Source organism: Giraffa tippelskirchi, chromosome 1, assembly GCF_054371585.1.
Source record: "Giraffa tippelskirchi isolate mGirTip1 chromosome 1, T2T-mGirTip1v1.2.pri, whole genome shotgun sequence".
In the NCBI taxonomy this organism is placed as follows: Eukaryota; Metazoa; Chordata; class Mammalia; order Artiodactyla; family Giraffidae; genus Giraffa; species Giraffa tippelskirchi.
In genome coordinates this window covers 148715192-149003549 of record NC_137275.1, presented here as the reverse complement: position 1 = coordinate 149003549, position 288358 = coordinate 148715192, and the positions used below count along the sequence as shown (strand labels likewise).

At 39.8% G+C, this 288358-nt stretch overlaps 1 protein-coding gene, 2 long non-coding RNA genes and 1 pseudogene across 12 annotated transcripts; 2 read left to right on the top strand and 2 right to left on the bottom strand.

Annotated features, from left to right (window-relative positions):
- The first annotated feature begins 37161 nt into the window (after positions 1-37161).
- On the top strand, positions 37162-49752 carry LOC145510042 (uncharacterized). The gene is made up of 2 exons (XR_014056646.1): positions 37162-37392; positions 49342-49752. It is a non-coding gene; the product is annotated as an uncharacterized LOC145510042 (long non-coding RNA).
- On the bottom strand, positions 39561-49104 carry LOC145510038 (large ribosomal subunit protein uL11 pseudogene; annotated as a pseudogene). Its single transcript, XR_014056645.1, has one exon. The product of XR_014056645.1 is annotated as a large ribosomal subunit protein uL11 pseudogene (transcript).
- A 73168-nt stretch (positions 49753-122920) lies between the features above and the next one.
- On the bottom strand, positions 122921-264154 carry TTC39B (tetratricopeptide repeat domain 39B). Of its 9 annotated transcripts, XR_014056627.1 has the most exons (22): positions 233926-234094; positions 221122-221156; positions 185078-185140; positions 184495-184590; positions 176105-176215; positions 172767-172898; positions 171511-171587; positions 165412-165479; positions 162476-162540; positions 154617-154722; positions 153027-153092; positions 150785-150893; positions 150174-150241; positions 150024-150083; positions 148235-148396; positions 142472-142563; positions 139378-139504; positions 136074-136182; positions 129081-129198; positions 126698-126914; positions 126166-126282; positions 122921-123121 (listed from the first exon to the last, which is right to left on the bottom strand). XR_014056627.1 is itself a non-coding variant. In XM_081500038.1 (21 exons), the coding sequence occupies exons 1-21, from the start codon at positions 264060-264062 to the stop codon at positions 123031-123033; spliced, it is 1914 nt and encodes a 637-aa protein (XP_081356164.1). In that variant the 5' UTR covers positions 264063-264154; the 3' UTR covers positions 122921-123030. The 9 variants fall into 9 exon arrangements, 6 of the variants coding, with proteins under 6 accessions (XP_081356164.1, XP_081356138.1, XP_081356180.1 ...); XR_014056628.1 differs by lacking the exon at positions 185078-185140; XM_081500038.1 differs by lacking the exons at positions 126698-126914; positions 233926-234094 and adding an exon at positions 264021-264154.
- LOC145510036 (uncharacterized) lies at positions 263258-265157 on the top strand. The gene is made up of 2 exons (XR_014056643.1): positions 263258-263562; positions 264317-265157. It is a non-coding gene; the product is annotated as an uncharacterized LOC145510036 (long non-coding RNA).
- The last annotated feature ends 23201 nt before the right edge of the window (positions 265158-288358 follow it).

The following is a 288358-nucleotide window of genomic DNA, read 5'->3' as shown; positions in this document are numbered from 1 at the left end:
TAATATACTAAATATAGGTGTAACTCAAATACATGAAAGCTCTGTAGGATGTTCAGTAAAATTTTGAGAGTACAAAGCAACCCTGAGACCAAAAGTTTGAGAACTTCTGATCTTGCCAACATTCCCAATATCCTTATGTAACAATTTCTGGATCAACAGTCTGGCTTTAGCTGTGGTTATGTTAGCCAAGATTGAATCAAAGGAAACAGGGCTTCTGGAAAGCAAGGAATAAATTAAAGATTACAGAGCTTATACTTTCTCCTCAAAGAATATTTTTCCTGTCTCCACAAATAGTGTTATGGTTCATGATTCTATATTTGCATTCATGATTTTATTTAATCCTCCAAACTTTGAGGTGAATAGAGGAGGCATTATCCTTCTGATTTTACTGATGAGCAAACTGACCTAGAGAAATTCGTGTCCAACTGGCTGGACTGGGATTGGAATAGAGATGTTTATGATACCCTATCTATTGTGCTTTCCATGAAGCAGAAGGAAGGAATCGTATCTAAATACTCTCTAAATAACCAAGATCATCTTCTCTCTAAAACATACTTTCACCAAACCTGAAAGGCTCTTACGAGAAGCTAATTATCTGGAAGCATCTTTACCTTCAAGGGTAAAAAGAAAAGTCAGACGTCTATTTTGTCTTTGCATTCACTGAAAGTAAGCATGATCTAATTTGGGTTAGAAGCAAACATATATCCTCTGAGGCAGAACTATATTTTAAGCTTATATATTGGATCAAAAGAATAGAAGCCATCTCTTTAACACAGCAAACTGGTAGCAGTTAAATACCTTATGAGACCCAAGTGAGTTTTTAAATTCTAAAAGTCAGATTTTACGATCATTTTCTGAGATCAACCATTGGCTGTTTTGTGATATACTGATAATTTTACTTTTTTCCCTAATGCTCTGCACAGTTTGATGAATTTTCCACTATAATATGATTAATTTCTTAAATGGATGATTAAGTAATGGCTGAAACTTCTATTTCTGCTTGAGATTAATGGCATGCCATGATTTAAGGAAACACTTTAAAACGGCATATAAACACAAAAGTGAATCCTCTTTGCTGACTAAGGTGATCTGACTTTAAGCAGACAAGGATCTTAGCTTCAATTTGGGGTTAGTTGGAATAAGAGATACAAACAATAAAGACAAGTTCTATTATTTCTATATTCACAGAAATACCAATAAATTGAAAAGACTGGACCAAGTGGAGCAAGGAGAATCTTTAACATAGGTAAACAATAAGGTTGCTAGAAAGACTTCAAATATTCCTAAATATAAGATAATTTTTAACACTTATTAATGAATTATCCATCACTTGTAAGAGATGTCAGTGCCTTGAACTAACATGGAGCTTTTTAGATGTCTCCCAATAAATGTCAAATGTGAAGTGTACATTTCCAACTTTTATATTTGAAAATATTCAGATGTACTAGTCATTTTGGTAGTATAATTAAAATTGGAATTAGGGAGAAGTTAGTGAAGTTTGGAGAGGGAAATGGCAACCCACTCCAATATTCTTGCCTAGAGAATCCTGCGGACGAAGGAGCCTGGTGGATTGTTGTCCATAGGGTCATACAGAGTTGGACACAACTGAAGCGACTTAGCAGCAGTGAAGTTTGAGGGCTGCAGTGGAGAGTGATGTAAGAATTTTTGTTTTGAAGCCATCTTCTTATATTCAATTAGAGTAATCCCAAACCATCCCCATTATGATTACAATGGAAGGTGACAAATTTGCCAAGTTTTGGTGCTTTGGAGCTGTTCTTAAAATGCTGCAACACTCTGCTTGCCAAGAACAAAAGCGTAGAAAGGGAGGAATCCCTCAGTCTCCTAATGAAGTGCCCTTAGATTGCATGGGAATGATCAGTCAACAGCAAGTGGTACTCTGTTCCATGTAAGTCACAACATTTCAGCAGTAATTCAGTTTTCACAAAAATAATCATAAATTCCCTTCTTGAAAGGCCAGTCACCACAGTCACAGGTTGAGCCATTTGATCACTGGAGAATCTGAAGATAAAGCAAGATTTGAAAATGTGACCTACACCACTTTAGCACAGTCCCTGAACTACCGCCACATGAAGCACTCCTGGATGGCAAGTTAGGGAGGCCTTTTACCACCGTAGCTGATGAAATTTCCCATCTCTTTCCATAAGCTCCCAGAAAGAAAGACCCTTCACCTTGGTATCTTCAGGTATAACTGAATTTATCTCGACATTTAAAAGGAGTTATCATCAATGTAGATTGATGGAACCCTATTCCACAGATTGAAAAGGGAATTCAGAAGAAAAAACACTATCCAAAGAGAAATGGAATTTCTTCCATCCATTTCTGTGCCTATGCATCCATGCATATTTTTGGCACATTGTCTCACCACTCTACCCTAGAAATTCATAGCATATGTTTTCAAATTATTCATGAGTATGCATAAATATTAATCAAATAGATTATTTCCTTTAAAACGAGACTTGATTTCAATGTGTAACATAAATCTTGGCCAAGTAAATATCCTCAGACATTTGTGGCAGATCCTACTTCATAGGCTAAAGCTCTGGGGGCATATTTTGTGGGGGTGTAGTAGCATCTGCTAACTATCAAGAGGCAAGGGAATGCATTTTATGATGACTGCTTCCTGGAAAGATAAATAGAAACTTAATTTTTCAGCATCCATTCCCTTTAAACCTTAAATTAAGAGCATTTTTACAACTGATAATCCAGTTTCACAATGATAACCTAGCGGTGAAGGAAATATATTTTCTTTCCAGTCACTTAAAAACAGACAATTACCCTGTGAAGAGATCTTTTGGTGGTAGAATATATTGCACATTTTTTTCATTCTAACCCCAAGTCAAAATTGATTTAAAGAAACTGGAAACGGCCATATCTTTTCCAACATGTCTGATTCGTAAGTAATCTAAGTACTGTTTGACAGCATTTTTAGATATAAACAAAACTGTTAGTTTTGTTGCTTTCAGAATCAAACCAAATAAAAGTTCTCCTTTCTAAAAGTCTTAGGTCAGCATCAAATTAGCAAAAGTTGTTCTTTGGTGGTCTCTCTCCTGTTAGTGCAGTAACATAATCAAGTATTTAGGATGTGGTCATCTGACCTGCAGACCTTTTGTTCAATGTATTATTAAACTAAGATCACTGGAGTCATGGATCCAAATCCTAGGACAACTTTTAACCTCACAGAAAATTCACTTTCTTAGGTACACTTTGGTGATATTCTCCTGACTTAGATTAAGAGAAACTACCTATAAGCTTGCAACACCCACTGCTTCACTTCCTGTAAGATTATAACTGAAAACACTGTCAATTGCATGATAATTTTTTAAACTAATATTTATAAAGCATTTTGGAAGTTACAGGCACGGTTCCTGTATTACCTTTCTTAAACCTCCCAAAAACGCCATGAAGAAGGTGGTTTTATTTTTACTTTGTCAGCAGAAAACAAAAACTTAGAAAAGTCCAATAATTTGCCCAAAGCCAGGAGCTAGTAGATGAAAGAACCAAGATTTGAATCCATGTCTATCTGTCCTCCCGGAAAATCTATCTGAGGTCCAAGCATTTGTGAAACTAATTTTCCTGGGTGACAGCATGATTTTCCTAGTGAATATAGAAACCATACAGTCTATACTGGTTCCACTATTATTTTGACCAACTAAGCTCATCTTTTTTTTAAAGAATTATTTCATTGGGATGTTTTTGATCATTCTTCTTAGGGAAACCCCAAGTCATAAACAAAAGTATAAAGTGGAAAGTTTTAAAAACTAGCAAAATTCTACCACTCAGAAACAGTTTAATTCCTAAGAATCAGCTCCTTCTAAAAAGTAAAATAACTGATAACATGCAATGTTGATGAGGACAGATAAAACAGACACATTTATAGCCTGACAGTGCAAGAGAAAAAGGGGAAGATTGTTCTGCAAAACTACTAGCAGCTAACCAAAGAGTTTTTAAACTGTTTGTCCCTTTGACTTTGCAATATTACTCCTTGTCCTATACAGTCAGGAAAAGGGACAGAAATTTATAGTTTTTATAAGTTATTTTAAAAATTTATAAGTAAGATGTTACTTATAAAAGAATTAAAAAATAAAAGTAGAAATAAACACTCAAAATTAGAAAAGACTTTCATTACATATCATTAAAAATCACTCATGATATAATTTAAGTGAAAAAGTATAATTATTGTATAATATTATTTTAATAAAGTCATTTATTGTACCAATAAATATGTATATATTGATAGTAGTAGTAATTAATATTAAAGTATAAATGCTATATCAATAAATGATATGTAGATCAAATATTAATATAATATTGATAACAAGTGTTTTGATGCATGTGCTGATGTTAATACATTGATAGTGACTATTAATTTCTATAGTAATAAAATATTACTATAGTGATTTATTCATTTTAGTTCAATAATGTCAAGCAATTAATTGAGTTTTCCCCTCTATGTCAGGCCCTCTGTTAAAATATTTTTTAGATTATTCAACTTAGTCCTTATACCAATAACCTAAGTACTCCTACTGTGTCTTTATTTTAACTTTAATAACTCTTTTGAAATAACTTCTCACTCAAAGAAAACTTACAGGAATACTACAAAGAATACCTCTGTACCCTTCACTTGTATTTACCAATTAATATTTTGCCATGTTTCTCTCTCTCTTTTTGTGTATCTCTCTCCACACACACATGTACATACATTTTCTGAACAAGCTGAGTAACTTGTATAAATCATGTCCCCTTACTCCTAAGCACTTCATTGCGTATTTCCTTAGAACAAGCATTTTGTTTCACACCCACAGTAGAGTGATCACGTCAGGAAATTACACACTCACACAATACAAGATCTTCTCCCCATAATGTCCTATATATCAATTTTTTTCAAATCCAGGATCCAATCCAGGATCACTCCCTGCATTCAGATGTTGTGTCTCTTCAGTCGTCTCTAATCTGAAGCATTTCCTCAATTTTTGTTTTTCATGGCATGGACGTGTTTTAAGTGCATGGGCCATGTGCTTTGTAAATTTCCCCACAAATTTTCTTTCATGTTTGACAGGAGTACCATACATGTGATATTGTGTCCTCAGTGCATCATATCAAGAGGCACATGATGTCAGTTTACCACATAACTGGAGATGTTAAATAAGGCTGAAGCCATCAGGTAGTATCAACCAGATTTGTCCACTATAGTTACCTTTTTTTGATTCTTTGAGTGTATGTATAAATGCATCATTCATCAAATTTTCACCTACTATTGTAACATCTATAGATAATTGTCTATATCCCTTTTCCCCAACTGTGAGAATTCTGGCTGCCAGTAAAATCAGTGTATTAATATTTACTCATCTGTTCAGTGCTACCATATACAGAGAGTAATCTCATAATTGCTAAATTCATATAATGCAAAAAAACTAACCTAATACATATAGTTCAAATTTATCTTTTGACTGATGATAGCAAAATTACCATGTTCAAAGATACTTAATTTAGTTCTTTTTCACAATTCTGAGTTAATTTATTTGAAAGTTGGGTTCATCTACTTCTATTTATATTCTAAGGTTTTTTCCACTATATTCTTATTGATTCAAATTTTTTGAAAGTGAAATAACATTAGCATGATGCCAAAAATAAAAAAACTGCACAAGAAATATACTCACTTTCCTATGTTTTCTACCCTGTTCCTATCCACCCCTTGTAGGTAATCAATCTCATTAGCTTCTGACTGATCTTTCTTACAATGTGTTTTTTATTATTATCTATGTTTCTTACACAAAGGTATTATACTGTATATACAGTCCTCTTTTGCCTTTGCTTTTTCTTCTGTTTATGAAGCTATTTATCCTTCTTTCTTAATGTTGCATGGTCCTCTTAATATAAATATTTCATAGTTTGTTCAACAAAAATCTCCTATTTTTGAGGATTTAGGTCACTTCCAATATTTTGCAATTGTGAATAATGTTGCAATGAGTAATCTTGGGCATGTATATTTCATATTGTGAAAATACATCTTCAGAGTAAATTCTCTGCAGCAGGATTATTGGAACAAAATGTAAACATACATGCAGTCTGTGTAAGAAGTGTCAAATTCCCCTCTATAAAGTTGTGTGATATTGAAGAGTGCCTACTTGTCCCCTGCCTCACTGCCAAAGTGCGCTGTCAAGCCTTACATTTTTGCCATTAATTAGCATTTATCTTATGAGTGAAATTGAATATTTTTTCATATGTTTAATAGGGATTTTATATTTTTTGTGTGAGTTATCCTTCATGTCTTTTCCCATTATTTCTGTCAGGTTTTTGTTATCATCCATCTTTAACATATAAGGCTACAGACTCAGGGAAAAGAAGTAACCCGGGGACATACAAGTAGGAATTTCTGGAGCTGAAATTGGTTGTTGACTATAAAGGAGAAAGTTGCACAAATTATTTCAGTTGTTTTTTGGATCTTTAGACTTAACTCTCCAAATTTTCTACCATAGGAAACACACATTAATTTGATAAATAAAAGTGAAAGTAAACTAAGGTTTAAATTTAAAAAAATAAAGAAAGAGAAGAAAAACCAGCTGCTCCTTAAGCCGCAACAGCTTTCAACAGTCTGCCAGGATAATCTGTACCTCCAAGGTGGGAGCAGCCAGGCATGCAGACTGCCAGCTGCCAGAGGCTGCAGGAGTTGCCATGTTTGTGTTTGTTTTAAATGGAAAAGTAAAAACACTGGGAGAAATAGGAAGAAAATATTGAGAAGGTGACATTTAAGAAGACTGAGACGGCATACTGAAGCCAAGCAACAAATGGGGAACAAAAGCACATCTTGTACAATCAACAGCTAGAGATTCATAAGAGAAACAAGAGAAAAGGTGGGGAGGAAGCTCACCAATAAGACATGCATCTCAAAGATGGTTTCAGGGTCTCAGATGTGCCTAGGGTGACACTGTCAGCAGAGAGAAGAACATAAAAGTAATACAACCAGTCTGTTACCTCGAAGAACTAAAGAATGGCAAAGTCTCACACAGTGAGCTATGAATTAATTCTTCTGCTAAGCAGTGGATCTGAGCGCTGACAGTGGATTCACGTCACCAGAGGAACATTTAATGCAGACAGGAGCCAGGGCTCCATCTTCAATGTATGGCAAAAGCTATTACAATATTGTAAAGTAATTAGCCCCCAACTAAAATAAATAAATTTATAAAAAAAAAAAGAGTTAATGATGACATAATATATAACTACATGTAATTGAAAAGTAAAAACAAAGAAATAAAAATAAAATAGTTTAAGAGGCTATTTGAAAAGCCAACTCTAATATATTAAAGAATATGAATATAAATTCTTGATAAGGAATAACATTATTTTAATTGTGGACTGTTAGTGAACAATGCCCATTCCAATTTGTTTTGTACAAACCTAGTTTTTAATTATGTATTAGTCAAGAGAAGTACAACATGTCTGCATGGTTAGTTTAAAACAATGGCGTAACTTTTTGTTAAATATGGTGGATTTTAAACATATATTTTTCTCTGCTTATTTTCCAAATCCTAAAAAATTGTCAGTGAAAGTATAAAGTAGCACAAGTCCACTCAGCCAAACAGAATAGTAAGATGACAGAAGATGAGCCAATCAGCTGATGAATGGATAAACAAAATGGGTCATATCCATGCAATTGAATATTATTCAGCAATAAAAATAAATGAAATGCTAACCCATGCTACAAAGTGGGTGACCCTTGAAAATTTAACTCTAAGTGAAAGGAGGCAGTCACATAAATCATATATTTTATGATCCCATTTATATAAAATACTCAGAAAAGGTAAATCCATAGTGATCAGAAACAGATTGGTGGTTGCCAAGGGCTGGGGTGGCTCGGGAGGAATGAGGAGTGACTGTTGAACTGGTATGGAGTTTCTTTGAGGGAGCATAAAAATATTTTGGAACTAGATGGATGTGGTGATTGCACATATTGTTAGTGTACCAAATGCACTGAATTATCCACATTTAAATGTTTACTTTGATGTTATGTGAATTTTATCTCACTCTTTTAAAGATAACAATACCAGATGAGAAAAGAATACAAAATCTGGAAGTTGGCAAACAAACGGACTTAGAAAGTAGATGAAAACTTGTATGTATGATATAGGTCTCTTCTCTAGGGAAAATTAACAGCTGGGTAAAAAGCAACTACCCACAAAGTCTTAGCACATTCTTGCCTGTCAACAAACTTTAGACAGAAATGACCTTGAGATGCCTCATTCTTAAATATGAATGAAACTGATAGCTAAGATCCACAACACATTTGAGGAAATATTATATCCATGAAATAATAACACAATGTTATATTTTAAACAGTATTAAGAAAGCAAGAAGTAATGTTTGGAAATTAAATACTTGACCAGAGAAGCTAAAATTTCAAAAGAAGTTTCAGAAAATATAATTGAAAGGACAGAAGATAGAACACAAAGACATCTGAGGAAAATAGGAGAGAGAAGGTAAGTCAAGAGTTAATCCAACTAGTTAGTGTTCAAGAAAGAGAACAGATAGAGAGGTGGGGTCGGCTGAATAAAGACCCACAAAAATATCCACATCATCATTCCTGGAGTCTGTGAATGTTACCTTATATGGGAACAGAAACTTTGCAAGTGTGATTCAATTCAGAATTTTGAAATGGAGTATTTAGATTATCCAGATGAATCCTAAATGCAACCGTGAATGTTCTTACAAGAGGGAGGCAAAAGAAGAGACACAGAAGAAGGGCAGGTGACATGACCACAGAGGCAGAGACTGAAAACATGTGGCCAGAACCCCACAGATGGCTTATCCCCTTTTGCAGCTGGGGATATATGGGGTGACTTTTGTTTTTTCTTTGGAGGAATTCTTTTGGTTTGTTTTGCTTACAGGTTTCCTCCTCTTTTTCTTCTTTTAATGCCATCAGTAGAAGAATCCCTGGAAAAGTTTAATACAATTTTCGTGCTGACTCTGAGCTTTTTACTACCTTTTAGGTTATCCTCTCACACAATTGTGCACAAACTCTTTTCTACACCACAAATCTATTATGACACCTACGATGTGCTAAATAGCTTCTAGTATTACAGAAGGTAAGGGTATAGCAGAACAGCCTCCAAAATTGCTCAATACACTCAGAGATCCTAGCTTAAGGATAATCCTAATTATTTTCTAACTTATTGAATTACCACTGGCAGCATTATCTACATGTTTTAATAATTTTTATTGGAAAACATGCTATAATAAAATTAGAAACCAGTATTTTTCATGCAATACAAATGAAATTATTCTTCTTGTAGTTAAATTAGGAACAATTGCCTATTTCAACAAATATAAAGAAATTGAAAAAAAATCTGTTTAGTCAGAGCCATTTCTGCACACAAACAAATGGAAAGAATCACTAGTAGCACTTGTTAAATCTGTAGCTCATAAGCCACAGGCTCTAAAAATTTCTTTCTGATAGAGACAACAAAAACTCTTAAGCATGTATCCAAGGATTGTAATTCAATCTCTATATACCATAAACCGGAGTTGTGTGTGTAATTACACAGAAGGAATTACACAGAGAGTATCAAAGACCTTTTACTCATGATGATGGATGTGATCTTAGCTCACAGTCCGTTTCATGATATACACGGTTTCATTGCTTCGAGGAGCTTGTACTCTCCTAACTGTTTTATCATTCAGGCAGAAATTCTTTAAAAAAAGAAAGAAAGAAAGACAAAACGAAGATATACCAGTTGAACTCCTGAATGAGAGATATCCAGAGTCTCTCCCATCCCATACAATTTCCCATATTAACTGGAGTTTGTGGGCACTCAGAACGGCTATCTTTTGATGGAATCTGGGTGGATACTCGTCATTGCAAAACAGAGTCTGCAAGCTAATAGAGTTAGAAAACATATGGAAAAGGAAATGTGGACTTGCCAGAAGTCCCCACTTTACTTAATATGTATTTTTATTTGTATATATGCATTCCACCTTCTTCTGGAAAGAACTGAATGAATCCTTGACATTTCTCCATCTATACCAAGCAATCCATTATTTGTTCTTTGTACAACCTGCAAATATTTACTTTTATCACCAACCCAGAGAGAGAAATGCAACAAGATCTAAATCCTTGAGAAGTTCAATATTTTGGAAGAAAGTATTTTGTCTTTCTAAATTAAAAAAAATACAGAGAATGGAAAAATTTGGAGAGGTGGGGAAAATTGGAGATGCTGGCTGCTATAGTGAGAAGAAAGACACTTTGATCAGGAAATCAGTAAGAGCTATTATTAAGGTGGATACAAGATCCTTATAAATTTAATGTGTAGGACCTATTTTCAAATAAAATATATGGTAGATTCTACATATGATTAGACCATAACTACATTATATTTTCCAAAAAAAGTGTTTTTAAAAAAAAGGTCCCTGAGAATTAGTAAAAATTTCTGAGAGACCTTAGACTTCCAAAGACTGTGGGAATGGTGGTGTTCCAGTCTGTATCTCTAAGGAGTAAAGGGGAATCAGATAATATATGGATTACAAGTGGCATAGAGAGAAAAGTACACTGGGATGGGATGAAATAAAATCATTTTAAGGCAGGACAAGAAAAACCTTTACACATGAAATCCTCTCTCTGTCTGTTCGAGCATCCCCTTATTGTACAACGTGTATCCATGTTATACACTAACTAGATCCCCTTAGAAGACCCAGGAAAGTCTACTCAACAAAAACAAAAAGCAATTTCCTCCTGACACCAGCAGGGTAACTCCTTTGGAGATAATGTTCCTTTCTCAATCCTGTAAGGGGTCACAATAACCCACTACTCACCTTGTAGGACTATGCAGACTGTCAGCATGTTACTTTGATATATAGCCCTTTGTCTCAAAAACTCACATAACTGTGCTTTGACTTCTAACAGGTAAAATGGTCCTCAGAGCTTTCTGAAAGACTGTCTCCAGATTATAAGTCTCAGGCCAGCACAAATAAAATTTGCCATTTTTTCTTATATTGACTGTGATTAATTTTTTTGTTGATGGGTACATATGTATATATAATATACTAAGGAAAACTGGAAGGGCCAGAGAAGGGTGCAGATATCTAGCAGCCATGAGCTGGTGGTAGGATGTGCTAGGCTAGATGGTGGCAGAGGGGCTGCCCTCTCATTTGCACTCTGGAGGCCTCTGTGACTGACCCATAGCCCTCTGATGGGGGAGCCTGGAACCTCAGACTGGAATGTGTACTCTCTGTGCCCCGTCACCTGAGACAGCAATGCATGTCAGATGAAAGAAAGCGTTGATTGGTTTCTTCTCCCTTTCAGTGAGTCCTGGGACTTTTGCTTTGTGTGGGGTCAGGGTTTTCTTTCTGTCTTTTTTTTTTTTACCACATTCAGTGGAATTCTGCATTAAAAAAAAAAAAATGATACCAATCAGGTAGAGGAACTCTAGGTACAGCTCACAGAATAGATTGATCCTCAGTTTTTCTCCTTCTTCTCCTCCTTCTCATTTCTCTAAATTAATCACTGAAACAGAATGACATCAGGAATGGGAACACCAGGGAGAAATGAGGACACCTTGTCTAGGAGAATAGCTTGGAAAAGGCAAAGGGAAGAACGGGGACCAGGGTTCCTTTCCAAAGTTTGCATACTATTCACCTGTATGTAGCAGAGGGATCCAGAGTAACCCCAAACAGGGGTTTGGGGCCACAGGATGGCATATTAGCAGAATTTAGAACACCTGAGGTGAACAGGTCCTCAACATGGCTTGTCGGCCATCATCCTATCTTAAGTGTCTGTGGGCCAAGCCTCCCCATTTTGTTAAAGCTGATCTGTGAGCAATGCTGAGTCCCTGAGAGCCTCTGACTAGGTACTATTCCATCTAAATTAAGGGAAGAGATCCCATAGAAAGGAACAGACATGTCCCTGAAGATATGTTTTTCTCCAGTAGAGGACCACTGTTTGAAGCATCAATCAGGACCACATGCAGAAAACCGCTCTTCATTTGAATTTTCCAGGAAGGATCAGTAGAAAATATTTTTATCCCTTTAGCAATGAATAGCATGGAAAGAACCAGAGCACAATTAAATCAATGCGGAAAGTCACATAATTTGTTAATGAATATCACATCATTCATCCTGTAATGAATGTCTTCTACTTGCTTAGAAAGAGAAGACTGAGTGCTGGGTCCCAGCTTTTCATTTTGTCTTTCAGCGTCAATGCAGAGGCAGGAAGAACAAAGTAGAGCTTCAAAAGGTAAGTTTCTACTATTCAGTCTCCAGCTGTTACAGGGTTATCTTTCATCTCTCCTTTCCATGAGGTCCCAGGGCTACCATGGCTGACAACGTCAATTTCTAGAGTCTGTTCTTAAAAATTAGAGCCCTTCAAGGAGAGACATGTAGGAAGGAAAGCACGACCTGACAGCCAGATCCTCCAGAGCTTCCATCAAAGAGTAAATTTTAAAATAGCAGGAGGCCTTTGTTTGAGGTTTCATCCTTGGAAGAAAGAGAAGGGACAGGAAGAGCTACAGCTCAAAAATTAAACAATAGCCACCTCTGTGCCTAGCCCAGGCCTACCAGATCTTAGAGGTGCTTCTATGGGCCAAGGTAACATCCATCTATGGCCACATTCTAAGGAAGAAAGTGACACTTGGGTGTAAAACTAACTCAAGGAAAGAGAGTTACTCCTTGAGCGAACTGGAGGATCCAGCAGAGCCAAATATGCCAATTCCTACAATGACAGGACTCCTTCCTTCTTGGAGCAAAGGTAGGGCTGAGGACCACATCCTGCAGCCTAAGGGTCTGAATGCTCCAAGCATGATAATGCTGGTAAGAGAGACCACACAGAATGACCATCTATATTTGAAGCAACCCTGTTCCATGCTCCCCTGGAGTCTGTGTCCCTAGCTAAGCCTCGACAGCCTAGACCAGGGCTGCCCAGGCCAAATGCCATGCTCACCAGAGCCCCAGACTCTGTCTCTTGGGTGAACTAGCAAATTCTTCTCCAACCCCTACCTATAGCAAAAGATTCTTCAAAGAAATGCAGTTAGAGAAAATGAATTAGTTCTCACATGACCACATCTTCTGAAGAGGATGGTCTCTGTTTCTCCTAACCAGCAGTATTTATTCCCAACCCAACTTGTTTTTCCCAAATGGAGAGTATTTGGGGGGAAGTTTAGGGAATTTCAGGAATGGGCTTAGAGTAAAACAAAGTCTTTTGCTTCAACTCTTATTGAGAGCCAACTTTGGCTTCTCAAAGGTGACCAAGTTTAGGAAGGGAGTTTCAACTGTGGCACTATACACCTACCACCATGCTGTGTTCCTTCCTTTGGACCCATGAAGATATCCAATTTTCAAAATGTGTAAGTATAATACTGCTATCATAAAAACATATATATATATGCACAAACACCCACTTTATAAGCATTCAGAGGTTTAAGCAATGAGAAAATTCACTAAAGGCCAAGCCTTAGTTACACAAACATCAAAGGATCAAGGATTACCTATTCAGCCTCCCAGAAACCTCATATCCTCTTAAAATTGAACTGGATGTTTGGGGGTTATGAGGCCCTGGGTTCAGAGGGTAAGGAGAAATCCCAGTGACTTTGAGTCTTCTGGTGGAAAATAGCTGCCACCTGCCTCCAGGAGCCCCTTCCATTCTTGGTGGAGGCTGGGGAAATGAGCTCTGCTCCTCAGTTCCTGGTTTAGCCTTAATAAAAGGGTACATCTGATGTCAGCTCACCTGTTCCCAGGTTCTGCAGATTTCAGCTCGAGAAACATACTTAAAGTGAATTGTAGAAGGGGAAAATTAAAAAATAGAAAACCCAGAGAGATGTCCAACCACAATTATCAGAGAGACAGAAGAAAACACTAAAATATATAGTACTTTTTTTTCAAATCCACCTATAAAATAATGACAAATCTTCAGAAAAGGGGCAGAAAAGTTGATATTCAATGTTGTAAAGGAGAGGAAGGAGGAAACACAGTAAAACTATCCAGAGTGAGATCTCTTTAGATGATGTCTTCTGACCAGGAATTGCTAAGGTAACAAGCCAACTGCAAACATAATAGCAGAAACAGTTTCTAAAGAAAAACTGACTAATAAATAAGACAGGGACTGGAAAAAGCAAAAGAAATATAACTACCTAAGCTCCTCCCCTTCTTTGTTGCACGTTTCTTCTAGTTCAAGAAGCAAAATAAGAACTGAAAATTTAATCAAGTTCCTGCCTGTTAAAGCCTTACAACCTTCACCAGAGCTTAAAACATCCTCCAAAATATTTGGCCTTTATAAGAGCTTCAAATGGATTATAAAGCAAAACATGTGTCCTATTTCACACTCAATCACAACTCACAGGGGCCTCTTAATGGGCACTAAATCATAGTACCTTGGGAACTTCCGATTGAAAACAGTCATTTCTTCATCTTGCCTGGGGCAGGGGCAGGGTGCCCACACTCTGTATCCTCCAGCTACTTGCTCCTTTTCAGTATTTCAGGGGATGTGACATCTTCATTCTCCACTCGGAGATAAAGCATTTCATCTGTTAGGACCCACTGTGAAGAGATTCTCTGAAATGCTTATCTCCTGCTCTTAATACTCTAATATTTCTCATTAGTGAGTTTCTCTACCACTCTCAGAGAAGGAGTTTTCCCATCAGGAAAGAAGGAAGCTGTGAATAATGTGGCTGAAGATTTTGGAAAGAACATAGAAACTGGGGGCCAAAATACGCCTGCAAATAAGTGGGTTGGGTTTACTTCTTGTTCCCTGGACATCCGCATTCACCCCCCTTCCATTCCAGGATTTCTCATCTCACTCCATATTGTATTGTTCTATTTATTCATGTTTCTTCCATCCAAGTGTGAGTACCCGATGTCCACAGTGAATACATGTAACATGAGCACTGATGTGCCTAATGAAGAGAACTTTATTCCTTTATTACAGCAAGGAAATGACTGTATGAGCTTTGCTGGGTAGTTTTTGTTTCTAGAGATGGAAAGGATAACTCACGTTGGAGTAGAAATCCTTTTATCGGGGCCAGAAACCAGAAAGATCCATTGGTTACCCAAACAAACAGAGCCACACTAGGGTTCTGTCTGGGAACATGGAGGCAGCCTTTTGGACTGAACTAGACCTCAAGCTCTGCCTCTTCAGATCAAGGGACCGCTATACTCTCCTTAAATGACTGATACCCCAGGCTTGCCTCCTGCTTTAGTAGAAAAACAGAAACCAACACACAAGCCTTCCAACATGCTTTTACCACCAAATCCCCAGCCTGTTCAAGACCGTGTTTCCCCCTTTGTCATTGTTTCCTGTTAAGAGAGACTATTGAAGCCCACTTCGGATGGTAGGCCAGGATCCCAAGCCCTCTTCCCCTCTCAGGAACTTCATTTTTTCACGTGGTAGCTCCCCATCCAGCAGTATACTCCTCTTTTCTTTCCTTTCCACGGTATCGTCCCCAATGGCATCTGCATGCTCCAGTGAGTTCAAAACACATATGAAACAAATTGCCCTTAACCATATAGTTCCCTAAGTATTGGGCCAGCCAAAAAGTTCGTTTGGCTTATATATCAGCTGTTCTCCTTCTCAGTCAAGATTCTCAGAAATGTTGCCTACAAACCTTTTCAACTTACTCTTTAGCCCTCCCCCAAAATACCAAAAGTCACCAAAGCTTTCCATTCTGTCTAGTTGAATGAATAATTGTCTTCATAAAAAAGTCACTTCCTCCTTCATGAATCACTCTCCTTTGCTTCCTCCCACTTTCTTCTGTTCTCTTCCTACCTCTGCGGTTCATCCTCTCTCCTGTGCTGCTGCCACCTCCTCCATCCTAACCCTGTAATTGCTGGGGTGGCTCCACCCTGTGCCTCCTTGTCCTCTTAAACCATCCTCTATGAGAAGGTGATTCCATCCAGTTTCTTGACTTTAAGTAAACATGTTGAAAAAAAGTGAAAGTGAAAGTTGCTCAGTCGTGTCCGACTCTTTGCGACCCCAAGGACTATACAGTCCATGGAATTTTCCAGGCCAGAATACTGGAATGTGTAGCCTTTCCCTTCTCTAGGGGATCTTCCCAAACCAGGGATCGAACCCAGGGCTCCCACATTGCAGGCAGATTCTTTACCAGCTGAGCCACAAGGGAAGCCCAAATAAATATGTTAGTGACTCCTAAATTTCCTGATCCTCTGGACTCCAGAGACATGTACAACTGGTCGTTTAACATTTCCTCTGGTCTGTCTAGGAGAGATCTCAAACTTGAAATATACAAAATAGAACTCCTGATTGTCCAATTCTTCCCCAACACTTGCCCAAGCAAGGCACTCCCCAGGCTTTTTCATTTCAGCAAATTCTCCCCAATCTTCCCAGTTTCTCAAGCCTGAAAACTGAGTCATCTTTCTTTCAGCTTCCCATATCTTACTCAACACCATCCACAATGATTTAATAACCAAAACCTGTTTCAAATCTGTTCAATTCTTTCCATCTTACAGCCTGTAGATAACCTTCCTGCATCCAGTCCTGTCTCCTCCAATCCACCTTTCACGAATCAGTCAGGCTAGTCTTTTAAAAAAATTATCTGACTTTGCCACTCCCCTGCTTCCCATTACATTCTATATAGAATACAAATTCCTTAACATGACCAAAAGGCCTTTGTAATATGCTCCCATCTATCATCTGCTTGACTCCTGCACTCCAGCTCCAAGGGGTGAGCTGGAGCCTGTGAACTGACTGCCCACTCCCATCTAGCATGCCTCCCTGCATCGCATGTTGGGAAAGCTAAGAACTACAGTTCCTGGATCCGCCTTGCAGCTAGAAACCAGCATGTGATTTCCTTCTGCCAATCACAAGCACTTGTAAAAGATGACCTGGGAGCCCAGTTAAGCAGGGGACAGGCAGAATAAGGCATCTGTTTTGCTGGTACAAAACTGGGCCAGAATCAGCTTGGTTCTGCAGTCACTGGTTTCCAGATTTGATTTCCTGCAGCAGCAACAGTTTTCCTAGTCATAGAAGTAATGGCGTTGTTCAATGAGTAAAAGGTTGTCTCTAGAATCTTGGTCTGTACTCTCACCCAAAGAGCTTCCCTTCCAGCTCCTTCAGTGATTTTGTAAACCCCTGAGTACCTGGTAAATCTCTTCTTCCTCAAACTAGCTAAAGTGGTTTCTGTTGTCTGCAACTGAGCCCTAGCAGATGGACTGACCAACTTTTTATTATTTGGTTGAATCAAAATCACAGCTTAGAATGTGAGTTTGTAATCATCCTGGCTGAATCTGAACCCTTGTTCCAGGACCTACATACTATATGACCTTGGATAAGTTACTTCATCTCTTTAGCCTCAGTTTTCTCATTTGTTGAGTAGGAATAAAAATAGCGTCTATCCCAGAGAGTGTTTGAGGATAAGATGAGATAATATTGGTAAAGCATTTGGTATAGTCGGTTGGCACACAAATAAGAGCTCACTAAGTGTTAGCTTTTATAATGACTGTAATTAAGTATTATTAGTATTTCTTTACACGAGGCCTTCAAATTTGCTCTTTTATATGCCTAGATTTTGCTATCTGCTCTGCATTCAATTGACTCCCACTGATGAGTTTCAAGTTTCAGCTTATACATCACTTATTCAAAAGTTACCTCCTCTTTCATTTAATTATGCCTATCCTCTGTTTTCCCTCCAAATGGCACTTTTCCCTCTTGGATGCTTATGGATTCAATCCTAATCTCTCCCCCAGGAAACACAAATTCCAGGAAGGCAGAAGTAGTGACAGTACATAATCGGCACCCAGCATTTTGCTTAACATACAAATGAGCGCAATAAAACCTTCTCAAATGTGACCAATGAGTGACCAATTCATCTGGGTGCAAATGTCACTGAAGTTGCTGAACATGTGCAGAGCTGTCACCAACAAATTCTAAGAGAGGGAGCCCAGCCCTGCTTTGGCATAAAACAGCCCAGTTATTTGTTTGGGAGATTATTTATAAGTTTTCTTTATAATATGAAGTTACATATTGATAGCAGTCTACAGGTTTCCAAGCCCTTTTAGATATATTAATTTTAATCCTCACAGTTGTCTTTGTATCCCATCTTATGGAAAAGTAAATATAGCCTTCAAGTTGTCTACACCATGCCCTGCATCACATAGCTATGAGGCAACATGTTTCACAAATCACTGACTGGTAGACATGAGTTCCAACCCTGGCTTTGCCACTTTTTTGCTATGTGGACTTGAGTAAATTGCTCAATCTCTCTGAGATGACTTCCTCATCTTTGAAAACATAGTAATAGTATGTGTGTTGTTGGGAAGATTAAACATATAATAACTGAGATATGTGCTAGATAAGTAACAGACAACCCAGATGTTATTACCACCAGCAGCAACATCATTGTTAAATCGTTCAGTTTTACTGAGCAAGATGGTAAATCAGACTTCTCAATCAGACCATTGGATTCTTGACCAAAGAAACCTTTGAATTACATATGAATCAAAGCTGCAGCATGAATTCCACCCTCCATTATATTAAATGAGAGATTTAATAGCCGACATATCAGCCATGGATGCACAAATTAACATTTATACAAGCTTGTTCCATCTCAGCAATCAGAGGTAACTCCTTGATTGCAGAAACTAGAGCTTCCTTTTTCTAGAGTGCTTTGGATGAAAGTTTTGATTATGTATCAGTGGATGAGTAGGAGGCAAAAGAAAAAAAAACAGCTATGGACAGGAAGTCCAAAGCGCTTCAAGAACTGAAACTGATATTTCAGAACAAATTTTGCAAAGTAAATGATCCAAATCAGCCAAAGGTTCCTGGCCCTATGCTCAAAACTTTTCTAAACCTTAGACCAAAAATACCGAACAGTCCTGCATCCTGTTTCTGGGAAGGAATCAACTCTCTGATGAGCAGACTGTTAGGCCAAGTGCCACAAACAACAGTCATGGATTTTGCTGTTTTTCCAGCTGACCTGGTTTGGCCACAGTGGAGCAGGTATGACTATGTCACAGGGAATCAATGAAGTGAAGACAGATGGTAATAATTAGGAGACCGGGTGACAGGCCTGAGTACTGACGTTTATGTTTTCAGCATCCTTTAGATGTTATCGGCTAAAACCACAGCTAAATTGCCCACAACCAGTGCTTTTCAAAGGGATTGTAAGGGTTCCCAGTTCTTGCTCAGGGCTATGGCCTCAACATCTTGAATATCCATAATATTAATAAAGATCCCTGGTTTTAATCCTATGAGAATGACCACATCATTTCCTGTTTCCAATGCAAATGAACACAATGAATGGGATTCAGACCTCTGGCTCTCCCAGGACAAAGCAGATCTCATGTGTTGACTGACTGTCTTTCTGAGGACCCTGGCTGCTGCATATCCCCCCTGAGAAGGGAAAACTCCTTCATCACAGTAGAAAGGCTGCTCAGATACGGTGAGGTGCTAAAAAGCAGTAAGTGTGTGCCCAAACCATACATGACAAGAAACTAAGCTTATTAGTAAATCAATCTCTGCAGTACTGCTCCAGAACTTCATGTCTTAATCATAAAAATAACAGCTGCTATGCCGGGAAAACAGCTAATATGTCTTGAAACAATACAGCCAATATTTATCTAACACTTAACTTTTGCCAAGCACTGTGCTAGATTTCAGAGAAAATTAACTCCTCAGTCTTGATCACAGCCAGGTGAAGTAGGTATCATAATTATCCCGGTTTCACAGATGATAAATACAGGCTCAGAGCAGTTAAGTCACTTCTATGAGGTCACACAGCTAGTTAGCAGCAAAAAGAACCCTCAAACTCAGGACAAACTGACCTGAAAGCCGTCTTTAGTGTAGCTCTATGCAAGGTCTTTTCACGCCTCTGGCCAGCTGCCCCTAAAGTGAGCACTAAGAAGATAATATTCCTCTTTTCCTTTCATCCTTCAGGTATCAACTTAGAAGTCCCCTCCTCAAGGAGTCCTCTTGATTCCCTACTTGCTTTGGGTACCTAATGTACCCCTACAGAGTAAATGACCAGGACACTATGGGGCTTTTCCAGGACAGAGCCCTCCCCCATATCCTCTGCTGTAGCTCCTCTCCAAAGCTCTAGTTAATAGTATCTGATGCACATTTCCTGAGTTCTTTTACAGATGCTAAAACCACCACCAAATGCAAGAAATTAACTACTTGATGACCACAGGCACATAGTTCCTAGACCTAAGGATTGATAATGTTAGCCCCTGTGACACTGCTCCATTCCCTCACCATCAATCAATCAGAGAAATGTTCACGAGTTGATCACATACCCTTGGAGACACCCTCCGTCACCTTGTCTTTAAAAATGCTCTTCTGAAACCAATCAGGGAGTTTGGGTATTTTGAGCACTAGCTGCCCTGGACTCCTTGCTTGGCACTTGCTATAAAACTGCCCTTTCCTTCACCACAGCCTAGTGTCAGTAGATTGACTCAACTGCATGTGGGTGAGCAAACTCAAGTTTGGTTTGGAAACAGTAACACTCAATACCTCTTCTTCACGGCACCTCTTGTAACATCTGATCCCTTCCACTACACTGGGGCTTCGGGGAGGGCAGGGACCAGGTGTGTCTTGTTCATGATTAGAACCCCAGTGGGCAAGAGAATGTCTGGCACCTACCTTGTAGGCATCCGAGATATTTGTGAGATTTATGGCTTCATGAATAATATTTCCATAGTGCTTTTTTTCATAGTGTTTCTCTCCAGAATTTCCTCTGTTCTGGGGATCAGAAAAGCAGGTGAACTTGGGGGCATGTTTTTTGAAAATGCTGTAAATCCTCAAACAATGCTGATCCTTTGATTTTAAAGGAGCTCAAATTTCTCTGTGGTATGTAAAAGCCAGTTATGTCAACCATATCACAAGGCAATTATTTTTTAGCTTTCTTGTAGTGGTCAGAGAGAAAGGAAGTTTGGTGTGATAACACACATTCACAAAGGAAAATCTTTAGGATATTAAGTCATGTTATTGTCAGCAACAGTCATTGCATTAAAGGACAGCGCTTGGGAAAAGCATGATCTTGCCTCTTTATCACGAGCCAGGACCAGTTCCAGGATGTGTGGGATGCAGTTAAAAATGAAAATGTGGGTTCCCTAGTTCAAAAAATATTAATAATTTCAAGACAGTGACAACAGGGCATTAAACTAATTTCAGGTTTCTGGTCAGATTCACAGACTGTCCACCCACAAAGTCAATCCTGTGACTGACATTTTCAAAACTCTTCCTAAGTTTTCGATTATTTCTTTTATTTCACCATACTCTCAAGATTGCGTGAGGTAGATACTTACACAAACTAGACATTCATGCATCAAACAAAGAAAGTTCTTACTCTAAGTGAATAGTGGGAAGGTACTAACAGAAGGACTGGAAGAGGAAGAGAGAAAAAGGATGGAGAGGAGGAGCCAGAGATACCTGTACCACTCTGCCCAATCCCCAAGGAGGGGTGGGCAATATAAAGGCAGAGGTCCAAACTATTATGTATGATATAAACTACAAGGATATACTGTACAGCACAGGGGAGGTAGCCAATATTTTATAACAACTATAAATGGAGTATATAACCTTTAAAAATTGTGAATCATTTTATTGTATACTTGTAACTTAAATAATACTGTACATCAACTATACTTCAATTTTAAATATATTAAGAAACTAAAACTCAGCTGGACCTTTCTTTTTTTGATAGGGAAAGAGGGATTGAGGTAGAGTAAATGGTTTCAGATTGTGTAAATCCAAGGAAATAATTATCAGCCCAGCACTGAGGATTATGAATATTATTAATCTACTCTCTCTGTTTCTCATGAAGCAAAGACTATTGAAAGTCACAAATAGTCTCTCCCAGTAGTTGCACCATAACTTTTTCAGCCTATGATCTGATTGAACTCCAACCCCTATCAGCACTCTGCAGCCACCCTGGCACGTGGTGTGGGTGTTTGAGGATCGGAGTAAACCTCTGCACAAACCTCTCTATCCTTCAACAAGACTGTAAAAAGTAGGTCCTGAGCAGAGCCCAGGAGAGAATTCATCCTTTCCAGGGCACTGCACTTTTAATTAAAAGCTCTAGTTGGCAGGAGAAGCCTTTAAGTACTTGAAAAAAAAAAAAAAAGAAATATTTCAAGACAAGTTTCAGTCTCATTTGTGATGAGATTTACATAGACTCATAAGGTTTAACCAAAGAGCAGTCATTAATTAAACTCAGGCAATAAAAAAAACCCTCATGCTGTATTAGCCAAGGTCTCTAAACACAGGCCTTGGCCTAGGATCTGGTGTTCATAAAGGGGAGCAGAATCAATCATCAACTAAAGTGTTGCTTTCTCACCTACAGTATGAATTCACTGAAGAAATATGAGACTCCTTTTTTCTTAGGTTATTTTTTCTGAGACTATTTTTTTAATTGCAAAGAGTTACTGTTAAATTGTAGGTTAAAAAGTTATTAGGAATGGAAAAAAACCCACAAAGATTAAAATACTACCTTCACTGCTTCTTTGCTTTATGACTTTGGGTATATTACCTACCTCACCTCTCTAAGCCTCAGTTTTCTCAACAATAAAATGACATAATAATTAAAACAGTAAAACAGTACCACCCAGGAGGGTCATGAGGATTACATAAGATACTTTTGTAAAACATTTAGTATGGTAGCTGGTACATAATAATCGCTGAACAAGAGTTATTGTTTACTGACATTACTATGACTCTGAGGTTTCAACTCACAATTTCAAGGTTGATTAATGGTCCCAAAGGTAATACTTTTGTCATTGTTAACACAACCTTATTGTCTAGAACTCAGAAAAGTATCAATCAGTAGTAGACATTTAATAAATACTTATTGAACAAAGGATTCACTCATTCACAATCAGTGTCTGTTTATAACACTAGATTTCAAGCTTCATTGAGATTAGGATCAAGAATTAATCATCCATTTTTTCAAAACATATTTATTAGCACAGTGGGTAAGAATCCACCTGCCTATGCGGGAGACACAATTTTGATCTCTGCTCTGGAAAGATTCCACGTGCCATGGAGCAACAAAGCCCGTGGACCACAACTACTGAGCCTATAGGCTGCAACTGCTGAAGCCCACACATCTAGAGCCTATGCTCCACCATAAGAGAAGACGCCGCAAGGAGAAGTCTGCACACTGCAACAAAGAAGCTACCCAGCTCACTGCAACTAGAGAAAACCGAACAAATCAATGATGACCTAGTGCAACCAAAAATAAAATACATGAAAAAAAAATTTTTTTAAGCTTATTTATTAGGCTTCTATTGTGTTCCAGGTATTATGCCCTCATAGGGTCTATTTCAGACAAAGCAGATGTTCAACAAAATTTTATTTAAAAAAAGATCTCTTAATCCTGTTCATAAAACTCAATTGCAACATAATGGTTGGTTCAGTGGACCTATAAAAATCCCTGTTAGGCTCTCTGACATGTAGCTCATTGTTTCCTGGAATTCCTTATTCCAGAGAAACCAAAAATCTGTGAAGAAGCCTAAGAAACAATGGGCTACATGTCAGAGAGCCCAACAGGGATTTTTATAGGTCCACTGAACCAACCATTATGTTGCAGCTGAGTTTTAGGAACAGGATTAAGAGCTCTTTTTTTCATTCCAATCCCAAAGAAAGGCAATGCCAAAGAATGCTTGAACTACCGCACAATTGCACTCATCTCACATGATAGTAAAGTAATGCTCAAAATTCTCCAAGCCAGGCTTCAGCAATACGTGAACCAAGAACTTCCAGATGTTCAAGCTGGTTTTAGAAAAGGCAGAGGAACCAGAGATCAAATTGCCAACATCCACTGGATCATCAAAAAAGCAAGAGGGTTCCAGAAAAACATCTACTTCTGCTTTATTGACTATGCCAAAGCCTTTGACTGTGTGGATCACAATAAACTGTGGAAAATTCTGAAAGAGATGGGAATACCAGACCATATGACCTGTCTCTTGAGAAACCTGTATGCAGGTCAGGAAGCAACAGTTAGGACTGGACATGAAACAACAGACTGGTTCCAAATAGGAAAAGGAGTACGTCAAGGCTATATTGTCACCCTGCTTATTTAACTTATATGCAGAGTACATCATGAGAAACGCTGGGCTGGAAGAAACACAAGCTGGAATCAAGATTGCCAGGAAAAATATCAATAACCTCAGATATGCAGATGACACCACCCTTATGGCAGAAGGCGAAGAAGAACTAAAGAGCCTCTTGATGGAAGTGAAAGAGGAGAGTGAAAAAGTTGGCTTAAAGCTCAACATTCAGAAAACTAAGATCATGGCATCTGGTCCCATCACTTCATGGGAAATAGATGGGGAAACAGTAGAAACAATGGCTGACTTTATTTTTTTGGGCTCCAAAATTACTGCAGATGGTGCTTGCAGCCATGAAATTAAAAGACGCTTACTCCTTGGAAGAAAAGTTATGACCAACCTAGATAGCATATTAAAAAGCGGAGACATTACTTTGCCAACAAAGGTCCATCTAGTCAAGGCTATGGTTTTTCCAGTAGTCATGTATGGATGTGAGAGTTGGACGGTAAACAAAGCTGAGTGCCGAAGAATTGATGCTTTTGGACTGTGGTGTTGGAGAAGATGCTTGAGAGTCCCTTGGACTGCAAGGAGATCCAACCAGTCCATCCTAAAGGAGATCAGTCCTGGGTGTTCATTGGAACGACTGATGTTGAAGCTGAAACTCCAATACTTTGGCCACCTCATGTGAAGGGTTGACTCATTGGAAAAGACCCTAATGCTGGGAAGGATTGGGGGCAGGAGGAGAAGGGGATGACAGAGGATGAGATGGCTGGATGGCATTACCGACTCGATGGGCATGGGTTTGGGTAGACTCTGGGAGTTGGTTATGGACAGGGAAGCCTGGCTTGCCACGATGCATGGGGTCGCAGAGAGTCGGACACAATTGAGCAACTGTACTGCACTGAATGTCAATAGTAAACAGATGCTCCTGAGGGCAAGGATTTTTTTTTCAGCTTTTAATTTTATTTGTCTCTGTTTTAAAAATAAATGAGTGAACAAAAATACACACATAAACAGACTCCGAAAACTATATGTAATTAGGATCACTTTGGTTTATAACTACAATCCCAAATTTCTCTGAACTATAGTGATTTAAGAAAAGAGACCTTACTCTACAGAGCAAAGTGAATTTTTATAGTCATTATTCTCATCCTCACATATAGAGGGAACCACTCACTGAACAAGATGAGATGCAGGGAAATCAACTTCTACTATATCCTCAAGTCTGCCTCCAGTGATCTGAAAGGCACTGCATCAAGTGTTAGAAGTAGAAACTTGACTCAGAGCAAGCTCCCAATCACCAAAGATGCTTTCTGAACAGAGGAGGCATAAAGAAATTAATTTTGCAATGAATGCACTTCTCTAATAACAAACAGCCTGCCACAGAATTCAGCACATAGTACAGTCATCCCTTGTGCTTCCCTGGAGGCTCAGTGGTAAAGAATCTGCCTGCAATGCACGAGATGCAGGTTTGATCCCTAGGTTGGGAAGATCCCCTGAGAAGGAAATGGCAACCCACTCCAGTATTCTTGCCTGGGAAAATCCCATGGACAAAGGAGCCTGGTGGGCTATAGTCCATGGTGCCACAAAAGCGTTGGATATGGCTTAGCAACTAAATATCAACAACAACACAGTCATCCCTCAGTATCCATGGGAGACTGATCCTAGGACTCGCATGGATACCAAAAAGTATCTCAAGTTCCTCACATAAAATGGCATAGTATTTGCATAATAACCTAGGCACATCCTCCTGTATACTTTGAATCATCTCTAGATTATTCATTATACCAAGCACAATGTAAATGTTATGTAAATACTATGTAAATAGTTGTCAGCATGCAGTAAATTCAAGTTCTGCTTTTGGAATTTTCTGCAATTTTTTTCCAAATACTTTCCATCCGTATTTTATTGAATCCATGGATGCAGGACCTGGGACTATGAAGAGCCGATTGTAAACACCTTATACTTATTCACTGATTGATTGGATAACCAGTCATAATGGAGATTTTTTTTGATCTAGGCTGTAGTCTAATCTTTAGTAGCTATTGAGTTATATCAAAGCCTGAAATCTCTTTGTTTCTTTTTTGTTCTTTTGTTTTTTTCAAAACAAACTGCAGTTCTTTGCAGTAATCACTTATACATTCTGGCAACTTGAATTAGAATTAGAATGTTAAAATATATGACTGACTTAGAAGGCTTAGCTCCAGGCTGGACATAGCAGAGTTATCAAGGCAGTTGCTGTCTGTGAGGCATTAGTGGGCTTTAACTTGTCAGACTCTTGGAACTCTTCAGAAAAATCTCACAGATAAGGTAAATCCCTCCATCTAACTGCAAGTGGGGAAAGGTCATTTAACAGTCTTTTCAGATTCTTCAAATATTTTTTAATAAACACACTAAGCATTTTTACATGGGATTTGCAAACTTATTTTTTAGAATTCCAAAAAATAACATCACTGGAATAACATCATAGGCAATAAAATATGTGTCATATTTTTTGATTTGCTTTAAGGTATCAGTAAAACGTCATCAAAATGAATCCAGGAGTGCAACATTGCCCTCTTGACTTTGGTGTCTTGGTTTTATTCATTTTCTAGGCCAAGTGGGTGCAAAATAAAAGGCAAACACGAAGTAGATATTTTTCTTTTCAAGTAGATATTTTTCAATTTCAACCACCAACTTGTGCCTCTCTTTGGAAGAGAAAAATAAAATATTTTTAAACACATGAATAGAAACCAGTTTTTCTACGTGTAGAGCATGCTCAGTGAAAACGTTGCAAAGGAGAAAATTTCTACAGGATGTACTTTTCATGTCTAGTGGAGTTATTTTAATTGCTTCCAGGACTGATTTAACAAATGGTTTCATGATCTCTGAAGAGCTAAGTGAGTTTGGGAGACAAATATACACACATACACAGAAGAAGAGAGGAAAGTTCCACAAAAGGCAGTGAAGTGTGGTATAAACAACATGGAATTAAAAATTCTGGATTTAAACCCATACTCTGACACTTCCTGGCCATGTGGCCTTGGGTAAGTCTCACATACTCTTAGAATGTCTTTTCTGCTATAAAAAACAAACTTAGATACCAGTGCCTAGAATGTATGGCAGAATTTTTCAAAATGCAATTTGCTACACATTAGCAGGTCATAGATTCCCTGGTGGCTCAGTGGTAAAGAATCTGCCTGCCAATGCAGGAGACACTGGTTCAATCCCTGGGTCAAGAAGATACCCTGGAGAAGAAAATGGCAACCCACTCCAGTATTCTTGCCTGAGAAATCCTATGGACAGAGAAGCCTGGTGGGCTACCATAGGGTCGCAGAGTTGGACATGACTTAGCGACTGAGCATGCATGTACACAGAGCACGTTATAACACTAATTTGAGTTACTATCAACATTTTAATCAAATGAAATGGTACAGGATAGAAAATATCAAGGGTGCACTTCATAGCATAAGGGTAAGCATTATTTCCTGAAAGTTTCATTTTAATTTTATATATAAGTATATAATTATGTTGTATATGCACACACACCTAATTAAAATGTATTTCTTGCTAAGGGTCACAGGCAAAGTTTAGAATTAACTCTTGTATGTATTTCACGGATCAGAAAAGGGTGTGTATAATGAAAATATCTAGCAGGTAGTAGATGGCCTGTTATTATAGGTGATTTCCTTTTCAGGGAGAAACTACCGTATGCGGGCAAATCTGTTACAAAATCACCATTTGTTGTGGACTGAATGTTTGCGTCCATCCTGTTTCCCCACAAAATTCATTGTTAAAATCCTAAATGCCAATGTGATGTTGTTAGGAGGTAGGGGCCTTTGGGAAGTAACGAGATCATGAGAGCAACACCCTCATGAATGGAAAAGGAACCCCAGAGAGCTTACTGGCTCTCTTGCATCATGTGAGATATGACTGGAAAATGACAGATTGCAACCTGAAAGAAGGCTCTCATCAAAACCCAACCACACTGACACCCTGATAAACTTCCCGCCTTCAAAACTGTGAGAAATAAATTTCTGTCATGTAGAAGCCATTCAGTCCATGGTACTTCGTCCTAACAGCCTGAACTAAGAAACCATTTATTATGTACATGCCCAGTGTTCCTCATTGTCTTTCCCTTCAGCACAATTTGAAACTTTAGCATTTTGTTAAAACTAGTTTCTATGAAACATGACTCACCAAATTTTCAGAGAGACACTTTAAGGCTATTTAGGAGGGGAGTTCACAGAATGAAGCTCCCTGCATTGAGAAAATATCCAGCTGACATTTACTGTGGACAATTAAGAGAAAATCATCTCTTCTTAGTTTGTCTTCACTAATTTTCTGGATGTTAGCTTTCCATCTTTGCAAAGAAAAGCAACATCCACAGCAGAAAGGATGATCCCTGAAACCCTTTTAGGAAACAGGCTCTGAAACTATCCCCTTTTTACAGTTCTCTGAGGTATGTACTATTTTTGCTTTGCAGTCATGAAAAAACTGAAGCTCTGAGTAACTTGCCCAGTGTCACTCAGCTAGTGTATAATAGAGCTTGGATTGGAACCCAGGTCAAACCCAAAGTGTGTTAGTCGTTCAGTCGTGTCAGACTCTTTGTGACCCCATGGACTATATATACTCTGCCAAGCTTCTCATCCATGGGATTCTTCAGGCAAGAATACAGGAGTGGGTTGGCATTTCCTTCTCTAGGGGATTTTCCCAGTCCAGGGATCAACCCAGGTCTCCTACATTGTATGCAGATTCTTTACCATCTGAACCCAAAGACCATGCATTTCTCATCTACCACATAATAGCCCTGACCACACATTCTCCAAAGCAATTGATTATTCCCTTTCACTCCCAGATAAAGATGGCTTTTACCTACTGTAGTAGTGAAACAGGAATTCCACTGGAAGCCAGACTTCTCTCTACACTGTTACTTGCACCAGCAGTGAAATTATTTGTTCTCTATCAGGGAAAATAACCCACCACTAATGTTATGAACTGCTATTGGGATTTCACTTATTCCTAAACATATAAAGACTCTACTTTCCTAGGCTTCTCATCCTTTCTCCAGGTAAACCAGAAAATTCTCATGTTTACTCCCCAACTAAAGTATTGATATTAAATTAGATTTAAAGAATGGAGAAACCAAAGACCCTGCATATACACAGGCACATGAGATCTTCTCAAACTACTACCCCCAGGGGAATAATGAAATTCATGCATCTTATCTCTCATTTGGCAAGGGCTAGAATGGACATCTTTTCTAGACAAAAGCCAGACCAGGTAATTCACAGAATGGAAATGTCTGTAAAATCCAGTGTCTGGAAAATAAAGAGTTCTTATCACTGAAATGTTTGGGGATGAAAACTCCTGACTTAGCTCAAAATACCAGAAAATAAAACACAACTGGATTCTGAAACAACTCAGACTAAAGCACTGTCATAAATTAATAAATGAATGAGGCTTGTCCCACATCTGAATCTAGGGAGGAAAACAATTTTGCCAGTAGGGTCAAGTCCATTTGATATCTTTCAAGAGGCAGTGGTTGAAGTTTATCTCCCTAATATTTCATTTGCACTTATTTTGGTCATGAATGCTTTTGACTATAAGATTTCTTTCCTCCCCACTTCTTTCAAAACCAACTCTCAAAGAAAGGATCTTTGTTCATTTGATCACAGTAAGGTAAAAAATTAATGGTATAACTTAATTACAAGCACTGAAATTGAAGCTGTGATCAAAAATCTCCCAAAAAACAAAAGCCCAGGACCAGATGGCTTCACAGGAGAATTCTATCAACTATTTAGAGAAGAACTAATGCCTATCCTTCTAAAACTCTTTCAAAAAATTGCAGAGAAAGGAACACTTCCAAATTTATTCTATGAGGCCACCATCACCCTGATACCAAAAAAGAAAAAGACAACACAAAAAAAGAAAACTACAGGCCAATATCACTGAGGAACATAAATGCAAAAATCCTCCACAAAATTTTAGCAAACAGGATCCAGCAACACATCAAAAAGCTCATACACCATGATCAAATGGGGTTTATTCCAGGGATGGAAGGATTCTTCAGTATATGCAAATCAATCAATGTGATACACCATATTAACAAATTGAAAGATAAAAACCATATGATAATCTCAATAGATGCAGAAAAAGCCTTTGACAAAATTTAGCACCCATTTATGGTTAAAACTCTTCAAAAAATGGGCATAGAAGGAACATACCTCAACATAGTAAAGGCCATATATTATAAGCCTACAGCAAACATTATTCTCAATGGTGAAAAACTGAAAGCATTCCCCCTAAGATCAGGAAAAAGACAAGGGTGTCCACTCTCACCACTATTATTCAACATAGTTCTGGAAGTCCTAGCTACAGCAATCAGAAAAGGAAAAGAAATAAAAGGAATCCAGATCAGAAAAGAAGTAAAGCTCTCACTGTCTACAGATGACATGATACTGTACTTAGAAAACCCTAAAGATGGTATCAGAAAACTACTAGAGCTAATCAGTGAATTTAGCAAAGTTGCAGGATACAAAATCAATACACAGAAATTACTTGCATTTCTATATACTAACAATGAAAACTCAGAAAGGGAAATTAAGGAATTAATCCCATTCACCATTGCAACCAAAAGAATTAAATATCTAGGAATAAACTAACCTAAAGAGACAAAAGAACTGTACATAGAAAAGTACAAGACACTGATGAAAGAAATCAAAGATGACATAAACAGATGGAGATATATTCCATGTTCCTGGGTAGGAAGAATCAATATTGTGAAAATGACTGTACTACCAAATGCAGTCTACAGATTCAATGTGATCCCTATCAAATTACCAATGGCATTTTTCACAGAACTAGAACAAAACTTTCACGGTTCATATGGAAACACAAAAAACCTCGAATAGCCAAGCAGTCTTGAGAAAGAAGAATGGAGCTGGAGGAATCAACCTTCCTGACTTCAGATTATACTACAAAGCTAGTCATCAAGACAGTATGGTACTGGCACAAAAACAGAAATATAGACCAATGGAACAAGATAGAAAGCCCAGACATGCACCTATGGGTACCTTATTTTTGACAAAGGAGGCAAGAATATACAATGGGGCAAAGACAGCCTCTTCAATAAATGATGCTAGGAAAACTGGACAGCTACATGTAAAAGAATGAAATTAGAACACTTGCTAACACCATACACAAAGATAAATTCAAAATGGATTAAAGACCTAAATGTAAGACCAGAAACTATAAACTCTTAGAGGAGAACATAGGCAGAACACTGGATGACATAAATCAAAGGAAGATCCTCTATGACCTACCTTCTAGAGTAATGGAAATAAAAACAAAAGTAAACAAGTGAGACGTGATTAAACTTAAAAGCTTTTGCACAGCAAAGGAAACTATAAGCAAGGTGAAAAGACAACCCTCAGAATGAGAGAAAATAATAGCAAATGAAACAACTGACAAAGGATTAATTTCCAAAATATACAAGCAGCTCATACAACTCAATGCCAGAAAAACAAACAACCCAGTCAAAAAGGGGGAAAAAGACCTAAACAGACATTTCTCCAAAGAAGACATACAGATGGCTAACACATGAAAAGATGCTCAACATCACTCATTATTAGAGAAATGCAAATCAAAACCACAATGAGATATCACCACACACGGGTCAGAATGGCCATCCTCAAAAAGTCTACAAACAATAAATGCTGGAGAGGGTGTGGAGAAAAGGGAACCCTCTTGCACTGTTCATGGGAATGTAAATTGATACAGCCACTATGGAAGACAGAATGGAGATTCCTTAAAAAACTAGGAATAAAACCACCATATGACCCAGCAATCCCACTCCTAGGCATATACCCTGAGGAAACCAGGGTTGAAAAAGACACATGTTCATTGCAGCACTATTTACAATTGCTAAAACATGGAAGCAACCTAGATGCCCATCAACAGATGAATGGATAAAGAAATTGTGGTACATATACATAGTGGAATATTACTCAGCCAAAAAAAAGGAACACATTTGAGTCAGTTCTGATGAGATGGATGAACCTAGAACCTATTATACAGAGTGAAGTGAGTCAGAAAGAGAAAGATAAATATTGTATTCTAACTCACATATACAAAATCGAGAAAAATGGTTCTGAAGAATTTATTTGCAGGGCAGCAATGGAGAAACAGACATAGAGAATAGACTTATGGATATGGGGAGAGGGTAGGAGAGGGTGAGATGCATGGAAAGAGTAACATGGAAACTTACATTACCATATATAAAATAGATAAGCAACAGGAATTTGCTGTATGGCTAAGGAAACTCAAAAAGGGGCTCTGTATCAACCTAGAGGGCTGAGATGGGGAGGGAGATGGGAGGGAGGTTCAAAAGGGAGGGGATATATGCATACCTATGGCTGATTCAAGTTGAGGTTTGACAGAAAACAATAAAATTCTGTAAAGCAATTATCCTTCAATAAAAAAATAAATTAAAAAAAGAATTTTAAAAAATCAGTGATATAACTCAATACACTATCTATTCTAGGGGCTTCTGAATTATAATCAGGGACAAACATAACAAATATTTTTAATTGCTTCCTAACTTTGTTCCTTTATGGAGAAGCTAGCTTTTCTTCCTGATCCCTTTTATCACAGAGGCTAAATAAGTCACAAGGCTAGGAAAGAGGGGACAATGAGAGGCAACATTCCAGCCTGTCAGGGAGGAGAGGCACTAAAATATCTATTCTTCCTAGATCAAGGAGTAGATGGAATACAGAGGGAAATGGAGGTAAATCAAGAAGGTTAAGCTCCAGATAATTTTTCCTCTCCCGCCAGCTACCCTAGAAACATCCAGACCATGGGGGCTGTTGCCCATCTTACTGAGGCATTGTGTTGGGGAGGCCATAGTCCAGAGATGAACCTTAGCCTTCAGCTATGCATAAAACACGTTACAGTGTAAGAAAAGCGGGGGCCTTGGCTGGGGTTGTCAGTAGGAGGTTATAGACAAAGCCATAAAGAGACCTTAAATTATGATACCCGGCTGAATGACTATTGGGTTGGCCATGAGAAAGTACTAATACTCCACACTTTTTTTACCTGTAAAACAGTAATTTTATATGATTTTACCTGAAAGAATGAAATAGGGCCACTTAAACTAATTTTCTTTTCTTTTTCTGTACTTGAATATAGTGAGATTAAACGATTAACCCTGCTCCATTGGTCCACTTCTCCCAACCTACTTTCCTTTCTCATCCCCCTGCTCCATAGAGTGGAAAGCTGACCTGTGTGGGCTTGATCAACAGGCTCCTGGCCCCTGGCTTCCTGTTGGAAACACTGACAGGAGACAAGAGGAGAATGGGGTGACAGTACTTACTCCCATCCCCCTTTCTGCAATGTCACTTAGCTATGTCCCTCCACTCCAGCTCACTGGTATTCTCAAGGTCACATTCTGGACAAACCTCTCTCTCCCCTGTCCCTTCAGGCTTGGTGTCAGCTCTTCCTCCACTCTTATTAACCCTAGATTATTGCACTACCCCTTGTAATTCTCTGGTATTCTTCCCAACTTAGTAAATTATCCTAATTTCAGTGTCATTTCTTGCTGAAACCTAAACTGATATAAAAGAAACTAAAATACTTCATACAGTGGCTCTGTATCATGCACTGAGCCAGGCAGTTTACACGTACCATCTCATTCCATCTTCACAACAGCCCAAAGAGAGGCAGGTGTTATTACCCCCATTTCACATATGAGCAAACTGAGGCTCAAAGAGTTTAAGCCACTCACCCAAGGATACAGAACTAGTGAATGAATCAAACTGGTTCTAAAGTCCATGCCCCTGCTCCTAGTAGAGAATAAACTGTTGAGGCAGAGGTTGAAAATAATGGTGATCTTTGAACTGAATCTCAAAGATCGAATTTTCCTGGGTAGGCAATGGTAGAAAAAGAGGAGCATTCTAATATGAAGAAGCAATGTGTACAAGGCCATGAGAAAGTATCCTGAGTCATAAACCAAGGGGGGGGGGGGGAACCTGTGCCTTGGAGTCCTCCAAGAGTCCTCACAGAGTCTTCTGTGTCTTTATCAAATAGTCAAATCTGAAAACAATCAGCCAATGCCCGGGGTCTGTTACAGTGTGGTATAACTGGGCTTTGGGGTATGTTTGGTAGTGTGGTGAAATGAACCTGAGCTGGATCAGATAGGGAAGGTAAGGACAGTGGACATGATCAGAGGATCAGCCACGGTTGTGGTTGCAAGCAACAGAAACCAGCTCAGATCACACAGCAGAAAAAGAATGCATTAGAAGGATATGAGGTAGCTCTAAGAAGAGGAAAAGTAAAGAACCACCATAGAATGTCAGCCCCATCTGACAGATAAGGGACTTACCTACAAAATCCCTGGGACCTCAAAAAATATACAATAAATATTCATTGAGTAAATGAGTGAATAAATCAGGGGAAACAGGAACAAATACCACTGAGAGTTTGGAACAGAAAGTAAGGGACAGTCTTTTCAGGTTAGGACCCACACATGAATGAACACCAGCATTATTAGGTTTTGGTCTGTGTTTTCAAGATTCAGTTTCTCATGAGAGATTGGTCTTACATCACACCACATGTCCCCTTTTGGGCTAAAAGAGCTGGTGCCTTAACTGGCAGTCCACAAGAGCTATATGACAGGAGAGAGATAATTCTCTAAAGCAAAATAAGCCACCTGTCACCAAAAAAAGGGAGACTGGATTCTGGGTTACAACTGCAAAGGCAGTCCTTAGAGCCACCCTGACTGCAACCAGTTTGTTGAGCAGTCTCAACAGTCCAGCACTATTCATAGGAAAGAGATTAATTTCTTTCATTATAACACCCCTGATTGTGTTGTGCCCCCTTTCCCACCAAGTTGTACATCCCTTGGTGACATCTGGGACAGATTCTATAACTTCCCAGTCACTCTCAGTTATCAGAACAACTTCTCAGTAGTCAAAACTTAGTCTATCCTCAAACTTATACCAGTTAGATTGAATTCAAAAAATGTTACATATGGTGCCCACTGTGATGAATGGAAAGGACTCAGAGATGGCTAAGTCATGATTATTACCCTCAGGGTAACTCAGGGTAACACTGAGGAAGACAGACAAGGAAACTGAGAAAAACTCAGCCGCAGAAAGCATGTTCGAGATGCAGAGCTTGGGTAGACGATGGGATAATTAGCTCCTCAGAAGGGGGACAGTGAGTAAGAAGGGACTGAGCTGAATGAATGGAGCTTCAGCCAGGCATTCACAGAGAGAAGGACATCTCAGGTGGAGTTGGTCAGGAGAACAAAATTGCTCTGAGCATTAAGTTCCAAGAACTCTTTACATGAATCCTCAAAATAGCTTAGGAAAACAGAGCCTGGAGAAGTAAAACTCAAAGAAGGTACTTCAACAGGGAAATAGGTGAAAGGAACTTAAGAGCTTTGTTGTCAGGCAACCTCACTGGATTCAGGAAAAGACATGGGGGCCTTCTCTCTCTCTGTCTCCTTCCCTCCCTCTCTCTCTATTTCACATTAGTCACTCAGTTTTGCTTTCAGGAAATGCAGAACCACAATTGAAGTAGAAGAAGTAAATGAAAGTGCTCTCTGGTAAGTGCCAGAAAGGCATTTCTTCAAGCTTGTTTAAAAATATAATAAGCATAGGGCCCACGTGACTCCATGACTAACTCAAGAGTAGAGATACTTACTTCCGTTCCTTTTCAAATCCATTTCCAATTATCTGGAGGCCAAGATGCTCAAGGTAATCGGGAAGAATGTATACCTGATGTGTCACCTAGTTAAGTACTTAAACAGCTGAAAAATTTATTTCCTGTCTGACCAGTGGATCATACCTGAGATTGTTGGTGAGATAGAAGCAAATTTCTAGATTATATATTTCCTTGGAAACAACTCTCATTAATTAACATTTATCGGCAATTCTTACATCATCTGCTAGATATAAAAACTAAGAACTTTATTAGCCCTAAAGACTAATAGTGTCTTATTTAGTTTTATGTGACAATAAAGATGATAAGAATAATTTTTCTGAATTAGAATCTGAAGATTCGAAATTAGAACCTCCATTTATCACATGCTCTTTAATGGGGTGCTTATGTGCATTTGAGCTGTTTACTATCTGTCTTCTCCCATGAGAATGGGTCTCGTGGGCAGGGGTGTCATCTTCTCTTACTTCATCTCCTGCACTAAGAACACTACCTGATCTGTGGTAGAAGCTCAATTGTTGTTGCTGCTTGGTTGCTAAGTGGTGTCTGACTCTTTGCGACCTCATAGATTGTAGCACGCCAGGATCCCCAATACTTCACTATCTCCCAGAGTCTGCCCAAATTCATGTCTATCGAGTCATTGATGCTACATAACCATCTCATCCTCTCCCATCCCCTTCACCTTTTGCCTTCAATCTTTCCCAGCATCAGGGTCTTATTTTTAGGCAAAAGAACGATAGCAGAAATATAAGTGGGGCTATGAAGTCAGAAACCTGATTCAATCTTACTTCCACTATTAACTATTTGTGTAAACCTGTATGAACAAGTCACCTAACATCTGAGTGCCTCAGCTTTCTCATTTTTGTTATGAGATAAAATACTTCACTGGATAATTTATCATTATCTGAAATCATGATTGTGAAAAAGCCTGGCACAAATGTAGGAGATCAATAAACACTAGTGGAATTAAAACCTTAAGCAGTACTAAAATTATTATTACCTAGATACAGCCCAAGGATGCCTAGGCTAACAAGTTGAAAGACTAAACCTTTAGTTAATGCGAAGTGATTGGAACACAAAGTGATTGGAACTTCAGTGTGTTTGGGAATCTGGTTAAAATGCAGATCCCTAAGCTCTACCCAAAGATGTGGATTCATTAGGACTGGCATGGAGGCTGGATCTGTGCATTTCTAACACACTCCTTGGGTCTATGGATCACACATGGGCAAAAATGATACCAAGGGCAAAAGCATAATTTAATCTGAAAAGTTAGATTAAGAGGTTGATAGCTCTATAGTCAACTTCCACCATAAAATAAGGGCCAGGGGGTAGGAGGCAGATGGAAAGTGAGCAGGAAAGTTTCCAGCCAGCCCCCCTGCAACTGACTAGAGGTGTAAGATTCTAGCTGAATGACAGCACAATTCAAAGAATGAGGACATCTGTTCCGCTGGGGTTGTAACTGACCCCAAACGTTTCCAAGTGTTTTGATGTTAGAAAAGGCCAAACTGTATTTTTCTCTCCCTCTGTGCTATTTCTACCACAGACAAGCCTTAAAGCCATGTTTATTTCAAAACAAATATAATCCACATGCTTGTCTTGTTTAGGCTTGAGGCAAAAATATTTGGGGTGTCAATTTATAAGCAAGAGAAACTCTTTATCATGAAAGCCACAAAGAAGAATAACATCCCTTTGGTAAGTATATTTTAACAATAAATATTCAGAATTGAAGACAGGAGGCCTAAAATGGGGGGAATAGGAAAAAGAAGGCTGCAATTCAAAATCAGTTAAGAAGCATTTTTCTGCTGCTGCTTAATGTTCAGTTCAGTTCAAAGCCAGCATTCCCAAGTGCTTTGAACTTTTAATTTACTGCTCTTGTGGATCCATCCTTTCACTGGGGGCATACAGAAAGGGCACATTTTAACCAAGGGTGAAGTAGTTTTGATAGTTCACCATGATACTTGGCTTACTTTAAGCTATTTTTTTAAAGGTCAACTTTTTCATGCAAGAGATTGGCATTTAATCACAAACAAGCTACAGTGCTATTTATGTTTATTTCTTGAGAATGAGCCAAGTGCATTAGAAAGTAGGACAGCTTTCCTGTCCCGTAGGTCCAAATTTAGTCACTGCTTTTATATAGTCCTTTTCACAACCAAAGCTGACTTGCTAAGAGCTTGATAGACCAAAGACAACCAAACTATTTTTGTCATCAGGGACAGGATGGGTATCTATCCATTGCCCAGAGTGGCCCTATACCCTCCACGAGGGTAGAAGCAGAAGAGATAGCAGTGAGAATCTACCAAATCCTCAACTAGAGAAAACCTGGCCCCTGGTACACTGTCCAGGCTGACTTGAGGAGGCAGGGTGACGTAGTCAGGATAGAAAAGGTTTGCAGGACTGAAGTGCTGGGTTGAAATCTTGACTCTGCTCTTGTATCCAGTGAAGGTCTTAATCTCCTCAAGTCTCGTCTATAATAAGGGGCATCAATGCCTTGCAGAGTTATTCTAAGTGATAAAACAGATAACATATGCAGAACTTACAGTAGTGGCATTACAAAAGGGATATTGAGAGGAGATATACACCCAGGTACAAGCAAAAAGGAGGTATATTATCTGTCAGTTCAGTTCAGCCGCTCAGTTGTGTCCAACTCTTTGTGACCCCATGGACTGCAGCACGCCAGGCCTCCCTGTCCATCACCAACTCCCGGAGTTTACTCAAACTCATGTCCATTGAGTCAGTGATTCCATCCAACCACCTCATCCTCTGTCATCCCCTTCTCCTCCCGCCTTCAATCTTTCCCAGCATCAGGGTGTTTTCAAATGTCAGCTCTTCACATCAGGTGGCCAAAGTATCGGAGTTTCAGCTTCAACATTAGTCCTTCCAATGAATATTCAGGACTGATTTCCTTTAGAATGGACTGGTTGGATCTCCTTGCAGTCCAAAGGACTCTGCATATAAGTCAAATAAGCAGGGTGACCATATACAGCCTTGTATATGGTCCTTTCCTGATTTGGAACCAGTCTGTTGTTCCATGTCCAGTTCTAACTGTTGCTTCCTGATCTGCATACAGATTTCTCAAGAGGCAGGTCAGGTGGCCTGGTATTCCCATCTCTTTAAGAATTTTCCAGCTTGCTTAGATCTGCACAAAGGCTTTGGCTTTTGGCACAAAGGCTAAAGCAGAAATAGATGTTTTTCTGGAACTCTCTTGCTTTTTCGATGATCCAGCGGATGTTGGCAATTTGATCTCTGGTTCCTCTGCCTTTTCTAAATCCAGCTTGAACATCTGGAAGTTCACGGTTCACATATTGTTGAAGCCTGGCTTGGAGAATTTTGAGCATTACTTTACTAGCGTGTGAGATGAGTGCAATTGTGCAGTAGTTTGAGCATTCTTTGGCATTGCCTTTCTTAGGGACTGGAATAAAAACTGACCTTTTCCAGTCCTGTGGCCACTGCTGAGTTTCCCAAATTTGCTGGTATAATGAGTGCAGCACTTTCACAGCATCATCTTTCAGGATTTGAAATAGCTCAACTGGAATTTCATCACCTCCACTAGCTTTGTTCATAGTGATGCTTCCTAAGGCCCACTTGACTTCACATTCCAGGATGTCTGGCTCTAGGTGAGTGATCACACCATCATGATTATCTGGGTCATGAAGATCTTTTTTGTACAGTTCTTCTGTGTATTCTTGCCACCTCTTCTTAATATTTTCTGCTTCTGGTAGGTCCATACCATTTCTGTCCTTTATTGAGCCCATCTTTGCATGAAATATTCCCTTGGTATCTCTAATTTTCTTGAAGAGATCTCTATTCTTTCCCATTCTATTGTTTTCCTCTATTTCTTTGCAATGATCACTGAGGAAGGCTTTCTTTTTTTTTTTTTTTTTTGGTTGTCAAATAATCCTTTATTTTTCTTTTTCCTTTGCAGTTCTTAACTAGCTGGGCACTCCACTGCACCACTGTTGATATCATCTATGATGTCATGAGGGTGGTGGCCATCAACATTGCAGCCCACAGACTGGGCCGTCCCCAGGATCTCTTTAACGGTTCCAGAAACTCTCTAGCTAGAGACCGATGCCGCATCTGCCGGGCAATGTTGACAATTTCATCAAAAGTGATGTTTCCACTGTGCTTAATGTTTTTCTGCTTCTTTCTGTCCCTTGGTGGTTCCTTGAGGGCTTTGATGATCAGGGCAGAAGCAGAAGGTACCACCTCAATCTGGGCTTGTTTGTTCTGAATGGTCAGTTTCACTGTAATCCTCAGACCCTTCCAATCACCAGTTGCCTTGGCAATGTCATCACCGACCTTTTTTGGAGACAGGCCCAGGGGGCCGATCTTGGGGGCCGGGGCAGATGTGGCACCTACTTCCCCTCCGGTGCACCTCAGGTACACGACTTTGATCTCGTTGGGGTCGAACTTAGGCGGCATGGTGGAGGCAGCAGGTGTCGGATGAACCCGGATTCGGGACGACCGAAGAAAGTTGCACCTTTGCCTCCTCCGAGCCGAAAGCCGAAAGGAGGAAGGCTTTCTTATGTCTCCTCGCTAGTCTTTGAAACTCCGCATTCAAATTGGTATATCTTTCATTTTCTCCTTTCCTTTTTGCTTCTCTTCTTTTCACAGCTATTTGTAGAGAATTTTAAAACAATAATAAAAGTGGACTTGTTTTTTATTATTACAACTCACAGACAATCCTAGACAAACCAGTAATTGGCTTCTTCTCACCCAGGCAGGCAACTCCCACTGAGCTGCTCCCCAACCTTAATACACAACCGGCTTAGTGGCTGGTGCATAGTAGAACCTCAGGAAATGCTATTCTCTGGTTGGTGGAAATAGGCCAAATCTGTGTGAAAACAGATATAACTTGAGAAAAGTGCCTCTTACTCACAGACCTAGAAAAAGAACTTACGATTTCCAAGGGGAAGGGATAGTTAGGGAATTTGGGAAGGTTAAGTACACATTGTTATATTCAAAATGGATAACCAACAAGGACCTATTGTATAGCACATAGAACTCTTCTTAATGTAAATGCCAGCCTGGATAGGAGGGGAGTTTAGGGGGAAATGGATGCATGTAAATGTATGGCTGAGCCCCTTTGCTATTTGCCTGAAACTAACATGACACTGTTAATGGGCTATACCCAGATACAAAATAAAAAGTTTAAAATTTGGGGAAAAAAAGAAAAGAACCTCTTGAGCAAAATCTTACTATAGCTCAACTGAGCCTCAGTTAAAGACAGTGAAAAATGATATATAGAGGATTTTACAAAAGTGGCTTCTGTAATCCAAGTGTCAACTGCCTTGGCACATTGTTTCTACTTTTACCCTATACTTCATCTCCATTAAAATAAAGATTTCTATCCACAAGCATCAGTATGCAATATGGACTTTATGATTTCTCATGGGAGACAGATTGCTCATATCACCCACAAAGTATTTTTCTCCAAAATCTCCATGACACATCTCCATTTCTCCAAAACATATCTTTCTATATCCATAGGGTCACCTCTTTCTCTACCTTTCCCCACATAGACTTTGCATCTTCTCCAGCTACAGTACCTGGCTGTGGATCTTTCCTCTGGGTCTCCTTGAATCTCTCTCCTGTTTCAGCTAGAGCAGTTTAGATCCATTCCAGATCCTTCACACTACCTTCATATAAGAAATGACCAGCAAACATCAGATCCTTCAGTCACCATGCGTTAAGCTGAGTTCACAGTATGTAACAAAAGTAACAGTAACAAAACCTTACATTTTTCTTGTTCACAAAACTTTTTTGTGGAAATTTTTACATTCTGCCTTTGTGCTCATTAACATACAGAACTAGCCTAGCCAATAAAAAGTCATGCCATTAACTTTACAATAAATCACCCAGTTGGGTCTTAATACAATTATTTCAAAACATTCAGTAAGAAAGCCTCATAAGGGTTAAGAATCATATTGATATTTACTGAATTCTCTGCTCTTTACACCCATGTTCTCAAGAGGACTCCAAGAAAAACTAAAAACTTAAGTCTAATGTGTGTGATTAGTCACTCGGTCATGTCCAACTCTTTGCAACCCCATGGACTGCAGCCCACCAGGCTCCTCTGTCCATGGGGATTCTCCAAGCAAGAATACTGGAGTGGGTTGCCATGCCCTCCTTCAGGGGATCTTCCCAATCCAGGGGTCAAACCCAAGTCTCCCACATTGTACGCAGATTCTCTACCAACTGAGCCACCAGGGAAGCCCAATAGAGCATAATATTTATTTCATTTTTTATTATCAAAATATTGTTGATTTACAAAAACTTCACAAAAGCATAAACATTGATGCAATGCAATGCAATGCTGCTGCTAAGTCACTTCAGTCGTGTCTAACTCTGTGCAACCCCAAAGACGGCAGCCCATCAGGCTCCCCTGTCCCTGGGATTCTCCAGGCAAGAACACTGAAGTGGGTTGCCATTTCCTTCTCCAATGCATGAAAGTGAAAAGTAAAAGGGAAGTTGCTCAGTCGTCTCCGACTCTTAGTGACCCCATGGACTGCAGCTTACCAGGCTCCTCTGTCCATGGGATTTTCCAGGCAAGAGTACTGGAGTGGGTTGCCATTGCCTTCTCTGTTGATGCAATGGAAGCAATATAATAATAAAGTGAAAAAATATGAGGTAATCACTGTAGAAGTCATTTAGCATAACTCTCTTATTTTAGAGTCAGGATTCAGCATGACAATCAGTAGGAACTACTTAAGCAGAAAAGTTACTTGTTGGAAAGCTATTGAGTAGCTCAGAGAATCAACATGAAGACTCAAAAACAATGTTGAAAAAATGGTCAGGAACCAAGGAAGGTAGCCAGGTAGGACACAGCCAAAATGATCCCATAAGAACTGTTCTGGACTCTACCACTGGAACATGTCCAACACTGGACACTCATCATTACACTCCTGGACTCTTACTTCCACGACCATATAAATAATCTCTGGCTGTCCCTGCATCTCTGCACCAGGCCTTTAAGGGTCAAAGTTCTAGGCAAGAGTACCCAACTATATTAATCCAAGGTCACATTTCTATGGAGCCATCACTCCCCCACCTTAATGGCTTATATATGCGTGGATGTCAAGGTGGTACCTTCAGGTGTCACAGGCAACAGTGTCAGAATCTCCAAGGTGGGGAGTAAGAGACAGGTGCCATAGGCCCAGGGTGAGGCACTGTCAGGTTGTATCTGCATGATCCTGGTCACTGCCCACACACATCTGGTGATCTTATTCTACAGTGGCCAGTGAGGCCAAAAGGACTTAAAATATAAATAAGAAAGCCTTGCATATTTTAGGACTTTGTTTCCCACTCTTTGTTACACAAGTGTCTCAAGACCAACATGTTAAGTATCTTACCAAAGTATTATGATGCTCATTACTTCCCACTCCTCTAATTTTACCGGTATGATGTCATCAATGTACTGGACCTATATAATCTCTTACTGAAGAGTGGGAATGGCCAAGGTCCCAAGGCGACCATGGGGTCGCATAAAGTCATGATGCTGGTATTATCAGAGGTAATTTAGCCAAAGTTTATTCTTGTTACAGTTGGAAGTGAAAGTTTCATGATATCTTCTACTAACTAAATACTGGAGAGAAATGTCAATTCAATTGTTAACTACAGTAGCCAAGACAGGATCAATTTGTTCCAGGTAAGGAAACTATATTCAGGATGCAGCTGAAGTCATCTCTTAATTAAGATTAAGAAAATCCATTGTTAGTCTTTAAAATCCTTCTATATGTAGCATTGGCCAAACAGATTTAAAATGAGAATGTGGACTGAGGCAATTATAGATTCAATGCAATCTCTTATCAGATTACCAGTGGGCATTTTCCCAGAACTATAAAAAATTTTTTTAATCTGTATAGAAACACAAAAGACCCTGAATAGCCAAAGCAATCCTGAAAAGGAAAAACAGAGGTGGAGGAATCAGGCTCTCTGACTTCAGATTATACTACAAAGCTACAGTAACCAAAACAGTATGGTACTGTTTTCCACAATATGGCAAAATCACCATAAGCCCTAATGGGCTTTACTGACCCTTTGAACAATTGAAAAATACAACTCTGGACAACAGGCCCCACATCAGTTATACAGGTATTAATAATAGAAAAACTGGAAAATGACTATGAGCAAAATGAAAAAAATTTAAATCATCAAGTGATGATTTTTATCATTTTATAAACATTTTATATCAACAAGTTATTCTACAACATCTTTTTTTCTGACTTTATTTAAACTATTAAAATTTGACTAAATTCACAGGCAGAATATATTGTTTTAATGGTCAGTGTACTAATAGCAACACCACTCGAAATGGTTGATTATAGTAACAGGCAAAGCAATACTTCTAAGAGCAGAAATAAAATTCTTCTAAGTACCTAATCAAGCAGAGTACTAATGACTTCTCAGGATCTTCTCCAAGATAGCCTTTGCACAATCTTCCCCACTCATGTTAACTCCACGCCTAATCGAGGAAATCCCATGCCAGAGAAATGTCACTAAGGAATTAACCAGGAAAAAAATAAAGAATTTATGCAAACAGCTACATACTAAATTACTACACTCAATTAGATAATTAAATCTCAGCTGTCTGCACAAGGTAAGGCCCAAATAAACATGTGGTGAATGGTTGAAGAAGTCAAGAAGGAAAACAATAACCTGCTTTTGGGTGAACTTGAAAAATTCAAGGGAAAAGGAGAAAAAATGATACAGTTTCAATATTTCTCTATCAGACTATGAAGGAAAGTTAGCACATGGGATATTATTTATATCTCCATTTGGCTTTTAAAACAGAGATTGATTTTTAATTGTAAGATACTGATTAATATCAATAGTAATAAGCCTACTAAAAATTGAAATACAAGGACAAAACATATTTATAAGGAAGCATACAGAAATGATGATGTCTCTTGTTGAATGCATCCTTGGAAACACATGCTCTCTTGGACAAATATGACAATTTTTCATGCTATCTCAAGCAATAATGGATTAAGTGATTGCTCCTTTACACAGATGTGCATAAACTAGGGATATAGGATTCACCAAATAATATAAACCTTATATTGGAAGTGGTCTTAGAACTTAATTATTCCAGTGTCCCAATTAAAGGATCCACTTAATATAATCCCTAGGAGATGGTGCTCATGGAAGTCTCTGGCAGACAAAGAAAAGTATATGCAAGTGTTATCAGGGTGGAAAGACAATCTTGAGACAGTATAAGTAGAGTTTATTTCCTATTTTCCTTGGAGAAATCATCAGAGAACAGTTACGGGAATGATATTCACAGAGAAAGATTTTTAAATAAAATTGAAACACCATTCAGCCAACCTTGAGAAAAGAAAATGACAATGAACTTCAAGATGCTTTGTTTTTCCCCTCTCTGACCAGTTTTCTAAATATCCATGGAAGTCCACAAAAGGAAAGACTTTCATGATAAGCCTTTTCGTTCTATTTAAATTATAAAGCAGAAAAACATCCTAAAAGGGAAAAGGTGAAATGTTACAATGGGCTCCTGAGGGAATATGGCTAAATTCACTCAATATCTGGAGATGTTTGAAAATTGGACTGCCTTAAGTATATAGCCTTAGGGCAAGAATGGCTGGCTGACCTCTCCAAGATCGCAGTTGCCCGCTATCAAACACACCGCATCAGTGCTCTCACAGCCTCTTTCTTGTGCTGAAGGAAGAATTCAGGAAATTCAGTGACTCTCGAGGTCAAATTTAAGGAGTCCAAGAATTCTACAGCTTTGCCAAGAACCTCGGAGTTTATTGTTGGTTTTTAAGGATGGCTGAGCAACTTTTTGAAAGACAGAGGAAAAAGTGCTTCAGTGAAGGTTCAAGTTCCTTTTGAGATATTTCAGTAAACTTTTGTATTCCTTCCCTATTAGGTCTGAGATTTGATTTTAACTTGTTACCCTGCTACCATTTTCATGGATGCTAGCAGAAGACATGAGGAATCTGGTTAGAGACGTGGGACTCATGGCACAGCAAGCACTGTGAGCATTAGTATGCTTCCATCAGTTCCACTTGGCCTTCAAGTAGAGGCTACATGTAGGTCCAGACAGATGCCCACACATGGTGGGTGGGAGGCACTCCTCTACGAGAGAGAAACACAAAGCTCTGGGAACTCACCACGTCATAGGAAGCATAACCAAGTCTGTGTTGTCCCAAAGGGAGACTTTACTTCATGCTTCAAGCTTGCTCACTGCTTGAGTGAGCACCGTCCTGAGCAACTGTCTGGGTGTAAGGTGATGTTGCCTTGTGTTCTCGGCATGCTCATCAAGATGCGTAGGAGTATAGGACGCCTACAGAAGTCTGTCTCTCCCATTATTTCCTCCCACTATTCCATTCTCTTACCCAATCGTCCTTTGTCTCCTGAAACTGCAGGAAAAAGGAAACTCTATTGGATAGACTCAGACCCCTCCCAGCCTATCTTGCCACATCTTTGAGGTCTGTGGCCTGAGAAGAGTCCCACAGTCTCAGAGATTTTTATACGATTTCAGATTCTGAGAAATAAGTGTCCTCGTTCACAGCATCTCTTCTATGGTCACCCAGGAGGAAAAGTGGCTGTCCTTCCTTCTTCTTAAACACTAGCTGCCCACAGATTTAACCTGTTGCCCTCTTGTCCAATTTTCATCTCTCTCCTAATAGCACTAGAAACATCTTATACCTCCATATACAGATTCTCCAAGAGATGGATTTTCTCAGACTGTCACTCATCAGCAAGTTACTGTCTATAGGCATACCTGAGAAAGATGAACTTGAGCAAGCAAAATATTGAATTATTAAAGCATTATGGTTGCACTTCAGAATCAATAGTGATTCAACACATCCCATTTTCTGCAAGGTTTACCTCTATATAACTACTCACAACAGCCATGACCAGTGATGTTTACGTCTTGGGTCAAAGAAGATTCCACCTGCCAGTCATCTTGCTACCCTCTTTTTCTTCATCCAGAAAGGCATAATGAAAGCAAGTCAAACAGATGTCATTGTAGAGAAAATTTTGAATTCATTTTTGTCTATTTGGTCAGAAAGTAAATCACTTGCAAGCTGGATCACTTTATTTACTAATGATGTTACAATTAAATGGCTGGTGTCCAGCTCACAGATGACCACAGACAGCACATCAGTAAACAATGACCTGCAATGACCTGTAAGAACCTTTGAAACCTTAAGAGTGCATCCAATGTGAATTTTCATAAAAACATTTCTGGACTGGATCAGTTTTGGTTTCAGCATTTTTAGGTTAATTTGGGGAAAGTACGAAGAAACTGTACATGAAATTGTTCAAGTTCTAGGGGTACTTCCAGTATCGCTATGAGAAGGGTTTAATTCCATTACTTTGTCTCTCCATGTCTCCGTCTCTCTCTCTCTCTCACACACACACACACACACACATGACACTGTCTTGTGTAACTCTTACACTTTAAAGAGAGACCTTTTTCACATTTGCTTGGCTTCTACACCAACCAGATACTTGTGCAATGTCTGTGGGGAGGCAGAGGAGGGGTAATCCCAGAGGCAGGTCCTACTACACAAGTTTTTTGCAAGAAGTTAACTCAGCATGTGATACTCCCACTACTTCTCCTAGCTCTATATTGGGAAGTTCCCAGGTTTAGGCACTCAGCTGCCAAAGAGGCAGTCTCTGTGTCCTTGGGCACAAGGTACATAGACCAATAGGCTGTCCCTGTTTCTCCCTCTCTGTCCATACCTAGTGATCTCTGATCTCTCTGATTTTAATACTCCCAAACCACACTCATTATTTACAGATCACGGAGATGTAGGAGGGAGAATTAGTAGCATTTCCATGAGAAGAATATTGCACAATGGGAACTCCAGAGGTTTATGCTGCCATTTATCAGGCTCTCACCAAACATGGGCTCTAGGTGTTCTGTCAGCTTGGATTTCTTTAATTTTCACAACAGTCCTCATAATCTTTCCTGATAGATGAAGAATCAGACGCTGAAACAGTGTAAATGCTTTGCATATGGAACTGAGCCCCAAAACCCATGCTCTGTCCATGGACTATGCTATAAGAGGTTCAAAGAGGCATTTCCTAGAATTTTAACTGTTACCTCAAGGAAGCACTGTTTATTTGTTCTTTCTGCTAAGTGAGCTTAAGTTACAGAGAAGTCAAGTTTGGGTAGTCAATTTAATAATGATCTACTAAAACAGGGAGCTGGAAAAAGGGTGAACACTCCATCTTTGAGAGCATCGGTAAGGACAACAGCAACTGGCCATCTTGAATTGTTTAGGAAAAACAGAGGAAATCTTTTTTCTTTCAAGGTCGACTGTTCCAGAGGGAAAAACTGAATCAAGGGAATACTAATCACTAAGATTTAACGTAGTACTCTTTCTGTGCCAGATCTTACTGAAGTGCTTTATATTAGGTAATAAAACTAAAATCAGAAAAAGTGGAGCCCAAGTTTTTCCTTGGAAAAATAAATACTGTCATAAAACTATTTTTAAATTACAAGCAGTAAAATTTTTTCACAATTGCCATCAAAATAATACTTCAGCTCCATGAAGTTTAGAAGTTGGCAGTTTAAAACCTGAGAGGCATGGAGAAGAAAGGGGAACGAGAGAGAGAGAGGAAAAGGGGGGTAAGCAGGGGAAGCAGGGAAAAAGATGTAGGAAAAAAAGGAGAAATACATTTAAAGGCAGGGGAAAGGAGAATAGAAGAGGAAGAATCAAAAGTAGAGAACAGGAGAAACAAAAACTGAGAAGCAGATAAAAAGAGAAGAACATAAGGGAAAGGTAACCCTAGGAAGATTATTTTTACATCATACTCCTATTCAGGCAATGGCACCCCACTCCAGTACTCTTGCCTGGAAAATCCCATGGATGGAGGAGCCTGGTAGGCTGCAGTCCATGGGTTTGCGAAGAGTTGGACACGATTGAGCAACTTCACTTTCACTTTTCACTTTCATGCATTGGAGAAGGAAATGGCAACCCACTCCAGTGTTCTTGCCTGGAGAATCCTAGGGACGGGGGAGCCTGGTGGGCTGCCATCTATGGGGTCGCAGAGAGTCGGACATGACTGAAGCGACTTAGCAGCAGCAGCAGCCTATTCAGTTAGGCTGTGAGTGGAGTTTAGGCCAAACTATCCAAAAATTATTTCCTTTTACGAGGCCTAGTGAACTGTTCCACCATCATTCATAGATCTGCAGTCTCCTACTACATTTTCAGTCTAGGCTCCAAGTGATGTAACTACAGTAGCAGGTAGCTAGCTACTGTCATTTTCACACTGAACAAAACCGAAATGAAAGTGAAACTGACACTAAAGTCTGAAGCAACTTCAATGCTTATCCCTCAAAACAGGCTGGACTATATGGTTTACACTTCAGTTCAAGGCCAAAAACAAAATCTATCTAAAGTGACACAGTCTCAACTGAAAAAAAGGATATCCTTGGCTGGATTCTAGATTGCCTACCTTTCTGGAGTAATCTTTTGCTACAGCTGTTCCTCAAGCTAGTCATCAACTATTTATCTTCCTTCTGATCAATATGTTCTGTTGGCCAGGCTCATCATCTCCTTAAAGGCATTCTCTGAGTTGTTTACTACATCAGAACAACACGTGAAGTGGTCCTCCTCACCTCATTCATCTTGCCTCTCCATTCATCACTACTTTCCTCCGTAGGTCAATGGATTGAAGAATAGTAGCATCTTTTTCAAGTGAAACTGAAAATGTTCCAAGTTTCCTAAGTCTCCACAGGCAACTTCACAGATCTGTGTAACACAAGATGGAATTCCGAAGGCAGTGTGAAGCTGTTTGGGAAAAGTTAGAAAGTCACCAGATGCTGCTGTGACAAAGAATCTAAAATGCTTTCTTCTAAATGTGCATGTGATTAGATCTTGGGAAACTACTCTGTCATTATTGTAATGGGGATTCTTTTTTTCCACAAAGTTGCATTTTTTCCTACTCAAAGTCTCCTGACTAAATGAGTTTCACATGTGTAATCAAAGCATTATGTGTGTCCCTGTACTTGGAGTTAATTGGAGCAATTTTTGTTAAAATTTACCCACATAGTAAAACACTCTTTGAAAACAATTTCATGAAAGAGACTCTTTAAAGTTATTGTTTTAAATGTAACCATGTACCTTTACTTTAGCTTAAGTATTTTTTTCTCTTGGACCAAATGGGTACCCTTAGACTCAATGGCTGTTTACATCAGTGTAAGAGTTATATTTTGGTTCTTAAACAATGATTAGAAGGTGATGTATTACTGCACAGGGAAATTTTTAAACTTCAAAACCTCCTGCAAATAAAAGAATTCTTAAAAACATGATTAATAGTGAAAAACTGGAAATAACTTCAACAATATGCATTCATTCAATCAGTCAACAAATCTTTATTGAGGATCTACCTTACGTTAGCCTTGCCACAGTTCTTGCAACCATCCTCATCTTGTGATGCCCATATCCTGGAGAAACAGGAAATTTGTTATATAAATTATGGTGCATTCAAAGAACTAGATTATTGTATGGTCCTATAAATGATTTGGTACAAGTATATTTAGAACTAAAATGATGCTCACAGTATAATAAAAAAGTTTACAAAGAAGATTATAGTGTGGTGACTTTTATTCAATGAACATAGTATTATAAAGCTAACAATCAGATTTTACTATATATAGGTGGGCACTGTTCTAAGTACTTCACATAAATTATTCCATCTTATCCTCTTTACAATTCTGTGCAGAGTTTGGGGTTAATATCATTATTAACACCATTTTAAAGATAAAGGAATGGGGATTGAGATACAAAAAGACTAATTAGCTTGCCTGTAGTCACACAGCTTGTTAGTGAGGAACTGGGGTTTTAACCCAGTTAGTTTGGCTCTGGATATATGCACTTTCATCAACATGCTTGTTGACTCATATGCGCTTGGGCTCACATTGTGTGGGTTCAAATCCAGGCTAAGCTACTTATCAGTCACGCGACCTTGAGTAAGTTATTTAACCTCCTTAAACCTCAGAGTCTCCTGTTCTGAAATAGTGAAAATAAGAGTTGCCCTCTCACAGTGTGAACATGTGGAACTTCCACATGGAGTGCTTAGCACAATGCCTGGCACACAGTGAGGACTCAATAAAAACTCAACAAATATTTTTCTTCACCACCTTCTTCAAATTCTGGAAGAATATATGCCCAAATATTAACAGTGGCAACTTCTGAGAAGGGTAACTACAGAACATTTTCTTTTATTCCTTTTATTTAACAATATTTTCTACTTTTTTCTAATATATATGTACTGTGTGTGATTAACAAACTATTGGCTATAAAGTAAAATTTGTATTTCTCAATTGTAGCATGCTACAAGTATGATTTCTATAAAGAGAGGACAAACTATGCTAACCTTTTATCAAGCACATTTTATATATAAGGCATCACTGGGGGTAAAAATAAATAAATAAATAAAAATGAATAAGACCCCGAGGGCGCTCTGACTGAGCTTGCAGCAGAGTAGGCCAAAAAAAAAAAAAAAACCACAGAGGGAGAACAGTCAGGACAACAGGCAATTATTTTAAGAAAGACGCGTGCACAACACTATACAAGCCCAGTGGAGGCTGGGAACTTGCCCAAGAAGCCAGAGAAGGCTCCATTGAAGGGAACAGCAGTCTGAGTCCCCAGGGCTCAGGAAACATGTTCTCCAACTTCTCAGAGGAAAAAAATAAATAAATTATATGTATAGTATGATAGAAATGTCAGAAGCAATGAAATAACCTGCATAAATTGTTAAGCCATGTCAAGTTTCTGTTCATCTGGGATGTCAGACTTATCATATTTAAGAACTCTATGTGGCCCTCTTCCCTGACAATCAACTCACTTCATATCAGGCTTACACATGAGCCGTTAGCTGGGGGCCTAAGAATGTATAGAGACTTTCCAAGAGGATAAGTGGGGCTGGGAGTGGAGGGGACTTTTCTGGACAAACTGACTGAAGATGGGAGCAATGACATGGAGCTATTAGAAAAAAGATTCAGGGGAAAAGAAGTCTGACTCACAGGAGGCGTCCATGCGTGAGCAGGGCTGGTGGAAAAAGAAATGATAGGTATTATTTAAATTTTCAGAAAACCACTAGTGAGAGAAGGTAGGGTTTGGGAAGAGAGAAGAGTCCTGTGTTGAATTTTGCACCAATGAGCTGATAGAACACAGATTGTGTATTTCATTTTCATGCCCTTACCATGCCCTAAGAGATAGAATTAATCAGAAACTCATCTGATCAGAAAGAGTTGGAGTGCCTGAGCTAAGTCTAAGGATAAAGATTGATTACCAGTGGAGTTATCAATTTTGGATGTTACCTAGATGCTGCTGCTTATATACCATTATGCTTCCAATTCTTGAAGAGAGAATATTTTCTAAATAAAACTTTCATACTTTAACAAATTAAACATAAAACTCCAAAGTTGTCAACTGAGAAAAGAATCTCAACACAAAGGGACAAGACTTGGAACCGCATTAAAGACCTGATAACAAATCACTAAGATAAATGGGAGCACCCCCAAAAATAAAATTCATAGAAGTCATAAGCAGGTAATTTATGCACACATACAAAGTACAAATGGGTAATAAACATAAAAAGATTGCTACTCTCCTCAGGAATAGAAGCAATGCAAATTAAAGCAACAATGAAATATCATTGCTTTCTATCAAACGAAAAAATACCTTAAAAATTAAAACAGCCAATCATAGTCTTGAGAAACATTACAGAACAGTTTGATAATATGTATCAAAAATATAAATACACTTTAAACAAACAAGTAGTTGCCAGAGGGAAGGGAGGTGAGGGGAGAAAAGAAAGGTGAGGGAGATTAGGAAGTACAAACTTCCAGTCATAAAATATAAATGAGTTATGGGTATGTACAGTGTGGGGAATATAGTATCTTTCTATGGTGATGCATCATAACTAGAATTATCACAGTGACCTTTTTGAAATTTGATCATTAGCTATATCAAATCACTATATTATATAACAGGAACTAACACAATGTTGCAGGTCAACCGTATTTCAAAAACAAATTATAGAGAGCTTCCCTGGTGGTTCAATGGTAAAGAATCTGCCTGCCAATGCAGGAGACATGGGTTTGCTCCCTGATCCAGGAAAATCCCACGTGCCTCAGAGCAACTAAGCTCATGTACCACAATGATTGAGCTTGTGCTCTAGACCCCAGGAACTGCAACTACTGAAGCCCCCGTGCCCTAGAGCCCATGCTCTGCAACAAGAGAAGCCATCAAATGAGAAGCCCGCGCACCACAAGTAGAGAGTAGACCCCCACTCACCACAACTAGAGAAAAGCCTGTGCAGTAATGAAGACCCAGCACAGTCTAAATAAATAATAGAATTATTAAAAAAAAAAAAAACCTATAGAAATAGGGATCAGATTTGTGGTTACCAGAAAGTGAGGGGTCTAGAGAGGAAGAATTGGATGAAGGCAATCAAAAGGCACAAACTTCCAGTTATAGGATAAATAAGTACCAGGAAGTTATAAGTTATACATTATGTATAACATGATAAACATAATTAACACTGCTTTCATATATGTTATATATGAAAATTAAGAGCAAATTCTAAGGGTTCTCATCATAAGAAAACATTTTTTTCTATTTCTTTAATTTTGTATCTATATGAGATGACAAATGATCACTAAATTTCACTGTGATAATCATTTCATGAAGTATGCAAGTCAAATTATTATGCTGTGCACCTTAAACATACAATGTTGTATGTCAACCGTATCTTAATAAAATTGAAAGGGAAAAAAGAGAGAAAATATACATGCATATACCCAACATTTTGCACTTCTAGGAATGCATTATAAGTAAATAGATAGAATATATACCAAAATTTATGACAAAGATATTCACTATAAAATTATTCAAAAAAAGAAAATAATCTAAAAGGCTCACAATCAATAATTAGTTAAATAAACTATATTATTTTTAACTTTTTATTTTAAAATAATTTTAGACTTACTAAAAGGTGTTTGGCAGTGCAAAGAGGTCTTTATAATAACTTTGGAACAAATTCAAACTGAATTCATAAAACCTGGAAAGGCATTTTGGTGGGTGCTTTCTGAGTAGCTAGGGGAATTTGTCAAGCAATTCTGAAAGTTTTTTGTGGGGAGAATGTGGACTAGGTACACTTTCGTGCACTCTCAGAAACTCAAAAGTCATGTTGACTTTGACCAGGCTAATGTAGAACTGTGAGCTCCCATATTGCTGATAGCTTGATTACAGATTGCAATACTAATTCTCCATTCCCTGCGGATGGTACTACCTGTAGAGGAAGTTAGAGAAACATGAAAGATCAAAATAACATTCAGATAGAAAGAAATTTTGAAAAGTACAAACCAGTGACAGTCAATTCTCAGGAAAATTCTATAACTGATTGTTAATCAGAATTTAGAAAATTTTAGTAAAGAAAACAGCAATACCATGAGACAATGAAGGCTCACAAAAATGAATCCAGTCAGATTACTCCCTTTGACTTTTGTCAAGGGGTCCCAAGATTCACAGAGCACGAAAACATCATAGACCAAGCCTAGATCTCATTCAAGTACTTTATGTCTTTTTTTGATGTCTGTGACCAGTAGCAGTTCTAATGACTTATTGAAGCACTTATCATATTTTATTCAATGTATTTATATAGATGCAGATGTCTTTTTATTCCTTCCATAATGCCTACACAGAGTGGGCACTTGGTGTTTGCTGAGTTGATAAATAAATGATGCTATATTTTAATTTTCTTTGGAGATTTTGGTAAACTTTTCAGGTTAGCTTTTAGAGAAATAGCCCTAAAGATAAGTGTGAACAAATCATCTGATTTCCCTTAGCAGAGAGGAGAGACAAATAGACTTTTCCTCTCAAGGTCCCAGATGAGAGCAAACCATATTTCACTGGGTCAGGCAAGGGGAGGAATCCATCTGTTGGTGTTTATAAAACAAACACTTGGGATTCCATTCGATTATCAGTTCACAGTGACTATCCCCCGCTCTCATCTTTCCAGTCCCCAAACCTGAGTTGTGTTGACCCACCTCACTTTCCCCAATGTCCCTGGAAGCCAATTTCCCAGGATAATAAAATTTAGCATGATTTGAATGACATAAAAAAAGTAAAGGAGCTGACTAGTGAGAAAGGAGGCACACGATATGATCAGCTTGGGTCTCACAAAGCCCCTAAGAAATGCCCTGCTCTTACATAGAAAACCAGTTGAGTGAGTTTTTCCTCATTTGCAGATGCTTTTCTGAATTGAAATTAAGTATATGTTCACATTCTAAAATGCTACCAACTCTGTAGTAGATGCCAGAAGTCTGATTTTTCAACTGCCTTCCTGGTGCTTAAAAAAATTTGAGGAGTTGAGCTTTGAAAAAAAAAAAAGAAAGAAAGAGTTCAGGTCTTTAAATTAAAGGAAACAGCTAATCTTCCCAGATGTTTAAGTTAGAACATAAATTACAGGTAACTCCCACCATAAACACAGCTGCTCTATCTCGCCTCATGACATTAAAGACAAACACGCTTCTGTCAGGATCTCAGGAAGAGCAGCAGAGATCTCCCATTGTGGGGAGCAAATGAAAACAGTCCTGTTGGCATCCCCAAAATGCAGTGTGTTTAAACATACTCTGCCCTCCCATCCACTCTCTCTGGCCTGGAGATAAGTAGGGACATTTCCTTAAAAGAGTTTCAACATGAAAGGCAAAGCTTTCCAGCTGGAATGGGAGCCTGTGTGTCAATGACAAACACATGCACTGAATGTCAACAACACAACCGTTTGAAACATTACAGAAAGAGCCTCAAATGACTCTGTTCACTGTAGGCCTGACTGGCCGTGCTTGAGACATAGTTATAAGGGGCCCACAGGCACAGCTCCAGAGCTGGCCCCATTAGGAGGAGTCACTGGGTTGAGCTAGGATAAAGAGGCAACAGACAAAGTAACTCATTTTTTAATAATTCAGATAATCTCAGCATCCCTGAGATGGCCTCTAAGCATCTAAGGGCAATAAAAATTAAAGATAAAATAGTTTGCATTTATTTTTTTAATAAAACTCTAGCTTTGATATCTTCTAGACAAAAGGCAGATATAGAAGGAGAGAAGGGAAATAGAGGAAAGAGAAAAAGAGAGAGGTAAAGAAGAGTAGGTCATCATCCTATCAAATCTTGGGTTCAGTTCACTTCAGTTCAGTCACTCAGTCATGTCTGACTCTTTGCGAACCCATGAACTGCAGCATGCCAGGCCACCCTGTCCATCACCAACTGCCAGAGTCCACCCAAACCCATGTCCATTGAGTCGATGATGCCATCCAGCCATCTCATCCTGTCATCCCCTTCTCCTCCTGCCCTCAATCTTTCCCAGCATCAGGGTCTGAGTCAGCTCTTCGCATCAGGTGGCCAAAGTATTGGAGTTTCAGCTTCAACATCAGTCCTTCCAATGAACACCCAGGACTGATCTCCTTTAGGATGGAGTGGTTGGATCTCCTTGCAGTCCAAGGGACTCTCAAGAGTCTTCTCCAACACCATGGTTCAAAAGCATCAGTACTTTGGCACTCAGCTTTCTTTATAGTCCAACCCTCACATCCATACATGACCTCTAGAAAAACCATAGCCTTGACTAGACGGACCTTTGTTGGCAAACTAATGTCTCTGCTTTTTAATATGCTGTCTAGGTTGGTCATAAATTTTCTTCCAAGGAGTAAGCGTCTTTTAATTTCATGGCTGCAGTCACCATCTGCAGTGATTTTGGAGCCCCCAAAAATAAAGTCTGACACTGTTTCCCCATCTATTTCCCATGAAGTGATGGGACCAGATGCCATGATCTTAGTTTTCTGAACGTTGAGCTTTAAGCCAACTTTTTCACTCTCCTCCTTCACCTTCATCAAGAGGCTCTTTAGTTCTTCTTCACTCTCTGCCATAAGGGTGGTATCATCCGCATATCTGAGGTTATTGATATTTCTCCCAGCAATCTTGATTCCAGCTTGTGTTTCCTCCAGCCCAGCATTTCTCATGATGTAATCTGCATATAAGTTAAATAAGCAGGGTGACAATATACAGCCTTGACGTACTCCTTTTCCTATTTGGAACCAGTCTGTTCTTCCATGTCCAGTTCTAACTGTTGCTTCCTGACCTGCATACAGGTTTCTCAAGAGACAGGTCAGATGGTCTGGTATTCCCATCTCTTTCAGAATTGTCCACAGTTTATTGGGATCCACACAGTCAAAGGCTTTGGCATAGTCAATAAAGCAGAAATAGATGTTTTTCTGGAACTCTCTTGCTTTTTCGATGATCCAGCGGATATTGGCAATTTGATCTCTGGTTCCTCTGCCTCTTCTAAAACCAGCTTGAACATCTGGAAGTTCACGGTTCACGTATTGCTGAAGCCTGGCTTGGAGAATTTTGAGCATTACTTTACTAGCATGTGAGATGAGTGCAATTGCGCGGTAGTTTGAGCATTCTTTGGCATTGCCTTTCTTTGGGATTGGAACGAAAACCAACCTCTTCCAGTCCTGTGGCCACTGCTGAGTTTTCCAAATTTGCTGGCATATCGAGTGCAGCACTTTCACAGCATCACCTTTGAGGATTTGAAATAGCTCAACTGGAATTCCGTCACCTCCACTAGCTTTGTTCGTAGTGATGCTTTCTAAGGCCCACTTGACTTCACTTTCCAGGATGTCTGGCTCTAGGTGAGTGATCACACCATCGTGATTATCTGGGTCGTGAAGATCTTTTTTGTACAGTTCTTCTGTGTACTCTTGCCACCTCTTCTTAATATCTTCTGCCTCTGTCAGGTCCATATCATTTCTGTCCTTTATCGAGCCTATCTTTGCATGAAATGTTCCTTTGGTATCTCTAATTTTCTTGAAGAGATCTCTAGTCTTTCCCAATCTGTTGTTTTCCTCTATTTCTTTGCACTGATCGCTGAGGAAGGCTTTCTTATCTCTCCTTGCTATTCTTTGGAACTCTGCATTCAGATGGGAATATCTTTCCTTTTCTCCTTTGCTTTTCGCTTCTCTTCTCTTCCCAGCTATCTGTAAGGCCTCCTCAGACAGCCATTTTGCTTTTTTACATTTCTTTTCCATGGGGATGGTCTTGATCCCTGTCTCCTGTACAATGTCACGAACCTCTGTCCATAGTTCATCAGGCACTCTATCAGGTCTAGTCCCTTAAATCTATTTGTCACTTCCACTGTATACTCATAAGGGATTTGATCTAGGTCATATATGAATAGCAGTCTCTCATAAACTGAAGTGTGTTTAAAATGTACAGATGTTTTACAAACAAACAAAAACAACTCTGAACCTTAGCTGGATCTATCAGGTTTGAATTATACAGACAATATTTCCACTTGGGGAAATTTTGGATTATCTCTTGATCGGTTTCATTATCTCTTTTTCATCATTACATGATATTCTAATTGTTGCAGCTCTTCTACTAACTGTATCTTCCACACGGAGCGATCATGAATCAGAATTCTTTACCAAATTCATAAAAACCCTGACCCAGAAAACTATAAGACAGCTTAGTCCAGTCTTCCTTCTAGGATAGGAATCCTTCCCCATTGGTGTCAAGAGGTTTCTCTGCCTTGTTTAAACACTGGCAAAGGAAGGAAACCCTCCCAGCTGTGCTATATTCTGATGCTTACTTTACATTTTCCCTTCTGTAGAATAAGCTTCATTTCTTCTTCCTAGGAAGCAAGTATCGTGGGTACTTTTGTCATCCTTTCCCATAAGCTGCTGCATAAAAAGGTGCTCTTCAAATCTCCCCCAGCACAGAGGTCAGATTGCCTTTGTCACAGGTATAACTTTTAATATGCAGCCATACACCCCAGGGCCTGTATAGCCCATCAAGCTCCTCTGTCCAGGGGATTCTCCAGGCAAGAGCACTGACGTGGGTAGCCATTTCCTTCTCCAGGGGATCTTTCCGACCCAGGGATCGAACCTGGGTCTCCTGCATTGCAGGCCAATTTTTTACTGTCTGAAGCACCAGGGAAGCCCATAACTTTAAATATGCAGCCAGATGCCCTCAGATTGCTGAAGCTGATCCCTCCGAGTCTCCATTTCCCAAGGATCAAATGAACCAGGGTTCTTTGTGGCTTTTTCAAGAAATTCCCACTGTGAACTGCTACAAATTTTGTCTATTTTTGTAACTTCTCTCACTAGATTGAAGTTTCTTATCTCCCTACTTAGTGCCAAATTCTAGGAGCTAGAGTCAGTAAAGATGCCTCTTCACTACAGGTTCTATTGTTTTCATCTTAACTCATGCAGTATTCACAAAAGCATCAGTTTTTAGCCTGAGTTAGGCAAATGACTTGCTAATCACCTGGTGCTTTGATTTTTGAACTTCTGTGGAGCCCTTTGAGAACCTGATGAAAGTTACGGCCCCTCTTGCCACAAAAAATGCATAGACATAACATACAATTTCAGAGTTTTGGAGTCAAAGGACACTCCCTTGGGGAGACCCTTGGGGAAGAACTGTTGAATCCCAGACAGGCTTTACACTGGAAACAAAAGAAAAATAAGGAACATAGAAGATAAATCACTTGTCTGATATCTCAGAGCTTAATAGTGGCACCATTTTCATTAGACCCCAGGTTTCCTGATTCCTAGTCTGGTGCCCTCTCTACCACCTCATGCTGTTACTTCTTATGTTGGGTGCAAAACTATTACTAAAACTTTCACAGAAAAAAATAAAAAATAAAAATATATTAAAAAATGTCACAGAAAATGGGATTGCAATTCAGTACCAAGAAAGTCCTCAGCCAATCCTATGAGGATCTTGGGTGCTAGGGGGCCATTTGTAGTTGTTCTGAGTTGAGGAGGAGGATGGAGGGTGAGATCAGGGGGATAGAGGGGAATCTGAACCTTTACATTGTGACACTAACTAGCCTATAGATGTGGACTGCTCAGAAGACATGTGACCTTGGGCCAGGAAGATCTCTTCAGAATCTCAGTTGAGAGTCATCTGCCATGAACTCTCCCAGCAGGATATAGTGGAATGAGTACCTTTGTCCTAGAGAGGTAGGAGGGGAACCTGGACAAGGCAGCACCACCTCCACTACAGTGGGCATGAGAACACTTGCAACCAGCCTTCTTTTCCTTCTCAAATGACCCTCAAATTTTTAAGGTTCCATTTTCCTCTCTCTCTCTCTTTAGTTTTTCTTAAAGAACTAAAATCAGCGCATAGGTCATCAACAGAAGAACACAGCTATGATGCCTCCAAACATATATGAGCTAAGGCCTCCTCCTCTAAACACTGTAATGACAACTGACCTTGACAAAATCAGGGAAGTCCTTTTCCGAAAATAGTCCCTGGGGAATCCCAAAAGTAATGGGATGAAATTGATTGAGCAATGCACTGTTTCGCTTTATAGGCTTTCCATTTGTTATACAAATTATAATGAATACTTATTTCTTGATTTACATTTCAGCCTTCACACAATTTGCAGCTCCTGCCATGTTTACACGCACCATCTGGAAGAGCTAATGATCCAAGGAGTGCCAGAAATTATAACTTGCTTTGACTAAACCTAGAAGATTTTTACTGGCAATAAAATGACTTTACTTTTTTTTTTTCTTTCTGGATTTGCAAGGAGATTAAAACACGAGTCTCACCAAATGTAGGGCAGAAATATGCAAAGCTAATTTTAATAGAATGAACCTAAAGGCAGCTGGCATGACAAAATCAATTCAGAATAATTTTGCCATTACAGTAATAGTCCTGATAGAACATCTCTTCTGACATTGGGATTCTTTAAAATTACTTACCCTATGTAGAAATATGGATCTCAGAGGGCAGAAAAGGGAATGCATGGAACACTGAATGGCATAGAGTCTAAGAACATAGATTCTGCCCCACCCATAGGCTTGGATCCAGCTCTGTACAACATGTCTCTAGACATGTTACTTAATGTTTTTAGAGATCAGGTGCCTTATGTATAAAACAGGGATAATAAAACGAACTACATGATGGGTTATTGTTAAAATTAAATGAGATAATGCAAGTTAAGTTACATTGGACTGTAAGGCATGGCACTTAAAAGAATCACTCAGTAATTGTTAGTAGTTATTATTTCCTGTCTTTAGAGAGTTTACCAAAAGATTCTAATACAAAATATTCTTTCAAAGGCAGTTAAATCTCTCTTGGGTCAAAATTGCCCATGGTAGAGGAAAACTAGGTATAGCATGGATGAATTAAATACATCCATAGATATGTCCAGCCACTCATTTTTGTCCCATGACTGAGTGTAAAGGTCTTCAGGGTTAGCCCTAAGCTAGGAGGCTAAATTTAAAGGGACCTCAGGAAATAGAAATGGGTATATAGATGGGGCCAACTGCTTAGAAGACATTTCACATTCTAATCTTCTTAAAGTTAAGACTGTTCTAATCATTTCTGTTGCCATAGCAAACATCTCCCCAACCAGCAAAATGAGGGAAGGAGGCAAAGGTTAGGACTATACACTAAATCCAAAAAGATGTCATTATAGTCCAAGAAAGGCTCTTCTAAAAATAATATATTCAACTTGGCATGTCAGAATTAATGTAATTTTTATAGTTTTTATAAAATGGTATTTTTATTTATGATTATAAAACAGAAAATTACATACTGTAGAAAATACATTAAGCTTTTGAGGAAGATAATAAAAGTCACTGAAATGCTACAATTTAGAGACTAAATACTTAGCATATTGATGGGTTTCCTTTCAGTTTTTTTTTTTCCACCTATGCACAAACAGTTTTTTAGAATTGTGGTCACACTGTCGATTCAGTATTTGACTCTTACTTTTTTCATTTACTAATTCATGTAAACACTTTCCAGTATTTTTACCTATTTCTTGAAAGTGTGACTTTTAACAATATGTAATATATTCTTGGTCTTCCCTCATGGCTCAGATGGTAAATAACCTGTCTGCAATGCAGGAGAGCTGGGTTCAATCCTTGTATTAGGAAGATCCCCTGAAGAAGGGAATGGCTACCCACTCTAGTATTTTTGCCTGGAGAATTCCATGAACAGAGTTAGCCTGGCAGGCCACACTCCATGGAATCTTAAGAGTCGAACATGACAACCACTTCCTTGGGCTTCTCTATGGGCTCAGACAGTAAAGAATCTACCTGCAATGCAGGAGACCCAGGTTGTACATAGATTCCTCCTATAAATTATAAGTTCTTAATTTTTTACTATAAAAAAATGAAGTTACAATAAACATCTTTGGACAAAATCTCTGTCCAAGTCTCTGATTTTTTAAAGCATACCTAGAAGTGGAATTACTGAAAATACTGTATTTTTAAACAAATTATTGTTCATCAATTGCTTTCCACAAAAATACCAACTTCCATTCCAGCTGGCAATACATGAGTATCCACCTTAGCAAACCCTGGACTATACTGAATCTCAAAACTTCTAAAACTGAAAGAGTATTAATACAAAATAATTGATTCTTGGGTAAATAAGACTATTTTAGTTATCTAAATTAAATTGTGAGAGTTAATTCATAATGTTTGGATCAAAGTTAACGATATTTGCTATTACGATCAGTCTTGTGGTTGAATTATCTGTATATTCCTTTATCTTTTGCCACCATTACTAGTTTATGAGCCCCTGGAGAGCAGTAAAGGGTTTTATGTACCTCTCACACCACCTAGCACAGTGTCTGTACACAGTTTATGATCAACAATGATTTGTGGAATGGAACTGATTGAGCTATCTAGCCTTTATGATGATTTCAGCCCATCTTGTGAAAGGGGGAGATACAGATTACAAAACCTAAAAAAGCCTATCTCCCCATCACCATAGTCTGACTCTATCAGAAGAAAATAAAAACAACCACAGAAAATCAGCTCTACAGTGATAATACTGGTGCATTTTACGCTAGAACAATAGCTTTCAGACGTCTTTGCCCATGGCTAACAATAACAAAAACACGCATACATAGATGTAGATAATTAAAATAAATATTGCATACTTCTCTTGTTAACCTGTGATACACTCTGATGTTTTCTATTCTATTTCAATTTCTAAAGAAAAATTATCATAGCTTACCAAATTATTTCACAATTGCAGTTTGTAAAACAATCCAGTAGAAGAAGATCAGAAGTGTCTACCAGGACTTCCCTGTTGGCTCAGTGGTAAAGAATCCACCTGCCAATGCAGGAGACACAGGTTCAATCCCTGTTCTGGGAAGTTCCCACATGCCATGGAGCAACTGAGCCCCTGTGCCACAACTATTGAGCCTTGCTCTAGAGCCCAGGCTGAGCCCATCTACTCAACTGCTGAAGCCCAAGTGACCTAGAAGCTGTGCTCTGCATCACGAGAAGCCACCAGAAAGAAAAGCCTGCATATCACAACTAGAGAGTAGCCCCTGCTCACCCCAACTAGAGAAAAGCCTGAGCAGCTACAAAGACCCAGCACAGTAATAAATAAATAAAGTATATATTTTTTAAAAAAGTGGCTACCAGTTGCATTGCAGCCTTGAAGGCTGTCAGCTTCCGTACTTTTCAGGGGCTAGGGAGAACTTCCTTGACCTTCCACCGCTCCTTCCCACATGAGCAAGTCTGTGGAGGTTGCCTCCACCCTGTGTGGTCCCGATGCTGTGCCCTTGTTTCCTCAGACCACAGACTCAGGCCACAGTTGGTAGTCTGTACTAACGTTGTAATCTGGTTTGTGCCTCAAAGCAGTCCAATGAGAGTAAGTCTTTAATTGTTAAATGCAAAATTTGTGTAATAAGCATGGATGACAACTTAAAATCAGCTGAAATGATGAAAACCTTAGGGAAGAGGCATAAATTTTACATCAAAACCTCAAATTCAGCTAATTAGTTCACTCTAGAGATCAGAGCAACTCAGAAATACGAGATCCAAGCTTTATTAGATACCAAGTGTCCGTGTCCATCACAAGTGGACAAAGGCCTTGGTACCCTTCGCTGGGTTCCAGGAATTGCCTCTTTCTTAGAAGCTCTAGCAACTATTCTCTGAGATTCATAAGCAATCAACCTTTCTTCTCATTTTCAGAAACTAGAGCTCCAAATTATGGCATTTCTGATGAAGGCTGCAAATGAGGCAATTCTTGATGGAATAGAGGGGAAAGTGGTAAACACTCATAATGATACAAGGTCTCCTTCACAAACACCTCAAATCTTGCTCTTTTGCCACTAGATAGAGCTCTGTGGTGGTGATTTAGTCACTATGTCTGACTCCATGCAACCCCATGGACTATAGCCCACAAGGCTCCTCTGTCCATGCAATTCTCTAGGCAAAAATACTGGAATGGGCTGCCATTTTCTTCTCCAAGGGATCTTCCCAACTCAAGGATCAAACCCTGGTCTCCTGCATTGCAGGAAGATTCTTTACTGACTGAGCCACCAGAGAAGTCCAGATAAAGCTCTAAAGTGATGCAAAAGAAGAAATTATCAGTTTGCCATTGTGATACAGTGAATCTTCTGGGGATAAAGCTTTAAGATAAATACAAAAGCCAAAAAAAATGTTCAATAAAAGCTACACTAACAAAAGGCAAGAATCCAACTAAACCCACATTTTTTTTTTACTCATAGCTAACTGAACAGTTATTCTGTCCCAGATACCATATTAAAAGCTTTATAAGCATCATCTCATTTAAGTCTCCTAATTCTATGAGGTTGATCTCCCTTTCCAGATGAAGAAGATTAGATACAGCAAATGTAAACAGTTTGTCCTTGGAAAGAGGCCATTTGACCCAAACACCCATTATCCTCTTCTTGTTTTAGAAATAAACATCCAAAAGTAGCCGGGCACATAGTCACCTGACTAAAAACAACATTTTCCAACTCCTTTGCATGGCCACTGTCTTTGCTCGGGTTGCTTTAGCAAAATACCATGCACTGATTGGTTTAAACCACAGAAATTTCTTTCTCATGGTTCTGGAAACTAAAAAGTCCAAGATCAAGGTGCTCACTGACTCTGTTCCTGCTGAGAGCCCTCTTCCTGGCTTGCAGACTGCTGTCTTGTACCCTCACAGAGTAGAGAGAAAGCAAGCTCTCTGGTCTCTTCTTTTTTAAGGGTGCTAATTCTATCATGAGAATCCCATCTTCATGACCTCATCTGAACCTAATTAATTCCCAAAGAAATTAACCTGATTAACTAATTAATGAGCATTAACCTAATTAACTGCCATTGGGAGTTATGGCTCAACATACAAATTTTGGGTGGATATAAACATAGCACAATAGCCATACCATTAAATCTTGGACAACAGGCTCCGAGTCAAAGTGACATGTGTGATTTCTAGGTCATTCCCTTAAAAGGGACACCTTCCACGCACACTTCTCTTCTTTTCTTCCCACTGGCTGGGATACAGATTTGACCTTGGGAGCTGAAGCAATCATCTTGCACCACAAAACAGAAGCTGTGTGCTGAAGATGGTAGGACAAGGAACCAGATACTATGAAGTTGTCACATCAACTCTGAAGCATGGACTCTGTCATGTGAGAGAGCTAGAAGCTTCTCTCCTAGTGAAGCCACTGTACTTTGTCCCCCACTACCACAGCAGTACCTAACCTATGTCATAAGTAATTCATTATCCAGGTCACAGTCTCAATAAATAACAGTTTGTTATCTGAACCCAAACCTGAGAATTTAAAGCTCGTTTTCTTACAGACCACATGGTAGCACCTGCAAAAAACAAAAGGGGAAAGTGTACCAGAAGGAGTTCAACCTTGCATCTGGAGAAGGTTCTAAATGCAAACTAAGTTTAGCTCTTTGATGCCTGCAACAAGCCTGTACCACCACACACTGAAAGGTCAGGCCTCTGGATCTTGAAAGAAAACACCAATAAACAGCTGGGAGGATGGAAGTCTTTCCACCAACATTGACTATGCAAGCACTAGTTTTGACCACTGCAGATAAGATAGTTTTGACAGTTGGACTGAGGTTTGCTATAGAAAGCAATCATCATAAACAATCCAAAGAGATAACACGGTGTCGGTAACACTTCCCAGCTGAAGTCACATGTGGTAGAACGAAGGTACTTTGGTTGTGGCCTCTGCTTACCCCACTCAACAGAAATGTTTCTAACAGCCAATCCTAGTAGCAGCCTGGAACTTTAAACTGAAGAGCTGTCCATCCAAAACGTATGCTTTGAAAGAATCAGCACTGCCCTTCCTCAAGGACATAACTGAGCAAGCCACTCTCCTCCTTAGCAGGAAGCCACACTTTTCATCACAAAGCTGACTGGGGACAGTCATCTGATTTAGCCAAAACAAACAAAAACCGAATCATCTGCTTTTAGACCTGAAAGATTCTCAAATCCAGCAACTAGCAAATCTTCCCATGTTTTTATACCGATGTCTCTTTCTGCACCCACATCCCCTCCCCACCATCTTGTAACTTGCAAACCCTGTGAGGAAGCACATATATGCAAACATGGGCATAATGAAGAAATGGCATACATTTCTTTAGTTTCTGTGAACCTGAAGGAGTCACTCAAACTAGTTATTCCCCAAATGTCAGGACTTGGGGCCATGTCTCAGAGCCAAGCAACAAGGCTTCCAAACCAAGTCAGCCCAGCTGTTCATCCCTGTGGAAGAACATGCTGAGGACACTTTCCAGCCTGCCTGTGGGCAGCAGCAGAAATCCAACACAGCAGCAGAAATCCAACACCCCAGAGAAAGTCCCAATTCCCTGTAAACAAAGAAAGAAAGAACTGTTTATTGCAGCCACTGAAGTCTTTTAATATCAGGCTCCAAGTATGTCAAGCACACCAAACAAATTTAGCTTCACCACCTGTTCCGGAAAAGAAACACTCATGCCAAAATCCCCCCAAAAGTGCATAGATATTCTCAGTGTGGATTAGCTGGGAGTCTTTTCAAATATGTTCTATATTAGAGTTTGTAAACTGGGCACTTGACGTACACCACATGGCTGCTGTGTAAGACACATGAAGTTTTTGTTCTGAGCCTTGAAAAAATCACACTCCTTAGCTCCAGTTTTTAGACATTTGACAAAATGCTAAGAAGTACTAAGAAAGCAACGTACCCTGGGTGCGACTCTGAGCTGGGATCACAGGGGAAAAAAAGCTGGGGGGGGGGTGCTATATTCTTACTGGAGGGAAAAGATACAAACTTGCAAAATTCCATCATTCAAGAGATGTGCTGGGAGTATGGTTAATTGTCCAAAGCATGGGCTAGATGGTAACTGATAAAACAGATGTGTATGTAAGTGCCAAGAGGTATAAAATGTCACACAGTGGGCAAGTAATAGGAAAAGTAATGCCTTCATTAAACCATTAATAAAAGTGTCCAATTGGGAGAATACATTTGCAACCAATAAGGGTTTAATTTCCAAAATGTGCAAACAGCTCATACAACTCAATAACAAAAAATCAAACAACCCTGTCAAAAAAATGGGCTGAAGACCTAAATAGAATCTCTCCAAAGAAGAGATATAGATGGCCAATAAGCACATGAAAAGATGTTCCACATCACTAATTATCAGAAAGATACAAATCAAAAGTACAGTGAATAGCTATCACCAAAAAGTCTATATATAATAAATGCCAGAGAGGGTATGGAGAAAAGGGAATCCTCCTATACTGTTGGTGGGAATGTTAATTGGTGCAGCCACTATGAAGAGCAGTATGGAAGTTTCTTAAACTTAAAATAGAATTACCATATGGTCCAACAATCTTACTCATGGGAATATCAGGAAAAACTCTAATTTGAAAAGATACATGCACCCCAATGTTCATAGCAACACCAGTTACAATAGCCAAGACATGGAAGCAACCTAAGTGTCCAAAACAGATGAAAGGATAAAAAACATGAGGTACATGTCTACAATGAAATATTACTCAGCCATAAAAAAGAATGAAATAATACCATTTGCAGCAACATGGATGGACCTAGAGATTATCATACTATAAGTCAGACAGAGAAAGTAAATATCATATATGTCACTTACATGTGGAATCCAAAATATGATACAAATGAACTTATTTAAAAACAGAAGCAGACTCATCTACATAAAAAACAAACTTATGGCTTCCCTCATAGCTCAGTTGGTAAAGAATCCACCTGCAATGCAGGAGACCCTGGTTTGACTCCTGAGTTGGGAAGATCCCCTGGAGAACGGAAAGGCTACCCACTCCAGTGTCCTGGCCTGAAGAATTCCATGGACTGTATAGTACATGGGGTCACAAAGAGTCAGACACAACTGAGCAACTTTCACTTTCATGGTTACCAAAGGGAAAGAGGGGCATTGGGGGAGGAGAAATTAGTAGTTTGGGATTAACAGATACACACACACACATATATATAATAAACAATAAGGCCCTACTATATAGCACAGAGAACTATATTCAATATCTTATAATAAACTATAATGGAAAAGAATATAAAAAGAATATATATATATATGTGTGTGTGTGTGTATGTTTAACTGAGTCACTTTGTTATACACCAGAAATGAACACAACATTGTGAATCAGCTATACTTCAATTTTAAAAAACAAACATAAATAAAGTAAAAAATAAAAGCATCCAAGAAAAAAGCTAGGGTAAACACCACAATACAGTTCCACTCAACATTTACTTCCAAGCAGCTTCTAGTCTATGGGTTCTGATAAAGTAAGATAATGTCTGTAAGTGTTTAGGAAAATGCCAGGCACCTGCTGAAACTTTCAACACACTTGTTTTAAATTGATGTATAGCTGGGGCTTCTAAGGTGACTCAAAGGTAAAGAATCTGCCTGCCAATGTGGGAGACACCAGTTCTATCCCTGGGTCAAGAAGATTTATTTTCAGGGCAGTCATGGAGAAACAGACATAGAGAACAGACTTATGGACATGGGGAGAGGGGAGGAGAGGGTAAGATGTTTAGAGAGAGTAACATGGAAACTTACATTACCATATGTAAAATAGATGGCCGACAGGAATTTGCTGTGTCTCAGGAAACTCAAACAGGGGCTCTGTATCAACCTAGAGGGGTGGGATGGGAAGGGAGATGGGAGGGAGGTTCAAGAGGGAGGGCATATATGTGTACCTATGGCTGACTCATGTTGAGGTTTGACAGAAAACAACAAAATTCTGTAAAGCAATTATCCTTCAATTAAAAAATGAATAAATTTAAAAGAAGATCCCTTGGAGAAGGAAATGGCAACTCACTGCAGTATCCTTACCTGGGAAATCCCACGAACAGAGAAGCCTGGCAGGGACACGGGGCAAAAGAGTCAGAACCAACTTGGCAACTCAACAACAACAAATAGTTGTTTTATAATATTGTATTAGTTTCAGATTGTTAATGTATTTGTTTTTAAGAGGAAACTGTGCTCCTGTGCACTTGTTCCAAGCACGAACCTGCTAAACTCCTATCCTTCCTTTAAAACCCAACTCAAAACTCCTCTTGGAAGCCTTCCTTGACCACCACTCCCCCCGCAAGGCAGTGTTAGGAGCCACCCTGCTGGTGACCCCACTGCACGGTCTTACACACACACAGCTCCTCCCATGGATTCAGGAGTAATTTAAAGGTAAAACGCTTGAACTCTTCAACTGCGCATCTAACATCTAATATGAAGCTTGCCTGATGAATGAGTGAGCTAGAAGTGCTAGGAGGAAAGAAAGCCTATGGAAGCACCTGAATGAGCCCCAACCTCATCAGCCCATGGACACAACCGAGGTCTCATCAGCACCGACAGTCATCCTTTGGTATCAATGGGGGAAATGGATCCAGGACCCCCTCACATACCAAACTCTGCTGGGTGCTCAAGTCCCTTATATAAAATGGCATAGTCTTTGCATATAAACTACATACCTCCTCCGCATACCCAAAATCATCTCTAGATTACTTAGAATACCTCCTACAAGGGGAATAAATAGTTGCTGGCATCTGGCAAGCTCAAGGTTTGCTTTTTGAACCTTTCTAGAGTTTTTTTCCCCCCTAATATTTTCCACCCCCAGTTGCCTGAATCCCAGGATGCTGAACCTGCATATATGGAGGGCAAGGGTGCCTACAGTACTGCAGTGTGGAGAGCAAAATGCCTAGCCACACCACTCAAGCAGAATTGAGTCCTTTGCAAAGTTCCTTGCAATTCTTTCTGCAGTTCTCCAGACAGCATCTCCCGTGTACTCGCAAGTCAGCTCCGGCTAGCACTTCTCTTCCACCTAGGTCATTCGGAGCCCACGCCTCCCTGCGTGACAGCGCAGCTGTATTGAGGGACTGGAAACAGACCCTCTGGCTCCTCACCTGTCCCCGCGGGGCTGCCCCAGCTCTCAATCTGGCTGCATGGAAACAGAGGATCTCTGGAGCACTGAGAAGGCAAGGCAGGCTCCCTTTTCACCACGTGGTCAAGGATTGGGGCTGAGGCGGGCACAGGCTGAAGGGCCAGGTGAACGGGGCTTCTCAGATCACACACACAGCAGCTATTTCTCCGCTTTCTACCTGGGGTGCCCATGGGAAGTCAGAGTAGTAGAGCTGGGATGGGTTTTAAAGGAAGGATAGGTGTTCAGCAGGTTCGTGGTTGGAATAAGAACACAGGAGCATAGTTTTTGCCTCAACAACAAGCAGCCCTGAATCCCTAAGCTGCTTGCCCAGTCTAAATTGGGACGTTAGTCCTCTTGGTCCTCTCTGAGTGACCCTCCCTCGAGGGTCACAGTGCCCTGGAGACATAGTGCCCACAGCCTACCAGCTGTACAACGACTAGCCTGTGAAAATGTTGAGACCTAACACAGATCAAAAAAGTCTGCATTTGTCCCCAGATACTTTTTCAACCCTGCAAAAATTAAAATGAATGCTCCACTAAAAATGTTTACTACATATAACATTACACCAATTCAAATACTATTTCCATATAAACACATTTATCATAGAATATAGGTGAGTTTTCACTTATTAAAATGATATGTGGTGGGTTCTCCAAAAATAAGAGCTGTGACACACTATATATAACATAGATAACTAATAAGAACTACTGTATAGTACAGGGGGCTTCCTTGGTGGCTCAGATGGTAAAGAATCCACCCGCAATGTGGGAGACCAGGGTTTGATCCTGGGTCAGGAAGATCCCCGGAGAAGGAAATGACAACCCACTCCAGTATTCTTGCCAGGAGAATCCCATGGACAGAGGAGCCTGCAGGCTACAGTTCACAGGGTTATAAAAGAATCGGAAAAAACTGAGCAACTAAGCATACACACACACACCCATAGCATAGGGAACCCTACTTAGTACTCTGTAATAACCTATATGGGAAAAGAATCTTTAAAAAGAGTGGATGCATGTATATGTATAACTGATTCACTTTGCTGTACACCTGAAACTAACACAACACTGTGAGTCAACCATACTCCAATCATTTTTTTAAAGTAAGAGCTCTGAGAGCCTCTGAAGGTCAAATCTATCTACCTGAAGGTCAAAATGGGCATCCTTTCCTACCATCTGGTTCCTCTGACCACCTCCATCCTCCTCAGTCAGCCAGGCTTGTCTAAAATAACTGAAACTCAATTGTAGGTATCGGAGAAGGCAATGGCACCCCACTCCAGTACTCTTGCCTGGAAAATCCCATGGATGGAGGAGCCTGGTAGGCTGCAGTCCATGGGGTCGCTAGGAGTCAGACACCACTGAGCAACTTCACTTTCACTTTTCACTTTTAGGCATTGGAGAAGGAAATGGCAACCCACTCCAGTGTTCTTGCCTGGAGAATCCCAGGGACAGGAGGAGCCTGGTGGGCTGCCGTCTATGGGGTCACACAGAGTCGGACACGACTGAAGCGACTTAGCAGCAGCAGCAGCAATTATAGGTATACTTAATCCTTTTCCATAGGGAAAAAAAAAAATTGTTACAGAAATACCTGGATATACACAAAAGAATGCAGCTAGCAGAAGAGGCTTCCTCACTTGGGTAAGGAACCGAAGGTGATCTTTGATGGCACCGGCAGCTTTACTGAGACTTCATCAACCACAGGGAATCACTTCACAAGCCTGCTCTTCCTGAAGAAAAAAAATAAGTTTTTACAGTGGTTTCCTTTCCAGGTGGGCTGGAAATTTAGCAGACACAGCCAGGCAAAAATCCTACGTAGTAAACAGCATTTTTACTTTAATCCATGTATATGAAACAAATTAAAGTTCTTAAATTTTTTTTCCCTTCATATCATTGAAAAAGTAAAAAAAAAAAAAAAAATTCTCCCTCTTTCTGCTGAGAAAGAACTGAAAGCACTTAGAAGCAAATGAAGAACACTGTAACCAGGGAAATGGATTCAGAGTTAAACAATTTCATCCTTCTTTGTTCATGTACAGTCATACCTGAGCAGCTACTTCTCAGTGAGCCAAAATCCAGCCTCTTCTGCCTAGAACTCATCAATGCCTCCTTTCCTAAATGACCTCAACTGTGAGCCTTTCCCAAGAAATTCTCCTCTACCAGGGTCTCATCTCCTTGTTTTCTTCACCTTCACTCAACCCATCCCCCACACTCGCCTCACCTGATAAGCCTAACACTCCTGCAGAGGCACAGGTGAAGGGCCAGCCTGCTCACACAGGCCTTCAGTCTCACTAAAAACCCTAACAACCTTCCCTTCTCCAAAATTCCATAACAGAGCTTTACCCTACAATTTCATCCCTGCATAAATGTATGCTCTGTCTTATTATCTAAAAATTATTTTCTATTTATGTGTCATTTCACTAATAAAATTCCCAGCTTCCCGAAGGACAGGCTTGTGACTCAGGCAATGTTTCTCTCTAGCACTTAGTAAACATTCAGTGCCTGTTATCTTAATTTGCTTTGAAACGTTAGAAATGTCATCTTGGCTCTTTATATGCTCACCAAATGGAATTTCATAACTTCATATGGAGAGATTTAGGTGGGTGAGGTTGTGACAGAACAGTATAGTGGCATCTTTTCATCAGAGTCAATTTGCCACATTTGCTTTAAAATAAACTACCATTGCCATTTTGGCCAATTCATTTATTGGAACCACAGAGAACTATACCAATGTATGGGCTCATATACAAGCACATCTTTGAGTTTTCCAATGAGCAAACCTTGTTTTCCTTTTTGTTCTCCATGTCAATATTGACGAATATACTCCCAGCCTTCAATTCAATGTACTCCTAAAAAAAAGAAAGAGAGAAGAGCATTTTAAAATTTATCACTAGTTTAACTAAAAAGGTTACCCAGTAGGGAAATAATGTATCATTTTACCAATTTTAACATACCTTTGTAGGAATCAATGTGTGTCGGTCGCTCAGTCGTGTCCGACTCTCTGCGACCTCATGGACTGCAGCCCACCAGGCCCTACCATCCAAAGAATTCTCCAGGTGAGAACACTGGAGTGGGTTGCCATTTCTTTCTCCATTGTAGGAATCAGTAGTCTCTTGAGAAACTTACATGAGCACTTCCCATGTTGAGACAGTAAGAATCAGGCTGTCACCGAAGATCTTGAAACTGCTCTGGGGAAACTCGCAAAGGAATTTGTTGTTTTAGAATGAGTAGGAGAAGGGGAGGAGAGAAAGAAAGGGAGAGAGCAGAACCAGGAGAATAACTTACGATGAAGCTTTTTCCCCTTTTCCATAAGGAGTGAACCAACAGATGACCCCCAAACTGAGGAACCCGGGCTTCCCTGGTGGCTCAGCGGTAAAGAATCCTCCTGCCAATGCAGGAGACATGGGTTTGATCCCTGATCTGGGAAGATCCCACATGCCATGGAGCAACTAAGCCCGTGCACCACAACCATTGAGCCTGCTCTCTAGCACCTGAAACCACAGCTACTGAAGCCCACATGCCCTAGAGCCTGTGCTCTGCAATAAGAGAAGCCACTGCAGTGAGAAGCCCAGGCACCACAACTAGAGAGTACCCCCACTTGTCACACTAGAGAAAAGCCCACACACAACGAAGACCCAGACAGGCAAAAAGAAAAGGTTAAAAAAAAAAGGAGGAACCCAAGAGGATTTTGGAGAATTTATTATAGACTTTTAGTGTGTTTACTATATGAAATATGATCCCAAGTCCATGTCACCCAAATCTTCTACCAAACTATTCAATTAATTCTCTGCAGAACTCGAGCTTTAGAAAACTCGGTCTCTACACAACTCAACTTTTCTCAATTCGATCTCTACCCAAATCAAACTCTACTCAGATCAAAGTTTTCCCAACTCCGTCTCCACTCAGTTAAAACCCTTCTCAATTCAATACCTGAATCAGCTGAAACTCAGTCTCATTCAAACTCTATTCAAATAACCCTCTTCAGCTGAGTTCACTAAAATAAATTCTGTTTACAGGTGCTTTGTATGAGAGCAGTTTGGGGAATTTGAAGAGATCTGCATTTCACATCTAGACTATAGCAGCAGAGGTTAAAGAAAAACACGAATGCACTTGTCAGAGAAGATCATCAGAATGTGAGTTCCTTGTGAATTTGCCAGATAGATTTCTACAGGCAATGGTTTTGAAGTATTCAAGTAACCTTGTTAGACATTAAAGGAAAAAGGGCTCTCAGTTGAGGTGAGATTTACACATATCTCTTAAGTTTTTGAATATGCCTATGTGGACCACATGGAAGAAGGAAAAATCTTTAAAGCCAAGGATAATAGTATAGAAGATAAAAAAAATAGTAAGATTGACTACTAATTCTAATCAAAATTAGAACTGAGATTCACTAACCAATTAATGGAAATTCCAGACTGAGAGAACAGAGAAAGAAAGGGAAAGAAATAAAATTGAAGAATTTTCCAAAACTGAAGGACAGGGGTCTTCATGCTAAAAAAAAACAACCCCACAAGTGCACATAAAATAAATTATTAAAAACCCACATAAAAACACATTGCCATGAAATTTTAGAATACCAAAGATAAACAAAATTCTAAGGGACTATACAGATTTCATGACAACAATAATAATTCACTTACAAAGAAAATGGGAATTGGAATAGCATCTGATTTCTAAAGAGATTATTAAAACTAGATTATCTTGCTAAGAGAATAGAATTTTCTCACCAAAGGAGAAAACAGGTAAATAGATGACAGATAGATGTGTTAATTAACTCAATAGGAAGAAGTCCAGTCACAATATATACGTATATCAAATCATCCCTTTATGCACTTTAAATATCTTACAATTTTATTTGTCAGTTATACCTTGATCATACCGGGCTTCCCCTGTGGCTTAGTGGTAAAGAATCCACCTGCAGGAGATGTGGGTTCAATTCCCGGGTCAAGAAGATCCCCTGGAGGAGGAAACAGCAACCCACTCCAGTATTCTTGCCTGGAGAATCTCATGGACATTGGAGCCTGGCAGGCTAGAGTCCATAGGGTTGCAAAGAGTCAGACATGACTAAAGTGACTGAGCACAGCACCTTGATAAAGCTGGAGAGGAAAAAAATAGATTATCAAAAACAGTAAACAAGGCCTTCAAAATCCTGGCAGGTGGGGACATAATTCTAAATTAAGTCAAACTATCAGGAGACATGGTTCAATCCCTGGGTTGGGAAGATCCCTTCAAGGGCATAGCAACCCACTCCAGTATTCTCACCTGGGAAATCCCATGGACAGCGGAGCCTAGCAGGCTACAGCCATGGGATTGCAAAAGATTTGGACACAGTTTAGTGACTAAACATTAATCAATGTGTGGAATAGAATAAAGATATTTTCAGACTGCCCAATAACTCAAAAAATATGCTTCTCAAGCAAGGCTGAACTTCAGAAAATCAAGGGATAGGAAAGGCATGGAATCTGGAAAACAGTGTCCTAAGACCAGAGATGCCCCTCAGTGACTCCTGTGTTGCTGGCCCACAGAGCAAACTTTCTAGGGTCAGGTGAATCAGAAATCTGGGGAAGGTAAGGTGGTGGGTGAGAAGAGGAAATGGGACCCATAGATTACTTTTAACTGCTTTGAGTGTTTAAAAAAAATTGTTGACAGATGTTTGACAAGTCTGTTGATGTATTTGGAAAACAAATTGTTAATATATATGTAGAAAAGTAAGGCAATGAAAAAATAAGGCAATTATTTTTTCAAATTAATTAATTTATTTAATTGGAGGCTAATTACTTTACGATATTGTGGTGGTTTTTGCCATACATTGACATGAATCAGCCACGGGTGTACATGTGTTCCCCATCCTGAACCCCCACTCCCAACTCCTCCCCATCCCATCCCTCTGGATTGTCCCAGTACATCCAGGCTTTGAGTGCCCCGTTTCATGCATCAAACTTGGGCTGGTCATCTGTTTCACATATGGTAATATACATGCTTCAATGCTATTCTCTCAAATCATCCCACCCTCACCTTTTCCCACAGAGTCCAAAAGTGTTCTTTATATCTGTGTCTCTTTTGCTGTCTTGCATATAGGGTCATCATTACCATCTTTCTAAATTCCTTATACTTGTGTTAATATACTGTATTGGTGTTTTTCTTTCTGACTTACTTCACACTGTATAATAGGCTCCAGTTTCATCCACATCATTAGAACTGATTCAAAGGCATTCTTTTTAATAGCTGAGTAATATTCCACTGTGTATATGTACCACAACTTTCTTATCCATTCATCTGTCGATGGACATCTAGGTTGCTTCCATGTTCTGGCTATTGTAAACAGTGCTGCGATGAACATTGGGGTACACGTGTCTCTTTCAATTCTGGTTTCCTTGGTGTGTATGCCCAGCAGTGGGATTGCTGGATCATATGACAGTTCTATTTCCAGTTTTTTAAGGAATCTCCACACTGTTCTCCATATGGCTATACTAGTTTGCATTCCTATCAACAGTGTAAGAGGGTTCCCTTTTCTCCACATCCTCTCCAGCATTTATTACTTGTAGACTTTTTGATAGCAGCCATCCTGACCAGTGTGAGATAGTACCTCACTGTGGTTTCGATTTGCATTTCTCTGATAATGAGTGATGTTGAGCATCTTTTCATGTGTTTGTTAGCCATCTGTATGTATTCTTTGGAGAAATGTCTGTTTAGCTCTTTGGCCCATTTTTTGATTGGGTCGTTTATTTTTCTGGTGTTGAGCTGCATGAGCTGTTTGTATATTTTTAGATTAATTCTTTGTCAGTTGCTTCATTTGCTATTATTTTCTCCCATGATGAAGGCTATCTTTTCACCTTGCTTATAGTTTCCTTTGTTGTGCAAAAGCTTCTAAGTATAATTAGGTCCCATTTGTTCATTTTCGCTTTTATTTCCATTACTCTGGGAGGTGGGTCATAGAGGATCTTGCTGTGATTTACGTCAGAGAGTGTTTTGCCTATGTTTTCTTCTAGGAGTTTTATAGTTTCTGGTCTTACATTTAGATCTTTATCCATTTTGAGTTTATTTTTGTGTATGGTGTTAGAAAGTGTTCTAGTTTCATTCTTTTACAAGTAGTTGACCAGTTTTCCCAGCATCACTTGTTAAAGAGATCATCTTACCTCCATTGTATATTCTTGCCTTCTTTGTCAAAGATAAGGTGTCCATAGGTGCGTGGATTTATCTCTGGGCTTTCTATTTTGTTCCATTGAGCTATATTTCTGTCTTTGGGCCGGTACCATACTGTCTTGATGACTGTAGCTTTGTAGTGTAGTCTGAAGTCAGGCAGGATGTTTCCTCCAGTTCTAGTCTTCTTTCTAAAGATTGCTTTGGCTAGTCAAGGCTTTTAAAATAAGGCAATTATTAACATTAGGATTAAAAAGTTAGACATGAAAGGAAATTTGATCATCAAACACTACTTGCCTTTGCACTGAACAACTGATATGGTCAGAATTATGTAAACACTGACCATTGATTTAACCTCAAATTTGGACATAAAGAGATTATGAGGAAGGGGACACAGGCAGAGCAAGTGATAGGGATGGAGGCGAAAGATAGCTAAAGCCTCATCCACAATAAAAGAATAGTATTGAAAATTAAGAAAAAATATGAAATATCAGTATAAGCATATTAGTTAGAAATAGTATAATAAATACTAAAAGCAACAGCTAAAAGAGTTTAATATGATCACTTTCAGGGAGCCTGGGACAAAGGGTGTGAGGAAGCGAAAAGAGGAGTGCTTTTTCTTTATAAATTTTTAGTCCTATTTCATTATGTTTATATATATACATGAATTACTTTTTTAATGTTTTCTGTGGTAAAAGTCACGTAATGTAAAACACACAATTTTGACCATATTTAACTGTACAGTTCAGTGGCGTAAAGTCCATTCACATTGCTGTGCAACTCTCACCATCATTCATCTCCCAAATTTTTCACTTTCCTAAACTAAAACTCCTTCCCCCTGAAACACTAAGTCCGTGCCTCCTCCCCTCCCCAGCCCCGGCATCTACCAGTGTACTTTCTGACTCTATGAATTTGACTATTCTAAGTAGCTAGTATAAGTGGAATCAAACAATATTTATCTGCACCTACTGTGTATTGGAAGGTATTTTTAAGTTAACTTAATCTATGTCCTACAAACAGATTACTTTGATACAATGATTAACGCTAAAGTCAAACAGAGTTGGACCAGCAGAAAAAGAACAGCCAGAGAAAAAGAAACAGACGTGGCAGAAAAGAGACCACTCTCTCAACACATCTGGTTCAGCGTTTTTGTCAATGCCTTTGTGACAAGGAAATTGGAAAGGAGTAAAATCATATACTATTTTTTGAGTTTTGCACATCAGGCTTTGATGGTCTCTTCCACACTGTGGGTACGCTCATTCTTAACAAACACACTCCTCACCCTGGGCAAGTCTTGAGGTGAAGGGCCAGAGTGTGTCAGAGATAGGACTCTGCACTGGCTGGAACCAAGTTACAACTTCAAGGAAAGAGTTCCTCTGAGCAAAGGTTAATATGAACTGACTCTGTTTTAACCATTCACACACACACACACACCCCACAGCATGCTCTTGGGAGGAAATTTAATAAACTATTGTCTTTCGGCTTCCCTTACTCAGCAGTAGCTATTTCTCTCTCCCTCCCTTTTCTTTTTGGTTGATACACAACTTTTTAATTGGACATCCACTTTCATCTTGAACAATGAAGTGTAAATTGCCTCGTTCGAGCTGAGCAAAAGGCACAGAATGCTCTAGTCCATAGCATGACTTGGAACAACAAATTATAATGATGCCAAAACTGACTACACAAGCAATTAACCACACCAGAGAATTGTTCTAATGGAAAAGGAGCTTGTTGCATTGGAAACTTCTGAATGGTTAGGCTGCATGTTACTGCTATCTAGCTACATCTTCATAAACATATTTTCTGTTTTTTAATTTTCACAAACACGTTTTCATTGTTGAAACAACCCTGCCAACTTTGAGGGTCTGCCCTCTCATAGTCCATAAAATAAATTCTGACTTTGAAAACAACACTGTTATAAAACAATGCACAGTTATTCTTTTAAAATAAATCAAATTATGTTCTAAGAGTGGCTTGTGTAGTCCAGAAGCCATGGAGATTCAAGAGTCAAGTGACAAACCCAGCAAACCCTAGCTAGAAAGAAAATAGGGTGATACAAAGCTTATGAGGTAAATACCATCTGAACAACACAAGACTGTGAAAGACATGCACAGAATTAAAAACTCAGGACCCATGGAATGACCCCAGAACAGATCTTATCCCACTATAACAGGCTCTGAAATAAGACAAAAGAGGTGTTTTTTAAAGTCACATTAAAATAAATATATGGCCTTCCACAGCTTCTCTGAAGAGCACAATTACTGGCAGATTCTTTAACTTCTGAGCCACCAGGGAAGCCCAATGCATATTTAGAAGTACACATTTCAATTCATTTGCTAAAATTCAGTCTCATTTCCTTATAATGTGTGCATTTTGTAAACATATGTGAATAAAGTTTGAGGGAAAGTGACATTAGGGAATGGGTGATACAAGGAAAACTTCCCACAGGAAATAAAATTCACACTGGTGGACCAAAGTTCCAGAGGAACACAAGGAAAAGGGAGACTTATTTTCCAAGGAAGATGCCTTAGTCACTGGCAACAAATAACATATGAACTCAGAGGAAGAGTGGTCTTAAATCAGTGCAATGCCTGTATCATTATTCCAGAAAAGTCTGGGTACCAAATGTACCAGGGTTATGTACCAACTTCTCCATCGTGTAAAGCAACCAACTCTCAAATTTTCTGGTTAAAAAGAAAATAATTCTGAACGGTATGTCCAATTTTTAATGTCTTTGTTTTCAATTAGCAATCTACCCATGTTTTTTTAGGCATTCTCTCCTTCTCATTGTTTTTAATGATAAAGATTCCTGTACACAATTTCAGCAGCAGCAGTAGCATCTTGAAAAAATAAAAATCCCATACCAAAATTGAAAAACAAATCATGATTTTTCCCCTAAATCCGTGAAAAAACATGATAAGGGAGAGCTCTGTTTTGATCCCTTCTGATCTGCTAAGTTTGTGGAGGCTGGAAAATGGAATCACTTAAATAACAACTCAGATTGTTTCCCCTTACAAAACAGAATAATAGTGGGAACATTTTTGTGACTCCAAGGAAGTAAATGTTCCTAATTAGTGAACAGGATCAGCGGAGGTAGCAACTCAGGGCATCTGTGCCTCTCCTTAGGGATACTGTCCTGTTGAGAATAGCAACAGAATTGCCTGAATTCTGTTTGTGAATGTTGCCACCTACCGAAGAACATGCAGTATTACAGCCAGCTTCAAGGAAGGAAACGATTGGGGAGGGGGTGGGGGCGGTGGTCGGGATAAAGAAAAAGCAGTTGGTGATCCTGCAACTGGGTGAGACGCCTGTGCCAAAAGTAGGCAAGAAGGGGGCATGGCAGTAACTCGCCAGGATACAGGTGTGGGTGCAGGATGGGTCAAGACGGAAGGCTTCTGTGGAGCTTACTGGGCCTCCAAAGGGTCATTAGGGTTTAGCATAGGAGCTGAGCACCAAAGAATTGACGCTTTCGAACTATGGTGCTGGAGAAGACTCTTGAGAGTCCCTTGGACAGCAAGGAGATCAAACCAGTCAATTCTAAAGGAAATCAACCCTGAATATTCATTGGAAGGACTGAAGTGCTAAAGTTGAAGCTCCAATCCTTTGGCCGCCACCTGATGCAAAGAGCCGACTCTTTGGGAAAGACCCTGATGCTAGGAAAGACTGCAAGCAGGAGAACGGGTCAACAGGATGAGATGGTTGGGTGACATCACTGACTCAATGGACATGAGTTTGAGCAAACTTAGGAAGATGGTGAAGGACAGGGAAGCCTGGCATGCTGCAGTCCATGGGGTCGCAAAGAGTCAGACACAACTGAGCAACTGAACAACAACAGGAATGAGAGGAATATGTGAAGTGGAAGGAATAGTTTGGGGACAGAGAGATGATGAAAGCCATGACAGGGACACGGTCCAGGGAGCAGATGAGCCTGGCTGTAGCAGAGTGTTTGCACCAGGAATTTGCAGGAAATGAGATTCAATACTGAGGACTTTGAGTTGATGCCTTAAGACTTTCCCGAAGGCAAAAAGAAACCCCTGAAGTTTTATCAAGGCCTCAGCAAATGACACTCAATTAAGAACGCTGTGTAATCATTTCACAAAATGTATGTATATGAAAGCATCATTCTGTACAACTTAAATTTACACAATGTTCTTTGTGTTAATTATAACTCAATTAAGCTGGTAGAAATTAAAAATAAGCAAAATAAATAGCAAATGAAAAAATTTAAAAGAACCAATGGATCAGGGGAAGAGTTCAATTAGAAATCACTGCACAGGGACTTCTCATGTGGTCCAGCGGCTAAGACTCTGAGCGCTTAATTCAGAGGGCCCCAATTCCATCCAGGGTCAGGGAACTAGAGCCCACGTGCTACAAATAAAAGACTGTGTATGCTGCAATGAAGATCAAAGATCCTGTGTGCCACAGCTAACACCTGGTGTAATCAAATATACAAATATTTTTTTAAGAAAAGAAAGAAAAGAAATTGCTGCACAAATAGTAAACCTCTTGACTCTTTGGAAGTTGCCTCAAAGGAAACTATTTCAATTAAACATTGACACAGAGAGTGTTAGTGTTAGTCGCTCAGTCATGTCCGACTCTGCAACCCCATGGACTGTAGTCCACCAGGCCCCTTTGTCCATGGAATTCTCTAGGCAAGAATACTGGAGTATCAAACCCGCGTGTCCTGTGTATCCTGCATTGGCAGGTGAATTCTTTACCACTGTGCCACCTGGGAAGACCTTGTTGCATAATACCACCTCTTTCTTACTATCTAGGCAAGCATGGAGACTTTAATTAAACAACTACATAAATGCTAGTATAAAAGTGATGAGTACGATAAATTCAAGACTATGAGAGCCTAAGTAGTGACAACTGAGCTAGTCTAACGGTCGCTGTAAGGAGATTCTTGCCAAGGAAACAAAATTTGGTCGACACGGTAGACGGCCCTTATCCATGGAGAATTCTTTCAAGAATTCTTAAATGGTAATCTGCCTACAATGCAGGAAGATTCAGGTTCCATCCCTGTGTCCAGGAGATCCCCTGCAGAAGGGAATGGCTACCCACTCCAGTATTTTTGCTTGGAGAATCCCAAGGACAGAGGAGCCTGGCAGGGTCACAGAGTCAGACATGGCTGAGCGACTAACACACAACACACACACATATATATCTTGCTTTTTTCTATACTTACATTCCTGTCATAAAGCTTAATTGATATGTCAGGCACCGTAAGAGATTAGCAATGATCACTAATAATAAAACAGAATAATTATAACAATATACTGCAATAAAAGTTATGTAAATTGTGGTCTTTCTTTCAAAATATCTTACTGTATGAATTAAATGGCTTTTCATCTTAACTAAGTACTTATCATGCACTGTGGCTGTAACTTTTACAGTTTGATGTGCAACAGCAAAATTAACACTGATTTCTTTTTCCTTCACAATTTCACGAATGACTCGTTCCTACTGTAGATTTTAGCAACCTCAACATGCAACTTTCTTTCCTCTCCTTTTCAAGTTGAGAACTTTCATTCTTTCACTTAAAGAAAGCACTCTACTGTTTCCCTTTGGCATATCCAAATTGCCAACATCACTACTCTTGTATCTTGGGGCCACCAGTAAGTAAATAAGGGCTACTTAATCACAAACGCTGTGATACCACAACAGTGCATTTGATAATTGAGGCAGCTACTAAGTGATTAAAGGGTTGGATCGGCTGGACAAAGGGATGATTCACATCCTGGGTGGGAAGAAGCAAGTTAGGGAGAAACTTCATCACTCTATTCAATGGCATGCAATCTAAAACATAAATTGTTTATTTCAGGAGTTTTCCATTTAATATTTTTGGACCGTGGTGGACTGCAGGTAACTGAAACTGTGGATAAGGGGGAACTTGCAACCCACTTCAGTATTCTAGCCTGGAGAATCCCATGGACAAATTAGCCTGGCGGGCTACAGTACCTGGAGTCACAAAGAGTTCGACCCCAATTGAGTGACTAAGTTTCACTTTCACTTTCTGTACACATTGATTATGGCTGCAGTAGCACGTCCCTTTGTGGTGCTGCTGCCACAAGGGGGCAGGCAGGAGCACAGGGTTTGCCGATCTCTGGTCTGTTTTCTCATTTGAACAGTTCTATTTCTCTGAACAAGTTACTTTAATTTTTAGTTTCAGTTTGCTAACATATAAAATGGTGAAAGTAGTGGGAATTAAATGACAAAGTATGCATAAAGGGCTTAGCACAACGACTAGAACATAGTATAACTATAATAAATGTTAACTCGTATAATTTTTTATATTATTCATCCTTTCTGCTTGTATGTGGGATATGGACAATGAAGAAGAGGAAAAGACTGCATTTACAGACTGGCATTGCTATTTGTATGTGATACATTATTGAACTTTATGATTCCAGAGAGATCTTAGGATCCAATAGGACACAGAAATAAATAAAACTAATAATGCTATTAGGGCTCTCTCTCAGCTACCTTGCTAGAAATTGAACCATAAATTTAATATCATTTCTGTGTGAAAATGTGTTCCCATCCTAACTGAGTTAGCCAAAAAATTTTTTTGAATACAAAGCATTTATAAATTGGTGACAGTTGATTCTTTCACACAGAAGGATTCTAGAAGTAAGACCAATGTTTTACATGAGAAGAAAGCAGCTGAAACACGGGGTCATGCCTTTTGACGGCTGTTGGCTATTTGATCTAAATAGGACCATAGTGATACGGTGATACTCCCTCATCACACCTGGGAAACAGGCATGGCAGTTACATGACTTACCCAGTGCTGGGTAAATGCACCCAGAGCTGAAACCTCTTAATCCGTTTCCTTTCCTGCATTCCATTAAAGTTCGGCCCCTAGCTAATTGGGAAATTTTTTCCCCTCTGTGCCTTTTATTAGGTTCACAGGACTAGTCTATGCTCTGAAGAAACAGAAACAAGCAATTTGGAGGGTTTCTCATGAGTCAGACCTTTTGAATAACTGGGAAATTTAGGCAGATACCTGGATTGATTTTTAAAATAAACTTAAGTGAGTATTCTACTTAAAATGAATTCTGGGATATTAAAATATTTTAACTCTGTTCAGGATGATTTATAAACATGTGAGAAAAACTAAGGCATACAAAAAGTGATTGGAAGAATTTATTTTAAATGTATAAAAACTGGTTGGTGTCCTGTTTTTAATATTTTTCTCTCTTTTTCAAATTTTCTTTCGTGGGTGTGTAAGTTTAAAATAAAGAAGAAAAAACTTTCTACATGGGACCAAAATAAAGGCATAAAACAGACAAAAAACATGAAACTTCTTATAGTTGAGGAAAAAGGAATTCACTTCCCATAGCTCTCTATAATTCCTCTTTATATTCAGGCACCGTGGAAATACCAGAGGAGCTGGAATAAATATTTTTATTTTTTAATTGTATCGCCTGGAAACAGTCCAATTCACTAAAAATCAATTCCCAGAAAACTATTTCAGTAAATCGCCAAATTGACTTAGAGCAAATTGGGTTTCAGGGAAAAAAAAATCTAAAGCTGCATCGCCCAATTGTTTGATGAAATATTCCTAATTTATGTTATAAATAGCAGTGCTGGCAGTGAGCAGACACAGCCTCCATCTCTCTGCTTCTCTTGAATTTAACTGTTTATTAGTTACCTGAAAAGAGTTCAGTGATTACTAATACCATTTCAATAAAGTGTTTAAACTCATAAGGGCTCCAAAGAAAGTGGCCCTTTTTCTTGCTTTAACATTGAAACAATACAAAGCATTGGATTCTCAGACGCAACAGAATCAGAGTTCTTACTCCATATTAGGCTTTAAGGAACAGAGAAGGAGAGACCCAGGACCTTCAACACAGCTTCCCAGGTCCTTTCTTACCTCCTTGGGCAATATTTAGCTTGTATGATGCTCCTTTTCACAGAAGAATGCTATTTCTGTCATAAAACATCTTTTCATAGACAAACTGGCCTCCGTACACGGAGAGCAGGAAGAACATGAAGAAAGAGGTCACTCCAGACTGCTAGGTGGCAGGTTTCAAAGCAGGGGAGCTTACTTACAAGGCTCATCCTGAGTGGCTGAAAGACAAGTATCTCCACATCCACACATCAGAATCTTAGAAGTTTATATAGAGGTTCTCAGGAGGCTTCTCAGGCGGCTCAACAGTAAAGAATCCACCTGCAATGCAGGAAGACGCGGGTTCAATCCCTGAGTCAGGAAGATCTCCTGAAGGAAAAAATGGAACCCACTCCAGTATTCGTGCCTGGGAAATCCCATGGACTGAGGAGCCTGGTGGGCTACAGTCCATGGGATTGCAAGAGCGTCACACGGCTTAGCAACAACACAGCTTAAAGAACAACAACAAGCCTAGATTCAGTCACATATTCAGTCCAGGTGGACTAGACACCATGTTACTCTCTCAAGGGTGCATCTGTGGAATGCTGCAGCAGGTGGAATGTAGATTTCAAGGACAGGGGAGGGGATGAGGAGCCTCTGCCTTTGTGGGTCCAACGCTCTGGACAACCAGTGGCCACACCCTGTCTTTACCTCCCCCAACAATAGTTTATGTGACTTTTTTGACAGAGCCACGCTCCAGAAATACATCAATTCTAGACAGACCAGGCACATTCTGCTATGCTAACAACATTCCACAACTGAAGACTCTCCCATCAGTGAATGCTATTAGTGTATTTACTAAGAGATCATATGTTCATAAGGAGAACATATTAATGACATTTTTCCCATCAAATCACTCAGTAAAAGGAAGAGGATGGATTGCAGGCATGATGCAACCACCAAGGGGAAAATTATTCCTTTTTACTTGCTTCTTTTTTTTAAAATTGGAGTATAATTGCTTAACAGTATATGTTGACTTCTGCCATAGAAGAACATGAATCAGCCATAGTATACATATATCCCCTCCTTCTTGAGCTCCTTCCCACCCACCTCATCCTACCTTTCTAAGTCATCACAGAGCACCAAGCTGAGCTGCATGTGCTACACAGCAGCTTCCTACTAAGATTTCGCTAAAAGATTTCTTCTCCTTTCAAAAAAAGGTCTGAGGCAAAAAATACACATAAACAAAATAAGAATATTTAAATCAATATAATTTTTCACCCAGTGAATGACGTCGCTCAATCGTGTCCGACTCTTTGCGACCCCATGGACAGTAGCCTACTAGGCTCCTCCGTCCATGGGATTTTCCAGGCAAGAGTACTGGAGTGGGCTGCCATTTCCCTTTCCAGGGGATCTTCTCAATCCAGGAATCAAACCCAGGTCTCCTGCATTGCAGACAGATGCTTTACCGTCTGAGCCACAGAGATTAATATTAATAGGTGACTGCATATGTTTTCCATCTTTTTAATAAATGTGTAGTATTAATGAAGTGACTACAGACTTTTGGTCCTTGAGACACATAAATTATAAACAAGAAGTGGAAATAAATTTCTAGAATGGCAATAAGAGGAGCTCCACAAACCTCCCCAGCAAAGCAATCATAACTAGTAAAAATTTTTTTTTTTAAAATTGTTTTAACTTTCTAGAAATTTTCCTAAGGGCATATGACCCCGAGAGAACCTTTAGAGAAGTATTTATTCAAGAAAAACTACTAAATCTCAGTAAGAACAAGTGAAGTGTTATTCACTCAGTTGTATCCGACTCTTTGCCAGTCCAGGGACTGTAGTTCACCAGGCTCCTCTGTCCTTGGAATTCTCCAGGCAAGAATACTGGAGTGGGTAGCCATTCCCTTCTCCAGGGGATCTTCTCTAGCCAGGGATCAAACCCAGGGCTCCCACACTGCAGGCAGATTCTTTACTGTCTGAGTCACCAAGGAAGCCCCAAGAATAAAAAGAATTGATGGCATTCCCCCCACCCCCAGCTCAGCATGATGGAAGCACCAACCCAGGCTGGCAGAACCAAGAACACAGGCCCCCTCCTCCCCCAGCTCTGGGTCTGGAACTGCATCAACTCCCCAGGAGGACCAGGTCACCAGCATTGCTCATCCTCTTAGCTTCAGGTTGCAGATACTCTATTCCAGGCATAACAGGCTGAGAATACTGGGGCCAAACCCCCTTGATCCCAGCTCACTTGTGGGCAGAGTTTCCAAGCCAGGAGAAGCAAGTTGAAAAGACCACAGGCTATTCCCCCACTCAGCACACTGCTTGTCAAGCAAGGGTATCATCCTGAGAAAAGTAGACCAATGTCCCCAAGCTCTGGAGCAGTGGCACAAGGGTTCTGCCCAGGGGGAGAGACAAGCTATAAGAGCAGAGAGCTTTTAATCACTCAAAGAAATGATTTTATCCAGAAAAAGATGTGGGGAAGTTTAAGCCCAAGGGCACTGCTGAAAACAGTGGACATTTAGGTTGTTTCCATGTCCAGGTTATTGTAAATAGTGCTGCATTGAACACTGGGGTATGTGTGTCCTTTTGAACTATGGTTTTCTCAGGACATATGCCCAATAGTGGGATTTCTGGGTTATATGGTAGTTCTATTTTTAGTTTTTTAAGGAACCTCCATACCGTTCTCCACAGTGGCTGTATCAATTTACATTCCCACCAAGAGTGCATGAGGGTAAAGAAGATATGTTACACATATACAATTTGAATATTACTTGGCCATAAAAGGGGAATGGATTTGGGTTATTTGTAGAGATATGGATGAACCTAGAGCATGTACATTGAGAGAAGTATGTTAGAAAGAGAAAAACAAGTATCATGTATTAACACATAGGTGTGAAATGGAGAAAAGTGGTTCAGATGAACCTATTTCCAGGGCAGGAATAGAGACACAGACAGAGAACAGACTTGGGACACAGTGGGGGAAAGGGAGGGTGGGACAAACAGAGAAGCGTTGAAATAGATCCAATTAAAATAGCTGGTGAGAACCTTCCAAAAAGCACAGGGAGCTCAGCTCAGTGCTCTGTGGTGTCTTAGATGGGTGGGATGGTGGGGTAGGGTGGGAGGGAGGTCCAAGAGGGAGGGGATATATGTATACATACAGCTTATTCACTTCATTGTACAGCAGAGACTAATACAACATTGTAATGTAACTAAACTCCAATAAAATAAATAAGAAAGAAAACAGTGGAGATGTTGATGTAAGCAGTTAAGAGGAGGCTGGTAGCCTTCTAAGACTAATAAGCTAAATTGTAGACCAGTGGAGGCTTAAGAGGGAGAACTAAGGGGAAGATGGCTAAGAACAGCCCTCCTGGGATCAAAACAAATCTCAAAGACTGGCCTCAAAGATTTTACTCCTGCAAAAGGGCCAAAATTTAATTAGATAAGACAATAGAGCAATTTATATCCCAGAATATTGTTAAAAGCAATAGAACAAACAGCTGGAAATTTGTAGAGTTTGAAAGCTGGGTGTGATACCACCAGAGGTGAATAGCCTGATAGAACAGTTGGGGAAAAGACAATAAAAGCAAGCTCTGCAGAAGCCATAGTCATCTCAGGGTGGTTGTGGGCATAGCCTAAGGTTGCATCTTCGGAGGTGTAATGTAAGAGGCTTTATCTTGAGGCAGGCTGGTGGTACTTCCATCCAAGTTACTAAACAAATATAAAGGAGATGACATATATACAAATGACTCAGTAATTTGAATCTGCAAGGACCAAAGAAAAAAAAATCAAAACAGAAAGAATAAATAAAAGTTAATATAATAAACACTAAAAGTACAGGTAAAGTGTTAAAGGCCCTTCTCTATGAAAACTGGCCCTTCAGTTAACAATTTAGCTCTACCTTCTGGAGACCTGATAAAAGTGGTAAGGACACCTCTAATCTCTCTTTTTTATTACTATCCCAGTCAGTAAATAAAGCCTGGATTGTTATTCTCAGTTTAGATGTCTTAAACTGACCACCTAAACACGTGATTGCTCAACAAGTGTAATGTTAACCATGACAGTAAATGTCAGTCCATTCCACTCTAACAAAGATACCATAGACTGAGCAGGTTATAAATAATAGAGACTTACAGTCCTGAAGGCTGGGAAGTCCAAGATCAAGCCTTTGGTGGAGTCAGTGTTGGATGAGGGCTTGGTCCTAAACTACCATCTTGCTGCTGTAACCTCACATGGAGGAAGGGGCAACAAGCTTTCTCAGTCTTCTTTTAATAGTAGCACAAATTCCATGATTGAGAGCTCTGGTTTCATGACCTAATCACCTTCTAAAGGCCCATCTTTTAATGTTATGACCTTGGGATTTATGATTGTGAACATTCAGTCTATAGCACATATGCAGAGTATATCATGAGAAACGCTGGGCTGGAAGAAACACAAGCTGGAATCAAGATTGCCGGGAGAAATATCAATAACCTCAGATACGCAGATGACACCACCCTTATGGCAGAAAGCAAAGAAGAACTAAAGAGCCTCTTGATGAAAGTGAAAGAGGAGAGTGAAAAAGTTGGCTTAAAGCTCAACGTTCAGAAAACTAAGATCATGGCATCTGGTCCCATCACTTCATGGGAAATAGATGGGGAAACAGTGGAAACAGTGTCAGACTTTAGTTTTTTGGGCTCCAAAATCACTGCTGAAGGTGATTGCAGCCATGAAATTAAAAGACGCTTACTCCTTGGAAGGAAGGTTATGACCAACCTAGACAGCATATTTAAAAGCAGAGACATTACTTTGCCAACAAAGGTCCGTCTAGTCAAGGCTATGGTTTTTCCAGTGGTCATGTATGGATGTGAGAGTTGGACAGTAAAGAAAGCTGAGTGCCACAGAATCGATGCTTTTGAACTGTGGTGTTGGAGAAGACTCTTGAGAGTCCCTTGGATTGCAAGGAGATCCAACCAGTCCATCCTAAAGGAGATCAGTCCTGGGTGTTCACTGGAAGGACTGATGTTGAAGCTGAAACTCCAATACTTTGGCCACCTCATGCGAAGCGTTGACTCATTGGAAAAGACCTTAATGCTGGGAAGGATTGGGGGCAGGCGGAGAAGGGGACGACAGGGGATGAGATGGTTGGATGGCATCACCGACTCGATGGACATGGGTTTGGGTAAACTCCAGGAGTTGGTGATGGACAGAGAGGCCTGGCGTGCTGCGATTCATGGGGTCGCAAAGAGTCAGACACAACTGAGCGACTGAACTGAACTGATATTGCTTACTGATGAGGATGACTCTTGGTTGGTAAATTGCATCTGCATTGGAAGAGACTGTAAATGAGCTCCAGATACCTGATTAGACAGGTAGCGGTGGGTCTCCCTGAGTGTGGTGACTCTTGTAACTGGATTTCCTTTTGGAGACCATGGAAACATATTGAGTTGTTTTAAGAAATATTTAGCTGCCATGAGGTCTGGGGCTTCCAAGCCATGGCAGATCTTTCCCTGTCTGGTGTGTTTCTCCTGTCCACATGCCAGAGTTGTACTGCTGCAAAGACTCCTACTGAAAAAGAATGCCTGATCCTGCCCTGCAGACAAGCTGTGATTCCTGTGTGGCACCCACCACAGCAGCCTGGGCTAAGTGCATCCTCTGATGTGTGCTCAGTCACTTCAGTCGTGTCTGACTTTGTGACCCCATGGACTGTAACCTGCCAAGCTCCTCTGTCCATGGGATTCTCCAGGCAAGAATACTGGAGTGGGTTGCCATGCCCTGCTCCGGGGAATCTTTCAGACCCAGGGATCGAACCCACATCTCTTATGTCTCCTGCATTGCAGGTGGGTTCTTTACCACTAGCACCACTTGGGAAGCCCCTGATAATCTTGAGTTTTACAGTCCCATTTGACTCTAAGATTACGGGTAGACATTGCAGACACACAAACGTGTTTTTCTATTAGTTTACAAAATGCAAATCATACCACGAAGAGTGCTTGGAAATTCATTTTTACCACTTAAAATATGACAGCCATCTTTCTGGTATTAAACATTCTATATTATTTGCAATAACTGCATAAAGTCCATTGAATGAACTAAACCTGGTGTTGGACATAAAGATTTTTCCCAATTTGTTGCTATTTCAAACCTCATTTTAAGAAACATGTGTGATAGTAAATAGTTTAATCTAGCCATGATTATTCTAAGAATATATACCCCAAGATGAGAAAGTCCAATTTATTTTCCCTGGATTCAGGCTAGTTTTGAAATTTCTACAAAAACCTTCTATGACTATATTCATTGAAGTTTTCTCAGCTTCTCAATTCACTAGGTAAAAGCCTTACCCATACCCATTTTTCTATTATCTAGTACTATATTTGCAATATTAAGTAGGGAATAAATATTATTTTCCAGAAATTTTCCACAGAATAAACCCATTTGATCAAGGCAAAGAAACTGCTTAATAGCTTTATGACCCTAACAGTTGTGGCTTTTTGGACAGAGTTAAGGAATAAAATGAGCTTATTGCCTATACATTTCTTTTTTTCTTGCCAGTGAAATTGGAACAAGGAGAGGTTTCTTTGGTTCCTGAAGCATGTTCATAAACCTCTTCTAAAACTGGAAGTAATTTATGACTGAGTGTTCTGTACAATACAGCTATGTATCCATCTGGGCCCAGTGCTTTATTACCGGATATGTCTTATAGGGTACTTTTCTAAAAATTTCTTTTCATCCACAGAGTTTATTTAATTTCTCTATGCGTCTGGCCTCAATAATTCTAAACCTCTATTTCATCCTCGTGGCAAACACACAAGATAAATCCCATAATCCTGCAAGCTATCTTCCAAGGGTCATATTTATAAAGTCCGTAAATCAAGGAGAAGCTTTGAAAAGAATTTTTCTTAAATTCTATTTCGAATTTATTCATCCTGTGCACGAGCTAAGCTTTAACTGATATGGAACTTGGCTTTTGTCCCAAGTGGGATTATACCTTTTTAGAATCACAGATCTATCTAGAAGGAAGTTGCCAACATCCCACAAAAATTTCTCCTCAAAGAAGAAACAGTTTCTAAAGAGTTACTCACAATATTTCAAGGAGCAAAATGTATAGGTCAATTCAATAAGCATTTATCAGGCTTCCTCTGACATTAGACCTAATGAAAGTAAAAGTGTTAGTTGCTCAGTCATGTCTGACCCCATGGACTATAGCTCACCAGGCTCCTCTGTCCATAGAATTCTCCAGGCAAGAATACTGGAGTGGGTAGCCATTCCCTTCTCCAGGGGACCTTCCCAAACCAGGGATCAAACTCGAGTATCTCACATTGCAGGCAGATTCTTTAGTGTGTGAGCCACCAAGGAACAATAGGAAGAAAATAGTGATTGCCTTTGGTTCCGATATGGCTAATATGGAGAGTCATCTCCTGGAAAGACCAGGACTCATGAACCCTAGCTTCCAGGTGTGTGTTGTGGTTCATTAGCAGAGTGGACCAGTGTGGGAACCTTGATTCAGGCCCCCGGAAATGGTCTTTGGGGGCTTCACTCCCACACTGCACTGTGTCTGAGACTTGAGAGCACAACCCTGAGAGAGGCAAGGGAGTGAAATTATTCTGAATGGCTTGTCTAAGTCCAAATGGGGAAAACCCCACATCCGCTGTGAAGGTAAAAAGGCAGGATATTTGTAAAATGGCAGAACCTGGACGTTGAACTCAGGCAAAACCTAAGAAAATAACACTGAATTCCTTGGAGAGGTGGTGGACCCAAGTGGGAGAGTGAGGGAGAGTCTGTGATCTGGTTGGGTCACCTTACTGTCCATATCCCCCAAAATACAGCCAAACTTCCTGATACATGGCAAATGAGTGGTCACCATGATCTCCCCAAAAGCAGGCACATTGCCAGGGTTTAGGGAAGATGGGGGGAGGGTTAAGGAGTATTCCCTACAGCTGTGGATCTCAATGTTGCATATTCAAGAGAACGTTGACTACGAGATTGTTGTGTGCTAAGTCATTTCAGTCAAATCCGACTCTTTGTGACCCTGTGGACTGTAGCCCACCAGGCTCCTCTGTCCATGGGATTCTCCAGGCAAGAATATTGGGGTGGGTGTTCCTCCAGGGGATCCTCCCAATGCAGGGATCAAAACAGCATCTCTTATGTCTCCTGCACTGGCAAGCAGGTTCTTTACTGCTAACGCCACCTGGGAAGCCCCATTGAAAGTGAAAGTAAAAGTCGCTCGGTTGTGTCTGACTCTTTGTGACCCCCATGGTCTGTAGTCCATGGAATTCTCCAGGCCAGAATACTGGAGTTGGTAGCCTTTCCCTTCTCCAGGGAATCTTCCCAACCCAGGAATTGAACCCAGGTCTCTTGCATTTCAGGCAGATTCTTTACCAGCTGAGCCACAAGCAAAGCCCCATTAGAAACCACTTATTTGAAATTTGTTTTTAACTTTCTTAAGCGACAAGGTAAAAAGACGTTTGAAAGGTCTAGATGAACTATAGTGTTCTCTTCAACTCAAAACACTTAACCAAATAGCTAACAATGCCTACCATGATTTACCAAGGGGTACTCTATTCTAGGCATAGGCATCAGACCTGGCAGAGTATAAAAAGAAAAAGACTATATGATTTGCTCCCAGTTTTCCTTTGGAACAAAAGTCATGTCTAATTTTTTTGCATTCTCTGGACAGCACTGGGAATACAATGGGAACCCAATAAATATTAAACTAAATGATTTAAAGCTATAGCTAATTCAAGAAGCAAAAATGCCTCCAAAGGAAATCTTACAGATGTATCAGTAACTCAGTATTTATTTTTAGAAATGTAAATGACATCATAGAAAAGTGACATCCCCTATATATTATTCTACTTGCTTTAAATAAAACATCTCAGAATATAAAAATCAAAGCTCAAGCCTGTTTTAGAAGAGGGATTCAATTTTGTTTCTTTGCTAAGAATGGATTTATAAAACTTTCCTGCAGTAGGAATAGTCCCCAAAATATATTCTGCATACCACCAGTTCACCAGTTCTTTGCTGAAATACATATTGGAATCTTGACTGCCCTATGTACAAGGTAAACCTCCCCAAAGATGCTATGAACTATGGCATTTCTTGAATTAAATGTGCATGGAACTGCTTCTTCATGATACATCCTGAGGAGTGAAGTTCTACTGAACCCACTTTGGGAAACACTGGCCTAGGTCAGACCTGCCTCTCCACCCAGATGTCCCATGGTATTCTTTAGGTTCTACTGTCCCAATGGGTCATCCATTTCTAGTAGCTGACAATCTTCTATTTGTGGTTGAGAATATTAGGAGAAGAGGACAAGGGACAGGAAATCAGGTTCCAAAGTCATAACTTCTTGAGCATCCATTGCTACAGAGGGAGTTAAGAAACGCCTTCAGCGCCACTGGAAAAGGAAAGGGGAGAGGAGAATTGAGACAAGGGAAGATGAGAGGAGCCCAGAAGGGGAAGGGAAGAGAAAAACGAAAAGACAACAATACATGGTGAGTAAAACCATAACACCTCCCCTACCACACTCCACAGTAATTTCAGAGTTAAATTGAAGCCAGCAGAGAGTTGCTAACCAGTGGCCTCTCCCCTAGGCCCTCAGCTTCTGGGCTTTGTTCTCCTAAGCCAAGGGAAGTCAACCTTTGCCGCCACTGTGATATTTTCTTAATGTTTCTTACTCTTAGGGATTCTGCTATTTCGAAGGCAAAATATACCGTTTACTAAAGTGATTTGATCTTGACAAAAACAAAAGCTCACAGAGGTTGGGCAGCAGGCAGAGGCCATGGCTATCTGGCTTTAGAATGACTCAGATATTTAGGTGTAAAGACCTTGGAGCCAACTTGTTCTGGGGATTCTGTCCTGCAAGTGGCCCACAGAGATGGGTGGTTTTTATAAATGTTGCTCTTTATCTGAGTATCATTAAAGGCAAACCACCACCATTCACTGTGGCTTCCCATCAGAAGGGACAGTCTAGATGACTTCTTGGGGCCTGTCAACTGTTAACTAAAATATTTGCACCACTGACCTTATCAGATGCAGGCTGGAGGATTTGGAATGCTACCTGCAATAGTGACATCTGGTGGCTTCTACATCTTACTGCACCTCCTTACGGTAGGAAATAAAGCCTGGATTTCATGGAGTATTTGATAACAACATAAAGATACTACATGAGTCCTGCAAAAGGCCCCCAGAAATGTTAAGATTTAACAACCTCTGCTTGAAGCTTATGCTGCTGATTTATATTAAAAATCATGACAAAAGAACTATTGTGATAGAAGTCCTTGTTTCTACAGGGGGTGTAGCTAGGGAAGTAACCAATTATCTTGATTGCAAGGGGTGTAGTGTGTCTCGAAGTGATGTTTTCAGTGAATTTACTGTCCATGGTCTGGCCTGCAGTGCCTGTTACCCACATATCTGATAAATGGATGGCAGTCAGGTAGCCCTGCCCGTACCCCCGGTATCTTTAAAAAGAAATGGACAATAAGCATTCTCTCCTGAGAATTCTGGAATCTGGGAGAATAAAACAATGCCATTTATCTGGAGAGCTGAAGGAGGAAGTAGTCTATGACATAAAAGGACAGACAAAATGGACCCTGTACATGATAAAGTTTTGAGGAACCAGGGTCTGTGAAGATACAGACAAAGCTGGCCAGACAGAGGAGGATGAAATAAATGTCAGAAAAGGCCAAGAAGTATAAAAGAGAGCTAGGGACGTCCAGGAGAGGGAAGAGGACAGAGGTGACTACCTTTGGTTTCTGCCCTCTGTGGGCCTAACTGTTTTCTGATTTTTTTTATTGTAGTAAAAGTCACATGGTCTTCCCTAGTGGCTCAGCATTCAAGAATCCGCCTGTCAACGCAGGAGACACAGACTTGATCCCTAGGTCAGGAAGATCCCCTGGAGAAGGAAATGACAACCCACACCAGTATTCTTGCCTGGGAAATCCCATGGGCACGGGAGCCTGGTAGGCTACAGTCCACGGTCTACAGTCCATGGGGTTGCAAAAGAATCAGATACAACTTAGGGACTGAACAACAACAAAAGTCACATCATATAAAACATTGTCTTTTAACCATATTTGACTGTACAGTTCAGTGGCACTAAGTACATTCACATTGTTGTGCAGTTGTCACCACCATCCATCTCTCAAATTTTTCTCCTTCCTAAACTGAAATTCTGTCCAGATTGGGACTGACATATATATACACTGCTATGTATAAAACAGAGAGCTAATGAGAACCTACTGTATAGCACAGGGGAAAAAAATAGAAGGTACAATCTGTTTGTAGGACATATATTAAGTTAACCTTAAAAATGTCTTCCAATATATATTAGGGGCAGACAAAAACTGTTTGATTCCACTTGTATGAGGTGTACAGAACAGTCAAATTCATAGAGTCAGAAAGTACATGGGTAGATGCCAGGGGGCTGGGAGAGGGGTGGAGTGTGGATGGAGAATGGGGAGTTAGTGTTTAATGTTCTTTAAGACCCTGATGCTGGGAAAGATTGAGGGCAGGAGGAGAAGGGGATAATGGAGGATGAGATGTTGGACAACATCATCGACTCAATGGACATGAGTTTAGCAAACGCTGGGAGACAGTGAAGGACAGGGAAGCCTGGCATGCTGCAATCCACGAGGTCACAGAGTCGGACACAGAGCGACTGTACAATTTTTGAAAAATGTCAGAGATAACTTGAGTGATTTCCTGGGCTCAAAAAGAATCTTGATATCAAGTCTTTCTTACAAAATCTGAATTGCTTATCATGCTGCAGTAGTTCCTAGTACTCTTGTTGGCTATCTTTCCAACAGCCCTGATTGAGAGGCCTTCTTGCTTGGAACAACATGATACTGGACATTTTGCTTCTATGTAGTTGCATTAAACACTCAGCCATCAGAGAAAAATATAATTGAAGAATTTCTTTGTCTTTTACTCAGAAAGGCCCAATTCATTCTGCACTGGTACTTGAAAGTTCAGAGTCCATCTGAGCACGTTCCAGCCACTCACCCATCTTCCCCATTCCATGTGTCAAACCTGCTCCCCCTTGTATTGTGAACTTCCCTCCAGGAACCTAACCCAGAGAGCTGAGTCATTCTAGGTCCTTTCTCATGCCCCATATCAACCTGGTATCAACAAATCTCCTAAACTCAGACTTGCAGAAGCATAAATCTTAGCCACTAGTGTAGACGGCAAGTTTGTGCCCCATCCCCCAAATTCACTTATTGAAACCTAAGCCCTAATGTGATGGTATTTGGAAGCAGGACCATTGGGAAACACTTAGGTCATGAGAGCAGAGCCCTCATGAATGGGATTAGTGCCCTTGTAAAAAATGCCCAGAGAGTTCCCTTGTCCCTTCTGCCATGTGAGGACACAGCAAAAAGACCATCTGTGAAACAGGAAGCAGGCTCTCACCATACGCTGAATTTGCCAGCACCTTGATCTTTGACTTACCAACCTCCAGAATTATGAGAAATGACTTCCTGTTGTTTATAAGCCACCCAGTCTACATTCTGTTATAGCAATCTAAACAGGCTAAGACAGCCACCAACTGGCTTTGTGTAGCTTTCTTACACTTTGCTTCATTCCTCTGGCCTAAAATAGAAATACTTCTCAGAGAGTTAACACATGAAATCTGATCAATTCTACCCCCATTGACAATCAAGACTAATAGACATTTTTTACTATTGTAAATTGATATAGTTATAAATCAAATTTGTTTCGGTCTTAAGTCAACATTTGTTTACCCAACAAATAATGTGATTAAATAATATGTGTCAGGCACTCTGATGGGCATAAAGAAAAGAAATAACTTATGATTCAAATAATTCGTGTTTTGAACAGACATACTTCTAAATTAACAATTAAATGGCAAGCATGCTATAATAAATGTCTGAATGAAAATAAGAGGAAATAGAGAAAAAAACAATGAATTCTGCCCAAGGAATAGAGACAAGAAAAAGATACAAGCCTTTAGAATCAAATAGACATCACAAAAAATGTTAGGAATATCATTTATGTCTGTTGTTACAAAATAAGAAAAAGTATCACATCCCAATATGTGATTTATGTATAAATGATATGACTGGATGGCATATAAAATGTAAATAAACATTGTTTCCCAGCTTTTCAGTACCACCCCCATAAAAACAATAGCAGATTAGGGAAAGATGAGATTTGGTTTTCCCAAGAGGAGGGTGGTGAGACAATTCTCAAAATTCTTCCATCAAGAGGACCAAGAAGTAGAGTGAATGGTCCATGCATCAAATTATTCTGAAGTCCTGCACCCCGCTGACCTGAGTCCACTCACATCAAAGTGTCCTTGGTGCTCATATGCTCTTCATAAGAATGGGCAGAGAATCTGAAAACGTTGTGTCAAGATAGAGCTTTGGCCAGGCAAAATTTTGCTCACTGGCCAAAGCAGAACAAATCACTTGAGAACCTTTCCAAGGGTCAGAGCTGCAGGGGGCAAATAGCCACTGTCACACTGTATTTGGGGCCAGGTTTGTGTCAAAATGGACACCACGGCAAAAGGACACAAATGACACGCTTTGCACCAAGAGCATCATCTGAGTGAAACAGACAGTAGGCTGGGCTCCCTATTCTCTCACCAAGTTCAAGGTCATCTCAGTAGAAGGGTGGCCACAGTAATACCCGAATTATCCACTCTCTTCCCTAATCCAATAGTATAGGTTCTTTACTCTTTCAAAGATCATGGTTCCCTAAATATCAAAAATGGTAACTTAGAATCCTAAGAAGAAAACCCAGGAGATGAAAAGGAGTATTTCAGAAGCTGAATTGCACCTGAGGTGTATTAAGTAATTTTAGCCTCAACTTTGAGGGTGTTATAGACCCCCATGTAGGGAAACCATCTTCCTCCTTCGGGATGAGAATATAACAATTAACATAGTGATATGGAATTTGAGTAGAAAATAAATTGTGCTGAATCTCACATATGGTGTCCTAAAAATGTCCAAAATGATGTCATCCAAAGGAGGGGGCGGGGTGGGAGACTGCAATTAGATGGATGAGGAAGAGGCAGTTGAGAAAACAGATTAATGATGCCTTTGACACAATCAGCCTGAGAGGAATACTGGTTTCCATGACAACCAAACCACTTAACCTAAATTAACAAAGCTGTTAAGAAAGAAAAACTTAAAAGATGGGGAGGGGGAAACCCAGTGCATCCTCTTTGGGGAAATTAAGTAGCCTGTCCCATCAGCACCCATGAGAGGTGGGCATGTTAACTACATATCCGCAGGGTGTGTATTCTCTTACACTCTCTGGTTCCCAGTAATTAGTTTTCAGAAGCAGCCTAAGGATGTTAAGAAATTGCAACTAATTAGTGCAGTATTCTGATAGAACTGCCTTGTTATCCTGATGCAGCCTTAGCTAGACAGCAAGGACAAGGAATAGACAAAAGGCTGCCTCTTGCTTTTCCCTAACTTTGTGTTGATGTTGAAGATGTGCACGACATCTTCCCACAACCACTTTCTCAAGAGTATGCAGATCGGACCAAATTCTGGAATTTTATTTGTAGCAGAGAATAGCGGCTTTTATAGTGAAATACAGAGGCCATTAACAATGAGACTATGTGAAAATCAAATAATAAAATGTTTACACATAATTTAATGTCTCCTATGTAATAAAAGGGATCCACTAGAAAATAAAAGGGATTGTATATTCCTGAGTTGCTTTCCATACAGTGTAGAACTAACTCCCAATTTTTCTGGGTCTCTGGTGAACTTGTCTGAATCACAGTACACATGACTGAAGGTAAGTCTAACAGAGACTGGAGAGTGGAGGGAGCAGTGTAGTTCATCTTTATAAGCTTGTATGTTTATGGTACTCATTCCAACACTACTCGCCCACTTCTTCTGGAGCCTGAAGATGGCTGGGAAGAGGGGACTTCCATTAGGCTGCCTCTTTGTTGTCTCCATTAAAAATATCTAGTATAATCTAGTATGGACAGTCTACTGCCAACACAAGTGAGAAAGAAAAAAAAATAGGAACTCTAAAAATATTGAGAGCATTGTCAAGTTTTAGCATTTTGTATTGGTGATATCTGATTTCATGAGAAAAAAATATATATATAAGTATTATAATCAATTTAAGCCCTGGTTAACATATGTTAAATTTCATAAAAAACTTAATACTACATTAGAGTTTTGAAAAACAAAATTCAAGCTTCTATCAAGTTCAATTTTAATAATTAAATCTAAAAGATAGAAACCATGTACACTGGAAATTTTCTTAAAAATAAAGAGCACAGGACGTACCCACATAGCATCCACACTGGCATTATCTCTTGTTTCATAACTTGGTTGCAAATTTTTGCTCACTTTTGGCCTCCAATGCCAGAGATGCAAGAAATATCACTTTACTTGTGAAATAGAGGTGCTGTTAATTTGGTAGAAGAAAAGAACACCTCATCATTTAAATCTTACCTTTCATTTTTCATATTACCTTTTCCTTTATTTATTACCTAGGTACTTTTTTTTCTGCTAAGGTCTTAGAATTTTTCTTATAACTATTACTGAGATAATAAAATATTGAGTGTTAATATTTCTACCATATTTATGAAAAATATCATTTCAGATTATTACTTTTTGATTTTGATGTCTTGACATACAAGTTTGTCATTTCGTATAGTAAAATCTAGTGATATTTTTCTTTGATGTTTCACCTTTTATTTTTATAATTCTTAGAGCAGTTCAGTATTCACATATATTTAATGTAATGATTTAGTTTATCTAAGATTTATCTTGATGTATGGATTAACTGATATTATCTGTGTAATCAGTTTCCCCAATACTTTTTAAATAAAGATATAATTTACATAAAATCCACCATTTTAAAGTGTACAATTTGGTGATTTTTAAATATATTCACAAAGCTGTACAACTATCACCAATTTCTAATTCCAAAATATTTTCATCACCCCCAAAAGAAACCCTGTACCTATTAGGAATCACTCTTCCTCCAGCCCTTGGCAACCACTAAGCTACTGTCTATTTATTCTGGACATTCCAAATCAATGGAATCATACAATATGTGGCTTTTGTGTCTGGCTTCTTTCATGAAGCACAGTGTTTTCAAGATCTGCCCATGTTGTAGCATGTATCAGTACTTCATTCCTTTATTGGCTGAGTAATATTCCCTTGTATCACTATACGCATTTATCCAGTTGATGGATATTTGTGTTATTTCTATTTTTGACTATTATGAATAATGCTGCTGTAAATATTCATATGCAAGTTTCTACATGGCCATGTTTTTCATTCTTTTGGGCATATACCTAGAAGACCCCAATATTTTTGTTTCATAATCTCCTTCTCACTAATTTTTGAGTCTTTCTTTATGATACATTAAATTCCTATTTTTATAAGACTTGATTTCAGGGTTCTTTAATCTTGTCCACGGTCCTGTCACTTCTTTTGCAAATACCAAACATTTTTCATTTTAGTAGCCTTATGTTTTATTAGCTCATAAGGTAAAGGAAAGTGAAGTCGCTCAGTCGAGTCCGACTCTGCGACCCCATGGACTGTAGTACACAAGGCTCCTCCGTCCATGGGATTTTCCAGGCAAGGGTACTGGAGTGGGTTGCCATTTCCTTCTCCAGAGCTCATAAGGTAAGTCACCTTTAATTTTTCCTTTTTTAATTTCTCAACTATTATTGCCTGCTTATTCTTCACTGTCAACTTTAGAATCATTTTGTCATGCTGCTGGTATTTTCATTGGGGGTAGGAAATTAATTGGGGAAAATTAATTTGGAAAACCTGATATCCTTTGCAATATTTCATCTGACTATCCCAGAAACATGGTGTATCTCTTCTTTAATTTAAATCTTCTACTATATCTCCTGGCTCCCCTGGTGGCTCAGACAGTAAAGAATCCGCCTGCAATACAGGAGACCTGGGATCGATCCCTGGATTGGGAAGATCTCCTAGAGGAGAGCATGGCAACTTACTCCAGTATTCTTGCCTGGAGAATTCCATGGACAGAGGAGCCTGGTGGGCTACAGTCCATGGGGTTGCAAAGAGTCAGATATAACTGAGCTACTAAGCATGCACTGTACCTTCCACTACAATGTCAATACTTTCTTCACATAGGACTCACCCATTCCTTGTTGAGAGAACTAGATACTCTAATTTTTGAGGAGATGACAGTGGGACTCGGTTGATGAGCTTAAGTTAACTAAGCAAAGACCTGAGGGAAGACTATTCCCGGCAGAGCAAATGATGAGGGAAAGGCTCTGAGGTCAATTCATGTTGACCTACAAAAGGCACTGGGAGAGGGTGAGTGCTTCTGGGACATAGTGAGCAAGCAGGAGAAGGAGGAATTAAATTAGACTTAGCAGGATTCAGATCACATAGGACATGCGTGAGTGCATGCTCAGTTGCTTCAGTAGTGTCTCTTTGAGACACCATGGACTCTAGCCTACCAGGCTCCTCTGTCCATGGGATTCTTCTCCAGGCAAGAATACTGGAGCAGGTTGCCACTCCCTCCTCCAGGGGATCTTTCCAACCCAGGGATCGAACCATCATCTCCTGCGTCTCCTGCATTGCAGGAAGATTCTTTACCCACGGAGCCACCTGGGAAGCCCAATCACATAGAGCTTAGTGATCAAAAAAGAACCCTTGGACTTTTGACTCATGCAAATAGGAAGCCATGGGATGTTTAAAAATAGGCATTGGCACAATCTTGCATGAAGGTGGCTCCCCTGGTCCAACTAGGATGTGACTCTTTCAGTGTGGTCACATAGCCTCCTACCCCAAGGCCAGGGTCAATACTTAGTCTGAGGGGAACTTTAGGGTGCTGGGAGAATCCAGTCCATAAACACTCACCTTCTCTGTGTGGGCTCATCAGGACCACTAAAATCCCAAAACCTCCCACAGTTGACTCCCCACCACTCACACACTTATTTTGCTGATACCACCAACACCAGCAGAGGAAGCTGCAGGTCCTAGAGGGACCCATTTCACCTTCCCCATCCTCCCACTCAAACACCGATGAAAAAGTCCACAGGATGACTCTCACCATCAACAGTTCTGGAAAGAAGCCAGGCAGCAAATAGCCTCCTCCCACCTGCTTGCCATGCTTCTCCCTCAAAGCTGCGACTCAAGGAGGGTGGGGACCTCCAATACCAAGAAAGGTGCCAGAAGTCACTGAAACCACCCACCACCCTTAAGGGCTTTGTCATGCCTTCTTACTCACCCAGCTGGGAGCCGCTATCTTCATGGCCAAGATGGCTTCAATCTTCATCCTTGCTGTTGTTCCAGCCATTCAGGCTGCCTGAGGGCATCTGCCCTGGTAATATCCAGTGAGCTCACACTCCCTCACCCTGCCAGGGGAGCTGAAGCTGCTGCCAGGCTGAGGGGGCCAGCTCTCTTTGAATATGTGCTGAATTCTTGACAACTGTTACTCAGAATCCATTCTAACCTCCTTCGAGAGAGTCTTCCTAAAGTGAAGAAGCTGGAAAGCTAAAAACTACGTTTCACCAATGCCTTTGCTGCTATACATCTGGACATGAACTCAGTTAGATTTTCTAACAGGAGATCTGGAGGCATAAGTGAGGTCCATCTTCCTGCCAACTCTGCACTGTTCACATTGGCAAGGAAGTTTTGGTAGACATGGGATTTTTCTATAATAGGGTCTGTGTTTCACACCTAAAGAGCAGATGACTTCTTGATATCAAGATTACAGCTACCCTGTATGTTTTCTGACTCAAGGTTAAATATGGTAGTTTCACCATTCTCTACCTTCCTGATTATACGCCTTGGTGAGTACTTCTTCCATGTTCTGGAATCATACCTGGAGGCCCAGGCTAGAATCTGCTTGTTCAATCCACCTGGTGATTTTGTAAGCACCTAGTTTCCTGTATTAAATCCTTTTCATATTAAAGTACCTAGAATGGTCTCTACTGAATCTCAACTTTACTTACATCTATCTGATGAGCTGAGTTCTCTGAGTAAGGCCTGCTCAGAGAAGCAGCTCTGGAATGAAGAAGCAAACACCTAGGTCCACTGGCAACTGACAGGAAATATTACATGAGGGCCTTTCCCCAAATCAAAGGATGCAGTGTCCTACTGGCGACTTTCTAGTCTTTTCTCAATGTTTCATTTTTGGTATCTGGGTTTTCTTCTGTAAATAGCCATTGGCATTCTTTTGATTTTGCAGAAGGGCCTACAATTTAAAATGCTTCTTAGTAGGTATCTGGTCATTCATACTCAACATTATTTGAATGATTTGGTATATAAAATAAAATATATAACAGAGAAGAAAAGCATACATTTGCCTAACAACAATAGCAATGGCAGCACAGCAATCATCAACCATCTACACTAGACACAAACTGAGGTCATTCAGGAACTTGAGAATGGGATGAAATGCCTTAGAAAGTCCCCAGCTCTTCTTCTCTTCACAGCCTGTAAAGACCAGAAACACAACTTACCTTTGTAAATATGAGTGCCAGGTCACGATCTACCAGAATCTCTCGTAGTTCTTTGAAATCATGTTTTCAGGGCTCTTAATAAGTAAGTGTCTGAACTACAACCCAGAACAAAGAAGCACAACTTCAGTGACTGTTCCAGGAGACAGTGCAGAGGCCCAGCCTGAGGGCAATCACCAGCTCTAACAGTGAACTACTTACTTATGTCATTCTGTAGCTAAGTGTAAGACAGAGACGGGAAAGAAGCAGCCTTAACCTAATGGCCAGGTCCTCTCCAAGGAAGGGGCTATTGTCAGAAGAGCTAAAGTGGCTGGAGAGTCAGGGATTGCTTGCAACATTCATGGGAGAACCACCAAAAGGCAGTAACTTCAGGACATTTGGTAGCTGGAGGGCTGCTAGGGTTTTCTCTCATCTGGGAGAGAAATCACTGGAATTGGAACAGGAGACATTTTGCTTTGAACTAAGCTTTACAAACCCTTCCTTCAGAGGGCAAAAGTTTACTCAAGTCAGCCAGAAATCAATTTTATGATGAAACAAGTGAGAAAGGAAAAGGTGACATCAAATCGATCATGCTTCTGAAGATTTGGGAAGACTTCCAGGAATCACTTTTAGGGGAATGAAAATAGAGGATCAAATGTTGATGGAAAAAGTACCATAGGGGATATGGAAAAAGTTCATCTGGAAGGAAACATGAAACAGTTGCTGAGTTTGAGTTTTCCTTTGGCTTGAACATTTAACAAGGGCCTTGAAAACAGATTCTAAGTCTACAATAGAAAAAGAAAATGTATAGAGTTCAAGATGTGGAGATGTGTTAGCCACTACACTGAACCACACTGGGGCCGGTACTACATACACAGATTGCTGAATATCTAAGGGAGAGCTTCTAGTCCTGAAGGCAAGTGAACCAAGACATCTACAAGAACATCACATCAGTAACAATCCTTATTCTACAGATGGGCTGAACCTCTGCAAGTTTCCAAACATAAGACTCCTTTCCAAGAGCCATGGTTTCATCGACAGTGAACATCTTACAGCTATTTTTAAAAGAAGCATTCATCTTTCTGATAACTAGTCAGTAAGTTACCTTTCAAGGCCAATTTGGCCATAGGAAGAACACCTGGTTGAGAACCAGTGGAAGAGGAATGTGTCCTGTTCTTACTGGAGAAGAGTTATGCATAAGTCTCTCACAAGGATTAAAAAAGTCAAATGCCCCAAGGACCAGAAATGTCATATAATATACATATTTCCTACTAGATTAATGGGCGCTATAAATATTTACATGATTCACTGATGGATCTAACTTGTATAGGGGATGTGGGGGCCGTGGGAGAAGAAGATAGACAAATTCTAAGTAAAACGAGATCTCCTAAATAATTATGCTGTCATCATTAAAAAAAAAAAAAAACTACTTTCCCTGGAATAAAGGATTCTCTTTTCAGAGAAACCATATTACAGACAAAAGAGAGATTCTTTATTTCCATCTGTACACTGGTTCCATGTACACCATTCTTAACCTCCATGTTCACCCAGAGTTTGCCAAATAGGTATTTTATCAAGTCAAGATTTACTTATCTGATAATGGAGGGAATCAGAAAAGAGATGGTATATCAGGACTTTAAAAGATTACATATTTTCCATCAAATTTTAGGAAGCATTAGTATTCTAAACTTCAAACAGAAAAAAAGAAAAAGAAAATATTTCCTCTTGTAATAAAGAAAAATATAGTCTCCAAAATATTATTAAAATGACTTTGCTTTTAATTGCAATATAGAAATACTGTTTAAAACTAATAATAATTTTACTATTATAAACTATACTTTATAATATGTTTTACTAACATAAACCTTAAGTGAAAAAGAAAAAAAGTGGAAAACTTTCACAGCTAGAAAGAAGTCTTCTTTTTTTTCCGTTTAATATTTGGGTAGGAACAATTCTTGGAAATGATCGCAAACGCAATAATTACCGGCTTAATTCTAACTAGATTTGCAGTCATTTCTTTCCGTGTTATTTTTGGCATGCTGACTGTAGAAGTGGCATGCTGTAATGTTGATATAACCATTTTCTCAGAAAACAAGATTTGTGACAGTTTGCTTCATTCTGCTCCAGAGACAATCTGAGGCTTTCAAAGTGGGGCTAAAAATGCACACAAATCTTCCCCCACACAGCTGCTTCTTGTTTAACATTGTCAATTTTTACTTTAATTAAAATTTCAGATTTTATGCTAGGCTTCTTTTTTTCCCCTTTAAAGCTCAAGTGACACTCTGCCTCTTTTAGATATTTGGGAGTCTGCAAAAAGCTTGATAAAGGCCCCAATTGTTTTATCAGAAGAGTTCATTTTTAACTCTTAATAATATTCATCTATATTATATTTTATTCAATCTAAACTCCAACAGGCTCGATGCAGCTTTGAGAGTGAACAGAGCATAAAATTCACCCCAATTCATAACTACAGATAAAATACCACAGGCACTCCTTGAGTTCTCCCTCTAAAAGTCTCCAGCCACATGGCTTTCAATGCCATCTGTATGCCAAGGACTCCCAATTGTTTATCTCAGCCCAAATTCCTCTCTCCCAAATTCCACAGTCCTTTATCCAACTGCCATCTCAATACTAAGACATCTTCTATCTAATAGATATTTCAAACTCATTATGCCCAAACCTGATTTCTGAGTGGCCCTCCAAAACCTGCTCCGACTCTTTCTCCCTTCATCTCAGTTAAAACTCCATCCCTCCAGGTGGCCAGGACCAAATCCCAAATAGAACGCTCTGGTCTCTGCCGCCATTTTGTCTGTATTCCTGCAATAGCCTCCTGTCTCTCTGTTCTGCCCTTGTCCACCTCACTCTATTCTCAGCATGACAGCCAGGGTAACCTTTTCAAAACATGTCACCTTATGTCACTCCTTCAAGGAAAACTCTGCAATGGTTCCTTATTTCAGTCAGGGTAAAAGGCAAGTACTTGAAAGGGCTTGATTACTTCCCAAAGGTACCTTATAAATCTCTCACAGGGAAACAGTTCCTTGTGGGTCTCTTGCTTCTCTGCACACCTCACAAGAAGTGCCACGAACTTTGCTCTAGACCATCTTTTCAAAACTGTTTGAATAGCAAGCAACTTTGCAAAATAGTGTCTCCTCCTAAAGCAGAGGGCAGGTGTGCTTCCTGTCCAGTGTGACAAACAATGTCTCCCTCTAGAGCAGAGGGCAGGCAGGTTGGCTTGTAATCCATTCTAAGAGATTTGGGTTCCCTGAGCTCAGGGTTCTCAGCTGTGGTGCAAACCCACTGGGGGAGCAGCATCCACTTGGGTGCCTCACATCACTCCCATGGGGCTTGGAGGGAGAAAGGGACTGATGTAAATATGTTGGTGCTCATGCTGCTTGAGGTGCCATGAGTAATAAGGGGGTTTTGCCTCTGACTCAGGGATCTCATGTCTTCCACCCGAATCCACAAAACCATGCAGGCTCAACTTGTTAGCCTGCAAAAAAGAGCAAAATTGCAGACTCTCCACAGTTTTGACACTCTCTGACCCACTTCCTACAGCAGTCCCCCTCACTCATTTTGGGTCAGCCATGTGGTCCTCTTGCTGTTCTTTGAAAGCATTTGGCACACTCCTTTCTTAATGCCTTTGCATTGATTTTGTTTTCTGCCTGAAATATTCTTCCCCTATATACCTAGTTAGCTCCTTCCCCTCTGTCCATTCTTGGCTCCAGTTTCACCTTCTCAATGAGCAGGCTCTAATCATCTCACTGCAAATCCCAACAGACACTCTTCCCTATCTCAACACTTCCAGTTCCCTTTTCTTGGCTAGTTTTTCTTTTTTACATTGTACATATTCACTTTGTACATGTTATACCAGGGTCAGCAAATGTTCTCTTAAGGGCCAGACAGTAAATATTTTAAGTGTATGGGCCTTAAGGTCTCTGTGGCAGACTCAAATCTGCCACTGTGGTGGGAAAGCAGCCACAGATAGTATGTAAATAAATGGGTGCGGCTATTTGCTAGTAACACTTCATTTACAAAAATGAGCAGCTGGCTTGTAGGCCTTAAATTGTCAACCCCTATACTATATAATTTATTTATCACATTACTGTTTGTCTCATCCCACTAGAATATAAGCTAGATCAAGGTGAAACTCTGTTTTATTCACTAATATTTTCCAAGTACCTAGAACAGTATCTGAAAGAAATAGTAGGGCCTCAATAAATTATTTGCTCAACAAAAGTACAATCAGGGAACTTACATTTATACATCAATTTTTAAGAATTATATAAGACCCATAGACAATATTTGATTTAGTTAGATAAACATAATTTTATAATGATCCCTTCTCCTTAACTGTCCCACTCACCAGTCTATAGGGCCAAACTTCCAGCCACCATGTTTGTTCCAAATGACTACGTTTCCTTGATCACAATTGTGTGAGGGGAGTCAGCACTCCTTCCAAGCTAGGCCAATAAAAACTCCCCCTGCAGGACTTGGAACCTGGACTGAGAGAACCAGTCAGCTGTGTGGCTAGAACCATGACACATAAACTTGGAACTATGGACGCACGTGGTAGAATTGTACTTCCCTGTCCCTTTGAAGCTGAGCGAAACCACATGACTTGCTTAGACCAACAAAACATGAAGGGAAAGAATACGTATGAAAGTTCTGGGTGAAAGCTTTAAAAGCCAGTGTGCTTCAGACATAGAGCACCAAGGGAGGAAAGGGAGGGTGGGATAAACTGGGAGACTGGGATTGACAAATATACACAACTAGGTATAAAAGAGATAACTAATGAGAACCTATGGTATAGCATGGGGGAGAAAAGGTACAATCTGTTTGTAGGATATATATTAAGTAAACCTGAAAAATGTATTCCAATATACATTAGGTGCAGACAAATACTGTTTGATTTCACTTATACAAGATACCTAGAATAGACAAATTCATAGAGTTCGAAAGTGCATTGGTAGATGCTAGGGGCCAGGGGTAGGGGAGGAATGGGGTTTTAGTGTTTCATGGGAACAGTTTCAGTTTAGGAAAGTGAAAACTTGAGAGACGGATGATGGTGAGAGTTTCACAACACTGTAATGTACTTAGTGCCACTGAACTGTATAGCTGATTAAAATAGTATGTTTTATATTATGTGACTTTTACCACCATAAAAAAAAAGCCAGTGTGCTTTTCAACAAATGGTGCAGGGACAACTGAATATCCACATGCAAAAGAATGAAGTTGAATCTCTATCTCATACAATATACAAACATTAATTTCAAATGGGTCAAACACCTCAATGTAAGAGCTAAAGCTATAAAATTCTTAGAAGAAAAAAGAGGAGTAATTTTCTGCAAACTTGGATGAGGCCATGATGTCTTAGCTATGACACCAAAATCATAAAGAACCAAAGGAAAAAATCCCAATAAATTAAACCTCATAAGAAGTAAACTTTTGTGTGTCAAAGGACACTATCAACAAAAGAAAAAGACAACTCATCAAATAGGAGAAAATATTTGCTAATCATATATATATCTAGTAAAAGTCTAGCATCCTTAATAAATAAAGAACTCTTACAACCAAAAAATGAAAAGGCAAATAACCAAATTTTTAAAGGGGTAAAAATATGAATAGATGTTTCCATCAAAGATATACAAAGAGCCAATGAGCATAAGAAAAAATACCCACCATCATGAGTCATTTGAGAAATGCATATCAAAAAAGTCACAATGAGATACCATTCTATCTCCACTAAGACAGCTATGACCAAAAGCTGGAAAATAAAAGGTGTTGGTGAAGATGCTGAGAAATTGGAACCCTCATATGTTGACTGAAGGAATGTAACATAATACAACTACTTTGGAAAACAGTTTGGCAGTTCCCCCAAAAGTTAAATTTAGACTTATTACCCAGAAATTTTCCTTCAGTTGATTATACCTAGGAAAATTTAATTTGTTCACACAAAAACATGTACTTGCATGTTCATAGCACCACTATTCATAAAAGCCAAAAAGTGGAAACATCTCAGGCAATTTCTCAGCAAGAAAGGGGCAAGTAAGTTTTTAGTTCACGGTCTCTAGATGAGTCAGAGCCGCCTCTGGATTTGAAAGAAAGAAACCACAGGGTACGTCATGAATATGCCACAACTGGATGGGCTTATCTCCCTTGGGGCAGAAATGAGTTTATTTTGTGTGCAGGAAGGAGAGTGAACCAAGTATCTAGACCATGGTGGTCACTGCAACTATTTCTGATACTTCTCCTTCCAAGCACAATATAGGACTGCACTTTCCCACCCTGCTGAACTTAGGTAAAGCTCTGTGATTTGCTTTGAACATGAAATATGTTCAAAATTCCATGTAGAGGCATTTTTTTTTTATTGAGGTAAAGATAGTACATAACATTATATTAATATCAAGTGTACAACATAACAATTCAATCTTTGTATACACTACAAAATGATCTCCACCTTATATCTAGATACCATCTGTCACCACACAATCGATGCCCTAGAACCAGTTCTTATATACCATGCTTCCTTCCCCTCTTACACCAGAAGGCAAAGATTCCAATAGTTCAGGGCCTTGGATGAGGACAATGTGGAGTGGATCCTTCACTGCCCTGGAATAGAGATGGAGCACGAGAGAAAAATAATCCTTTGTTATGGACATCTCCCTCCCATCATGTAGCCTGTGAACCACAAACAGAGGTTCATCTTCTGAAAAGGAAGTGGATGGCCAGGAAAGGCAGAATAAAAAAAAAAAAAACAGACTCTAAAGCTATTTTAATTTGAATTCAAATACTTCCTGAGGATTTTCCACATTCCTTTCCCTGGGTTCCACAAGACCCCCTTTATCTGCCTAAATATGTCTGTCTAGATACATTACAACTCAAGTTTTTGTTTTTACCCTAACTAGCTCAAGTTGATTTCTTTACTTTCAACCCGAAGAGCTGTATCTAACGTGTCCCCAAACCCATCAAACTGCTCACACCGAAAACCAAAAGACCGACATGAAAGCAAGGACACATTGGGAAACTATGCTGGATACAGCCCAAATGGGGATGTGGCAGAGACAGGCTAACAGCTGCCCACACACCACTTCCCCTTCTCTGTGAGCCCACAGCTAGACCATATTTCTCTGCCTCTCTTGTCATTAGGTAAGCCAAGGTGACTGAGCTCTAGCCAATGGAATAAGAACATGCAGAAGATGATAGGAACCAGGCCCCTCATACCACCCTCCATACTTCTTCCCCTTTGGCAGCTTGATGCTAAAGAAGAAAGTGACCTTAGCAGCCATGCATAGAAGACGGCAGAGCCACAAGACTGAAAGAACCTGGGTTACTGAATCATGACAGGAAAAGCCACCCTCTGGCAGGAACACCCGGTTTGTGACAGATTTTAGCTTGCTCTAACTCATCCAGGACTTGCCTGGGGGCTCAGATGGTAAAGCGTCTGCCTACAATGCGGGAGACCCGGGTTCAATCCCTGGGTCGGGAAGGTCTCCTGAAGAAGGAAATGGCAATCCACTCCAGTATTTTTGCCTGGAAAATCCCATGGACAGAGGAGCCTGGAGGGCTACAGTCTATGGGGTCACAACGAGTTGGACATAACTGAGCAACTTTACTTTCACTCACTAACTCATCCAGAGAAGGAGTAGAAGCAGCCATTTGATGTTGAATTAGCCCTGGTTCTCACTTACCTCCTCTGATCCTCTCTAGAGCTGAACGAGGCAGTGGAATCAACCCCTTTTTCAGAGGTGTTAGGCAACAGTCAGGGAAGTTTAGTTGTTGGGGAGGGGATCACATGTAACTTCCTAGATAAGTTCAGTCTCAAATACAGACCTTCTGATTTCCAGAGACCAATTTTTTTTCTACTGTGAAACACAAATGCTAAAGATCCCTCCTTAAATTGAACATACTAGCAGCTGATCTAAATCTCTGAACTACGAAACAGATTATAAAAAGATGAACAAGAAGGCAATCCCCCCTCCAAAATAACTGTATCATCCATTTACTACTTCATGCTCAGTGCTCAGCCAAGAACATAGCACAGTGAAGGGCCCTGACACTTGCCGGTAAAGGTTTTTTAACAAGTATTACCAGGATGCTCAACACTGCTAGTCATCAGGGAAATGCAAATCAAAACCACAAAGAGATATCACGTCAAACCTGTCTGAATGGCTATCATCAAAATGAACATAAATAAATGTTAGCAAGAATGTGAAGAAAAGCAAACCCTCCTACATTGTTGGTGGGAATGTAAATTGGTGTAGCCACTGTGGAAAACAGTTTGAAGATTCCTCAAAAAGCTAAAAATAAAACTAGCATATGACCCTGCAACTACACTCCTGGGTATATATCCAAAGAAAATTAAAACACTAATTAAAAAAGATACATGCACCCTAATGTTTATAGCAGCATTATTTACAAAAATCAAGACATGGAAGCAACTTAAGTATCCAAAAACTGATAAATGGATATAAATGTATATACACACACACATATACACACGCACACAAGATGGGATACTCAGTTCAGTTTAGACACTCAGTAGTGTCCAACTCTTTGCGACTCCGTGAACTGCAACATGCCAGGCCTCCCTATCCATCACCAACTCTCAGAGTTTACCCAAACCCATGTCCATTGAGTCGGTGATGCCATCCAGCCATCACATCCTCTGTCGTCCCCTTCTCCTCCTGCCCCCAATCTTTCCCAGCATCGGGGTCTTTTCCAATGAGTCAACTCTTCGCATCAGGTGGCCAAAGTATTGGAGTTTCAGCTTTAACATCAGTCCTTCCAATGAACACCCAGGACTGATCTCCTTTAGGATGGACTGGTTGGATCTCCTTGCAGTCCAACAGACTCTCAAAAGTCTTCTCCAGCACCACAGTTCAAAGGCATCAATTCTTCGGTGCTCAGCTTTCTTTACAGACCAACTCTCACATCCATACATGACTACTGGAAAAACCATAGTCTTGACTAGACGGACATTTGTTGGCAAAGTAATGTCTCTGCTTTCTAATGTGCTATCTAGGTTGGTCATAACTTTCCTTTCAAGGAGTAAGCGTCTTTTAATTTCATGGCTGCAGTCACCATCTGCAGTGATTTTGGAGCCCCCAAAAATAAAGTCTGACACTGTTTCCCCATCTATTTGCAATGAAGTGATGGGACCAGATGCCATGATCTTAGTTTTCTGAATGTTGAGCTTTAAGCCAACTTTTTCACTCTCCTCTTTCACCTTCATCAAGAGGCTCTTTAGTTCTTCTTCACTTTCTGCCATAAGGGTTGTGTCATCTGCATATCTGAGGTTATTGATATTTCTCCCGGCAATCTTGATTCCAGCTTGTGCTTCTTCCAGTCCAGCGTTTCTCATGATGTACTCTGCATATAAGTTGAATAAGCAGGGTGGCAATATACAGCCTCGATGTACTCCTTTTCCTATTTGGAACCAGTCTGTTGTTCCATGTCCAGTTCTAACTGTTGCTTCCTGACCTGCATACAGGTTTCTCAAGAGACAGGTCAGATGGTCTGGTATTCCCACCTCTTTCAGAATTTTCCACAGTTTATTGTGATCCACACAGTCAAAGGCTTTGACATAGTCAATAAAGCAGAAATTGATGTTTTTCTGGAACTCTCTTGCTTTTTCGATGATCCAGCGGATGTTGGCAATTTGATCTCTGGTTCCTCTGCCTTTTCTAAAACCAGCTTGAACATCTGGAAGTTCGCGGTTCATGTATTGCTGAAGCCTGGCTTGGAGAATTTTGAGCATTACTTTACTTGTGTGTGAGATGAGTGCAATTGTGCAGTAGTTTGATCATTCTTTGGCATTGCCTTTCTTAGGGATTGGAATGAAAACTGACCTTTTCCAGTCCTGTGGCCACTGCTGAGGTTTCCAAATTTGCTGACATATTGAGTACAGCACTTCCATAGCATCATCTTTTAGGATTTGTAATAGCTCAACTGGAATTCCATCACCTCCACTAGCTTTGTTCATAGTGATGCTTTCTAAGGCCCACTTGGCTTCACATTCCAGGATGTCTGGCTCTCAGTGAGTGATCACACCATCGTGATTATCTGGGTCATAAAGATCATTTTTGTACAGTTCTTCTGTGTATTCTTGCCACCTCTTCTTAATATCTTCCGGTTCTGTCAGATCCATACCATTTCTGTCCTTTATCGAGCCCATCTTTGCATGAAATGTTCCCTTGGTATCTCTAATTTTCTTGAAGAGATCTCTATTCTTTCCCATTCTATTGTTTTCCTCTATTTCTTTGCATTGATCACTGAGGAAGGCTTTCTTATCTCTTCTTGCTATTCTTTGGAACTCTGCATTCAAATGGGGTATCTTTCTTTTTCTCCTTTGCTTTTCACTTCTTTTCACAGCTATTTCTAAGGCCTCCTCAGACAGCCATTTTGCTTTTTTGCATTTCTTTTCCATGGGGGTGGTCTTGATTCCTGTCTCCTGTACAATGTCACGAACCTCCATCCATAGTTCATCAGGCACTCTATCAGATCTAGTCCCTTAAATCTATTTCTCACTTCCACTGTATAATCATAAGGGATTTGATTTAGGTCATACCTGAATGGACTAGTGGTTTTCCCTACTTTCTTCAATTTAAGTCTGAATTTGGCAATAACGAGTTCATGATCTGAGCCACAGTCAGCTCCCGGTCTTGTTTTTGCTGACTGTATAGAGCTTCTCCATTTTTGGCTGCAACAAATATAATCAATCTGATTTTGGTGTTGACCATCTGGTGATGTCCATGTGTAGAGTCTTCTCTTGTGTTGTTGGAAGAGAGTGTTTGCTATGACCAGTGCATTCTCTTGGCAAAACTCTATTAGCCTTTGCCCTGCTTCACTCTGTACTCCAGGGCCAAATTTGCCTGTTACTCCACTACTCAGCCATAAAAAATGAAATCTTGCCATTTGCAACAACATGGATCGACTTGGAGAGTATTATGCTTGGTGAAATATGTCAGAAAGAGAAAGACAAATACTATATGATATTACTTATATATGGAATCTAAAGAATACTACAAACTAGTGAATATAACAGTAAAGAAACAGATTCACAGATACAGAGAACAAACTAATAGTTACCAGTGGGGAAAAGCAAGTGGGCAGGGGCAAGATAGGAATAGGAGATTGAAAGATTCAAACTACTATATATAAAATAATCTACAAGGATATATTATGCAGCACAAGGAATATAGCCAATATTTTATAATAACTATAAAGAGAGTATAACCTTTAAAATTATGAATCACCATGTTGTACACCTGAAACTAATGTAATACTGTAAATCAGCTATAAATAAAAACATCTTACCAAGAAATAAACATTCAAGTGTACATCACACTACAATTAAATATCAGCAAAACAGGTGCTATGTACATTTTTCACATGTAGACCAACCAGAAGACTTTAATTCTATCAAGTGTAATTTATTGAAATAACAATTGAATTGCGCATTGTAGGTAAACCAGTGTGGCAATATGAAAATAAAGAATTCCAAGAGTATCCAGCAACTTAAACACACATCTAATAATGCAGAGTATTCTGTAATACTAAGGAATGAAAAATAAAACACCGACTTTCAAGATAGGGTGATTTATTTGCACTTAAAAATACAGTTTCTAAGATGATATTTGTTTTCAAAAATGTCTTAATATTAAAAATAGGCTACAGGAACTGATGTTTTCATGTTGAAAATTTATATCTCATATCAGCATGAGCTTACACATCATAGATGATAACATTACACAAAATCAGCAAATGAACATTCATTTGGGAACACAGTTTTGATATTAAAAACATCAGAAGTTCACAGTTTTCTTCTTTCTTCTTGACTTATACTGATAAAATGCTTTTATACCTACAAGCTATTTCACTTTCTAGCGCCAGATCCAATGCCTACTTTGATCAGCAGATGGATGCTACTAAACACATTCCTCTTACTTAGAAGTCATATCTTCCATTTCTAAACATATTTTGCTCTGTAAAACTGTGACCACTGGGAATGGGGAAGGCAGAATTTAAGTTCAAATGTAATGAGAAGAGAAAAAGTGAGATAAAATGCTGAAAATGTTTACTAATAAAACATTAACCTTTAAAGTACATCCAAGTAGGTTTGATGATTCAACAAGAAATCAACATTGATTTGCAAAAACGCTATGGCCTATAACTAAAATTCCCCTACACGTCAAGGTAACATGAAGGTTTTTTAGGTGACCAGATCTCTAGACAGATTTGTTTGTGCGTTTTAAGTCAAAGCAAAATTTTCCAAGTGAAGTACCTACAAAATAAATTTTCTTTGGAAATAAGCCTCAGTAATAAAATAATACTTCTCACTTATTAAATATATATTTTGCCTTTACATGTGATTCAGCAACTTACATCAAAAAATTCAAGAGTTCTATAAACATCTGCAAATAAATATTTTAAAACACTAGTATACAAATGAATCTGCTGGTATTCATTCAGGTGTTCGGATGTTGGCAGTTAGAAAAGGAAAAAAATTTTTAAATAAACTACTTAGTTATAAAATTCTCCCCTAACATAACACGAGAAAGTAATACACTGTTGAGAGTTAAGTAATTTTTCTGGATAGCACATATCAGTGAAACACATGTGTTTTTCTTCTGCGAATCTTAGTTACACAGAACCCAATGGTACTGTCTTTGAAAGCCATTAAAGTAATAGCCGAAGATTTATAATGTTTACCATAATCTCTCTTTATGTGTAAATTACTTTCTTAAAGCACGATATAGAAAACATTTGTCCACTATGAAGAAAAAAATCACTTCAAGGAAAAAAGTGAACTAACAAAAATTATTCAAAACTTGTTTACTATACCCAAAGTTGCCACCCGGACACTTGGCTCCAATAAAGACAAGAATTAATTAAAATGCATGACTCTAAAGCAGGGAGAGTCTTCCCTTCAAAATGAAGAAGATCTTCCAGCACTTCAAAATAATGTAATTCCTTTAAAACTGAAATAAGCAATATTCTTTAACAATGTGTTCATTTTATCCAATTTTTCTGGTTTTCAGTTCTGTTACACTGAGACTAACTTTTTTTCTCCTAAACAATGTAGCACAAACTAAAAACTTAAAACTAATTTACTAAAAAAAATATTAAGTAGCACTAAAACAAAAGCTCCCACTGGGATATACCAGCATCCCTTATATTCATCATTTAAATTACGTGTGTCTAAGAACTACTGGATCAACATATAAGGTACATTATATATTAATATGCAACTAGGCTTTACTTAATGAAGGCATTAAAGTACCGTGAGTTTTCCTATGAAATATCCAATCTGTAGGCACTGGTATGCACTCTTTATTAGCAAAATACAGTGAGGTGGCTGCTTTAATTTCTTCCATGCAGAGTCGTGTTACAGTATTACTACACTGACACATCTGTAAACTGGACAGAATGAAGGTTGGACTTCCTGTGAAGCTAGATCCACATTGTCCTACGGGATAGATCGGGCCAAGATCCTGCTCAGCCTTCTCAATCTACTACATAGCCCCTGTATCATTTCTTTCTGTGGTTACAAAATTACAAACAGATTGGAATGGACTTTAACATCAAGGTCAAACAGCAACCACTCAACACAGAAGTTATTACTCCCCAAGCTAAATTCTGGTCTCATTACACTGCAACATTCTAAAGTAACTAAGTCTAAGGGATGTTTAAAAGACAAAACCAGCAACAATGAGGAGCAGAAACAAGGTTTTACAACAAGCAATCTAATAATATAAAGAAAAAATACGTAAATAATTGGTCTGGGGGGAGGGAAAATGGGACAAAACCCTGCACTCCTTCTGAAAGAACAGTATAAAATAATACTATCTATTTAATATTTGTAAGCTGTTTTCTGTCTCTTTATGTATCTGACCAAGAAATGTTTAGTCGCTAAGTCATGTCCAACTCTTTGTGACCCCATGGACCACAGCCTGCCAGGCTCCTCTCTCCATGGGATTTCCCAGGCAAGAATACTGGAGTGGGTTGCCATTTCCTTCTCCAGGGAACCTTCTGAACCCAGGGATCAAATCCACATCTCCTGCATTTTCAGGTGGATTCTTTGCCACTGAGTCACCAGGAAAGCCCCATAAGAAATGTCTAAAGAGCTTTAAAATATGCCAGTTATATGTATGTATATCACTTAGGTATCATACACACATTAAACATATTAATAATAAGCAGCAAAGGACAAATACACAACTTTAAATAAACTATTTGCCTAATTATTCTCTAAATGGGTAACTAGTACCTAAAAATTTTAAAGGAGAATATTGGTCTAGCTGAGTCAATGATGAAACACTAATAATATAAGGAGATTGAAGTGGTCACCCAAATCTTCAGAATAATGTTATCCTAGAAAATATTTTAATCATATAATCTAACATCTTAAAGGTGAGAGTCTCTTCCTCTACAATTCTAAGAGTTTGTGCTGTTACATCTCAAAAAGTAAGGAACTTCTATGAAGTCAGATTAAGCTAATAATCCTAAAAATAAAATCTCTCAGTCTAGTATATAAGGAGCTGAGGAAGGGAGAGAATAATAATGATCAAACAGGCCAATGATCGATGACCATCTGCAGAAGAAATATAATGAAACAAAAGTTTATGGGAACTTAAATAGAAAAAGCAAACCTCACAGATACATATTTGAACCATGACTGGCAACGCAGCTATGGTGATTTAAGGTTATCACAGTAGGCAGCAGGTATAAAAGTCAGAACCCCAGGAAGCATGACAGGGGAAGGCATGTATAAATGAATGCTCCCTGACTCTCAGCATCATTCAAACATGTGCCACTAGCCAAGTTCCAAGTGCTCTATGGCGACATGTGGCCAGTGGCTACCATAACGGGACAGAGCAGGACTGAAGGAGAAACAACAGTGTTGAGAGGTTGGGGAGGATAAATTTTCGAGATCCATTCCACGCCCTATGAATCACAAAATCTTAGGGCATCAGAATAGTCACTAGAGTCTTCATTAGATTATTTTAACTAAATGTATTTGAATTTATGATTTACAAATATGGATTAAGTAACTAAGAAAAAACAGAAATACAAAAAAAAATTAATGCAGAATTAATCAGAATAATGCCAGAATTTTTTTCAGTTGACTATAAAGATCTTTTTGAAATTATTTTTAAAGTTCAAATGAAGAAAAATCTCTATTCAGAAACATCAACAGACTCGGTTTAAAGAATGGATGAGAAGTGAAATCATAATGAGTATTAACAGCAGCAACTATTAGTGCCTATCACAATGTAACTGCCTCTAAAAATAGCTTCAAAAGGGAAAACACTTTTCTTTGAAAGGTGGTAACTTTCTTCTTTACACAATCCCACTGATTTGAGCCTGAACAAAGACTCACAGTGACCTCAAAGTTCAAACTATAAGCTTCCAGGTCAGGTAGGAATGATCGTCACATAGCTCTGCTAAACTCACTCCTTTGCAAAAGAGATGGTTATACTCTTGTATTGTTTCAATGATTAATAATCTTTGATGCTGATTAATCTGGAATTCACCCACAGCTTCTACTCACTTGTAGCAGAGACAAAGAATCAATGAACCTCCTTTTCCTATATAACTTGGGACCTTCTTATATCCAGAAGAAGCAAAGAAACATTAAAACATATGTTCATATAAGAGCTGATACAGTTGATCTTCCATTGTCAAGCAGAAATCATGCTTTCCTTGTCACCAAAATTACAAAGGCAATCTATTCAAGTCTTAAGTTTGTGTTTGTTAGTTGCTGAGTCATGTCCAACTCTTTGAGACCCCATGGACTGTAGCCCGCCAGGTTCCTCTGTCCATGGAATTGTCTAGGCAAGGATATTGGAGTGGGTAGCCATTCCCTTCTCCAAGGAATCTTAAGTTTACATAAAGCCAATCTCTGGCTTTTCATTAAAAAAAAAATAATTTAAAGGCAATTATACCAAGAATTACACAAATTGCACCAACTGTCAGACACATTGGCAGCTCACAAATGCCCCTTAAAACAGCAGATAAAACATTGTCACTTCAGGACTCATTCTTCACAGAACACCCTGAGTCACAAAATAACTCCATAAATGCAGTATTAGCAGAGGTCACAAGAAACTAGTACTGCCATGGTATCTTGAACATGGCAGGAAACAGATGAATATTTGTAGCATTAATGATACTATAACATTTAAAAATCCATTGGATAGGTTAGCAGATAGGAAATAAAAATACAAATATAATAAGAACAAATAACAAAGGAAAAATCTTAATGGGAGATATGAATTTTTTATATTTGTTCTGGTAATGTTGAGTTAAAACAAAAATAACCTCCATTAACTTAAACCATTTCCATTTTGTATCAGAAAGAGCATTTTTTTTTACTTACTTTTGCTCTGACTCGCAGCTTCTCACAAAAGCAATAAGAGCCTTTTTTTTTATTAAAAAAACAAATAATGCTACCAAAGCTCTTCTAAGGAATTTGGAAACTTTTTTCCCAAGTAATATTTAAAGAAATTGTTGAACAGATTTTCCACTACTAATTGTAATGGCAGTTAATTTATTTCCTCTTTTGTCTGGTCCTCACGTAAAGTTTTATAATTCATATTAATAGCATGTGAGGAAATCTACCACCTATATTATCTGAAGGGGTGGTACTCTGACTAAGTTGAATTCATCATTTTCCATTGGAAATACAGCCTCGGTATTGGCCAAGAATTAGTATGGTGAAGAAAATAAGATCAAATACCTGCTGGAGGCTCTTAGGTGTGCGTGCATGTGTGCAAAGTCGCTTCTGTCATATCCAATTCTTTGCGACCCTATGGACGGTAGCCCGCCAGGCTCCTCTGTCCATGGGATTCTCTAGGCAAGAAATACTGGAGTGGGTTGCCAAGCCCTCCTCCAGGGGATCTTCCCACCCCACAGATCAAATCCACGTCTCTCATGTCTCCTGCATTGGCAGGTGGGTTCTTTGCCACTAGCGCCACCTGGAAAGCCCCCAGGCTCTTATAATAGGAAATAAACATCAAGGCGCAAATTCACAATGTGAGCTCATGTCAGTGCTAAACACTGAATAAATCCAAACTTGTTTGAATCTCCACGCTTCTTTCATTTTACATCAGAGACCACAGACTCAGCCAATACTTTAGTTTTGATACTGTAATCTGTACATAAAAATCATAACTATTACAACTCATATTCACACAGCCTTTCAATTTACAAAAAAAGCTATCACACACGTTATTCCATTGAGCCCTCACAAACGCCAAGCTCTGTGTTGCTATCTCCATTGGGGAAACTGAGTCCTGGAAAGGGTTGATGAGTTGCTCCATGTTGAGGATCTATCAACTAACAGAGCTGGGCTCCTGACTGCCAGTCTGGGGCTGTTTTTGTTCAACTGCAGAGGCTTCCAGGACAAGGTATTCTTCATAACAAAAATAAGACAAAATCCTGATTCATCGATTCAGAAATCGTTTTTTGTCGCTCCATATGCAATCTTGTCCTGAGCCGCTGCATATACATATTGGAGAGCTGGGGTGAGGGTGTGGGGGTGGAGGCAGTGGTGACTGTAAAATAAAACGCACACTAAGTGGGAATGGTTTGTATTAAACATTTTAACATTGGTTGCTGAAAATAAATACCTAAGACACTGACCTACAATTATAAAAATGAAAGAAACCTTGGAAGTCATCTGTTCTTCCATTTCACAGATGAGGAAAATACGGTGATGGAAAGAGCACGGAACTCCCTAAAGGTCACCCTGGTAACTGCTGACGGCAGAGCCAGCACCATACAGAGTCGGGCTCTCTTCCACTCTATGCCCTGATTGTGTCTGCAAATTAAAGGACTAAGCACAGTCCAGATATTTACAAGGAAACATCACAGTGCTAGAAAGATTAGAAAACTAGACCTTACACACCAACATTATGAGTGTAAAAATTATTGATATTTTATATATCATTTAAAGCAGCAGGAACTTTATAAGAAAAATAATCAATGTATATTTTTTAGCTCTCATGATTAAGGTTGAGGATAATCTAAAATATAAATTTTCCCTTTAGATACATGGAGTTTTTTGAGTTTTGTTATAATAATGATAGACTTAAGTACATTCAAAAACAGGATAGTCTCTCAAAAATGTCACCACCTTTAACTTATATGAAGAATAAAAAACAATAATAACATCTCATTTTTTCTAGATACAGGTCTTTCAACCAATTACCTATGTTACCTGTCCTGTTCACACCCATTTCTTGTCTTTTTCAGTTTTCTGAAAATGATTAAGCTATTTTTGAATGTAGGTTTTTCCTATTTTCTTTCCGAAACTTAAATTCTAGGCAACAAACTATCTCTGAAGTTTAAATGCCCAACAAATCTAAATATGGCTCAGGTTATAAGCCATTTACTACTTACATGATATTCATTTCCACATTTAAAAAAATAAATAATCTATTTAGACTTCATTGTACCTGTGAGTCCTTTAAAAGACTTCTTCACTCTCCAATTCAAATTAATAAGAAACTCCTTTTGAAGATGCAAAATATAAGAGTTTTCAAGATATTACTGACCATCATTCCATAGAGAAAAAAAAAACACTTAAGTAGACCAAGAGTAAACCACACAAATTATAGAAAATATTGACAGTAAAATTAGTTTTCTGTCTCTCATTCACAAGATCATTTTTCCACTTTAATACGAGGCCTAATCTACAGTAGACGCCGGTATGAATTGAGAGAAAATTTCATCCTTCATGTTCTGATCAATCTGAAGACGATTTTTTCCAGAGGTGAAGAGCTGCCTGAATTCTGAAGTGTAGTCTGGACTCCAGTGAGTAATCTTTGTAGTTATTTCTAAAGACAGATAACAATAAATTTTTAATGTCAAAATTCCTTTATAAATCAGGGCACCAACACCCTCCTCCCCTTCCTCTCACCTTCATTCTTTATTTACTCTCAAACATCACTATGCATAACAGTGGATTTTATTAAAATGCAGATTCTGTTCCTAGGAGGAGAGGGGGATGACAGTATTCTGTATTTCTAGAAGCTTCCCAGGGTGGTCTAAAAATCCTATTTTGAATAGCAAGGCTTGTACTTCTCTCAAACAGCAAGAAGGTTATGCTGAGGGCTTAAAAAATTTTGTGAACTATGTTTAAATAGCTGACCTCCTTTTCTAAACTGGAAATTTTAGGCAACCTCGTATAAACAAAGTGAATAGGATCATTCACCCCCTCAAAAAAAAATTTAAGTTGAATACACACACACACTCATGAAACAACAGTGACAACAGAGATAGTAGGATTATTTGGTAACAACAAAATTACTTACTCCAATTCTCACAGGCAAATATCAATGGTTTGGTCAATAATTATTATGTGACAATGTTAGGAGGGGAATTAGAAATCCACAGATTACTTTAAAACTTCACTTGTATCATCCACGTTGACGTCTCTTTGCTAGAATTGTTCAGACTCAGCAAAATGAAGTGGCTTGGATCTTGGGCTCTACTTTCACACATACCACCTTGGCACATGGGAGAGCTTTATCTTTCTCTGCAGTGGCATTCACTTCTTTCTACAGCCCTTTATGTTATACAGGTCTAAGGGTTACTTACTGGTAACCTTGCTAAGGGTTATTATTCATAAGCTAAGCCAACATCTTACTAGAATTTACCAAAGGATGTAATTGAGTATTTCCCTAATTAACCTCGGCAGCTTTGCAAAGCTCTTACTAGTACAAGGAAAATTGCAGATAATCAACAGTCTTGAAATTATTGGGAAGTTTGTCTATGTTGGTATCACTAGCACTGTCTTGAGTTAGTGTTGACATTTTGATCACTGTTGGTCTTGCTTTTTCTCAGTGAATTACTGGTCTTTCATTTTCATTGCTATATATTTGCTTTATATATTACTTGAAAGTGAAAGTTGCTCAGTCATGTCTGACTCTCTGCAACCCCATGGACTGTAGCCTGCCAGGCTCCTCTGTCCATGGAATTCTCCAGGCCAGAATACTGGAGTGCGTAAGCCATTCCCTTCTCCAGGGGATCTTCTGAACCTAGGTATCAAACGCAGGACTTCCACAATGCAGGCGGATTCTTTACCGTCTGATAACACTAAATATGTGCACATGATAAATACTTGGAAACAGTACTTTTAGTCCCAAATTTTCCGGTGGCTAGATTTGAAGATACATGAACGTTATATGAAATGGGAGTCATACTCACTCTCAGGAAACTAACTTTAAAAGTGACTTTCTCATATCTCTAGCTTAAAAAAATAAAAAAGTGGAATGGCTGACTCCACTTTCTCACTTCACTTGTCAAAGCTGCTGATGATCTTCATGCTGCCAAATTCAGCAGTCACTTCTCTGGTCTGACCTTGCTTGACCTCTTGGCAACCATCTTCACAACTTCCCGCTCTTCTGTTGAAACATTTTGTTCACTTGGCTTTCAAGGATGTCATCCTAACTCATGGCCACTTCTTAATCTTACTATTTAATCTCTAAAATAACTGCATAGCTCAAGGCTCTGTGCTGGATCTCCTTCTCTAGCTATACAGCTTTCCCCAATTGACCCCACCACAGCTTTAAATATCACCGTCTCTGTCCTAGTGACATTCAAATATCTACAATTGGCCTTGACCTTTACACTGAACTACATGCTCATATAAATGACTGTTAACTCACCATCTCCACATGAATACCTATAGGCATCTCAAAATAACACAGTCCAAACAGAAATATGTTTTTTTCCCTCTCTTCAACCCTGCTCCTCTAAGTATTCCCCATTTCAGTAAAGCATCATTATCAACCTAGTATCTTGACACCCTCCTCCTCCTATCCCCAGCCAGGAATGCTCCTCATCCAGTCTTCTGGTGACAGATCTGCTCAGGACTGGCTTTAATTATGCTAATCTCAACTACATAGCACCTCCTCAAGGAAACCTTTCAGAATCAACTCAATCTAAAGTAACACCCAGGTACCTTGTATCATATCATAAATCTCAACAAAGCATAAATCATTGTTATTTTTCTTATCTGTGTATTTACCAATACCCCACAATTTAGAAAGCAGAAACATTGCCTGTTGCGGCACAGCTGTTTGTCTAGAACCTTCTCTAGTGTCTGGCACATAATAGTTACTCAGTGAATACTTGCTAAATTTAAGGAAATGAACAAACCAATGAGTTATTAAGCTATTTATGGCCTAGAGCTATCATGGCATTCTTTCTCCACTGCAAGTAGTGTTCGAAGCAAGCAGACCACAGGGTTTGTGTCCCCAGTAAACGAACCATGATCACAGGAAATCTGAGCACCATTGTCCACCAGGATTGATAAAGTGCTTTGAAATTGCCACAACAGCCAGAAAGAAGAAAGGGTCAGGAAGATTCAAAGGGCTTCTTCAAATCAGAGGCTTTTTAATGAAATAAGAGAGATGGTGGAATATACTAAAGGTCAGCAAACTATAACCAAAATTATGGCCAACTCTGGGCACACCCATTTATTTGCATATTGTCTTCTATGGCCCCTTTCAATACAATTGAGTACTTACAACGCAGACCCTCTACTGAAAAGCCAAAAGTGCTAACTGGCCCTTTATAGAAAAAGTTTTCTGACCCCTGATACAGAAGAGAATAGGTTAGAAATCTGTCCTGTAGGTACCCCCAAATCACAACATTTGTAAACAGGGATAGAGTCAGGCATTAAGAAGGTTGAAAATTGCACAATTCCAACAAAAGCCACAAGTAGAAATTAAGCATAAATTAGCAAAGGTAATATAATGACTAATTTTTCATTAATGTGCTTGTTTTTAAGCGTATCAGGTTACTGCTGTTGTAAAAATAGTATTGATATTCCTGACTCCATAGCAATCGAGGAAAAGCTGCCATTACCACTTACCTTGCAGTTTCTAGGACCTTTATGGCCTTGTCAATTTCTCCTTGGTTTTTATACAAAAATGCCAATTCAAACAGAGTAAATGGCACTAGGTAGTGGTCATACTTCAGTAGCTTTTCACTAAAAGAGTGAATGAAAAGTAATTAAATCTAAACAGAAGAAGGAACATATCATTCTTTTTCAACATATATATTTTTCCCCATTCTTAGGAAAATAGGTACAGCACCAAGTCTATTACCAGAGAAAAGCTGTCATTATACCGGATTCCCTGGTGGCTCAGACGGTAAAGCGTCTGCCAGCAATGCGGGAGATCCGGGTTCGATCCCTGGGTTGGGAAGATCCCCTGGAGAAGGAAATGGCAACCCACTCCAGTGTTCTTGCCTGGAAAATTCCATGGATGGAGAAGCCTGGTGGGCTACAGTCCATGGGGTTGCAAAGAGTCAGACACGACTGAGCGACTTCACTTTCACTTTCACTATACAGTTAAAGAATATAATAAACCATGGCTATAAATAGTATGCTTTTAATATATTACCTTTTTTTTCTTTTGGTCTCACTGTATGGCATACAGGATCTTAGTTCCCCAATCAGGGATTGAACTCATGCCCCCTGCAGTGGAAGCACAAAGTCCTAACCACTGGAATACCAGGGATTTCCTCTATTACTTTTTTATTCCTTAGTCTAAATCCAGCACTGAACATTGTTTACTGCCTTTCACGTAGATAAAAACATGCAGATTTTTGAAGATTATCCTAGAAAGGACAAGATCATGAACATGTTCAGAAATGACTCCATTTAGAAAATGACTCCACTTATTTTTCACTAAGGTTTAACTCTCTTTACACTGTCTGTCTTACTGCTTCAAAATGTCAAGAAAGAAGGGGCCGACACTTCCGTTTACAGCAGTATTATGAAAATTATCTGACTTGCCAACATCTAGAAGCACCGAAACAAATAAGAGCAACACCCTTTTAAAAGGAGAGCTCAGCTCACAAGAACATAAGGAGGACTCTCATAGTGAAAACAAAACCAGAACTCTAATTGTGTCGATGATGCAAAAGCACTCCTGGCTCTGTTTCAGCTGAGGCTTTGTGTCTCTATGTCCACACAGGAGGTGAGACCTTGGGCCCACATAATACGTATAGCAGGGGCTGAGACCACTACGGAAAGCTGGGGCCCAGCTCCATCAGAGAAAGGGTAGAAGACGAAAACCCACTCATAGCACAGAAGGAAGACAAGGGCAGTTGGCTCTGTGGCTCAGTTGCTTCAGTCATGTCTGACTCTTTGCAACCCTATGGACTACAGACCATCAGGCTCCTCCACGCATGGGATTTTCCAGGCAAGAGTACTGGAGTGGGTTGCCATGCCCTCCTCCAGGGAATCTTCCCGACCCAGGGATCAAACCTGCATCTCTTATGTCTTCTGCATTGGCAGGTTGGTTCTTAACCACTAGCGCCATCTGGGAAGACTGGCCTATTCTCTAGGTAGGAAGAAAAAGCAAATCCCTTAAGGAATTAATAATCAATGTGCCTGTCCTCACCTGAACTTGCAATTCAAACTTATGTGGCCCAAATGATCCAAGAGCCTCTAAGCAACAAAATTAACATGAAAGTGGCCCAGGGTGAGAAAAGCCTTTGGGGCATCTGGCAGAAATTAAAGCACAGTCGCTCAGAAAGACCCTTCCTCAATCCTAGCCTCATTGAAGTTGAGTTCACAATCCAAAACTATAAAACACACCAGCAAACTATCCACTATGAGATTCAAAAGACACAACAAATAGCCCAAATAAGTCATCCTTTTGATTCCAATAAAAATGTCAATAAAAGAGAGCTCAATGGATACTTCTTTAACATATTTACTAAAGACAGCATATTATTAATTTGAGAAATAGACATTGTGTCTTTCTTCTTCTTATAAGGACAGCAGTCCTCCTACATTCTCAGAAAATATGGTCAGAAGAGGATCAGTAGTTATAGATGGGAAAGCACATGATATCGAACAGAAGACATCCAGCAGAAGTCCGTGGCTGTGACTTATTTGGTATACAGAATAGTTTCCAAAAAATTAAGCCAAGGTTTAAAAATCAGAAGATGTTACATAAAATTCAGATTCCAGGCTTTCAATGATAAATTGCAGGGATTATTACTAGTGGGCCCACACTGTCAAGAGTAATAATCAATTTGAATTCAGGAGTGGCAGTACTCTTTACAGAGACCACACAATCTCCCTGATCTGCAGTGCCCACTAATCCCCATTCCCATCATCACTCAGAAAAGTTACTTGTCTGGCCCCTGTAGATAACTGCATCTGTGACTCCAGATGCAGAGAAGAGGGCCAGGCAACAGAACCTTGACTCAACTCTCTAATTAGCAAAGGAGCAGGACATCATCATCAATGCTACTGAGGGGATAATACTCATTCATCCCAGAAAAACACCCCTTGCCAAAAGAGAAGCTGTTATAGCATTCATCACAGTTGTTCTTTCCTGCCAAATTATCATTACAATGATGGTTAGTCTGTTTATTCAACTCCGAAACCCTAGGATTCAGGATCATAGTTCCTGGCACATAGTAGGTACTCAAATATTGGTGGAATAAATGAATGACAGATAAATGCGCAAATCAAAAAAGTATCAGATGTTCAGTACATTACTGCCAGAATTTAGACAGACACCTGTCAGCTTGGCTGTAAATTTAGCTTTCGTGAGTCACCTCTGAACACCAGGTGGAAAAGCATAAAGCCATGTTCACTTAGGTTATCATTTTTTTCTCAAAGAATAAAGAAAACATTACTGGATTCTCTTTCTGACAACACCAAGTAAAAAAAGGTTAGCAACGGAGATAAAAGCATCACTTTCTCACAGCGATTCCCCAGAAACCACAATTTGCACTCAAGCTGGTTTCGTTGTCTGCTTGTACCTTTGGACAACGTGACTGAAGCACAATTCTGCTTGCAAGGGCCGCTGTAAGTTCTTCAGGCAGCATCCTTTCAGCAGTTTCACTAGGCAGTCGTCATCTACAGAGTAGTCGCTGGAGTCTTAAAGCAAAACACATACAGTTCACTCAACAAAAACAAAAATATCCTACTTAAGAGGCAGCACTAACAGCTGTTGGGTTTCAGAGGGATCATTTAAAAATTAAAAAATATATATGCTTAGCATTTTCATGCCTCACTAAATTCAATGAAAATACTTCAAATGAAAAGAATATCGAGTTTAATACTTCAACACACCATTTAATTAAGGGGTTCACGTTAGCCTTTTTTCACTTTATCACTCTAGTCACTTAAAAAATTTTTTTTAGGTGCTCACCTCTGAATTAAGTGACCTTAAGTAAAATAATAGGAAGTTTGAACTGTAAATAAAGTAAGAGCTTTATTAATTTAATGAAACGTAAAGCAGTGAGGAGCAAGCAGGCAGCCTCTTCCTGTGGCTCCGACCCCTAACTGGGCTGGCTTCGTGCGGAAGAGGGTAAAGCTTCCATGTGGAGAAGCAGATGGCGTTCTCCCCATTAAAAATTCAGGAAGGAGAACACCCTCCCCAGATGATTATGTTTACAGCTTACCAGTTCTCCCACGTTAGGTGCTTTGGAGGATGAAATTATGTCATATAATTAGACAAAATGGTTCTGAAATACATGTAAGGCACCTAAAATCCCCACAAACTTCTAACTGCATGAGGCTAACATAGTGGATCTTCTTTCAGGACATTTTTCCTTTTGAAAATGACTCTACCTTCTATAGCCCAAGGCTAATACATATTAACAGAAGGAACCATATCGTGTGTGACACCTATCTGACAAAGGTGGCCTTTTGACATTTACCACTTTTGAACTGGGGTTTTTCTTTTTTGCAAGTTAAGTAGAAATAAAAAGTCATTCCAAGACAGACTGATAATTTATACATTTCAGGCTGTGACAACACAGGTGGGAAGGGACAAAAAACCAAATGATGAGGCTCTCAGAGTCCTTCATACTGAAATACTCTTGCTTTCAGTACAAATGTCAGAAATCACCATTAACGCATGCTGGTGTTTTAATCAGTAAACAGCTTGTCTATGGGAGGTTAAGGATGCTACTTAACCAAGTCAAAGAAGGTTGCTTTATTTCAAGGTGCTGAAAATAGCTGATAATCACCTCTCACTTCCAAGATCTGACAAGTTATTCACTATGAAAATCACAAGTATCAATACCACATTACCTTCCCTATTAAAGACCATTTTCCCCCGCCTCAAAAAAATCTATTTATGCTTCTAATCAACAAACCAGATTGGGGCTATGTTTAGGATCTGCAGCTGATTGAATCCACGAATGAGGAATCTGTGGATACAGAGGGCAGAGTATGGAACTTGAGCATCCAAAGACTGTGGTATCCACAGTGAGTCTTGGAATCAATTCCACATGGAAAATAAGGGGTAACTGTACACAAAGGTGTTACTGGTGGTTTGTATTAGTCTATACTACAAAGGATGGACGTTCAAACATTAGAATTTATTCTATTGAACTAAAACCCTAGTCTTTGTAGGAAAACAAGCAAGCTAGCCTACTCCTTTGGAGGAAAAAATACCCTACAAATGTTTTCACTTAATTTAAAAAACAGGTTTTTCTTTACCTCCCATTTCTCCCATATATACTTACTTTAAAAAATATTCATTTTTCCATCTAATTTGCAAATATGTGGCATTTAATCACAAATAATTCCCTTAATGACAGGAACAATGTTCTCTCTACTATCACAATGCTATACCTGGTATGAAAAATAAGTGTTCAAAGGAACAAATTAATGAAAAGTGGCCAAATTAGTTCCACAAAAATAAATACTAGTAAATTTGTTCAAAAGCCGTAATAGATTTTGCTGAACTGCAATTTTCTGAAACCTCATTTTTTGAAGTAAATTTTTATGGAGTTTTATCTCAGTTAAATTTTAAAATGATGTGGCTTTACATTGAGTTTCCACTCAAATCAAAATAAATATTTTTCCTTTTGAAATTATTCTATATTAAAAATTGTAAAAAAAATATCTTACACTCATTAGCATGCCTACTACCAAAAAACAAACAAAACAGATTAAAAAAAAGAAAAGAAAATTACTAGCATTGTCAAGGATGTAGAGAAATTGAAACCTGTGCGCATTGTTGGTGGGAATGTACAGTGGTGAAGCCACTAGAGAAAATAGTATGTCAATTCCTAAAAAAATTAAAAATAGAAATGTTACATGACCTAGCAAATCCACCTTGAGGCATATATCTAAAAGAACTGAAAGCAGCATCTGAATGACATATTTGCATATACATGTTCATAGAAGTATTGTTCACAGTTGTCCAAAGTGGAAGCAACCAAAATATACTTTGATGGATGAGAAGATAAACAAACCTTGGTATAAACATCCAAGGGAATATTATGCAGCCTTAAAAATGAAGGAAATTCTGACACATGCTGCAACATGGATGTACCTGGTGGACATTAGGATAAGGGAAATAAGGCAGCACAAGAAAAAAAGGACTGCATGAGTCCACCTATATAAAGTCTCTAGAGTAGTCAAATTCACAGTAATAAAAAGTAAAATGGTGATTGCCAGCCACTGTGAAGAGCGGGAAATGGGGAGTTACTGTTTAAGGGGTATGAAAAAGTTCTCAAAACTGGCTGCACAACTGAGTGAATACACTTAGCACTACTGGACCATACAGTTTAAAAAATGGATAATATGGCAAATTTTATATTATGTGCATTTTCCTACAACTAAAAATGTAGAAGATAATGTAAAAATATAAAGAGGTTTATTTTATCTATAATAAAGATTAAAAATTTAGATAAAATTTTTATACCTAAATTATAATTTAGATTAAAAACTTTTATCTAAAATTTAAAAATCTATATCTATAATATCTCTATATTAATAGAGTTAATTAATAGATGCTTAATTAATTAATAGAGTTAATTAACAGACACTTACTCCATGGAAGAAAAGTTATGACCAACCTAGACAGCATATTAAAAAGCAGAGACATTACTTTGCCAACAAAGGTCTGTCTAGTCAAGGCTATGATTTTTCCAGTGGTCATGTATGGATGTGAGAGTTGGACTATAAAGAAAGCTGAGCACCAAAGAACTGATGCTTTTGAACTGTGGTGTTGGAGAAGACTTTTGAGAGTCCCTTGGACTGCAAGGACACCCAACCAGTCCATCCTAAAGGAGATCAGTCCTGAGCGTTCATCGGAAGGACTGATGTTGAAGCTAAAACTCTAATACTTTGGCCATCTGATGAGAAGAACTGACTCATTTGAAAAGACCCTGATTCTGGGAAAGATTGAAGGCGGGAGGAGAAGGGGACAACAGAGGATGAGATGGTTGGATGGCATCACCGACTCAATGGACATGGGTCTGGGTGGACTCTGGGAATTGGTGATGGACAGGGAGGCCTGGCGTGCTGCGGTCCATCGGGTCTCAAAGAGTCAGACACGACTGAGCGACTGAACTGAACTGAACTGAACTGAATGCCGAAAATACATTAGTGATGGAACTTCTAGGACACACAGACAAAGAAAGTCTGAAATGTCCATATAGTCTGTGCTTATACATATGATCCTTTGGTTCTTTGTTAAATAGTACAAATTTTGAATTCCTCCTTTTGGTCCCAGTTTCTTGAGCCTTGGCATCCACTCATTTCCCTGGTGCCCAGAAATCAAAGGGAATTATCAGTCCATAAAAATGAATACTTCAGTATACTGGCTACTCTGCCTAACCTCCAGTTCACAAGGAGCTGAAATATTATAACTTTTTTGTAAAAGAGGGAGGAAAAAGAAGAGAAAGGAAACCATAGTTCTTTTATGTAAGATGACGTGTTTGATACGGGAAGGTGACATACCCATCCTTCATCAACAGATAAGATTTTCGTATGACTGCTTTTCAGTAGTGGAGTAGAATATTCCACTCATCTGGTCTCCCTGTGTTCACCTGTTGGTATCTGCAGGAAGGCTAATGGGGCAGTAGGGGAGGGTGATCTGTGGCCTCACAGACCACACCACTCTTTGTTGTATTTGATTTTTTGTCTATCCACTGAAATTTTGAGCTTGCTAGCAGATAAGCCCACTGATCAGCTTCCATTCTTTTATATTCTCCTTATTGATGGGAGAAATACTGACAGGAGAAATATCAATAACTTCAGATATACAGATGACACCACCTTTATGGCAGAAAGTGAAGAAGAACTAAAGAGCCTCTTGTGAATGTGGAGAGTAAAAAAGTTGGCTTAAAGCTCAACATTCAGAAAACTAAGATCATGGCATCTGGTCCCAACACTTCATGGCAGATAGATGGGGAAACAGTGGAAACAGTGGCAGACTTTATTTTTCTGGGCTCCAAAATCACTGCAGATGGTGACTGCAGCCATGAAATTAAAAGACGCTTACTCCTCGGAAGGAAAGTTATGACCAACCTAGACAGCATATTAAAAAGCAGAGACATTACTTTGCCAACAAAGGTCCGTCTTGTCAAGGCTATGGTTTTTCCAGTAGTCATGTATGGATGTGAGAATTGGACTATAAAGAAAGCTGAGCGCAGAAGAATTGATGCTTTTGAACTGTGGTGTTGGAGAAGACTCTTGAGAGTCCCTTGGACTGCAAGGAGATCCAACCTATCAATCCTAAAGGAAATTAGTCCTGAATATTCATTGGAAGGACTGATGATGAAGCTGAAACTCCAATCCTTTGGCCACCTGATGCAAAGAGCTGACTCACTGGAAAAGACCCTGATGCTGGAAAGATTGAAGGCAGGAGCAGAAGGGGTTGACAGAGGATGAGATGGTTGGATGGCCTCACCAACTCGATGGACATGAGTTTGAGCAAGCTCTGGGAGTTGGTGATGGATAAGGAAGCCTGGCATGCTGCAGTCCATGGAGTCACAAAGAGTTCAACACGACTGAGCGACTGAACTGGGCTGAAGCCAGGTATAAAACAACTAAGTCATGGAGCTGTCAAGTACAGATGGTAACTACAGCTAATACTGTATTGCATATTTGAAAGTTGCTAAGAGAATAGATTTTAAAAGTTCTCAACAAAAGAAAAAAATTTTTGTAATGATGTATGGTGACAGACATTTACTAGACTTACTATGGTGATTTTGCAATGTGTACAAATATCAAATCATTACACTATACATCTGAAACTAATATAGTGTTATATGCCAATTATATCTCAATGAGAGAAAAGGTTATGATATAATAAATAAAAAAATATAGGCTAGAGTATGTCCAGATACACTATGATCATAACTACAAAAATAAATCTAGGAGGGCATAAGCAGAAACTCTAAATTAATTGTGCATAGTAGGAAAAACATGGGTGACTTTTTTCGCCTACATTTGTCAAATGTAATGTTTAATTTTTTAAAGGTAATTGTAAAGAGAAATCTCATTAAACATTTCAGCTCCATGCTGTGACCAAAGTAAAAAATGATCTAAATGAGGTGCTCATCCCTGGAGTCACAGACAATAATTTAATCCTCCATGTGGGGAATATATAGAACATGCAGCCAGTACCCCTTCAGTGCCTGTTTTCTTCCAGTTAAGAAAAGTGAGTTAACTGTGAGAATTTTTCCTGGCTATTCGTGAATTTCTATGCCTTTTACAATGTTTATCATCCTAGAAATTTTGGTTTTACTCCTGTGGTTAGAACATTTCAGAGGATAAGACCATTGTCTTGGAGTAATATCTAAATGATTTGAGGGTTGACAAGGATACAGTAAAAGCTATCACTTATGGCATTGTTTAGCAAAAAGATAAAGCCTCTACTCATGACAGAGAACTAGAAATTGTCAAAACAAGAAAACCCTGGGTTTCATTTTAAAAGAACCCAGCTTTCTTCACTGTCCAACTCTCACATCCATACATGACCACTGGAAAAACCATAGCCTTGACTAGACGGACTTTTGTTGGCAAAGTAATGTCTCTGCTTTTAAATATGCTATCTAGGTTGGCCATAACCTTCCTTCCAAGGAGTAAGCCTCTTTTTATTTCATGGCTGCAATCACCATCAGCATGAGGTTGGAAAAAGTTATAACCAACTTAAACCAGAAGTACACATCACTCCCCTTGTACTGCTCTAAAATTAAAACTGTCTTCTTCATCTTTTTCTTTTTTTGTAACAGCTTTAAGATAAAATTCCCATAACATACAATTCACCCATGTAAAGTGTGCAATTCACTGGTTTTGAGTATATTACAGTGGTGTGCGCCATCATCAGAATCAACTTTAGAACATTTTCACCACCTCCAAAAAGAAATATCATACTCCAGGACGAATTGAGAGTAGCAATAACAGCTATCACTACCATGTGTAAAACAGATAGTGGGAATCTGCTATATAGCACAGGGAGTTCAGCACAGTGCTGTGTCAGCCTAGAGGGGTAAGATGGGGGCGTGGGAAGGAGAACCAAGAAGGAGGGGATATATGTATGCATTGCGTTGATTCATGCTGTTGTACAGCAGAAAGTAACACGACATTGTGAAGCAATTACACTCTAATTAAAAGATAACAAATTAAAAAAAAATAAGCCATCATGAAAAAAAGAAACGCCATACCCTTGAGCTATCACACACGCGCAGTTCTCCACCCCTTGGCAGCCACTAATCTGCTTTCTGTCTTTATGGACTGATTTATCCTCGATATTTTATATAAATGGAACCACACACTCTGTTGTCTTTTGCCTCTGGCTTCTTTCATGGAACCTAACGTCCCCAAGGCTCATCCGTGTTATATCAGGTATCTTCCCTCCATCTTGACTGCAATCAACCAGACACCTGCGGCTCAGGCTCTTTTGTCCTCATCATGCACACAGATCAACATGAGCAGATGTACACGAGGAAAGGACAGGAGGGGGCAGCCGTAAAGATTTCCAGGCTCTCGCTTTTCATACTTACTCTCCCTTTGTAGCGCTGCCTCGGCCTTTTCAACAGTTACCAACAGATTTTCACAAAGGTCTTGTCTTTTGCTCACTAGTGGAAAACCATTCCAAACATACATCATTTCCTAATGAGGAAAAATGAGAAACCATTCACAATTATGAGGTCATTCGGTGTTCTTTACAACAACAAAGCTGCGTATGAATGTTTTACCTCAGTTGCTAGCGATTTCAAGACATTTAGAGATCATTTTTCTTACCTTTCTTCATCTGGAGTTTAGTGATTTAACCTCCCCATTTTCACTTTATTTAATGCTTTTTATGCTTTTTGCCTTTTATACTACAAAATAGTTCAGTATATATAGTATATTGTGTCTTCACTGAAAAATTAATTTACTCATTTATTTAACAAGTATTTACTGAGCACCTACTGGTATCCAATCCTTTTGGAAGATAATTACAGGTAGAAATAAATATAATATTTTAAAATGATACTATAAACAATTCAAACATAAATTTTCGTTGTTACTCTTAAGGGAAACATTTTTTCTATATCTGCCAATTGTTTACATAAAATGTTTCCAAGGACATCACTGCATGAACATAGGAAATATTTTACCTGGCTCAGGTTCTTTTATACCATTAAAAACATGTGATAGTCCAGTAATGCAATCCAATATGCAGAAAATACATTCATTTAAAGGCCATATGGCAGAATGACAGCCCCTAAAAACATAAACTAATGATTTCTCATTGCAAATTACATTTAATAGGCTAACAGATGAGAATTTTTCTTTTTTTTTGGACCAAAAGCAAATGTGTTCTTGCTTGAAAATATTTTTCTAATCTTCCTGGTAGTTCAGTTCATATTTTGAAAGGTATGAAGTAAGCAAGATAATTAGAATCCCCTTGGAAATAAATAAATGGTAAAATATGTTAAGATTGTTTGAACAGCCTCTTACAGGGAAGCAGCAGAAACAAGAAAAATACACTGGAGTTGAGTGAAGGCAAAGTCATCTTCACCTTTTGGGACTGAAAACTAAGATCACAACACTCTTTTGTTTTACATCTATATTTTCTTATTGCTAATTGTGTAAGAGTTCAATAACTTTTGGAATATTTATTTAAACTGATGATTTTTTACAATTTTATTTTTATTGATGGACCATTTTATCAGAAAAAGAAAAGTTTGTATCTGAACTGGTCATTTTATGAAATACAGGATTTTGGTAAAATTCCTAGTTACCACAAATTCAAGCCAATTCTACACCCTTAGCCCTGGAGAAAGAAGTGCTGTGAGTTAACCTTCCTTAAGGCCCTTAGTAATCAGAGCAACATATACATCATATGAATACACAAGCATCTAAGTTTTAGGATGGAGAAAGGACTATGGTGCTCTAGAAAAAATCCCAGGGAAGTTCTGTGACATGGAAAGAAAAAAATCTCCCAGCATTAATCACTTGATAGAAATGACGTAGGAATAAAGCTGAAAGGTGTCATGGGTAAAACAGTAGCAGGCCCCTACATTAGCTGGAAAAGGAGGATGTTTGGTCATTTTTCTGATTTGCATGGTGTTCTTCTTTTTACCTGTGCTCAGATATGATTTACAGAGTGGCCATATTTTTATCTCATTGCATCACAGGCACAGACCAGGCATAACCTGGTCTGAGGGTGGTGTTCTCTGAGATTGTTTTTCTTAAGCAGGAAACACCTGAGCTGAGGTACTCGGTGCAGGCTAGCCTCAAACGGACACCTGTGAGGAGCTGCAGCTTTCTTTCTCACAGAATATTTAAACAGATCCTATAAGTCAACGCGGCTTCCCTGGTGGCTCAGCTGGTAAAGAATCCGCCTGCAGTGAGGGAGACCTGGGTTCGATCCCTGGGCTGGGAAGATCCCCTGGAGAAGATAACGGCTACCCCCTCCAGCATTCTGGCCTGGAGAATTCCATGGGCTGTATAGTCCATGGGGTCACAAAGAGTCAGACATGACTGAGCGACTTTCAGTCACTTTGTAACTTATAAGTCAATGATAAAATAATAAATAACCTAATAAAAAAATTAGGGAAGTAAGCCCATGAGCAACAATTCACGAAACAAGAAGTAAAAATGAACAAGCACATGAAAAGCTCAATCACACATTAAAAAAATAAAACACTGTTGGTAGGAATTTAAATCAGTACAGCCCTTCTGGAGAGCAATCTGGCAATGTCCAAGTATTAAATGCATATGCCCTTCAACTTGGAATTCTACTTCTAAACATCTCTCCCAGGAATTATATGCCCACGTACAAAGAGAGCTATAGAAGAATATTCATTGTAGCCTGTTTGTGATAATAAAAACTGGAAATTAAGCAACTGTTAAAAGGGAATAATTGAATATACTCTGGGATCAAAAAAGAGAAAAATCAGTAACCTCCAAAAAAGGGCAGCAGATGTCAGCTTGCACTAAACAGTTTCCCTGTGTTACTTGACTACTCACACAAAGTAGACCCCAAAAGTTACTGTAATTTGATATATTCAGGACTTTTTAAAGAAATCTGCATTAAAACCATTTAACTTGAAATTATGCTTTTCATGAAGCCTAACCTAAATGGCACACTGATCAAGAATGGGAGCTCTAGCATTAGGCCACAATAGAAGCCACCAGCCACTTATGGCTCTGGAGCAATGTGGCTGGGTCAAACTGAGACACACTCTAAGCATAAAACACACACCAGACTTCAGTGGATGAGTACAATATAAAAGAATGTGAAATCTCATTAATAAATTTTAGAGATTACACGCTCAAATGACAAAATTGTGCATGTGTGCGTGTGTGCTGAGTCGTTCAGTGGTGTCTGACTCTTTGCGACCCTGTGGACTGTAGCCTGCCAGGCTCCTCTGTCCAGGGAATTTTCCAGGCAAGAATACTGGAATAGGTTGCCATTTCCTACTCCAAAAATTTTGCATAAACCGGGTTAAACAAATATTTTGAAAACAATTATCATGTGTCCTTCTACTTTTTAATTTTTTTACCTTTTGATTTTGAGGGTAGCAGCTAGAAAAGGTAGTTACATATGTGGCTTGCATTATAATTCATCTCAGTTTCAATCATGCCAACTCACCTCTCTGTCTGAATTTCCTTATTTGTCAAATGAGGCTACAAAGAAAAATTCCTCTCAGAGTTACTGTAAGACTTAAATGATCTATTTTATAAATAGCCTTTATCAAACATAATGATTTTTAATTGAGCAAACTTCACAACAAAAGTTAAATGTTCTCCCTGCCCCTGAAACTAGATAATGTATTTCTAGGATGCAAAGAGTAAGTAAATAAAGGCAGATACCAGGGCAGGCAAAACGAGCTTCACAGGTGCTGGCAACGAGGGAGAGTAACGTCGAGCCTTCCTCACAGCAAACTTCTCAGTAGGGATCGATTTCCCAGCAATTCTCTGCTTCAAGCCATCCACCTGTCTGTGAAGGGCCACAGTTCCAGCAAAAGGGCATTAGAACACATGCAATATTTATACCTGTCCCTGTTATGCTGCGCTCCCCAGAGCAGTGGATCAGCACCACCAGGAACCCTGTTCAAAATGCAAATTTAGGCTCCACCCCAGACCTAACAGTGGTTTCCCTGGTGGCTCAGATGGTGAAGAATCTACCTGCAAAGTGGGAGACCTGGGTTTGATCCCTGGGTCTGATCCCTGGGTCACGAAGATCTCCTGGAGAAGGGAATGGCTACTCAATCAGTATTCTTGCCTGGAGAATTCCAAGGACAAGAGGAATCTGGTGAGCTACAGTCCGTGGTTTCTCTGGTAAAAGTGGCTCAAAAAGAGTCATCAACTCATGCATAATTTGAGAAAATGTTCCCCAAGCATAGGTGATTTTGAAAATAATCAGCTAAGAACATATAGCATGCTTACAATCTTCCTCTCAAAATTCTAAGAAATTCCAAATATAAAATTCACAAGCACAGAAAAATGAGAATAGAGGCTACATATTCATAGGGCACTTTCTCACACATAATCTTGTAAATGCACCAAACAGGTCACCAAGAAGGAATTTAGGGAAATATCTAATTACACCACTGAAAGAAAGAGGAAGATGCAATGAGAGACGAAGCATTCCATATGAAGACAAGCTTGTGTTATGTTATTTCTGGGCACAATCTTGGGCTATGGTTTTTTTTAATTGAAGTATAATTGACATATAAGATTACATTAATTTTAAGTGTACAAATGGCTATGGTTTTCAACCAGAATGCCCATCATGAATGTTAATTAATATCAGTGGAAGAGGCAGTGGACGTATGAAGTGGGGGTTGAGGGAGAGGGTCAGAAGCATGCAGTGGACATGAAACCTCCTGATTTAAGGATCACAGAGTCTGTAATAAAGAGAACATTCATTTGGGGAGATTCTCCTCTCAGTATCTCAACAAGTTAGATGCTATCACACATATAGCAGACTTCAAGCTTTTGCCTGAAAATAAGATTAGTTACATGTTTCATAGAAATTATTTTGATGCAGAGAAAATTTATTTTGGAGTGGAGGAAACTGAGATGTAAAAGATCCCAATATATCTTAACATTCTATTCCATTTGTTGTCGCGTTTGTAAAACAAGGAAATGCATTTTACCAGTAGCAGGTGGCATTCCACGGCTCCCACTAATGTAGATTCTACAGTTAGTATACATGGTCCAGTTTCTAAAAAGCATGACAAAGTTGTCCTGGTCATACCTTCAAATCTGTCCTGACAAGTCTGAGGGTACAGACAAGCCATTACTTCTCACAACGTGGCCACAGAATATAGTATTCTATTAAAAGTGTTTGTCATCAATTATGTTTAAAGAAGGCAGTGGCGCTTCTCTGTTCCCCTACCAGCCTCATCTCCAGAGGTCACCTCCTCCTTTCTACCACAGCCACCCACTCCTACAGTTGTATCTTAGGCCATTTCATCATCTGTAACTTTTCTACATCAGAGCACAAACTCAAGCACACCAACCATCCTCCTCATTATAACCTTGGCTGTTCTAATGAGACTTTCGGTCCTGTTGTCTTTCAACTTTCTCCCAACTCAGCAGTCTCCTTTCTCCCCATCCCTCCATACTCCTGCTTAGCCTGCCCTGCAGGCAACCTTTACTGCTGCAGGCTCTAGCTTATTTCCTAGACTCCCTTGCCAGTGCCTAGTTGCACTCATCTTCCTGCAACGAGAACAGGTTGGTATCACTGTACATTCAACACCAACCTCCAATGAGCCCTCGCACCGCCTGCCATTCCCCGTCCTGTGCTTCTCTCTGTCCCACTCTCCACAACGATGATTTCAAACGTTCTCCATCCTCCCCAGACCTCCAGCCCACCCCTTTTCCTTCTTCACTCTCAACAGACAGCCCTGCCTCCACACACGAGCTGGCACGCCTCTGAGCCTGCTCTGGACTTCTTCCTGCGTGATACAACAGAGGACCTGGTCCTCCAAATAAAGCCGGTCCTGCCATCAGTACTTTGGAGTCTATCTCCTCCTGACTTTTCAAGAGCCTTCCAAAGGTCAGTTATCCCATTTCTAACTTGTATGTACAACTGTCTTTCGGAACTGGGTCCTCCCCAGTGGTTTGTGAGAATGCTCACATCTCTCCCATTAATATATTCTTTGATATTCATCTCCCTCCAACTTTCTCTATCGCGTAATGTATTTATGCTCAACTCTGTTCATTTCTTTGTATCTCATTCATTCTTTAGCCAACCCCAGTCTAGTTTCCACCTCCATTCTATTACCTTATCACTTCCTGCATGGGATACTATACTAATGATCCTGCGTCACTAAAAGACACCTTGTCTTATTTTTTAAGCCTACAGCACATAGTATTCCCAGGCAGCCTCCCTTCCAAGTATGAACCAGCCCCGACTCTGCTTAGCTTCCGGGATTAGACAAGATTGGACGTGTTCAGGGTGGTATGGCCAAAGACTCCGTCTTATTTTTTTTTAATTCTGTATTCTGTGAGACATATTTTGAGTAATCCTGGATATTCATTTTACTTTGGCCTATATACAAAATGTAGCATTATGTCCTGCCAATATCAGCTTTGCTTTAGTTCATTTAACGGGCAGTGCTCCTTCCTACAACAGGGTCCTCGCATATGCTGTTCCTTTGGTCTGAAACTGTATCAACACACCCCTCCACCTGCCTCTGCAGCTCCTTCAGACCTCATCTCAACTATTGTTCCCCCTATACTCTTATCTATACTTCTCCTCTCAATGGGGAACAGAGGGACAGGGTAGTGTTGGTGACACAAGTATTATGGGTTTTTGCCTTGCTACTAGCAGTTCCAATCACTGAGAGAGGAAAGGACATAGGTTTACTAGGGAGTTTTGAATGTTTTGACATACCTAAGTGAAGGTGGTAAATGGGAGCTGGGTATACAGGTCTGGAACTCATCATGAGCTTACCTGAATAAAGTTACCACATCCTCTTTAGTTGCTACCACATCCTCTTCTGGAAGCATACTCAAAATTGCAGCTTTTAAGAACACATATGTTGCCTTGAGAAAAAGAAAAGCAGTAGTTAGAGAGCACCCTAGGTACATGATATTTCTACCTTGTAAATCAAGAATGACCTACAGGACTTCCCTGGTGGTCCAGTGGTTAAGAATTCACCTGCCAATGCAGGGGACATGGGTTGGATCCCTGGTCCGGGAAGATCCCACATGCCATGGGGCAACTAGGGCTGTGCACGACACTACTGAGCCCAACAGCCACAACTACTGAAGCCCCCATGCCCTAGAGCCCATGCTCCCCAACAAGAGAAGCCACTGCAATGAGAAGCCCCTACACTGCAACTAGATTAGCCCCCGCTCACCACAATTAGAGAAGGCCCACATGCAGCAATGAAGACCTAGTGCAGCCAAGAATAAATAAATAAATAACAATTTAAAAAAAGAATGAACTACAAATCTTCCAGATATAGTATCGGAGGTATCAAAGACAAAAAAGGGAAATGAAGCTTCTTGCTACCTGTTCCAAATAAGATTAACACTTTCCACCAAATTTTAGCCATTCTCCTATTATACAACTTTAATGTTCACGGATGAGGAAGTGGACCAAATGAAAAAGAGATTATTATCTCATTCCTCCCAATTTCTCACAAATGGATCAGAAGGTTTTTAAAACTTTTTAAAATTGAAGTTTAATTGATTTAATGGGTTGAATGCCCCAACCAAAAGACAAAGGCTGGCTGAATGGATACAAAAACAAGACCCCTATATATGCTGTCTACAAGAGACCCACCTCAAAACTAGGGACACACACAGGCTGAAAGTGAAGGGATGGAAAAACATATTTCATGCAAACGGAGACCAAAAGAAAGCAGGAGTCGCAATACTCATTTCAGATAAAATAGACTTTAAAATAAAGGCTGTGAAAAGGGACAAAGAAGGACACTACATAAAGATCAAAGGAACAATTCAAGAAGAAGACGTAACAATCATAAATATATATGCACCCAACATAGGAGCACCACAATATATAAGGCAAATACTAACAAGTATGAAAGGGGAAATTAACAATAACACAATAATAGTGGGAGACTTTAATACTCCACTCACACATATGGATAGATCAACTAAACAGAAAATTAACAAGGAAACACAAACTTTAAATGATACAATAGACAAATTAGATTTAATTGATATTTACAGGACTTTCCACCCCAAAACAATCAATTTTACCTTTTTCTCAAGTGCACATGGAACTTTCTCCAGGATAGATCACATCCTGGGCCATAAATCTAGCCTTGGTAAATTCAAAAAAATTGAAATCATCCCAGCCATCTTCTCTGACCACAATGCAGTAAGATTAGACCTCAATTACAGGAAAAAAACTATTAAAAATTCCTACATATGGAGGCTAAACAACACGCTTCTGAATAACCAACAAATACAGAAGAAATCAAAAAAGAAATCAAATTATGCATAGAAACAAATGAAAATGAAAACACGACAACCCAAAACCTATGGGACACTGTAAAAGCAATGCTAAGGGGAAGGTTCATAGCAATACAGGCGTACCTCAAGAAACAAGAAAAAAATCAAATGAATCAACTAACTCTACACCTAAAGCAACTAGAGAAGGAAGAAATGAAGAACCCCAGGGTCAGCAGAAGGAAAGAAATCTTAAAAATTAGGGCAGAAATAAATGCAAAAGAAACAAAAGAGACCATAGCAAAAATCAACAAAACTAAAAGCTGGTTTTTCGAGAAGATAAACAAAATTGACAAGCCATTAGCCAGACTCATCAAGAAACAAAGGGAGAAGAATCAGATCAACAAAATTAGAAATGAAAATGGAGAGATCACAACAGACTCCACAGAAATACAAAGGATCATAAGAGACTACTACCAACAGCTATATGCCAATAAAATGGACAACTTGGAAGAAATGGACAAATTCTTAGAAAAGTATAACTTTCCAAAACTGAACCAGGAAGAAATAGAAGATCTTAACAGACCCATCACAAGCACGGAAATCGAAACTGTAATCAGAAATCTTCCAGCAAACAAAAGCCCAGGACCAGACGGCTTCACAGTGGAATTCTACCAAAAATTTAGAGAAGAGCTAACACCTATCCTACTCAAACTCTTCCAGAAAATTGCAGAAGATGGTAAACTTCCAAACTCATTCTATGAGGCCACCATCACCCTAATTCCAAAACCAGACAAAGATGTCACAAAAAAGGAAAACTACAGGCCAATATCACTGATGAACATAGATGCAAAAATCCTTAATAAAATTCTAGCAAACAGAATCCAACATCATAGTAAAAAGATCATACATCATGACCAAGTGGGCTTTATCCCAGGAATGCAAGGTTTTTTTAACATCCGCAAATCAATCAATGTAATACACCACATTAACAAATTGAAAGATAAAAACCATATGGTTATCTCAATAGATGCAGAAAAAGCCTTTGATAAAATTCAGCATCCATTTATGATTAAAACCCTCCAGAAAGCAGGAATAGAAGGAACATACCTCAACATAATAAAAGCTATATATGACAAACCCACAGCAAACATTACCCTCAATGGTGAAAAATTGAAAGCATTTCCCCTAAAGTCAGGAACAAGGCAAGGATGCCCACTTTCACCACTACTATTCAACATAGTTTTGGAAGTTTTGGCCACAGCAATCAGAGCTGAAAAAGAAATAAAAGGAATACAGATAGGAAAAGAAGAAGTAAAACTCTCACTGTTTGCAGATGACATGATCCTCTACATAGAAAACCCTAAAGACTCTACTAGAAAACTACTAGAGCTAATCAATGAATATAGTAAAGTTGCAGGATATAAAATTAACACACAGAAATCCCTTGCATTCCTATACTCCAATAATGAGAAAACAGAAAGAGAAATTAAGGAAACAATACCATTCACCATTGCAACAAAAAGAATAAAATACTTAGGAATATATCTACCTAAAGAAACAAAAGACTTATATATAGAAAACTATAAAACACTGATGAAAGAAATCAGAGAGGACACAAACAGATGGAGAAATATACCGTGTTCATGGATTGGAAGAATTAAGATAGTGAAAATGAGTATACTACCCAAAGCAATCTATAGATTCAATGCAATCCCTATCAAGCTACCAATGGTATTTTTCACAGAACTAGAACAAATCATCTCACAATTTGTATGGAAATATAAGAAACCTCGAATAGCCAAAGCAATCTTGAGGAAGAAGAATGGAACTGGAGGAATCAACCTGCCTGACTTCAGGCTCTACTACAAAGCCACAATCATCAAGACAGTATGGTACTGGCACAAAGATAGAAATATAGATCAATGGAACAAAATAGAAAGCCCAGAGATAAACTCACGCACCTATGGACACCTTATCTTCGACAAAGGAGGCAAGAATATACAATGGAGGTAAGATGATCTCTTTAACAAGTGGTGCTGGGAAAACTGGTCAACCACTTGTAAAAGAATGAAACCAGAACACTTCCTAACACCATACACAAAAATAAACTCAAAATGGATTAAAGATCTAAACGTAAGACCAGAAACTATAAAACTCCTAGAGGAAAACATAGGCAAAACACTCTCTGACATAAATCACAGCAGGATCCTCCATGACCCACCTCCCAGAATATTGGAAATAAAAGCAAAAATAAACAAATGGGACCTAATTAAAATTAAAAGCTTTTGCACAACAAAGGAAACTATAAGCAAGGTGAAAAGACAGCCTTCAGAATGGGAGAAAATAATAGCAAACAAAGCAACAGACAAACAATTAATCTCAAAAATATACAAGTAACTCCTGCAGCTGAATTCCAGAAAAATAAACGACCCAATCAAAAAATGGGCCAAAGAACTAAACAGACATTTCTCCAAAGAAGACATACAGATGGCTAACAAACACATGAAAAGATGCTCAACATCACTCATTATTAGAGAAATGCAAATCAAAACCACAATGAGGTATCATTTCACACCAGTCAGAATGGCTGCTATCCAAAAGTCTACAAACAATAAATGCTGGAGAGGGTGTGGAGAAAAGGGAACCCTCTTACACTGTTGGTGGGAATGCAAACTAGTATAGCCACTATGGAGAACAGTGTGGAGATTCCTTAAAAAACTGGGAATAGAACTGCCATATGACCTAGCAATCCCACTGCTGGGCATACACACTGAAGAAACCGGAAGTGAAAGAGACGCATGTACCCCAATGTTCATCGCAGCACTGTTTACAATAGCCAGGACATGGAAGCAACCTAGATGTCCATCAGCAGACGAATGGATAAGGAAGCTGTGGTACATATACACAATGGAATATTACTCAGCCATTAAAAAAAATACATTTGAATCGGTTCTACTGAGATGGATGAAACTGGAGCCCATTATACAGAGTGAAGTAAGTCAGAAAGAAAAACACCAATACAGTATACTAATGCATATATATGGAATTTGAAAGATGGTAACGATAACCCTATATGCGAGACAGAATAAGAGACACAGATGCATAGAACAATTTTATGGACTCTGAGGGAGAAGGTGAGGGTGGGACGTTCTGGGAGAATAGCATTGAAACATGTATATTATCATATGTGAAACAGAACACCATTCCATGTTCAAAGCATGAGACAAGGGCTCAGGGCTGGGGCAATGGGATGGCCCAGAGGGATGGGATGGGGAGGGAGGTGGGTGGTGGGTCCAGGAAGGGGAACACATGTAGACCCATGGTTGATTCATGTCAATGCATGGCAAAAACTATTACAATATTGTAAAGTAATTAGCCCCCAACTAAAATAAATAAATTTATTAAAATAAATAAATAAATAAAATTAAATTAAATTTAAAAAATTGAAGTTTAATTGATTTACAATACTATATGAGTTTCAAGTGTACAATATAGTGATTCAATATTTTTACAGATTATACTCCATTTAAAGTTGTTATAAAATATTGGCTATATTCCCTGTATATTGCAACCTTGTTATCCTATTTATATCTATTAGTGTGTACTTGAATCTCCTTTGCCTATCTTGCCACACCTGTAAGAGTGGCTATCATCAGAAATAATAATAAATGTTATTTATTAAATAATAAATAATAAATAACAAACAATAAATGTTGGCAAGGATGTAGAGAAAAGGGAACCTAGTATATTGTTGGTGGGAATGTAAATTGGTACAGCCATTATGGAAAACAGTATGAAGATTCTTCAGAAAATTAAAACAGAACTACTATATGATCCAGCAATTTCACAAAAAGATATATACATCTCAATGCTCATAGCAACATTATTTACAAAAGCTAAGATACGAAAGCAACCTAAGTATCCATCAACAGATGAATGGATAAAGAATTAATTTTTATTATTATGAAAAGCTTCGTTATCAGGACATCAAAAAGTCTATGAAAACATTATCAAAACTTGATATTTAATCATTTTTATGTATAACTGAAATTCATCTTCAGAAATAAAGCCTCTTTGTTGAAAAGGGCTGCTTAGATGGCTTTTAAAGCATATAGTGCTGAGGACAGTAGTTATAAACAGCAGGTACTTAATGTGTACTTCCTCCTTTGATGGATCTCTACGTTGAGAAAACAGTGTTGATATCATACTATTGAACAAACAATCCTAAATGAAAATCATTCTGTATACTTATTAGCAAACAGATGACACTAATGAAAGTACCACACTTTACCTTGGACCATTTACTCTCTTTGCAAAGCAGATCTGAATAGTAATATGCCTCCCTCCAGTTTTGTTGGAATACAAAAATCCACATCAGCTCCCAGTAACAGAGATGGTGAAACTGTTTCCATTCTTCTTGAACTGAAATGCATTTTCGAAATATCTCTTGTGCCTATAAGTCAATTGCATAAAGCTGATCATCCAGATATTAGACAAGGAGATAATAACCTAATGGAGAAATACATAAAACACTTTGTACAAAAAGAACAAAATCATGACTCATTAAACCACTCAATATGACACACTCCTTTTCTTACATGCCAACAATGCAGTTAAATTCTGTCTCCTTATTTAACTTTGTGAGAGGGCCATGGAACTTTATAATGTGGGAGTAGCAAAGTTCCTTCCTTAAGTAAGACATAAAATACATAAGTCCTTTAAGAGAAGACTGACAATAGATTTAGAACTTCCAGAGGGTAAGATATACCTTAAACCAAGTTTAAGGCAATGGACAGACTGGGAGAAGATATTGCTATATACATAACTGGCAAAGAATTAACACTTATCATACAATAATTTTACTAAAAAAGACAAATCAATGGGAAAATTGTTAAAAATATAAATAGGAAATCAGAGAAAAAGATATATGAGTGACAAATATACATATGAAGGCTTTTTTACTGGAAAATATAAATTAAAAATTAGATTATTATTTTTCAGCCATCATACTGGAAAAATATAAGATAAATAATGACCAGAGTTGGCAAAGAGCATTGGAAACAAGTATTCTCATATCTTTGGGTTTCCCACGTGGCTCAGTGGTAAAGAATCTGCCTGACAAGCACGAGATGCAGGTTCAATCCCTGGGTTGGGAAGATTCCCCTGGAGAAGGAAATGGTAACCCATTCCAGTACCCTTGTCTGGGAAATCCCACAGACAGAGGACCCTGGTGGGCTATAGTCATATCATTATAGGAGTTTAAATGGACTAGCTTTAAATAAGGAGAACAATCTGTCTGAATTTATTAAAATGCAAACATCTTTGACCTAGAAATCCTGTCAGACTCTGTCTTATATAAATATACCTTTGCACAGAGATGTACACATAATAATGTTTACAACAGCATTGCGTATAATAGCCAAATGTCTATCAATAGTGGACCACTTTAATAAGTACAGTTTATCCATCTCATGGAATGAAACCCAGCCATCAAAAAGAATGAGGAAGATTTAGATATACTGACCTGGAAAGAAATCCAAGAGGTATTGTAAGTAGAAAAAAATCAAATCAAGGAAAAATAAATATGTTTGTCCCCATTGTGTAAAAGAAAATTGTTTGTGAGTATATTTATACGAAAGGCTCTTCACTCCTTTGCTTCAAGGGATTTAGTGAATAATTTCCTTTGATGGGGAGCACATATGTAGTATAATGAAGTTACCTTTATGGAAGGTCTAGATTCCAAAGTCAATATGTAATACCAAGATGGATAGTAGTGAAAGTTTTCTGAAAGTCCCTTAAATTGCCCACTTGTATTTCTATATCCAACCCTGAATTGCCTCAAATACTTCATACATAAATGTAGAGTATATTCTACTATACATAGTACATACACATTATATTCTATAATCTACTACACATAGTAGAATGTACCCACAAAATTAAAGTTTGGCTTTTTAATTACATATTTTCCCTCTATTTTTGTCTAGCGCATACAGCTGGATTTGCTCATGTGGAATGGGTTTGCTATGCAACTCCACTAAACAGAAAGGCCCCCAAAATGACCCGCTCAAATAAGTTACCTCTTCCACATTCCCTTTTAGCAGCTCTATCCGGCCATGATAGAACAACACAAGGGAGCCCTGCAGAGGAAGGGAGAAATAGGCTGTTCAGTACTCAACCCTGGTAGAATTATTATAGCTGAAAACAGACACTTGAAATTCTAAGCATACATTTGGAAACTGCTGGAGGTAGGGTTCAAGGAGACTCTCTGCTTCCACAACATTCACTTCTCCCGTACCTAGAAATTTAACAGGAAAAGCCTCAGCCTTCATGAAACATAGTCAACATTTATAACTATTTCTCCAAATTTCATTGAAATATATAGCAAAGACCTATTCATGGAAAACATGAAAACTATTCACTTAAAGACAAGTCTCATCTATGACTTTAGTTTAAGAAAGCTTTAGGGCAAATTCGTAAGAGCAGACGTGGTTGCCTTCAATTCCTAATTGAAATTTCTGACTTGACTACCAATACGAACTATTTTTAACAAAAAATTTAAATTTCTGCTAAAAAAGAAATGTAATATGCTAAAAATAGATCACCTTAAGCAAGTCTTATAGAATTTATTTTAGCTGAGAACAGATTAAAAAAAAATTCGATGAAAGGAACCCTCCACCCCTTCTGCTAAATGTCACTATGACAAAGTCACTACTTTGCATCTTTCTGAAAAAAAAAAGTAAATATAGACTCCTATCTCTTACTGATTTTCCTAAATTTTTACTTACTCAGATGAAAGATAATCAACTTTCAATGATGTAAAATGTAATCCAGTCCTTACCAAGTATCAGGGAGATGTAAGTATGAAAAGCTAGTATAGTTAAGCAGCATAGTGGAGACCTCATGCTTCTTCCTAAGGCGCCTTCCCGTAACTGCAGGATGCCCAACTCCTGTGGGAATTAGATGCATTTTTAGAATGAAAAGAGCATCATATTCAGAGACTTTAAAATGCTAGCTCATATATCCCCACCCTCCATGAAGGTGGGGTTTATTTTTCAAGAGCTTAGAACAGATAGCCGGAGAAGGCAATGGCAACCCACTCCAGTGTTCTTGCCTGGAGAATCCCAGGGACTGGGGAGCCTGGTGGGCTGCCGTCTATGGGGTCGCACAGAGTCGGACACGACTGAAGCGACTTAGCAGCAGCAGCAGCAGCAGCAGCGGAACAGATAGCATCACCAACTCAATGGACATGAACTTGAGCAAACTCTGGGAGATAGTGGAGGACAGAGGAGCCTGGTGTGCTTTAGTCCATGGGGTTGCGAAGTGTAAGATATGACTTAGTAACTGATCAACAATGAACAACAACTAGAAACAAATTTTACATTTTAAATTGGCATAAAACAATCTCACATATTCTTACATCATGTGATCTTAAGGGATAAAAAAAGGTAGGGGATAAAAAAAGGTAGGGTTCATTTCATAGAAAATGCTGTTATTTCTCTTATATAAACATTAATTTATTTAAGCATCGGGATCTAAGTATAAAATGCTATGGTGGGTATGAATATTTATGGTTCTATTTCTTCAAGGATCTTTCCATCAAACAGGTCAAACAGTATTTGAACACATTTACTGGACCACGGTGAGGGCCTTAAGAAAGTTAACTAAGTGATTCTGAAAGTTAGGAATGTTTGAGCCTTGTTGGGAGGGAATAAGGGAAAGCTGTGTGGAATAGATGATACTGATCTCAAATCTGATGGATTAAGAGGCTCTTAAGAGACCTGATTTGGGAGGATGCCAGTTGGCAAGGACATCTAAAACAGACACCAGCAAAAGCACAGAAACAGAAAAGCACAAGGTCTGTTTGGAAAACAACCAACTGCCCAGTTTAACAGAAACACTGGAGAAGCAAACAGGACAGGTAGGAAGACTAGAAACTTGGGCTAGAATCAGATGATAGAGCCCTTGAATCCATGCTATACTTTGGACTTTATTCAAGGGGCAATTTGGAGCCACTAAGGAAATAAAGTGGAAGATGAATGGTCAAGGGGAAGGGTAACCATGAAACACAGAGTCTTACCTGATAGACCATAAATACATTATAGCTTATGAAGACCATAAATAGACCATAAATATATTCTAGTTTATGAAGAATATGGACAATGGGATAAAAGTAGATGGGGAATTTACAGTGTCTTGTACCTGTTCTCAAACAATTCTTGAAACCTGCTCCCTTAACTAAAAGGGCCAACTTTTGCAATAAAGCAACTCTGGTAATAGCATGCTGGACGCTATGATTGATAACTATTATATACTGCACAAACAACCACACACAAATATAACAAGCAAAACTCATCGAATATACAGCACCATATGTAAAACAGATAGCCAGTGGGAATTTGCTGTATGACTCAGGGAACTCAAACCAGGGCTCTGAGACAACCTTGGGGTGGGATGGGGTGGGAGGTGGGAGGGAGGTTTCAGAGGGAGGGGACATACGTATACCTACGGCTGATCCATAGTATGGTAGAAACCATTCAGTGTATGGTAGAAACCAACACAACATTGTAAAGAAATTATCCTCCAATTAAAAATAGATATATTTTTTTAAAAAAAGAAACTGATGGAAAACAAACTTGCTTGTTTAGTTTTATAGTGAAACTTGTAAAAACACAAGAAAACCCAAAATACTGCAACCGTGCTTGACCTACACAAACCATAATATGGTAGACATGGAGATCTAGCCTAATTTCTTGGTTTAGCGGGGGTTGCAAAAATGTTCAGGAAGCATATTTTAACCTCACATGAGTACTAAAGATACAGCAAGCATCAACATTAGTCAAACATTAATTTTTAATCCCAGAATTTAGATGATAACATTAAGATAAAAAATTTTAACTTTCAATAGAAAAATCATCCCTAACTCCCCCAAAATATGATTAAGACCCAAAGTCAATTTATTGTTCGGCAAAGAAACTGCCAATAATTTTCATGCTAATTATGAGGACATGTTATACTTCCCTTATACTCAATAAACACTTTTTATCTTCTTTGTCAAAGTTAAGAAAAAATTAATTTTGTACCCTATTTCCAGAAAATCCTATAAATTCTAGTAGTCTGATAATCCGTGCTGGTAAAAGGGACAGCATCTGTAAGAAAAAAAAAATACAAGTGTACTATGTGTTAGCATACGTAACTATAGGTAAATGCTAAACTCTAAAAACTTAAAATTTTATTGATTCAGTAACATGAAAAATTAGAACCAAGTTTAAACCACTAGACATGTCTCAATCACCACATAATGCACCTCCTATAATCATTACTTGTGACAATTTCATTTAGTTAACCTAAAAAATTAAAAACAGAACAAAGAATCTGGCCTTTTCAGGATGCTCTAAGGAATACTTGTTTCTTTGATGTGGAGTGATAAAAGTGTTGAGAAGGTAACCCCCGGCGCCCACCTCCAAACAAGATTTATTTTAGCAACCTTTTCCAGGAAGCAAAAGTTGTTATATTCTTCATGATATGCAGGTAAAACCCAAAAGTGGACAGCTATAGCACTACAGCCGCTCTCTGGGACAGCTGAGTAGGATGAAGGGAAGTTCTCTCAGGGCAAAACTTCCAGCAGAGACCTAGCTGTTCACTTTGCTTGGAGAAGAAATGCCCATACATGCAATTATATACCGATTCATAAGCCAATGGTTTGATTGGATGGTCAGGGATTTGGAAAGAACATGATAGGAGGGAATTCCCTGATGGTCCAGTGGTTAGGACTCCAGGCTTTCACTGCCAAGGGCCCAGGTTCAATCCCTGGTCAGGGAATTAAGATCCCACAAGCTGTGTGGTGCAGCCAAAATAAAGAGACAGAGAGAGAGAACAAAGAACATGATGAGAAAATTGATGCCAAGGAGCTCTGGGTGAGAAGTATATGGATATATCTCTTTGAATGGGAAAAAAAAAAAAATGAAGATATTTGTGTCCCACGTGAATGTTCACCAAAGGCTGTCCTCAGCAGCTGCTAAGTCGCTTCAGTCGTGTCCAACTCTGTGTGACCCCACAGACGGCAGCAGAGGAAGATTTTAATAATCAAGTGGGTAGGGTGATCCATTCCATGGACAGCTCATAGCTGTCTCCTCAGCCATCTCTATCATCAACCAATGGGCTCATAAACAAAGTGACCAAGGTTGTATCATATCAATTCCAGTCAAACCTTAATAAAACATCAAAATCTCTAAATAATATTGCAATTGGACAGATATTTATTCAAACTCTTCATCTACCCCAGAGCATTATTACTATCCTTCAAGCTCTATTATTCCCTAACCTAGTTTCAATTCCACAACCACCATTGCTATAGCAACAGTATTTCTGATGTGGGAATGGAACTGAATTTCAAGCTCCTTCTTACAAAAAAAAAAGTTACTGGTCCATTCAGAGGGCTGTACGCTGCCCTTATTATACAATCCAAAACTATTCTGAGCATGTGCAGAACTTTATAGCATATTCTGGCCAGAGCCTCCACGGGGTCACAACAGAATAAAGTGGATCCCACTCTAGCCACTTGTCAAACAAACCCAGGCAGAGGTTCAGGGTGAGGTTCAAATGCAATAGCAGAGGCACTGAAAACCTAAGGTTCTTTTATAAAAGATTCTGGTTACCTTCTGATTACTTACCAAATTAAAGGCCCCTATTCCAAGCTTGACACCCCCTTCAAACTCGTAGAAGAATTGTTGCTCAACTTTGTTCTTCTGAATGACGTGCAGGATTGAAAGACATTCTCTGGATTAAAGAAAACAGTTATACTATAAGTTTACTATGACACTGAAAATTAATGTTAAGTCAAATTTTGCATTTAAGTACCATAAGATAGATGTCATTAGCCAAAACACTGGAGAATTTTTAAGTGGATGATGCTATGCTGAGTTTACTCTTAATGCTACCAGGTAATCATCATTAAAGAAAAATGACACACTCATTTCTACATGGTTTATCAGGATAAATCTTTCTGCACTTAAAGCACAAGAGGATTCAAATACCAGCAGGCATGACTCGGGAGCCATAGAACCTCAGGACGGTGAGCTCCCAGTTTCTCAGCAATGTGTTACAGAAGATTTTCTAAGAATGCTCAGCCTCTCAGCTGCTGTGCACCCTTTAGCAACCTACATTCCACTGAGTACCTGAGGTGCTACTGACAAAAAGAGCTGAATTTCAGTGTGATCACTATGGCCTCAAATAGACCAACTAAAGAACTTGGAACTAGGAAAGATTGAAAGAGGAAAGTAAAGTCCACCACAAATGCCTGCAACTTTCTTCTTAATTTTCTCGCCTCACCCAAGCCAATCTTTCTGACTTTTCACTTTAATTACTTTCTATTCATTTCTCCCTTTCCCTTCATATCTTGAATGCAGAAAGTATTTCATCTGTATTCATCAGAGAAATGCAGATGAAAATAGTGATGTAAAAATTGGCAACAACCAGAAATTGTTTATCAAATTGACAGATATATATTTTTAAAGTAATAAGAAATAGCCAGATATTACATATCACCTGATGTGATGCAATTATAAAGAATGCAATTTCATTTATGATATATTCTAACCAAATTCATCTAAGTTGAATCTAGTAAGCCTATATATCTAATTTCTAGTTTATAGGAAATATAAGGAGCTAGAGAAATGCTATCAACTGAATTATATTTCCCCCAAATCCATATGTTGACCTCCTAACTGTGCCCCCCTCCCAAAGTGTGACTATATTTGGAAATAAAAGATTTTAGGAGGTAATTAAGATTAAATGAGGTCACTGTAAGTGGAATCTCTCTCTCTGCCTTGTGAGGAAAGAACGAGAAGGTGGCTGTCTGCAAGCCAAAAAGAGAACCCTCACTAGAACCTGATATGCTGGTGCCCAGATCTTGGACTTCCAACCTTCAGAACTGTGAAGAAATAAGTTTCTGTTGCTTAAGTCATTCAGTGTATGATATTCTATTATGGCAGCCTGAACTGACTAAGAGAGAACAAGCTAAACTAAAACTCAAGGAAGCCATCAAACAAAGCTGTGCGTATACAACTACAGGACAACTGGATTGGGCTTTTCCACAACTGACATGAATATAGAAACTCTTGTATAATAAGATATATTTAATGAACATAAACACTGAATGCACAAGACAGTCTTGGGTTGGACCAAGGTGTTGACATTCCAGAAGTAAAAGAGATTGGGGACAAACTGAAAAAATTTGAAGATGGATTGAATATTTGACGATGGATTGAATATGAAATGAAGATTTGTTGACATGAAAAAGAAAAGATCATTAACTACAAAAGCAAGTTATAAAACTGTACATATGAGTGATCTCATTTTGGTTTTCTATATATATATATCTTTAGATTCATGTAGAAAATATTCTGAAAAAGTATATATTAAGGTATTAACAATCATAATTACTAGATGTTAAGTACATGGGGTATATGTGTGTGTATTTTAATATTTGCTCATCTACATTTTCCTATTTTCTAAAATATATATCTTTTGTGATAAAAAGCATTATTTTAATTTTTTAAATGGAAAACCAGGGCTGGCAAAGGTAAGAACAAATAGACTCATTCATTTATTTATGATAAATGAATGTATTTGTAGTAAAGAGGTTGGCAAATATTGGAATGTAGCCACATCTATTTTTTAATATTGTGATTTGCTTTTTATTCAATTTTTTTTTGGTGACACGACATGCAGGATCCTAGTTCCCCGACCAGGGATCAAACCTGTGCCCCTTGCAGTGGAAGAACAGAGTCTTAATCACTGGACCACCAGGGAAGTCCTCACACCCATTTACTTATAGTCTATGGCTGCTTATACCCTGCAGTCATAGAGCTGAGTAGTTGGGACAGAGATTTTATGGCCCACAAGCCTAAACACTTACTGTTTGGTATTTTAAGAAAAAGTCTGCCAACCCAATTATTCTTCAGAGTAATTTTGCAATATATAGCAGAAATCTTACACACAATGGTATCTTTGAATCAATATATCTAATTTTATTCTAAGAAAATAGCATGGATACATAAAACTTGACCTATAAGGTAAGATATTGTATTACTACCTATGATGAAAACTTATAAACAAATTAAAGCAGGCAACAACAGGAAATTAGTTAAGAAGACAGTTGAATGCATGCATACATTCATACATACACATGTGGCACATCCACACAATGGAACACTATTGACCCATTAAAAGCCATGATGAATTAAAAATATTTAATGACCTAACATTTTCTGACATTAAGTGAAAAAGGAAATTTCCAAATGACAAAAGGCATACAATTTCATTATATAAAAAGATAATTATATATGCTTGTATACTTGCATAAAAAACTCAAATGTCAAAATATCAACAGAAGGGCAGGATACAAATATGATACTCAGAGTTCTTTTATATGTAAATGATCTATTTGCTGAAAATATATGATTATTACAAAAATGTTCAGATAATATGGAGACAGCCTAAGTATCCCTACACAACAATCCCACAGAGAGGTGGTCACTGTTAATAGTCTGGTATATAATTTTCTAGTTGTTTTTATGCTTTACTAAGAATGGAATCTTTAAAACACACAAATGGGGACTTCCCTGGTGGTCCACTGTTAAGACTCTGTACTTCCACTGCAGGGAACATGCCTGATCAAAGAACTAAGATCCCACGTGCCATAGTCAAAAAAATTAAAAAAAAAAAAAACACCAGAATAAAAAAATTACATGATTTTAACTTTAATTACATGATTTTAAGTCTCATCAACTTATACAAACCAAAGCTTGCTATAAGATCAAGTTTTATATGCATTTTTTTATCCTTAAAGACTAAAACTTCTGTTTTAACTTATAATTTAATTTTTTAAAGAATATTCTTTTTTAAAGAATATACTGATCAGTTTCAGTCAGTAAAATATATTTTTAATTAAAAAATCACAAATGGGATCACATTCTACGTACAATTTTATGGGTTATATTGACAATTTTCCATGAAAATGCATGAAAGTTATCTTATTCTATAACAAAGTGTATTATTCCATTCCATGGAATGATTTAATTAACCAAATTCCTATTCTTAAATTTTCAAGTTGTTTCAAAATTTTCCATATTATAAACAATGCTGCTAAGAGTCTTCTTACACATTCATCAAATACTTTTCCTATATCAAGTACTAGAACTATAGTTATAGCATCCTAACTGTTCTTAGGATAACTTCTTAGAAAAAGAACTGCTGAGATCAAAAGTGACACATATTCTTGATTTTGATATATACTGCCAGAACATCCTCCATAAAAACTGTCAGTTTAGACTCCCACCAACCTATGAGTTTCTAATACTGTCATTTGCCCTCAGTCATTTATATCATATTTCCATTTGTAATTTTTATTATGGGGTATTTTTGCCATGATAAAAATTTAAATGTTTATTTGGTCAAGTCAATCTTTTATGCTTTCTGATTTTATGACACACTTTAAAAGACTTCTGAAATTGATGTCAGGTTTTTCCAGTAGTCATGTATGGATGTGAGAGCTGGACCGTAAAGAAGGCTGAACGCTGAAAAACTGATGCTTTTGAACTGTGGTGCTGGAAAAGACTCTTGAGAGTCCCTTGGACCGCAAGGAGATCAAACCAGTCAATCCTAAAGGAAATCAACCCTGAATATTCACTGGAAGGACTGATGCTGAAGCTCTAAGACTTTGGCCACCTGATGCAAAGAACTGACCCACTGGAAAAGACCCTGATGCTGGGAAAGATTAAGGGCAGGGGGAGAAAAGGGTGACAGAGGATGAGATGGTTGGATGGCATCACCAACTCAATGGACATGAGTTTGAGCAAACTCCAGGAGATAGTAAAGGACAGGGAAACCTGGGGTGCTAAAGTCCATGTGGTTGCAAAGAGTCGGACACAACTAAGCAACTGAACAAAAACATCTACTGCTATGAAGCAATGAGAAGGATACAACATCACTTCTATGGTATTGTTGCCATAGATTGATCTGAACTTAATCATGAAGCAACATTAGATAAGTCCACCTTGAGAGACGGTCTTAAAAATAACTGCCAAGTATTCTTCAAAAATGTCAAGGTCTTGCAGAAAAAGACTGAGGGGCTCTTTCAGATTAAAACAGACTAAGGAGATGTAACAACTGAATGCAACATCCAGGATCCTGGAGTGGATCCTGAACTAGAATAAGGACGCTGGTGGGACAGTTAGAAAAACTTGAGTCAAGTCAATAAAGTAGTTAATAATATTGCACCAATGTTAGTTTCCTGATTTTAATCATTATACTGTGGTTCTATAAGATGCTAATAATTGTATATTAGAAGACTATATAAAAATTCAGAAATTATTTCCAAGTAAAAATTTTTTAAATAAAACAAAAATTTTATTAAAAATTTTTTAAAAAGTTTAAAGGCCTTTGTGCTTTAGGACTATAAAAAGACTTTCCTATGTTTTTGCCTGTATCCTTCTAAAAATATTTTAATACTAAATCTATATAGTGTATCCTTTATATAGTCTTTTCTCCAAAATGAAGAGTCAATTTTCCCAAAACCATTTATTAAACCAATAAATCAAACCCATCTTTCCCCACTGTTCTTAAAGAGACTTATATATATATAGGTTTTTTAGTAAGCTTTGAATTCCCAAATAAATCTGTGTGAGTGTGCACAGAAGTGCATGAACACACAGAGTTTCAAGGTCTTATGTTTGATTCCACTGATACATAATTTCTGAGCCATTACAAGACTATTTAAACTCCTTCAGATTTTAAGTTTTGATGGCTGAAAAATCAAGCAATTCTTTAACATTCTTTTGTATCTTCTAAAATATATTTCAAAAGGAAAACTAAAAACAATACATCAGGTTCCCAAAGTTCACCTGCTTCCTCCAGGATTTCAAATGGGATATAATTTTATGAAATCATTTCAGGTAAAAGCATCTCTTAAAAGACTAAATGTTGGTTCTGCTTCTAGTAATGGCAGAGTGGCTTAAATTAAATTAACCCTCCCACAGATAACAATTATAAATTCTTAACAAAATGCGAAACACATGTTTAAAATATATTTGCAGACACTAGAAACTTAAAAAAAAAAAAGTAGTGGGAAGCTAGAGAAGAGTTAAACTTTGAAACAAGGGAACAACTCTTAAAGATACTTTATGTTTATATGACTAGTCATTTGAAAGTACTCCCCAGTACACTCAGCGTGGGGTGCCTAGAACTTACACAGAAAGCTATAGTCTTATTGGCTTAAAAAAACAGTACAAAGTTCAAATCCGCCAGAACGGCTGCAAGGTAACGGGGAAATTTTCAGATAGAGATGAACCACGTAGGATGGAAATGCCAAAACCAGTGTTAAAACTCAACTCAAATTTATGAACTATGTGAGAACTGGTGAAACTCCAAAGAAAAGCAAAAACAAGAGAAAATAAGTAACGGAATCATGATCTCAGATGTTGTCCACTAGCAGGGAGTAAGAGTATGGACTCTAAGTCTAGTCAAGTTAAATGCTTCCCAGAACAAAAATCAGCATTCTTCTGAGAAAGATAACAGAACCTAAAGTCTTTTACAATGAATCACTATCTAGTATTCAATCAAAAAATTACTGATTTGAATTTCTCTTGACATATAGTCAAGAGAAAAAGCAGGCAGTAGATATTGACCCCAAGACAACCCAAATGTTGAGATAATATCTAATCTGAAAAAAAATTTTTCAGTGACCTATTGAACAAAATCAGGCTGACATGTAATTGGAGTCTCAGAAGAAGAAGAGTGAGAATGTAGCAGAGAAAAAATATTTGAAGAAATAATAGCTACATGGTTCCCAAAGCCACACTTAAGCACATCAGTCAAAGATATGAGTCTTCAAAGTATCCAGAAGAAATGACACATTACAGACAGGGGAAGAATAACAAAAAAATAACAGCTGACTTATGATCAGAAACAATAGAGACCATGATATTGGGTTGGCCAAAAAGTTAACTCAGGTTTCTCCATAAGAAATCCATACAGAAAAAACTGAATGGCCTTTTTGGCCAACCCAATACAACAACTGATAGTTTTTAAGGAGTGAAAGAAGAAAAGAAAAAAGGAAAATCTTTTAACTCAAAAATACTATACTGAGCAAAAACAGCCTGCAAAAATGAAGGCAAAAAATAAAGACATTTTCAGATAAATAAAATAGAGTTGTTGAAAGTGGATATGAATTATAAGAAATTCTAAAAGAAATGCTTCATTCTGAAATTAGACAGGAATGAATGAAGAACATCAAAAATGGTAAATATTGGTTTAACAGTGGGGGCTATGACATAAATCTGTTTAAAGCAAAGGTTCCACTACATTGTGGGGTTTATAATACACGTAAATGTACTACTGTAAGAATAGTATAAAAGACTAAAGGTGGTAAGTAAAACTATACTTTGGTAAGTTTCTTCTATTTTATGTGCAATAGTACAATATTAACTCTAACTTGACTATGATAAGTTAAGAAGGATATTATAATCATTACAGCAAACACTTAAGAAAAATTAAAAGGGCTATAGCTCAGAAAATAATAGAGGGATTCTACTGGAATATATATATATATATTTAATTAAAGCAAAAGAAGGCAGAAAAATAAAGAGGGGAGAAAATAAGGTAAAGAAAAAAAAGCAAAACAGCAGTCACAAGTGCAAACATATTAACTGTTATACTGAATAAAAAAGTAAGACCCAATTAAACATATTTACCAAAAAAATGTAATTTAAATATAAAAACAAAGATAGATTTAAAGCAAAAGAATATATGCCACACAAACACTAATTACCAAAAAGCATGAGTAGCTTTATTAATATCAGACAAAACAGATTTCAAGACAAGGAATAGCGTAAGGAGTTAAATAGGAACATTTTATAATGATAAAAAAGGTTACTTTATTAGGAGATAAACAATTTAAAAATATATAAGTCCAATAACAAAGGTTCTACAAGCAAAGAGTGACAGAACTAAAGGGAGAAATGGATGACTCCAGAATCAAAGCTGAAGATTTTTAACAAAAGATAGGACAACTAGATAAACACCAGTAAAGACACAGAAGATACGTGAATGACACTATGGTCCACTCTAACTGACATCTGCATCACTGTAGAAATTCAATGGGACAGTGTTGTTTCAGAGTCTGAACCAAAGACATACCTATATATACCTGCCATTTTTAATTTACAAATTGTTTTTAGGAGAGAGAAACTAAGATTATCTAATCAGAACTTATGTAAGTACTTTCCAGCTATTTTTCTCTTAAAACTGCATTTATTCTGTTGTCCTTTAGCATTGAAAACACACTCAGTAAGTCAAAAATCAAGTGCATTTTTACCAACACTAAATTTTAAAAATCTAGTCACACTTATTAAAGAACTTTAAAGCACAAAGTGGTATATAATACAAGAACTATTTAAAAACCACAAGAAGGTGGTCATAAAGGTACAAACCTTATCATAAGATTTTTCATCAATCTTAATTTTTAACTTACTTATATATTTGGTAACTTGTTCTAATTTTGAGTCCACCTTTGATGAAGTTGATCATATTTTCATCCTGAAAACAATTCAATTACATAATTAGATCATTAGGCAAATGATTCTTAGACTGTCCCACAGCTGTGTAGCTGCATGATTAGAACAAAACACTATCTTTTGAGGACATGATTTTTAAATTAAAATATTCTTCTTGCTTTACATATGAAATGCCTTTTTTGGTCATCTTTCTTCCAACTTAAGAGGACAACAAAAAGGAAACAATTTTTAAATCCTTGCGTAACTTTAAGGATGTAACTAAGAAAGTAATCCTCACCAATCAGGGGCCATAGAGTTAGTCCAAACCTACTTCAATAAACATCAACTACTGAGCAATTTTCTTTTAGGTTCAACGGAATTCAAAATTGCTGCTCCAAGGACTTTCCTGTCTGTCATACTCCAAGTAATGGGATTATGGTTCTTCATTAGAGGGTACTTTAGCAGGCCGTCTATTTAGAATTGTGAATTTCATTCGTATACATTTCCAGACCAAAAATAACTGATCTGGATTCTAAATTTGTTATCATTAGCATGAAATTTTGTTTGGGAATTTTGTTCGTTCTCTTTGCCTGATGGTCATCAACCATGCAACTGAGGCAACTGGCCTAAATGAATGACCTTTTTAGAGTGAGCATTCTAGGATTCTAAGAGTCTCTTAATAAAGTATATAAAATGACTGCTTTAAAGATGTTACCCTAATAGATGGTGCTAATGGAGAATGCTTTTCTAACCCGTTAATAACAGAAACATGCTCTGGTATTTATTTCCTGTGCACTTTAGCATCCTTCCGAAGCCAGAAAAAAACTGATTTTAGTTTGTTAATTTCATCACTTGCTTAAATACTTAAATTATTAAAAGAATCAATAAATGTAAAATTCACTATGGAATTTAAATGCTCATTTTCTGATTTTAAGGTAGCTTACAATTACACAAGTTCCAATAGTGGCCAGGAGAGAATTTCTTCAATTGGAATAAAATCTGCTTCCAATAAGACTATTTAATGATTCACCAAACATTTTCTGAATGCCTATTTTATAGCAGGCACCTAGTTGCAAAATGAGACAAAAGCAAACACAATGCGCTAAGGGATGGAGACATGCACACACGGATGCAGACGTGCACAGGCTGCCACAACAGCACAGAGGTGGGCTGGGATGTGAAGAGGTCCAAAAGCTTCCTGGAAGCACCAGTGCTTGAAGCATTAAAAAAAAAAAATTAGGAAATAACCAGATAAAGGAAGAGAAGGCAGATATGAACTTTGCAAGCAAAAAAAAAAAAAAACCTTTCAGGAGAAAAGGCAAGGAAGCATTAAAGATCATGGTGTGCTTGGCTAGGCCATCTGTGCTTATATAGCACAGCACTGCTACCGAAATCTATTTCAAAGCAGGGAATGACTAAGGAGTAAGAAAGCTACTTGTACTGGTGCCACTCAAGGACGCCACCAGCAGGCGAGGATGTCGGTAAGAGGGGAGTAGGGAACTGGGAGAGATGCCAGTTGAGTTTTAAAAAGCCTTCCCCACTTGTGATATTCTGACACAGAACCACTGCCATTGTCAATGAGGGCGACTAAATGCTGAAGCCAAGACAGGGGCAGGCGAGATGCTCAGCTTGGAGCGGGTGCACAATGGCACAATGGAGAGTGAACTGGAGGGAAGAGAAACTACGGACCAAGGGCCCCTAGGTTGTCATGAACAATTACGGTCAGAATAAAGAAGAAGAGATGGGGCTGATAAACCTTCAAAAGGTGAAACAGCACAGTCCTGAGCCTGGCTGGACATGGAGGCATGAGGAAGAGGGAAGAGCCATGGGTATCTCCCAGATGTTGAGTTACAAGCTCCTAAACATTTTTTTTAAAACCCTTTGAATCAAAGATTTTACTGTCAAATTCCCATTTGAAAAACACATTAAAAAAAAAAAAAAAACCTGGGGCCTCTGTAACTAGCCTTATGTATACTAAGGCAGTGAGACTGCTTCAGGCGTCATAATATGTAGAGTTTTAGGAAACAGGGTCATAGACCAGATTGATTTAATTTTCCTTAACCAGACTCCAACCTATCAGGTCAGTCAACCTCCAGAAAAAGAGGAAATCACTCTCAGTTCGATGTAACGCATTGAAATCGAGGAAGACTTTTTCCATCTTAGTTGAGTTTCTGCCCCCTTACCATCTCCACCCCACTTCTACTCCACTGTATCCATCACTGCTGCTGCTGCTGCTGCTAAGTCGCTTCAGTCGTGTCCGACTCGGTGCGACCCCATAGCCACCTGTTAAAATTCGTATTTTTTTCTAGAAGAACTGGAAGCTACAATGACAGGCCAGGTACTGGTGATAAGAAATCTTAGAGGTGAAACTTAAATGCCCCTGAGAAAAAGTCATTGTTTTGTTTAGTGACTTCTTCCAACTGCTCTTCCAAAAGAAGAAATAAAAGGGGATGAGAATACAAATAGCAGGGAAATAAAATCTGAGGTCTACATGCATAACTGAGCTTTGCTGAAGCATCTGGCGCAAGAAGGGAACAGCCAAAGATGCTGAAGCCAGTCACCCCTGTGTGCAGCCCTCCACCATTAGCAAGCGCACAGAGGCATAACCTCACAATTTTCACACAGAGACGCATCCTGAAATTAGGTGTGGCAGGTGCAAAACAGCTTCTTTAAAAGGCAGTGGTTCCCAACAGATTGAAGTTCAAAACAGCGTCTTTTAGGTGCATTCAAGTAGGAAAAAAAGATCCCCCAGGGTCTTCTTTCAGCCAAAGTTTAGGAGCAATAACAAATACCTTTCATTATAACTCTAAGTTGAAATAACTGAAGTACTGACACAGAATGAGCCGCATTTTTTTCTTTGTCGTACTTTGCAGGCTTCCCGGGTGACACTGATTCTAAGCCAAATGTTCATTACCTGCACAAACGTGAGGGCTGCTTTCTGTAGGAGGCACTCGGCATAACAGATTTCAGCATGCATTTCCTCTATTAAAAACAAATAAAAGTATATTAAGGAAAATCCCACACCCACAGTAATTGCTCTGAGATATTCAGAAAAGACAGATAAATGAGCCCAGAGAGGACATAAAAACCTAGGTTGCTTCGTGATTGCATAGAAGTGGAATGATGACCTCAGTTCTCAGGGCCTCAGCAAGATTTTTTCCAGAATGTGTGACTTCGGGAAAATCATCTGTTTGGCTCGATTCACATATAACTGCCAAGAGTCAGGCCCTTGGTGTCAGAGACCCAAACTCAGCTCACAGGAGGAAACCAAAATGGAAAAGCACTTTTTGGGAAAAAAGAAAACGACTAGTTTTTGTAACTTAATGGGGAACTTCAAGTCTACCACAGGGATGGATTGAAAAACTAACTTGAATATACTAATTCTAACATCAAAAATATTATGAAGGCATGATGGTCATGACAATAGTTAGGCACACTATCAACTTGAAGAGAAAGCAGTAATTACTGAGGATTCTAGGAAAAAGAACTGGCCTGCAAGTCCAACTCATGAGTCCTCATTCAGGGAAGACTTGATGTAAAAAAGTTAGCACTAGCACAGTTTGGGGCTATTTACTTTGTGCGTGTATGCATGTGGGTATGTGTGTCTGTTTTCAGCTGCTCTACACGTAGGGTCTTAGTTTGCCAACCAAGGATCGTACCCATACCCGCTGCATTGGAAGCATGGAGTCTTAACCACTGGGCCACCACAGAAGTCTCAGTTTGAGGCTACTTGGATCATTGCACAGGAACAAGGCACTCACAAGAGGGCTACATAAAACTATGTCTGTATCCCTTGGACACATAGAGTGCCCCCAGACATGTGGCCTATCTTCCTAAATAGTTCATGATACCTGTAGAGACTGGGGAGGGAGAAATCGTTGCTTTTTTTTTTGTATAAACAAAATCAGCAATTTACTGTTTTAGCCATAGGATACAAACTAGTGTGTTATTTAAGTAAATGAGCTTTGGGGTTGGGGTAGTCAACAGCCTGGATTGTAGGAAAGGCCCTGCCACATACTAGTTATAGAACCTTGAGCAAGCTACCCTCCTCCCTCTGCTGGTCTCCTCATTCTTCAAGTCCAGCTAATGACATCTCTATTTCAAAGCTGAAGAATTCAGGTGCTGCCTGTAGAGTCACTGTGCAGAGTAAGCCCTCAATATGCATCAGCTACTTCCACTAAGATTACTCCCCTCGGCCTATGTCATGCTTTTTAACAAAACTTCAAAAAGTAGCACATTTTTAAGTGATGTAAGTAACTGAAAAACGGGATATTTCCATGTTGACAGAATGATGTTGAATCTAACTGGATAAGACCTAGTGCTTTATTTCTTTCACTTACACACACAGGACACCTTCCCTCACACACACACACACACACACACACACACACACACACTTTGTTCTCACAAACTGGTTCACCTTCCTGCCACGCTCATGTTCCAAAGGTTGATTGACAAAGAAGCAACAAGTCAATGAATATCTCCAATAGCACGTGTAAGATGGAGCCAAACCCACGACAGGCCAAATTCGAGAAGCTGCAGTCAGCGCACATTCTGGCAGCATTAACAGCCAGGGTCTCCATCCTTCAGAACGCCTCACTTTAAAGGGTGCCCCCTGGATTTTCTCAGTTGGTTCAGTGGGAGAAAAACAGGTAACTTTTACAGAGTCATTTGAACATCCTCCTCCCAGGGAAACTTGTAACAAAGTAGGAACTTTCAGTAATGACTCCCTTTGGAAGCCTGCTCAGTAACCCAGATGGCTGGCTTGGGGCATGTGTTGAGGGGGTGGTGAAGCTGCTGCTGGGAGAGAACCAGCTCGAGCAGAGAGGAGGAGCACAGCGCCCTGTGTGGCAAGGCCAACGGTGCGCCTCTGGCTGAAGCACAGGGTGTGCACAGGGAGGTGTGGGCTATGAGCCTGGAAAGGAAGTCGGGGCTAAATGATGGATGACCTTGAATATCTGAGTCTGGGCTTCATTCAACAGGCAATGATATTGCAGCAAAAGTAGAAACGAGACCTTTCTCAAATAAAAATGAGACTTTTCTGATAAACAAGGAAACGATGAACAGGCTGGAGAAACAATATAAACAGGCCTGAATGAGTTAAGCAATCTTGGTTACTGTCTAGCTGTTACTACTAACAAACACTTGTGGCTAGACTGGTCCTTTACAAAGCTAAATAAAGCTAATTACTCTCTGACTCCATATGTATTATGAATTATACTCTGCACCTGGCATTCTTCCTCCACCCTGCAACAAACACCCTTGTAGCATTCTTCCTTTCAGAAAGGAGGTCACAGGCTTGTAACTTCAGAAAAGACCAACCCCAGTTGCTGAGTTACCTGATGCCAGCTGTGGCCATTTTGAAATTTTGCAAAAGAAAAAAAAAAAAAAAAATGCAAGACTTTCCTTAGGATATAAAACCTCTCCTTATATCTGAGGAAATGGGCACAGTTCTTAAGGCACTAGCCTACTGTGTTTTCCCTTTGACTGGCAAAGAGTAAAGATACTCTTTCTTTTTTTTCCTCCAAACTGTCTCTGTGTTTGGCATTGGTGGACAGGGAGCCAAGATTCTGGCATCAATGGTGAGACCTTGCACAGATCTGAGCAGAGGGGTAGATGGATCAGAGTTAAGCTAAAGATGGACAAATCAAAGAGAAGCATAAAGGACATAACACAAAGGCAGAGATAAAAGGCAAGAAAGTTTGAACTGTATATTCTATATATAATGAATCTTTGTATTAAATCCCTTTTACATCCTAAGAATTGTATACAAACATGTGTTTTTAAAGACAATTTGAAAGCCATTTAATATGCCAGCCATGAGAAGAATGGGTGTGCCCCATCTTAAATCCACAAAAAGTTTAATTAAATATCCTTACTCCTACAAACAACCAGCCACTCAAGGATAGAAATGGAAATTACCTATAGGAAAAACAAATTGCACACTAAATCTACAATGTTTTGACATGCTCCCTTGAACACAAAGTCTGTTTGGATTGCAGCGACAGCCAAATTCATTAGGAATAAATGCAACTTAATTTATAAAAGTCTTATCTCTTCACTCGGATTGATTTATATTGGGCAGCCCTTAGCTCTCAAAATTAGACATTTGGCATTTACAAGTAGGTACCTACCAGAACATCTCTTAATTATAAATTCCTTAGTTCACTGAAGTAAATATCTTCATTATGCAGTGAAGTGTTAGCTAAGCATGCTTTCAGACATAGAAGTCTAAATAAACTTATTTCAGAATAGTTAAAGTCACAGGCTGATGTATTTTCATAATTTTTAAATTAAGATCTTATTTTTTTGAGCAGTTTTAGGTTCACAGGAAAATTGAGGGGACGGTAGAGAGATTTCCCATATATCCCTTGCTCCCTGGCTCCCCCCAACATGCACAACCTCACCTATGATCAACATGCTCTCCCAAGCGGCACGTTTGTTACAACTGGTGAACCTCCACTAACATAATTACTGCCATAGTTCTCATTAGGGTCCACCCTTGGTGTTGTACATTCTATGGGTTTGGACAAATGACATGTATTTAATCATTATGATTTCACGCCCTAAAAATCTCTCTGTATTCCGCCTAATCATTCCTCCACCCCATATCCCCTGGCAACGACTCCTCTTTTTACTGTCTCCACAGTTTAGCCTTTCCCAGAATCATACAGTAGGTAGCCTTTTTCAGATGGGTGTCTTTCACTTAGGAATATGCATTTAAGGTTCCCCCGAATCTTTTCAAGGCTTGACAGCTCATTTCTTTGTAGCACTGAATGATATTTTACTGTCTGGATATACCATACTTCGTCCATTCACCTAGTGAAGGACAAGTTTTGGCAATTCTGAATAAAGCTGCCATAAATATTTCTTTGCAGATTTTTGTGTTAACACAAGTTTTCAGCTGTTAGTTTTATAAGAAACTGTCATACTATCTTCCAAAGTGGCTGCATTGTTTTGCACTCTGGCTAGCCAAGAATGAGTGTTCCTGCCCCTCCACGTCACCAACATTTGTTGGTCTCTGTGTTCTGGATTTTGGACACTGTGTTGTTGTTGTTGTTGTTCAGTCATTCAGTCGTGTGTGACTCTTTACAACCCCACAGACTGCAGCATGCCAGGTCTCCCTGTCCCTCACCATCTCCTGGACACTGTGTAGTGGTATCTTATTACTGTTTACTTTTTAATACTTCTAAATATGCCATGCCTAAAGACAGAATAAAGAGATAAGAACACAGTATCACCTATTTTTAAGATGTCTAACACAGAAATAATTCAACATTTCCTTCACCCACATGTGAAAACATTTCATGCCTGCTTCTACCCACCTGCAGAAGTTGCAGGGAACAGAGGAAACAACTGTGGCTTAGGGAAAGGCAGATCAGGTTTGAACACCGCTCTGCTAGGCGGGTAGCCTTGGACCATTTGTCTAATCTCCCTGATCCTCAGTTTCTAGTCTATAAAAAGGCGGTTACACAGGGTGGGCTTCCCCGGTGGCTCAGCAGTAAAGAATCCTCCTGCCAATGCCGGAGATGCAGGAGACACGGGTTCAATTCCTGGGTCAGGAAGATGCCCTGGAGGAGGAAATGGCAACTAACTCCAGTATTCTTGCCTGGAGAATCCCATGGACAGAGGAGCCCGGCAGACTACAGTCCATGGGGTCACAAAGAGTTGGAGATGACTGAGCGACTGAGCGCACACACACACACACACACAATGAGCCACACACACACACACACACACACACACACACAATGAGCCCAGTTTTCCAAAGTCCATAGCAAGTTGATAATATTCTTCTAACAAAGCAAAGAAAACTTTACAATGAAACACACTAAAAAATGTGTCTAGCATAGACTCAACCGCTGGGAATGATGGACAGCATTATCCAGAATTGCTCTTGCCTTAACTGGCCACAGCTACTTTGACAATTTCGTGTTACCTCCTCCAGAGAACTACTCTGACAATGACAGCACAGGCACAAGTGCTCCTCAGATGACAGAGGCTTTGTTAGACATTGGCCACATTTGAAGGATATTTTCCCGCCTACAGGAGTATTGCGATGCTCCTTCCTTATAACCCATTCTGACTAGAGCATAATGCTAATATAACAGGACTCATCATGGAACCTCTGCCCTAATCTCTGTGGGAACATCAAGGAAACAGCAAAAGGAGTCAATTTCTCCCAGCCATCTGATCAACATGCTGAAGATATATTGGATTCTAACAGTCCTAAATGTCCACATTTAGGGCATTCCTGAATTCTAGTAGTCCTAAATGTTTACAAACCAAACATTTTCTATACTGTAAAACATCATCATTATTTTAAAGGTATCAAAATTACTGACCATGAGAAAAAAAATTAACAGCTTATAGAAAAACAGAAACTCTCACACATGGATGATAAGAATATAAACTGACCTAATTCTTCGGAGAAAAATTGGTGATACCCATAACTGTTTTCTATTTTCAAACCCTCAGTCCCAGTAACTCCACTTTTAGCAATCTATCCTATGAAATACTAGCAAAAATGCATGAAGTAATATGTATCAGAATTTTAGGACAGCATTATTTTTAATAGCGAAAAAAACAATTTAACTGTCCTTCGATACAGAAAAAGTAATTTATGGTATCGGTCCTAATGAATGCTACATGGCTATTAAGTAGAATGAAGCACAATTTATATGTGTTGACCTGGAACAAGTCAATGCCAAAAATCACATTGTAGCACGTGTATCATGTGCTTCTATACTTGCAAAAAATGAATAATAATGAATTACTATAAAAATCCTATGTATATATTCTGCATATATTTGTATATGTACAGAGAAGAGTGTGCAATGCATGAAAACCAACTGCTAACAGTGGTTACTTCTGGAGGGTGAGTAATGATGGGGAAGAGAAAAACACATTCCATTTACTTATATTATTCACTTAAATGTTGAATTTTATGAGTATGACCATGTTTTAATTTTTCAAAGAAAGGAAAATACCCAATCTTTTAAATGCCCCTTACCTTCAGTCAGCTGCTCCAATGAGCCTCTTGAAAGAAGACTTGAGAAAGACTCTACAACTGTGCATTTCTTCCGGTATCTGCAAAGAATAAGTAGAAGAGTTGAGAAGTAGAAAGAAAAGAGTAATAAAATCAAGCTCATTTTCATTTCCCATTCATTTCAGTTGTAATCACACCAAAGAGTCACCAGAAACAGAACTTTAAACCCTAAAATCTGCAGGGCAGAGACCACTGTTTTGAAACCTGCAAACCCAGTTCCCAGCACTGGCGCCCTGTGGGCATTTAATCCAAACTTACTGAACGCGTTTATGTGCATGGACAAACCTACACATAACAGTCAATACTAAGAGATTTCCTGGTAGCTCAGTCAGTAAAGAAACTGCCTGCAGTGCAAGAGACCCAGGTTCAATCCCTGGGTCAGGAAGATCCCCTGGAGAAGGAAATTGCAACCCACTCCAGTATTCTTGCCTGGAGAACCCCATGGACAGAGGAGCCTGGCAGGGTACAGTCCATGGGGTCGCAAGAGTCAGACATGACTTAGTGATTAAACCAAACCAATAGTCAATACTAACTCTGACATGTCTGATCTCTATGGCTAAAATCAGTGTTTTTGTGGCTAAGGGTCACTTTGCCACTGGTTAAGAATGGGGTTAGAGCGCAGTGTTTGGAAACTCTCTTCATTTGAGGGGCTAGAAACATAATTACAAGAGGGCATAATTTCAGTGTTAAAATTCACCAATGCTAATTAACAGCTTCTGCCAGAGGCTTCATATACACACAAAACTGAAACTCCATGTCACTTTCACCACGCAAAACTGTTCAAATATGGCCATTTAGTCAAATAAAAGACCCGCTTCTGCATTTACAGCATTTCCCACATAAAAATGCTCCCTGGTTGGCCTGGAGTACCAGGGCAACATGTAGTACCTAACCTCTCCACCAGGGGGACCCCAAGAGATGCTTGCTGCTAACCCCACTGAAATCCTCAGCACTTTCCTGTAGCTCAAATACCAAAAAGAAAAGAGGAAGGTATGGATACCATGTGCTCAGCCACACCAGCATCATAGTCTAATTCCTTAGGGGAAATATTTTTAACCTCTCATAAAAGTACAGGAGGCCAGGAAGCTTTGATGCTCTAAGTCCTTTTCTATAACCACGGCCAACTTCCAACAGAGCTCTCAGTGAAGCAAAGTACATTTTGTCACATAGACAGAAAGGTTTTTAGGCGTATCTCAAGTATTTAATTACTCAGCTCATACTTTTGGCAGGTTTGTAAGGCGTCCTTCATGGCAGAAATGCCGTTTTGGATATCCTGTTGCTCGAAGGTCATGACAGCCTGCAACACCACAATAGTACTGTAGCCCAAGGCATGGTACATGCTCTCCTTAGCCCTGGGAAGAACATGGAAATGACCGCATTAATTCAACTGAAAAGCATTCAGGTCTCATCTGACAATAACTACAAGAAATTCTAGTTCATCCATGGCATGACTTTCACAGTAACGACTTTTATTCCCGCACCACGATCACTGAAATAACGTGGACTACGAAAGACATGCCGGAAAAAACTCAAGCACTGGGGACTTTTCAGTTCAAGTCCAGGCAGGCAGCAGGAAACTTGCCAGATTGAAGCAGAAAGCAACATATGCTTTTCCCTGTTTGAGCACAAGGGGGCAGCCTGCCGATTCATTTCTTAGAAAATGCTTCTAAGCAATCCTAATTTTTCCCCGTTGTACAAGAAGCAGTCCTTAGCTCTGAAATAAGTGTAAAATAAAAGCCACTGAAAATATATTTTGTGACAGAAATTATGAAAGATAAGGCTTGTTTAACCATCCCCTCCCTTCTCCCAGGCAGAGGCCATGAGGAAGCAAGATTTGGGCAACTAGTTAGGTCAGCCACAAAGGGCCCAGACAAAAATTCATGGTAGACCTCTTACCAAATCTCACCTCATTATCTAGGAATCCTGATTAAAGTTCTTGATGATTCAAATTATCAGTAAGAACTGCTTCAATTCTTAAGGACATTTAGTCTGAACGGATGGCACAACCCAGACTCTCAGGCTATGAAAACCTCACTATCTCTTTCCTCAAAACTTCTCAAGATATATTCATTAGTTAATTATAAGATTTACAGTATTAATGTGTGGTTTTGTTTTTAATTCAAATACAATATACAACAGGCTGCTGCTCTGCAAAACAAATACAATCCACGTTATTCCTTCCCCACTAGAAAGAGCCTAAACATCCTTTCAGAATCTGCAGTTAGTTCCAAACAGTGAGAGCACTGCTGATTCAAAAAAGAAAACAAACAAACAATATGCAAGGAATAAGAGCAACCCAACGTAAATCAGTAATTGTGGTTTTTAAACATCGCCTTTAAAAAAAAAATTCTGTATTGAAGTATAGTTGATTTACAGGGGCTTCCCCAGTGGCTCATGGGTAAAGAATCTGCATGCAATGCAGGAGCCACAGGAGACTTGGTTCGATCCCTGGGCTGGGAAGATCCCCTGGAGGAGGAAATGGCAATCTACTCCAGTATTCTTGCCTGGGAAATCCCATGGAGAGAGGAGCCTGGTAGCTACAGTCCATGGGGTCGCAAACAGTTGGACACAACTGAAGAGACTTAGCACGCAGCACACATGCATAGTTGATTTACAGTGCTGTGTAATTCTCACATTTCAAACCAAAAGCTTCTCTAAGAGGAAAAAAAAAAGTATTTGAGTGGGAAAAAAGAAAAAAAAAAAAACATATGTTTAAAAGGGAAACATTCAGAAAGATCAGAGGATATAAAACTAGACTAAATATAAGATTGTGTTTACTTTCATTCCATAGTATGACCAGCTGGGTGTCAGTGGAAGCGAAAAAAAGGAGATTTTTTTGAATAAAAAACACAGGAGACAGGCAGGAAGAATAAGAGAAGGGAAATAAGGAGAGAATGACTGGGAGAGAGCGAGAAGGAGGGAGAGAGGAAGACAGATGGACACAGAGACAGAAGATGGAGAGACAGAGATCTGAAGGACTAAAGAAGACAGAGGGGAAAAGGTAGCAACAGGCAAGGTAGTAAATGTGAGTGTTGGATGGAGACAGCACTGGGCAACTTCCTTAGGCCAGGGGCTTCACCATCTATTTTGTTGTCTGTTCCGAACCTCTGAAATGCTAACTGATTGCAACTCATCTAAGTCTCAGAATTACCACGGCCTCAGGAGGCACATTACTTTAAGTCCCCTACATATGAACCTTTAAGTTGAGAACTTTCAAAGATGTGCGTTCTATCACCGTCAGGAATCAGTAAAATTTCAGCTTGCCCTCCATCTCCTTTAGCTCTATCATTGCCTACCTCCTCTCCCTCCTCCAGTGAGTAACTCTTCTTGCCTGTTCACTGGATGCCGGCCCCTGAATGCCAGCTGTTGTACTGTACTACTGTACTTTTCAAGGTACTGTACTGTAAGATTAAAAATGTTTTACTTTTGTGGTTTTCATATATTATTTGTGTGAAAAGTATAAATGTATTACAGTACAGTATTATATAGCCAATTGTGTAAGTTGGGTATCTAGGCTAACTTTGTTGGACTTATGAACAAACTAGACTTACGAACACGCTCTCAGAACAGAATCTGTCTGTATGTAGGGGACTTACTGTAATCTCTAAGAATCAAAGTCAATGACCAGAGTCACATCACCCTCCCCACCCTACTGACTCCTCAAAGGAAAGAGTCCCACTCCTGTGCCCACAAGGTAACCGTCTTGATATTATTATACGAGGTCTAAGTTTCATCCAGGTCAGTGACTGTGTTTGAAGGCACGAGGTAAGCTTATTCCTTAGTCACACTGTACAGATGGGCACTAGGGTCAAAGTGAGGCCTAGGAAGAAGGCTAAGCATAGGTTTTCCTGCCACATCATCAGAATTGATAGGTACTATTCACCAAAATGGGGCTTCCCAGGTAGCTCAGTGGTAAAGAATCTGACTGTTAATGCAGGAGATGCAGGTTCGATCCACAGGGCTGGGAAGATCCCCTGGAGGAGGAAATGGCTCCCCAGTCCATTATTCTTGCCTAGGAAATCCCTTGGACAGAAGAGCCTCGTGGGCTACAGTCCATGGGGTGGCAAAGAGTTGGACACAACTGAGCCTGCACATGAGCGCTGTTAATTGAAATGAAACTGATTTATCACATAAATCAGGAGTCCCAAGAATATTTTCATTATCTTAAATTTCTTTTTAGCCTCCAAGATTAGCATACTTTAGTTCTTCCCATGTCCATTTCAAAGGAAACTTTTCTCAACCATATTTAAGTTCAGAGGAAACCCATAAAAATATTTCACTGAAGAAAACCAAATGAAGCTCTACAAAACTAATAAGATGACATTATTTGAACAAGTATAGAAAAAGAGGACAAAGAATCAGAAATGCTCTAATGATTAAAGTTGACAAGACAGGTTTCTTAACTGGATATTAAAACCAATCAAAAGAAATCTCAACCAAATTAGCTTATAAATATTAAGATGGAAATGCAGAAAAATTAACTGAAAAGTATGACATCAGAGACAGAATCATCAAAAACATATGAAAAACATATCTTATACAAAATAAAATTAATTACCATGGTCGAAGCAATTCTAAGGCATCTGTAAATTTGTTACTTAGAAATAAGTTCAATGCCGTTGCACATTCTTCGAGGCCACTCCTAAGATCCACCTTAGTTGATAGTGACCTAAAGATCAAGAAAAAAAAAAAATACACAGAATTTTTACAGTTTTTACTTGTAGCAAGTTACCACGGGGAGTGTGTGGGGTATGTACACTTTGGAGACAAAAAGACAGACTAGAATTCTAACTCTTCCACTTACTAGTTGTGTCTTTAACCCTTGAAACTTGACTTTCTCATCTGTAAAATGGGAACACCACCACCTACTTCATGGGACTGTTTCAAGAATGGAACCAATTGACAATTAATGCTCATAGCAGGCACTTAATAAATGATTAATTACCCCATCACTCCAAAAACCACAAGCATAGGCACTATCTCTATTCATGAGGGGAAGCAGAGGTTATTTCGTTTTAGTTTGATTACGTAGGGGTAAGAATGTGCTTCAGGCTTCCCCGGTGATGCAGTAGTGAAGAATCTACCTGCCAATGCAGGAGACTCAGGTTCGATCCCTGGGTCAGGAAGATCCCCTAGAGGAGGAAATGCAACCCACCCCATTATTCTCGCCTGGGAAGTCCCATGGACAGAGAAGTCTGGTGGGCTACAGTCCATGGGTTCGCAAAGAGTTGGACATGACTGTGTGACTGAACATGCACGCACGCACTCAAGAATGTGGTTGGTGGAAAACTGCCTTGTCCAAAATCTAAAGACTCCACCGGGTTATTTGTTTTTGCTTCCACAGGAGCTATCTTACAGCTTTGTAAATTATATATAACTGATAGCAATGCAAAATAACTGTTGTCTACAGATACGTGTTTAAAGAGAGACAACAGGCCCAAGATGGAGTCACTTATACTATGACTCACCAGGATCTAACCAATCAGTTTCAATCTCCTCCAAGAACGTGACCTATAACCAGCCAACCTGGAATATCCTGAGCAGCACTAGGAAATCCGCTGAAAGGCCCCTCCAACTCCCCCTTAGGAGAGAAGCCTAGCCGAAAACAATGCATTCTTGGCTAATAACTTCCTTCGTTCCCCCTCCCCCGTTCCTCTCTGCCTTGAAAAACCTTTCCTTTCCTGCAGCCTGAAGGAGCTCCTTTCAAGTGCTAGTTGGGATTCTGCCCAATTCACAAAGAGTTTAATAAAGACAATCAGATCTTCAAATTTAAGCTACTGAACTTGTTATTTAACACATGTAAATTCTGTCCCAGCCTTCAATTGACTTCCTGCCTCCACTACGGAAGAAGCCAGTTTTGCCTGAATTTGCACATTCACTTCAACATTCCTTTACTCCATATAAATTTCTGCTGTTTTGATATCGCCTTCGAATCTGTTTTAACATCTGCCCAGTTCCCTCCCTGATTAATGAGTTCAGCAACATTTTTAACATCTGTGTGAGTCATAATTTTACCCTTTTTAGAAAATCATGTAAACTACTTATGATTGATAGAAAATCCACCCTTTAAAACAAGAGCCATCTCTAAAAGTGTTGCAGAGAAGCCACTTCGGACTCCATGTTGGAAACTGTTTCTTTGACTTGTTTTTTCATTGTTTTTGTTATTATAATCATACATAGTAGCCTGTCTCAGAGGACCCTGCCCCCTGCCTGACTGTAAACTAAAGAGCCTTTGTTCAGCTCATAGAGAGAGAATCTGACTCTGCCCACCTGTGAATAGAAGGTATTAACACACTCCTTCCAAAGGCTGACCCTTCCTGGATACGTTTTTGCAAAACTGAAGAGTCTTTTTACTTTACTTCTTCACTGTCTCTCCTTCTACATTTTGTCCTTTGACTTTAGTTCCTCATATGCTTCTCTCTCTCTCTTTCTCTCCCAGATTTAATAAAAAGAACCTGGCATCTAGGCTCCAAAAAGATGGTTACTTTGAGACACTAATCTGCCATCTCCTCGGTCAGCCAGCTTTCCGAATAAAGTCATGCTTGCCTCAACACCTTGTCTCTCAGAGTCACTGGCCTGTCAAAATGAGCCAAGTTAGCTTGGACTCGGTAACAAAATGTTTTGTGTAACAAAACAAATATTTCTTAACAAGAAAATATCATGGTAAGGAAACAAGCAGTACAATGTTTCATTTCAATGTGCCCAAAGTTGAACTTCTGAGCAACCAGTCTTCTCCATATTCATTTTTTAAGCAAGAAAACAAAATCCCACTTCAGTTACTCATCTTCCAGAAGCGGGTTCTGAAATTGCTACAGGGAACCACCCACTCTCTGCCCCCAGGGCTTCTCATGGCTGGTTCCTTCTTGTTGTTCAGATCTCAGCTCAAAAAGCAGGGAATCAGAGTGTCTTGCTCATCCCAGCCCATCTTATCTCACTGTTTTGTTTGCTCCATACCACTTATTACCATCCAAAATATCTTGTGCCTATATTTGTGGACCTGTTTGTCTTTGGCTATCTTTTCTCTCTAGGATACAAATGCAAGGAGGTTGTTTTCATCACTGCTGTGCCCCAAGGGCCTTTGCTTGTACCTAGAACACAGTAAATCTCAATAAGTATTGTTGACTTGGTAAGTATTGTTGAGTGGGCAGGTGAGGGGAATAGAAATGCTGCTCTGGGTAGAAACAGAATTCCTCATGCTTGGGACCTGAAAGCATCTCTCCTCCAGGATGGTGCAGACAGGAGACAAGCCCTTGGAAAAGGAGTGAGCTGCGGAACTCAGAAATTGTGATAGTTAATTTTATACATCAATTTGAATGAGTAAGGGATGTCTAGAAAGCTGGTCCAATACTACTTCTGTATCTGTGAGAGTGTTTCTGAAAGAGATTAGCCTTAGAACTGGTGAACTGAGTAAAGCAGATGGGCTTCCCCAGTGTAAGTGGGCATCAGTCAATCTGCTGAGAGCCAAGACCGAACAAAAAAGGCAGAGGAAGGGTGAATTCGCGATCTCTTCCCTCTTTGAGCTGGGACATCTATCTTCTGCTCTCCTGTGCTCCTGGTTCCCAGCTCGTCGTGCTTAGACTAAATTGCACCACTGGCTTTCCTGGTTCTGCAGCTTGCGGACAGCAGATCCCAGGACTTCTTGGCCTTGATAACCACACGAGCCAATTCCCATAGTAAGTCAATCTCCTTCCCTCTCCCTTGATCTCCATCTCTCTTGATATCTCTCTCCTATTGATCTTGTTTCTCTGAGAAACCTAATACTAACAAACCTCTCAGGAAGATTCTTCACAAGTAAGTTGCTTAGCACCTCCCGTATGAGTCCACCATAGAATTCTGTCAGTGGTATTTCCTCAACATCTCTTGGATTCATCCTGTGACACCTCCACTATCCGCCAAGTGAGCAGTCATTTGCTGCCTAGTGTCTACAGATATATCTCTTCCCTCACTTTCTCCCCGCACCTTCCCTCCCTCCCGATTAAATCTCTACCTTAAATTCATTCAACTAACATTAGGAGAAGGAAATGGCAACCCACTCCAGTATTCTTGCCTGGAGAATCCCAGGGGCGGGGGAGCCTGGTGGGCTGCCGTCTATGGGGTCGCACAGAGTCGGACACGACTGAAGCGACTTAGCAGCAGCAGCAGCAGCAGCAGCAGCGAGTTCTAACTATGCCCCAGGCACTCTTCTAGGTTTTGGAATACAACACTGAAGAAGACCCACTGGATTCCTGACTGTGGAAGCACTGTCACTCTCCTGAGGAGGGACAGCAGACTGAAGGAGACCAGTAACTAAGATTATCTCAGCCTGCAATAAGTCATCTGGAAAAGAAACTGCTTGGGGAGGCAGGTGGGATGAGGCTCAACATTGAAGAGGATGGTCATGGAAAGCTCTCAAAGAGGGAACATCGAGTGCTACAGAATGAAAGCAGACATGGGAATATCTAGGTTGGGGGGAAAAGAGAGATTCTAAACTAGGCACGTGGTGAGATGGCAGACAATGAGAGGAAATGAGGATAGAAATCAGGCAGAAACCAGAAGCCACAGGGGCAGAGAAGATGGATTTTACTCTAAGGGCAAAAGGAAATTTTTAGCTCTGAAATCCCCACTCCCTTTCTCATCACCCCTTCCCTTCAACCAGTAGGTTTTCCAGTGTACCTTTCACCTCTTCTCTTAATTCCACTCCCACCAGTTCTCTCAGTACAGCTCATCTTTTGTTGCCAGGAAATGGGCTGGAAACAGATACTGGTCCCCGTGCCATACAAACAACCACCTGTGCATCTCAGCTGGCCACACTGGTCCCTGGGGGGATGTATTTGCTAGCCCAGCTTAGAGGGAGAAACAAACGCAGGTGTTCGGCACCTCGCAACACAATGAACTCAACCCTTCTTAGCGCTTTACTAACCTGTTCATATGAAACTAAGCCTCCTTCCCCTCCAGAATATCGCTCCTACCATGTGTTCTGCAAGGAATGACCAAGACAGCAAGTATAACAGTGACAACAACTTCTCAAAGACATCTTGGGGTCAGTGGTTCTGTCCACTTCCCCTGCCACCACATTAGCTGAGAGCATTATCACATAAAGTCTGAATTCTGAAATAGTCTCCAAAAATCCCCCCTGATTCTACTTTGCTTAGGTGGCTCTCAAACTTTAGCATGCATTCAACTCACCCGGCACTACTGGTAAAGACCCCGCCTGCCAATGCAGGAGACTAAGAGATGAGAGTTCAATCCCTGTGTTGGGAAGATGACTTGGAGGAGGAAAAGGCAACCCACTCCAGGATTCTTACCTGGAGAATCCCATGGACAAAGGAGCTTAGCAGGCTATAAGCCCAGGAGTTGCAAAGAGTCAGACATGACTAATGTGAATTTGTACACACACAACTCACCAGAGGGCTTGTTAAAATACGCTGCTCGGCCCCACCACCAGAGTTTCTGACTCAGTAGGTCTGTGGTGGGCCCAGCAAGTTCCCAGATAATACTACTCTGCTTTAATTCACCCAGGATACCACTCTCAGACTATTCTTCCTAAAACAGATGTTCAGTTATACTACCCTCTTGGATTAAGGACCTCAAGTGGCTGCTCACACTTATCACATAAAGTTCAAACCCTTCTGCCCAGCCCACCACACCTGTCCAATTGGACTAGAGTGACAAGTACTACTATTTAAAAACAGCCAAGTATCTCCAGCAAGCTTGTGCCCATGGCATCCTCCTCCTCAAGCCTGGTGTGAGATAAAGAAAACCCCTGGGCTGGCGATCAGACATCATCATGGTCATCCTCAAGCTGTAACTTTCAGAAAGTCGCTTCATAACTGCTTCTGTGTGTCCACAGATTTGAAGCGATGACCACAAAACTTAACAAATGACTGAAACTTTTGTTACTGGTGCCCTTAAGGACACAGATTAATAGCTCGAACTCAAAGAATTTCAGAGTTGCAAGGCATTTCAGTTAGCCACGTGCTCCTCTGAGCATCAGGATCCTTCTACGGAAAGATTCTTTCCTGGCTCTTTCAAATTGAAGTATAATCAAAAGAAACCATGGTTGTCAACGCACTTTGCAAGACTAAACAAATGGAGGAAATATAACCAGGGAGGCAAATGGGCTCATGAAAGATGCTCTGGCCAGGAAATGAGAAGACAGAGCACCAGGATACAAGTCAACACTTCCTGGCTGGGGCACCTTGGGTATGTCACCTGTCATCCAGGACTACTAGCTTGTGAAACAGAGACTAAACTCCCTCCTTGACTACCACACGGCTTGGTATGGGGGAGCAATACATTGGGTGTTGGTAGAACAAATAGTCACAAGAGGAATAAATACTACATGAGGTAAGGTACTATTATTCTCTAGGCAGTCTAACTACCCACACACTTGCTCAATTTTGAAACACTGCTCAGCTTTGCAGATGTCCTTCTGGGCTGTTTCACAATAAATTTACAAGTACTTATTTTTACAAATGCATTAGAAAATCTGTTGATTAAAAGGCAGAGTAGGAGTTTTCATTAATTTTTTTTAAAGAAAAATCCATTTTTAAATGAAACCTATGAATGCAATACTTGAACACACATTTACACTATTTCTTACATTTCCCTTCTGTTTCTTCCTTTATAGATCTTTAACTTCTTCCTCTCTGCCCCCTTTCCAACTCAGGAACATGAACAAACCTCAGTCATTTCTACTTAAAAATCAGCAAAAAAAGATAACTTTCTCTTGATTTTGTTTTTCTCATGAACCTCTCCCACTCTTTCTCTTCATGGACAAGAGCTTCAAAAAGGAGTTGATTCTCACTTTCCCTACTTCTCTCCTCCCGTTCATCTTCAGCCACTACAGCCTGGCTCCTGCCACAATTTCCTTGAAATCCTCAAAGCCAGAGGTCTCTGATGACCTAACTACAAATACAAAAGATGCTTTCCAGTCTGTATCCATATAGACCTCTTTGCAGTACCTGTTGACCTTATTCCAGAACTCACCGCTCCCCAACCCACTGCCCATACTGCAACCACCATCTCATGGAATCTTCCTGTCCCTCAAACCTCCATAGCTCAGCATGGTATATCATTCCATTAGCTGTTCTTTCATTGTCTGTATTCATGGAGCTCCTTTCTCCACTCTCATATGTTTTACTCTCTCTTAGAAAGAGCGTGTACAGTTCATGCCTTCAACAGCCACACATATGTTGAAAATTCCCAGTCTACTGATCCAGCCCAGATCTCTTTTATCTCTGACTGCTACATACACCCTTTATTCGTCACTGCTTTCAGTAATATTTTTTTAATTTATCTCAGCTTTCAAACTCAGCACTATAAACGTTGAAGCAGTGGTTACCTAGGAAACTATTGGATCAGTTGGAGAATAATTATGAGGGAAGAATACATATTTCTGAAGATAGCTCAGATTTCCATGAACAGAGACATATGAAATTAAAAAGTAATGTGGAAAATAAATGCCTTCAGATCTTAAGAAGTTATTTTCAACTCCATCTCCTTTCCTCAATCCTTAGAATATTGCACCCCTTCCTTATACTGTGAGGGCTGAGTCCTAAGAAAAACTGCCAAGTCCACAAGTATTGTGAACACATTCAAAAACAGTTGAAATTTCAAATGGAAAATCTAAAATGCTGATGATGTGCTGTATAATTTAAAGTTTAATAAGCATGTAAGGACAGATGGAAAGCATTTTTTCACAGTACTAAAGCCTTAAAAGAGTTGTCTTAATAACCAATAGAGGAGCAACTTACATATTCAAAAACAGACAGGTGACAAATAATTCTAAAATGGATAGGAAGGAATAGTACTTAACAGTCAAATATGATATTACAAAACATATTCAGTGGAAAGGAAAAATGTCATGATATGCTTCAAAAAGGTAACCAAAGAGTAAAATTAATATGATCCCAATTTAGAAAAAATTATTAATAACATCTATATATATGAAGAGAAAAAGAAAGAATACACACCAAAAAAAGTTATGATGATGGTAATACATATTTTATCTCTTCTTTGTGTTTTTCTATATTTCCTGAATTTTCTCTGATAATTTCTTAAAATGCCCTTTTAAGTCAAAGTTACAAGAAGAACATAATAAGAAAAATAATTACAATATTCAGTGAAAAATGTTTGACCACACCTATATCCAGCAGCACATGCCTACTGGATATAGCAATGAAATACACCAAAATTCTAACAGTCTGTATTAAAGTGCTCATAATTCTTTCCTCCATCTTCCCCTCCACCTTCCCAGATGCCTGGCAATATGGTTATATTATTTTACAATAAAATTAATAGTTAAACATTTTTAAGATAAAAAAGGCCCAAAAGGGAGTTGTGACCCAAGAGGTAAATCTGGTTTTGTTTCAGCTTTTACATAACAGGGCCATCTACTCACTAAATGCCTTAGCGTAGCAGTCCTCTTCCTTTTTGGCACCAGGGACAGGTTTTGGGGAAAACAATTTTTTCACGGATGACTGGGGGAGGTGCTAGAATGATTCTCACAAGGAGGCTGCAACCTAGATAGCTCGCAAGCGCAGTTCACCTAGAGTCTGTGCTCTGATGAGAATCTCATGCGGCCACTGACCTGACAGAAAGTGGAGCTCAGGCAGTAATGCAAGTTTCAGAGCACGGCTGTAAATACAGGTGAAGCTTCGCTCATTCACCCACCGCTCACCTCCTGCCATATGGCCTGGCTCCTAACAGGCCATGGACTGGTACTGGTCCGTGACCCAGCTGTTGGGGACCCCTGCCTAAGCGGCTCAGACAAGCCTTCCCTAATTTGTGAAATGAGCACTACGCCTGCTCAGATCTCTCCCCACCCTGCGTGTGCATGCCAAGTCGTTTCAGTCGTGTCCGACTCTTTGCGACACCATTCCTATTGTAACATCAACATCACAATTTTACCAAAAAGTTGGAGTGCTCTTCCCAGTCCCCCAGGAACACCCACACCCCCTTCCTGACCTTTTCACATTAGATGTTCGGTGCTGTCCCGGTGCCTGTTTTGAATCAAATGATGAGAAGTGCTGGCTGCTTGTTGCCATATCTACACGAGAAGGCCTGTTGATAAAAAGGCAGTGAGGTTTTCATTTCTTTGTCTTACAGGAAAAATCTACATATATTCAAGAACACAACATAATCCCTTCAGTAATTTATAATATCTCACCTCCATTTCTTACCAATTTTGCAAATAAAATAGCAAAATCTACTCAGTTACAAAGTGAATATTCCTGAAATACAGCCCCAATAAAATAAACTTATTTTTCTTTTCATTCCAGTCCAACAAAAAAGAAATTCATGAAATCGCCCCCTCCCAAAACTCTCCACCCAAACATAACATTGTAGCTTGTATATATTCTTCCAAATCTTTTCCCATGTATATCTATCTATGTATCTATCTCTAGCTTTCTTAATTGAAAGGGAATATTATTGTAGGGGAGGAAAGAGTTTCCATCAACTCTCTTAGGGTCCCTGGCTGGGTCTGAAAATTAAACTGACAAAGACAGATCAACAAGACAAAAGCATAAAAATGTGAAGTTATACATACACATGTGAATCTCCAGAAGAGACAGAAGACCCAAAAAGTGACCAGAGCAGAAATCTTTTATACCTTTCAAAGAAACAATATATTTGTGAAGAATTGGCAGAACAAATGGTAAAGGGCTAGGAGTAAATGGTAAAGATATAACTAGGAAGATAAGGGTTAATTTAACAAAGTTTGTTTGCAGACTCTCTGAGCTGTAAGAGTCTGTCTCCAGTAAAAAAGAGAATTTAGGTCCTACTTTTGGGCAGAAAGAGGGAATTTTTTCAGTTGTTACTGCTTCTTAATTGACTTCAACTCAAAATGATGTTTATGTCAAAGAGGCATACGCACTTTGGGATAACATATTTGGTTTCCTTCATTATATGCTTAATTTATTCTGAATCCTTTCTTCTCAACATAGAGTTGCTCTACCATGGTTCCTGTCCACACAGCAGTCTACTGAATAGACTGGGTATGTTATGGGTAACATAATTTGTTACCCATCCCTCATTTTGAGGCATGTTAGTTGCTCCCAATATTTCACAGTTACAAACAATACTAAAATAAGCCCCTTTACTCACTTTCCTGACTATTTCTTAAGGATAAATTCTGGAGGTAAAAGGCGTGTATTTTGTAAAATATCTTACATTTAAAAACCAGCCTATTTCCCATTATATACACCCCACAAAATGTTGAGGTAACACAGAAGATGTGGAGACCAATCTGGTTTGCAGAATCTTAGGCCACTTTTTGACCCCTATCTACCCTCACAGACACACATGGAGGCAAGTCCGCTGGAGAGAAGGAAACTTCCACAGAACTTAAGAGTAAGTCCTGCCCTGTGTAAAATAGAATCTCCAACCTCCCACTGACGATTCACCCTAACTGTGCACAAGCTACGGAGCAGAGAGGAAAACGGTACTGACCATTCCTTCAGGAAAGCTTTTTCTTGATGTGTTTTTAGTTCTAAAATGTCAGTGCCCTTATTGCAGATTAAGTAGAGCTTGATTATATTCTACCTTCTGACTTCCCAATACCCAGTAATATTTTATATCCAGCATTCATCTTTTCTTGAACATATCAAGTTCCCTAAATTTTATACATCAAATTAGAGGAAATCAAGGTGTTTTTTTTTACTAGGGTGGCTAGCTGTGGGTGGTGAGAGACAATAAAATGTCAAGGATAAGAGGAAATGTATCTTAAAGGAAGGTTATTTTCCATCACAAGAACTTTTTACCAGGAGAATCGAGGAAGTGCTAAGCACTCAGATAAACCAGACTCCACGGCAGTGACTGGCATTTCTGTTTACAAGCAAGGAAGGAGGAAAGACAGATTCAAAGGACTGTCTAACCTTTTGGATCATTCTTCCCTATCTGTTCCCTTATAGGTGCATTTATAAGGGCTAGAAAAACATGTTCTCTAAAATGTACATTAAAATGCCCCCGTTTGGCATCTGCCTTATCTTTAATTTTAACGTTCTCCCCAATACTGAGATTTTTATTTAATCAAAACTAGTCATTTCCCTTTAATGTTTCTGATTTTCAAGGCACACTTAAAAAACTTTCCCTCCATAAAGATTATATAACATAATTTTCCATGCTGCTTACTTTCTAAATATTTAATGTGTTGATCCATTCATAATTTAAATATATGCTACAAGATAATGTGTGCATTCTTCTTATTCTTTTGCCACTTTTTCCAAGATAATTTTTAAAAGCCCGTATCTTTACCCCCAAGGACTTGACATACTATAAATTACATACAAAACACTGAATTAATTAAGTCCTGTTAAAATCAAGTCTGCTGTGCCAGGTAAAGGTTGCACATTTCAAAGCTATAATTATAACATCTTTATCAAGCACAAAAACACTTGAATTTATCAGAACTTAGTAATTCTTAATAAAACAATACTAGGGTTTTTTTTATTTTTCTGAGGTACAAGAGTTTAGTTTTTTATGCTTATATATATATATGAAGTCCCAGATATTCTACAGTATTTTAAAATTTATATTAATAGCACAATAAGTATATCATGCTACAAACTGATTTTTTTAAAGTCATATTTAGATATAATTCACTCATTTAAACTACTATCTAGTATTTTATCAAGAACCTATTTTTCCTTTTTTATGAGAAATGCTTCAAATACATGGAGAAAATGGTTTAACATGCAAGTATATCTCGAATCCACTTGGTGTACAGTGTGATCTAAATTTAAGTATTTCCCCTATGGATAGGCAATTATCCCATCAGTAACGAATAACATATCCTTCAGCTACTTATCAGATTCTAAATAATGCAAAAGAAAGATTGTATGCCTACTCAATACCATCTTAGAGTACAAATAGGCCCCCCCAAGGAATATTTCATTTTGTAGGGGATATACCTTTGATTTGTTATTTTCTATGCATTAGGGTCTATATTTTGTATAATATGTTAACTTGTAGATTTTTTTTCTGGTCTGACACATATGCAAATAATTTGATACGGTTATGGGTTTTTTGCCTTGTAGGAAATTAATCAGGTTTGTATATTCGTATATAACAAATCTTATTCAAACATTCTTTCTTCAGTTCCCCCAAATGATCTTGGAAAAATTTTAACCATCTTGCTGATTTTGTCATTGATAAGTAAATCTTTGACATGTGTTCATACTGTACTCATCACACTCCGACCTACTGAATGACACTGTAATCTCTAACCCAGGGCAAGTTTTCATACATGCATAAAGAAGTTTCAGGCACTCTTTTCATCCATTCACATACTTGCTTCTGTTTGCAGAAAGTCACATAATTTTCATTCTCATGGCTTTCTTATATATGCCAATGGGCAAATCCTCTACTACATTAAATGCTCTTTGAGAGGATGTTGGCAGGAGGGGCGGGTCTTGGGCTGCTATTGCAATTTCTTATTTATAAATTTTAGAATCAGTTATTGTAAAGTTACAAGAGAAGTCTGCAGAGTTTTGAGTGGGACATCATCACATTTTCAGAGATTTTTACCAAGAACTGCTATCTTTACAATATTATATTTTCATACCTATACACATTTATCCAAGTCTTCTTTTATTTCCTTCAATAAAGGAAGGAAATATACATAAGACACTGCACTAAGGTACACGCACCCTTGCAAAGATGCCATGCTAGATGTTCCTTATGTTGCTTTAGTTTTAGAATGTGTACCACCAAAGTAAGCACAGTTATTAAAAATTTAACTGAACAGAATGACTTGCCTGTTCTACTTTTGAGCAAAACCTAGATGTTATGCTCAGATGTTAGAAAAAAATGTATTTTTAGCTAAAGAAAAATCTTGTTATTTGGTTTATAGAGGTTAAGGAAAAATATGATATCATATTTCATTTATACTATTATTATACTAGAAAATATGTCCTTATCTTGCCATGATTTTACTGCTCTAAGTTTTTAAACAGCTTTATTGAGACATTATTCACAGACCACTCAATTCACTCATTTGAAGTATACAATCAATTGTTTTTAATATGCACAGATAGTATATTACTTTCAGTTCAGTTCAGTTCAGTTCAGTCACTCAGTCATGTTCAACTCTTTGCGACCCCATGAATTGCAGCACGCCAGGCCTCCCTGTCCATCACCAACTCCCGGAGCCCACTCAAACCCATGTCCATCGAGTCAGTGATGCCATCCAACCATCTCATCCTCTGTCGTCCCCTTCTCCTCCTGCCCCCAATCCTTCCCAGCATTAGGGTCTTTTCCAATGAGTGAACTCTTCACATGAGGTGGCCAAAGTATTGGAGTTTCAGCTTCAACATCAGACCTTCCAATGAACACCCAGGATTGATCTCCTTTAGGATGGACTGGTGGATCTCCTTGCAGTCCAAGGGACTCTCAAGAGTCTTCTCCAACACCACAGTTCAAAAGCATCAATTCTGCGGCGCTCAGCTTTCTTCACCGTCCAAATCTCACATCCATACATGACCACTGGAAAAACCATAGCCTTGACTAGATGGACTTTTGTTGGCAAAGTAACGCTTCTGCTTTTAAATATGCTATCTAGGTTGGTCATCACCTTCCTTCCAAGGAGTAACCGTCTTTTAATTTCATGGCTGCAATCACCATCAGCAGTGATTTTGGAGCCCAAAAAAATAAAGGCTGACACTATTTCCCCATCTATTTCCCATGAAGTGATGGGACCAGATGCCATAATCTTAGTTTTCTGAACGTTGAGCTTTAAGCCAACTTTTACACTCTCCTCTTTCACTTTCATCAAGAGACTCTTTAGTTCTTCTTCACTTTCTGCCATAAGGGTGATGTCATCCACATATCTGAGGTTATTGATATTTCTCCTGGAAATCTTGATTCCAGCTTGTGTTTCTTCCAGCGTTTCTCATGATGTACTCTGCATGTAAGTTAAATAAGCAGGGTGACAATACATAGCCTTGACGTACTCCTTTTCCTATTTGGAACCAGTCTGTTCTTCCATGTCCAGTTCTAACTGTTGCTTCCTGACCTGCATACAGGTTTTCAAGAGACAGGTCAGATGGTCTGGTATTCCCATCTCTTTCAGAATTTTCCACAGTTTATTGTGATCCACACAGTCAAAGGCTTTGGCATAGTCAATAAAGCAGAAATAGATGTTTTCCTGGAACTCTCTTGCTTTTTCAATGATCCAGCAGATGTTGGCAATTTGATCTCTGGTTCCTCTGCCTTTTCTAAAACCAGCTTGAACATCTGGAAGTTCACGGTTCACGTATTGCTGAAGCCTGACTTGGAGAATTTTGAGCATTACTTTACTAGCGTGTGAGATGAGTGCAATTGTGTGGTAGTTTGATCATTCTTTGGCATTGCCTTTCTTTGGGATTGGAATGAAATCTTTCCTTTTCCAGCCCTGTAGCCACTGCTGAGTTTTCCAAATTTGCTGGCATATCGAGTGCAGCACTTTCACAGCATCACCTTTGAGGATTTGAAATAGCTCAACTGGAATTCCGTCACCTCCACTAGCTTTGTTCGTAGTGATGCTTTCTAAGGCCCACTTGACTTCACATTCCAGGATGTCTGGCTCTAGGTGAGTGATCACACCGTCGTGATTATCATTTTGTCAAAATGATACTCTATACTCTATCTTTTTGTCAAAAGATACTCTATATTCATCAGTAATCACTTCCCATTTCCCTCTACCTCTAGTCCTAAGAAACCACTAATTTACTTTCTACATGTATAAATTTGCCTTTTCTGTACATTTTATATTAATGATATTAAGTAATATGGTCTTTCATGATTAGTTTTTTTCATGGAACATAAGGTTTTGAAGATTCATTTGTGTTGTTGTATGTATCAATATGTCGTTCTTTTTTATTGTCAAATAGTAATCCATTGTTATAGATACAACACACTTCATCTGTCACTTCATTAGTTGATAGGTATACGGGTATATTTCTACTTTTGGGCTATTATAAATAATGCTTCTATTAACATTCATGTACAAGTTCTTGTGTGGACATGTATTTCATTTCTCTTGGGTATATATACACACATATATATACACCTAGGAGTGGAATTGCTGAATTATATGATAATTCTACATTTGATATTTTTGAGAGCTGTCAGGCCATTTTCTAAAATGACTGTGTCATTTTACATTCTTACCAGTAACATGAAAGTTTCAATTTCTCCATATCTTGGACAACATTTGTTACTGTCCATCTTAGGGTGTATTATAGTGTTAGGTAGTTAGAATAGGAAAAAGGAGTTCAAAATGGCAGTGGCTAAAAGACGAAGGGAGAAGCCTGTGAAAAGGGAACAAAGGAAAAATCCCAGAACCTAAGTGTTCTGAGAACCTCAGGTGAAACAAACACGCCCTCTTCCTGGCTAGCTCTAATTTGCATAGGGCAGGCTTGGGGGGAGGAGACAAAAAGGTATAAAAAGAAGAAGCCAAGCCAGGTTGGGGCCTCTCCTTTGGGGTCCGCCTGCCCTCATGCCTCCAGCATGTACTATTCTTTGTTGCCAAATAAAACCCTAAACTGTAATCTAGTTGTCACACTGGTCCACAGTTTCAAATCTTTGTTGCGAGACAGAACTGAGGAAATTACACCCTCTCCCAACAATAGAACCTTGTGGTTTTGACTTGCATTTGCCTAAGGACTAATGATACTGAGTATCTGTTTGGGTACATATTGACCTTTGGAGAAATGCCTGTTCAGGTTCTTTGGCCATTTTTTAATTGGGTTATCTGACTTTTTATTACTGAGCTTTATACTGCTTTAAATTTTTAACCTTTCGGTAGAACTAGTCTCAAATGAAAAGCTTACAACTTCATTGTTTATACTTTTTCTCTCATTCAAATCACAATTAGCAGAATCAATTCAAAAATTTCCCCCAATAAATCCAACACAATGGGCTGTGTTCCTGCATAATGAAATAAAAGCGAGCCCACTTTAAAAAGAAAAAAATGAAATAAAATTTCAAAAATTAATAAAATGACACAATAGCCTTGAAGCTTTTTCATCAAAGTCAAAATCTCTCTTTGGGGGACAAGAGGAATGAATGAAGAAAGACTAACAGATATGCTCTGGGAGGCACCATTTATAAAATATAACCTACAGTCTGAATCCACTCCAGTATTCTTGCCTGGAGAATCCCCACGGACAGAATAGCCTGGGGAGCTACAGTCCATGAGGTCACAAAGAGTCAGACACAACTGAGCCACTAAACACAACACAAGCATAGTCTGAATGGTACCCGCTGGAGTTATGAACGCAGGGCTCCAGTGGACACCACCACCAGATTCTCAGTTAATCTATTGCTTAATATTATTGACCATATAACCCAACTTATCTTACTAAAGAAAACTGCTCATCAGACCAAATTCTGTCCTATGGATGATGTTTTCAAATAGCGATCCTCACGGCCAGTAATCAGAGGAGAAGGAGAGCCGCTACTTCTGCTGCTGGGAGAGAAAGAACAGCCCAGAAATTACCAGGCACTCCCTAAAATACATGTTACTGTCAACTTCACCCCGAACCCTGTCACCAGCACTATCAGAATCAAAGGAAAGAAATTTCAACATTTTTTGCCATACTAGTCCTGACGTTTAGAGGGAAGCCCTAAAACTCTAAAAAAGGCCCAAAAGAAAGCATCAACATAGAATATAGTTATTCTATTAGGTAAGAGACTAGTAGATTCATAAACTAAATAAACTATCCATAAATAATACATGCTTAGACTTATTACAAAAGCTTCCTCAATCAAAATTATAAACCTTCATATCATCTGAAGAACTTGGGTGGTTTTTATATTCTTTGTGCTTTTCCATAAAAGGAAGAGCTCAGGGAGCTTGACCTGGAAGAAAGACTTAGAGGAGAGCAGAGAAGAAGAAAGAACACAAGGGCTATTTCCAGACACTTCCCTCCCTTGTTCACTTGGAAGGTTACAATTCATCCTTCTAGATGGTGCCAGGGACCAGTTTCATGGAAGACAATTTTTACATGGACGTGCCGTGGGGGGATGGTGTCAGGAAGATTCAAGCACTTAAATTTATTGTGCACTTTATTTCTAACCTTAACACCACCACTGATCTGACAGGAGGTGCCAGGTCCATGGCCAGGCAGTTGGGTACCCCTGTCCTAGACCATCTTTTCTGGAGCTGTATCTTACTCCCAAAGGATTCAGAAAAATATATAATAATGTGTATCCAGAGAGAGAATAAAACACAAATGTGGCAAAATGCTAAAAAGAGATTCAGGGTGGACCAAAGTTCTCTGTATGATTCTCATACTTTTTCTCAAAGTATGGAGATACTGCAAAATAAAGGTGTTTTTAAAAGACAGCTCTGGTGGCAAAGGGCAGAGAACAGGGATCAAATGGGAGTGGCCACTGGCCTCTGGCACCTGTGGACCAGCTAGCACCAGTGGAGAACGCCAAGCCCTCAGGGTCATGGGTGCACCGGCAGGTCCAGCCATCACAGGTAACTCAGGGGCAGGCACAACAAGGACAGAGGTCACCGCAAAAACGACCGATGAGACGCTCAACCAGAGAGCAACACCTAGACTGGGCTCCATCCCCGTATCACTTCCTCCTGTCCCCAAAGGCCATCTGGGAAAGAGGGGAAAGAGGGGGAACCTTCGGGATGGGAGATGTCAGCCTGATGCAGAGTTTACATTTTCACTTGCATGGGCATTTACCTCCCCTACTCCATCAGGAAAACCTGAGACTCTCCCAAAGAGGCTGTCTGAATGCTGAACAGATGATGTCATCTTTAATTGACAACTTAATTTTTTTTTCTCATCCTCAAGGGAGATGAGAGTTCCAAAGCAAAGTGAGGACAGTTGAAAAGAACGAAAATTCATTTTTGGGATGAAAGATAAAGCGTGCCCAGATCCTACTCACTGAAAAAATGGAGGGTGGGACTTACCGTCTCTTTAGAAAATAGAAAGGACCCCAACAGATGCTGTTTTTCTTGCCCACAGTCACAGCAGATCACTGACAGAGTTGGAAACTAAAACCAGAGCCTGCATCTTTTCAACGTATTTCCTTAGGCAAAGCAAACTGTACTCCTTCACTTTAGTCAAAACAAATAACAACAGGATGTTAGTTGGCAAGAGATATATACAGCTCCTGTTTCATTTTGCTGGTTTTCTTTACTGATTTTTTTCAAACTTAAATGAAAATTCCTTCCCTACTGGAGGGTTCTCTTATTTCTAGCGGAAAACTTCTACCAAATCTATTAGTGATCCTTCTTCAGTTCCCTACTGTAGTGTGATTTAGGAGAAAGCATGCTGGACACATGCAGAATGCTGGGTTCTGTCCTAGGTGTGCAAGCAATGAGATTTTGGGTCAATTGCTCTCCTCTGCCAGGGGCTGGGAGGGGCGGCCTGAGGAGAGGGAGGTGGAAGCAAGCGGGGTGGGTAGGCTACTATTTGATGTACATAGAGTTTCAGTTTTACAACACGAAGAGCTGCAGAGATGGACAGTGGTGATGGCTGCACATTATGAACATACTTAGTACTACTGAAGCAGTGGTTATGATGGAAAAGTGTATGTTACATGTATTTTACAACAATAAAAAAAATGAGGGAAAAAACTGCACATACACACAAAAGCCAGAAGTGGGCTAAAAATTCCTTTGTCCTGTTTACCTCACAGGGATGTTCCAAGGAAGCAATGCATTCCACTTTGTAAAATCACTTTTTAAATTGAAACATGACATAAATGTGGTATGATGTTGTTAAAAGAGTTAAGTGATTGGGGCCAAGAACTCCCCATTAGACAGACCACTGCATTCCTGCTACTCAGCAGTTTGAGCTTCCCGCAGGGACAGCCAGAAGCCACTTAGCAGCACTCTGGCATTTTCATCAGTCCCTCCAAGTAGGGATGCAGACCTTCTCAGGACACAGAGCAAATGCAGGTTTTCAGCATGACACTGAATGAGGGTAACTTTATCAATTCTTTACAAACACCACCTCAAACAAAGAGCAAAAAAAAAAAAACCTTTCTAAAACACAAAGATGAAACAAGTTTGCCTTTCATTTAGCTCATGGTACATGAGGGAAAGAAAACCCAACACTACCCAAACGAACTCAAAAGTTTTCTAGGCTAGAGAAATGTCTCTCCTCTGGGTTTCATGGTCAAAATTTTAAACTCATCACAGTATGATGAGTGGTCTACTTTTCAGCTGTTGTGAGTAGATGATGAGCTTTTTAAGGACAGGAATTCTCTTAGTCCAGAGAAGTTCAATAAATTTTGATTGAATGAATGACATTTGTATTAATTCTATATGTGTATTAGCACCCTTGTGCCAAATACAGTCTCAATTCTTGGTATTTTATGTCACATATGTAAATCATGGAAAGCACCCATGATTATATGATCATGGAGTCCTCATTCACAAGCAAGCAACTATCAGTAAATATTAGGGCTTCCCCCACATACATGTGGGCTTCCCTGATGGCTCAGCAGTGAAGAATCCACCTGCAATGTGGGAGATTCAGGAGATGTGAATTCAATCCCTGGGTCAGGAAGATCCCCTGGAGAAGGAAATGGCAACCCACTCCAGTATTCTTGCCTGGAAAATCCCAAGGACAGAGGAGCCTACTAGGCTATCATCCATGGGGTCACAAAGAGTCGGACACGACTGAGCAAGTAAGCATGTACGCACATACATCTATCAGATGAGATAAGCAAAATAGAAGGGGAAACATAAATACACAATTAAGTGCCAAAGTTTAATTTTCTTTAACTCTTCAATGTACAGCTGTTTTCATAGTTGGTATACTGTATATGGAGAAGGCAATGGCACCCCACTCCAGTACTCTTGCCTGGGAAATCCCATGGACGGAGGGGCCTGGTAGGCTGCAGTCCATGGGGTCGCTAAGAGTCGGACATGACTGAGCGACTTCACTTTCACTTTTCCCTTTCACGCATTGGAGAAGGAAATGGCAACCCACTCCAGTGTTCTTGCCTGGAGAATCCCAGGGACCGCAGAGCCTGGTGGGCTGCCGTCTATGGGGTCGCACAGAGTCGGACACGACTGAAGCGACTTAGCAGCAGTAGCAGCATACTGTATATATTCAGCCTGTGGTACCAAGTGGGCACATACAATGGTTTGTTATACAGGAATGCTATTGCCAAAAAAAAAAACAAAAACACAACACTAATATTAAAGAGGTGTGATGGCACATAAATGCTACATATTAAGGCCTGATTTGCTGGCTCATGGAAAAGGCTCAAGTTCTGCCACATCCACCAACTAAGAAGATAATGACTATAGCTCCAAACCACAAGAGAAATTCAAATCTTCGTCCCATACTTCCCTGCTTTCTAAAATATAGCATCTGTGACGACCTGAAATCAGATATTCTATAACCCACTAATCTAAAACGATCACCAAAGAAATCCATTCATACCACTTGAATGGTCATGAAAGACTTTCCACACCTGTGAACTGATGAAATAGCAAATGAAAAACAAGCTATGTATGAAATCCATGCCAATCTCATGTTCACATAATTTGCCCGTAGGTGAGTCCTGCCCTTTCAAAAATAAGCCAAAGACATAAGTGTAAATTTAGTTGAAAAGTAGAAAGCAAGTCAAAACAACAGGAAGATCTCTGAGCCTGAGGTCAAAAAACCTAAGCATTTTTCATGACACGTGTCCACAGGGTACACTGAAATTTCATTTACAAAAAGGAAGGGGGGCTGCCTACATTCCCTCAATCAACCCAAGATTAAGAAACACAATAAAACATATCTGCCAACTTTCGGCATGATGGAGTCATGGTCAGCATCTTGAATGACGGTGGACAACTGATTTAACCTATCCACCTCACTTTACTCATCAGTAAAAGGGGAAATTAATTAACACAGTAGTTGTTTAAGATCCAAAACAGACTCACCATGGGTACTGGGCCTGACACAGAAGACATTTTAAGAAGAATCTAGCGTATTTCTTTGCAATTTCTAGCCTATTCCTTTAAGATATGAACATAATGACACAGCAAAGAAATGCCAAAGTTCCCTCACTGCTTTGTTCAGGAAACCAAATAGAGCCTCAAAATGCCTTATCTCACGATAGGCCTCAGAGACTTCTGCTAGTTAAATGAGAGATTTGGTGCAAAAAAATGGGAGATGAAAACTATATACAAGTCACAAGTAAGTGATATGTGTATTTATGTTACTGGGTTGGAAATCAAAATACACTTCCATAAAAACAATGATTGATATATATCTACACCAATATATATCTCTATGCATATGTGTTAAACATGTGTATATATATACACATAAATATATGTATATATATATATATATATATATAGCATAAATCTCTATATACATTCATATGTACAGGCACACAAATATGTTAAATTCTCAACCTAAGCCATCAAAGCCTATTTAAGCCCTAAATTATTAACAACTGGCCGGAGTCTTAGAGCCAGGAACAAGGTGACTCCACTGCTCATTCTTCAGTGACACTTCAGTGGCTCATCACTGTCCTTACCAGAGCTTCTTGGCAACGTACCTTGGCACCTGTCTTTCACTAACCAGCCTACCCTCACTAGAACTGCAGGGCGCCCAAGCTTCTTGACAAACCCTAAAGAGATCATGGTGAAGGGGATCAGAGTATGTCACCCCAAAATGTCATATTCACATAAAGAGTATTTCAAGTTGAAGGCAATTAGCACTCTGTTCCCCTCTTTTCTTTCTAAAATCAGGGCATCAATTTCTTTTTATTAAAGATGCTTCCCTCTCCCACACTAGGAAGAAAACTAGTCCCGAGATAACTCTTATCACCTGAGAGGACTCTTATCTGTGTGTGTGCCTGCGTGCATACTGAGTCACTTCAGTCACGTCCAACTCTTTGTGACCCTATGGATTGCAGCCCACCAGGTTCTTCTGTCCGTGGGATTCTCCAGGCAAGAATACTGGAGTGGGTTGCCATGCCTTCCTCCAGGGATCTTCCTGATCCAGGAATCGAACCCGCGTCTCTTATGTCTCCTGAATTGGCAGGCAGGTTCTTCACCAGTAGTGCCACCTGGGAAGCCCCTTATCTGCAATGAAAACCTTACTAAGCAATTCTTATTTAGCATACATTTTCCAATCATCTTCCCATACTTACCCTCATCTAGTAGCTCCCCAAATCCTTTTCTTTTGTTTAGCCTCTTCTCCATACTTCATCATCCTTTGTTTAAATGATAAGTTCCCAATTCCAACCACCTCCTTGAGGCACATTTCCTGGCGAACTTTTATATGTATGTATGCAGTTAAACTTGTTTTTCTCTTCTCTTGCTAATCTGTCTTTTGTCCATTTAATTTACAGGCCCCAAGTATCCCCAAGGGGATAAAGGAGAAAAGTTTCCTTTCTTACAATGGTCTCTCATATCTCAGGGACTTTGGCATAATAAATCCTGCTGCTATACCTGACTGCCACCAGTATCTAGCAACATTAGCCTCAATTCAGACACCGCCCTCTTCCAGAAAGCTCCCTGAACTCCTGCCATCACCCAGACTTGAGTCGGTTGTCCATTTTGGCTCCCACGGATCACTGACCTTCTCCATACTGTAAAATTTATCCCATTACATCCCAATAACAGATTTCCTTGTCTGTATCCCCCAATAAACTGTAAGTACCTAAATGAATATTAATAAATCAAAACATCTACCTTATTTATTTATTTACTTAAGTCCTGACTAGTTCAGTCTCAAGTAATAACCCTCTCACAGCACAGGGAGACCTCTGAATCCAGGCTGGCAGGGCAGGTCTGCCAGGGGTTCTTCTTCAGAGTCAAGGCCAGCCAAACACTTTACAGGTTCAAGTTCTTACTGTTTTTATTTTTTGTTCTGTCAAGTTGGCTGGTTGGTTTGTGTCTGCTGTTTGTTCTTGATTCTGGTTTTGATTTCTTAGTATATGTCTTCCAAGACACTATAATGGAATGAATGGTGGCTAAGAAATCTAGCTATTGGCCCCATTTTAACTACTATATGATCTCTATACTTGCTCCCCCATCTGTAAGGTGAGGGGTAGTCTAAGAGTGGTTCCTAAACCTCACTGCTCACAGTCCTGAGGGATGCCTGTAATAAACACTGCTCTCTGTCTAGCACAGGGAACTCTACAAAGTGCTCTGTGGTGACCTAAATCAGAAGGAAATCCAAAAAAGAGGGGATATAGGCAGACATATAGCTGATTCACTTTGCTGCACAGCAGAAACTAAAACAACATTGTAAAGCAACTAGACTCCAATAAAAAATAAATACATAAAAGTAAAAACAAACACTGTTCTCCCTCTAGAGCTCAGGTAACTCTGACGAGCACCCAGGTTTGGGGATCCCTGGGCGGGGCAGAGATTCGAAATCAAGTCACATCTGGGACCGAGTTCTAATTCCTCCACTCACTTCCTGTGTGACCTTTAGCAAATTACTTAACTTCATCTCCATTTACTTGCATGTCAGAGCACAGATAGTAAGTAGTTTACAGGACTGAAGGGAAGGAAGATTAATGTACAAAAAGCAGAGTACCAACTCGTGGCTGGCCCCTGCAGATGCTCAGTAAAGGGTAATGAAGCCCTTCCCCACCTCCTGTGTATTCTCATGGGATCCAGTCATTTCTTTGTCATGGCACCTAAGAGTTTCCAGAGAGCAAGGCACCTCTGTTTTATTCTCCACCCCATCCCCAGTGCCCAACACAGTGCCCAATATTACTCAATAAGTAATCATTCAATTAGTGAATCAGTAACATATTAGAATATACTAACATAACTAATTTCCCTCCCTCTCCCAATAGATTAAACTGTGAGCTCCTCCAAAGCTGGAACTATTCCTTGTTTACTGATCTAAAACTCAGTACTTAATATAGTGCCTATCACATACTTGTTGAACTAATTATTTTCAAAGTCTCTTTCTAGGTCAAGCGTACCAAGGATCTGTGGCTCCAGAAGATCTGAGACAGAATTAGTTGCAAGTGTTTGTATGTCTTTTATATATTTGGCTGCAAAGTACCAATACTTCTATAGTCGAAAAATCAGCACACACATAATGAAAAAATCATGCAGTTTCTGAAGGTTCCCCTCACCTAGTACCAGTATCTGCTCCATGAGGGCAGATATAATACCTTGTTCAGCATCATGTCCCTGGAGCCTAACATGAGCTTTGTGACAAATGTAAACATTTGTTGAATGAATGAATATAAGTTCTTTGCCAGTCTAGGTAAGGCAGAATGTCCTATTTTTAGGACTCTTTCCTCATTAAATTCAAAGTTGCTGCATTTAGGAATGATGAAATGTTCAAAAATAAGAACAGCAGATGTTCATCTCTGGGTGGTAGAGAATTTCTTTTTTAAAATCCTTGATTTATTTTACACTGCAGAAAATCAACCAAAACACTAGCACTCAAAAAACTCACATAATATACATCACCTTAAGTCAAATATATTCTGCATCTACAAAGATGACTATTACCAGTTGGTATTTAAAGTATTATGACTATTGAGCTCTGAACTTAACTTTGAGAAATCACTTTAGCTAATGTGATTTTAAGATAAAGGAATGAGATCCAAAACCAAATGATATGAATCAGATCACTAAAATAATAAGACTTTCATGTAACAAAGATTAATCAAGAACATACGGGGGTTATTATGAAAACCAAAATTTTACCTGTCTTTACAAAAGATTCAAAAATTTTTTTTTTTTTTGCCTTTATTCGCACACTATATGCAATCTGGGCTCTGTTCTTTTTTTTTTTTTTTTTAATAAATTTATTTATTTTAGTTGGGGGCTAATTACTTTACAATATTGTAATAGTTTTTGCCATACATTGACATGAATCAGCCATGGGTTTACATGTGTTCCCCTTCCTGGACCCCCCACCCACCTCCCTCCCCATCCCATCCCTCTGGGTCATCCCATTGCCCCAGCCCTGAGCCCTTGTCTCATGCATCGAACATGGAATGGTGTTCTGTTTCACATATGATAATATACATGTTTCAATGCTATTCTCCCAAAAAGATTCAAAATTGATTCAATAAAAATTCAGCAAGGATACAGTTCTAGCCTCCAGTGAATTCCAAAGAGGGAAAGTGGGACACAATGACTAAGGACAGATGTTTAGACTAAAGGGTCTGCGTCACCAGAAAAAAATGGCACCGATTCAAATGCACAATTAGAAAAGGGTGGTCAGGCAAAGGTCACTTTGGGGTAACTCGCATTTACCGTGATCTGCTACAAAGAGACTGAGGGAACCCCACACAGCATGGAGAGAGATGAGGTCTCTGACTATCTCCCGAGGCTATTCTGCCAGCATGCCACAGTACTTAATATTTCTTTAAGATTTTAATCACCCTAACAAAACAAAAACGCACTACGAAGCTAACAAAGGACATAAGACAAACACAACGAATACAAAGTAAGCCGGCATCATCTTTTCCATTGTTCTGCAGCCTCAGGCACACCTTGCAAGAGCAGTAAACCAGTCACAGCATCCTTCTCAACAGCAAGATTAGCTATCTTCTGCCATTTCAGCACTCATTCTCAGGAACTTCAGAAAAAAAGACACAGGGGGTCCAGGCTGGGGGGCAGGGGGAGCCCTGGCAGGCTTGACATGAAGGCTTTAATGAAGACAATACCAACTAACAAAAACTGCTAGTCTCCAGTGAAATTTCACTCTGATTTTTTTTAATCAGCATAGCTTTCCTTAAAATTAAATCCTCACAGATCCAAAGAGAATGCTGCAATCATACCCCCCAGGAACAGCTAAATAAATGCAACATACTCACAGGTTTAGAGCGGCTGTAACTTTGAAGAAATGAATATAGATGCCTTTTCCTTTCTCCTACCAGATTTTTTCTTAAAGCCAATGGCAAGAAGAGACAGTTCTCAATTTAAAAGGCAAAAAAAATCCTCAAACTCTAATTTATGTCTTGGTCTCCTGTGAGACTCTCAATTAATAAGCGAAAGAAAAGAAGTTGCCCAGCTGCTGACAGCATCCCCGAGCTTCCCAGGGCAGAATTTAAGACATGTCAGTTAAAAGTGGCAGCTACACTCACTGCCGAAAGCTGACGCTCCTGCAGGAAAGGATGCCGGGAGATTTTTTTTTCCCCAATCTCTGCTGCAGCCTAATTCTAATCCATCACTAGTTAATTATCCTAGAGAAACAAGCAAGAAAAATACAAATGGCCTGGATTTATAAAATCTACAAGGTCTTTTAATGATTTTTCACCTAATCCAGGAATTCACTGCTATCTAAAGAGGGTTAGCTGAAGAGTAAAATGAATTATCTCTTTTGTTTTAAGGAAAATGTAAAAGCAGGCTGATGCACCCATGTTAGACTTGGGTTTAATATCCTATTGACTATTTAAAAACACTAAATAAGGGAAAATCAAGTTCTTTTAAATTTTTAGTCTGATGAATTAATGCAAAAGTTAAATTAGTAAAGTGAATGAAATATTACATGTGACCTAACAGTCATTCCAATATATATGGGAGCTGCACTTTAAAATTAATATTAGATAAAGAATATTTGAATTGGTTTTGATGAAACTAAAAAAAAAAACAAGAAGTAAGCTTAGAGATGGTCAGTGACTTGGCAATTTGTCTTGCCTGATGGGCACTTACACACACTAGAACTGGAATGTTTCTGTGATGGGCCTCACAATTCAATCTGATTACAAAAGTATCAGGTAATGTGTTCTGGTATTTTCTGATTGTAAAATAAACTCCTTACAGAGAACTGGAAACAAAGAAGGAAATTAAAACCAGCAGTAATCTCGAACTAGAGATAGCCAACTGTTAATACTTTACTTCTAGTCTTCTTTCTCCATTTCTTTCTCTTTTTTTTATTACTATCGTTTTACATTTTGTATACTACCTTTTTCACAGAGCATTATGTTATGATTATTTACCTATCAATGTGACTCATTTCTGAAAGTGCTCAAGAAAGCTGACATATGCATTGACAGACAGTCAACATGTATTCACGTGCCTATAGGCTAAGCGTGGAAGATAGAGGATCAAACAGAGCATGTGTGGTCCCTCCTCCCTTGAAATTCTCAACCCAGCAAGGAAGCCATATATTCATCAAATAGTCACAAATGTGATAGGTACTGTACTTCAGAGGAGACCTACAGGACTCTTTAGAAGTACGTAAGAGACCTGGTCTTGCAAAGCTCAGGATTTCTCAAGGAAGGGCAAGACCAGATGCAAAATCATCAGTACAGTGTATTTCACATCTACATTTTCCAATCTTTTATCTAATATTCTTTTTTTCTTGTATCAAAAGAAACTTTGAGTCCAACTATATTCTTGTGAATAACGTGTAATATATAAGAGAATAAGTGATCTGACTTTGAGAAACTACAAAAGGTAGACCATCCTGCCTCCTTAAAATGGTGAGTTCCTACATGTTTCTAAGAAATCTTCACCCACCTACTGTATAGCACAGGAAACTATATTCAATAGCTTGTAATAACCTACAATGGAAAAGAATCTGAAAAAGAAGATATATATGTATATACATGTATGGAAAACTGAATCATTTTGCTGTACATCTGACACATCGTAAATCAACTATACATCAATTAAAAATTAAAATTAAAAAAGAAAAGAAATCTTCAAGCTAAAATTAACTCAGCCATGTTCTGAATCTCATAAAGGCTAACAGCTTACCTTGAGAATACTGGAAATAATTTGACATGGATTTTTTTTTAACTTAACAATATTGATGCAATCTGAGAGAGAAAAAAAACCCACCAAATAGCCAAATAATTTGTGAAAATTCTCCACATGATCAAGGTCAACATCAACAGTGAACAGTGATAAACCATTTTGACAACATGTACCCTGAATATGATGTGACGAAAACGGCATTTTATATCTGCGGTCTTCCTCCCCAAATCCCATAACTCCAGTCTTACCATGAGAAAAACACCAGACAAATTCCAGTATAAGGACATCTTACAAAATATCTGCCTCGAATTCCTCAAAAGCATCAAGGTCATCAAAAAGAAGACACAGTCTGAGAAACTGACACAGACAATTAGGTAAAAACTTAGTAAATCTGAAAAAAGTATGGACTTTTGTTAGTGATAATGTATTAATGTTGGTTAATTATTAGCAATAAATTATGACACCAATGTAAGATGTTAATTCTAGTGGAAACTGAGTATACAGTAGATGGGAACTCTCAACTTTTCTGTAAATCTAAAACTGTTCTAAAAAATAAATCCTATTTTTTAAAAGTCCTTTTCCCAAAATGAAAGTAACTTTACTTTTTCTGATCATTAATATAACACATCCCATAAAAATGTTTTGACAGTGCAAAAAAAGCATAAAGGAGCATTTTGAAACTATATACTATACATGTATGTATAACCGTGCATATATGTATGTATGTATATAAAACTGTTCTAAAAAAACAAATCCTGTTTTTTAAAAGTCCCTTTCCCAAACTGAAAGTAACTATTTTTTCTGGTCATTAATAAAACATTTCCCATAAAAATGTTGTGACAGTGCAAAAAGGTCATAAAGGGGATATTTTGAAATTATAAGTACTCTGTAATTCCACCATGCTGAGATAACAAATGGCAAACACAATATGTATATATATATATATATATATATTCCACTATTTTTAGCTGTGGTTAGGCTGACTAATGACCCCAAAATTACTAAGTCTCAATCCGTGGAATCTATGAATGTTACCTGAAATGAGCAAAGAAACGTTGCAAGTATAATTAAGTTAATCATCATAAAATGGGGAGATTATCCTAGATTATTTGGTTTGGTTCCTAAATGCAATCACAGGTATTCTTATAACAGGGAAATAGAAAGGCATTTTACACAAAAGGCACAAGGTGATGTGACCATGGAGACAGGGTGATTTGAAAAGACTATGCTGCTGACTGAAGCGACTTAGCAGCAGCAGCAGCTGGCTTTGAAGTTGGAAGAAGGGGCCATGAGCCCAGGAATGCAACAAATCCAGCAGCCTTACTGACCTGTATCTCTCCTCTTCGGTTTTCTTTTCTCCAATTTTTCCATCAAAGCGTTCACTTTCTTGAACTTTTTTTTTATAAACTCTTTTTTTTTAAATAGCAATGTATGTTTATTTCTTTTTTTTAATTAATTTATTTTGATTCATGTCAGTGTATAGTAAAAACCACTACAATATTGTAAAGTAATTAAACTCTCTTTCTCTATGCTCAAGGTTTTTTCCAGCTAATTCTCTTTTAACTCAGTTTACGAGGATTTTGTCATAACGGTCAAAACTGTCATGTTTTTTCCTGCTGGTGTCAGGCTTAAAAAATAATTTCCAACCCAAAGTACATAGAATGATTTACCTTAATTTGCTTTTACTATTTAAACAATAAAATCTCCAATTTATTTTCTTTGTTATTAAGAACCATGCAAAGCCATAAATCCTCCAACCACTGTCCCTCCACCCATCCTCCCCTGGACCAGCATTAACATCGAGACTTGGCTGGAGTACAAGTGTTGAAGGGGGAGACTGGAGACTTCCCAGAGACCCCCATCTGTTAGGGGAAGCACACTGACTGAAACCACCCACCATGGCCAGGCACCGTAGTAACCATCTGCATGAGTTATTTTACCACGGGAGGTCCTGGTAAGGAACTAACCAGCCACCACCAACCAGGAGAGTTTGGGAAAAGTCAAAAGGAAACACCATGTGTCCTACCACCTTCCAGAATTATTCTTGCTTGAATCCATCCTGGCTGAGCAATGTGTGAGGCACCAGGCAGGACCCTGAGTCAGAATGACAGGCCAAAGACAACCTGGAAACTAATCCTATCACCATAAAACCCGAGACTGTGAGCCAAGTGGCTGAGCAGTGCTCCGAGGTTCCCATACCCTCCTGCTCTTCACCTGGGCACTCCCTCCCAATAAAATTTCTTGCTTTGTCAGCGTGTGCATCTCCTCGGACAATTCGTTTCCGAGGGTTAGACAAGCGCTCCCTTTTGGGCCCTGGAAAGGGTTCCCCCTTCCTGCAACACGTCCACACCCACGCTCCCTTTGCAAAGTCTCTCCCCACGGACTAACTCCATGCCTATTAAAGAAAAAGAGCTCAACAAACATCTGTTAAACCATGCGAAGGAGGATACTCACCCTGTCCCCAGTCCAATGAGGTGGGTCTCAAGACAGGAAAATGGTCAAGGATCACAGTCACTCATGTCTCAAAAATTTCACCAAGTCTTTTATGTTTTTCTTTGAATTTTTTTGAATATTTTATATCTTGAAGCAGTCATCCTAAGACTGCTAAGAAAATAGCCATAGCAAAATTTCTTGTACTTTGTAAGGAATTATGGTTTTAGAAAATGTCCCCTATATGACATTGTACATTAAGTAATTGGTATAGAAATTATATTACACTTGGTTTATACTTTGCAGTTTTACAAAATGCTTTCAAACAAATTATTTCATGAGTTAAAAATTTATATTAAAAACAGTATTTTTACTTATACTGAATTATCTAAAAAGGCATCCTTATACTATTTTAGTAAGTTCTACTGAGAATATAGGCTCCATCCATGGAACTGAATGATAAAATACTACCAGATAATGAGAATGCTATTTCAAAATACATATGCTTTGAGTAGGAAATCACAGAATTAACTTACTGGTATCAACTACCATAGAATTATTTCAATCAAAGCAAACAACACATCGTTGGGAAAATTTCTTTTAAATTGGGGCCAGAAAAAATAAATAAATAAATAAATTGGGGCCAGAAATTTTTAATGACAAAGAATCTCTTAAATCAGTAGGGAGATCTGACAGACAGAACTTTATACATACACACACACACATTTTTTTTTTTAACTGCATAAAAGCAAAGTAAAGGTACCCTCACAGGAAATTTTCTTTACTGACAAAATAAATAGAAATTAAAAGCTTGTAACTGCGTTGCCAGAGGGGAGATAAAAGCTATGCCTATACCCCTAAAAATGCTATTTTATCAGAACTACATGGAGCTTTAACACATTTTGAGATCATTCTCTGCTTATAGGTGATAAAAAAATACTCCTTGCTGGCTTGAATACTTTCATAGTGCACAATAAAAATAAAATAGATAACACAGAAATTACTTTATATGAAAATAAAAATCACACATAAACCCCAAATACTTCTTCAGTGTTAAGTAATTTCAGAGGCCTTTAGATTTGTTAGTGGCTAAGTCTTCAGACTCTTTATTAAATGTGTATGATACATGATACTAAACTACTCATGATGTGCAAATGTGCCTAACGCAAACATCACTCTATCTCTGAGGAGTTCTAGATACAGTGTTCTACAAACATGATGGCACAAAGAGGAGGGTAGGAAGAAGAGGAAAGAGACCAGGGAGACTGATTAACTTTCAAAACATAAACAGTGGAGAAATTTGACACATACAAAAAGCTCCCAAGTATCTGCTTTTAGGGTGTGTTATTACTTATTTTAGGTTGCTATTTTTTCAAGATGGATAAACATATTAGAAAACAGGGCAGATAAAAAAATGACAGAAAGTGAAAAAGGCAGTGAAGCTCACTATATCCCCAAGAGTCTGACAGCTCATTTCCATAAACTTCAGATGGAAATGGAGTCACGCCAGAGTTGAGAAACTGCAATGGAGTCATTGACAATCCTGTATAGTGCTCACTACGCCCAAACAATTGGACGTTACCTAATCATGCATGTATGGGTTGATTAGCACAACCAGCTGTAATCATCATTAAAAAGAAGGAAAAAAAAAACCACATCCCAAAAGATCCTTTAACTCATTCTCCTTTTGAACAATCATAGCAATATTATTGTGCCCTATACTTCCTAAGTTCTCAAAAAATGATGGCTGGATATTTTTGAACGCATTGCAAATCCTTGCAGTTTACTTTGAATATTCATCTACGGTTTCTGATTAGTACATTAATTCAACAAACTTATTAATTCGACAAATACATATTGAGCTTCTGCAATAGGCCAAGCATTGTGCTTGGGTACAGGATGCACCATGATGAGCAGAAAAGAACAGTCCCATCCTCATGGACCCTAAAGAATTCAGAGAAACAGGTGGTCAGAAAACAAGTGAGAAAAAAAAGCAACAAAATATATGAGAAATGGAGTGAGAGGAACAAATGGGTTGCCAGGATAGAGGAATGAAGGAGGAGTAACCTATTCAGGTGGAGTCATTAAGCACAGTGGGAGGACCTCAGTGAGAGCTGAGGATGACCAGGAAGAAACTGGGAGGAGTGGCAGGAAGTTGCGCTGGTCAGAGACATCAGATATACAAATCTAGGGCAGCAAAGGTCTAGCTTCAAAGAGGCTTCTGGCTCAAGGCAGAGAATGAGGGTGCGAGTTGACCAAGTGGAGGCAGTGTGTGGGGACCTGACCTTGATCTCAAGCCTTGTGGGCTACAGTAGACTGGGAATCTTCACCCTAAGAGATAAGCAAACTCACGCCCAGATTCTAAGCGAAAAAAATGACATCATTCAATTGAATTTCTAAAAGGATCACTCTGTCCTGATTCAAACGAACCTGCTGTTAATAAATTATGAGACACTGGGGAAATTTGAACACTGACAGGATATTTGATGAATGGCGCTAATTTATTTTAGGTGTGACAACAGCCTTGCGATTTTTTTTAAAAAGACCTATCTTTTATATGCATACTAAAATACAGATACAGCAATGCCATAAAAGGCTTATAGATTAGATAATAGTTCTGTTTCAGTGCAATTTCCTGACCTTGATACCTGAATGGTAATTAAGTAAGTCTTTGTTTTCAGGAAGTGCATACTGAAATATTTAGAGGTAGATTACAGATGAGATAAGATTGGCCTTGAGTTAACAACTGTTGAAGGTAAATGGTGAGCACACAAGAGCTCAGTTGACCATCCTCTCTATTTTTTATATATGTTTGAAATTTTTTGTATTAAAATTTTAAAGCGGCAAATGTTGGCTGCTACATGGACAATGAATGGGATATAGTTGGGAGGGTGTAAGACTAGAGAACAAAGGAAATAAGAAAACATGGGGGGCGGGGCTCTTTAAGTAATCCAGGCAAACCTGACAGTACCCCAGACTAATGTAATAGAAAAAAGAGAGAGAGAAGGTGAACAGATGGGAAATATATGTGGGAGGTAGAAATCATCAGACCTGGTAGAAGGAAGTTAAAGAAAAGGGAAGGAATCAAAGCTGTCCACCAGGCATCTGCTTTGAGCCAGTGAGTGGAGACATTTACAAAGATGGAGAAGACAGAGGGAGGAAAAGGTTTCTGAGGGATGAGGGAGGCGGCTGTCAAGAGTTCAGTTTGGAACACATAAATGAAGGTGTTTGTGAAATATCCAAGTGAGTGATCAAATAGGCAAAGATGGGGCCTATTTCCCATTCCAACTAATAAGATAGTGCCAGACAGAGGAGTAGTCATGTCCAGAAGGTCACTGATGGAGGAGGTAAGGAAATCAGTACTGGGAACAGAGCTTCTCTGACTTGCAGACATATCTTGGGTGTCAACCTGGGGTTGACTGGTAGAGGCTCCTGAGCCTGCAGAAAAGGCAATCACAATGACAAAGGCCCGGTTCATAAGGGTTCACAGGTCATTTTCCATTCATTTTGCCAGCAACACTACCAAGTCTTCTACCTCTCCCCTGGGCCTCCTTGGTAAGATGAGACAACTGGACCAAAGGATCACTAAGAAGATTCCCTTTAAGCTAGGAAATCCTGTCATTCCTCCTTGGAGTGAAAAGGAGCATTTATACTGGATTGAACAAAAAGTTCATTTGGGTTTTTCCATAACATCAGACAAAAAAGCCCAAACTTTTTGGCCAACCCAATAGAATATACAAGCCTTGGCTTAAAATATGGATACAAACTCCCTCCCCCAGTAGCCTTATACAAAGAACTTCCTGTTTTGGAAGGTCCCAATACAAAAGCAAGCCACTAAAGAAGACCTAATAGTACAAAAGAAAATACACAGAGAAGCAATTCAGTGCAGGAAAAAGGCACCTGGGGATACTGCTCACTCTGGGCTTTTTAGTGACATTTATTTCCATGTTCTATATTCCACTGACTGTATAAACACAGGATTTATGACCTGCTTGAAGGTGTTTGGGCCACACTGGTATCCAGTATTCAGACCACAAATGAGCTTGTGACTGAAATTCTGAGAGTGTTGAAAAGAGATAAACACAGGCTTCCCATGCAGTCCATCAGCTCTACTCCTAGGTATGGATGCCAGAGAATTGCAAACAGGTGTCCACACAACTAACTGGATACAGTTGTGCATAGCAGGGTTATTCATAACAGCCAAAAACTGGAAACAACCTGAATGGCTAATCAACTTATGAATGGACAAACAAAATGTGGTATATCCATACAGTTGAGTATTATTCAGCTATAAAAAAGAATGAATGAAGTACTGACACCTACTACAACATGGATAAACCTCAAACTCTTAGACACAAAAGAAGACATAGTGAATGATCCTATTTTTATGCACTGTCTGTGGAGACAAATCTAGAAGCAGAAATTAGATTAGCGGTTGCCTAGGAGTGGGAGTAAGAAAGGCAAGTGACTCTAAACGGGCACAGGGTTTCTTTTCTGGATGATGATTTTTTTTTAATTAGATTGTAATGATGGTTGTACATAGTTCTATAAATATAATAAACTTCAATCAATTGCAAATATAAAAGATTTTATGGGATATAAATTTATAATGCAATAGAGCTATTTTTAAAAGTTCCAGGGCAGAGAATCTCAAGAGAATTATTTTCCCCTCCTTACCTAGCACCAAGATTGAAATGCACATATTTTCTTACTGTGTTCTCTTATATAACAATTTTATTTTTCCCTTCTCTTATGCAAAGTCACCTGTAAAATTCTCCACTGTGTTTTTTCCTTCCTTAGTGGTATATACAATATCAACAGCATCTTAGATCCAATAAAATAATTAAAGAGCAACCTAGGTTAAGAAAAATCAGGTGAGGTGGGGGTAGGGAGGCCCCTCCAAACCTAAGCAACACTTGGATTATCTAGACAGGGAAGTTGGGTCAAAGAAAAGATCACAGAAAAATGAAAATAAATCTAACTCAGCCTGAAGTTATACTAGTTATAATTTAACCACTACAAAGAAAATATTAACTAGATGTTTTCCAACTATCATTCACCAAACTTCAAACTTTAATAACCTTAAAACAGACCAACCTATTGCACCATAATTAACTGATCTAAACTGATAGACGGAGAAGGCAATGGCACCCCACTCCAGTACTCTTGCCTTGAAAATCCCATGGACGGAGGAGCCTGGTAGGCTGCAGCCCATGGGGTCGCTAAGAGTCGGACACGACTGAGCGACTTCACTTTCACTTTTCCCTTTCATGCGCTGGAGAAGGAAATGGCAACCCACTCCAGTATTCTTGCCTGGAGAATCCCAGGGACGGCGGAACCTGGTGGGCTGCCGTCTATGGGGTCGCACAGAGTCGGACACGACTGAAGCGACTTAGCAGCAGCAGCAGCAGCAAACTGATAGAGGCCATCGGGTTGCCTTAAAAGCTTTATCTCATTCTAATTTACAATTTGTGATTCAAAAGAGAAGGTGTGAAGAAGGAGGAAGTCCCTGAGACATGCTAGGCTACAAAATATTTTTATTTCTATTGTAACCATTTTATCACCTGGCTAAAAACACCTGCCTCTTTCAAATTCTAGAGGTAAGAGCAAATTCACCATAGCTGCTGCACAGGAACACACACATCCCACCGCATTCACACTGCCTCCGGACTCAAAACACCTACGAATTCCTGAATAAGGATAAAGTCAAAATTTTAACAAGGTTCTATGGAATACAAGAGAACACTGCTGAAAATATGTTAAACTTGCATCTGTTCTAACAGTCTTAGCACACAAATCTGATGTCTCCTGAACTTCTCTAAACTATCATAATAAGAAAATCTTGATTTTCTAGTACCCAACCAGGTCTTTCAGTTAATTAGATTTTGGGGCCATTGCCCACTATAGTTTACATGAGAAAAAGGTTAAACACTACCAAGTCACTTGAGTCCAAGTGGTTAGTCTACTCTTCTCACTCCATGGAGGCCAGGATCCTGGGTGACCCAAATCAGCTTATGTCCACAGGGTCCCTGGTAACCCTTGTAGTACTCAAAACTCAAAACCAATGCAAGTCGCTCCAACCTTCCAATCAGAAAACAGCTCTCTTTGGAGCCCCTGGAACATTTTACTTACTCTTCACATGTCATATTGAGGCAGGTGGTAGACAGAACCTCCCCATCCCTGTCCAGAGTGAGCAACTGGAGTTCATTCCCTGTGGACAGGAACTCGAAAATATCAGTATTTTTTTATATTCTCGATATTCAATATCAATTCTCAAATGCAGGACAATCGAGACAGAAAGGCTGGGCCTGCCCAGATAAGAGATAAAAGGCCACATGTTTCTTATTCTCAAAGTCAAGGAGACCTAGAAAGCTCCTTGGAGGTCAAATGGAGAGTGATGGCAAGGCTACCCATTGGCCTCTTTGCTGGAATTCATCTTGGCTGAGAGATGCATGCACACATGGGAGGATCCTGAGATATTCCAAATATGAACTTAGAACAAGGCAAATCAAAATGACTGGCCAAAGAAAAGCTGGAAGAAATGCCCCATAAAAGTGATTCAAACTACCACAAGGACATGGCTCTCTCTCTCTCTCAGTCTGCCCGTGTGTCTAGCCATACATACTGTACTCTTTTCTCCTAATAAACACTTTACTTGTTTCACTCCTTTCCATCTTTGGGAGAATTCTTTTTACACAAAGCCAAAGGGCCAGAGCCTTGTCTGCCATAAGCTGACCTCAATCTGGCCAGAAACACAAACCTTGCTTCAAGCCACTGCAGGCTGAGGCCACCCAAAATCAATATCACAGTTAATTTATGAACAGACTTTACTTACACCCACCACTACATTGTCAGATACAGTAGCTGTCCTGGGCAGGAAGAATACCCAGTAATCGGGGCACCAAGAAGCACACACCAGCATGGAATTGTTAAATCAAGAAGCCAGAGACTATGGCAGAGCTAACCTTGTAGCAAAATTCTGTTGACCATTAAATGGGTCTAAAGTACGGTTCCTCCCTAAGAGATGACCTCCTATGCAAATAAGTCAGAAACTTCATAAACAATTTTAATTTTCAGAAAGGACATGTTCAATGTGCCACTGTTTTATTTTTTTAAAAAATCTAATTTTCCTTCCGTTCTAAATGTTAGAGATGTTTGTAAGATCTACCAGCTAGCAAATCTAACAACCTTATAAAATAGTTAACACAGTTGTTATTACAATCGTTACCACAAAGATCCAGAACTAGGAAAGACTACATCTGTGGTAGTAAATTAACTAAGCAGAAAAGGAGAGCAGGAGATAAGTTTTCTTTAGTGGAAACACTTGAAGCCCCTCTTCATCTGTTCACTTGCATCTTTTCATTACAAATTCAGAAGAAAATATTCACAGGAAGAAATTAATCACCAGGTTGGCAAGAGGACCACACCCTCCTACAGCAAGGCTGAAGCATTGCTATCTGCACATAAAACCAAAATATGTAGTTTGATCAGCATAAGGAAAAAGAGCTCTACCGAGTTTAGCAGCTAACAGATCACAAAAGAAATGTCATGGCATGATAAATTTAAGAGGGAATCAGAGATAAGTGTTGGGAAACCCTGAAACTAGGACCAAATAAAAGTTCACATAAAAACCTGTTGAAGAATTTTTTTCAATTAACATATACTTCTAATCAGAGAGAAAACATACAGAATACGTTAAAAGAAAAATATAGAATAACAGATTTCTTCAGTAATATTTTCCATTTCAGAAAGGGTCAATAACTCAGGAGAGATGGTACAGGGACATCACACTCTATGATGTGGAGACACATCCAAGAGAGCTTTCCCTGTAAATAAAGCATGTGTGTGCTCAGTCCCTCAGTCTCCTGCGTCTCCTATGTCTTCTGCAGTGGCAGGTGGACTCTGTAACACTGAGCTACCTGGGAATGCAAAGTGAAAGTTAAAGTGTTACTCACTCGGTTGTATCCAACTCTTTGCAAACCCCTGGACTGTAGCCCGCCAGATTCTTCTGTCCATGGGATTCTCCAGGCAAGAATACTGGAGTGGGGTTCCCGATTCAGGGATTGAACTCAGGTCTCCTGCATTGCAGGCAAATTCTTTACTGTCTGAGCTACCAGGGAAGCCCAAAGTACAACCTACTGACTTTCAAATGTTATCTGGAAACATTTTTAGTCATTTTGGAATTTTCTTATATATATCACACAAGTTTCTATTCTCTTAAATAGAATATACTAGATATAACTTTTTTCCAATGTCTCAGAGACAGCATCATTAACATGACTTTCTCCGTGGAGATTGACAGTGACCAGGGTAGGGGAGCAGTAAAGTACTGATATTTACTGAGCACCTACTATTTGTTTATACCCATTATAACATTTAAATTGAATTTCATTTTATCTCCCAATAAATCTGTGAGCACATGAAGAAACTGAGACTCAGTGAAACTGTCCCAACAGGTCCCCCAGGTAGTAAATGAGGCTGAAACTGGTAATCAAGTTCACTGTCAAGACCAAGGGCTTGACTCTCCAGAAAGGTACATCTCAGCGTGTGTACCTGAGCAAGGTAAAACCACACTGCTGTGCTCTGGAGTTCTATGACTGTACATCATACTTACTTTCTTCTTTCTCTGTCATTTTTTGCTACTATCAACAAATGACTATATTTGTTATATATAGTAATAGTATATTACTATCAACAAATATAAAACCACCCTCTCACCATACCTCCTAGAACTCAAGCAAAATTATACTAAAAAGCATAAGTCTATTCACATTCATTGTAAATAGACTCCAGACGGAAGTCTCTACTATAAGTAAAGGGCAAGATTTTTAGAGCATGGGTTCTAAGATCTACTTTGGCTACTCTTTTTGGAATTGGACTCTACTTCAAATAGATAAGGCTCTCTATTAAGTGAAATGTTACTATTATGTGTTGCTACACCAAGGTGAGAGAAGTGTTTACCAAGGACATTTTGGCAACACCAAAAAGGAAACACAAAACTGTTTAAGGAACAGTCTCAGGTGTCACAAGTAATAATGCACATCAGAAACCTAAAAGAACAAGGCAAGTTCTAGAACGGATAAGTCTTTGGATTTGCTAAACTGAGCATGACTGAGCTGACAGGGAAGTTAAATTTGGAAGTAAAAAACTACTGGCATGGCGGACAATGGATACATGTATATATATGGCTGTGTCTCTTAGCTGTTCACCTGAAACTATTACATTGTTAATCAGCTACACTCCAATACAAAATTACAAAAAAAAAATGCTGGCAACAGCTGAAGACAGGCTGAAAGAGGCAATGAATGGAAAAGAAAATGTTAGATAATCAGAAAGTGAGGTAGCATTCAAAAATTATTGTTTTCAAGATGAGAGAAAAAAACATAATATATGGTTGACAGTCAGATAGAAGAAGCTAAGACATACAAATTTTCCAAGAATTTCACATTTTCAGAGTTCACTGTGGGTTTCTGATAGTCACGAATCCAAAACATCTCGGTCACAGGAGTCATTTTTGGAGGCTAGTCTCCCGAGAACCAGTCATACTAATATTGAAACATCTAAAGCAGATAGAATAGCTTTGTACAAACACAAAGACATAGATCGAAGGACCAAAACAGAAAGCCCCCAGAAACAGAGAGTTATTAGTTTAACGAGTTTATTATTTGATGGAGGAGGCATCATACATACATTTTCTTTTACTCACAGACTTAGCAAACGGTGTTGGAATAGTGTGCTGGCAATGTAAGAGTTGGCATGAGATAGGGATCGAAATTAACTTCAGTTGGGTTAAGTTCAGGGTTTTCTTTTTTTTAGTTCGGCTAAAATTTTCTGCCTGCTGGGTTCTATTTCTGAAAAAGGGAGCTGAAGTCACCAACGATGGTAACGAAATCTATTTCTCCTTGTATAATAATTCTATTTTTGCTTCATGTAGTTTGATGCTCTGTTGTTAGGTATCCACACATTAAGAACTGTTATGCCTTCTTGGGAGATTGGCCCCTCTATCATTAGCTAATGCCTTTCTTTATTCCTGATAACTTTCCTTACTTTAAAGTCTGCTCTGTCCAAAATTAATACAGCTATTCCTGCTTTCTGATGACTACTGTTAGCATGGTATATTTTTTCTCAATTTACTTTCATTCTATATGTGTCTTTTATTTTAAATGGGTTTTGTTGTAAACAATGTATAGTTGGACCATATTTTTTGAGCTACTCTGATAATGTCTTTTAATTTGTAAAATTAGACCACTGACATTCAAAGTGATTATTGATATAGCTGGATTAACACCTACCATGTGCATCACTATTTTTATTTCTTGCCCTCACTTTTGTTCCTATTCTTGTCTTCCACTCTTTTTCTGCCTTATATTGTTTTAATTGAACATTTCATATGCTCCATTTTCTCTCCTTTCTTAGCACATCAGCTTTACTTCTTTTTTTACTTTTTTTTGGTGGTTGCCCTAGAGTTCACGATACACATTTACATCTAATCTAAGTCTCCATTCAAATATACTGTACCATTTCACAGGTAGTGTGAGTACTTTATAATAACAAGATAATACTATTCTCCCTCCCACTCCTTGTATCACTGTTGTCATGCATCTCACTTATATGTAAGCATACACAAGCATATATATATATATCTTTTGCGTGTGTATATATATATATATAAACATATAAAGATATAAACATATAAAGATATAAACATAAGTATATATAACCAAATACACTGTTGGCATTATTTTCAACAAACTGCTATCTGTTAGATCAATTAAGAATATGAAAAAGTGTTTTATTTTACTTTATTTCTTTTTTGATGTTCTTCTTTCCTTTATGTAGATCTGAGGTTCTACATATTATTTTCCCTCTCTATATAGAACTTCTTTTCATGTTTCTCATAAGGCAGATCTATGGGTAATAAATTGCTTTAATTTTTGTTCACCTGAAAAAGCTTTTATTTCTCCTTTATTTTGGAAGATAATTTCAGAGAGTGCAGAATTCTAGGCTGGTGGTTTTATTCTCTGAACACAAATATTTCACTCCACTTTCTTTCACTTGCCTGGTTTCTGACGAGAAGTTAACTCTGCTCCTCTAGAGGTAAGGTGTGTTTTTTATTTCAGGAATTTATCTTTGCTACTCTGCAGTTTGCAGGTGGCAGATATATCTAGAGGTTATTTTTTGGTGTTCATCCAATTCAGTGTTCTCTTACCTTCCTGGATCTATGGTTTGATGTCTAACATTAACTGTGGAAATTATCAACCATTATTGTTTCAAATATTCTTCTGTTCCTTTCTTTTCCTCCTAGTGTTCCCATACAAGCACAACACCTGTACCTGTACCCGTCCTACAGTCCTTGGATATTCTGTTCTGTTTTTATCAGTCTTTGTTCTCTTTGCTTTTCAGGTTTTGAAGACTCTATTCAGGATTATATCGCTCTAGCCTCTAGCTCAGAGACTCTTTCCTCAGCCATGTCCAGTCTAATAAGTCCATCAAAGGCAGCTTTCATTTCTGTTAGAGTGTTTTGATGTCTAGCATTTCTTTTTGGTTCTTCCTTATGACTTCGATCTTTCTGTTTACACTGCGCATCTGTTCCTGCAGGTTGGCTCTCTACTTCACCCATAGGGCCCACGGCAAATTCACCATAGTTTGTTTGAAACCCCCACATCCCTGCTATGTCTGGTTTAGATGTTTACTCTGCCTCTTCAAACTGTGTTTTTTGCCTATTGGTTTGCCTTGTAATCTTTCTTGGTGGTTAAATATGATGTATGTGATATAAGGAATTGCTGTAAATCAGCCTGTGGTCACATGGTGGTGAGGGTTGGGGAAGGGGAAACATTCTACACTCCTGTGATTAGGTCACAGTCCTTAAGGGAGCCTGTGCCTCTGGACTGGGAACTTCTCAAGTGTTTCTCAGTTTTTCTTCTCACATACATGGGACAGGATGGCCAGAGTGGGCTGGAGTTCCCAGGTCAGTTAGACTCTGGTTAACTACTCTCCCCTGAGGGTAGGCCTTGTTAAGAATAGTCAAATCCGGTATATTTCAGAATGGTTCCTTTTCTCCTTACCCTGCAGGATGCCCAAAGGGATTTTTCTCCTCTGTTTACTGCAGGAATCTAGTAGAGCTTCTAGAGGCAAATCTCACATTAGGAGGGGAAGGGGCTTCATATGAGGGGTTCCCCTGTGGTTCTTAACTCCCAGAATTGTTCACACTAAGCCTCCACCAATTCTTCCATCACAGCTGAGGTCTTCCAGTCCTGGCTTTGGCTCTGTACACCATACTCCCGTATTTGCCCTTCTGACCCTCTAGTACTGGGGGTAGGGATCTGCCCTGTATCCTCCCCTTTCCTTTGGCTCCAAAATGAAGTGTGGATTTCTCAAGTCTGTTAAGCTCTTTACTTGTTGTTAGGACAGAGTGGTGACTTCAAGCTCCTTACATGCAAAACCAGAAACCAGAAGTCAAGTTCAGAAGTTTCTGTTTCCCTATAATTTGATTTTTTAAAAACTAGTCAGTGTTAGAAATTGTTGACAATGCCTTTCAAACCCAGAGGTAAAGCCGCTGCCAGTTTAATGCAACCAGTGAAAATTCAAGGAAACACAAGTTTTAATGTGTATCGCCCATGGGTCACATCAATTACATCAGCCTGACCTGTTTTCATCTCTGAGACCTGAACCCCTTTCTGATGTGTGTCCAGTGTTCCAGTTTCTCATTGGGAACAGCAGAGCCTCCACTGTGAATTCCAGTCACCAGCCCCACAGTCAGACCCTTTTCTATCTCCTGGATTTCAGTCTACCACGCAACTCAAGCTCAGTTCCTGCCAATGCTCAGAGCAGAGCAGCAGCAGCAGAGAGGAACAAGATTTCTGGATGGCAAATAATGCACTCACCTTAAAAGTGATTTTTAAAATTACACAAGCAGATTATCTTCCAAAGAGTACAGCATGAAAAGGGAAGGGGAGGAAAAGTAACTTTACAGTGGCAAGACCTGACAAACACTATCTCAAGCCAAGTGATTAAGTTTAGCCTCAATAGTAGTAAGCTAGGTTGATGACATGTACCTTTGATATAGTGTGATGAGAATGATATTTTACATCTGTGGTTTATCTCCCCACAATACATGAACTCAGTCTAATCATGAGGGAAAAAAAAAAAACAGATAAATCTCAAATGAGAGATATTCCACAAAACAAATGAGTAGTGTCAAAACTGACAAGGTCATCAAAACCAAGTAAAGTCTGAGAAACTGTCACAATCACGAGTAGGCTAAGAGACAGAACAAATAATTATAATGTGGTGTCCTGAATGAGATCCCAGAACAGAAAAAGGATACTACATAAAAACTAAAGATATCTGAATAAAGTATGGACTTTAGCCATAACAACACATCCATATTAGATTATTAATTGTGACAAATGTACCATTCTAATGTAAGAAATTAATCATAGGGAAAACCAGTGTGGGATATATAGGACTTTCCATACTATGTTCATAATAGTTCTGTAAATCTGAAACTATTGCACAGTAGCAAGGTTATTTTTTTTAATCCTAATCACAATTAAGTTCTTTTTAATCACATATACATTCAATGACAAACACTAAAATCTTTTGGACAGTAAAAAAATGTGCAACTCCAACATAAAAATAGCAATTAAGGGAAAGTATCTGTAGCAAAAAGAACCAAAGATGAAGGTGTATACATATATATGAAAGTTCATAAGTATGTATGAGAAACAGTGAGAAAAAAAGTTAAATAGGCAAGAGAAGACTAGAATTCATACATAAGGGAATGCAATGGACTAAACAATAATTATAAGAAAAAAAAATTGGGGGTGGGAGGGGTACACCACATGGCTTGTGAGATCTCAGTTCCCCAAGCAGGGATTAACCCCAGGCCACGGTAGTGAAGGCCTGGAATCCTAACCATTAAGCCAAGAAAGAACTCTCAGAAAAAAAAAAAAAAAATTTAACAAAACAATTAGGTATCACTAAAGTAGCAAAGGGCTTCCCTGATGGCTCAAACGGTAAAGAGCCTGCAATGCAAGAGACCCAGGTTCGATCCCTGGGTCAGGAAGTTCCCATGGAGAAGGGAATGGCTTCCCACTCCAATATTATTGCCTGGAGAATTCCATGGACAGAGGATGCTGGTGGGCCACAGTCCACAGGGTCGCAAAGAGTCGGACATGACTGAGCAACTAACACTTTTCACTTTTTAAGCAGCAAAATGGTTTCAAATAATACCTAGGGATGATGATGCTACACGTACCCATTGTTCATAGCTAAAATAAGATAAAATTCAAAAGATAAAATTCTTTTGAAAGTGCTATGGACTGAATTCAGTTCAGTCACTCAACCGCGTCCAACTCTTTGCGATCCCATGGACTACAGCACGTCAGGCTTCCCAGTCTATCACTAACTCCTGAAGCTTGCTGAAACTCATGTCCATCAAGTCGGTGATGCCATCCAACCATCTCAGAATTGCATTCCCCCAAAATTCATATATTGAAGCCCTGATCCCCAATGTGATGGCATTTGGAGATGAGGCCTTTGGGAGATAATTAGATTTAGATCAGATCCTGAGAGTGGGGTCCTCATGACTAATGCCCTTATAAGGAAGAACCCCTAGAGACCTCTCTCTCTCTCTCTCTCCTAGAGACCTCTCTCTCTCTCTCTCTCTCTCTCTCTCTCTGCCTGTGGAGATACAATGAGAAGGTGACCATCTGTAAATCAGGCAGAGAGCTCTCACCAGAACTGAACCACGCTAGCAACCTGATCTCTCACTTTCAGGCTCCAAAACTGTGAGAAAATTAATTTCTGTTGTTTAAGCTATCCAACCTATTTTGTTATGGCAGCCTGAATTGACTAGTACAGAAGGGCAACTTGAGAAATATCACATAAAGAGCAATAAAAATAGTCATCCCTTTTATAGCCAATAATTCTACGTTGGTGAAGTTAAACTTTCAGAGACAATTCAAAAATATAACAAAACTATACACATTAAAATATTCACTACTTAGTTTTAAGCTTTTAAGCCAGTAACAAACTAAATGTCTAAGAAAGGAGAAAAGAATAAGCAAACTGTGGTGTTCCACTTGATCTAATATGACATCATTTAAAATCATTACAAAAATTATATAGGCTTACAGGAAATGCTTATAATAAAACTAAGTGCAAACCAAAAGAAAAAATCTACAATATGAGGCTAACCATGTAAAGAAATACGGGCAAGATATAAAAGGGTTAGCTATAAACAAAATTTAATTTGTTGGAAAACATTTTTTCTTTTATTTTAGTTTAAAGTTATAAGAAATCTGACTCAAAAATGTATTTTGACAGTAACTTTGGATAGATCCTTTCTTAAGCTTAATCATATCCTAAATGTTAAATTATAGAGAATTGAGTTTTTCCAACAATAGTCACTATGCTCAAAAAAATGCGAATGAAATATTTATTTTTTTTAAAAGAAAACCATCAATTTTCTCTACCACATACTTTTTTATTACGTTACTACTTACACAGAGAGGGTTTCCAAAGCATCTTCAAAGATGTCCTGGGGGAACAAAAAACACAATAAGTGTCTCAGGAATCAAGAACTTTAAATATAAAAGAGACTCGTGTGTGTGTGTGTGCACGTGTGTGCACACGCATGTGTGTGCACACGTGTGCATGCGTATGTGCCCAAGCACATGTATGCATGCCTGTCAGCAACAGAGAGGGGAGTTTGGGTGGGCTGCAGTAGAACTACTCCACTTAACGCTCACTAATGTAATTCCTTTCAGAGAAATCAAGCACATGAATGTAAGTGAGATTTAACTTAGGTAAGTTTTTTTAAAAAAAATAAGACTAGTAAAATACTCAGCTAGCAATCAAACTGGGCTAATTTGAAGAAACTGTGACTCCTCTAAAGGAGTCTTCAGTCTCATTCAACCCAGAAGCAGAATGAAACAAATAACAGGACTTGCCCCAATTCAGTCATCTCTTTCTCCCTGGCTGGCCACGTTAGCACCCCTGGGCCTTTGTGTCACATCTAACTCCACTACCCACCCAGCACATCTCCCTGCCGCCAGACTGTTCTCTACAGCATAGAGGGCAGCCTTTTCTTTATGCCACTGGCCTGTTCAAAAGTTGCATCAGGAGAAAAACCCAAACACATACACACAACACACACAAACACACACACATGCACACTCCCATCTGCTTACAAATCCACACATGCACCCCACACTCATACACACTGACTCGCAAGCTCACCCGTAAACTCACAGACACACACTTAGAAACACACATACACTCACACACAAACTTACACATACACAAAGTTCCCTCATAGCTGCAAAAATCAAATCCAAGGTCCTCATGCAGTTATCTGGGACCCACTATAACCTAGTTGAATCTCCAAACTCTCCTTCCCTCACATTCCTACCACCATTTCCACAGCCACACACAGGACCTCCCTGGCCTCCCTGCTCCCACGCTTCACACCTGCCATCCAATTCTTCACGTAACAGCTGAAGTTACTCTTATCTTTCTCTTCTTTAATAAGCTCACATCATACTACTGCTTTAGACCTCTTTAAAAGTTTTCCACTGCACGTAGAATAAATCCAAATTTAATAAACATCCAAGACCTACTGTATAGTACAGAAAATCTTCAATATCTTGTAATAACCTATAATGGAAAAGTTTCTGAAAAAGAAAGAATATATATATATACACAATATATGTGTGTGCGTGTGTGTATATACATATATATGGGTGCTTAGTCAGTCATGTCTGACTCTTTGCAACCCTTTGGACTATAGCCCGCCAGGCTCCTCTGTCCATGGAATGTTCCAGGCAAGAATACTGGAGTGGGTTGCCATTTCTTCCTCCATGGATCATCCTGATCAAACAATTGAACCCATGTTTCCTGTGTCTCCTGCATTGCAGGCAAATTCTTTACCCACTGAGCCATGAAGGAAAGCCTATATATATATATATATATATATATATATATGTATGTATGTATCTATATGTATCTATATGTATATACATATATACATACACACACATATATATATATATATAACTGAATCACTTTGCTATAAACTTGTGTTGTGTGCTTAGTCCTGTTATTTGTTTCATTGTGCTTCTGGGCTGAATGAGACTGAAGAGTGTGTGCTTAGTTGCTCAGTTGTGTCCAACTCTTGCAACCCCATAGACTGTAGCCTGCCAGGCTCCATGGGATTCTCCAGGCAAGAATACTGGAGTGGGTTGCCACTTCCTTCTCCAGGGGATCTTCCCAACCCAGGAATCGAATCCGGGTCTCCTACATTGCATGCAGACTCTTTACCGACTGAGCTACAAGGGAAGCCTATATAATATAAACTTGAAACACTGTAAATCAACTATATTTCAATTTTTAAAAAGAACAAGGTAGAGTCCTGAAAGAAAGATAAAATTCAAATTCCTTCTCAAAAATCTATGAAGCCCCTAAACGACCCTGCCAGCCTCTGACTACCCCTCTGCCCACTGGCCCCCTTACTAACTCCACTTCAGCCACAAGTCTGTCCTTCTGTTCCATGCACAAGCCAAACTCATCCCATGCCTCTCTGCATGTCTCTTTACCAGACTGTTCTTCACTCAACTCTTCCTATGGCTGACTCACTCTCATTTTTTCATTTTCAAGTCCTCTGATAAACCAAATTAAAATTACTAACAGCAGCATATTAATAGTTTCCCATCATCTGATTTCTTTCATTCTCAGTACCATTCTTAATATCACAATCTCTCATCATCTCATCTGTTTACTTGGTTACAATCTGTCTCCATCAGGGCAGGTTCTCATTTATCATGTCTACATAGAAATCACCAGGGCTTGGCACAGAGTTGTTGTTCAATGAATGTTGCTGAATGAATGAATTGAGCTTGGGCCATCAGGGCAGTGATCACATCACCTCATTTGGAGCTATAAGACAGAAATGAAGAAAGAGGACCCAAGAGCTTTTCTCTCATTTGATTATTAATACTGAACAATGTATACACCATACTATGGCTTTCCTGGTGGCTCAGATGGTAAAGAATCCGCCTACAATGAAGGAGACTAGGGCTCAATCCCTGGGTCGGTAAGATACCCTGGAGAAGGGTTTGACAACCCACTCCAGTATTCTTGCCTGGAGAATCCCATGGACAGAGGTGCCTGGTGGGCTACAGTCCATGGGGTTGCAAAAGACTCAGACACAACTGAGCGACTAAACACGTACAACATACTAACTCTGCAGGCAGGCAGGAAACAAAATGTGTAAATACAAAAAAGAAGAAACATTCTAAGTAGTGGCAGAACTGAGTTGAGAATTTGGGATCCCTGATCTACATTCATACCATACTCTGTAAGGGAGGTGGAATCAAGGGCAATTCCATCTTATTCCTCATTCTCCAGAGACTAATGACTGGAGCAAAATCAGAAGCTCATACACCAGCCATGAAAGAATAAGGAGCTGGTGCTATAGCAGAAGAAACTAAGCCAAAAGTAAGAAGATGCTTCTCTGGCCTATATAAAAATTTCTAAGAAAACATTCCTTTATCCAAATCAAAAGTCTGAAGAGGCTCTTGGTATCACCAACCTTGTCATTTTGAATCACAGCCCAGCGTCCCACATTCCAGTACACAGGTTTAACATCTGAAGGGTTTCAGAGAAGGTGGAAGACTAGGCTCTCCAGAAACCCAGTTCTAGTTGTGATGACCAATTAAATTTACCTGTGCCAGACACCAGCTCATGGTCCCTCCAGCATTCCTGTTAACCCCACCCAGGCCGACCTGTACCAGGAAGGGGGAATGCAGAGAGCATGCTCCTGAGAGCTTCTGTGCACCTGACCCCCTCCTCACAAACCTCAACCCAGAGCAGGGCACACAGCAGGCACAGAGACACAGAGTGGGCTTCAGGAAAGATAGCTCAGAAAGCCAGCTCTCCTTTTTAAAAGAAACAAGGCTAATATTTACACTTAAACAAGTAATATCCCTATACCCATCTCAGTGTTATACTTTTTCCATTAGTCATGTACTGATGTGAGAGATGGACCATAAAGAAGGCTGAGCACCGAAGAATTGATGCTTTCGAACTGTGGTGCTAGAGAAGACTCTTGAAAGTCCCTTGTACTGCAAAGAGATCAAACTAGTCAATGCTTAAGGAAATCAACCCTGAATATTCACTGGAAGGACTGATGCTAAAGCTCAATTTCCAGTACTTGGCCCACCTGATGCAAAGAGCTGACTCACTGGAAAAGACCCCGATGCTAGGAAAGACTGAGGGCAAGAGGAGTAGGGGACGACAAAGGATGAGATGGTTAGATGGCATCACTGACTCATGAATTTGAACAAACTCCAAGAGATAGTAAAGGACAGGGAAGCCTGGCATGCTGCAGTTCATAAAGTTGCAAAGAGTCTGACACGACTTAGTGACTGAACAACAGTAACAATCCATCTCAAAACAAGAAACACTAAGTTATATCCAGTAAGAAATCATCTTCATCTGAGTAACACCTCTCCCTTTATCATATGCAGTGTGTGCCTGAGTGCTCAGTCACTTCAGTCATGTCTGTTTGTGACCCTATGGACTGTAACCCATCAGGCTCCCCTGTCCATGGGATTCTTCCAGCAAGAGTACTGGAGTCGGTTGCCATGCCCTCCCCTAGGGGATCTTCCTGACCCAGGGATCAAACCCGTGTCTCCCACATTGCTGGCAGATTCTTTACCCCTGAGCCATGGGGGAAGCCCCTATCATATGCAGCAGGTTCTCTAAATAAAACATACTGTACAACATGGAAACCACAGCTAACAATACTGCACTGCATATTTGAAAGTTGTTCAAAGAGCTGATCTTGAAAATTTTCATCATACACACAACCAAATTATGACTATGTGACATGAAGGATGTGTTAAATAACCTTATTATGGTAGTCATTTTACAGTACAGTCATGTATCAAATCATTAAGTTGCACACCTTAAACTTACACGAAGTTACAAGTTAACTACAGCTCACAAAGCTGGGGGAAATTTTTTAATTAAAAAATGTTAAAATAGATTTTTTCCACTTAGATTAATAATAAAAATTTAATAGAATGCCTCCACATAACAGAGAAAATCCACCAGAGTTCTAGGATATTATTCTAATAAACTAGAAATCAAAAAGAGAAATAGAAAAAAAAAGCAAGAGAGAAGGATAAAAAGAGGAAGAAAACTTTGTCTCTAAAGTCCAGACAAAAGGTGATTTTTTTTTTTCACTTAATAAAAAGAAAAGGAGTTTCCCTGGTGACTCAGAGAGTAGAGAATCTGCCTGCAGTGCGGGACACCCAACTGGAACCCTGGGTTGGGAAGATCCCCTAAGGAAGAGAAAGCTACTCATTCCAGTATTCTTGCCTGGAGAATTCCAAGGACAGAGGCTACAGTCCACGGGGTCACAAAGAGTTGGACACGACTGATACACAAAGACAAGAACTAAGATTAAATGAGTGCCTAACATGTGTCAGGCACTATACAAAGCTCCTCCAATTTGTAGCAAGTAAATTCAGTCACAGGTAACTAACTACCTGAGCAATATTACAAGGCTGGTAAGTGAAGGAACTGAGATTTGACTCCAGATTTAACTTCAAAGTATTTTTTTAATGTCAACTAAGAAAAACATCCAAAAAATGGAGCTAAGGCAATTGGGCAGAGGTGGAGAAGTGGAGGAGAGAAGAGGGCATCATATCTCTGGAGGCAACACTGCAGACTGTTGCACAAATCCTCCCAAGGATTCTTGAATTCCTTCAGATGATGTCCTTGTGTTTGACTTTGCTATTTACTATCAAATTAGAAGCCACAGCATCTCTTGCGGAGGTACGGGTCCTCAGTTACCTGCCACAGGGGCAGGGGGTCTGGATACAGCAGACCTGGTGTGGTATAAGCCCTCTTGGAGGAGGTCGCCATTAACACCACCTTAGAGCCACCAGAACTTACACAGGACTGGGAGAACAGACTCTTGGAAGGCACAAACAAAACCTTGTACACACCAGGACCCAGGAGAAAGGAGCAGTGACCCCACCAGAGACTGACCCAGACTTGCCCGGGAGTGTCTAGGAGTCTCCGGCAGAGGCGTGGGTCGGTGGTGGCCTGGTGCAGGGTCAGGGGCACTCAGTGCAGCAGTGCACGCATGGGACCTTTTGAAGGAGGAAGCCATTATCTTCATTACCTCCACCATAGTTTGGCCTCAGGTCAAACAAACAGGGAGGGAACACAGCCCTGCCCATCAACAGAAAATTGGATTAAAGATTTACTGAGCATGGCCCCGCCCATCAGAACAAGACCCAGTTTCCCTCTCAGTCAGTCTCTCCCATCAGGAAGCTTCCATAAGCCTCTTATCCTTATCCATCAGAGGGCCAACAGAATGAAAACCACAATCACAGAAAACTAATCAAACAGGTCACATGGACCAAAGCCTTGTCTAACTCAACGAAACTATGAGCCATGCTGTGTAGGGCCACCCAAGACAGACAGGTCATGGTGGAGAATTCTGACACAATGTGGTCCACTAGAGAAGGGAATGGCAAACCACTTCAGTATTCGTGCCTTGAGAACCCCATGAACAGTATGAAAAGGCAAAAAGATAGGACACTGAAGGATGAACTCCCCAGGTCGGTGGGTGCCCAATATGCTCCTGGAGATCAGTGGAGAAATAACTCAAGAAAGAATGAAGAGACGGAGCCAAAGTAAAAACAACACCCAGTTGTGGATGTGACTGGTGATGGAAGTAAAGTCTGATGCTGTAAAGAGCAATATTGCATAGGAATTGCAATGTTAGGTCCATGAATAAAGGCAAATTGGAAGCGGTCAAACAGGAGATGGCAAGAGTGAACATTGACATTTTAGGAATCAGCGAACTAAAATGGACTGGAATGGATGAAATTTAACTCAGATGACCATTATATCTACTACTGTGGGCAAGAATCCCTTAGAAGAAATGGAGCTGCCATCATAATCTACAAAAGGGTCCAAAATACAGTACTTGGATGCAATCTCAAAAATGACAGAATGATCTCTGTTCCCTTCCAAGGCAAACCATTCAATATCACAGTAATCCAAGTCTATGCCCCGACCAGTAATGCTGAAGAAGCTGAAGTCGAACAGTTCTATGAGACCTACAAGACCTTCTAGAACTAACACCCAAAAATGATATCCTTTTCAATATAGGGGACTGGAATGCAAAAGTAGGAAGTCAAGAAACACCTGGAGTAACAGACAAATTTGGCCTTGGAGTACAAAATGAAGCAGATCAAAGGCTAACAAAGTTTTGCCAAGACTACACAACAGTCATAGCAAACACCTTCTTCCAACAACACAAAAGAAGACTCTACACATGGACATCACCAGATGGTCAATATCTAAATCAGATTGATTATATGTTTTTGTAGCCAAAGATGGAGAAGCTCTATAAAGTCAGCAAAAACAAGACCGAGAGCTGACTGTGACTCAGATCATGAACTCCTTATTGCCAAATTCAGACTGAAATTGAACAAAGTAGGGAAAACCACTAGACCATTCAGGTATGACCTAAATCAAATCTCTTACGATTATACAGTGTAAGTGACAGATTCAAGAGATTAGATCTCACAGACAGAGTGCCCGAAGAACTATGGACAGAGGTTTGTGACATTGTACAGGAGGCAGTGATCAAGACCATCCCCAAGAAAAAGAAATGCAAAAAGGCAAAACGGTTGTCTGAGGAGGCCTTACAAATAGCTGAGAAAAGAAGAGAAGCTAAGCGCAAAGGAGAAAAGGAAAGATATACCCATTTGAATGCAGAGTTCCAAAGAATAGCAAGGAGAGATAAGAAACCCTTCCTCAGTGATCAAAGCAAAGAAATAGAGGAAAACAATAGAATGGGAAAGACTAGAGATCTCTTCAAGAAAATTACAGATACCATGGGAATATTTCATGCAAAGAGGCACAATTAAGGACAGAAATAGTATGGACCTAACAGAAGCAGAAGATATTAAGAAGTGGCAAGAATACACAAAGAACTATACAAAAAAGATCTTCATAACCCAGATATCCACGATGGTGTGATTACTCACCTAGAGCCAGACATCTGGAATGCAAAGTCAAGTGGGCCTTAGGAAGCATCACTAGGAACAAAACTAGTGGAGGTGATGGAATTCCAGTTGAGTTATTTCAAATGCTAAAAGATGATCCTGTGAAAGTGCTACACTCAATATCCCAGCAAATTTGGAAAACTCAGCAGTGACCACAGGACTAGAAAAGGTCAGTTTTCATTCCAATCCCAAAGAAAGGCCATGCCAAAGAATGCTCAAACTACCACACAATCGCACTCATCTCACACACCAGTAAAGTAACACTGAAAATTGCAGTGGGATGAACGGGAGGGATGGGATGGGGAGGGAGGTGGGAGAGGGGTTCTGGAAGGGGAAAACATGTACACCCATGGTGGATTCATTTCAACGTATGGCAAAACAAATACAATATTGTAAAGTTAAAAAATAGATAAATAAACTAATTTAAAAAACAGAAAATTCTCCAAGCCAGGCTTCAACAGTACATGAACCATGAACTTCCAGATGTACAAGCTGGATTTAGAAAAGGCAGAAGAACCGGAATATCAGGGGATGTTTAACAGGAGGATTCCTACGTGCTGTTTCTCATAAAACCTCTGTTCCTTATCAAGTGGAATGGCACACTGTTCCCAGGACAGAGGTCATGGAATGAGACGGGCTCAGGTCTCCTTCAGTAAACATTCTCCTTAGGCAAAACTAATTAGTCTCGATCCTCTTTCTTGAGATATGATTTGTCTCCTGACCTTGTGACTATTATTATTCCCTTGTTCCCTTGGTAATGGTTGCTGTACATTTGGTTTTCTGACCTTTATTATTGTCAAAAGAAATTTCTTGCAACACAGCATATATATACTCATAAAAAGATCATTAAAGCACCCTTCCTCCATCAGAGGCTTGGGTCCCCGTGTCTTTCCTTCTCTCTTTTTTTCCTTTTCTATCTATCTTTCTCTCCTTCATTTTCTTATCGTCAATTCCAGACCACCAGATCCCAGTCCATTAAAGGACCCCAACACCGGAGATCAAATCGCCAACATCCGTTGGGTCATCGAAAAAAGCAGGAGAGTTCTAGAAAAATATCTACTTCTGCTTTATTGACTAAGCCAAAGCCTTTGACTGTGTGGATCACAATAAACCATGGAAAATTCCTAAAGAGATGGCAATACCAGACCACCTGACCTACCTCCTGAGAAATCTGTATGCAGGTCAAGAAGCAACAGTTAGAACTGGACATGGAACAACAGACTGGTTCCAAATAGGGAAAGGAGTATGTCAAGGCTGTATATTGTCACCCTGCTTATTTAACTTACATGCAGAGTACATCATGCTAAATGCCAAGCTGGATGAAGCACAAGCTGGAATCAAGATTGCAGGGAGAAATATCAATAGCCTCAGATATGCAGATGACACCACCCTTATGGCTGAAAGTGAAGAAGAACTAAAGAGCCTCTTGATGAAATTGAAAGAGGAGAGTGAAAAGTTGGCTTAAAACTCAACATTCAGAAAACTAAGATCATCACATCCAGTCCCATCACTTCATGGCAAATAGATGGGGAAACAATGGAAACAGTGAGAGACTATTTTTGGGGCTCCAAAATCACTGCAGATGGTGACTGCAGCCATGAAATTAAAAGATGCTTGCTCCTTGGAAGAAGAGCTATGACCAACCTAGACAGCATATTAAAAAGCAGAGACAGTACTTGCCAACAAAATTCCATCTAGTCAAAGATATGGTTTTTCCAGGAGTCATGTATGGATGTGAGAGTTGGACTATAAAGAAAGCTGAGCACCAAAGAACTGATGCTTTTGAACTGTGGTGTTGGAGAAGACAAGAGAGTCCCTTGGACGGCAAGGAGATCCAACCAGTCAATCCTAAAGGAAATCAGTCCTGAAAATTCATTGGAAGGACTGATGTTGAAGCTGAAACTCCAATACTTTGGCCACCTGATGCAAAGAACTGACTTATTGGGATAGATTCTGATGTTGGGAAAGGTTGAAGGTGGGAAGAGAAGGGGACGACAGAGCATGAGATGGTTGGATGGCATCACCGACTCAATGGACATGAGTTTGAGTAAGCTCCGGAAGATGGTGATGTACAGGACAGCCTGGCATGCTGCAGTCCATGGGATCACAAAGAGTCAGACACAAATGTGCGACTGAACTGAACTAGAAGCCAGATCAGATCAGTCAGATCAGTTCAGTCGCTCAGTCGTGTCTGACTCTTTGCGACCCTATGAAAGTAGCCAGATACTATGAGATTATTTGTTAACTTGCAGATTTCAGAATGGTAAGAAAACCTCAAAGATTACAGTTTTATGACCCTGTAAGACACTATCCAGTTTTATCTGTAGCCTAGGGATCTTAAGCTAACATTGTTCTTGTTTGAAGTCTATAAATACCTGGTTCCACAAACAGCCCATGAATCAGTTTCCCATCTCACTGGTTTCCTTCAGTGATGGGTTAAATAAAAGTTTCAACATGTCCACTTTGTATCTTTATGAGAGTCATATCCCTGAGCAAGCTTCTCCGGGAGCTCCTTTCCTCAGTGGATTCCCATCAGGACCGCTAGGTTTGGCACCTGATCTGCAGGGAACTGCTAGTCAACAGTCTCCCACCCAACACTAAATATCCATACATCTACATGCATTTCTCACAGAGCATAACAAGATTTTTCTACCTCTGGTCTGTTACTTCTCCAAACTCACCATCAACTTCCCAGTGCTTCACCACTGCTGGTTTTCACTTCTCCAGTGATTACGACAGCTGGTTTCCCTGAAACTTCCCACCACTAGGTAATTGTACCATGTGGCTGCTGCTACTAAGTCACTTCAGTCGTGTCTGACCCTTTGTAACCTTATGAACTGCAGCCTGCCAGGCTCTTCTGTCCATGGGATTCTCCAGGCATGAATACTGGAGTGGACTGCCATGGTCTTCCCTTCAGGAGTATCTTCCCAACCCAGAGATGAAACCCGCATCTCTTTTGTCCCCTGCATCGGCAGATGGGTTCTTTACCACTGCACCACTTGGGAAGCCCATGCACCATATGGGGTCCAGTTGAAAGACATACAGTCAGAAAAGCATCCAGAGTCCTTCCAGTTTAAGGAAAGTAATACAAGAAAGGCTTTAGCGTAGTCTGATGCAACAGAGATAGATGTTTTTCTGAAATTCCCTTGCTTTCTCTATAATCCAGCAAATGCTGGCAATTTGATCCCTGGTTCCCCTTTCTTTTCTAAACCCAGCTTGGACATCTGGAAGTTCTGGTTTGCATAATGCTGAAGACTAGCATGCAAGATTTTAAGCATGACCTTACTAGCATGGGAGATGAGTGCAATTGTCCGATGGTTAGGTTAGCACATTCTTTGGTACTATCCTTCTTGAGAACTGGGATGAGGATTGACCTTTTTAAGTCCTGTGGCCACTGCTGGGTCTTCCAGAATCTAATGGCAGAAAGCAAAGAGGAACTAAAGAGCCTCTTGTTGAAGGTGAAGGAGGAGAGTGAAAGAGCCGGCTGAAGACTAGATATTAAAAAAACTAAGATCATGGCATCTGGCCCCATTGTTGCATGGCAAACAGTAGGGGGGAAGGGTGGAAGCAGTGACAAAATCCTCTTCTTGGGCTCCAAAATCACTGCAGATGATGACTGCAGCCATGAAATCAGAAGACAATTGCTTCTTGGAAGGAAAGCAATGACAAACATAGTGTGTTGAAAAGCAGAGATATTACTCTGCTGACAAAGGTCCATATAGTCAAGGCTATGGTCTTCCCAGTGGTCACATACAGTTGTGAGAGCTGAACCATAACGAAGGTAGACCACCAAAGAACTGATGCCTTTGAACGGTGGTGCTAGAGAAGACTCCTGAAAGTCCCTTGGACAGCAAGGAGATCAACCCAGTCAATCTTAAGGGAGATCAACCCTGAATATTCACTGGAAGGACTGATGCTGAAGCTGAAGCTCCAGTATTTTGGTAATCTGATGTGAACAGACGACCCTTTGGAAAAGTCCCTGATGCCGGGAAAGATTGAGGGCAGAAGGAGAAGAGGGCATCAGAGGATGAGATGGCTGGATGGCGTGGCCGATGCAATGGACAAGAACTTGGGCAAACTCTGGGATACGGTGAGGGACAGGGAGGCCTGGCATGCTGCAGTCCATGGGGTCATAAGGAGTCGGACACAACTGGGCAACTGAACAACAACAACAACACAAGAAAACTCATGCTGCTGACAAAAGAGATGTGCTCAGCGGAAAGCCTCAGCGTTTAGTTCCATCCATAAAGACTGCTGCGTCAGCCTCCCCAGCTCCCATGCTGGGGCCAACCCTGAGGAGCTACTACACTTGGGCATGAGTGTAATAAATGTTTATTTGAGCCACACCTGGCTCCTAAGCACATGCTGCCTCCAACGGAACCTCACCTTCTCAAGAGCCTATCTTGACTCATGGCTGCAGTCAAGGGCCATCTAACTCCTGAATTCACTTTATAACCCAACACAGTACTCTGCACTTCAAAAACTATTAGCAGATAATTGTTAGAAGACTGGCTAGCTGAGAACTCTTGTTCTGAGATGAGAGGTCTTTACTTTGAGCAGTTTCATTCTGCAATTCAGCAAATGGACTAACCTTGTTAGGTGAGAGATTCCCCAGGGGGGAACCTTCCAGATGCCATCCACCACTCCAGGGCCTGCTCCCTGCTGGGTGGGGAGCCTGAAACCTGACTTCCTTCCCCCAGCAGGATGGAGGATCCTGGACATGGAACAGAGAAGTGAGGGAAAGGAATGGGGGTGCTGCATCACTGCTAAAGCATTTCTAAACCATTTTCATCTTCATTTGTAACATTCTGAGTAGCAAAAATGCATGCAAGTGCATTTAAGTGACAGCAAGTTTTTAATAAGTGTTTATTTCTTTAAGACTCTTAAATAATGGAGATACTAATGATGAAGATAGTTGTATTATTTTTTGCCCTAAGGGAGAGAGGCAAAGACTAAAGATAACAAATATGCTATTAAAATATGCAGGAATTTAAATACTCTATTAATTTCCAAAGAGATCAAATACATTTACAAATTTTTCAGGTCTCCCCATCTGAATTTTAATTCACTTTGGGGTATGAAAAGAAATATGTGGTAAATATTACTCTAAGAAGGAAAAGGAAGTAGGAAGGAACACGATAAAAGTTAAAAGTAGGTCCTGCAAATCCGGTAAGTTGAATCACTTCTCTACGGCCTCTTCCCTTCTCCCCTTACCTTTTCCTTTTTCTCATCTTCCTCCTGTGCCTCTTCCTCCATTTTTCCCTCTCCTATTTGGATGATTTCAATAGGACTGTGAGCCAAAGCCACCATGTTCTCATTCATTTGTTGTTCTTCAGGGAGGGATGACAAGGTCTGAAGGGGCTCTGTTGACACCTTCTTCCTCAAAGAGAACCACTCCCCACCCCATAGCATCAGACCCTTCCCACCGGAGCCTTTACCCAACATTCCATTCTATTGACCAATGAAGCTGTGTGTTTGGTACCATGAACTCAAAGAACCCCAGAGCTGCTGAGAACTCTGACAAGTAACAGATTCTACTCTTGGCTCTGGGTCACATCTGGACTATTCTCAGGGAGATGAGACATAAAGAGGATGCCCTAGCCTCTCAAAGGATTAGTGCAGAGATTAAGAAACATGGGTATTAGGGTCCTAAGAACCAAAGACACTCCTCCTCATGACATTGTCTCCTGGTTGATCAAGATGTCCAAAATGGGAAATCAAACTGACATCAGTTGTTACACTTTATTATCATCTTAGTGACACACCAGAAGGGCTCCTCAAATACTGGATGTAAGTCTTCTCACACGAAAAAGGAAAAAGTTCATTGCTAAAGGAATCATATGGGAAATGCATAAACCTAAGTGATATCATTCCCTACTTCAATAAAGTGTTGGTTTTCCTAAATCAAGGTTAATTAACTTAAAATACACATTTATTATATATCCATGAAGTGACTCTTAGAAAATAATCGGGGTAAAGAACTTTTGAATATATGTATCCTGAGCTCATGTGTCAGGGAGAATTTTTCATTCTGCTCACATCTGCCATCCATGGCCTTTTGGAGCATTTAAACTCTTCCAGTTGTATTTTATAGGCTGCATTTTTGCATAAATTCCTATTATAGGAGGAAACATCGATGCCCCAGACTCTCTGGAGCCAAATGTAAACCTCAGCTTCAGTTTATTCCCAGTACTGGATCTAAAGGGTGCAATCACTGCTCATACCTCCCCTTTAAGGATTAACATTAAAACTCAACTGACCCATAGAGCTCTTAGTCAGAGGGAAGGAAAGTGATGGGGGCCCATACACTAGAGATTCTTCACACCCCCACATGCCTACTTGGCCCTTCAAGTGCATAAAATGCAACCTTCCCAAGGTTATGAGCAGAATTCTTAAAAAGAACAGACAAAAAAAGAACCAGACACAGAGTTTATCTTCCACATTTGCCCAGAAGGTTTATAAAATCTACTTCCTGGGATATGCTTATCAAAAACTGGAGATTTTCATACACTATTAAAAACTAGAGTTTTTAAATTTCAGAAATACAAATAGTAAAAATCAACTGCCAAAAGAAAAAAAAAAAAGCGTGCCTGAGAAATTTTTAAGCACTCATCACTTGTAGTTGAAAACTATTTCACACATTCTCCAAGTACAGTATTAACATAATTTTCGAGTTTCTCTCATGCCAGGGAAGTCATCTAATATTACCCCATAAGTCCTGTCTTTTTTTTTCAAGCTTCATATTTACAAAAAAATCACAGATCTCATAGTGAACACAGGAAATATGGAGTGACAGTCACTTCATTAGGAAAGATTACACTGAACACATAAATAAATTGAGCAGATTTTAACTAAGCCACTATCATGTGTGGGTAAGTCAGATTTTATTCAAAGATTCACTTAAGTGCATTTCCAGCACAAGAGAGTGGAAAACATAAATTTAGGCCAGGAAGTGGAACCCACATGGGTCTCAATCTCAGCTCTACCGCACCCCTATCAGAACTCCCTGACTGAAATCAAGGGCTATCATACTTCTTTTGAATCCACTCTGTAACCCAACACAGTACTTTTGCACTTTGCAGACTCTTAGCAATGGGGATTCCAACCATCTCCCCAAGTTGTTGGAAGGATGTTAGAGATACAATAGCATGTAAAGGTCCAACTCAAAACAGACTCAGTAAGTACCATTCCTGAGGATACTAACTTCTCAGGTATGGGGTGAACTGGTGGACTCATGGACACAGAGCTGGGATCCCTCAGTCTACTTCCTCAAGAACTCTTTCCCACTTAAGATTCTGCATCTTCTTTTGAAAGAGAGAAAAGAGGCTGAATGTGGGAATATTTATAGCAAATAGGTACTCAAAAAATGTTAACTGCCTTACTTCTCCCATCCGAAAATGCCTTCATCTCTTATCCTCCAGTGCCCAGACTCTTCCTACTCAGTGGGTTACTCAACACGATAAACATAACTTATGAGCACAGAGCCTAAGACCTCAGCTCACTGGGAAGCAATGACTTTGGCCAACAACGTGACCTTGGTTAATACACTCAACCTCATGGGGCTCTAGCCTCCTCATGAGGAAAGCAGAGAGGCTGGCACAGATACCATCCCTTACTCAAAAGCCTAGATTCTCTGAATTCAACACAAATCCTCCCCAGTAAGGGAGGCGACTGTCCATCACACATGCTAAAATAAAATTCCTCGCTGAAGGCTGGCCTCCGGAGGGATTGCGTCCAAATGAAGGGCTGGGCTGTCAGAGTCCTATCAGTTGTACTAACTCATTCCTCAATAGCCAGCTAGTGTGTTAAGGACCAGGCAAAGCAGTTCACATGATGATTCTTTGGAGTTTCTAACAACCAAGCGCAGGGAAAACATGAAATTAAAAAGAACCACCAGACGTCACCCTCACAAATAACAAACGAACCGGACAGCACTGCTTTAATTGTTAGTCACTCAGTCATGTCCAACTCTTTGTGACCCCATGGACCCCACCAGGCTCTTCTGTCCATGGAATTCTCCAGGCAAGAATCCTGGAGTGGGTAGCCATTCCCTTCTGCAGGGGATCCTCCCAACCCAGTGACAGAACCCAGGTCTCCTGCATTGCAGGAAGATTTTTTACCCACTGAGCCACCAGGGAAGCTCAGCATTGCTTTAGTTTCTCTAACATATAGAGAAGTGTGTTTTTAAAAAAATGAAATAGTTAACTTTATGAAGGGGGAAATATTTTCCTTTCTGCATTTCATTATAAATATGGAGTTGAGGTGCAGCTTAAGGTAAGGGTTAAGTTCTAAGTCAAGTACATAAAAGGAAAATCACATATAGTCAAAATTGACATTGAACAAATACTTTAAATTGCCATTATTACAGAATTCACACAGTTTGGGATATAACCTCAGAGAGGAATGGGCATGTACAAACCCAAAATGTGTAGAGCCATGTGCGGCGGTGTGTAATAAAGAGCATATATGCAAAACATAAGTTCTTTTACAAAGGTGTACTGTTGAATTTAACAAAAATTAGCAAATTATTTTACTTCCCTATACACAGTCCTCAGCTACTATTTTTATGGTTGTAAAATGAACCCTGGCAATCACTTAATAGGTCAAGCACTCCTGTCCTCTGGCGCCAGTCCTACAAATCTATAGTAAACAGAGGAATATCTGGGGCATACTATTTTTGCAGGAGAATAATTTCATACAAAACAAACAGCTACAAACAGAACCAAGAGGCTGAGTTTTAACATTTCAAGCTATTTAATCTTGAAACCATCACAAATAGAGGTATTTTTAATTTAAAATGAACAGAGCTGAGAATTCCTTAGTAGTCCAGTGACTAAGACTCTACACTCCCAAGGCAGGGGGCCTGGGTTCGATCCCTGGTCAAGGAACTAGATCCCACATGACGCAACTAAGACTCGGCGCAGCCAAATAAATTAAACAAATAAATAGTAAAATGAAGAAAGCTGATACTTCTTCCTATGAATAAATAACCATAAATTCAATCTGTTGATGTCTATTAATGTTAGACATTTTTATATAATTTTATTTATTTATTTTCGGCTGTTCTGGGTCTTCACTGCTGCACAGGCTTTTCTCTAGTTGCAGCAAGCGGGATATACTCTTCCTTGCAGTGCGCCAGCTTCTCATTGCAGTGGCCTCTCTCATCACGAGCACAGGCTCTGGGAGGTGCAGGCTTCATTAGTTGGTGGACTCAGTAGTTGTGGTTCAGGGCTCTAGAGCACAGGCTCAACAGTTTTGGCGCACACGCTTAGTTGCTCCATAGCATGTGGGATCTTCCTGGATTAGGGATTCAACCCATGTCTCCTGCACTGGTAAGCGGATTCTTTATTGCTGGGCCACTGGAGAAACCCCTATGTTAGACATTTAGATGCTTATTTCCAATTCACAATCAATCATCAGAAAAAAATTTCACCTGGACTTCCCTGGTACCAGTGGTTAAAAATCCACTTTCCAATGCAGGGTACATGGGTTTGATTCCTGCTCAGAGTAGATTCCACATGGCATGGGCAGTTAAGTCCTTGCACTGCAACTGAGCCCACTACCCTAGAGCCCATGTCCCACAACAAGAGAAGCCACCACAATGAAAAGCCTGTGGACTGCAACTTGAGAGTAGCCTTCAGTTGCCGCAACTAGAGAAAGCCCTCGCACAGCAACAAAAACACAGCACAGGCAAAAGGAAATAAATAAATAAAATTTTAAAAAAACATTTTACCTATACTATTACTACTGTTAATATATTCTGATAATAACAACAATAATAAAAGGTTATTGAGTGCCAAACACTGCTCTAAATCCTTAATGTGCATTAGCTCATTTAATCTTCATAATGACTCTATGAGATACGGTTATTATTATATCCAAATAAGGAAACTAAGACTTGTGGAGATTTAATTAACTTACCCAACATCTCATAGATGAGCCTCTGTTTTTCCATCTGTGTGATGGGAATAATACCACTTAATTTATAGCACTGTTTTGAGGCTTAACTGAGATAATGTATTTAATGCACCCAGCTCAGTAGTGACACAATACTAACAAATAATTTCTTTTGTGATCATTAAAGTGGTCCTACAACTGACAGTCTCCAGAGCAGCCTAAGGACAAGCAAAAAGAAACCTCTTGCATCGTCTCATTGAACCCTCAAATTTTCCAGCTATTTGAGAAAAATGGCAGAGTTAGCACTCCCTTACTTATAGCTCTGCTCCAAAGCAAATGTCTTTAAAACAGAATACAGAATCTGATCTCTTAACCATTGGGAAGAGGTAGTTCCTGAACAATAAGGCTTCAAAGGTAACTTGAAACTAAGAAAGCCCATTACATGGGATAGATAGGTTAAGACGCAGACTTGAGCTCAGGTGCTCAGAATCAGCCTCCCTGAGTTCGGATCCGTTTCACCACCTATTAGCTCTGTAACCTTGGGCGAGCCTTTTCCTTTCTTGTTCCTCAGTTTCCCATCTCACTGGCATGTTCACTGATTAAATGACACATTGAAAAGCACACAGTACAAAGCATCCAGGATAAAACAATAGTTATTATCACTATTATTATTGATGGGACTTGAAACTTCTAAAGGCACTAGTGGGGGGTACTAAGTGCTACAGCCTGGGGAAGGCAGGGGAGTGCACAGGTCACAACACTTTGCACTAGGAATCCTGTCTGCTCCCGCCCCCACCGGCTGACACGTCCCAGTGTCCTCAAAGAGGTCAGTCCACCACTACAGAGATCACCAAACTACAACTCATGAGCCAAATCCAGCCTGCCCCCTGCTTTTGTAAATAAAGTTTTATTGGAATGCTGCCACTCTCAATCATTTACATGTTGTCTATTTATATATTTCCTCTCACACCCGCAGAGCTGAGTAGTTGCAAGTGAGACCACAGGGTCTACAAAGCTGAAAATATTTACTCTCTGGCCTTTAGAAAGTTTGCCTACCTTTGCATAAAGGGATAAAATATCAAATTTCCTTCCCTACCTCATTGGATATTTTGAGGATGGAATAAAAAATAGATGTGAAAAATCGATAAAATAGCAGGAATTATTTACCCAAAAACCCACAGCCTTCAAGCTTCAAATTCAAGGGGTAAATAAATAACGCTAAGACTATGGGTGTAGAGTCCCACTAACAGCTCCATCAATTCTCAACTATATGTGGCTTTGGGCAAGTTATTGTAATTAGCTTCTGTAAGATACATATTCATCATAATAACAGTACTGAAATGTGGGATTCAAAGAATTAAATGAGATGTATTAGGGTTAGGCATGGTGCCTGGTCAATATTAAGTAATTGATAATGTCAGCTCTTATTAAATGACTGCATTCATTATTGCAAGAAAAAGGTTTATGTCAAATACTGGACCACTCAATACTTTCCCTCCCAGGATATACACTCTTTTGAGAATTATCAGTGCTAGCAAAGCAGAGATGCTAAGGACGCTAATCTGGTCTTTCAAGGAGTCTAAGAAAGAAAAGGTTAAAATTTCAAGGCTAAATTCTCCTTCACTCCCACTGTCAACACAATACTTCTCTGTCAACATCAGGAAAATTTCAGCAAGCTAAATTGCATATCTACATATTTGTATTACACAGAGAAATAAACTGTATACTATAAGACAAATTAACTGAATCAATCCGATGTGAAATGCTGACATTTTGCTTCCAAGAAGAAGCAATTAAATATAGAAACTTATTCAAAAAAGCAGGAAGAGACTGCCAGAGGATTAGCATAATAGATCATGTAATTTGTATCTCAAACTTTATACACATTATACATCAAAAAAATTTTAATGAATTAAAGATTCTAAACATGCTAAAAGACAAATACTATAATTCTGATAAAACAAATGCATTAGAAAGAACTTGAAATGACTACAGAAGGGCACCCGGAAACTGATGCATTTGAGGCTGATGCAAATATTCAATATCTTAATTATAGTGGTGGTTAAATGGGTGAACACATTTACGAAACTTAATTTATACAGTTAAGATGGGTCATTTAATCACATGCAATTATACCTTGATAATGTTGCTTTTTAAAACAATTTGAGAAAAAGTAAATACTTCCGTGAAAGTGAAAGTGTTAGTCGCTAGTCATGTCTAACTCTTTGTGACTGCATGGACCGCATGGACCGTAGCCCAACAGGCTCCTCTGTCCATGGAATTCTCCAGGCAAGAATACTGGAGTGGGTACCCATTCCCTTCTTCAGGGGATCTTCCTGACCCAGAGATCGAACCAGGGTCTCCCGCATTGCAGGCAGATTCTTTACCATCTCAGTCACCAGAGAAGCCCCCAAATACTTCCATATTAAGTGTTAAAAATTTGGATGCTAATGATGTCATAATAATAGTTAACACTTCTACAGCACTCTTTATGTACCAGGCACTGTTCTAGACCCTTTCACATATACTAAATTCTCTGCTTTTCATGAAAAGCCCCTGAAGTAGCTTAGTATTACCCCCAGTTTACAAACGATGAAACTGCAACACAGACAGGTTAAGTAACCTGCTCAAAGTCACAAAGCATCCAAGTGACAGAATCAGAATTTGAACCCAGAAAAAATTTCAGAATCTGTGATCTATATTCACACTCATTAAACTTTTTAAACTGTTTTTGACAAATCAATTTTTTAAATTCAACAAACTGAGCTAATTGACAAAATTAACATCATCAAACTAAGCCAGAGCTATGGAGACACTCTAACTTCTCTTCATGCCATATAGCTCATGTGCAAAGTTGAGTGTGTGATTATTCATATCTTGTCTATCTTCCCTCCAGCCTTTAAGTTGCATGAGGCATATCCCCAGGCATCAAGCCCAGGGTATACACATAGCAGCCACACCAGAAATACTACTTGAAAGAATGAATAAAGAAGTGAGAGGATCCAGGAAACCACTTCATTACATATTAATCATCACTGTAGACTGAAATTTTGTTCACGTACATGTCTGTATGTGTATGTGTGAGAAGGTATACACATACCTTACAATTTCTTGAAAGTAAAGTGTTAGTCGCTCAGTCATGCCAGACTCTTTGCAACACCATGGACTGTAGCCTCTGTCCATGGAAATCTCTAGGCAGGAATACTGATCTGGTATTGATCCCCTTCTCCAGGGGATCTTCCCGACCCAGGAATTGAACTCAGGTCTCCCGCATTGCAGGTGGATTCTTTATAGAGAGAAGCCTGACAGTTTAAGTCAATGAAAAGGTTCTCTCATTAATAAGCTACAACTATGATTGAATATATCAGACCTGTTAATATATAAAACATTTTCGCACATACATGCACCAAGTATTATGCTTTGCATTTCAATATATTGTCTCATATAAGCTAGGCAGTGTTTCTCTAAAATAGGTGCAATTATCATTCCAGAGCTAATAAATGGTTTATTACCAGGTCTGACTCCATAGCCTGAGATCCTACCCATCATGACCTAAGAACTTTTTCATGTAGAGTTCAGGCAATCAAAGTCCCAGCAGATTTTCAGTGGAACCTGACAAGTAGTTCTAAAATTATCTGAAAAGGAAAATATATTACAGAATTTTCCCTGCCAAATTAAAATTGTGGAAATGGCACAGGAAAATAAATATATGTTGATCAATAGAACATAATAAAGAATGCATATATAAACTCCTGTAAACATAGGAATCCATTTTTATGATTCAGTTAAAATTTAAGTTGGAGAAAGAATAATGAATTATTCAATAAATGATGCTGTAGAAACTAGTTATCTGTTGGGACAAAAGTGAAATGAAACCCATATGCAAATTTCTAGGTACATTAAAAAGATAACAACAAAAACAAGAGATGGATGTATGGAGAGTATTCTTTACAACCTTGAAACAGAGACAATCTTTCTAAATAAGACATCAAACCCAAAAGCCATAAAGAAAAGAGTAAAAGTTCTGGCTACATAAAAATTTTAAACTTCTAAGACAGGCAAGGAGAAAATATTTAAGGTACTGTATATGGACAAAAAATTATTATCTATAATTTATAAAGAACTCTTGCAGGTCAATAAGAAAGAGACAAACAGCCAAAAGAATAATAGATAAAGGGTATGAAGAAACAGTGCATTGAAAAAGAAATCCATAGCCAATAAACTGGGAAATATGCACCTAAAAAGTAGTATTATTTTGTCCATAGGATTGGCAAACATTTTTTTAATTGATAATACCCACAGTTGGCAGAGATGTTGGAAAATAGAACATATACTGTTGCTACTATTTAGAAGTCAGTCTTGCTATATTCATATCAAAAAAATTTAATGCATATACAGCCTATTTGGAAGCCTTGCTGTATTTATTAAAGATTTAAATGCATGTATTATCAAACATTTCAAAGTATACACAGCAGTACTATTCCTAGGATTCCATACTGTTAAAACATACACATGCACAGGGTCCATCTATTATAGTACATACTGTATTGAAACAACCCAAATGCTCTTCACAGGGAAGTAGTTAAATAAAGCATAGTAAAATTATATTACCTAACTCTCTTCCTTCATTGGGTAAAAAGTAAAGCAAACAGAGGAAATATCTCCCAGATTCATTAAATGCAAAGTCTATTCCTGGGAAAGTCAAACTTCAATGCTGACTTTTTTCTAAGGATGGGCAGGGAAGGAATGATAAAGTGAAAAATCATGTTGTGGCGTCAGAATGATTTAAATCTTTTACAACAGGAATGCTTTGATGTACTACTTTAGTAATGTAAAAAAACAAGGAACAATTTGAACAACATTTTTAAAAGGTTAAAAGCATTTTGCAATAAGCAGAGCCAACATACCTAGAGAAAAATTCAAGCACAGTAAGGTAAGATAACATTTCAACTAAATTTATTTTATAACCCAGATCCTTTTGTGCCCAGTATAAGTGAAAAGCACTTTCTAGAAATGTCTAGACAACTTTTTTTAAAAACCTTTTATTTAGAAATAATTTCAGACTTTCAACATAGTACAAAGAAAGCCTGTATGCCATTTAACCAGCTTCATCTAATCTTAATATTTTGTCTCATTTGCCTTATACTCTGTTTTCCCCTCTCCCTTCCCACCTTCTTTTTCCTTCTGTCTCAATAGATTAAAATTTTTTTCTAAACCATTTGAAAGTAAATTATGTATATTGTGACCCTTTACCTCTAAATATTCCAGCGCGTATTTTTTTTTAAATACAGATACTCTCTCACCTAAGCACAGTACAGTTATCCACATCAGAAAATTTAACTACTTTAAACTTCTGTCCATTTTCCAATTTTGTCAATTAACCCAATAGTGCTCCCTTGCAGCATTTTTCCCTGCAGTACAGGAGCTCATCTCAGGTCCACTATTGCATGTAGCTGTTCCATCTCCTTTGCCTTCTTTAACCTGGGACATTTTCACAGCCTTTGCTTTGCCTTTTAAGACACTGACATTTTTTGAGAGTACAGCCCTCTTTTTTTATTTTAAATAGAACCTTCCTTATTTAAAGTTTCTCTGCCATTTCCTATAATCAGATTAGTACAGACTAGTACAGTCGGAGAAGGCAATGGCACCCCACTCCAGTACTCTTGCCTGGAAAATCCCATGGATGGAGGAGCCTGGTAGGCTGCAGACCCATGGGGTCGCTAGGAGTCGGACATGACTGAGCGACTTCACTTTCACTTTTCCCTTTCATGCACTGGAGAAGGAAATGGCAACCCACTCCAGTATTCTTGCCTGGAGAATCCCAGGGACGGCGGAGCCTGGTGGCCTGCCGTCTACGGGGTCGCACAGAGTCGGACACGACTGAAGCGACTTAGCAGCAGCAGCAGCAGCAGCAGCAGTACAGAAGAGACTCTGTGTCCTTGTCAGGTCACTTCTAGCTGGAGACACAGATCCTGTCTGCCCCCACTGGTGACAGTAACTTTGATCACCTGGTCAAAGTAGTATGTGATCTCTCCACTGCATAGTTACTATTTCTGTCTTATAAATCATAAGTCATAAGACCAGGGTAAGACCAGATCAATACCAGATCAAGAACATGCTCCTCCCCTAAACTTATCTCTGTCACCTACAATGATGGCTGCCAGACTCATCTTTATCAGGCTAGCTGATCACTGTTTTACCACCTCCAGCACTCCCTCCACTTTTACTAACTGGCCTTTAGCATTCTGCTAAAAGTAAATCCCTCCCATCTCCTCCACTTGTCTAGTTGGTCACCATCCACATGGACTCCAGGAGACCTATCTTCAATGGTATGTAATACGTTACTGTACTTATTTTGATGCTCAGATTGCCCCAGAATTGGTCTTGGCAACTTTCACATTTCTCACTCTTTACTCCCTCAGAGCAAATTCTAATACTCAGAACTTGCTTATTATGAGAATTCTGTTTTGCCAAGGAATCTTACAAAGTGAGGCATATCTAAACGTTAACAATAAGACTCAATGATTTTTCTGAGCTCCCTAATGAAAACTGAGGCATGTAGCCACTGACCTATACACCTGACACCCTGATATACATTATAAAATGGACTTTGTTAAAAAGAGAATAGTAAGGGTCTACTTGATTTGCTGCCATCTGAAGCTGAGTTTCCTTACTAATTCTTAGCTGATCTAAACACTTAAGAGAACCTAAAGGACCGTCAGCATTTGTATCAGAATAATGGTGCTGGTGCAGATCTCTAAAACTTAGTCTCTTTAATCATTTCCTTTTAATTAAGAGGAAGAGCTTCGTGTTGATGTATGGCAGAAACCAACACAATACTGTAAAGCAATTATCCTCCAATTTAAAATAAATAAATAATTATTTTTAAAAAAGAGGAAAAGCTATCTATAGTGAAAACTGGCAAGAGTGTGCAGCCAACTTGAAAATAATTCCCTGGTGGATCAGATGGTAAAGAATCTGCCTGCAATCCTGGAATCCTGGGTTCAATCCCTGGGTTAGGAAGATCCCCTGGAGAAGGGAAACTCCAGTATTCTGGCCTAGAGAATTCCACTGACAGAGGAGCCTGGCGTGCTACAGTCCATGGGGTCGCAAAGAGTAGGACACAACTGAGTGATTTTCACTTTTAAAAGTTAAGAAGCTGAGAAACATCTGGAAACAACAGAACAAGTCAGAGCAGTCAATGGAGTTTTAATCGATACAAGAGAAATTTGAGGAGCTGCGGTACAATTTACAGAGACAAGAGTTCTTGAGAGTCTGATAGATTTATGACTGTAGAGGAAGTAAGTTGTTTCTGGGTTAGAATTAGGTTACACCCATTGAGATATATCCAAAAGGCTGAGGTCATCTTCCTGCCCCTTTCTGATTTTTTTCTGCTGTCAAGCAAGGGTGAGAAACAGAACTTGTTTCGACAGCAGGGCTCAGCTTCCTTTCTCTGCCGTGGAGCATATAACAGACAGAGGCAGCAGAGGTGTCTCCATCCTGGCTTCCTGATCCCTGAACTGCCATGTGCTGGAAACTTAGTTCTCGAATCATCAGCCACAGAATACCAGCACCTCCCCTAATGAGTCAGTTCTGGATGGTACTGAGAGCCTTTCACAGAGGCTCAGCCTAGAACCCCGTCTATAGCCCCAGCCCCTTCGTGCATTTTTAAAACATCTGTCTTCCATAAACTCACACACTCTTTCTTACGTAAACTACCTACAGCAGTTTTTGCTTTCTGCACTGAAACCTGATAGAGTGAGAGGGATGACAGAGAAGAAAAGAAGCAAACAAGATAATACAGACAGTAACCACATCTATGAGGAAATACACAGGATGTGTAATAGAGGAAAGAGAAAGAGGGCTTTGAATATGAAACCCAAGGAAAGCAGCATTTGGAACTTGATCTTTAAAGTGAGGATGGAAAGTCGAGAAGGAGCTGGTCATGTGAAGAACTGGTGCAGTCTGCCAGGCTGGGGAAGTTCTTAACGCAAGAGCACCACAGTGGAAAAGAACTGAGCATGTTCAAGAAATCTAATGGAAGCTCCGGTGGCTAGAGCAAAGGAAAGGGGAAGGTGGGGGGGGGAGGGGCAGGAGATGAGCTGTAGCAGGAAAGCAAAAGAAAAGAAGTGTACAGACTGCAGCACAGGAGTAACGTGATTACCATTTGTAAAGGAACATTTAGATTGCAGAATGAGAGTAGACTGCAGAAGTGAAACAGTTTGGGTGTCATTTCGAGGGCTCCAAAGAGCTCCAGTACCATAGTTCTTTATGTCTCAGCGCAGAAAAGAATTTAGCAAGAGGCACAGTGATAGACAAGAAGTGATTTACTAGAATAGGACGCCTGTGCTATTTACAAGCAGATGGGTGAGAGGGTGCTGTGCCCCCAGAACTTACTGGACTACAGCTTTATAATCAAAGGAAAAGTGGGGAGGGGAAGAACTCTGTCTTTCTTGAATAGACATCATGCTTCCATCATCAGCTTCTCCTCCAGGTTGAGCAGGGGAGTTTTCTTGTTTCTACATGGTCGAGCTAGGTTCACAAAGTATCATTTTTTACGTGTGCAGAGAGTATATTTTAGGGATCATTAACTTAACTGAGCTCACTGGGCAGGATGTGGGTCTCATGCCATCACTATTTTACTGTTTGGGGGTAAGTCTTGTGCTTCTGCTACATGGTTTCACTGCTTAGCAAGCCTGCCTGTTCTCTTGAGTAAATGTGAATTTACAGGAGTCTCCGCTATTTTTTCTACTAGTGGGATTAACCATTTAATTAATCCCTAGTGGGATTAACTATTTAATCACCTATTTTGTCCCTTTACTCTGTGAGAAGGCAGGGAAGAAGTGGGGAGACCAGTAAGGATGTTCTCCCAGATGTGCAGGGTGAGAAGACGGTGTTGTGGCCTGGGGACAAAGTGGTGATGGAAAGGAGCTGTGTTTGGGGGGTGTTACTAGATTCAACAGGAGTAGCTGATGACAGAGATTTGGGGTGGGCGAGGGTGTAAAAGAAGCATAAATTGAGGGAAACAGAAAGCGAAAATAAGGCACAGGGAGGGCTTTTTAGGTTGAATAATGCTGTTTTAAATTGCTCCCCCAAAGTCTTGTGTTTGCTCCTAAAATTATTATGGAAAGGGTGCTTGTCACTAAATTGCCACAACTGAAATGGAATGCTTTTCAGTCTTTAACAAAGAGATAGGAGTTCATTTTAGCATGTCACATGTCCCTCAGTTTAACCTAAGCTATTGTCATGTGGAACCTGCTCCCTGAGGCATGCATACTTAAAAGTTCTGTTATACATCGAAAAGGATGATTCTTATCTAAGTTAAAATGTAATCTCCTTCACCACAAACTACAAAGGGAAGTAGAAGCAAGCAAGTCTTTAGAAGGAAAAAAAAAAGGATTCTAAGCTGGTAGCTTTACTTTTAAATTTCCAGTGTAATTAGCAATACAGATGGACTTGTGGATGCTCACACTTTCTAAAATCATCTCTTATAAAGTCATTTCTACTATTTATGAAGTCAGAGTAGATTTATTTGATGAGAAAGAAAATCTGAGAAAGAATATCTCAATGTTTTCTATTTTGAAAAGTTGGGAGAAACCACCTATGCACACATGCTAGTATTACTAAGCAAATGGTTAGAAACGTGAACACTTCAGGTTTATAACAGCATTAAGTGTGTGAATAAATTGTACTCATCCTCATTTTCTGAACATTCCCTATTTAGCCCAACCAGATTACATGTGTCATTTCACTCTGTCCAACTCTAGGAATGAAGAAACTATGCCTCCAAGTGCCTTGCCCTTGGTTACCTGGCTTAAGCCAGCTGTCTGCAAGGACATTTACCATTCTTTGTATTGTTTTATAATTTTATTTATTTATTTATTATTTTATTTTTGGGCTGCACTGGGTTTTCTTTGCTGTGTGGGCTTTTCTTTAGTTGTGGCAAGCAGGGGCTACTCTCTAGTTATGGTGTGTGGGCTTCTCATTGTGGTGGCTTCTCTCACTGCAGAGGCTTCCCTGATAGCTCAGTTGGTAAAGAATCTGCCTGCAATGCAGGTAGTTCAATTCCTGAATTGGGAAGATCCGCTGGAGAAGGGAGAGGCTACCCACTCCAGTATTCCTGGGCTTCCCTTGTGGCTCAACTGGTAAAGAATCCACCCACAATGCGGGAGACCTGGGTTCCATCTCTGGGTTGGAAAGATCCCCTGGAGAAGGAAAACGCTATCCACTCCAGTATTCTGACCTGGAGAATTCCATGGACTGTATAGTCCATAGGGTCCCAAAGAGTTGGACATAACTGAGCGACTTTCACTTTCACTTTCTCTTGTGGCAGAGTGGGGGCTCTAGACTGTGCAACTCAGTAGTTGCAGCTCCCAGGCTCTAGAGCACAGACTCAATAGTTGTGGCATAAAGGCTTAGCTCCTCTGCACAGCATGTGGGATCTTCCCAGACCAAGGATCGAACCTATGTCTCCTGCATTGAGAGGCGGATTCTTTACCACTGAGCTATCAGGGAAGCCCCTGTTTGTATTTTTAAAATGAAAACAAAAACAAAACCTTCTCTTCCAAAACCAGATCTGAAAATTAATACCAGCAAATGAATATGGAATATCAAGATGTTCAAATATGACTAGTTGAAATATTTTATACAATCTTTCTAGAATTTTTTTCTGCTCTGTAAAATTCCAGCCATCCTTCTGTATGATAAAAAGCAAAATCCACACACAGTTGTTATTCAAATGAATGACGGCAACTAAGCATTCATAGTATGGAAGGCTCTGGATGAGTTGTCCAAGTTGCTAGTAACAACTCTCTGAGGTGGCCATTAGAATCCCCCATTGACTGATAAGGAAACTCAAGCTCACAAAGAGATTAAATAACTTGCCCAAGGTCACAGTGCCTGCAAGTGACAGAACCCAACCTACGTCCACTAGCCTGCAAGTCCATCCATGTTCTTTCCTCTCTCTCACATGCCTTCCTAGGAACAGACACAACAAATCTGAAATTCACGGGTGCCTGAAAAGAGGCAGATTTCATTTGAGACTTCTACTAAGGTGACAATTCCTTTTATTTAACTGCTAATAGTTTAGAAATGCAAATGCATGTTTGTCCTTGTAGCAGCAAGCCAAACATGTTGGATAAGTAGCCTCTGCCTTAGCGAATGAACTAGAAAATCAGGGAAAACCATCATCTGTATATACCACACATCTTCTGCTGTATTGCAAATGAGACAAAATTATCCATTTGGACAAGGGTAATTTACTCAGCCCTGGAGCCCGTCTTCTGATGATGTCAGAATGTGAGAGCCATGTAAGTGCTGACCCAAATGCACTCTGCTCTGCAGTCTTGCTTTCTGACGCCTCACATTTGCTTTGTCCTTGTCACATGTAACGGACGCTCTTTACTTCTACCTCGGAAATTCTATTTTATCCTGATGACTTCTAATTTTTCAATTAATTTAAAGGCGAAAAACATTGAGGTGAGAGCAGATGGGCACAAGGACCGTTTCTGGGATCATGAAAATATTCTTAAATTGGATTGTGATAGCTGCACAATTCTGTAAATTTATTAAAGATCATTGAACTGTACACTTTAAAAGGACTGAATGAATGGCATGTAAATTACACCTCAATAAAACTCCTTTTTTTAAAAAAAGAATATTGAGATAATGCTAAGAGATTATGGAGGTAAATTCTCCTTTCTTGACAGGCTAAAGATATCATGTTGTTAGAAAGCACTGAAGGGAGTCCCTTTGCTGCTTCTGTGGGTGGAAAGTTCCTCCTTTCCTTCCAGAACATCAATGCTCCTACATCCTATACCCTGCTGGCTGTCATAGCATGTATGGCCAAAGAGGACTATTTCTCCTTGGAAGCAGCCAGGAATGCTAAATAGTCATTGAACACCTGGAGGGGACTGGAGGAGGGCATGGCAACCTACTCCAGTATTCTAGCCTGGAGAATCTCATGGACAGAGGATCCTAGCTGGCTACAGTCCATAAAGTCACAAAGACTCGGACAAGACTGAAGCAACTGAGCATGCATGCACCCGGAGAGGAGGGAAAAAGGGAATGTCTGGAAAGGCTGGAGGAGAAATGGTACCTGAGGGAGGTCTTCAGTGATGAACAGGAATCGGCCGGGGGAGGGAATGAACAGTGGATGAAGATGCTGAAAAGTGAGAAACACAGATAGAGCCTGGAAGGGGAGCTACAAGCACTTCAACACGTCTGATGTTCAAGGTCCTATAGGAGGGCAAACTCCTGGAAACTGCTCCAGACCTACTGAAGAAGAATGGCTTGTGGTGGGACCTGGGATCATGCATCTTATAAAGCCACCCACTCCCCTCACCAAGTTTCCTATGCACCCTAAAGTAGGAGAACCACCGAGCTAGGGCTTAATAAGCTAGATATTAATACATCATGCTAAAATAAGATCATGGCATTCGGTCCCATCACTTCAGGGCAAATAGATGGGGAAAAAAATGGAAACAGTGGCAGATTTTATTTTCTTGGGCTCCAAAATCACTGCAGGCAGTGATTGAAGCCATGAAATTAAGACACTGCTCCTTGGAAGAAAAGCTATGATAAACCTAGATAGCATATTAAAAAGCAGTGACATCACTTTGCCAAGAAAGGTGTGTATAGACAAAGTTATGGTTTTTTCAGTGGTCGTGTATGGATGTGACAGCTGGACCATAAAGAAGGCTGAGTGCCGAAGAACTGATGCTTTCGAACTGTGGTGTTGGAGAAGACTATTGACAGTCCCTTGGACTGCAAGGAGATCAAACTAGTCAATCTTAAAGGAAATTAACCCTAAACTCCTTGGGAAGACTGATGCTGAAGCTGAAACTCCAATACTTAGGTCACCTGATGCGAAGAACTCACTCATTAGAAAAGACCCTGATGCTGGGAAAGATTAAAGGCGGGAGGAGAAGGGGACGACAGAGGATGAGATGGTTGGATGGCATCACCGACTCAATGGACATGAGTTTGAGCAAACTCAGGGAGACAGTGAAGGACAGGGAAGCCTGGTGTGCTGCAGTCCACGGGGTCGCAAAGAGTTGGACACAACTGTCTGACTGAACAACAACAACATCATGCTAAGGTGTTTGCATAATATCTCAAAAGTAAGGAGACGCTATGGACAGATTTTAAGCAGCAAGGTGAGGATGGATGTGAGCTTCAAAAAGAACGTGGCACATAGCTTTGGAGGCACAGCAAGAACCCTAGCACACCCTTGAGGACCTAGGAGTACACACACACTGCCACCTCCTTTACCTTTTAACCTTAGACTAAGGGCATGCTAAGTTGCTTCATTCGAGTCTGACTCTTTCTGCCTCTATGGACTAGCCCACCAGGCCCCTCTGTCCATGGGATTCTCCAGACAAGAATACTGAAGTGGGTTGTTATGATCTCCTCCAGGGATCTTCCTGACCCAGGGACTGAACCCATGTCTCCTGAGTCTCCAGCATTGCAGACAGATTCTTTACCGCTTAGCCACCTGGGAAGCCCCTTAGACTAAGTAGTCGAACACAGATTTACCTCTTATAGGCCATAGTCTCCTATTAATATCTAGGTGCTTTATGATCTTATGAAAATATCATAAGAATTTTATGATATTCACTAACATGAAGGAGGGGACCATCCTGCACAGCCTCACATTTGGACAAACTAGAAGTTACCACATATATCATTTGGGTGTCAGGGGGCAAATGTCATTTTCAAAATATTATGGACACGGCCAAGTCTCTTGCTGACTAATAAGAACAGTGTTCTGCTGAAACAGATGGCCCATTGAGACCATGTTCGTGCTCTTTTGTGGTAAATGGTTTCCCCTCTCCACTCAGAGAGGGAGAGGTGTGAGGACTAAAAACTAGCAGAAGTGACCTCGCTGGAATCCTGAGATTAGTCTACATAGGAATCCAGCTGGAAGAGCAGTCTTGCAGGATTCTGTGTGGGCCTGTCTTTATACGAGCTCAGTTCTTTACTGGGTTGAGAAATCTTTGTCAAGTATCTGCAACATGCAGATACTTAATAATAACCATGATGAGGGCTGACATTTGCACTCCAAATGCTAAGTATTTCATAGGGCATTAATCCCCACAATAACCCTCTAAAGCAGGTTCTATTATCCCCATTTGACTGATGAAGAAACTGAAGCTCAAAGAGATTAATTCATCCAAGGCTGTACATGAAGGAGCAGGGATTCCAACCCATGTCCATCTGACTCCAGAACTTGTGCCATAGCACTTCAGGGATGCATCAAAAGAGTTTGAGTTTCCCAGTTTTTGATGCCTATATGAGTATTAAGGAAACAAGCAAATTTAATTCATAAAGCTTACGATACTTTATAAACAAATTCACATACAGTCCTAGAAACCACATAGTACAGGGGTCAGCAAACTGTTTCCACAAAGCATCTGTATTTAGGCCACATAGGCCAAACAGTCCATGTCCCAACTACTAACTCTGACGTTGTGTGAAACCAGCCACAGGTAACACCTAAACAAATGGGCAGGTCTGTGTTCCAATAAAACTTTATTTTTAAGAACAGGCAGGAAGAAGCCTACATTTGTTCTTGCATCAAAGTTTGCCACCCCCTGACCTAATGGAAAGGGCACTGAATGCAGAAAGTTAGAACACTTGGCTCCTAACCCTGACTCCATGCCTAAGAGAGCTGGGTCACCTTGGGTCGGTTACTGCCTGACTGTGTCTAGGCTGTGTACTTCTGCAGAAGTTTCTCCCCTATGGACTGCAAAAATGAGGTAAAATTATATTTGGACACACTAAAACAGATTCCCCATCAAACCCACAAATAATAAACAGTAGCAGCAATACTTTAAGGTAAAGCAGAAGGGAAAAGAGAACTAGCACATTAAGGGTGCTACTATCAGCCCTGAATATTCATTAGAAGGACTGATGATGAAGCTGAAGCTCCAATACTTGGGCCACCTGATGCAAAGAGCCAACTCATTAGAAAAGACCCTGATACTGGGAAAGATTCAGGGCAGGAGGAGAAGAGGTCGACAGAGGACAAGATGGTTGGATGGCATCACTGACTCAATGCACATGAGTTTGAGCACGCTCCGGGAGATTGTGAAGGACAGGGAAGCCTGGAGTGCTGCAGTCCATGGGGTCACAAGGAGTCAGACAGGACTGAGCAACCAAACAAAAATGTGCCAGGTGCTTTGTAAAGCAGATTCTTATTTCAACCTGGGTCAGCCTTACGGGGTAGGTGTCATTATTCCTTTTTTATAAATGAAAAGCATTCGACAAATTAAATAACGTGTCCAAGGTCACACAGCAAATGGCATGAGAAGCCTAGATGTGAACCCAAGCCAAGAGCAGCTGGAGCAGCTGTTTTTGAACAAGGGCCTGGCCAACGATTTTGCACAGAAAATGGCATCTGAGTGCTTCTGGCAGGGAGTGGGTGGTGGAGCCAGGCCTCACTCCCCTCTCTTCAGGACTCTCCCACTCTGTCATCCATGTTGTCCGCCTCCTCTCAAAAATATCCTACCCCATTTGGCCTGAGAAAAATAAAGTGAGACTCTGAGGTTTGTTGCCTTTAGTTCTGAGTGGAAAGACTGTGACTCATGCTTGGAAAAAAGACTAGGAAGCCCAGAACCCTGGGCCAAAGCCATCTACAGAAGCAGAGCGAGAGAAAAGGAGGACAGAAGACACCCTCAGAGAAACCAGGACTGGTCCTGCTGAGCGCACCAGAGTTGTGGGTCCAGGTAGCTGTGTGTCTGAGCACTTAGCTGAGGGTGAGAGTCTGTGTGACAAAACACAGCCTATGGAATTACAAGAACACACCTGACGCGTCTGCCTCCTCAACCAGTGCATCTCAGTTTACAGTCATCAGCTTAAAGCTAAGTACTTTGGAAATGGGGCCAGGAAACAAGAAGATGAAACCAAGAAGTGGGATCATCATTGCTTCTTCTATTAAAAAAAAAAGTAAAAGCTCCACATTTCCCAAATGTGGCAGGATACATGTGTCAAGCAAGAAAACTGGAGGCGAAAAAACTCCTTAGCTGAGCATTCAAGGCCTATCGGAAGCTGCAGAAACACACACAGCACTGTCTTCCTGCCTTTCACACACTCTTTGCTTCAGTCTCCATCAAGCTCCCCCCATGCTCGAGCATGTTCCCCCATTGCTCCCTCTGCCTGAAGGAATCAAGCAGTGATCGGCTGCATGGCTGCCTGCTACAATTCCACCCCTCAAACTCTAGATCAAATGTCACCTTCTAGACCACAGATGACAAAGCTGAGAACTTCAGAAACAGATCATCGATGTCAACTGCTCCAGGTTACACAAGAGGAAACCAAGGCCCAAAGGGGTTCAGTCACACAGCTGGGCAGTAAAGATGAGGTCTGGAAACCAAGTCAGCTGACTCGGGGGCGGGGGTAGGGAGACGTGTCACCACCATCCTCCAGGTGAGTGACTACCCCAGGAAAGCGCTCTTTTCCTCCTCCTCCCAGAGCACCAGGTGCCATTACACACTCTCCAAAGTCTCCGCTCCATTCCAGGTGGGAGTGGAGTTTGTGTCCATATTCCTCATCACCTGATCCAGAGAGGTCAAAATCATGTCTTACCCATCATGTTATTCCAGTACCTAGCCAGGCCTGCACAGAGTGGGCCTTCATGGGACTGTAACACTCATTCAACAAAACAAAATACCAGAAACTCCCCTCCCTTCCCACCTCTGGTCCTGTCTCCCTCCAGTCGAGCCGCCTCCATGCTCTCCAGAGGAGCTACCTACAGCCTGAATCTCACCACACCTCTGCTCAGTTGAAACCCTTAAATGCACACCGTGCACTATACAATATCCATGACTCCTTTATGAAAAACCTACAGGAGCCCTTCCTACCCTTCCAACCTCATTTCCTGCCACCAGGAGAACCACAATCACTTCTTCACTTCCGTCAAATGCAAGTGTTAGTCGCTCTGCTGCTGCTGCTGCTGCTGCTGCTGCTAAGTGGCTTCAGTCATGTCCGACTCTGTGCGACCTCACAGACAGTAGCCCACCAGGCTCCCCCATCCCTGGGATTCTCCAGGCAAGAATACTGGAATGGGTTGCCATTCCCTTCTCCAGGGGATCTTCCTGACCTGGGGATCAAACCCAGGTCTCTCACATTGCAGGCGGATTCTTAACAGCCTGAGCCACCAAGGAAGCCCTCACTTCCATACCTTATGCCTGCTATTCCCTCTCTCCAGGATGTACTTCAGTCTCTTCTCCATGCCTAACCCCTTGCTCCTACAAGATCCAGAATGTCTAAGAAATGGCCTCCTCAGGGACACCACCTCTGATCACCCATTCCCTCCCCTCACTCCAGATGAGATGCCCTCCTCCGTGCTCCCAAAGCACCCCAGCATCCCTCCTCTATAGTTCTCAGCAAAGAGAATTGCATCTATTTGTTCACACACCTGCCCCCACCTCTCACTAGACATGACTGAGGACAGGAGCACCTGGCATAAACCCGATACATTGTTAGACTGAATATTCTTCTCCCTCACTAGTTACAATCAGACCCCACAAATATACACAGTGCATTATTTTACCAAAATATTTTTAAAAATACGTCCACAGATCTCAGGAAAAAAAAAAAAAAAAGAGCTCTTACTACACACCCTCATCTTTCAATAATGAGCCGAAGATGCGTAATGGCATTATGAACTGCCAGGCAGTCAACACATGAGGAGTCCCTTTGAGAGGTGCAGTGTCCTAGCCAGTATGGTCAACCAGCCAGGGTGGCTCTGGGTGTGACTGACCCCCGCTAAGCACGGGGATAGAAAAGAAGAGCTCTGACATGGTCGGTGACCAATGGGAGGTCTGACAAAGGGAAGTCCTCCCGGGTCCTGGGTACTCATCTCCTGGCAAGTGAGCACACAGTGACTTCAGGAGACTCTCCTGAGCTGGCCGCTAGGGCCACTGAGACTGGGAGCCAGGGAGCTGTCAACAGACGGCCAGATGGAAACCCGGAGCCTCACAGAATTCACGGTATCCATTTGACACTGCGGATGATTACTAGCAGCACCCGTGTGCAGGGAGCTAAGATGGGAGAGCAAACAGCGCACCCAAAGAAGGCCTGACCCCTGCCAAAGAAGCACGTCTGCACTGCTGGACTCAAGGGGGAGGAAGGAGACGTGGGGCAAAGGGGACAGGAGAGAAAATGAGGGCAAGTTTCACCCTCGTTTCTCATCTGAGAAAGTAGCATTCCCAGGAATAGATGAGCTTTCAAATGAATCAAAATTGAACGTGCCAGGAAAATTGCCTGTCTGTTCACTAGAGCCGGAGAAGGCAATGGCACCCCACTCCAGTACTCTTGCCTGGAAAATCCCATGGACCGAGGAGCCTGGTAGGCTACAGTCCATGGGGTCGCTAAGAGTCGGACACGACTGAGCAACTTCCCTTTCACTTTTCCCTTTCATGCACTGGAGAAGGAAATGGCAACCCACTTCAGTATTCTTGCCTGGAGAATCCCAGGGATGGCGGAGCCTGGTGGGCTGCCGTCTGTGGGGTCGCACAGAGTCGGACACGACTGAAGCGACTTAGCAGCAGCAGCAGCAGCAGCAGTTCACTAGAGCTGACAACAAGCTGCTATTTTTTTCCCCTCTTACTCACCTGCAGGACCAATATACAACCTCCCTTCCATAACCATGCCCAGATCCATTCACTCAGAAACAAATGGCCGAGCTCCCTCAATGAGGACAGTCACAGTGAGCCACGCAGGTGAGTTTATTGTGCCTGAGGTCCGCACCCTCCACACCCACTGAAGGCTGAACCCTACCCACTCCTCTTCTCAGGTAACAGCACCTCCGCACCTCCGCCAGTGACTGGCTCCTCCCTTCCTGATTCCACTGCCTTTCAAATAGGCCAATTCCTCCTCCCAGTTCTTGCTGGGAAGTCCCTCCAGTCGGGCCTCCTCTCTTCAACCCCATAACTTTTGCTCCACCCCAGTCATCACTTCCCACTTGGAACTGTAGAAACAGCCTCTTGCCCTTCCTGCCACCACCTCCACAGACTGGCTGCAGCAACTTCACCAGATGTAGCTTCCTAAAATAAGTGTATCACTCTTGCCTAGTTAAGAAGCCCTCTGGGTCCTCATTTTTTGCACGTCTCAGCCCTCCAAGGCTCTCCACACTCTGAGCACCCTGCTGGCCCCAGGGTGTGCTCTCCTCCCCGCCCACACCTCAGCCTCATCACACCTGCTCCGCCCAGCACATCCTTCTAACCCAGTTCAGGGAGCCAGATTCCTCCAGCTTCCTTCTTCTTTCTCAAAATTGCCTTTCCTACTGGGGTGTCTCATGTTTCCATACACATCTCAAAATTTTGTGTTCTACTTCTGTGAAACATGCCATTGGTGATTTGATAGGAATCTGCAGGTTGTCTTAAGTAGTATGGTCCTTTTAACAATATTGACTCTTCTAATCCAAGAACACAATATATATTTCCGTCTGTTTGTGTCATCTCCCATTTTTTTCAGCAGTGTCTTACAGTTTTCAGAGTATGGGTCTTTGCCTTCTTAGGTAAATTTATTCCTAGATATTTAATCCTTTTTGATGCCGTGGTAAATGGGATTGTTTCCTTTATATAGACACTACTATACACAAAATAGATAATCAGCAAGGACCTCCTGTATAGCACAGGGAACTATACTCAACATCTTGCAATAACCTAAAATGGAAAAGAATCTAAAATATATAAATACATATATATATATACAAATATACATATATGTGTATACATACAACTGAATAACTTTGCTGTACACCTGAAACTAACACAAATGAACAATACTTCAATAAAAAAAATTTTTAAACACCCAGTTCAAATATCACCTCTTCTTTAAAGTCTTTGCGTGTGTGCTAAGTCACTTCAGTCGTGTCTGATTCTTTGTGACCTGACAGACTGTAGCTTGCCAAGCTCCTCTGTCCATGGGATTTCCCAGGCAAGAATACTGGAGTGGGTTGCCATGCCCTCCTCCAGGGGATCTTCCCAACCCAGGGATCAAACCCAGAGATCAAACTCCTGCAGCTCCTGTATTGCAGGTGGCTTCTTTACTGCTGAGTCACCTTTGCCAGCCCCTAAACAAAGGCAACCAACCATTTCTGTTTACACCTGTTGTCCTGGAGTAATTACTGAAGGCACCATATTGACTTTCCCAGGTCCCTGCGGTGGATGATAAACTATATGGCTCTCCTACCTAAAATCTGCACTGTGCTGTGCTTAGTCACTGAGTCATATCCGACTCTTTGTGACTGCATGGACTGTAGCCCAGCAGGCTCCTCTGTCCATGGCGATTCTCCAGGCAAGGATACTGGAGTTGGTTGCCATGCCCTCCTCCAAAGGATCTTCCCAACCCAGGGATCGAACCCAGATAGAACCCAACCCAGGGATCGAACCCATTGCAGGCAGATTCTTTACCATCTGAGCCACCAGGGAAGCCCACCTAAAATCTACCCTGACCCAAAGACAGCACTTGTTACTTTTCTCTTTTGCTACAGTGTGTGCTCCTCAAGAGCAATCAAGCCATCTTATCTCTGGGTGGACTTCCAGCATCTGAAGTCTGCCTACACCTGGGGAGGTGCTCAATGAACACAAATAGAATGAATGAATCCGATCAGAAGAAAATTGTAGCAATCAGTTTTATCTAGACAGCATCTAAAATGCCACTGGGGAAATTTTCTAAATCACAATTAAACCAAAAAAATCCTGGGCAAAAAAAGCAAGCCATGGAAGCATCTGTCACATAAACCATTTCTTTCCCTAATCCAGTGTTTCTCAACTTTTTTTTCAATACTGTCCTCCCTCTTTGAAAGCCTTTTCAGACATATTTCTCCTAACCCCACAAAATGTTAATAGCACAGAAATGTTTCTGTAGTTTTATATAAAAAAGCATGTATAAGGTTTACTCTTTTCATTCAAGAATAGGTTCAGAATGATAATAAAAATGTTTAGTTACATTTAAAATTTTAAGGCTACTAACTTTATAACTGTATCTACTGAGCAACTTTTAATGCAATTTTAATGCAAAATATGATATGTCAGATTACATATAAAAATTACCAATTTCTACATAATAATAGCAATGTAACCAAATTTTTCAAACTGTTCCTTTTCCAGAAAAGGTAAAACAATTGAAAAAAAAATCTTCCTAAAAGTTATTTTTAATGAACTTAATTTTTGTTTTATATGAGAAAATCATTTTTAACTTATCCAGCTGCTAAATATTCATTCAGATATCATCAATATATTTTCTGATACTTGACATAGTTATTGGTGAGCTCAATAACTCTAAAAAATAAGAAAATATAAACTACTTTTATTTAATTTTCAAATCCCAAGTCATACACAGAACAGTAAGGACCAAACATAAGCACTTAACATCCACAAGACAGCCAAAAGCAGCCCATACATATAAGGTCACCAAGAGAGATATGACTTCAGGATTAAGCTATTGATGGACAGAAAGTTCTCCAGTGATAGCCATATATTTGCCATAGGTTTGTAGTAATGAACTTGCATACATTCTGCATATCTTCCATGAACTTGATGTCAAAGTTGCTTGTGTGATACACAAGAAAAACCAATGAGAGAAATTTAAATGTTAAGAAATAGTATTTTGGCCACCAAGGCTTGAAGGGCCACAAACCACTGGAATGTCTAAGAAGTTTCTGTCTTCCTCCAGAACCAATTTTTGCTGCTTCTGAGGCTGCAAGCCCTAATCTCTTATGGTTCCCACATTTATCCTCCTAGCACCTAAAGATAAAAAAACAAAAACACCAGTTTACCTAAGAAAACACGCATTCCACCTCTATCATAAGAGCCCCACTACTACCATCATCTCCTTGGGTACTTTAAATGAAAACAGATTCCCATATTATTAGCCTTTTCCCAAAAAAAAGGAGCTTCCCTGCTTCTAAATGTATAAACTTTCAAAGCTTGGAAGAACAGTCAGGGCTCCCCTGAGTGCTCATGGCACCCCTTCATCTTTAGATGAGGAAACTTAAAGAGCCCTAAGATGTTGAGAGACTGGCTCAGTCAAGGTCACTCCATCGTTATAGATAGAGACCTTGTCAGTCTGGGCCCTGTTGTATCTTCAAGCTAGCACCAGGCTTGGCACATAACATAATCAGATGTTTGTACACTTAATGAATGAATGGCTATTGGGTAAATGAGTGACAGAGTTGAGAGCCCAGTCCACCTAATTCCTAACCTACTACTTTTCCAACTAAACCACCTGGTCCCCTTTTACTTCCATTTGAATATCAAATAGTGGCCTCAAAGACCATCAAATCTAAACTAAGTGCTTGAAAAGCTTCCCAGCTCTTTTAGTTTCACACATCCAGTAAGTTTAAGAGCAGGGTCCTGTGCACATGTGGTAGAGCACTTCAGCCCATTGAAAGTGAGGGACTTTCCACAAATAAGCTAAGGGTACTGGCTCTACAAGTGCAGTTCAGTTCAGTTCAGTCATTCAGTCGTGTACGACTCTTTGTGACCCCATGAACCGCAGCACGCCAGGCCTCCCTGTCCATCACCAACTCCCGGAGTCTACCCAAACCCGTGTCCATTGAGTCAGTGATGTCATCCAACCATCTCAACCTCTGTTGTCCCCTTCTCCTCCTGCCCTCAATCTTTCCCAGCATCAGGGTCTTTTCCTGGGTCTACAAGGCAACATATCTTACTTGCTCACCCTGCCTTGAGCTCTTTTCTAGAGTTCTTGTTCACATGCCACATCTCCCTACCTAGACTGAGAACAGTGGAAAGTCAAAACTGCCTTCCCTTTCTAAGGCACCTGCCAAGTTTAAGCACAAAGCAAATGTTCAATAAATGTTTGCAACATTTATTCTGGTGGAAACGGGGCATCATGAGGGACAAAAGTAGATTTGGCATGAACAAAAGAATTCGGTTTGTACTTTGCTCATTTCCTAGAACCAGTATAGTACCTAACATGTAACAGGAGCCTAATAGTTGTGGGATTTTAAAAAATGAATAAAAGATATGGCAAAAAGTGAGTAATTATTAAGCTTTGTCTTCAATTCTGTAGTCATTCATTCACTCCAAATACGTATTACCAAGTATCTTGTGTGCTAGGGTCTCTGCTGCTTTGAAACCTAATTTCCCCCACAGAGTTAGAGCCATCCTCCCTAGTCAATGCCTGGCATTCAGTTCACCTTGCAGGCAGAGGGCACAGCTAGCGTAGCCCTATGTCTCAATACCTATTGTCTAAGCATTCTCTCCCAGCAGTGCCTTGACCTAAACAATTACATCTAAGTGTTGCAAAACAAATAATCACAATTAAGTGTTGCAAATCTTTTTCATCAAGCTGAGGAATTTAAATTTTTCACTCCACATTTACTAGCTACTCCCAATCTTATTTCCTCAGGCATAACACTGATTAAAATTGTTATACACAGAAAAGTGGCTGGGAACTAGGCTAGCACATCAGATTGATACCACACTGTAAAGAGCCCTGCATGCCAAGAACGTACGTGTGTGCTAAGTTGCTTCCGTCGTGTCCAAATCTTTGCAACCCTATGGACTGTAGCCTGCCAGGCTCCCCTGTCTGTGGGATTTTCCAGGCAAGGATACTCGAGTGGGTTGCCATGCCCTCCTCCAGGGGATCTTTCCGACCCAGGGATAGAAGCCAGGTCTCCTGCACTGGCAGGTGGATTCTCTACTGCTGAGCCACTCAGGGAAGCCCCATGCCAAGAACATGGATAGTTAATTTAATATACAGCTGTGCTGTGCTAGGTCCCTTCAGTCCTGTCCGACTCTTCATGACCCCATGGACTGTAGCCTGCCCAGCTCATTTGTCCATGGGATTCTCCAGGCAAGAGTACTGGAGCGGGTTGACATGCCCTCCTCCAGGGGGATCTTCTCAACCCAGGGATTGAACCTGGGTCTCCTATGTCTCCTGCATTGGCAGGCAGGTTCTTTATCTCTAGGGCCATAGAGCGGAGAGTCATAAAAACCTTTAAGGGAAACAGTGAATGTATAGTCAGAGCACGAGGAAAGTGTTACGACCTTGATTACAGAAAAGATCTAAGACAGGAGGAATGAAAAAAAGCTTGCTTCAGGTCATACCAAAAAAGACAGTCTAAAGCTACAAATAAAGAAAGGCTGTCACAGACGAAAATGGCAACTAATAAGCCATTTCATCCTTTGCTTTTATGTGTAATTTAAAAGTTTCAACAATAGATGCAGCCATGCAAGCTCTGGTTCATTGATCGGTCGTCTCGAGGTCCTCCTTGGAAGGCACAGGCTGTAAGAAAGCTTCTGGACAGTCCAGCGTGCCCTCCTGTCGGCTAGTCGTGTAAAAGAGCTGGAGTTTGGGTTTTGTTTTGTTATTTTAAGGGCTACATTTAAAACACAGTATTAGTTGCTATGAATTTTCCGACATTGAAAAGATGGACAGGAATCTTAGCCTGCCAACTCCAAGATCTTCCACTATTGCATCATTTGTAATGAAACCTCTTCAGGCAGCGACCTGTAAAATTCAAGTCAGGTAAAATGGCAGCAGCAACAAGCAGCTGCCGCCGGCGGCTTCAACTTCAAGAGCGAGCAGGAGAGCGTGTCTCTGTGGAGCTGCCAACTGCTCACAGCAACAGTCAATAAATCAACAGGTCCTGCGCGCGCGCCCGAGGGTGCTCAGACCCCGGCGCGCCAGCCACAGGAGGAAGTGACTAATTATTTAAAGACAGTATAGAGACCGCAGTTGAAGGTCGGAGTCGGTTCTCCCCGCGCCTTCCCTCCGTCTACCACCCACTCTGGGAATCTGATGGTGAGAGCACCAATTTCTGGGCTGCTGCTCCAGGCCCTTAGCCCTCCAACCCAAGGACAGCTCTGCCTTGCCCGCTGGTGCAGACACCCCGAGGGCTCCTTCTTTCTCCTGCTGGCCCCCTCCTCTCAACGACCGCAAGCCCTTCGATTCTGCCACCGGAAACTTCCATAGAAGGTGAGATTCCGCGATTAGGAGACGGTTCCACAAACTCCAAAGCGCCAGTGTCGGAACTTCAGGGTCAGACCCCATAAAGCCTAGGCGTCCCTAGTAAGGCTCAGAACTGCTCTATACTGCGGGTCCTCCACTCCGCGCGCTCGCACCCATCCACCAGCCGCCCGGACGCGGTGCCCTCCTTTCCCACGACCCCAGGCGTGATGCCTGGAACCTCAGCAGCGCCTCCGACCCGAGCGCCGCAAAGACCCTCCTCGCTCCAGCGGGGACGGACTTCCCAAGGTCGGGTGTCCCCACTCGCAACCCCCGTCTTCTTCTCCGGGTGGGAGACTGTAGGTTCCAGACAGGCAACCAAGGGGGCGGGGCCTTGGCCGTCCCTGCCGAGCTCGCTCAACCCTGCCGAGCTCGCTCATCCCTCCCGGGCTCCAGGGGTAGTGCCCACACTCCCCACCGGCCAGTACCTCGTCCACTTCCAACTCTGCTCCGTTGCCGACGAGCGCCATGTTCCTCCTCCGGCTGCCGCCGCCCAAAAACCAAACAGGGAGCTCAGAACCAACTCAGTTTCTCAGCCCGGGGCTCAGCCCAGCGCCAGAAGGGGAGGAAAAGGGCGGCCCAGCGCTCCCGCCGGGTCCCGGGCGGGGCCAGCGCGCTGCAGAGCAAGTGCTTTCCCCGCCCCCGGCGCCTGCACATCCGCCGAGCATCCATTTCTCAAGCCGGCGCCGGGTGGCCACCTCGACATAAGCTCCGCCCCTTGCAGGCCTCGCCCCACCTTCTACGAGGTTCCGACTAGAGAAGCCAATCAGATTCTTGCAACGCGTCTCCACCTCCAGACAGCATCCACTTAGGATCCACTTGGGCGGGGTCATTCCGTGGGCGGAGTCACTCGCGAACCTCGCAGCTCTGGCCCACCCTGTGGGAAGGTATTGAATACCTAGGAGTATACCAGCGCTCTGTGCGGAGGCTATAGCTCGCCAGCGGCCAAGAGAGCACCGGCTTAACGTGGTCAAAATGAAAGCCACGCTATCCCCGAGGCCCATGTGAAGCGTCCACCTGGTCCCTGAGCCAATGCCAAGTCCCTTCTCTCGCCAAGTGTGCACTGCGTCTCGCAAATGGTGAGGCCAGAAAGCAACTTCACGTCAAGGTCACCAGTCACCCAGAGGTCTTTGTCATTCCACCTGCCCAGACACTAGGTGAGGGACATCGTCTTCCCATGCAGGGATGTTGTGTTTGCTTCTGTGTATGTCTGATAAATAAATTAAAAATCATGGGACAGATATTTATACAACTTAGAGTTCTCTTCTTCCAATATTCTGTCACAATGACCCCTTTTGTAATCCCAAACATATGTGCATAAGTCGTGCTTGAACTATATACCCATGAGGGTAGGGATGCTGTGTCTTCTTCAAAGTTGTATTCCCAGCACCTAGAACAGTGCCTTGCAGTGGGTGCTCAAAAAATATTTACTGGCTTCCTTTAGAAATTGATTCCTGTGTCTAACACAACTAGAAAATTATAAGCTGTATTTTGGGGGTATTGAGGGGGGGCATTAGTCAGCTTTATTTTACATACAATAAAATTCACCAATTTTAAGCTTCTAATTTGATAAATATTTACAAAACACCATTCCAATCATAATTTAGAACACACCCATGAAGTTCCCTGTGCCTTTTTGCGGTCAATTTTTTTCGCCCACTCTCTGGCCTGTGGCAACCACTGGTCTGCTTTCTATCATTTCATTTTGCTTTTTCTAGAATGTCATATCTATAAGTCAATCATAGGACACATGGTCTTTTGTGTCTGGCTCATGAAAGGCATTTAATGGTCATCTAGTGACAACTACAAAGATTGCTAACATTTATTGAGTACTTCCCACATGCCAAGACTATCCTGAGCCCCTTGTTTAACTTACCTCATCTATCCTTCCTAACCCCATGAAGTAGATACTGTTAACTTACAGATAAGTAAAATGAGGCTCACAGGGTTCAGGTAATTTGTTTGCAGTCAGACATCTATTAAAGAAGTAAGGATGCCAGAATCTGAACTTCAGCAATCTGAACTTCAGCAATCTGACTTAGGGTATGGTGGTAACCATTGTTCCACACTGCTTCCAACCACCACCTTCCCCTTCTTTCTCCCTATTTCAGTAGATCAACTGCCTGCACATGTCTGTTACACATACTTTAAACGAGTCACCTTTGCATCCTTCAAACTTGCTCTACAGTTTTAATGAGTCACTATGTACCTTTATACTAGAAAAATGAAATAGTTCTACCTCACAAACAGATTAGATTATGGTGATGACTGCACAACTCTATGATTCATTACAAATCCTTGAACTGTATAATGTAATGGGTGGATTTTATGCCCCTATATATTATATTTCAGTATCACCACTTTTAAAAACAGGCTAATACATTCTTGCAGCACTCTTAGAATCAGGTATGTGAGGCTAGAAGGGACCTGGGGTCATTTAATTACAATACCCCTGAAAGTTTCCATCCCTCCCCCAACCTCCTCTTTATACTTAGCTTTCTGAGGCTGGACTTCCTGTCTGGGTCCAGATCCTACTCCTTATTACTCATGCATGATTCCATTTTTTAAAGTTCATTGGCTCCCAAATTAATATCGCATTTTTTAACATTAAGCCATCTCGTGGTGGCTTCTTCCTCTCCTGTATGCTTTGTTATTTTCTTTCAATTTCAACTCAAATTTTAAAGAGATACAAAAGAACTTGGCTCTAATGAGTGGCATGATGATGTCAAAGTGAGAATCAAGTTTAATTTTTCAGAAATCTTTCTTGTAAATAAAATTTGGTAGTTTTTTTTTAAATCAGAGACCAAATCTGAAACCCTGTGTATTTTAAATTCATGTCACTAGATGAGTAGCATTCCTGTTTCTGTGGGAGCCAATTATGAACCCAGAATGAGTAAGTGTGTTCTAGCTACTGGAACATCTAATCAAATTTGCTGTGCTCATGGCAGATGCCAACTTCCCCTTCTTGCACATGTGCAATTCTACAAGATTATGAATCACAAATAGAGCTTTTTGCAAAGAATAATAAAAATGAATTCATTTCTGTAACAGAATTCCCCTTTCCAGTTTGCTGATCATGATGTACTCTATCAGTCAAGTGAGATTAGTCAAACATTCCCTTTCCCAAAAGAAGCTATAATAGAGGTTTCACAAAAGCAGTGTCTGAATTTTTTTTTTTGAAGATACATCTACTGGGAGCTGTTTGAGTTTCAGATTAAACCTAATCTTGCAGACAATCTAATCTTTAGTATTCCTAAACCTGTTACCTTTAGCACTTGTAAGGTTTTCTTTTAGTTGATGCATGCGTGCTAAGTCACTTCAGTCAAGTCTGACTCTTTGCAACCCTATGGACTATAGCCCTCCAGGCTCCTCTGTCCATGGGATTCTCCAGGCAAGAATACTGGAGTGGGTTGCCATGCCCTCCTCCAGGGAATCTTCCTGACCCAGGGATCAAACCTGAAACTCTTATGTGTCCTGCATTGGCAGGCGAGTTCTTTACCACTAGCACCACCTGGGAAGCCCTTTTTAGTACCTTCATCATTTGTGTAGGAGAGAGAATGATTTTGCATTTAGAAATGAAAAATTTTAGATGCTTGTATCATATCATTGTAAGTCATGCATTTGTCAGTGGCTTTGTCTCACATTCATATCTTAGCTCAACAAGGAGAACTTCCCCTTCTAAATTATCCTTCCTTCTCTATCACCCACAAGGTGTCTTCCTGCTGCCTTAACACTTACCACTATCTGAAAATATCTTGTTCATTTTTCTGTTTACTTACTTATGGTCTGTCTCCATCAACAACAACACCCACACGTTAGCTGTGATGTGAGCTCCATGAGGGAAGGAACCTTGTGTTTTGTGTCTACAACAAAACCCTAGTGCCTAACGCTTAATGGATATTTCATATTGAGTGAATGAATGAAAGTTTATAAAGTTCAGAGTACACAGAGCACTTTGTTTAGACCTTGTAATGTCAGTGTTTCAGCACAGTGATTTTTTTAAAAACAGAGAAAACCAGTAAAGATGAAAGAGAGTAAAGAATGCAAATTACATGAAGTCTGAAAAGTAAATACTGTTTTTCTTAGGGTGATGTGGCAGGCATGATGACTATCTTTAATGCGTAATCTTTTTTTTTTTTCTAAATTATACAAGAGCCAAGCACTTAGAGGTCCGTTAGTGACCTAAAAGAGTTTAATTCTCATCACTGGGAGAGGCTTAAATGCTAGGGGGGAGAAAAACCTCATTATTTAGTGGAGACTGAAATCCTCCCTTAAGAATATCCCTGTTCTTAGCATTTGGAGCTGGGTAAACAGTCATTTTGCCCTGTTTATCAGTTGTTCACTTTTTCACACACATATAAATAATCTTTCCCATCACTTTCCTATTTATTTTCACTATTTCTCTTTAGATTAATCTCACTTTTTCCAGATGAGGAGACACCCACAAGACAAAAGCAGAACAGAGACTAATTGTGGCAATATGAAACCTCTGAGTGCAGCATTGAGGACTTAAAAACAAGAATAAATAAGGAATCTGTGGCAGAGGCTGCTCATTGCTGCCCAATGTTTGTTCTCCCTTTGTTCTATTGGTAAGAGAACCTGAGTTTATATGAGGCAGCGTGGTGTCCAGCTAAAAGATTGCATTTTCAAGAACTCCTTCACAGCTAGGAATGGCCAATGTAACTAAACTTCAGACAATGAAATATATTTTACTTCCAGGAAGGCTATTTAAAGGGAAAGAACTGAACAGAGGCATGTAGTACCTTTGCCCTTCTGCCTCTTCTCCTTCCAACAGCCTGGAACAGATGCAATGGTTGGAGCTCCAGCTGCCCTTTTGGACCATGAAGTAACACCTTGAGAATGGGAGCCATAAACTAGAAAAGTGGAGCGAAAAGACAGAAAGAGTCTGGATTCCTGATGACTGGAGCTGCCACACAAGCACTTGATTACCAACCTCCAGATTTCTATTATTCTAAATTACTATTAATTATATTCATTTCAACCCACTGACTTCAGCTGAAGCATTTGGAACTTCTACCCAATGTTGGATTGGAGTAGACTACTTGGAGCAGTTTTTAAAGCCACGTACACCTTCTTTCCTGAAGATATGTCCTTAAAGTCCTCTTTCTCCCGGTTCTGTTGTGCCTTCATTTCTGGCATATTTTCCCTCATACTACTAGACTCTGTTATTGTCCTACAATCCAAATATTCTCCAGATTCTGAAAAATACTGATACTAGCATATTTTTATGATATTCTTATTTTGTTTCATGACAGTTTTAGTAAACCAATAATTATTTTTGGCCATCTTCAGCAATTCTATTCTCAAAGCCTCATGTAGACCTAGTATTTACAATGTTTCTTCCTTTTTTGTTTTGTTTTGTGTTTTGGCCATGTCTCATGGCATGAGAAATCCTAGTTCTCAAACAGAAATTGAATCTGTGCCTCCTGCTGTGGAAGTGTGCAGTCTTAACCACTGGACCCCAGGGAAGTCCCTATAACACTTCTGATTGAGCACTTTGGTTTTATATTAGACAGTTCCTATAATCACTGAGAGGAGTCACATACAAACCTGCTCCGTAAGACATACACATAGCAACATCTATATTCTAAAATCAGTTTTGACTTAGCACTACAACGTAGCTCTGAGTGTCTCTAAAGCAATGGCTCTCAAACTTGAGCACATCAGAATCACTCAGAGGGCTTGTTAAAACACAGGTTGCCGCTTCCAGTCACCAGAGTTTCTGATTAGACAAGTCTGGGGTGGGCTGCTTGTTGCTGTGGCTGCTGCTATGAATTCAAGAACCAGGTCTAGAGAACCACTGCTCTAGATCATGGCCAGCAACCTGAGTCCCTCAGGCACAAGCAACCTACCTGCCAGATATAGCACACCCCCTAAGGGTTCAAGAGGAAACACTAGAAAAGCGCTTTATGCTGCTCTTTAGCATACAAGGACTAACATTCTATGTAAAAGCAAAAGCTGTGACCGTTTTCTCCTTGATATTCTTTCAACAATAAGGAAAACAATTTAAGTGGTGAGAATATAGCTTTATTTTCATGTGATTCAATAAAACCACTTTCATTTTATTTTCATCAATGTTTACTTTTGTCAAGTGACCGATGTAAAAAATAGGTAGGTCCTCACTGCTCCAAGAGAGCCTGACTCCCACACGGATACTGGACCATCAGCAATGGACCATCAGCAATTAAGCCTCATCTCCTAGTTCCTTGAGATATTGATTTGTGATCTTTTTTTTTCTTTTTTAATTAATTTGTTTTTAACTGGAGGATAATTGCTTTTTTACAATGATTTGTGATCTTGAACAACCCACTTCAATCCTTTCAGTGGTTTTTTGTGACAACAAATATAGAATGAGTATTTCCTTGGTGGTGCAGTGGATAAGTATCCACCTGCCAATGCAGGAAACACAGGTTCAATCCCTGTTCCGGGAAGATTCCACATACTGCGGAGCAACTAAGCCCATGCGCCACCACTAGTACTCAGCCACCGCCCACCCACCCACCAACAACCTACTATAGAACCTGTGCTCCACAACAAGAGAACCCATAGCAATGAGAAGTCCACACACCTCAACTAGAGAGTAGCCTCTGCTGGCTGCAACTAGAGAAAGCCTGTGCAAAGCAACGAAGACCCAGCGTAGCCAAAAATAAATAAATTTTTCCCTAAAAAGTTATAAAAATATATAGAAAAAGGACATGACTTTCCATATCCATAAGACTATAATCCTGGGATTTACTTGGAGTGAAGGAAGCTCTCTTTGACTCGCAGTTATTAGAGAGTGGGATGTGGTAACGGGAAGCAGCCAAGAAGGCAATTTTACATGTTCCCAAATTACCAGGTAACTCAAGGAATTCCGCCCCCCCCCATACTAGCTAATATACTTGGGGTGGGGGAGACTTTTAAGGAGAAATAATTTACACTATTCTCTATACTCTATCTATATACCATCACTGCTTTTTGATGTTTCTAGCTGACTTGGAATTCCCCATTGACTTCTGAAAACATGTCTAAATATTGAAAAGTAAGCTCTAGGGTGATGGGCCTTAGGTGCATTCTGGGAACCTCTGGTTCGGCTCAGCAGTTATGTCCGGGCTTAGAGGCAGCACGGCATAATGTCCATGTGTCTGAACTATTTCATTGCCTTCAAAGCACTTTACAAAAACCCAGTGAGGTGAGCAGGGCTTACATCTTACAGATGAGAAAACTGAGGCTCTGAGATGTTAGATGACCTGCCCAAAGTCATTACTGAGTGGGAGTAAACCACATGTTAAGGCCCTTTACTGAAAGGTATATTATAAAGGATTTAACTATGGCTGGACTTCCCAGTGGCTCAGTGATAAAGAATCTGCCTGCCAATGCAGGAGCCGTGGGAGACTTGGGTTCAATCCCTGGGTAGGGAAGAGCCCTTGGAGGAGGAAATGACAATCCACTCCAATATTCTTGCCTGGGAAATCCCATGGACAGAGAAGTCTGGTGGGCTACAGTCCATGGGGTCGCAAGAGTCAGACACGACTGAGAATTCATACATAACTGTGGCCGGTTTTTGGAGAGATTGGGAAAGGCTTACATACTCGCAAATCTGCCTCACTACAAGAAACATACCCCAGAAACTTGTAAGCCCCCCTACAACTCACCCACCCCACCCTGATGTTTGTTTTGTCATTATCAGATAGTTCCAAAGTCTTTGACCATAGACCCTTGGTGGACTCAGATGTATTTTTGTGACACTGTTCATGCACAAGGATTCTATAAAAATCATAAATGTCAAACTGTGAAGAATGCTGACATAAGTTCAGAGAAGGACCTCCTGCAGGTAACAACCTTCAAACACAAAAAACCTACCTGAAGGCACTGAAGAGAGACCCAAAGAAGTAGACTCTGAAGACTGTTCGGGTCTCATACTTGAGAGAAACTTACTCTGTGGCTTTCTTGTTTTTTTATGGCATTAGCCTGAAGAAAGCTTGTGTGATTTATTGGTTCAAAGAACCTGAGGACAGATTTCAAGGCAACCACAGCAGCTGGAAAATGAGAGGAAATATCCAGGAAAGGGAAGGTGGGTGGGGTTGGGCTCTAACGCCTGACCTATGCACACGTGAGGCCAAATGCAAGGAGCCCAGATGAAGTTAAAAGAACTGAACCGAATTCTCAGCAGCCACTCATGACAGGGGAACATGTGCTTATTGCTTGTGTTTATCCAAATTAACTGATTAAAAAAATAATCATTCAATACTCTTCAGAGTCTCTAAAAGAATCCAACTCAAACTCTGGCACTTTTTATTCCAAAACTACCTTCCCAGCCACTTCCTAGCTATTCAAGTAACCTCCTTTCAGGCATTGTAGGTAAGAATGGGAGAATTAGCACATCTTCCTTGAAAAGTTTGGCAACAAGGATCCAGAGTTTAAAACCCCACAGCTGGGAATTTATCCTAGAGATATATTTACATATATGTAAAATTGCTAGCCCACACGTTTACCCACTGTGGCAATATTTGAACAAAGCTTGTCTATATACCTGGACACTTCAGCACTGTGCTTGAGGGCCAGTTTAAGCAGTAGATTCGCCAACAAAAAGCCCAAAAATGAAAAAAAAAAAAAAAGGCACTAAGTAGACTATCAAAAGGACACTGATTTTCAGCAGGACAGTGAAATGAGAAAGCAGAGTACTGCCTTATTCAGTCTCAGCTGGGATCTTGGCTAACTCAGATTTTCTAGTGCTATCCTGTCATCTCACCTTTGTAACACCTCTTCTCTCCATCCACCCAAGATCTAAGTGGCAGCATCTCTATTACTCACTTGAATTTTCAGCTGATCTCGCTGAGTTCGATTCCTTGGCTCAACATCACATCGGGGAGGCAGTATGGCACATAGTAAGCAGCCCTGTTTCAACGTGGGTTCCAACAGAACTTCAGCTCCCTTGATCTGCGGCTCCTAGCAAGTCACTTAATTCAACTAAGCCTCAATTTCCTCATATAGAAAATGGAGGCAATTATAAGTTGCAAAAATGCTGTATAGAGAACACACAATAATCTATATAAAATGTCTAGCACATAGAAATGCTTAATACATTTTACCTGTTATTATAATTCATATCCCTGGTGGCTCAGATGGTAAAGAATCCACCTGCCATATGGGAGACCTGGGTTCAATCCCTGGGTCAGGAAGATCCCCTGGAGGAAGGCATGGCAACTCACTCCAGTGTGCTTGCCTGGAGAATCCCCATTAGCCTGGCGAGCTACAGTCCATGGGGTCGCAAACAGTCAGACATGACTGAGACTAAGCACACATAATTCATTTCAGAGTTATGATCTAAAAATATAAGCTTGGTCATGTTAGACATTATTAGAACACACTATATCCTGGCTTTTTCTCCTTTGAGGTACAGGAATACTGCTTCCTAGCTGCTTTCTAATTAATGGAGCCATGTGACTAATTCTAACAGATGGACTCAAAGATAAAAGAATAGATAAGAGAATTTGATGCGCTTTCTTCTCCCATTGGATGACAAAGGAAGCCATGTGTTCCACATGGTGCTTCTACAAGGTGGAGGTTCCATCAGACCGTGTCCATCTAAGTGACCACAAAACAGAGTCCCACAGCAATTTTTCAATAAACACATAGTGTGAGCAACTCATATACAGGAGATTTTGAGGTTATTATCACAGCAGAGCCTAGCTGCTCTATCCTAAGACAGGACACTTCATTTCTCACTGCTCAAACACATGTAAGCTCTCCTAATGGACCAGCAAACATCAAAATTTCTAGTTATGTAGAAACAAAAAACACCTGTAGTTTTCATTTCTTTTTCAAAGTTATTATTTCTGTGTACAGTTATTTGAAAGTGACTTTAGAAAAACACACACACAAGTGAGGCTGGCTTAAGGAAATAGGAAATTTATTAAGCAAAATAGGAAATTTACTAACCTACATAAATTAAAATCCAAGAGTAGAGTGAGCATGGGGCATGCTGAATACAGAGGCTTAAACTAGACATCAAGGACTCAGTTTAGCTGTTACTGTAATTCAGCTCTGTGTGTGTGTATGTGTGTGTGTGAGTGTGAGTGTGAGTGTGATAATGTTTTCTGGCAAAGTTTCTTCTCTTACTGAAAAAAAAAAATGGCTGCCAGTACTTCCAATTGCTTACACTATTTTCTCTTATGGCAACTTGAGCTCAGAGTAATTCTCTCTCTCAGTGGTTCTGAGAAAGTCCTGGCATTCCCTCTCATTGGACCAAATTGAATCACTTACCCACCCACAGAACCAGTCACAGTGACCAGAATACAATATTCTGATTGGCTGCTGATTCTGGGGAGACCCATGGACTACAAGGGAGTAGAGGTTCCCTGGGGAAAAAAAAAAATCAAGGTACTGCTACCAAAAGCAGAGTGAATGAACACAGGATAGGCAAAAATAACACAAAAATATGTGACCAGATAAGGAACTTTATGAAGAAATCACTTTGTTTTACCGCAGAGACTAACACAACATCGTAAAGCAGTTCTATTTCAATAATAAAACATTACAAAAAATTTTTTAAAGCTGTACAGGGAAATTGAAAAAAAATCAAAATAAAATTAGTCGAAGCTTTGTGACATTAGGTTACTTTTATATTATTAACGTTAGCAAATGTGAAATCTAAGGACTCCCTGTCAGTCCAATGGTTAAGACTCTGCGCTTCCCCCAAGATCCCAAATGCCCTGTAGTGCAGCAAAAAAAACGACATCTACAGGGGAAAAAGTGTAACAATATAAATGGTTTCCTTTCCTAGGGTTGGGTTATGGAGATGGATGAGTTTGTGTGTGTGTGTGTGTGTGTGTACACCCACATGAATGTGCATGTTTATAGTTTTCTTTTTTTGCCTCATCTATCAAAGCCGGGGAGACTTGCTGTCTTCCAAGATGGGGTGAGACTCCCCCATAAGCCGTTTTACCCTCCACATCTCTTTTTCCAAGTGCAGTATTTCCCCAATCAGCCACTTTACCCTCCACATCTCTTATTCCTGTTTCCCAAGAGTGTCTGGCTTCAGCAGCTTGAGTGAAGCATTAACAGCACAGAATCAAATATTGCCAATTTAATCTGCCTCTTACTGTGACAGGGCCTCAGAAAACACTGGAATGGGGCTCTGATCTTTGGCTCCCCCACAGCTTGTGAAAGACAGGGATTTATTGATAAAATCATCTCCCCCACTGGGTTGTGAGAGCCTCAAGGACTTAGAATCTGTTTTACTGATGTCTGTCTCCACAGCACCCAGTGTGAGGGACAGCAGACCTGAGGGACTCTGCCCCCAAGTCGTAGTTCATAGTCTAGTGGAAACATTAAACTTGTAACATGAATGACCAAAATACAGCATAGAATGTCAAACTACTGGCGAAAGGGCTTTGGGATTTCAAAGAAGGAAGCACATTTTCTCCGGCTGAATGGACAAGAAGTTTTTTTTACTAAGAAAGTAGCATTAGAAGTGGTAGCAGGAGAAGGGCAGAGCTGAGGGCAGAAAATGCCAGGCAGAGGATCCCCTGGAAAAGAAGACATAAAAGGGATATTTTTGTCTTAATGACTCACACCAGAATAGGAAAGAACACTCTTTGTTTGGAAAATACTTTGATAAGCTACTAGAATTAAGGGTGAGAACTTCAAGTTCATGGATGACTACATGCTTCAAGCAAATATCATATCACAATCCCTACCCTGTACTGGGTGAGGCAAAAGAGGGACTTGGACACACAGCGAGGTTAGGGGAACAATGCCCTGAGCCACACACCCTCCCATGGACAATGTGCTAAGCCTTGAGGAAATGGCCAAGAGCTCAGAGGGGCTGAATGCTGGGGTTCCTGAAGCATGTCATGGAAGACTGCCTAAAAATATAAGTTGGGGCCATATCATAAAGTGCAAAATACTGTATTAAGAAACTTGGAGTTTACCCTGATACCAGTCAGTTCAGGCTAGGACTCTTTTCAGTAATATCCCCATTTCTCCTCTTTTTCTTTTTTTCCTTTAAAAAGATCCTTCATACATTTTCCCCAGTCTCCTTTAATGGTGTGCAATCATGCTAAGCTGCTTCAGTCATGTCAGACTCTTTGCGACCCCATGGACTGTAGCCGACCAGGCTCTTCTGTCCATGGGATTCTCCAGGCAAGAATACTGGAGTGGGTTGCCATCCCCTCCTCCAAGGGGTCTTCCCGACCCAGGGACAGTCTGGCAGCTCCTGCATTGCGGGCAAATTCTTTATCGCAGAGCCACCATGGAAGCCCCCTTTAATGGTAACATTTTGTGTAAAACTCTAATATAAAATCACATCCAGGATCTTAGCACTGATAACAATTTACCAGTTCTAGTCAGATTTTCCTAGTTTTATTCATACTCTTTTGTATGTGTGTGTGTATTTTTTTCCATACAATTTTATCACGTGTATAGGTTTGTAGATCCACAGTCAAGAGATCGAAGAGTATCAGCATTTCAAAGATACCTCATGTTATCCTTTTATAGCTACACCCACCTCCCTGCCATGTCACTTCACCTCCAACCCTCATCCCTAACCCCTGACAACCAATAATCTGTCCTATATTTTTAAGATTTTTGTCATTTCAAAATGTTCCACAGGTGCAATATACACTGTGTCATTTTGGAGGATTAACTTTTCCCACTCAACATGATTTCCTCATGACTCATCCAAGTTCTTACATGTGTCAATCGATTGTTGTTTTGTTGCTAAATAGTATTCCAGGAAATACATGTGCCACAGTGAGTTTAGCCAGTTATCTGGGTTGTCACAGATAAAGCTGTCATGACCATTTGTGTACATGGTTTTGTGTGAACATAAGTTATTGTTTCTCTAAGTTAAATGCCCAGGTTCAATCTATGGGTTGTATGGTAACTGAATGTTACCAATCTGGGGTCTACACGCCTGTAACTGACCATAGGGAGAATATATTCTGTCTCTCTGAATGACTGTAAGTCCTAGGATGTGTTTCCTTTGGGGCTGCAATTTTCTGAAATAGTTTCTCCATGCAATTTCATCCAGGAATCTACAGAAACAAAATGTCACAAATCATGGAATATATTTGTTTATTTTCCTTTACATATAGCAAGACTGATGTTCAGTTATGTGAAGGAACTCCTCTGGAAGCAGCTGTTATGGTCTGAATATGTCGCGTCAATATCCACATGTTGAAATCTTAAAGCCTAATGTGATGGTATGAGGAGGTGGGGTCTTTGGGAGATGCTTGATCATGAGGGCAGAACCCTCACAAATGGGACTAGAGCTCTTAGAGATCCAAAAGAGCTCCCATGCTTTTCTTACCGTGTGAAAAATCTGCACCCCAGAAAAGGGCTCCTGATTGTGTCCCTATCTCAGACTTCCAGCTTCCAGATATGTGAGAAACAAATTTCCGTTGTTTATAAACTGCTGTTTTGTTATAGCAGCCTGAAGGGACGAAGGCAGCAGCCTTGAGTATCTTTGACTTAATACATTCGTACTGCTAAAGCATCTGCCTGGAATAGTCTTCCTATGTAAACCGGCCAGTGATAATTGGCCACCGTCTATGAGCTACTTTCACTGTGGAGTATCAGTCTTAGGCAAGATGTCAGGGAAAGTTGCCTTCAGTTATGATCATTCAGATTAGCATAGACATTCCTTCTTCAGGTCTTATCATGATCACATTCCTGTTCCTCCGTTATCTGAAGGGACCCACAGATTCCATAGTGCCTGACATCTGGAACCCTGGAGCTTACTCTCCCAGCCCCCACCCCACTGCGCTCTGAGGAGTCCACCTAGAATCACAGAGTCTAGCATCTCCCTTTCACCTTCTGCCCTCTCCCCTCTCACCTCAGAACCAGGTGCCCCGAAGCCTCTGATTGACTCATGCTCAGTTGCCTGTTTCCAAGGCAAGGAGCCCCTGCATAGACTTGACCTGTTTCTAGTCTCTGGGAATGGAATGCTCTTTATCACAAGTTATCTGTCACTTTACTTTCAGGTACTCAGCTTAGAAACTCATTTCCAAGGACATGTGATGTATGAAAGTAGAAACAGCCCGTACTAGAAATGAAACTGACCAAGAGTGACATAATGGACACATTGTGTTTGTTTGTAGGAGGAACCATCCCTGAAAGTATCAGAAGCAAATGGAAGAAAGAAAAATCCCTGAATATCATTTATAAAGTTTAGTGCCTCTCTGATTTATACCTCTAAGGTGTGGAATGAAAAGATATGACTAGAAGAGTCATCTCAACTAAGCTTTTGATCATCCCTCTGACCAACACACTCACAAAATGCCAACACAATCATAAACTCTTAGCCAGGAAAAATAGAATGTCATACACATGCACACACAAGCATTTACACACTCACCATTCATGTAAAATGACCACACAGCTTTATGAGTGGAGTTTGGAACGGTCATGGAAAAAAAGTGTTGATCTGGAAAAAATAAAAAATGACAACCATCACTATGCAGGAGTAGGAATTGGCTGCTAACTGAAATTTAGTCATCTTCTCTAAAAGAGCTCTGTGTTCATTATAAATGACAAGGCAATACGTATTTTCTGAGCTGACAAAGCTGGAGACCCCTGTGAAAATCGCACTGGAAGTAACAGGTCTCATGCACATGGTTGGGGCCAATGTGGTGGCTAGCGTGGTGGCAGGTGTGGTGGTAGGTGAGAGGAGAGTGAAGCCCAGTCCTTGACCTTGTTACTAAACCCAACTTGAGTCCTCTCACCTGATGCGTAGTAAAGTCAAGCTTCTGACACCAGATTGTGGTAAAGGAGGGTACAGCATTTATTGTAAGATGCCCAACAAGAACCAAGCAAGGAGAATGTGCAATTCATGCTCAAAAGATACAAATTCCCCAGTGGCTTTCATGGAGGGATTTCTAAAGGCAACGTTAGGGGTAAGGGTTGTAAAGTGCCTGATCAGCCTGTGGACATTCTCCTGATTGGCTGATAATGAAGTAACAGGGTGATATTTCCAGAGTTAATGCTGTCAGCCGGACTGGGGTCAACATGATTGTGGTCAGCATGCAGTTAACGTCTTCCAACTGGTGAGGGTTTTAGTACCTGCAAAACAGCTCGAGGATATGGCTCAGGATATTATCTATAGCCCTTGATTAGAAACTAAAAGGTCCTTGACTTTATTTTATGGCTAACCTAGTATTATTTTGTCTTGCTTGACTGTTTTCTTTTGTTTCTGCATTTCTCATTTCTCTGATTAAAATTGCTCTTTGGAACTCAGGGATGGCCTTGGAGGTTAAAGCTTTTCTACAAACAAGAGACGGGGAGTGGAGGTGGGAGCGGATAAGGGGTGGGGGGAGTTGGGGGTAGAGAGTGTTGGGAATGGAGGGGATCTGTCCCTGGGAAAACCCTGCAACATCTTGCTCATTTTCAACCTCAAGACTCTTGAACATGAATGAGAATCCAAGAGAATTCCAAAGGGGGCAGGAAGAAAGCCCAGAGGACCCTCCCCTAAAAGTGTGTTTGGGATGTGGACACAGACAATAAATCACTTAAAAATATTTGGAGTTCAAGCAGTACAAATTGTAACATAAATGATTACATTTTAAAGATAAGGGCAACCAGGCCATTGTGGAAGTATGTCACAAGTCATAACAGGTGCCCAGGTGGAGCAGTGAAACTCTTTCCAGTTGCTAGCTTTGAATGAACTACAATTTCTCAGATGTTTCTTGCCAGTCTGCCTGCAATGCAGGAAACGTGGGTTCAATCCCTCGATCAGGAAGATCCCCTGGAGGAGGAAATGGCAACCCACTCCACTATTCTTGCCTGGGAAATTCCATGGACAGAGGAGCCTGTCTGGCTACAGTCCATGGGGTCACAAAGAATCAGACAAAACTGAAGCAACTTAGCATGCACACAATATTATACATGGACTCAAATAATTTGCAGAAAAAGGAGAATGAACAAATAGTTTAAAATCAAACACAAGTCATATTTTCTCTATGAGGTCAAAAATAACCAATCATCAGACCATGAACGAGTTTCATAGATCATCTAGTCCATGGCACTCAGCAGTGTTCTGATTGATCAGTTTCTTCCTTCTTTTTTTTTTTAAGCGTGAAAGATTATTCTGTTAACTAGCCAGGTTGTGAAGGTTGTCAACCAGTAACCCTTTCCAATTATCTCACTTTATATGAGACTGGAAGGAGAAGGAATGTGCTAACTATTACTGAATGCCTACCAAATTGCTACCTGTTTACCTTAGTTAACAAGGAGTGACCTGAAGGGAAGGTTGTCAGGAAATTTGCCCAAAGTAATTTGCCCAGCTAACTAGGTCATGGTACACCCACGTTTCTTCTGTCCGAGCTTCAAATTCTTTCCTCTACCTAACTAAAAATCAAAGCACTTAGTTAGCATAAGCCTCCATGATCGCATTTAATTTTTGTTTAAAAAGATATTACAAAACAGGTGCTATTACTATTCCTATTTTATGTAAGTGAATAAACTGAGACCTCTACAGATGTAATTAGCCTAAAGTCAGTTTGCTCGTACATGGTGGAGGTAGGGCTTGAATCCAGAATATTTTTTAATTTTAGAGCTAAATTTTAGTAGAACATGAAAGTTTGAACTCTTACACCTTAAACAAACAAAACTGTAAAATTTCTGCTTGTTTCAGAATAGTTTTATGGGGAAGGTAGTCTGTAAGAGAAAGTTGGTGTTCAGTGCAGAGGTGCCAAGGTTTTTCAACGAAGTGTACAAAAGTTCTTGTGGGGATGGGGCAAGGAGTGAGGGACTCAGACATTTACAATAGTGAGTGTTCTCTCATCCTCTTGATGGGAGGTAGGAGAGAACTCCTGTAAGAGCTTCATCAAACACCATGTAACTGCCTCGCTGAATCAGAGCCCAGCAATCCTGGCATTTCACAACACAGATCTCCTCAACCATGGCTGCACCATAAGGATACGTGACAGCAGTCATCCTCTCCTTCAGTCTTACAGTCATGTCTTTATCATACCTAAGGTCAAGCTTAGTTCCCAGTGGTGCAATGGGGGTGTTGAGACAATGATGTCACATTTCAGGATATAACTTGCATGGACATTTTCACAAGATGCAGAACTCGGAAGGGAAAAAGCAAATTGAGAATATGCCTGTTTGCAAATCAAAACTATGTTGAGTTATCACCTCACACCAGTCTGAATGGCCATCATCAAAAATCCACAAACAATAAATGATAGTGTATGAAGAAAAGGTGGTGGTGGGAATGTAAATTGGTACAGCCACAATGAAAAACAGTATGGAGGCTCTTCAAAAAACTAAAAATAGAGCTACTGTATGATCCTGCAATCCCACTCCTGGGCATATATCCAGAGAAGAACATGGTCTGAAAGGATATGTGCATCCCAATGTTCATGGCAGCACAGTCTACCAAGCCAAGACCTACATGGAAGCAACCTACATGTCCCTGGGCAGATGAATGGATAAAGATGTGGTACTCGTATACAATGGATTATTACTTAGCCATTAAAAACAACTTGAACTCTCTTTCACCAAAGATACCAAAGAAACTCATGCTGATTTTTGTAATTTTCTCTGACTTTCACTAGTCATGTAATAAACACAGCTGGTGAAGCAGCTATCAGTTCAGTTCAGTCTCTCAGTCGTGTCTGACTCTTTGCTACCCCATGGACTGCAGCATGCCAGGCTTCCCTGTCCCTCACCAACTCCTGGAGCTTGCTCAAACTCATGTCCATCAAGTTAGTGATGCCATCCAACCATCACATCCTCTGTCATCCCCTCCTCTTCCTGCCTTCAATCTTTCCCATCATCAGTCAGTTCTTTGCATCAGGTGACCAAAGTGTTGGAACTTCAGCTTCAACATCAGTCCTTCCAATAAGTATTCAGAACTGATTTCCTTTAAGACTGACTGGTTTGATCCCCTTGAAGTCCAAGAGACTCTCAAGAGTCTCCTCCAGAACCACAGTTCAAAAGCATCAGTTCTTCTGCGCTCAGCTTTCTTTATAGTCCAACTCTCACATCCATACATGACTATTGGAAAAATCATAGCTTTGACTATATGGACCTTGGTTGGCAAAGTAATGTCACTGAAACAGCTATAGTTCACTAGTAATAACAGCAACTTGACATGTTCCATCATCATGTTCTGGATGCAACTGACTAAGAAAAACTCACATCAGAGCTGGATAATGACAAGATGCAAATGATGTAACTCAGTGCTTTGCCACTCTGCCCATGAAAATCACTTGGAAGATTTTAAAAACTTTGATGCCTGACTCTGCTCCAGAGATTCTGATTTATTTGATCTGAAGTGGTGCCCAGGCATTAAAATTGCTTAAGTTCTACAGATGATTCTAATGTGTAGCCAGAGTGTCACATAACTGATTCACCTATACACATGAATGGGAAATCCATTTTAGCCAGTTAAATTATTATGTAGGGTGGGAAATCTGCCTCACTGAATGTGATAATATTTCGACTAGAACCAGATACTAGAGCATCATTCAGTAGCCATAGAGAGAAACTGAAAAGAATCCATCAAAATCAACAAATACACAGCTGCCTCCTTGTGCCCACAATCACGGTTCTCTTCCCCACTCAGTCATGGTCTTGCATCCCTACCCAAGAGATGCGGTTGTCACATGAGATAGAGCTTGAAAGTGAAAGGGTTAGTCATTGAGTCCTGTCCCACGCTTTGCAACCACGTGGACTGTAGCCCATCAGGTTCCTCTGTCCGTGGAATTCTCCAGGCAAAAATACTGGAGTGGGTAGCCATTCCCTTCTCCAGGGAATCTTTCCAACTCAGGGATTGAACGTGGGTCTCCTGAGTGGCAGGCAGATTCTTTAGTTTTACACGAGATAGATATACGTTTAAAAAGCTATCATAAGGCAGTATTTATCAATAAACCTCGATCAAGAACTTACTATGTGCCAGGACTTGGGTTTGCTGCTAGCAATATGAAGATGGGTAAGATGTGGTTCCTGCCCTCATGAATTTGGTCTACCAGAGAAGAGAGGGTGTGGAATGTGCTTTTGTGGCATTTATGTATACAGAGATGTCGGAAGAAGGAGAACCAAGCAACTGTTTGTGCCTGGAAGAATCAGGAAAGACAAGGAGAGTTGCCAAGTGTATTAGATCACAAAAGATTGAGTAGGAGGACTTCCCCAGGCCCTCTTCAAAGGAAAGGGCATTCCACTGAGGGAAGAGCATGTACCAATGCAGTGACACATGAGCAGTTGTTGAGTTTGGGTATATAAGTGGTACTATTAGTGTGACTTCAGCCTAGAGGGAGCATTGAGGACCAACAGAGGGTCAGGCTGGAAAGAAAAGCATTATGGCCTTTGTATGGCATTTTGTTGTTTGGATAACAGACAGCAAGCACTGTCCAATAGAACTTGATACTGGTGGAAATTAAGGAGGTGATTCAACTAAGAAAGTGAATGGGAATTTTAAGAGCAGGCCCAAACTCAAAGAGAAAGTCTTCAATCTATATCAAAAGTTTGAGAAATCAATGTATTCTCAAATGTTTTAAGTAGAACATTTTAATTATGCTTATGTCTTTTTTAAATGATTCTCAACTCTAACAAAATTTTGTGTTCATATTCTAATCACAAACCCAGAAAGCTTCTTTTATATTGTTCAGAATAATCCTTTTTGTTTTAAATATGTTATTTATTTGGCTCCTCTGCGTCTCAGTTGCAGCATGAGGAATCTTAGTTGCAGCATGCGGAATCTTAGTTGCGGCATGTGGAATCTAGCTCCCTGACCAGGGATCAAACCCAGGCCCCCTGCATTGGGAGCTCTGAGTCTTAGCCGCTGTACCACAAGGGAAGTCCCCGGAATTTTCTTTTAAATATCACAACTAAGGATGTAGAGGTACTATGTATGCCACTGTACCTACCCAGTAATACAGTTTACCATTACTTAAAAGAACAGCCAAGATCTTCCATCCACCATTAAAAATCTCACTTCTGATCCACTCTTCTCAGCCTGATGTTCACTCTTTAGACTATCCTGATTTCAGACCTCCCCACTATCAACCTTGATCCTTGTTTCCAGTTTTTTTCTTTGCCATGAGCGTCAACCTCGGTGCTCAATCCTGTTTTCCTACTTGTAAACCAATTTCACTTGACAGACTCTATTTCTCCACTCAGCCATGTTGTCATGGGAAAATATCCCTCTTGCTTTGACCGGGCTGGAGATCCACCTCTCCCACCACCCTCATGAGTGGTGATCCTAACAGGCTGGCTCCATCTTCTAAAGAAAGTCAGGGAGAAGGGAAAAAGGGAATCTAGGCTGGTGCCCATGTTTCTGTCTCAGATAATCAGGTGGATGGAGCTGACAACAGATGATGGCTTTCCAGAAAGGAAAAACAGGAGGACAGATTAAGATAAGGAGATAATGATTTCAGTTTTAAGTGTGTTTGTTTTGGAGTGTTTCATAGCTTCCTCCTAAAATCTGGTACAAAACCTGATGAACTGCAGCTCAGTCTTTCTCAAGCAAGTCCTCCCTTTCATCCCTTCTTCCACCTCAACTAACCCTCCTGTTTACTTCCAACTTCCCTGTTTCCTAGCACTTCTCAAACTTTTGTGTGAGCTGCTTGAGGGCCTGTGCTTTGTCTTTTATCTTTGAACCCCATTGCAGCCATAATATGTAATAGATAGCACATGTTAAAATAAAGTGTGATGGACATAAATGCAAATTTATTGAACCAGTTATTCTTCAGAAACCGGAAGTTGTGGGATTAAGTTTGAACAAGGAGGGATAAAAGGATGCCTTTTCTAAAGAAGAAAGGAAGGAAAGATAAATTATAGAAAAGTTGTCCCCAAGGAGTGGATATCGTTTCACATTCTTGACCAAATCAAGTTGAGAGCTATGATTCACTTTTATTGGGGAAAAAAAGCCCTAAATTGGCTAAGCAGAAGTTTGTGAAGCTGCTGCTAAATCACTTCAGTCCTGTCCGACTCTGTGCGACCCCACAGACGGCAGCCCACCAGGCTCCCCCGTCCCTGGGATTCTCCAGGCAAGAACACTGGAGTGGGTTGCCATTTCCTTCTCCAAGTTGTGAAGCTGAGTCAGAGTCAGTTCCTTCGGACCTGTTTGAATGTATAAGTTCTATAAGTGCATTGCTTACTCCATTGTTAGCACTCACTGAGACATTCGATCTTCCATTTAGGAGGCTAGCCATAAACAATTGCTCTATGAATGCAGGAAAAAAACAAACAAACTTGTAGTTTGCCCTGGGAATATGGCCACCAATGGCAGAAAGTCAAAAGATAAACATTTTTTAAGTTAAATAGATTTACCTTAACCAATTCCAAGTGTTTACTTCTCTCACAATCACTCCTAAAATCTGGGTGCAAACGAGTACTTTATTAACTTACTGAAGCATTGCTGCTGCTGCTGCTGCTGCTGCTAAGTCACTTCAGTTGTGTCCGACTCTGTGCGACCCCATAGATGGAAGCCCACCAGGCTCCTCCGTCCCTGGGATTCTCCAGGCAAGAATACTGGAGTGGGTTGCCATTTCCTTCTCCACTGAAGCATTGAGGAGCCATTTAAATTTTAAAAGGATAAGATTCAGATGTTAGTAGATCATTTCTTATTTACATAAGGAATAAAGAACACAACACAATGGGACTATCTATGCTGAGCAGTTCAAAAATACCCATGGTAACACTTGCCTACTCTTTGCGTGCATGAGTTGGGTCTGACTCTTTGCAACCCCATGGACTGTAGCCTGCCAGACTCCTTTGTCTATAGAATTCTCCAGGCAAGAATATTGGAGTGGGTAGCCATTCCCTTCTCCAGGGGATCTTCCCAATCCAGGGATCGAACCCAGGTCTCCTGTATTGCAGGTGGATACTTTAACACCTGAGCTACCAGAGCAGTCCCTTTACATTGGGCTACTCTTTATATTTGGAAAAATTGTGGAGTACACTTTATAATTATTTGCAGAGGGATTGTTAAACAATAACAATTGTTTGGCTATTTATAGTTTGTCTTTGATTATGTTATTCTTTGAGTCCTCTCTAGCTTGGTTCAAATTCTCCCTGTCATTGGTTCCATATAGTCAGTTAGGACAAGAACTTAATTTTCAAGATAATAAGACTGCATATTCAACAAAAAAGTCAACCCACCTGTTCTCAGTTGCCCTCGGTTGCGACTATGGAAACAAGTGAACCCACAGATACAAACAAACCATGTGCTTGCTCCGTTCAGTAATAAGAACTCCCTTCACAATTCCTTTCACTGAGTGTTTTGCTGATTTAATATCTTTAAACATCACTGTCAAATGGATCAAACATTGCTTTTCTCTCATTAGCCTTTTTAAAATTAAAATAACCTTTTTTCTTATTATAAAAGCAATACATTGCATTACCAAAAAACAATCTGAAAATGCAGATAAAGAAAGAGAAGAAAAGAAAGTTATCCCTGAGGTAATTGGACTTTCAGCTAATAGGTCAATTGGGACTTGAGTGTTTAAATAAAAAATAGAGGAAAACATCTAGTGATGTTCTATAACTACTTAATCTCACAGTATATATTAGTGGTTAGTACATTTTTCAAATTTGCAAAACCTTTTCATCAATGAATCTTATGTAGGAGATCAAGCTGTAAGACAGATTAAAAAACAGAGGATGATGGTCTGAAAGCCCAAGGGGTTGACCCTCAAGCAACCCCCAAGTTGAGCCATGAAACACCTGTTGGCACCTTAGAGTTCTTCAAAGCAGAGTTTAAAAATCCATTGGAATTTATCATTCCAGACCTTTTTCCAATGAATAATATTCATATGTATCAATTTATAAAATGTGGACCGTAAGAAGTATGCATTTTAATCATCTGGTTCCATTTCACATTATAAATCATGAAGAGCCTTCCCACATCAAGATATTTGCTTCTATAACATCATTTTAAATAGTTGCATTGTATTCCTTTGTTTTGATTTACCATATTTATTTAATAATCTCCAGGTATTAGACAGGTCATTTGTTTCCAGTTTCTCCCTATTTTTAAGCAACACTGCTGTCATGGTCTGTGCTTGGGTTGGAAAAGAATTTCCAGACGTGAGGCAGAATGAGGGGAGAATAACGTTTATTAGAGGGGGAGAAGCTGTTAAAACAGCAGGCTGGCTCAAAGGAGAGCCAAACCCTTTCACAAGCTAATAGCTAGATTTTATAGCCCTAAGACAGAGAAAATTCCTACTGGAATGGTGGCATTAGGTGATTGGTTAGGATGCTGTAGGGTGGAAATTTTACCTAATATGGGGTCAGGAAACTGGCTGGTTTAGTTCTGGAAGCTTGTGGCAACAGTTGCTATAGGGCTTGGTCAGTTCCAGAGATTTTTATCCTGTGACCTTGGTACTGGGCTCCACACCTGTAACCTCAGTACAGGACTTCACAACTGTGACTGGGATCATTGTAAGGAGTTAAATATGTGTGTGGATTCTTCATTATTTCCTAATGATTCACATTTTAATGTGTTTTTCAAAATGTCTTTTAAGATATGTACATTGATTGACATGCATTGCACTGGTGAACATGTGTATATGACTTGAAATAGTGGTCCATGGAGAGACAAACTGATGAGATGGGCACAGAGAAATACTGCTGACTGGTAGAGAGACCTGAAACACGTGTTAGGAATCTAGTCCTGGCTCACATGTCAGGGTGGCTATGAGTCCCAAGACCAGTTTTGCCACATATAGTACTATCAGTTAAGAGATATCCATCAGGTTGGGGAACACATGTAAACCCATGGCTGATTCATGTCAATGTATGGCAAAAACCACTACAATATTGTAAAGTAATTAGCCGCCAACTAAAATAAATAAATTTATTAAAAAAAAAAAAAAGAGAGAGAGATATCCAAATGAGTGTTCATCTCTTCTAGAACTTTGCAGCTTGTTCCATACAATGGATATGCAAAAATGTTCACTGAATATTATCCCAGGTGTTTGTTTTAGGGGACAATATACCATTTCTCATAACCTTATCACTATTCCACATTTAATTTTAATAATACCTCTTCAAGATAACACCCTTCAAATTTTGTCTTTTATTTGCTAAGGATTATTCATTTTGGAAAAAGCCAAAAGTCACTCACAACTGATTTTAGAAAAGTTTGGCAGAGTCAAAAGCAATTTCAGAAAAGCCAGGCTATGAGCACTAGATGCCATCTTTGCTTTTTGGTCTGTTTTTTCTCAATACTGGCTTCTATTCACAAAACCATCGGGTTGATCCGTCCAGATGGTCTGATTGATTACTTTCTCTTACAGAATGATTTCTTGATTGTCATAGAAGCTCTTCAACTTGCATTCTGCTATGATTTTTTATTCTGTTTTTTTCATTAAAGTATAGTTGATTTACAATGTTGTGCTAATTTCTGCTCTACGGCAAAGTGGCTCAGTTGTACACATATATACATTCTTTTTTCGTATTCTTTTCAATTATGGTTTATCCCAGGACATTGAATACAGATGCCTGTGTCATATGGAAGGACCTCGGTGTTTATCCATTCTAAATGTAATAGTTTTCATCTAATACAAACTCTTTCGCTTCATCCCTCTCCTTCTTCCCTCCCCCTTGTCAACCACAAGTCTGTTCCCTATGTCTGTGGGTATGTTTCTGTTTTGTAGATTGGTTTAATTTGTGCCATATTTTAGATTCTGCATCTAAGTGATATCGTATGGTATTTGTCTTCACTCTTTCTGACTTACCTCATTTAGTATGGTAATCTCTAGGTCTATCCATGTTGCTGTAAATAATCCTGCCTGTGATTCTGACAACTTGG

Excerpts from the sequence above, each read along its gene's own strand:
- TTC39B (XM_081500012.1), bottom strand. The coding sequence starts at position 234,033 with ATGAATGAGAACATGGTGGCTTTGGCTCACAGTCCTATTGAAATCATC. Across the intron at positions 221,157-233,925 it reads AAGATGAGAAAAAGGAAAAG|GACATCTTTGAAGATGCTTT; the intron begins GTAAGGGGAGAA and ends TTGTTCCCCCAG. Across the intron at positions 148,397-150,023 it reads TAAAAGGGAATGTGGAAGAG|GCACAAGAGATATTTCGAAA; the intron begins GTAACTTATTTG and ends ATTGACTTATAG.